At 31.9% G+C, this 284565-nt stretch overlaps 34 protein-coding genes, 3 long non-coding RNA genes, 5 other non-coding genes and 1 pseudogene across 55 annotated transcripts in view; 21 read left to right on the top strand and 22 right to left on the bottom strand.

The window, feature by feature from the left end:
* The window catches only part of LOC114167343 (CDPK-related kinase 5-like), a 5333-nt gene extending 5315 nt beyond the window's left edge, over positions 1 to 18 (bottom strand). Inside the window, exon 1 of the mRNA XM_028052412.1 lies at positions 1 to 18. This exon is cut by the window's left edge and continues 821 nt beyond it. The gene's annotated coding sequence lies outside the window, so the exon portion shown is untranslated.
* A 3407-nt stretch (positions 19 to 3425) lies between these two features.
* LOC114171444 (peroxidase 10-like) lies at positions 3426 to 4935 on the bottom strand. Its single transcript, XM_028056462.1, has 4 exons — positions 4647 to 4935; positions 4359 to 4550; positions 4081 to 4243; positions 3426 to 4008 (listed from the first exon to the last, which is right to left on the bottom strand). The coding sequence occupies exons 1-4, from the start codon at positions 4863 to 4865 to the stop codon at positions 3599 to 3601; spliced, it is 984 nt and encodes a 327-aa protein (XP_027912263.1). The 5' UTR covers positions 4866 to 4935; the 3' UTR covers positions 3426 to 3598.
* A 4341-nt stretch (positions 4936 to 9276) lies between these two features.
* Positions 9277 to 9825, bottom strand: LOC114174194. The gene is made up of 2 exons (XR_003602669.1): positions 9615 to 9825; positions 9277 to 9498 (listed from the first exon to the last, which is right to left on the bottom strand). It is a non-coding gene; the product is annotated as an uncharacterized LOC114174194 (long non-coding RNA).
* A 1905-nt stretch (positions 9826 to 11730) lies between these two features.
* On the bottom strand, positions 11731 to 15799 carry LOC114174624 (annotated as a pseudogene).
* Positions 15800 to 23770: 7971 nt separating this feature from the next.
* Positions 23771 to 27391, top strand: LOC114172974 (LOB domain-containing protein 36-like). Of its 3 annotated transcripts, XM_028057150.1 has the most exons (4): positions 23771 to 23993; positions 24577 to 24591; positions 24727 to 25743; positions 27019 to 27391. In XM_028057150.1, the coding sequence occupies exon 3, from the start codon at positions 24790 to 24792 to the stop codon at positions 25684 to 25686; it is 897 nt and encodes a 298-aa protein (XP_027912951.1). In that variant the 5' UTR covers positions 23771 to 23993; positions 24577 to 24591; positions 24727 to 24789; the 3' UTR covers positions 25687 to 25743; positions 27019 to 27391. The 3 variants fall into 3 exon arrangements, with proteins under 3 accessions (XP_027912951.1, XP_027912949.1, XP_027912950.1); XM_028057148.1 differs by having other exon boundaries at positions 24577 to 25743; XM_028057149.1 differs by lacking the exon at positions 27019 to 27391 and adding an exon at positions 25880 to 26189 and having other exon boundaries at positions 24577 to 25743.
* Positions 27392 to 35245: 7854 nt separating this feature from the next.
* Positions 35246 to 35325, top strand: TRNAL-UAG. Its single transcript has one exon. It is a non-coding gene; the product is annotated as a tRNA-Leu (tRNA).
* A 19-nt stretch (positions 35326 to 35344) lies between these two features.
* On the bottom strand, positions 35345 to 41548 carry LOC114167015 (protein misato homolog 1). Of its 3 annotated transcripts, none has more exons than XM_028051924.1 (10): positions 41403 to 41548; positions 41239 to 41319; positions 40773 to 40874; positions 40384 to 40429; positions 39478 to 39553; positions 38643 to 39003; positions 37900 to 38149; positions 37364 to 37606; positions 37172 to 37291; positions 35345 to 36108 (listed from the first exon to the last, which is right to left on the bottom strand). In XM_028051924.1, the coding sequence occupies exons 2-10, from the start codon at positions 41308 to 41310 to the stop codon at positions 35666 to 35668; spliced, it is 1713 nt and encodes a 570-aa protein (XP_027907725.1). In that variant the 5' UTR covers positions 41311 to 41319; positions 41403 to 41548; the 3' UTR covers positions 35345 to 35665. The 3 variants fall into 3 exon arrangements, with proteins under 3 accessions (XP_027907725.1, XP_027907717.1, XP_027907734.1); XM_028051916.1 differs by having other exon boundaries at positions 35345 to 36111; positions 41403 to 41547; XM_028051933.1 differs by having other exon boundaries at positions 35345 to 36111; positions 40787 to 40874; positions 41403 to 41547.
* A 1675-nt stretch (positions 41549 to 43223) lies between these two features.
* LOC114167386 (transcription factor HHO5-like) lies at positions 43224 to 45515 on the bottom strand. The gene is made up of 5 exons (XM_028052472.1): positions 45146 to 45515; positions 44876 to 45048; positions 44467 to 44776; positions 44128 to 44204; positions 43224 to 43909 (listed from the first exon to the last, which is right to left on the bottom strand). Exons 1-5 carry the CDS (start codon positions 45483 to 45485, stop codon positions 43622 to 43624), a joined length of 1188 nt encoding a protein of 395 aa, XP_027908273.1. The 5' UTR covers positions 45486 to 45515; the 3' UTR covers positions 43224 to 43621.
* A 10452-nt stretch (positions 45516 to 55967) lies between these two features.
* Positions 55968 to 56040, bottom strand: TRNAK-UUU. Its single transcript has one exon. It is a non-coding gene; the product is annotated as a tRNA-Lys (tRNA).
* A 1433-nt stretch (positions 56041 to 57473) lies between these two features.
* On the bottom strand, positions 57474 to 61940 carry LOC114172340 (upstream activation factor subunit spp27-like). Of its 3 annotated transcripts, none has more exons than XM_028056870.1 (7): positions 61452 to 61939; positions 60204 to 60321; positions 59869 to 60043; positions 59548 to 59604; positions 59057 to 59238; positions 58588 to 58635; positions 57474 to 57878 (listed from the first exon to the last, which is right to left on the bottom strand). In XM_028056870.1, the coding sequence occupies exons 1-7, from the start codon at positions 61811 to 61813 to the stop codon at positions 57753 to 57755; spliced, it is 1068 nt and encodes a 355-aa protein (XP_027912671.1). In that variant the 5' UTR covers positions 61814 to 61939; the 3' UTR covers positions 57474 to 57752. The 3 variants fall into 3 exon arrangements, with proteins under 3 accessions (XP_027912671.1, XP_027912673.1, XP_027912672.1); XM_028056871.1 differs by having other exon boundaries at positions 57794 to 57878; positions 58588 to 58739; positions 61452 to 61940; XM_028056872.1 differs by lacking the exon at positions 58588 to 58635 and having other exon boundaries at positions 57479 to 57878; positions 61452 to 61937.
* A 3027-nt stretch (positions 61941 to 64967) lies between these two features.
* On the top strand, positions 64968 to 70240 carry LOC114172324 (serine/threonine-protein kinase SRK2I-like). The gene is made up of 9 exons (XM_028056869.1): positions 64968 to 65278; positions 66259 to 66333; positions 66423 to 66524; positions 66629 to 66682; positions 67178 to 67270; positions 68170 to 68262; positions 69070 to 69174; positions 69262 to 69360; positions 69592 to 70240. Exons 1-9 carry the CDS (start codon positions 65108 to 65110, stop codon positions 69877 to 69879), a joined length of 1080 nt encoding a protein of 359 aa, XP_027912670.1. The 5' UTR covers positions 64968 to 65107; the 3' UTR covers positions 69880 to 70240.
* A 429-nt stretch (positions 70241 to 70669) lies between these two features.
* On the bottom strand, positions 70670 to 75105 carry LOC114172308 (probable disease resistance protein At5g66900). The gene is made up of 5 exons (XM_028056867.1): positions 74180 to 75105; positions 73485 to 73885; positions 72681 to 73045; positions 72046 to 72317; positions 70670 to 71811 (listed from the first exon to the last, which is right to left on the bottom strand). The coding sequence occupies exons 1-5, from the start codon at positions 74805 to 74807 to the stop codon at positions 70985 to 70987; spliced, it is 2493 nt and encodes an 830-aa protein (XP_027912668.1). The 5' UTR covers positions 74808 to 75105; the 3' UTR covers positions 70670 to 70984.
* A 652-nt stretch (positions 75106 to 75757) lies between these two features.
* TRNAW-CCA lies at positions 75758 to 75829 on the bottom strand. Its single transcript has one exon. It is a non-coding gene; the product is annotated as a tRNA-Trp (tRNA).
* A 66-nt stretch (positions 75830 to 75895) lies between these two features.
* Positions 75896 to 77125, bottom strand: LOC114173220 (reticulon-like protein B13). The gene is made up of 4 exons (XM_028057485.1): positions 76984 to 77125; positions 76702 to 76900; positions 76279 to 76490; positions 75896 to 76202 (listed from the first exon to the last, which is right to left on the bottom strand). Exons 1-4 carry the CDS (start codon positions 77039 to 77041, stop codon positions 76033 to 76035), a joined length of 639 nt encoding a protein of 212 aa, XP_027913286.1. The 5' UTR covers positions 77042 to 77125; the 3' UTR covers positions 75896 to 76032.
* Positions 77126 to 83765: 6640 nt separating this feature from the next.
* Positions 83766 to 87131, top strand: LOC114172983 (L-ascorbate oxidase homolog). The gene is made up of 9 exons (XM_028057163.1): positions 83766 to 84035; positions 84184 to 84335; positions 84421 to 84530; positions 84953 to 85223; positions 85322 to 85418; positions 85511 to 85862; positions 85954 to 86319; positions 86438 to 86516; positions 86627 to 87131. The coding sequence occupies exons 2-9, from the start codon at positions 84192 to 84194 to the stop codon at positions 86828 to 86830; spliced, it is 1623 nt and encodes a 540-aa protein (XP_027912964.1). The 5' UTR covers positions 83766 to 84035; positions 84184 to 84191; the 3' UTR covers positions 86831 to 87131.
* Positions 87132 to 93163: 6032 nt separating this feature from the next.
* LOC114172984 (dof zinc finger protein DOF2.2-like) lies at positions 93164 to 94746 on the bottom strand. The gene has a single exon (XM_028057164.1). The coding sequence runs from the start codon at positions 94476 to 94478 to the stop codon at positions 93477 to 93479; it is 1002 nt and encodes a 333-aa protein (XP_027912965.1). The 5' UTR covers positions 94479 to 94746; the 3' UTR covers positions 93164 to 93476.
* Positions 94747 to 106813: 12067 nt separating this feature from the next.
* Positions 106814 to 108314, bottom strand: LOC114171000 (methylesterase 3-like). The gene is made up of 3 exons (XM_028056324.1): positions 107878 to 108314; positions 107663 to 107803; positions 106814 to 107247 (listed from the first exon to the last, which is right to left on the bottom strand). The coding sequence occupies exons 1-3, from the start codon at positions 108244 to 108246 to the stop codon at positions 106963 to 106965; spliced, it is 795 nt and encodes a 264-aa protein (XP_027912125.1). The 5' UTR covers positions 108247 to 108314; the 3' UTR covers positions 106814 to 106962.
* A 2502-nt stretch (positions 108315 to 110816) lies between these two features.
* On the bottom strand, positions 110817 to 112805 carry LOC114171638 (methylesterase 3-like). 2 transcript variants are annotated; one of them, XR_003601599.1, is made up of 4 exons: positions 112386 to 112805; positions 112172 to 112315; positions 111678 to 112042; positions 110817 to 110992 (listed from the first exon to the last, which is right to left on the bottom strand). XR_003601599.1 is itself a non-coding variant. In XM_028056535.1 (3 exons), the coding sequence occupies exons 1-3, from the start codon at positions 112752 to 112754 to the stop codon at positions 111758 to 111760; spliced, it is 798 nt and encodes a 265-aa protein (XP_027912336.1). In that variant the 5' UTR covers positions 112755 to 112805; the 3' UTR covers positions 111588 to 111757. The 2 variants fall into 2 exon arrangements, 1 of the variants encoding a protein (XP_027912336.1); XM_028056535.1 differs by lacking the exon at positions 110817 to 110992 and having other exon boundaries at positions 111588 to 112042.
* Positions 112806 to 115106: 2301 nt separating this feature from the next.
* Positions 115107 to 116997, bottom strand: LOC114171652 (putative inactive methylesterase 20). Its single transcript, XM_028056539.1, is given in 4 exon segments — positions 115107 to 115660; positions 116401 to 116535; positions 116625 to 116957; positions 116959 to 116997. Coding segments are annotated over 4 exon segments (681 nt in total). The 3' UTR covers positions 115107 to 115486.
* Positions 116998 to 122200: 5203 nt separating this feature from the next.
* On the top strand, positions 122201 to 132849 carry LOC114169310 (pentatricopeptide repeat-containing protein At3g50420-like). The gene is given in 4 exon segments (XM_028054420.1): positions 122201 to 122612; positions 128390 to 128515; positions 128590 to 128860; positions 130487 to 132849. Coding segments are annotated over 4 exon segments (2940 nt in total). The 5' UTR covers positions 122201 to 122240; the 3' UTR covers positions 132658 to 132849.
* Positions 132850 to 133873: 1024 nt separating this feature from the next.
* LOC114173954 (nuclear pore complex protein NUP58) lies at positions 133874 to 138330 on the bottom strand. Of its 2 annotated transcripts, none has more exons than XM_028058656.1 (6): positions 137818 to 138330; positions 137557 to 137671; positions 136085 to 136555; positions 135086 to 135584; positions 134506 to 134570; positions 133874 to 134361 (listed from the first exon to the last, which is right to left on the bottom strand). In XM_028058656.1, the coding sequence occupies exons 1-5, from the start codon at positions 138078 to 138080 to the stop codon at positions 134521 to 134523; spliced, it is 1398 nt and encodes a 465-aa protein (XP_027914457.1). In that variant the 5' UTR covers positions 138081 to 138330; the 3' UTR covers positions 133874 to 134361; positions 134506 to 134520. The 2 variants fall into 2 exon arrangements, with proteins under 2 accessions (XP_027914457.1, XP_027914456.1); XM_028058655.1 differs by having other exon boundaries at positions 134530 to 134570; positions 137818 to 138327.
* Positions 138331 to 140380: 2050 nt separating this feature from the next.
* Positions 140381 to 142013, bottom strand: LOC114174077 (GDSL esterase/lipase At2g23540-like). Its single transcript, XM_028058825.1, has 5 exons — positions 141718 to 142013; positions 141505 to 141635; positions 141166 to 141414; positions 140813 to 141068; positions 140381 to 140724 (listed from the first exon to the last, which is right to left on the bottom strand). The coding sequence occupies exons 1-5, from the start codon at positions 141974 to 141976 to the stop codon at positions 140495 to 140497; spliced, it is 1125 nt and encodes a 374-aa protein (XP_027914626.1). The 5' UTR covers positions 141977 to 142013; the 3' UTR covers positions 140381 to 140494.
* A 6787-nt stretch (positions 142014 to 148800) lies between these two features.
* LOC114171998 (cell division cycle-associated 7-like protein) lies at positions 148801 to 152575 on the top strand. The gene is made up of 5 exons (XM_028056748.1): positions 148801 to 149195; positions 149272 to 149505; positions 150176 to 150259; positions 151700 to 151829; positions 151925 to 152575. The coding sequence occupies exons 1-5, from the start codon at positions 148918 to 148920 to the stop codon at positions 152351 to 152353; spliced, it is 1155 nt and encodes a 384-aa protein (XP_027912549.1). The 5' UTR covers positions 148801 to 148917; the 3' UTR covers positions 152354 to 152575.
* Positions 152576 to 153757: 1182 nt separating this feature from the next.
* LOC114173910 (cytochrome P450 CYP82D47-like) lies at positions 153758 to 181168 on the top strand. Of its 2 annotated transcripts, XM_028058584.1 has the most exons (3): positions 153758 to 154550; positions 179800 to 180051; positions 180307 to 181168. In XM_028058584.1, the coding sequence occupies exons 1-3, from the start codon at positions 153831 to 153833 to the stop codon at positions 180934 to 180936; spliced, it is 1602 nt and encodes a 533-aa protein (XP_027914385.1). In that variant the 5' UTR covers positions 153758 to 153830; the 3' UTR covers positions 180937 to 181168. The 2 variants fall into 2 exon arrangements, with proteins under 2 accessions (XP_027914385.1, XP_027914384.1); XM_028058583.1 differs by lacking the exons at positions 179800 to 180051; positions 180307 to 181168 and adding an exon at positions 155059 to 155920 and having other exon boundaries at positions 153758 to 154802.
* LOC114173912 lies at positions 166702 to 168429 on the top strand. Its single transcript, XR_003602632.1, has 2 exons — positions 166702 to 167659; positions 167740 to 168429. It is a non-coding gene; the product is annotated as an uncharacterized LOC114173912 (long non-coding RNA).
* Positions 176829 to 178556, top strand: LOC114173911. The gene is made up of 2 exons (XR_003602631.1): positions 176829 to 177786; positions 177867 to 178556. It is a non-coding gene; the product is annotated as an uncharacterized LOC114173911 (long non-coding RNA).
* A 10303-nt stretch (positions 181169 to 191471) lies between the features above and the next one.
* On the top strand, positions 191472 to 194089 carry LOC114174136 (cytochrome P450 CYP82D47-like). Its single transcript, XM_028058904.1, has 2 exons — positions 191472 to 192564; positions 193336 to 194089. Exons 1-2 carry the CDS (start codon positions 191611 to 191613, stop codon positions 193963 to 193965), a joined length of 1584 nt encoding a protein of 527 aa, XP_027914705.1. The 5' UTR covers positions 191472 to 191610; the 3' UTR covers positions 193966 to 194089.
* Positions 194090 to 194147: 58 nt separating this feature from the next.
* On the bottom strand, positions 194148 to 199832 carry LOC114174135 (extra-large guanine nucleotide-binding protein 1-like). The gene is made up of 8 exons (XM_028058903.1): positions 198499 to 199832; positions 198255 to 198392; positions 198058 to 198162; positions 197777 to 197962; positions 197085 to 197262; positions 196597 to 196838; positions 195828 to 195991; positions 194148 to 195176 (listed from the first exon to the last, which is right to left on the bottom strand). The coding sequence occupies exons 1-8, from the start codon at positions 199642 to 199644 to the stop codon at positions 194585 to 194587; spliced, it is 2751 nt and encodes a 916-aa protein (XP_027914704.1). The 5' UTR covers positions 199645 to 199832; the 3' UTR covers positions 194148 to 194584.
* Positions 199833 to 200385: 553 nt separating this feature from the next.
* On the bottom strand, positions 200386 to 202313 carry LOC114173297 (protein JINGUBANG-like). Its single transcript, XM_028057587.1, has one exon. The coding sequence runs from the start codon at positions 201878 to 201880 to the stop codon at positions 200534 to 200536; it is 1347 nt and encodes a 448-aa protein (XP_027913388.1). The 5' UTR covers positions 201881 to 202313; the 3' UTR covers positions 200386 to 200533.
* Positions 202314 to 205005: 2692 nt separating this feature from the next.
* Positions 205006 to 205590, top strand: LOC114169042. Its single transcript, XM_028054063.1, has one exon. It carries the CDS (start codon positions 205120 to 205122, stop codon positions 205423 to 205425), a length of 306 nt encoding a protein of 101 aa, XP_027909864.1. The 5' UTR covers positions 205006 to 205119; the 3' UTR covers positions 205426 to 205590.
* Positions 205591 to 206214: 624 nt separating this feature from the next.
* LOC114169033 lies at positions 206215 to 207964 on the bottom strand. The gene is made up of 5 exons (XM_028054050.1): positions 207830 to 207964; positions 207665 to 207717; positions 206896 to 207072; positions 206725 to 206808; positions 206215 to 206622 (listed from the first exon to the last, which is right to left on the bottom strand). The coding sequence occupies exons 1-5, from the start codon at positions 207884 to 207886 to the stop codon at positions 206454 to 206456; spliced, it is 540 nt and encodes a 179-aa protein (XP_027909851.1). The 5' UTR covers positions 207887 to 207964; the 3' UTR covers positions 206215 to 206453.
* A 10037-nt stretch (positions 207965 to 218001) lies between these two features.
* Positions 218002 to 222376, top strand: LOC114172803 (wall-associated receptor kinase-like 14). Its single transcript, XM_028057059.1, has 4 exons — positions 218002 to 218234; positions 218501 to 219238; positions 220635 to 220715; positions 220932 to 222376. The coding sequence occupies exons 2-4, from the start codon at positions 218566 to 218568 to the stop codon at positions 222212 to 222214; spliced, it is 2037 nt and encodes a 678-aa protein (XP_027912860.1). The 5' UTR covers positions 218002 to 218234; positions 218501 to 218565; the 3' UTR covers positions 222215 to 222376.
* A 1174-nt stretch (positions 222377 to 223550) lies between these two features.
* On the bottom strand, positions 223551 to 225270 carry LOC114172818 (thioredoxin-like protein HCF164, chloroplastic). Its single transcript, XM_028057062.1, has 4 exons — positions 224997 to 225270; positions 224703 to 224912; positions 224429 to 224532; positions 223551 to 224080 (listed from the first exon to the last, which is right to left on the bottom strand). The coding sequence occupies exons 1-4, from the start codon at positions 225165 to 225167 to the stop codon at positions 223798 to 223800; spliced, it is 768 nt and encodes a 255-aa protein (XP_027912863.1). The 5' UTR covers positions 225168 to 225270; the 3' UTR covers positions 223551 to 223797.
* A 3422-nt stretch (positions 225271 to 228692) lies between these two features.
* Positions 228693 to 231725, top strand: LOC114173873 (NASP-related protein sim3). The gene is made up of 6 exons (XM_028058528.1): positions 228693 to 229144; positions 229313 to 229560; positions 230303 to 230503; positions 230620 to 230710; positions 230873 to 231134; positions 231216 to 231725. The coding sequence occupies exons 1-6, from the start codon at positions 228699 to 228701 to the stop codon at positions 231537 to 231539; spliced, it is 1572 nt and encodes a 523-aa protein (XP_027914329.1). The 5' UTR covers positions 228693 to 228698; the 3' UTR covers positions 231540 to 231725.
* A 2326-nt stretch (positions 231726 to 234051) lies between these two features.
* LOC114173921 (BTB/POZ domain-containing protein At5g66560-like) lies at positions 234052 to 241326 on the top strand. Of its 2 annotated transcripts, none has more exons than XM_028058598.1 (4): positions 234052 to 236068; positions 236163 to 236232; positions 236350 to 237501; positions 240630 to 241326. In XM_028058598.1, exons 1-4 carry the CDS (start codon positions 236028 to 236030, stop codon positions 241179 to 241181), a joined length of 1815 nt encoding a protein of 604 aa, XP_027914399.1. In that variant the 5' UTR covers positions 234052 to 236027; the 3' UTR covers positions 241182 to 241326. The 2 variants fall into 2 exon arrangements, with proteins under 2 accessions (XP_027914399.1, XP_027914398.1); XM_028058597.1 differs by having other exon boundaries at positions 234052 to 236074.
* A 2040-nt stretch (positions 241327 to 243366) lies between these two features.
* LOC114174742 lies at positions 243367 to 243450 on the top strand. Its single transcript, XR_003602705.1, has one exon. It is a non-coding gene; the product is annotated as a small nucleolar RNA SNOR75 (small nucleolar RNA).
* A 102-nt stretch (positions 243451 to 243552) lies between these two features.
* Positions 243553 to 243629, top strand: LOC114174772. The gene has a single exon (XR_003602734.1). It is a non-coding gene; the product is annotated as a small nucleolar RNA Z105 (small nucleolar RNA).
* A 1777-nt stretch (positions 243630 to 245406) lies between these two features.
* Positions 245407 to 246819, top strand: LOC114173846 (oxygen-evolving enhancer protein 1, chloroplastic-like). The gene is made up of 2 exons (XM_028058494.1): positions 245407 to 245734; positions 245918 to 246819. Exons 1-2 carry the CDS (start codon positions 245504 to 245506, stop codon positions 246674 to 246676), a joined length of 990 nt encoding a protein of 329 aa, XP_027914295.1. The 5' UTR covers positions 245407 to 245503; the 3' UTR covers positions 246677 to 246819.
* Positions 246820 to 247975: 1156 nt separating this feature from the next.
* On the top strand, positions 247976 to 250145 carry LOC114173165 (pentatricopeptide repeat-containing protein At2g22410, mitochondrial-like). Its single transcript, XM_028057412.1, has one exon. The coding sequence runs from the start codon at positions 248072 to 248074 to the stop codon at positions 250073 to 250075; it is 2004 nt and encodes a 667-aa protein (XP_027913213.1). The 5' UTR covers positions 247976 to 248071; the 3' UTR covers positions 250076 to 250145.
* Positions 250146 to 255804: 5659 nt separating this feature from the next.
* LOC114173133 lies at positions 255805 to 256591 on the top strand. The gene has a single exon (XM_028057370.1). The coding sequence runs from the start codon at positions 255896 to 255898 to the stop codon at positions 256382 to 256384; it is 489 nt and encodes a 162-aa protein (XP_027913171.1). The 5' UTR covers positions 255805 to 255895; the 3' UTR covers positions 256385 to 256591.
* Positions 256592 to 268354: 11763 nt separating this feature from the next.
* Positions 268355 to 269353, top strand: LOC114174660. The gene has a single exon (XM_028059487.1). It carries the CDS (start codon positions 268563 to 268565, stop codon positions 268989 to 268991), a length of 429 nt encoding a protein of 142 aa, XP_027915288.1. The 5' UTR covers positions 268355 to 268562; the 3' UTR covers positions 268992 to 269353.
* Positions 269354 to 275430: 6077 nt separating this feature from the next.
* Positions 275431 to 276360, top strand: LOC114174659 (STS14 protein). The gene has a single exon (XM_028059486.1). It carries the CDS (start codon positions 275547 to 275549, stop codon positions 276078 to 276080), a length of 534 nt encoding a protein of 177 aa, XP_027915287.1. The 5' UTR covers positions 275431 to 275546; the 3' UTR covers positions 276081 to 276360.
* A 656-nt stretch (positions 276361 to 277016) lies between these two features.
* On the bottom strand, positions 277017 to 282599 carry LOC114168805. 4 transcript variants are annotated; one of them, XM_028053769.1, is made up of 13 exons: positions 282523 to 282538; positions 281472 to 281939; positions 281273 to 281348; positions 281014 to 281086; positions 280537 to 280620; positions 280180 to 280296; positions 279550 to 280017; positions 278965 to 279368; positions 278775 to 278874; positions 278629 to 278688; positions 278462 to 278548; positions 278195 to 278323; positions 277017 to 277563 (listed from the first exon to the last, which is right to left on the bottom strand). In XM_028053769.1, the coding sequence occupies exons 3-13, from the start codon at positions 281344 to 281346 to the stop codon at positions 277261 to 277263; spliced, it is 1899 nt and encodes a 632-aa protein (XP_027909570.1). In that variant the 5' UTR covers positions 281347 to 281348; positions 281472 to 281939; positions 282523 to 282538; the 3' UTR covers positions 277017 to 277260. The 4 variants fall into 4 exon arrangements, with proteins under 4 accessions (XP_027909570.1, XP_027909584.1, XP_027909577.1 ...); XM_028053783.1 differs by lacking the exon at positions 281472 to 281939 and having other exon boundaries at positions 282523 to 282599; XM_028053776.1 differs by lacking the exon at positions 282523 to 282538 and having other exon boundaries at positions 281461 to 281998.
* Positions 282600 to 284565: the final 1966 nt, after the last annotated feature.

Genomic DNA, 284565 nt, shown 5'->3' with positions numbered 1-284565 from the left:
AAATTTCGGTTTTTTTCCACACAATAAAACTAAATTAAAAAATTTGTGATGCAAATAAAGTTTAGTTACCACATGGAAAATATATTCCAACCCCAAAAATAAAAACAGGGGTTAAAATCAAAGTGGTAGTTGTGGTCTTATTTACCCTACTTCTGTCCAATGGTGGTTTGTTCAGTATAATTTTATCACGTTCCGTACATGACACTGTCCACACTTATTTGTAAATTACATAATATATGAAAATAAAAGTCTATTCTCCAAGGATTTTAATTTTTATAAATAATTAATATAAATATTTTTACACTTTTAACTAATTAAAAAACATAACTTATTTGACTTAAAAATAATAAATTTTACAACACCAAATAAATAATATCAAGTTGGTGACAATACAATATACAGAGATTGGTATTTTACATTCAAAAGTTTGATTTAGGAAATATTTTATCTTATATAATTTGAAGTCTCGAACCACAACTTAAATATATATATATATATATATATATATATATATATATATATATATATATATATATAATAGAAAGCACGGTGATTCATTCATGATGTAACTTAACATCAGGATGATGTTTATACCTTTGTTTTGGTCTGAATCTGAAATTCTGAGGAATGAATCACCTTTCGGTATAAATGCCAAACAGAATAATCCATTCAACCATTGCCATAGTTTTTGAAAATGAGACCAAATGCAACAGAATAATATATTTGGTGATGCCATCAACTCGTAAATGCTGTCGTCATCACGTTTCTTACTCAAGTTTAATCTATCATTCTTCTCTGTGATTGTATCTCGTTTCTGCAAGATAATAAAAATGAACGATAACATTTGTGTATGCTAAAAATAGATAATGATTATTGTGTTACGTACGTTGCTTTCGTTTTGAATGGAACCTGGTGGGAAGAGTTGTTACAGATTCATTATGTTCTTGCTGCCCACTCACTACGCCATCAACATAATTCAGCTCCCCACGTACGTAAAACGTTTCTCTGCAATTTCATTTTACTTTAAACCACACAAAAGTATGAATATTATTTAGAGTTTTTCTTTTAATAGAACTGGATTCACTTGAAACAACATTTACAGACACATTAACATTCTGTCCATTAGTTTAGTATGATTATGTTATTTTCTGCACTTGATTTTTTGTTGACTTGTGTTTTATATTGATTATGCCGGAGGAATCTGGCGCCAAGTTTTGGAGATGAGTTAAAAAAAAAAAAAAACTGTAGTTTCTTCATCCAAAAACTCAACAACTTTTTGAAAATGAGGGAAATGAAAAGATGAAGAAGACCATTTATCGTGATGTGATATGACTTAAGATGCACATAATATAATAAAACCATTCCTGATTAACACAACCTTGTCGTCACTGATTCATTGCATTGTTCCACAGTCACTTTCTTCATTACCCTGAAAGAAAGTTGCAACAAATTGGTACTTGTGATTTTTCACATTCACGCTCGCACCAATCCCTGGTTTTTGCCACAAACATCATAAATTAAACTCAGATACATTTCATATTTTTATCAAATTGCAAATTCAGGTTGACAAAGTTTGACTTGGTGAACCAATAATGATGCATGGTATATAATAGGAGTAATTAAAAAAAACATTATTGCAATGATGGTAGTGAGAGTACTATTGATGCGCATGCTTACCCTCTTTGTCCCCAACAAAAAATAAAAGGAACTAAAATTAAATATTCCTTCCATTTTTCTATCTATCTCTCTTTTTCACCGTCATTTTCCTTCCATCCTACCCTAACCAAACACATAAGAAATAAGAAATTGCAGGTAAAGAAAAGATAGATAGCGAAATGAAGTTTAGTTCTTTGTCAGTATTCATGCCGTCAATTCCGATTCCTTCTTGCGATAAATCAGCCTCAGAAATTCAAAAAGTTGGTAAATCACAAGTCAGTTTTAATCTATTGGCGCACAAAATATCTAAACTACAAATTTAACTTTAGAGCGAACACATGTCGATCATTCAATGAAACAAAACATAATACTGCTCGTAATTTGAAACACAACTACTGACCAGGTGTTTTAATATTTTTTCAATTTTCAATTTTTGAAAAATTCATAACACTAAATTATGTGTCATGAAAAATTATTAAAGACCATGTTATTCTCGTATAGCCTGATAACTCTCCTGAGTGTGATTTTGTAATCTGAAAGATTCTATGGGCTTACCGGCCCAACTAATATGGAATAATTAGTTTTCTCTTCTGGGCCTCTTGCCGTCTTTCTAATAAAAAGGGCAAAATTTTCCTCTATTTCCATGATTTTTTTGTCCAATATAAAAATTTCCCCTTGTCAATTTATAAATCATTTAAAAAAAATGATTTTGGATTGTATTAAAAAAAATTTCTAATTTTCCAATTCAGAAAACAAAAATAACTTTGAGATTTTACAATTCAGAAATCTAGAAGTCAAAAACAACTTTTAGATTGTAGAATTCAAAAATAAAAAATGATTTCTGAATTTATAATATATAAGTTATTCTTTTCTAAAACTATCTTCGATTTAAAAGATAAAAGCTTTGGGCAATCCAGAACTCATTTAAGGCTTTCAGTTTGCAAAATTTGGAAGTCTTTTTTAAGAAAGAAAAAAAAAAGACTTCTGGATCATGTGATCCGCGAGTCATAAATGGACTATGCAATCTAGAAGTTTTTCGGATTATGTAATTTGAAAGTCGGTCATTATTTACTTTCAAATTACACAATCCAAAAGCATAAAATGTAAATTTTTATTTCCATAAAATGCAAGAGAAAAATAAGAAGGTTTAGAAAGAATTTGGAAAAAGAAAAATGGGGAAAAGTCAAAATATGTACTACACTATAGTTTCATTATTTTTCAAAATGAGTCAACCACTCTATTGACATCTGAACATGTGACGTAATTACATGCCATTAAGTCCAATTGCTGCAAATAGTACAAAATATAGACCATTACCAAATTGAAACCATATGCTTTGTATATGAAAATATAGTTTTTTTTTTTACCATACATGACTAATTTCCAACTTAACTATTTGCTAGTCTTAATTTTATATCTACAATTTCCTTTGTTCATTTCTTCGTAACTCTTCTAGGTTATCATCATAATATCATCTCAGTATCAAACACAGTTACTAAATTTAACCCTGCTTACATTATTTAACCAACTTTATTATATTTTGTCGAAGTTATGGTATTTATTAGTCTCATATAATTAAAAAGTGTCTCGACTACTCTGTATGTCGAAAGAAAAATATTATGACTTCATTTATTAACACACGTTCTTTATTATTTTATGGTTTAGTGTGATCATTGATTAATATATCACTGTTTTTGTATTTTTAAAAAGAAATGAATGTTTCAAATTAAATCACGTTAGAAAGTAAAGAATGAGAGTAAAAAAATAGATACGATGTTATCATTTTTTCTTGATAAATAAACTAACTGCACATTTTTGTTCTCTTTGTTGAAAGTTGCATACATTACTTAAATTTAAACACAAACAAACCCCTAGAATTTATTGTACATATGCAAAAGCAAATGTGGAAAGGTTTTGAAAAGGCAAGAGCAATACGAGATATTCAGTTCACAGCCCTACAATTTGCCCTTATTTGCCCTTGTTGTCCTGTAAGGGCACCAATGCGTCCCATTTTCTCTATAGAAACTGCAAAGTCTCTAAAGAACAGAAGAGGCCACTTGCTATAGTAATTCACCAATGAAGCAGTTGCAGTGTCACCCAAAAGAGCCTGGTCCGACTGAAGTAAACCCGAATTGTTCACAATGTTTTTGTAGTAAGTGTTATCAAATGTGTTTGTAGTCACGGCATCCAAGGGAGCCAAATTGGTGTCAGAATCAGCTTCATTTGAACACACTCTTTTTAAACTCTGAAGAAGCGACTCATCTAGTGCTGGATCAGATTTACCAGACCCACCAAAGTCAAAGAGCCTTGGCTTGAACGTGAAACATTGAGCAAAACCAAAGGTGTGTGCACCTGCATTCATTACATATATGAACATTACACTGATTAGACATCATGGTTGGTAAAATTTTGAAGGAGACAAACCTGAGAGTACTGCTACATCCTTCTTTTCGAGACCCTTGGATATAAACTTGGCCGTAATGTTTTCTAAAGGTTCAAAGGGTGACGGCAAGTTATTTGCCTCGCTCTCACTTGCTGTTGTACCATCTCTACGACCCAGAGGCACAGACCAAAATGGACCTTTGCTCTGAAAAATTTACCAAATAATAGGTTAATGTTCATGTATGATTACTTAACTAATTGTCAGTGTATATTTTTTAGTATGGTTTATTATATTAAACAGTGAAAATTTGGTCACTTACAAGATAAACGGCTTCTCTTGCTGCTAGGGTTAGTATATCAGCACATGACACAGTGGAAGGACAAGCCTTTTCCAAGTTGGCCTTGATTGTGTCAATGAGTTCAAATCCTCTGAGTGAGTTTTTATTAGGCAGTGCATTTTTCTCCCCCTTTAGAGTATCCGTGTCATCTAGTAGCACCGATGCATCACATCCCTGCATGACGAAAAATAAAGAAACAGCACATGTAATAAATTTGAATGAATAGTTAACTAAAAGAATAGTTAACTAAAACTTAGAGAAGGTATTTACAAGAACGAAACAATCATGAAAATGAAGGCGTAAGAGTGAAGCAGCGATCCTTGGGTCCTTGGCCATAGCTGACAACACGTTGTATCGAACAATTCCGGTGAGGTTTGGACAAGTTGAGTCATAGAAGTTATAGTAAAGTTGAGAGCACACTAGAGGGCTAAGGAACAGAAGCCAAAACAGTGAAACAAAAGGAAGTTTATTAGAGACAAATGACTCCATAAGTTGACACCAGAATGTGACAACAGGAGAAATTAGTTAACAACTCAATTAGGATATTGTTTGTGACATTAAGTGTTGCAAACTACAACCATTTATAGGAAAAAACATACACTCACTAGGTTTGCTTTTGTGGAGAGTGGCATGGCCACTATGGTTGTCCCTTTCACTCTAGTTTGGTACAAGTCCAAAATGTCTGCTACTTTTGGTTTTGGTATATAACAATTGAGTCCACATTTCGTTAATGGAGTAGAGAACTTGCGTAGACCTATCTCATAGTTAACCATTGCTCTAAGTGGCAAGATGATGTAGCGTGATAATGTATCTCTCATATAAATAAAACTAACAGCTTCATGTACATATAGAAAAAAGGAAATTACATAGTTGACACGTGAAGTCTCCATGTGAAGAAAATAAAGCGTTTGCAATAGTATCATACTCACTCAGTTTCCGTGTACTACGAGACTTGTTTCCTTTGATCCTTTTATCGTACTTGTATTTTCTATTTACTTAAATATGATAAATAATTATCTTGTAACAAATTTCAGCTTATTTATGAAGAGTCAAAGTTAAGAAATGTAATTAAAACTTACAAGTTTTCGAATCCTTAATTTTAAAATACGATGATGTTATAGGTTGAAGAAGAATGTAGCCTAATAACTGAAAACATATTTGTTCAATTTACAAAATTCTACCCGTAATAGAGTTCTCATAATACCGAAATCACTTACCGAATCATCTGAAAAATATTTTCTAACGAATTAAATCGGTATTAAAAGTTGAATAATATTTTTTTTGTAGCTATGGTGAAAAGGGAACTCTCTCTCTCTCTCTCTCTCTCTCTCTCTCTCTCTCTCTCTCTATATATATATATATATATATATATATATATATATATATATATATATATTTGCATTGTGGAAAATAAAATTAAAATTTGGTAACATGCTTGCACTTTGAGGATAAAGTCGTGTGCATTGTGGGAGGAGGAGAATTTTGAAAGCAGAGTTTATAGATATATACCGATAGTGCGTTACATTTGACTGTGTTTTTTTGGGTGTGTCATGTGGTGGAATATGTGTGTACAGTCATGATAAAAGCTAAAAAAATATGAATAACCAATCATTTTTGCTGGAACGACGTAATCAAGTTGATGTTGTTATAATCAAAAATAAGAAAAAAAAAAAAAAAAAAAAAAAAAAAAAAAAAAAAAATATATATATATATATATATATATATATATATATATATATATATATTGTTTAAGGATTTAAAGATAAAGTGAGTAAAACACTTATTTTAGACCTCAAAAATAAGAATGTTTAAAAAATAATTTACTATTAATTAATATTTTTCTATTAAATTAATTATAAAATTATGTTTAAGAAAAAGAACCTTAAAAGTTTTTTAGTACTAATTAATATATCTTAATTAAACTAATTATAAAATTATGTTTAAAATATAAAAGTCTCAAAAAAATTATAACTAATATAATTATATTAAATTAATTATAAGTTTATGTTTGATAATAAAATTTAATTAAATTATTATTAGTGTGTGTTAATTTTTATTGGTAGTAAAAATGAGAATTAATGAGTTAATTTTTTTTAGTAAATTACAATTTTGTTTACAATAAAAAGAATGATTAACTATCGTTATTCTCTTATAATCAATCTTAGATTCTATCTTCCTCTTTTATTTTTCTCTATGACTTCTTTTACATTTTCTTACTTTATTTTCTTTTAATAGTTTTTTTTTTTAGGACTTTGGAATATTACATCCCTTTAATCTCTTGAATCTCATATTGTCCTTATGTCCTGATTTTTTCATCCTCATTTATGGTTAGGATTCTTTCTATTTGTGCTGTTGTTATTTTTATTCTATTTTGGATTTGTATTAAAATTAGAAAGGTGTTTCTTTTGCCTAGTTTTGTTTTTTGGTACTTTCACATTTACGGATTTCGAGAGTTTTTCTTTTTGCATATATCTTGAGGAGAAATTGTTTTTTTTTTTTACAAAATTAAATATTAGATTATGGTTTAGTCTTTTGGTGGATAATAGATTAATTAGAGCATAATTCAAAGTTGAATTTTCTATAGAAAGATAATTCAAGTTTAGGAAAAAAAAGGACTTATTATCGAGTTTAGAAGAGCAATATATATATTTTTTAATTATTTTTATTAATGATTAATCTTAAAATAAACAATTTTGTAAGTTTGTGAAAAAGGTGAGATTTCAAGATACTACAAGTCTCCTATTGAGTTTATTTTCTTTACAATCAGAACCAAGTTTTATTGTTTTAATTCATTCGTTTTATATATTTATCTTTAATAGTGTTTTATATATTATCTTTTTATTTCATATCATATAAAAATATATAGATATATCAACTAGAAAATTTGAATCAGGTTACTCAAAAATTTGAAAGAAAAGAAGAATTGAGACTTTAATTAAATAACAAAAAGAAGCTATGAACAAATAAAAGGCAAAGTCTTGTGTATTAAGGTGGGGAGATATTTAATTTTTGAAAGATAAATGCTTAAACCTTAGAAAATCTTTAAAATATGATATTGATGGTTTTGATTTAATTTCAAAATTAAATATCTTAAGAAAAATTATAAATTTGGAAAATGATAAACCAATTGACATCATTCTTAAACATATAAAAAGAATAAATTATTTTTCAAATGTATATATAATTTAATGTTAACAATTATGACGTTAGTCCTCTCGGTCAAAAGGAGTTTCTCAAATCCAAAAATAATAAAAATTTATTTAAGAATAACAATGTTACACTAAAGATTAAACAAACTAATCTTATTATCTCTTAAGAAAGAAATATTAAATAAAATTAATTATAATAATTTAATAAATAATTTTGTATAAAAATAATGAAATATATAAATAAACTGTACATTTTTTAAATAAAAACAATGCAGCAAATAAATAAATTGAAGGATATGGTTATTCCTTTCATGTATCCTCACACCTTAACGTTCATGCTTAGGTAAGCCTGATAGAGTGCAGCTCTTATTCAGAACAAATCTTAAAGACACTCAGATCTCATCAAGACATTTTACCGTTTTACCGTTTCAGAAATATGTTAAATATTTATTACTTTTACTTTCTTTTTTTTTTAATTTTATAACTGTTTTAATTGGATAATGATATTTTAATTCATTTTTTTATCCATTTTTAAACCATTCTTAAAAAGAATGAAAATAGATAATCTGATAATTGAAAGAGTGGGTTAAAAGTGAATCAATGTAGGTTAAAATATTATTATCTCTTAATTAAACAAAATAGTTGAAATGTATTCAGTTTTAATTTTCATGTTTAAAAAATATTTCAATTATTCCTAAATACAAAAATTGTCAACAAATAACAACATCAACTAAAAAACAATTTCTATAAACATGATAAAAAAAATAGTCGTTATAGGCTTTAATAAAAAAAAAATTGACTGAGATTCATACTATCACATGAGCTAAGAAAATCGTGACAGAAAGTTAAAAACAAAATAATATTGTTAAAAATTTACATAATTTTAATAATATTAAACAAAAAATATATGTTGTCTATATTTATTAAAACGACTTAATTAATGGTTTTATTAGTGTATATTAAAAAAATTAATTAACATCCATTAAAAAATAGATTTGTCAGATATTAATGAAAAATAACCCTATCTAAAAATTAACATGGTAATAAAAAATATGAAAAACATGATTAATGTTTATAAAAAAAAACTTTATTAATTTATATACCAAAAGAAATCATGATGCAAAGAGACAAGTTTAAAGGAGGAGAATCCAAAATAAATTTCATTTAAAACTTGAAATTATATAGTCTTAAATAATAAAATTATTTTCTCAAAATCCTTAAATTCACTTTGTTTCTCTTACATTCAAATAACAAATTTTATTATAAAGTATTTTAACTTTTTTATAAAAATAAATTACCTTCCAAAAATCCTCCATCCAACATTAGTCTACAAAAGGATTGTTCGAATCTCATTACCAATAATTTGAACTCCTTTCTATCTTTTAATAATGCATCAAATGCGCCTTATTCACCAAAGTGACACCAGGAAATTATTGATTCGTTTAAATATAAAACAAAATTTTTACCTTCACGAATCTGGATTCTAGTATCCTTATTATAATATTTGATATTCAGTTTTTTACCACAAAAACGTGTTGTGATTCTATGTCAGTAAAAGAATGACTTTTGCAGACCCACACCACTTTATGGTATAACGGGATCCTCCCCTAGTGAAACAAAAATGAAATTCCCAAACGATTTGGATAGGATAATAAACTCAGATTCTAGACTTCTTAGGATCTATACATTCTAATTTCAGTGTGATGTTTATGACAAAAATCTCAAACTCAGTTGGCAAAGGCATCCAAAAAGACACAAAAAGGGGGAATGTTGCATCAGTCTATGATTAAAAAGCACAGTTTTTCCTTAGTTAATTCAGATCATACATCAAAATCATCTGATAAAGGGGGAGAGAAAAGGAACATGTTGATACCCCATGTCCCCATGAAATAACCCTAATCCAAGAGTTTTAACAAAAGTTACAGCACAAGAAATCGAAGAGACCCTGAAAACAGTCGTAGCAGCAAGAACAACTACATGTATCCAGAAAACAAAAACAAAAACAAAACAACAGTTAGATTATTCAATAATCAAACACGTTCTCTCTTGAAAAAATTAAGAAGCGATTGAAGAATGAAAAGAAGAATACCACTCGTTGATGACTTTGTCTTGTGTATCATCCCCAGAAACTTGAAAGGATTGTGACGGAGGAGGTTCCATGGGTGGTTCACCTTCTCCCTATGCACTATAGGGAGAGGAAGAGGAATATGAAGATTGAGGAGTAAAGTTGGGCACTGAAAGTGAAGTAAATTCTAGAAATAGATAAATGCACGTGAAGGAGCATAGTTGTCATACAAGTCATGCCGTTGCAAAAGACAAAATAGTCAAATGAGATGCCAGGCCCAAATCCGTTGTTACACTCACGCGGTTTTTACGTCCGTTTTTTTTTTTTTTACAGGGATAATTATGTTTTAAAGATAATTGTGTTATTCACTTGTGATTTCTCTGGGTGATTGATTTGTGTGACGATGTCGTTAAAGGTCTTTGACCTTTCTAATATTTTTCTTTATCAATTTTTATTGACGAATAGCCGGTTAAGAAAAATTTCAATGAAAAAATAATATGCAACATTGATATTTTATTGATATTGGAATGTAAGAAAATTTGAGAAAATGTAGTTGTACGAACATAACAAATTTATTAAAGAATTAAAACTTAATTAATTTTAATAATAACACGTCCTATTTAAAAAAAAAAAAAAACTGTTTATTCTTTTTTTTATCGCAGTGAAGATTTTATTTTGAGTAAATATGTCAAAGATTGTTAGCATATTAGTTTTATTTAACGAAAATATTAACGTTTTATACGTGACGGTTATAAATTTTTGTTGGCTATTGAAAAAAGTTCTTTTGTAATAATTATTAATATATATATATATATATATATATATATATATATATATATATATATAAATTTATTAACTTTATTAAATTTTAAATACTTCATAATTTAATATTTTTAATTTATTTTTATTAAAATAATTACTTTATCAAGTATTTAAAATATTTTTTTTGCCTAATTATTTATCATTTAATTTTGATAGTCAATATTACTTTTTTTCTCTAATTAATCACTTATTTTCTTTTTAATTTCCTCCTTTTAAAATCTCTCTGAAAAATTAGTTAACTGAGGAAGATTAAATTAAATAATAAACGAGTTAAGGATGAAGAAATAAAGATAACAATCAGAGTAGCAGACAGTAATGTATTTAGAAAATAATATTTTAAACATTTAATAAAACAAAAACTTTGATAGAGATTTAATTACAAAAACCTAAATGTAAAAGTTATTTAAAACCTAATAATACCAAATTGGTTCAGATAATCTAAAAAGGAATCTCTTAAAAGAAGACCCCAGGTATACAAAGGAATAAATTACAGAAATTAATTGTTGCGCTAACTTGTAGTACATTTTGACTTTGATATTATTATATGATCAAACAATAATCCCGCAATCTGGTGAACAAGCGGGCGTAATACAGGGAATTCAATGTTGTTCCTGAAACAACTTTTCTTGTATTCAGTCTTTTAAGCTTGATAATAACGGGTCATAATTTTGTTTATACAAAAAATAAAAAATAAAGAGATGAAATTAAGAACAATTAATAATAAAAATGGATTTCTATATTACATTTTTAACAAGATTAGGTTGACTCCTACTTCATTCACTTTAATTTTCTTCAAATTCTTGTAATATTAAATCAAATTTGGATTAATTTGACATTGCAAACAAATTGTAATCTATAAAAATTTGAAATAATGCAATTTTTTTTTCACTTGTCGGACAAGATGTACTCATCAACAAAAGCAATGAAAAAAAAAACCCGTGTAGTAAAAATATTTGAATGTCAAAAAATGTTGCAACGTAACAGAGTTATTTGATCAAACGTATATTTTCTGGAATGAAAATAGTTTTGGAAACAAGTGCTACTGCTTCATTCAAGCGTAGATGCCCTATGGAGCTAGAGGTAAAAATGTGCCTCTCTGTCCTTTCACATCCTTTATTGTACAATTCTTTTGTTAAACAAAATGGAATGGTGTTATTTGACCAGTGTGTCATGAATAAATGATCCATCCATTTTAATGCAAAGAATCATTGCTGTTTGTTATTGTTATTAAAATTGACAGCAGGATCACTAATATTGAACAAAATTTGCTTCCAAAGTCTGATGCTGCTAACTCCATGGTGAACACTGAACAAGCTTGTTACTCAGAGAGGGCGTCGGTGACAATCCCTGGAAAGAACCTGCAACATCTACAGGTGCAAGTCATCCTAAACAACTCCAGATGAACTCATAATGTATGACGACGTACTTCTACCAGCCCAGTCATTATTTTCCTATAGCCACCATTTTGACACCGACACAGAAATCTCATCCAAAGTGTTGCAGGCACTGAGATGCCACTGCAACGTATCCAATCTCCATTCCCAGCAGAGGATAATGGCAAGGAAATCATATTTAGAAATTCTCACCTCGCAGTGGAAATGGAAATGTGATCAAATCTATAGTCAGATACCTCTCTGGGACTGTGGATATCCTGCCAACTCAACAATTGATAAATTTAACACCGAGTAACATGGTTTGATAAAAGCAAAAGAGACACGGCATTTATATTACCATAAAGGGTGCTCCATTATTCAGATGCGTGGAACACGAAACATCTGGCTGTCATAAGTTTTTCAGAAATCTATGATCTAATAACATTGAAGCACTTGGTCGCTCGGCTGGATTTCTTGTAAAGCAGAGCCTCAAGAAATCTTTACCTTCAGCTGACAATGTTTCTGGTATAGGAGGTGTATCCTTCATAACCTTAAACATAGCTGCGGCCTGCATAATTAAATCAGAATTTCATGTCTAGTTCATAAATGAAAAAAAACATGTATACACACAGCATCTCTGACAAATTTTAACTAATAGGATAAAGTTTCTAAAGAAAGAATGTTAAAAGAGAATTCTAATATACTACACCTTGTGGGAATTGTTCTGAATAACAGGTTGATATAAAAACGAGAATAAAAAATTATGTAGATGCTTACTCCTTCATACTCGCTCCAAGGAGGCTTTCCCGTAAACATTTCAATAATTGTGCAACCCAAACTCCAGATATCAACAGCAAAAGCTACTTCAACGCTATTATCTTTTTGCACAACTGCTTGCATAAGCTGCACGAGAAACGGGTATCAATAGAGAACAACCGAGAGACGCTACGGAGTAACAGTTAGAATATACCTCTGGAGCCATCCAGTATGGACTTCCCTTCAAAGAAAGATCTGCAACGTGTCCAGTTAGCTGTGGACACAGAAATCTCAAAAGTATTATAAGGGGCACAAAAGGACTACTAGCAGAAAAGGTGCTGGTGAAACCAAAGAGTAAATTTCCAAATAGAACACAACTGTACTTCGTAAAAAACTCAGACTAAGTAACATAGAGCTTGGAGACACACCATTTTTCAATAACTCGAAATAGAAAGGGAATTTGACAACTTACATGTTTGGCCATTCCAAAGTCAGCAAGCTTAACGACACCGGCAGAATCAACAAGCAAGTTAGCCCCTTTGATGTCCCTGCAAAAGAAAAAAAAAATACATCATCAGATCTTCCAAATGCAAACTGAATCATTCTGAAAAAAATAAAATAAAAATTATAGCATTTATGCAAATATTTCTTATCGATTTCCTATACTAGTTGGACAAGGATCTCATTCTATGCAACACATCAAGCATGTGATCAGTACCTATGAATTGTCTTTTTGCTGTGTAAGTAAGCCAACCCCGAAAGAATATGGCGTGTGAAACTCCGAAGAACCCATTCGGTTATTGCACCACAATGTTCACGAACGTATTTATTCATTGAACCAGGATGTACATATTCCAAATATATATAAAACCTGTCTTCTACCTGTCAGAGCACAACCCAAAGATGTCAGAAGTTTTTACAGGGCAGTTCTAGAAATAATCATTAATCTTGGACAACTAATCACGAATAAGAACTCCTTACTATTTCGCTACCAAAATACTGCACAATGTTTGGATGTTTCAGTTGGCTAAGAACTTTAATTTCCTGAAAAAAGGTGAAACATTGTAATGATAAAAAGGTGAATTATAGAAAGGAAAGAAATTCTGGATAAATATTACAGATAACTAAAGTGGGATCATCTTAATCACAAAGTAGAACATAGGCAGAAAGTGTGATTACAAAATTCGTACAACACATACAGCTAAGAAATACACTAAAGAGGTAAGCAACCTGCTCTAACTGCCTTATGCACTCTGCAGATTTTGGATCATCGGAAAAGGCTTCTGCTTCCTTCATTGCACACAATGCTCCAGTTTTTCTGCGAGGAACAAAAAATGTGTATAAGAGGAGCTTGTAAGAAAGAGAGCATGGAAGAGCATAAAAGAATGAATGCTTCCGAAACATGCGTGTGACAGGAATACATACCTATTGGTGGCAGCATAAACAGATCCAAAAGTACCTCGGCCAATAAGTTTCCCTTTCTGCCACTGGTTTTTCATTGGCAAGGATTCTGTCTTAGCAACAGGAAGGGAAAAGGTAGCAGGAGGTGAGACTAAGGGAGCTCCAGGCCCAGCCCAAGGAGGCAAGGGTAAGGGATGGACAGAGTAAGGAGGATTGGTTTCCCGGCGTGCTATTGAGGTGTCAAGGGATAATCTGGGGGTATGTATGGAGGAGAAGGAGAAGAAGAAGAAGAACGGGCATTGGGGCTTTTGGGGTATTGGGTGGGGCTTTTTCCCCGCGGGCTTTGATGGGGGGGAGAAAGGGTGGTATCGGTGCGCGGTGCTGATACATCAAAGAAAGCAGGAGGTGGGTACCCAGCTGAAGGGTCGGATGTTGGCATCTCTGGTGCTGACCAGAACTGGTTGGACATGGGTGATACATAATAGTACGGGACAAAATCATCGGTTTTGGCAGTGTTTGGGATGATTCTGGGACTGGCAAAAGGACTGGTTGGAGCACTTCTTGCAGGAGCACTCAACCAGAAGTTATCTCCTTGAGCACTTGTACTTGCACCACTGCTCGTGTCTTGCTGCGGCGCCACCCCAGGTGATAACCTTGTCTCCACGTGCTCCATATTTTTCTGTTCTCTTCCCTCGCGAATACACTGTACACACAAATCCCTATATGTCAGAACGCAAATTATATCACTAATTCCCAATTTAAAGCTACACATTTTTTACTTAAAACAGAGAAGAAAGACAAGATTTTTGAAATAAATTATTACACACTACATGCACTGTTATAATCTGTGCAGATGGAATTAAGTTCTATTAAATATTCTTTTTTTCTGGTTTGAAACTGTAAGCACAATTAATTAATGACAATAAAATATACCAAAATACGACAAAGCATAATTAAGAAATTCAATGAAAATGATTTGAATAACCGATACAGTACGCGAGGAAACGGAAACTACCAAAGGAAACAACGAGTGTCGAAATTGAGAGAAGGAATTGAATTACCTTCGCATTTGAAAACCAGGGGGGAGGGCAAAATCGACGGCGACATTGGGTTTGTCAGCGGCGGCATTGGGTTTGTCGGAGGCGGCATTGGGCTTGTCGGCGGCGGCATCTTTGGAGAAGGGTAAACGGGAGTCGGTGGCTCTGGGCAAGGGTAACGGCTGAGGTCCAAAGGAGGGGGCAGCGGAACGATCGAAGGTGCTGCTGGAGCGCGACAAGGGGGTGATGACGACGGCGTCTAGGTCCTCCACGTGGCTCAGCTTCCTGGAGCGCGTGGACTTTTTGGTGGCGCCGAAGAACCAGGCGGAGCGGGTGTTCTTCCTGGCGTGGGACGCGGATGATGAGGTGGGAGAGGAAGATTTGCGAGTGGCCGAAGAGGAGGTGGGCGTTGTCGTCGACGACGACGACGACGGTGACGGTGACGGTGATGGTGAGGGTGAGGGTGAGGGTGAAGAGGATGAATTGGAATGAGAGAAGATGAGGGTGGGTAACCAGCGCATGTCGATGGTTACAACAATGTTGTGCAATGCTTCATTGTGGGCACGTGATCGCCATTGTTAGCAATTGGTGTGCAGAGATGCAATGGGATTTCAGAGAATGGAAGAGAAATGAGAGATTGGATGGGAATGGTGTTGCTCTCTTAATTCTCTCAATCCTGAGTTTTTGTTTTCGCCATGCTTCTGCACACAACAACATCACAACATTACGCGCTTTTACAACGCCAAATCTCGTGCTGCTTCGGGTGCCGCCAGATGTGCAAACCTTCCTATCTATCATTGCTGACTCGTCATAATAACAACATTAATACACATAACATAATCATATATAATCATATTATGCACCCACCATTTTCATCATTATAAAACCTGTTCTTACACCCCATTTTTGTGGTGTAAGAACATTGAGCTGATTCATCTCGTAACAGTAGTAGCAGCGGTTACCCAAGAAATATAATTTTGGGCTTAAGGCTATGAACGCTTTCCGGGCCATTCACTTTGGGCCTTGAAAGTGGGCCTGACTTAGGTAGTTTTATCCGTTGTTTGTTGAAGTACAGTTTATGTAATAGAAAAAGTGGTAATGAGTTTGATTTGGTACCACCCGCCGCACACGCTACAAAATGTTTTTTTGGTTGCAGAACAATAATGAGCTTTTGTTTTGTTTATGAGTCTCTAAAGAGTGAGACACTGTAGTTTTTTCTTTCAAACCAACAAAATACTGTGAAAAGGCTTACGTAACTTGTCTAGTTTCTTTCTATCGTGCAATAATAACAATTCAAACTCAACGCTTTCTGCTTAGCCATCTCATTCTTATATTTGTGTGTGTGTGTGTGTGTTAATGTGTACTTTTTACACTTTTGAAGGGTGAAATGATTTTGACAATGACTGTGAAAACCTACCCTCTTGAAACACGATTGCCTTTTTACTCTAGTAGCCTAATAATACCTTTTTCTGTTTTTCAAGTTCAATCTGCTTTCGTTTTCACACCATTGCTGCGGATGCTTCATTTTCGGCTTCCCACATTTCCACATTATGCGCTTTCTTTTCTATTTTTCTCGCTCCAAACCCTCCCTTACTTTTAGTAACAAAAAAACAAAATTCATCTAAAATCAAATCATTTTTTGCTACCTTCCATGCCAAAAATTTGCTTTTTGTCCTCTCTCAAGTTTAGCTTTCCTTCAATATAAAAAAAAAAAAAATACTCAAATACTGAAATTATCTTTTTAAAATGTGATAAATTTGTTGAGGAATAAATAGCGTCTTAATGACGTCAAAGTCCTGCTCCCCAGTTCGAAATTCACAGATACTGGACATATTAATTATAGACTTTAAAATTATTGGATTTTGCTTCACCTGTTGTCTTCTCTCTCTTTTAATTTGGTGTTCAAATTTATGGAGACGATGATTGTCTTAGAAAATATTGAAAAACCTAAACATAACTGCAGCATGTGTTTCTCATTAAAGTTTCGTAAATTTCAATAACAGTGGTCCATCCACACATGATTTCCTGAATGGCTCCCCTGCAATGTTCGTTCTCCATCCCCACATATGCAAAGACTCATTTGGTCCCATCCCACTCCGTCGCGCCGGAGCCTTCTGTTTCATTTTACCTTTGTGAACCAACGTTAAACTCTGCTTGGTCTTTCTTTCTTTCTCAGTCGCAAGCATTGTTAGCTAAGATGAATAAAATTGAAATTAGATAAAGTTTTTGGTGTGAAAGTGAAAGTAGGTAAAAAAAATGAAAGAAGAAGAGAGGGTGGGGCATTTGTTGGGTGAGAGGACAAAAAGGTAGTAAAATGAGAGAACAGAAGAGAGCAGACCAGGGGACGTTATTGATGGCATCAGAATATTCATGTCATCCATTTAATAGTAATAATAATGACAATAAAGTTTCCTTGGTATTCATTCCATCATGTCAAATCCATGCACGTGATGGACTCACCTCTCCCCTCTTCATTTTCTAAGTCAACAGCGACAAAAAGCATTAGCATAAACCAAATATGACAACCAATTCAACAATTCTACTTTCGTTTCCAAAATAATAATAATAACATTTCACTCTCATTCCACCCATATGAGACAAAACAAAACCCAATGTTGCTGCACAACTCATTTTTCATGCAACCAAATCATCACATCACAACTACTCCTTCTTCATTTTCCTAAAATCATTTTCAAATATTAATATTTTTTAAAATATATGTATATATATATACCCTTTCTTTTCTGCTCTATCTAATGAATTAGATTAATTGATACATACACCTCATTCAACCTGTACTCTGACTTTCAAAAGTTGAAACTGACATTTCCTTTAACCATGTTTTTTCTCTCATTTACTACAGTTGCTTAATTAATACTACTACCTTTTCTATTCTCTTTCCTACATAACCACCGGTTCAATCAGTGTTCTTTATTCAGGGTGTATTTCAATTTGAGTAACAGTTTCTGAATTTAAGTTTAAAATAAAATAATAATTTAGCTTTTATCATAAAAGTGAAAAAAAAAATGTAAAGACTTTCTTTTTTCGTTTCGTAAAATGGTGTTATAGATTATGAAGGTTGGTTTGTATGAAGGTTGTGTTAGAGAAATGGTGGTTTTGTTTGGAAGAAAAAGTTGTGGGTTGGGAGGGAGAAGGGAATACATTAATGAGAAGAGTGAGTGTGTACGCAATTGCTCACCAACACACTGAGTCACTGCAACGCTTCTGGGTCTGCTCTGCTACTTCTGCTACCTGCACTCACTGTCACTCACCACCATCATTCTCCTACCCTTTTGCCCCCCTCCCCTGGGAATCAATGCCAATGGGATCCTCCTTCCTATTCCTATTTCTTCTTTTCTCTTTCCACCATAACCCTAATTTTTACCTTTTCTTTTCTCACTATCTCCTTCAAATGCAATGCATGCAATTTTTACTCCAATTTCTTCCTCTATTTTTCCTATCAAAATTCAATACTGTTTCTCACTTTAATCCCTTCTGTTCAAACAATGCTACCAAGTTTCGTACTTTTCTCTACCCATTTGATTTTTTATTACTCTGTTATTCTTGAAAAATTAAGTCATTTGTATTTCATGTGCTATACAACACTAGAAAATGTAGTTTTTCCAAAATCTATAGTAAAAACAATACACAGATGCAGAAATCTACAACTATGTTACAAGCAGTTCAGTCGTAAAAAATATAATGATGCGATCTTTGATATACTGGAATGTAGAAAAAAAAGTTAAGATCAAATAATATTTTAACGAGCACCGTCAGTAATATTGAGTCAACGAATTCTTTTTCAACCTACAATTTCATCAAAATAAAACTCCAGTCTTGGAATATAAAGTGTGTTTTCAAATCCGCTGTAGTACGCTAATCGGTGCTCCTAACACACTCTAATTTAGATAATTAACATGCATTAAATATTGTAAAAATTTATAATTAACTATGATAAATAATAAATGAAATTTGACATAATAATTATTAATACAATTTTATTATATTTAAAGAATAAAAATATCCTTAAATATTGTACAACTATATTTAATATTTTATTTAATGTTCATCCATAAAAATTAAAAAAATAATTAAATAATTATATTTTAGTGTTTTAAAAATTAAAATAAAATTAAACATAGAAAATTAAATTAATATAAAACCTACAAAAAATAGTGATAAACATTTTAAAGTTTAAAAGAAAATTAAAGTATTCAATTTGATACTTCATTGAATCTCTTCATTCTAACTTGATAACCTTTTGTAACAACTCTCTCAACTCAGCAAATTCTTGTATTAAAAAAAATAATATTTCAATATCCAAAATTATTAATTATAAATACATAAAATTAACAATATAAAATAATTAATTACTTAAACTTTTAGTAAATACTGATAGTTTTGTTTTTATTAAATTTATGACGTGTATTTATATTATTTTAATTAATAAACTTAATTATTTAATAATAAATAAATGCATATAAATTATTCTTTAACCAATCTTGTTAGCGTTCTTCATCTTTAAAACTGTAACAAAATATCTTAAAAACCTCGTGAAATAATATTTCATCAAAAATACAGTAATTTTTTTATTTTCTAACGTAATTCATTATTCTTTTCTTATTCAATAAAAATGAAATTTAAAAAATATAGTTAGATATTATGAAATAAGATAGCTATAATAAGGCAATACATGAAATTCAAATATACTTAAATTAATATATAAATTATAAACACCCCTCAAAATAATAACGCCTAGTCAATATAAGTTGTACATTATTAAAAACAACCTTGAACCTTGAATCTATATAATCAAAAATTAATATAAAAAATAATTTGTATAACTTTAAAGAAATTATTCTAAAATTAACAAACTTATACTTATTGACTTATTGTTTCTTTTATATGATTGGTGCATATTTTATTTTTCTTTTATAGAAAACAAAAAAAAATCCGTTAATTTGAACTAAAATATCATATAAATTAAACTCAAACAAATCACTATAAATCTAAAGGTTCTTCCAACTACTATTTTACGATCTAAGAAAATAAAATCTAAAAGTATCTGTTAAAAGGTTCGGTCTAGTATTTAGTACCGTTAATACATCTTGTTTTAACTTTAATCTTATTATTATTGTTGCTGCTTAATCATTCTGCCTACAGAATAAACAAAAGTTATTTAAAGTGGAAAGAGTATTGAATATATAAAAACTGAAAACAAAATATTTTTTATTTTACAGATTTAAAAAAATATTGATAAAAGACTTAAAATATCTTAATACTATAATTGCTTTGGAAAAAAATTGTGTAACGTTTCAAATATATTTTTATTATCGTACTATAGTCCAACTTCCGAAGATTAATCCATTTTTTTTTTGTTCGAAATACATCTAAAGCTTTGTCCAATAAAATAAAATACGCTAAACGAGTTAAAGGAAAGTTATATTCTCAACATTTCTCCATATTTGATATTAAATATGGATTTAGATACCATTCAAAATTAGTATAATCTTGATTTTCAATATACAATTTGTTTATTTTTATTCCAATAAGATTTAAAATTACCATTTTAAATTCTTAAAGAATACGGTGAATTTTAATTTTAGCTGATGTAAAAAAGTTTTTATAAGTTTTATGTCTCTAAAATTTTAAATCTATATTTTTAATTTTTAATATTCATTTTAAAATAAATTAGCAAATATTTATTTTATAGATCTTAACCGTTTTTAATTCATTCCATAGTGAGTGTTAAATAAGCGATTATTTAATATCTTATTTAAAAACATAGTAAAATATTGTAATATTAAACAATAAAACTTTACTTATTTCACAATAATTAGAAGATATTTAAACATTATGATATTATTACTCCATTTATGCTACAATTCATTATATCCTTTTTATATAAATGTCACTTAATATTGTAGTATATAAATTCAAAAAATTATTGGATGATTTATAATTTTTTCAACTATAAAGATGGAAAACCTTATGATACAAGCATTGCAAAAACAAAAGAGTGAATCACAATTCACACAATTAGTAAGGGTTATGAATTGCGATTTACGAGGGAAGATAAAGAAAGTTAATACATATTTGTTTTCAAAATTTGTGGATGGCCATGTCATTTTCTCACACGCGTGAATTTCAATGCATAATCATAAATTACGCTACTATTATTATATATGCGATAAATTTTGATATAACGTTAAAAGGTATGTTTGAAGAAAATAATTCCAATAAATTATAAACTAAAATTTAAAAACACCATACAAGACGTTCTAAATTTAATTTACACACAAACTAATTAAATTTTTTCAATATGGATTTAGCAATAAGTTGATCTAAACACACGTTTAAGTAATTTGCAATTATACATTAGAACAATGGTAGGTGTAATTAGGGGTATTATAAAGCAAGTTGCACGTGGAATGATCTCACCAATATATGGGATCGCGCATGTTCTGACGTATAACCACAAGATTGAAACTTCAAGCCTCGGAAACCTAAAGAGAAAATAAAAGCTCCTTTATCACCAAGTTAAGATAACTTAGCAATCATATCATATCATATGTATTAAAATCTATTTTCTTTCAAAAATCCACTCCTCAAAAATAATTAATACTTTTACAAGTGTAGATGGGTTTACTTGAACTAAATATAATAATTTGTTCTTAAAAGTTTTATATAAATTTTCTAAGAAAACTTCAAAAGATTCAAAGATACTCTTCCATCACATTTTCTGTAGTGTTTACGGTTTTAGAAATAGAACTGGGAAACTTACGTAATTCATATTTTAGCTTTCAGTAAAAATAGTTATGAATTTTTCACACATCCCTTTTCTATTTTAGTAATTAGATTCACTCTGAGCCACTATTCTCTCATTTATTAGGTAGTTAACGAGGTATATATTTCATTATTTTAAGTATAGAGGAATCTTTTATTGTAGTTAGTTTCTTTAAGTCTGTGCAAGTAATATTTGTTATGTATATACGTTACCTTAAACAGCGAATAGTTTGAACCAGTGGAGGTACTAAACATAAAAATTGTAATTTAATTTTGCAAGTTGCATTCAAATACACATGTCGTCTCTATAATTAAGTGTTGCATACTATAAATATATGAATATATTGTGATTGCGAGTGAATTTATATTAAAATCTTAAAAAAAATGGTAAATTTATAGATAAAAAGAGTAAAATTGAGTATGTATGTATGTGTGGGTTATTGGAAGTGAAGGTAAAAAAGATTGGAATTGACACAGGGGCACATGGGCACATGGGCGTAGAGCTAAGTAATAGGATGTGAAATAGTTATACTGGAACTGGGCGGTGTACATACGTAGAGCGTATAAAAAAAGCAAAATGAGAAATATAAAATGGAAGTAAGAAGAATGAAGAAAAAAGAAAAAGAAAAAGCGGAGCAGTGACGGCTGAGTTGGGATGTGAGGGGGAATGCGTTGTTGAAGAGAACAGTTATTTGCGGGGGAGGAAGCTTAAGGTTTTGTCACTTCAGGAAAGTGAATGAATGAGTGAAAATACCAAAAGCTGGTAAGGGGTCAATCAAAACGACTGTGCAGCATGTGCGCAGTAGTCAGTGGAAGGAGGGAGCTAGAGTGAAGAAGGAAGGGAGCAAGAGAAGAGAAGACCCACTCTCATCACTCTTCTTTTCGGGTACGGACTTTGACCGGGAATAGCAGGTCACTCTCATAACCCCCTCGTACCTCGTGCACGCCTGCTTCCATTTCTTTTCTTTTGCCTTTCAAGGAACCAACCACCACATTACGGAAATAACCCTGCACAACAACAACAGGACGCAGCGGTCACAATACCAATAGGGTTGACGCGCACGGTACACGGACGTGTGCTGCAGTCCGCACAATCATCATTGCGTTTCGCAGCAAAAACCCTCATCTCTTTTTTTTACTATAATCAATATTTCACCTTTTTACACTTTCCATAATCATTCATTCAAACTTAATTAATTACTATATTCAACTTTCTACCTTTTACTAACTGATCATTCTTTCCTATTTGCCAAAAATTATAAACTCAATGGAACTTCGTTTAATTATAAAAATTCTGTTTTATTATTATTATTATTATTTAAATGCACATGTTCAGTTTAAGTCTTTTAAAACTATAACAATGTTATAATTAGTATTTGAAAAAGAAGGTTCCATAAATCAGTATCGATCAATTAGTCAATTCCACGTACTAAACTAATGTAGAAAAAACCGCGGACGGAGATGGAGTGGGGGAAATCTGTTCTACAATATGCACCGTAACATAACAGCTCTATTAATTTAATCATAAATCATTTATTTAAAATTCAGACGCATTGAGTTTGCCAATTTTTGAAATTATAAATTTAATGCATATACTAGTACATACACCACTGTCATTTAAGATTCATGACACACATGCATGACGATTAATCATCGCACAAATTGAAGATTGAAACAGGTATAGGTAAAGTAAATATGAAAACTATATGAAAGTTTTAAATACCATCGGCGTCAAAAAAAGTTACAAATGATTTGGTGGTAGAAAAAAGAAGAATGAAAACTATGTATCATGTAGAATTTGATGACAAAATATAGCGAAGGAAAGAAAAGATATTAAATGTGGAAGTGTAAAATAGTTTAGAAAAATGATAAATAATAAAAAAATATTGCTAAAAAAGAGAAGGCAGTTAAGAAAATAATGATAGTGACTGTAAATAACAATGATAGTGGAAGACATATATGATATAGGGTGGGACGAAATAGGATTTATTAAGATAGATTTATGAAGAAGGGAAGGGTAGCTGGTCTTGAAAGCTCATGCGCTTGTGGCAGCAGTGCTCAAGAAACTAGAAACAAAAAAAAAAAACTCTCGACTCTATATATCGCTCCCATCTCTTCTATTTCCTTCGCTTTTCTCTCTCACTCTCTTTCTTCTCAACCTCACCAACACAGCACACCCTCGTGCGAGATTATTTCTTGCGGTTGCGCCGATCTATTCACAGGTCACAGTAAGTTCTCTCTCTCTTCTCAAATATGTAGAGCGTTGTTGTGTTTTTAAAATCACACCAATCTTGATCACCAGTCACTGATGGATCTCATCACCCCTTCCGTTTCTCTTTCTTAACTCCAATCTTTGCCGCCACGCAAACAAAACGTTGTATCCAGATCTACCGGTGCAACTTAAGTTTTTCTTTTCGTATTTCGAGATTTTCGACGTCCTTCTTCTTCCTCGGACAATGTTATTCATTATGGCTTGCCATTTTTTTTTATCTCCTTTTCGGATTGAATCGTTTATTGACTCGTTTTCTTGTCGGTTAATTTTTTGTGAGGGAAAAAAAAGGGAACGATTTGGAGACGCTTTTAATGACCTAGATTAGTTTATTAATATCACGTTTGAAATCTTTTAATAAATCCGCGATCACGAATCGGAACATGAAGCTTCGTTGAATAATAATCCGTTTTTGTTTTTCTCTATGATTCCTCAATTTCCATGTCCTGTATTTATTTATTTACAGCTATCAAGGTTTAATTATTATTATTGTTATTATTATTATCTCCATTTGACTCTCTCTCTTTGTTGTTTGTTTGTAGAAAATAAAAAATCAGGTACTGCAGGCTGTGAAAGCTAGATACTAATTAGATCGCCCATTCGAAGAAGAAAGAGAAACCATAGTACTACTTCTAATTTTATTAGGGATTTGATCTTAATATAATATGATTTGACGATTTAATTAACCGCAGAAGTTGCCTTGGTGTGTGAGGGACAAGAGAGAGAGAAAGAAAAGGAGAGAGGGATCGGAAAAGATGTCATCATCATCGAATTCGCCGTGCGCGGCGTGCAAGTTTCTGAGGCGAAAGTGCACGCAGGAGTGCGTGTTCGCACCGTACTTTCCGCCGGACAACCCTCAGAGGTTCGCTTACGTGCACAAGGTTTTCGGGGCCAGCAACGTGGCCAAGCTTCTCAATGAACTCAGCGCCTCGCAGCGAGACGACGCCGTAAAGTCCCTCGCTTACGAGGCCGAGGCGCGTCTCAGGGACCCCGTCTACGGCTGCGTGGGCCTCATCTCCGTCCTACAACACAGGCTCAGACAGATCCAGGTGGAACTCAACAATGCAAAGAAGGAACTCGCAACATACATCGGTCCCCAAGCTTTTCAAGGCTTACCAGCCCCCATTCTCCAGCAGCACCCAAACAACCCTTTTTCCGGTTCCCTGTATGGCAACATGGCGGGCGTGACGGCAGCCAGTCACGGCGGGCAGCTGATGATTCGCGACGGCCAGTCGCCGCAGCAGCATCAGATCTTGGAGGCCCAGCAGTTGGCTGCGGCTGTGGCGGCGAGGGAGCAGCAGGAGATGTTCAGGAGTTACGAGCATCAACAGCAGCAGGAGTTCCTTCGGTTCAGTGGTGGGTTCGATGTGGGTTCGGCTTCTTCTGCTGGTGGGTTCAGCCAGATATCCCCAGCTGCTGCTTCCGCTGATCAGTTGTCTCCTTCGTTGGCTTTGGGATCCTTCGATAACGCTTATCACATGCAGCAGCCACAGCAGGGAGAGCCTCATCCTCACAACATTCCTTTCGAGGCTCAGCTTCTGCTCCCTCCACAGCAGAAGCAATCGCCGCAACACACCCAGCAGTCCCAACTCCCCTTTCACCAGCCACAGTCTGAAAGCGAGGATTGTAAGAGTCTTGGTCCATCCTGTTGATTTCCAATTTTGCAGCTACGAGCCTCCGTGCTTTTCCTCCAACAATTTTCAGCCTAGGTATTTTTCTTCTTCCATTTCCATAATCCATTATGGGTTTTCCTTTTTTGTTCTTGATGTAGCCCGGGTCACGTAGGATATGCGTGTATGAATGATGATTTCTATGCTTTTCTTTGTGTGCGATTATAATTATTAGGTAGCTTTTTCATTGCGAGGGCAATCTAGTTTGGTGGCAGGAGAAAGCTAATCAGTCCTCGTGGTAGGAAGCAGAGGGTCTGTTAGGGGAAAGGTCTTGTCAAAGTGAGAGACGTATGATCTGGTTCATCAATTATCAGAACTTCCAACAGTAGCCAAATTGTTGAGTCTAGATAAGTAGGGGAAGGATCAGACAGATTGAAAGAAAATAAAAGCAAAGTGATAAACGTTAAATCTGATGCAAAATGACAAGAGACATGAGCTCAAAATAAAATGATGCAAAATGAAAGAAATAATTATTTAAGTCAAACTTTATTTTTAAATTAAGGAAAATAATATCATTTTTTATTTCATCTTTAAAATTTGTATAACAATAATGAACATGAACCCATTTTTCTAAAAAGTTTAAAAAATAAGATAATATTTTTAATGAAAAGTAAATAAAAAATATAAATATTTTCTTAAACTTGTCATTCTATTGGTGGTCAGGTCAAAACATTTTGTTCAAGAAAATTTGCATTATTAAAATGTTCCAAGAAAACCTACGATATGCTCTGAATTTGAGGTATCTGCGGGGGTGTTACAGGAATTTGACAATCTCTCAATTCAAGTCCTTGGCATTTGCAATCAGATTATCTATTTTTTGTGTGAATAATTGCATTAGCCTCACTGTGATTGCTGATTTTTACCTAACGAAAGAGATTACAAAGTAATATTCTTAAAGGAAATTTGTGGAAACTGACCTGTGAGCCGAAAAACGTATTGGTATATAGAATACAGGATACATCCCCATCCGAGAAATAGGTTTGGCCTGCTTTTACTAGAATCCTTACTTTTTATATGCCCAGAGCTTGAATACAGTATGAGAATGAGAAACAGTTCTATATTGATTTGTCATGAAATTTGTTGTTTCATGTCTTGTTGGAAAAAAAAAATTAAGAGTATTGTCCATTATTGCTCTCAAGCAGATAACAGTAGAATTCAGACCTTTATGACCATGCATTATTGATTTGCAAACATGCACGTAGATAGTGTTGAGTTGAGTTGCTATTATAATCGCTTAGAATTTACAGAATATGATCAATTGCAATTAATTCCTAGACACTTCTATTAATGATTTTTTTTTTCCCTCTTCATCAGTTCTTACCTGCCGGATATAAATGGATAGTAAGAGAGATAGAGAGATACAAAGCAGACATGCGAGATTCATAATCCGCTTCGGTTTGCTTAGCTTTGAAAGGAGACTACCAAGCTAGACACAATTTTAGAAAGTAAGATCTTCACTGATCTTAAGGATCTGTTGTTTTTCCTTCTTTCTTCCTTTTTTAAACAAATTTAAAGCAGTAGCTATATTTCATTTCTTTTCTTTTTGTCAAAAACTAAATTGTAAATCAGAATTCAGAATGTTTTTTTTTTAAAAGTCTCATCTATCGTGTTTGTCAAATCATTTCTATCACAGTTAGATTTATTGTAGTTTAGGTATGGAAGAAATATTTGGAACACAATAACTATTAGATACTTTTGAGTATAATCTACCCATTTTACATTACTGTGTGTTCCATATTGCATTTGAAGTTTTTTATTTTCTACTTAAATGAAATTAATCCGCAATCTTTTGAAAATAACTATTAAAATCTACCTACCCATTTTTCATTTTGTTTCTTGTCAGAAATTGAGCACAGAATCAAAACTTGAGAACAAAAATTATTCTATTAACTCTAAGTGGTATATTCGAAAGTAATAGCGTGTCAGTTTTCTAGAATTAAAGGTTAACTTCTACTTTTTCTGATTCTAAGCCAATACTTAAAAAATTGTTGATCATTTAGGTCTAAGAATTAACAGTAGCCTAGCATTTTGTATGGGCATTTTAATTGATGAGATTGACCTAATCATAGAAACTTATTGGATTTGGAAATAAGAAAAGCTCTACTTGTTAAGTTTTAAATTCATCCAACTTATCTTATTTTAGAATTATATACAATTGTTCAAATTGTGCACTAAAATCCCATAAATTTAACTGAAGCTTCTGATATTTTTATTACTTTTTATATTCAAAACATGCAATTGTGGTGGGTTTATATAGTTAAATATTTACACGTAACAATCACTCAACCTCGTTAAAAAATTATGTTGTATAAAAGTGAATGAGAGAGTATTTATAAAAAAAAAAATTATTCATGATTTAGCAAGTAAGTCATGATATTATTTTTTATGATACTGCTAGAAATGCATACAAGATCGAATTTTTTTAAAGGAACGTATTTTGATTACATTTTTCATATTTAGTATAAATTGTATATTCCTTTTTACAATGTTATATTGATTTTCTGTAACATAATTTCTAAATAATTATTATAATGTTTTTTAATAATTTATGTTAGAAATCTTTATAAATTTTTTATTTCTTAATTAGATTGACATTCTAAAATTTCAATGATCATTTATCATCATAAAAAAATATATAAAATAAGTAAAAAAGAAAAAAAAATACAAACAATTATAGAATGGTCAAACTAAACTCATACCACAAAAAGGAAAATCATTCTAGAAAACTAACAAAATCTAAAATCTAAAAGGATAAAATGATTGTTACGAACGTATATTTAAAATTTAAATGTGAATTTAAGTCTCATATCACATAGAAATGAGAAAGTTGAACACCACATAAAGGAAAATGTCCATAAACCCATTTCTTTAATATTTTGGATGAGAAGTGATGTCAATTCTTAACGTGACTTGCTTAAGTTTCATTAGTGTTACATTTTTCCAACATTCTTTCCTTGTTAGACAATTTAATGGTATCAAAGCCCGAGCATTTCTCTTGGTGACAGGCTTTTACAAGTAAAAAGGGTTTAAGTAAGTGTGTTATGTTAAGATCAACAACAATACAAAAATGGTACTTGTGGTTAGGAGTGTACCAATGTAGAAGGTCTTGTGGACTAGTTCAGATCTCATTGATTTTGTCTCTTCAATCAATCTTTCTTTAATGAAAAAACCATCAATGATATCCAATTATGAGTCTAAATCCCACATTAAGGATAATGAAATCAAAGAAAATCTAATTTATTAAAAAAATGATTAAATTGAAAGAAAAAATTTTATTTAAAAAAAAAAATTAGATACCAGAAAGAGAAATCTTCCATATATCATCCAATCAACCACCTTAATCCGAGGAGGGTTTTTTTTGACCTAGTCTAGTTTGTATATCAAATAACTTTAAAATAAATAAGTCATTGATATCATTATTCACGTTTTTTATAGAAAAATTACTCATTTTTAAATGTCATTTAATCAAACATACTGAAATGAAAACAATGGCTCTTATTTCTCATGGCTTATGAAGTTTTATATGATCCACACAAAGTAAGTAATAAGCGTGCCTAATCGCACAAATAATTGGACTTCTAGCGACATTCAAAAAAAAAAAAAAACATGAAAAATTTTGACAAATTCAATCTTGAAACCTCAAAGAGTAATTACAAATTTTCATCAAAATAATATCTTAAAATCTGAGATCAATACATTGAAGGAATAAAGAAAAGGTAAATATTCATTTTAAAACCTTTTAAGCCTAATTTGTTGATTTATTCAAGTATGAATAATACGATAATAGTATTGTAAGAAAAATTTAACCTATGATATCTATGCGTTAATTTATTTAAAGCTGAAATTTATTAGCCTACATCTATTAAGTAAATATAAATTTAAAGTATATGTTTGCAAGAAACTGCTTTGAATAGGTCACTTAAGTCAAATTGAGTTAAAAAAATAAATGTCACTAAAGTCAAATTCGTTAAGAAAACTTTAATCATCTTAAAATTGAACAATTTTTTTTTAGGACTAAGCATTAACTAGCTCATTTCCTCCACTCCCAACTTCAAAAATTTAAACTAATAACAAATAATAGATTTTTTTTTATCTTCTTCTGTTCCATTTTTATTTTTCCCATTTTATCTCCACACTCATGATCACATATAAAAATAATTATGTGGAATTCTGTGAAAAAGACACAACAAACGCAGGAGTGTGGAATTAAAAAGAAATTCTATAGAGTAAGAAAATACCCTATGCATTTTCTTTGTAGTTATGAAAACACTTGCTTTAGAATCCATTTTGGATGGAAAATTCATTAGAGTTTAATAGAATTTGTTAATTAAGAAAAAAAAACATTTACTTCTTAACTTGTTCCGTAGAAGATTTTGCATGCATAAGAATTATTTTTAGAATTAAATTTCGACTCTAGTCGATGATGGCGGATGGAACAGAATGTCCACAAAATCTCGTTAGGATAGACTAATATCAAGTTAGAAGTGAGTTTTAAGCCTAATTCAACCTTACAAAACCGGCTTGTAAGGTGAGGTTTGCACCTCATTTATATATTATGAAATTGCCTTATCTTTATTCAATGTGGGATTTTCAATGACCATTATATTTTTCTATGAATTTTCATTTTTTATTTTTATATAATGTGAATGTATCTCGATAATATTTCTTAATTTTATTCGTCTAAAACTCAAACCTATGCACTGCAATAATTATTTTGTCCAAATTTTTGACAAATCTCTTAGAAAACCCTAACACATACTAGTTCTGGATTTTGATTGGTGTTTCGTTTTGCAAAGTAAAATCCACAATTGGAATCCCATTTCGTCATAGCAATCTTTTGCTGCAATACTTCTACGGTTTCTCTTTCTCACAACCTTTTACTATTTTTATTAACGTTGTTTTTATTGTGCACGAGATACACAAAGTCAAAAATGGCTCATAAAACTCTTCAAACAAATACAGCTTCAAGGCGCAACATTTGAACGGAGTGATTAGTGCAGAATCAAATTTTTCATGGAAAGTTGACCACACAAAGATTATACTTTTTTTTTCTTTTCTCAAAGATTGCATGAAGTCAATTAATAGTCCATTTATTTTGAATATACTGCTTTGGAATATGTTATCAGTCATGGTTTCGTTAATGGACTTTAATGCTGCATGTGCTTGGGGCCAATAAAATATAATACTAATATTATTTTATACATCAAAATTTTACTATGGATTCTAAGCTGAGGAAAAGAAAGGGACACAAGATAGAAAAGTTCATAACAAGATAAATTAAGGTTTAATTAGTTGAATGATACTTATTTTCGTTCATATGTGTTACTTTAGTATCTATTTTTAAAAATGTGTCAATTTAGTCTCAATTTTTGAAAAAATGTCTTAATCAGATCCCTTTCAGATAAAAATTACTGAAGCCGTTAACTTATTCATGACTTTTATCACTAAATTTTAATATAAATATCAATACTTAATTTTGTAAGTCATTTTAAAAATCAATACGTTAACGGTGTTAATAATTTTTTGCTGAAAAGGACCTAATTGAGACATCTTTTTAAAAAATTAGAACTCAATTGACACATTTTCAAATGCGGGTACCAAACTGACACATCTAAACAAAAGTGAGTACCGTCCGACTAATTAAACCATAAATTAATTAGTGAAAAAAATGGAGAGAAAAAAAAAGAAGAACTAGTTGAAATTGTTTTGAAAGAAATATTGACGCTAATGAAAAATATAAGTTAATTTTATTTAACGGTTTGAAATGCATTTAAAATATGAATTTCCTCTCCTAATTTATCTCATTCCTAGCATTTATTTAAAAAAAAATCAAATAGGAATACTCTTTTTTAAGTTTTCATGCAGTTGATATATTATGAAAATCAAAGGAGCTATTTAAAATAAGTTTTGAATTGAATAAAAGTTATATTTTATGGATAATTTTGGTAAACATGGTTAAATTAATTACATTTTTTTATATGTTTTAGATCACGATGCACCATTTTTTTTTCTTACATTTCTAGATGGAACAAAAATATTTTAAAGGACATTTTATAAATTCATCAACATCTTTTTGCTCTATACCGTTTTACTAATTATTGTCAGAAGAATAAAGAATTAAACATATAAAAAATATAACAATTAAACTTAACGTTACTAACAAATTATATTTTAAAAAAAAAAACTTTTTTTTAACTCCTAAATGATTGTCCATGGAACAGGGATTTATGCAATATGTCACCAAAAATAATGAATTTTTATTTCACTAATCTGTTATAATACTGTAATCATCTTCTTGTTTCAATTTATCATCCTAAGAGAAGTTATATTATAACTCAAATCATATGTACTGTATTAAAATGTGAACATCATAAACATGGTTTTGTCTTAATTGTCACCAGCTACCATAATTTTATTGAAGTCAAAATATATTTGGAATTGAAGTTCTAAGGTTGTGGCAGTAGGGGAATTCTGATGTCACAAAATTGGATAGAGAATAATGTATATATGGATAAAGAAAGTAAAGAATTATGCAGAATCTTATGGTTTCTCATTCATGTATCTATCATATATCTTCTATTGTCTTATTCTATAGTCAAAGGTATAAATTAGATTTTCAAAAGTTAAAAGATCAAATTCTTCATCATAACACTAACATCTATCTAACAAGTTTAGCCCCACATGATACAAAATAAATAATATATATAATTATTTATTGTGTACCTCAAGTACGTACTCAATATTATAACAACTTACACGTTTATACATATCCAGGTTAAATATGAAAAGCATTTATGCATCTGCTTCGTGGGGTCTCTTCCTCTGACACCAACATAATTTTTAGCTTCTTACATATATAATATTATAAATTATTTAACTACATATATAGATATAATAATATAAGTTTGGAAGACCAACAAAAGAGAAAAACAACTTACTTTTTCACTACTTTTGTTACAATGATAAGATGACATGAGTTTCAAAAGAAAGGTTAGAAAGTTAACTTTTATATATATATATATATATATATATATATATATATATATATATATATATAACTATCTCTTCACTTTCTTTTTATAACAAAAAGTAATAAAATTATTATTTTTATTATAATTATAAAAGTAAATATAAATCATTTTTATAATTTTTTATTTATATTGTAGATAATTCTTTATTATAAAAAATTATTTTAATTTAAAAAATGTTAAATTTAAAAATAAATAGTTAAATAAAAAAAAATGATAATTACTTAAAAGAAAAAATTTGCAAACAGAATATGTACACCACCAGGAGAGAGAATAACTTTTATATAATAGTATAAATAATTAAAATGTTATCTGTAATATTTAGTTTATCTTAAAAGGGGATAATGGTATTTTATAATATTGTTATTATTTTTTTATAGGTAATATGAGTGTATTTCTCTTTATTTTTTAATTAATGTGAAAAAATATTATTTACGTTTTTCTTTACATAGTACTTTTAAAGATAGATTTTAAATATAGTAGGGTAGTGTAGTTTTAACTTCGTATCAAACAAATGCATAGAAATTGAAAGCCTGTATGTTTCTGTCTCAAAAAAAGTTAGGATTTTTACGAAAGCGAAAGATAATGACATAGAATAGAATGTGAATGGAAAAGCCCACATTCTGCTATGTATCTCAATCAATCTCTATATTATACATTATCTTATTTCTTCTAAAATTATAAAATAAGCTATCACGTAGAAATTTATTGAAATTAATTATAGGTTCTCATTTCAGTCTAATGTGAAATATATAAATAATGGTATGAAAGGGTATCTGGTTGAAGCGCGTGAGTGATAAGTCCATAAAAAACTTCATATATAATCCAAAATAGTATTATCGAAGGATAACTTAATTTGTTTTGACTTTATCATCTAAATTATAATTATACTATTTGAATTGACTTTCATATTTCAAATTTGACTTTCTTATTTAATAACAGGTGTACTTTTTAATTGCATTCTTTATTTTTCTTAAGATTATTATCTTCTAATTATATATATATATAGTTGTATTTATTAATTTATTCAAAACCATTAAATCCACATTCTAAAAGATAAATAAAAAATTTATAACATATTCATCTTATATTAAAATAATTATTTATCATATACAAACTTTAATGATTGTTTACTAATTTAATTAAATATATTATTTTTTATTATTTTCAATCTTTTTAAGAATCTTTTATTTTACAAAATAGCATAAATCCAACTGTTGAAACAATGATACATCTCTTTGAGAATTCTTATGGCCAAAGCAAAGAATAATTATTTTGGCAATAGTAAGTTAGAGATTAAGTTTGTAGCTTAATATATTAACAATAGTAAAAATTTAGAGTGATAAGAACGAATGTTGGTTCTATGAGAGTTGGATATTCAAACAAACATTGGTTTGGACACTCTAATAAGAGAAAGATAAAAATCAATTATCTCTTTTCTAAACTAAAGAGTCTAGTTTTATTAACTGACATAAAGTATCTTTCCACAATTTAAGCAAAGAATTTTACTATCCAACACATTTTGAATAAAAGTGATAAAAATTACCTAAGATTCTATATTAACAACAATATCATCTTTTATAACTACAAAATCTCACATTTTTTATAAATAGGTAAACAAGATATCGGGACAAGAAAATAGTCATATCATCTAGTTAAAAAAAATTAAATAAAAGAAACTCAAAATATGAACAACTCAATAGATAAAGAAAAATTAATAGAAATTCAATTAAATATATCCAAATTTATGGAAGACTTAACCTAAATAAAGCAAAGGAATGGAAAAATATTTATTCACATGACTGAGTTTATTATATCAAATTCTTGTATAGTGTTTATAAGTTTGTTTTTTAGTAGTAAATTGATAAATAGTTTTTCTTTTTTTTAAATCAATATAAAAAGAGTGTCAATAAAGTCAGTTTATTCATTTAATCTTTAAACTAATAATTTTCAAAAGAAAAAAACCATTAAAGTGTAAATAGAAAAAAAAAATACAACTATCTCATCATTACATTCAATATTTATTTAAGTATATTTAAAATCAGTAAGAAAAATTAAATGCTAAAGCTATAAATTATATACTTCAAGAAGTCATTAATCATATGAAAAAGAAAATTATAATAAATATATATATTTAAAAAAAAAAAAACACTATTCAGGGAGCACAAACCTTCTTCATCGTTCCGTCTCCGCCCCGCTGCCCTCCTCGAAAAAATGAAGGAAAAAAAAAAAGAAGATTTTCCCAGCACATTGCCCCTATTAATTTCTTGGAGAATTTTATACGCATTTCGAAATGGAAAGTGCCAAAAGATTAATCGTGTGAAATTAAAGCCCCTAAAAGGAATAAAAACCCAACCCTCGCTAAAAATAAATATTAGGCTATTACTGTTTACACACCTTTTCCCTACTGACTTAATTATACCAGGCCAACGCATTAGTTAATTTATTTTCATTTGTGTAAATTTGTGAGCCCAATTATTAACATCTAAAGACACCAATTATTAACATCTAAAGACAGTTTGGCCGAGTGGTCTAAGGCGCCAGATTTAGGCTCTGGTCCGAAAGGGCGTGGGTTCAAATCCCACAGCTGTCATTTTTTTGAGTCTCAATCATTCCAGAAAGCCTATTCCACTTTTTCTACCAGAAACCTCAGTCAAATGCTAACATTTCCCTTTCTTAATGCTCTAACATTCCACTATTAAGTATATTTTTACTACAATTTGCCCATTTCCCCCGCAACACATTCTTTTAGGCCAAATTAAAGACAAGAAAAACAACATTAAATACTCTATGGTAAAAGGGAAGACAAGGGTGGTGAGAGCTGCAAGCAGGCATGAAAAGTCAGACACATCACAGTGCAAATTTGTTACTATCAACAAATAGCTTAACAAATGTTACCCGATTCTTCTTTTGTGAAGAACAACCTATATATTCTAATCTGAATCTGAAGTCAACTGAGGAGGACGTAATGTCGCCGCCATTTTAGACAACATTTCTTCCATTTCCACCAATTCTTCCATGCCAAAGCCCCAACTTCTAAGTAACTCTGACCCAGCTGCTCCTCGTTGAATTCCAAAACGCTGAAGATTTTGCAGTTTATTCTCTAGGAGTGGTAATACAACACTGCTGGAACGTAATCTGGCGGCCATGGGAACGGAATGTACCTCAAGGGATCCTTTCGGTGATGAATTAATAGTTTGACCACCTATTAATTCACCTTGCTTGCCTACATTGTTCCCAAATATTGATGGAAAAGGCAAGGGGATAGGCAAGGGACAAAGTGCAACAGATAGATGGCAGAACATTGGCCTTGTACTGGCACATCTAAAAGCACCATCAACTTTATCCTTGACCTCAGTAACTGAAGCGCGATGACCTTCTATAGAACCAAAACAGTGAAGGGTTAAGACAAACAATCATGCAAAGGAGAGAACTTAACAAAGCAACAGAATAGAAAAATAGGCTAAAGGTAAAGCATGTCGATAAGCAACATGCATTTTTTTAAAATTATTTCATCCAATAACTTAACTAAAGTAACAAACTTACCTACGGTTGAGTACCTAACTAAGATACTTTATTTACAACAAAAAGTGAGCTTATCTGTCTAATTAAACAGAAGTATTGCATAATGATGAATCTGTGTCAATCTAACTTTACAAAGTTCCATAATAAAAAATTGAATAGTGGATTCATAAAAGAGCACAAACCGAGGACCAAATATCACTTGGTACGCTATGCTTGCTACAGCAGAAAACTATATGGTAATTTATCACCTAGTTCATTCAGAACTAGTAGATATAATCAATGGTATCATTAAACTTTCATCATAGAAATCTGGTAGTTGTCTTCATTTCAAACCCCTATTTCTGTTCATTTGCACATCCCCAAAAAATATATTTGTATGTGCGTGCGTGTGTAGACCCTGTTTGAGTTCTTTTACATATCCTCAAAAATGTATTTGTGTGGTTGTGTGTATGTGTATTTGGGTAGAGACATGTTTTGCTGCCTCGAATGATTCACTGGCCCATAAAAGATAGATACCTTAAAATCTTTCGTTTTCATGATAAGCTTAAACAAAACGGCAAAGTTCAAATTTAGAAAATATGCACTAAATTAAAACAATATACTTATTTGATAGGGCTTGTGGGCCAAAACATTGAAGTGAAGAATACTGTGGGATTAAGATTGGAAGACCAAGACAGGTGCAACATAAAGGGCAACCAGGTGCTTGAAGACTCATGGCAGGGTCCAGGGAAAGATCAGACCCGTTATGAATCTAGCATATGCAGCTTATCTTGCATTTGCAAGAAGTTAACTTCAAAGAATCAAACCTGTGACCTCCTAGTTACACATGGTAGCAAGCAACTTGGACTGCTGGGACAAGACAAGTAGAACAAACATGAAGAAAACATTAATGGATAAATCTCTGTAGCCAATACCTGATGCAAGAGCTCCATGGACTGTCATGTGTTCAATAGCCAGCATGTCTTCAACATCATCGGCTATTTGTGGGGTCAATGGCTGTAAAACCTCTAACAGAGACAGGTCATTCTGCCCCCCTGAATTTCAAGAGTAAGACCAATCAAATACATCTCATATGGAGATTAGCCCAAAAAATTATTCACATTTACCAGTTAAGGCTGGTGCAGGCATGGCAACATCAAGAACTGACACCATATTCTGCCTTCCTTGTCCTGATAACATTTGTACAACTCCATGAATATCCACAGCACCAGAAATAGAACAAGCATCTGCAGTAGGCCCAACTGGAACCATTCGAAAAGGTAGACTAATGGAGTGTAATGCTGCCGCATAAATTGCACTTGAGTGGAAATGCTTTGCATCTTCAATGTGGAGGAATCTTGAAGCTTTACCTATGAAAATAGGAGAAAAATCGGACATACAAAGGCATCAAAAGAAGATTTGGTAAAACTGAATGAGAGAATTGGAATCTATAATTCGTGCATCTGCCAGCAACCAGAAATACATTTAACAATGCCAAGAAGCATTTTATCAATATTACAACAAAATTCCATGCCATCAATGATATCCAGCCGTTCAAATTAGTAAAGTATTAGCAAGTCAAACACCAATACTTGCTGCCTATTATCAAAGGAAGGCTATTGACTATTGTGCTGTCTAATATAATAAATTTTATTTGACGTACTTTTACTTAAGGAGGGCAGACCAACAGGTACAATAAGTTTACTGTATGTTGACAATCTTGAAAATGATATAGAATCATGAAGAACCTCTGAGACTGTACGCTTCCTACTCTGAAGATTTGTGTGTGAACCAGAACCTTGGACAGCATACAGTAAGACAGGAATGTTAGTATACTCGTCTACAATGTTCTCTAAAAATTCAGCGGCGATAGCAGAGAAACCTCCAGAGTCATCAACTATAAATTGAAATCCCTGTCCAAATTGCCAAAATTTAAAGATTGTAAGAGGCACACCAAACAAAAATTAATTTTCTTCTAGAACTTAATGGACAAAGGCTTTATGTTTGAAGTTATAGATATAATCAATCCGAAAATCTCTTACCATTTTATAAAGTTGAAAAAGAAAAAGGCACGATATCTAGTCAAAAAGTAGCTTTGTTAATTGCAAAACTATTATGTTAAGTAAGAATTTTAGAGAATCAAGATTTCTGTAGTTCTAGTATAAAGTTTATATTACTGAACTAAACTACTCATTTCAAGGCATATGCAATGCTTTCTCATATATAAAGGCCCACACGAAAAATGAAATTTGAGAATACAAACGGACTAAAAATTGAAAACTTATTGAAAATCCATTGGCACTGGATATTGTCTCCGTTCATTATCTCACAACAACGGTTAAAGTTATACATCAGAAGTAACCCACTAATCCAACTACAAGATTGGAAAAGTGAAAAAGTCGTTACCTGTATATGGTCACACTCTTCAACAAAAAAGCGAAGCCTGTCACTGATTTCTTCCCCTTGGGCAGCCCAAGTAAAGGAGTCCCTTCCAATTCCATAATTGTTAAACTCCTCAATGTTTGCCCAAACTCCATCTAATTCATAAAGACTCCGGGGGTGATAATGTACTTTTGAGTAGTCTGTCCAAAACTTTACACCATTTTCAAGGCACTCAACTACATCCTTATCCTCGTACTCATTCTGGGAATCATTATTTGAACCAGGTATCTCATTTATATTCGGCTTTTCCTCTTCTTCATAAAGTCTTTGAAGGAACAAATTTCTTTTTAAAGGTTCAGAGGCTTGAGTGGAAACTCTACCAGTCCTGCACATTGGTGTATGGGCATTCAGTGCATTTGGATATAAATTTAAACCACAATGATAGATATAACATAAAGTTTCATGTCCAATAAAAAGTAGCATGCAAAACAATTTGAAATTTTCATTTCAATCCTAGAAAGCTTAAAGTTACGCTTAACACCAAGAATAGAAAATACATGTAAATAGAACATTAGAATGTTAGCAGATTATTCATGAAGAAATTTTCAATTTTGAATCAGTGTTTTCTTGTATGTTTCTTGGTAAAAAATAACTGCCCTTTCCCTTACAGTTTTCAAGTATTTCATATGTAAAAGATATTCCAAACTGACCTTACATGATATTTCCAAGTTGCTAATATTTACAAAACAAAAGCAATGAATCCACTGCATTTCACTAAAACAAGCTAGTAACAGAGAAGACGCACACAGCAGAACCTTCTTCACGCATCATTATAAAAGTACAGACTAAAAGCTCTCACCAGGTGACAACATCTCGTGATGTGGAAGCAACTTCCGTATACAGTGTACCATGTGAATTCATAGATCCAAGGGATCCTGAAAATAATGAAAAATCCTAAGAATAGATAACAAGTGGGATGGGGACAAATTGTGCTTAAACCAAGAGAAAACTAAACGGACAAGAAAGTATACAATTAATCTTAGCCTAAAATAAGTTTACATTAAGACATTCCAACATCATGAGATTAAAAGAAGACAAAGGTAACACACAATAAATAAAAGTAGCAAGGATATTGAAATAAAAAATGAAGTAAAAGAAGGAAACACCGCATAGGCAAGATACGGTGCTTTCCTCAGCTCTTTAAGGAAAGAAAGGAAAGGCTGGAATGTGGCCTAAAAAGTTTAAATATGTGAGAATTAATGAATTGACCTCAACGAAGAAATCCACAATCTTGAATATGTACTATTACTTCCAACATATATATCTAGGGTATTTTATATTCTTTATTCATAACTTCCCAAGCTATATTAAAAATCATGCACTCATAACTTCATAAGTACGGTAAATTATTATTCATATAATGAGAATGAGTTGTTTTCAGCTTTTAAAAATATGCTCCCAAACCTTTTTATGTCTTTCTTGCTGTTCCTCAGATTCACAAACAAAGCAAGTTGTAAACTTTAACCATGTTACAGCGTGTTTATACCCAGTACATTGGTCCTACAACATACTAGTTTCTTATTTAATCAGTATTTTTCTCCGAATTCAGTTTAATGTAAGACCAACCATGGATTGGATTCTTCGCTGTCATATAGCAACATCAATTCAATAAACATTGATGTCAGCAAACAGATCCTAACAAAAAGGGCAAAAAGAAACAACAATGATATTTTCCTCAACTATTTAATACTTATAAATTTAATACCTCTCAAGTTTATTGAAACCAAGCGAGGAGTATACGAAGGAATGCCCTGCACATACAATAGAAAATAATGTCAACGTAAGAAAAAAATCTAATGTTTCCAGTCTACAGATTTGGGTCATCTTACCCCATTTTCCACTTTCACTTCTAAAATTATGCCAACTAGAATATAAGAATATCAGTTAATAGTAATCCAATCAAATTTACCTACACTTAATTTACCGGTTCAACATGTAATATGGAAATGGCACATGCAATGGAAGCGCTAGATAGCAGCACATCGACAAAAGTTCCAAATACAACATCCCATTCTATCTTCTACAACATACAGTTCTAATCACATACTAGATATTTATTTTAGAAAATGCTACTTCGACAACAGAAAATTGCACCTGCTGTGTCTCACCAGTACGATAAAGCACGTCCATGTTAAGATCCTGATTCTTGAACACTGAATCAGCAGAGGGATCCCCAGCCAGCCCGAGCAACTCATCCTAACAATTTGAACACAAATGAAAAATTGCATGCATGACTAGAAATGAACATGTTCAATCAACAGTACTTCAGTTATAGATTATCAACTTAACCCGAAAGAAAATGTAAGAACAAAGAGAGAAGGTTTAGCAAATTAATAAATAAACACGACTAAACAATACATGCAACGATAGCACACAGAATTTTAACACTGTCGTCTAATCATTACAAACCATATTATTTTCGGTAATTTATTTTTAATTGACTGAGAGTGCAATGTTTTCTACACTCACGGCAGAGAAATTAAAGTCAATAAACGAAGCAAAATGTGTAGAAGTAAATATATTCTGAAATTTCTTAAAAAGAGCGAATAGGCATCAAAACCTGAAAGTTCCAGAAGTGAGAACCAACGAAGTTTGCGAAATCGCCAACCTGGACAGTCACGATTTCTTTCATTTTCGCTTACTGCCACTCACAGAATCGCGTTAGTTAATAGCTAAAAACTCAAAAGCAGTTTATTACAAAATTTAGCAAAGTGAGAAACGTACCTTGGGTTAAGCTCAGCAATTGATTTTGGCGGCAAAGGTTAATTTCTTGCGTTTGGGTTACAGTTTTTAATTAAGTGTCAGAAAAATGAAAATGGCTACTCTCCTCCGCGGGCGGCGGAAGAATTTGGTTTTCCTTTTCGACTCGGGTCGGATATCCTAAATGGGTGATTTTATGGATTGGGTTATGACCCGCAACCTAATCAGTTCAGCAACAAAACGCATTAGACCCAAATCCACCAGGGTGTTCAAAAGATCATTTTAAATGGACAAAAAGAAAATGTTTAACATTATCCATCAAATATTTTGGTTCAAAAAAGGAAAGGGTAGACAGTTATTCTAAATATATATGAATGAAAAACAAAATAATTTCATAAATGGATTAAACCTTGTAATTTTTAAAATAATAAATTAAAGCACTATTAAAATATATTAAAAAAAATATTAATTATTTTCCATTCATTCACCCCATGTTTATTCCCTCTTCCACTAAAACATTGAACAGTAAAGATTGGGTGTTTTTTATGAAATTAATTGAATGTGTGAAATTATTTAGAGGTATGGGGTATGCTTTTTTATTTGGACTTTAGGGTTGGGTGGAAATATCACATGTAGGGAACCTTTAAAGGTAAGAAGAACACCCCCTCTTTTTTCCAAAGATCACAAAAATATTATTTTCAACATCTCCTTTTACTCTTTTTTCCTCATTCTTCCTCCCATTTCTTACCATAAACTTTAATCCCTTTTCAGTTCTTTGAGGTTTTGTTAATCAGAAACAAATTGTAGCAAATTTATTGCATCGATTTTAGAGTTGAAAACTTTGAGGAATTTTTTTTATTTTTATTTATTTATTTTATATTTAATTTTTATGTGTATTTATATTTTATGATATCCATTTAAATAAATTGAGTATATAAATAATTATGGGATGTTGCATAACCTTTCTTATATGTTTCTCCTGGTTTAAATAAATAAACCAAAGTCATTAATAGAAACAAATATATAAATTTTCCATACTAATAAATAGCTCTGATTATTCTTGTTTTCTTGTCTAACTCCGGGATTATAAAACGAATTGTCAAAAGTTTATAAAGACAAAAAAATAAAAAACTTTAATTGCAGGAAAAAACATTACCTCAATTGAAGGAATAAAAATATATTTAAGTACGTACGCATTTACTAATAACTAAAACTTTGAATTAAAGAGTAGTAAAATACTTTTTCATTATCAGAAGGTATTATGAAAATAATATATTCCCTCCTCTCTTGGCATTTGGTGTGTTCTGTTGTGTTAGATTCTGTGTAGTGAAAATTAAAGGCTCTGGTTGATTCTGCAACGAAGCAGATGGAATTTTTTTCTTCAGTAAACAAAGCAGATCAATGATGCATATTAGAGATTGTTCTCAAATCTGGTATGATGGAAGTATCATTTTTTAAAGCTACATATGAGGACAGATGCTGATGAAAGAAGAACCGCAGCTATTCTTACCCAAAAAAGAGTCTTGTTCAGCCTATCAATCTGAAGAAAATCTGTTGATACGCGATAGTACGATACGAAGAAAAAAGCAAGCAAAAGGAAAATAGAAATTGACGGTGAAGATTTAACGTACGCACGTTTGTGAGGGACAATTTTAAGCGAGAATAAGATGGCTGAAAGAATACCACTAACTGAGTTGGATGTATGAAAAAGCTATCATTGAATATAGACAACTGATACGGTGTTGGAAAAATCCTGACACTTTATGTCAACCTTAATAAGATCCAGCCAAATGCTGAAAAGCACGTCTACTTAAGATCGGGCAAGTGTGTCCATCAATATTCTCATGCGATCAACACTGGTTTAACACTTTATTGTTAATGATGCGAAAAGCAAGCACATAATCTTGTGCCCGTGTTCAACATATCCTGAAATAAACCTTTCTGCCATTTGCATAAAACTTAACATGAAAAAACCAGTCCACAAAGCACATAATATGAATGAGGATTGATCTATGAAAATTGCCCAGTAAAATTAAAGCTCCATACAAACTATACCGAGTTTTAAAGAAGAAAAAGAAACCTGACAAATCTGCAAAAACCTCAGCGGCTCTCTACCAAACAGTTTAAAATAATGGTAGGATAAAGTTGATCCCTATTGTTCTATGTGTTAGATCTATTATTCTTATGTTGTCAAACTCAGGTCTTCATCGTCTGTGTATTTTATTCTCATTATCTGCAAAATTTTAGAGGCTGTGGTTATCAGCTTCAAGGTGCTGGTGGAGTCCTCCTTTCCAATTCCTGCAATCTGATTGCTCATCTTCTGCATCCACACTGTTCCGTCCAGGGCTTGAGATACCCTTAGCAGAACCTCCTCCTCCTAGAAGGAGAGGTGTGAGAGGACCTTGAGGAGAACCAGACTGTGACAAGTTTCCCTTTGATTTATCCCCACATTGATCTTGGCCCATCCATGACCCATTATCAGCTTGCCCAACTGATGAAACTGGGAATCTCCTAACATGAAGCCTGTATTTCTGCATAAACCATAGTTCCACATAAGTTCTTGACAAGAAGCAGAAAATAACTAGCTGTGATAGTTAACAATCATGGATTGTCTCTTTATGTGGATCTAGAGCAGACGGTAAAGACTAATTAATTCCTCATACTGCGATTCATCTAAGGGAATACATATTGTTTAATCATGGGTGGATTATCATGATCAAATACCAAAAGAAAATGAAGAAACACTCACTTGTAAATGGCTTTTCACTTCATCATTTGTCAGGCTCTCCACCTGCATCAGTTCTCTAATCTGTTTAGGGGTGGCCACTGCAAAACAAAATAAACCAATTAGGTACGCATTAATCTCACACAGAATAAGACCCTAAGTTTCAATTTTGAGATGGGTCAAGCAAGGAATTCTCTTTAACATTTTAAATTGCTGAAAGTTGCAAGCAAACTGATGTAGTCACATTGTGATCTCAATCACCCTAAAAGCCTTGAAATTGCAGTCAAAATCAGACAATTTTTTAAAAACCTTGAAAGGACCATTCCCACCCGATTCATAACATGAAGAATGAATTAGACCTACCTTGTGCTCCACCAAGTTGTTGAAGGGCATCCACAAAACGCCGGTGCAGCTCCGGTGACCAGCACCGCCTCTGTTTCCTTGGATTCTGCTGCATGTGTTGCGGCGGTTGGGGCTGGCTCTGTACCTCAACACGGAGCAAAGAAGAGCCAGAACTGGTATCTCCACATACACTCTTGGAATTGCTATGACTCAGTTCAGAGGCGTGACCCATCAAACTAAAACTCGGAATTTGTGAACCCTCCTTCCTCGGGGCACACAAATTCGCATTAATTGGGTTCTCTGGCACAGACCTATCACCTTCTTCATTCCTCTGCCATTGAAAAAAAAAAAAAAAAAAAAACTTCCAGCCTCAATTCTACGTATCTAACAACAGAGAAAATTTCAGTATTTGAAATTAACTTAGAATTACCGATTTGATTTTCTGAGTGCTCCAAAGCTGAGCTGAACTCATCCAATTCTTCTTCTCACATTTTTCATTTTCGCTTTCCCCAGAAGTGGTTTTCGGTGGCACAAACTGTTCACTGGTAGGCAGATCTTGCAATACTGAACACTTTACTTTTTCCTCTTTCAATCTGGCGATAGCTGCATGCCCAGAGAACGTGGTGAAACAAAAAAAAAGAAAGAAATGCACAGCGACGACATGATAACAATAACAACAATAAAAGGTACAAGCACACACCATCGTTTAGGAGGAGCATGCAGAGAGGAAGCTCGCGTTTGAAGGCCTCAACTTTCCTCAATTCGTCCTCCAACCTCTGCACGAAGCCGTCGAGCGTGGCAACTTTGTCGGTCTTGTCTCTGTTCCCAGAAACATCGGCGAAGAAGAGGGAAATGGGTTTGGGGACAAAGCCCAAACTCAAGTCCAAGCTGAGCTCCATGAAAGCGCTGGGGTGTTGCTGAGTGGGATTGGGTGATTTTCTGTGAGCAGTATGCTCCCACAAATCACAAACTACCATACCATACCCTGATTTGAGGTGATAACGAAGGAAGATGTAAAGAAGAAGAGGATAGAGATTCATTTATATGTAAGGAAAGGGAAATTGAGATTCAGGACAAAAAGATTCGGTGCCCGCATTCGGGTCGTCGCGTCTTTGTCCCACTCGGTAACTCCACCGTGTCTGCTTCATTTACTTACTCCTCCTCCCAATATTAATTTTTTTTTATTCATTTTCTTTCAACCCTCATTTATAAATTATTAACTTATTCTCCTTTGCTGCAATGAATGAAGTTTTAATCTTTAAAAAAAATAATTGACTGTGTTTATAATTTTCAAAGGAACATTAGTTTTTTTTATTTTTTACTTTGTCATCAAGTTAATCATTTATCTCAATAAAGATAACAATGTACTTATTGACAAATATAATTATTTAATAAAATCAATTAAAAAAAATTACATGTTTGTTCTTTTTCTTCTTAATTAATGTTAAAATAAACCTTATATTATAATAATTATAAAATACAGGTAGCATAATTTTATTGTTGTGCAACTACATATAAATGGTATAGAGTTTACACAATATTTATATACAAAAATAATTAATACTATTCAATGTTTTGCTATAAAGACAAGTTTTAATTTATGAAAATTAGAATTTGGGGGGAAGTACTTGTTTTCTATGTGTTGATACATGTTTTTAATAACATTTTTAAGAAGTGTTTTTTTAGGAATGTTATCTCTGTGGTATTTCTCAAAATTTGTTTCTATATATATACAAGGAGGTGATAATATAAATTCTTTAATTAATTCTTTAACTGTAGTGAAAATATAGTGTCAGTTTTATCAAATCATTTAATGTAATCAATGATCCAAGTTCCTGACAAAAATATTAAGTTGATAGATATTTAAAAAGTATTCATGATCTATCAAACAAATTCTAATAATAGTTTAAAAATCACAACTTTTAGAATTCATGAATTTTAAGTGTAAAAACAAAAAATCTTGTATTAAATTTCCTTTGGAATTTAAATATTATATATTATCAATGAAAAATAATTTTATATGATTTTTAAGATAATTTATAAAATAGTGTGTGGGAATCTTTGGATTCCGTACTTAACGCGGCGAAAATGTGAAAAAATCATTAATTAATTGGCAGTGTGAAATTGTGTCATGCTTTTTACCAAGATTCTTTGTTTGGATGGCTACCACAGTTGTGTTATGGTGTGTGTGAAAAGTCAGGTATGGTTGACCTGACACATATCTGCAACATTCATCAAAAGTGGTAGGGGTATTCTGGTCTTTCCGCTTCCGTCATTATATTTTCTATTTTCTTTCTAAATTATTTCGTTCGTCCATTTTAGATAACGCCACTCCTACTTTTACCGCACCTAATGTTTGACGATTATTTTCTATTTTCTATGGCGTTCCAGATCCAAATTCCTTTTGTACTAGTAAAATTCATAAACTAATCACCAAATTATCTAAATTCTACGGGATTATCCTTATTCAAAATGCAATTATTTGTTTTTACTTCAATAAGTTATAATTTTTTCTTTTAATATGTTTTGGTCTTTCAAGTAAAATTTAGAATTAGTTAAAACTTTTCAAAAATTTTGATTAATTTAATTATTCATCTTTAAAAATATATTAATTTAGTTCTTTAACCAAAATTTTTTAAATTTATATGACATTTCAAGTGCATTTCATGATAGTATTTGAATTATTTATATTATTTAACATATTTTCGCTTTAATATTAACTCAAATATTGTCATAAAATACGTTTAAAATATTAAATAAACTTGACAAAAATTAGTAAGAAATACTAAATTCGCGTATTTTTAAAGATAAATAACTAAATTGGTATAAAGTTTTGAAGAATGACTAATTTCAAAATTCACTTAAATTTGAGAGACAAAAAATATGAAACTACACAAAAACATATTTAACTTTTTTTTTTAATATCACCCTTAAAAACATCGTGTCTAAAAAAATAAAAGAAAATTATTATAGTACAGCGTCAATTAAACGAAAGTCATTTATGATCTTATTAATAATATACAACTAATTAAAATTTACTAATTTTCAAAAGCAATCACTGAAGTTTTTTTTTTTGTTTATATTCAAAACCGTAATGCAATAACTTTTTTCAGTCTAGGAAAATAGAAAAATTTACAGAGATGGTTATATTTATCTCACGAAAAATATGAGAGGACAATGAAATTTGTGGCTGGTCAAATGTAAAATCCTTTTTTACTTCATTCAATCAACCAGTTGTTCTTGTTTTCATGTTAACAAATTATAAAACCAATAATTATACTTTTCTTTTTTGTGTTTGTATAATGTAACCACACGTTTCATATTCTATAAGATAAGATAATGTTGCCTCAACTGATCAACGGTTTCATTGGTATTAACCTTCAATTTTAATAATTCTTCATTATTAATTTGTATATATATATATATATACTAAAAAGTAATTGTTTTTTTAATGGATTTTATCACTGTATTATTTTTTTTCTTCATTCATGAAAAGAAATTTAGTAATTAATACAATTGAAAATGGCTCCGTGTTTCTTATCTTATCGTTTAAAAAATAGTCACATTTGTTAGTGTCGCTTTCTCTTTCTATAAGAAAGAAGTAAATTAGTGATTATAAATTTCAATTGTAATAAACATAAAATTAATTTTTAAATACAATAAAAAAAATGGAACATTATATAAGTAATTAAAACTATTTTAACATATGACATGTATCCTTTTAAAGAATATTCAAAATTCTCAAATTAAATGTTAGGTTGCCAAACAATATTGCTTGACAAAGGTGTCATTACCTGAAATTGTTAAATGATAGGATAAAATTAATAACTAATTATAGTCATATAATATTAAAAATAACAAGTTTTTTTTTTTATTTTAGATAAAGTAAACAACAAGTTTTAAAATAATTCAAATCAAATCTCAATACTTTTATACGAATTAAAAATATTTATTTTTTAATATATTTAACTTAATGTTTTTTATACCAATATATTGTATTTTTAAGTGGATTTTAAAAAGTGTGCTTGAATTGTAGTTCGAAGTTAATTTCTTCAGCCATATAATTTCCCTTTTCAGTATAATAAATGTAGAAGTAACATTCATGGATGATTAACTATAATAACCTGAATACAAAACTTACTACATCATAATTAGCTGATTTTACAATAATTATTTATTAAAAAATAATTTTAAAAACTATACGCATATGACATGTTCATACTGTTACCATCCATGACTTTTGAATGAAAAATAAAACTTTCAAACATTAAAATAAATTTTAATCTAACATAATCAATTTTATTATTTGTAATAAAAAAATTATTTTAAAATATTAAATATATTTATTTTACTTAATACTTTATTACAACCTTCTAAACTGTCTAAAAGTTTTATATAGTTTAGAAATGACCGGTGAACAGTAATTTATTAATATTTTTGTCTTAATCTCACTAAAATATTTAAACAAAACCGTCGTCTCATTGCAATATATATATATATATATATATATATATATATATATATATATATATATAAAAGCATTTTAACTATACCAAATTGAAATTGGAATATTAACTTAAAATGTAGACTGTTAACGAAAAAGAAAAAGACCTAGTAAATACTCAACATTATTTTTTTATACCTTTCCATTAACATATGAAATCCTTGTAAAAATTATTTTGATTTCATCGCTCCGCCTAATGGAAATTGTCAAAATCTATTAACATAACTATTATATTATAATAAAACACCGGTAAGAATATCTCAAAATAAAGCTATTTATTTACTATAGGTATATGTATATTAGAATAATGATTATCAATCTTAATTGTAAACGTTATTAATTAGTTAATGGATTAATATGGAACATTTTTTTTAGATTAGTTACCTCCAAGTTTAAATTAAACCAAAGTCACTTAGTTCCGTTGAAGCCCACCTTTTCATTCTTTATCCTAGATTTTAGACCTTAAATAAAATACGATTCTTTATGTTTTTTGGCATATTTTAATGGTATGATATAACATGTTTAATGAGTGGATGTTGACTTACATGACCAAAATCTCGCTCTTTATTTTGTTGTTTGAATTAAAATTTGTTAGAAATATTCGGTGGGACCCGTGCAAAGTTTTGTATACCATAAACAGGAATAAATTACCTTCTAATAACATTTAAAGTAGTTAAAACTAGATGGAGAAATAAGAAACCAAGTATTTCTATATTGACACGAAAGCCTAAAAAACAATTTTACAAATATAATAATTTCCAAAAATAAAAAATAAAAAATAAAAAATGAAAAAAGCAGCATGATATGTGTGTCACGTGCAAGATTCTTGTAACGTTTCATATTTTGATGTTTATCGAGATGATGATTGATGGGGTATTGGGGTATTTGCTTTGTTGGGTCTCTTTGTCCATAGAGAGAGATATAATGAACGAACCAAACCTAAAGTGGTCCTTCATTTGTTGTGCTTACTGTATCTTCCAAATGAGAATCTGGCAAACGGTTGTCACCTCCAACGCGATCACAACACGTGTCTGGGAATAACTTTTTTCGGAACGGTGATATTCTTCTTCTGCGGTTCTGTTCGTCCACTACTATCATTCATTCGTGGCTTCTACATTTTTCCATTTCATTTTTTCTCCACCAAATCAAACGTCAGATGCCAACACTTGGGATTCCATTTCTAGTTTCGATTCTGTGGTTTCAGCGTCTAAGCATCTCATCATTCCTCACATGCAAAATATTGCTTCAAAAAATATTCCTACTAGGATCTGCCTCTCTGCACAACTCACCAATTTTATTATTATTTTTTTTACTGTAATGTTTTGCCATGGAATAATATTCTTAACTCAAATAGATTATCTCCCATGAAAGACTTGTCTGTTTATAGCATATTGTTTGAAGCAAGTAATATTAATGTGTCTGTGTAAATCGGTAACTTGAACTTCAAATTAACTCACTTTTTCTCTGAAGTCATGAAAAATAACTTTAGAACATGGAAGACATTTTAGTGTTTTTTTTTTTTCTTTTTCACTTAGTAAGTTATTGTTTTTATGGGTGCTACTTCCTAGCAAGTGTTGGAAGTGACAAATATTGAATATGCGTATTTAAAACACTCTTTTAAGTATACATTTAATGAATCTATGTTGATTTTGTATTTTTGTTTTAAAAGAAACATTTGGTTGACTTTTAATTTTTAGTAAAAATTAAAATTAGTTTCTTTTTTAAATTTTGACATAATTTAATTTTTGAATTTTATAAATTTGTGCGTTTAGATTTTTAATCAAATCTTGTTAAGTTTTAAATTTATTTAATGTTTCAATATGTATCATGATAACATTGTTAAGATTAGTTACATCGTGTGACGTGTGACGCATTTCCACTGTAATATTAGGTGAGGAATATGTTTGAAACATTAAATCATTAAACGTTAAATAAACTTAATAAATTATTGTTAAAATAATTAAATTCACACGTGTATATGAAGTTGATAATTAAATTAGGTCAAAATATCTGAAGTTAAAAAATTAAATTAATCCAAATGAAAAGAAAATAATTTTAATTTGCAGAACAAAGACATATTTAACTTTTTTTTTTATTTTTACAATCAATTTCAACTAATAAGAAAAACAATAGCATTCCAAAAAAACATTGATTTTTTTTCAGCAAACCAAAAGTTATTGATGTTGGAAGGATATATGAAAAAAAAAATGTATAGATTCTAGCAGATATTAAATTATATTTAAAACAAGTTAATTTTTGTTTATACTTGATTTTCCGGAAAGTAATGTGTTAAAGAGACTGTGTGTTTCTAGTGTTTTCTAAAGAAAATTTAACATTCATTAAGAAATTTAAAATAAGAAGTTTTATTAAATTTTTAATATATTGTTTAGTTTTTATTTTCAATGGGGCTATAACATGATTTTTAATAAAAACTTGAAGAGTGTTAAAAATAAATTATTTATAACACATTTATGATTAGCTATATTTTATTAAAGACTAGGGGGACAATGCAGGTTTGACTTGGTGGACTGTGGGCTGGTCTGCCAAAAAAGTGCAGGAGGGACCGGTATATTAAGTTCGTTGGTCCACATAGCCTGTCGTCCGCGCAGACTGGTCTGCGATTCGAAAGAGTTGACCCACATAAAAAAACAAAGGAAAAAAAAAAACTTATATTTGTGTATATTGGTAAAATCTCTTTTGGACTTCTGCATTTACATTTTGAATCCTTATATGAGTGAAAAATACAAGTATTATATATTTTTGAATGTGCTAAAACTTGAAGAATACATCGTGTATGTCAAAGTACGAATATGATGAAAATGTTGAATTATCAATTTATCGTCAAAATCTCTAAAGTCCTTGCTTAATTTTGTATTTTGTAAACTTTTTAAAATTTTCTAATTTGTTGAACATTGAAAACTATATCATAAGAATTTATTCTTAAAAAAAATGAACTGGCCCACAAACTTACATGGGATGGACCAGTTTTCTCAATCCGCGTTGAAAATGTAAATGGAGCAAGTCTAAAAATATTAGATCGGCTCGTATTATCAATCTCTTAGAAATTAGTCAGAAAATTACAAGATCTTTACTAAATAAAATGCGAGATTCACACATTTTTTGTAATTTTTAATAAATTTCTATTAATAAGAAGTAATGTGTTCAAAAGAGTGTGTTAGAGAGTGTTTTCTTGACACTTCTCTAAATTAATTTTTGTAGCCAATTCTCCACGTGATCGAAGTATCATCTAAGGATTTTGCACGTACATTACGAAATGTACTATTGTTTTTAATAAAATAGTTATGAAGTTTCATGTTTTATCCTTAATAATTTAGATAAATACATACTAGTTATTGTAATTTCCACCTTTATGATGACTCTGTAAAATAATTAAAAATTAGGTAAAGGATAAAAAAACCAATACTATCTTAAACTTTGGAAATGACAAATTAAAATTTAACGTTTAAAAATAATCCGAAGAAACATTACCTTATAACGGTGGGTATTAATTCCTTTTAAAAAATAATAATGGTTATTGAAAACCATAAATCTCTCATAGGAATTATGAGATCAATCATCCACGACATTATAAATCATAATCAATTTATAATATTCTAAATATGATGTGTATGTGTATTTATAAATAATTGATATTCTATATTTTATAGGAGACAATCTTATCCGTGTTGATTAAAATTATCATGGGAGGTACACATACTATTCAAAACTCAACTTCAATCTAATTAAGCTAAAACAAACGCGCAATTATTATATATGCGTTATTATTTGTGTCAATATGAAAACTTGATAAAAAAAAAAAGTCAAAAATGAAAAAGAAAATCATTTAAAATATCTATAATATTAAACATACAAAAGAAATGTAATGTTTATTTATCTTTTAAATACTAATTCAAAACCCTTAATTGAAAATGTAAAAATTAAAATCGTGAAAAGCTATCCAATGTTAGAGATAAGGATAGGAGAATGATGGAGTTGATGTTGTGTAAGGAGAAAACAGAAGGAAGAGAATGGCAGCTTTCCTTTTTCTTCTGATATTCATTTCACCATATTCGTATTCATAGATGACAGAGGGGACGATGAAGGAGAGCCATTGCTTCTGCCTTCACTTTCTCCTATTTATATTATATTATTATCTTCTACTTATAATTTTTGCGTGTTCATATTTAGAATTGTCTTATTAGGAAATAAAATCTTCATAATTTTAATACTTGGCATCGGTGAACGGTGATAAGACAGATTCTTTGTCCGGATAGATATGATGCTAAATCAAATTTCATGTAAGACAGACAATGGATATACATCATCATACCATCTCATCCACAATTATTTCTAAATAACTCAAACTATTATGTCATACAATAATACTAGTATCTTTAGTGTTTTTTCTTTTGGTAGTTGTAAATATTTATTTTAGTTTGATAGTTAAAAGTTAGAGCAATAATAAGTTGTTTACCTTTTATAATCAAACACTGTACTATATGTTTAATTCAATCACATCACAAATTTGTGGTTACTTAAAATGGTATGTGTTTGTTCTCTTTAAATAAAGAATCAAATTCAAACTTGTGTTAAATTTTTTTACTCAACGTGAAATTTGTCCTCCTATAAACTGCATTTCATAAAAGATGCACGCAATACTCTCAATTTTTTTATCTTGCAAATGTCTAAAGAATTAATACATCTTCTAGAATATTTATATCGAGTATCCTTAAAGATTAACACCTAACTCATGTGTTGGTCTATAAATTGTAATTTGATGTAGTCATAATAGTTTAGTCTACCTATTCCATAAAATCTAATGTAAAAATCTTATCTTATCGATGGTCAAACACTTATCTATTACGACTAAACTTATAGGTGGTAACTAGGATATAATTTTTTCTATTTAAAAGTATACTTTTAACAATTGTCTCAATAATAATTTAATTTTTTGATTGTAACTTTACCTACTTAGCCTATACATCACAAGATAATTGTGCAACTTACAATAATATCCTCTTAAGCAATTGTTTCATTAAGAATCAAATTCAAATCTAACCAAATCCTACAAAATTAGTTTACAAGAACATCCACTTATATATTGTGAATTGACATTATTTCTAATTGATATGAAACTTCTAACACAACCTCTCTCACGTCGAGATATATACATTTTGTGTGTGAGACTATAAATTAATTAGTGGTCTAATAGCGGTTCAATAGCGGGTGAAACAATTGATCCAATAAACAAAAAATTTTGCTAGAATAGGCTAATGTACTTTAAGCCTGACTCAATCTCACAAAATCGGATTGTAAGATAAGGTTTGCACTCATTTATATACTATGAAATCGTTTTATCTCTAGTTGATATAAGATCTCCAATACCCTGCCTCATACCGAGACATATACAAATCTCTTTAGGATAAACTCAACCCATGACTCTAATATCATGCTAAAAGTAGACTTTAAACCTAACTTAATTCTACCAAACCGAATTGAAATGTGAGATTTCAAGTCACTTTTATATATATATATATATATATATATATATATATATATATATATATTATAAATTGACCTTGGTTGATGTGAGATTTCTAATAATTTGTCCTATTTAGTTTCCACCACATCACAATTAACGAATTCTACAACACTCATATTTTAATCTACAATTTGATTTAAATTACTAGTTAAGTTAAAATTTTCCTTTCACCAATAAGTATACTCATTAATTTTATCATAACAAACTTAGATTACCATCCTTATAATGTTCATAGCTTCAAATGATTTGTCACCAAAAGTTAAATAAAAATATATATAAATGTTAAGACATTGATCGTTTATTTATGACATTGTAGAGGTCTTATAAAATTCTAGATCTCATAGTATTAAATTATATATTTAAATTAGATATAAACCACAATTTATTAACTTTTAATCAATCTACAACTCTTTACACTCATAGAACCTCTATAGAGTCTAAATACAATATTAAGAGTTATATTAATCCTATAAAGTTGATTCTCACAATGATTGAAAGCTGATATAATTATCTGGAATTTTTTATTTTGCACTTCATAAACAAGAATCTTAATTTACATAAACAAATAACTACTAAATTCAATCAACCGGATTTCTAATCATAGATTCAATCACAATTTCAATAGTTACTAAAATCCTATACATATAATCTATTATGCTTCTATTTTTATAAACTTAATATCATTAAAATATATCAATTTGTATTAATTTAATATTACATTCATTCTCTCAATCAAATAAATATAACTCTAACAAATATCTATCTTAAATTATATATCATCAAAAATTCATTCTCAAAATTTTAATTTTTTTTTTTGAATGAAATATTAATTTGGTTTCTCTTACTATAGTTTATGTGATCTTCAAAACGTTAATGTGACATTAACCAAAAACTAGAGAAATGTTAAGTTGTTAAAAACAAATATATTATCATTAATTTAAATATAATAATAATTTTTTCATCACTCATCACATATAAGACATAAATAAAAAGTTCATCCATCAAAAGAAACCAAAAACGCAATATTAGTGAAAATCTTAAAAACAATAAAAACTTAGTTTAAAAAAAATTGAATCCATTTTAAATCATTTAAAGTTAGACAACTCCAACAACATTGAATATATGTTTATTCAAAAATAAGCTTTTAGTTTGGATGTATTAAGTTAAGCTATTTTTTCTTTATGCCATTTTGTTACATTTCTCTTAAATCTCTGCAGAAACATTTATTGCATAATTATAGTTATTGTAATTTTTGATTTTTTTTTCTGCATCATTATTTCACTAAAAAAAACCCATATATATATATATATTAAAATTACTTTAATTATTAAATATTGTTATAAAAATAAAACAGATAACCTAAAAAATTTAGATAAAAATCAATTATTCATTTGTTTTACAAAATTCCTCAGCATAAATATTATTTCAGATAATAAGATTTAAATAAAAGTTATAAGATTTAAGAAAAAACATTTTCGCCGTCTGTGGGAATCGAACCCACGACCACGTGGTTAAAAGCCACGCGCTCTACCAGCTGAGCTAAGACGGCCTACATTTTTTTGTACTTGTATGTAATAATTAACATATTGAATATATTTTATAATTTATTCCAAGTCCATTTTTATCTTCTGTCTTATTTATCTCTTCGCTTAAAATTAAATCTTGGATTATTTTTATTTCTTAAAGCATATTAGTTACTTTCTAAAGTTTTTCAAAAGCAAGTAATAAATTCTAAAGAATTTGGTGATAAAAAAACTTAATTAATTTTAAAGCTTATTACAAATTTAGGTATTTATATATTTTTTTTAATTTTTAGTGTATTAGATATTTAAAAATTTTCGATTAAGTCTTTAATTTTTTTAATTGAATAATATGTTTCTTATATTTTTTGTATATTTATTACTTATCTCTATGTTCATATATTAACAAATGTGGTATTTTTTTTAATCAATATAAAACTATTTTTATAGTTAATGTATAATAATAAATTATTTGTATTGTTCTAATTGAAAATATATGAATTAGGCATATTTTTCGATAGTTTTTACAACATCATGGTCATCAACCAAAATACTATTTTCTTTACCATCACTAATAAAAAAAAAATATTTTCAACGAAAACAATAAAAAATATTTATCATTTTGCATTAACTGTAATGTTATTTTATATTAACTATAAAATTATTCTATATTAATCTCACATCTCTTAATATGTGAAAACAAATAAATAAGACCACCGAATAAAATAACAAGCGTATCAACATGTTAAAAATAAAATAAAATTCCAAACTCAATTATTTTTCTTTAATACTTAATAGACTAAAAATAAAAATAAAAATCAATAAAAAATGCTTAAATTTATCTTAATAGGATATTTTCATCAAGGACACAAAAAGTTTAAAAATTCAATCAAACTAAAAGATGTAATAAGAATCTAATTAAAAATATTCAAATTTATCATAAACATAAAATTTAATTAAGTCTAAAATTTATGATGATTAAATATGTAATAAGAATTTTACTATAAATTAGAATATAATCTCCACGATTATGAAAACAATATTTTACATATCTTTCATAGCGTTTAAAAATAAAATAGTTTATAATTTATTTTAAAAACAAACCACTATTTTATTTTATATTAATTTGAAACATGCATATTGAACTCTTGTTCATCAAAAAATAAATCATATTTATACTTTCTTCAAAAGTACAAAAACAAAAAAATAAATTGTTATGACTATGAGTGGTTATTCTTTGGGAAAATTTTCCTTTTACGAAAGTAATCATAACATTAGTCATTCATAAACAAAAACACGGGGACTAAAAATCATAGTTCAGTGGACTAAACTTGCCCTAGCTTGTGGATTTGAGTGGTTGAGTAAAGAAAACCAAAATCCAGATTTTAGCTCGATAGAATTGCAATTACTTTTGCTATCTTCATATAAAATTAGTATTGTTTCGTAATATTTGCCAAAATGGTCAAGTAGAATACGAAGCCAACATTCTCCCTGCAGCTTCAGGAACCAAATATACAAAAAAATTCAACTGCCAAAGTAGCAAAACTAGGATAATTTAAAACAAAAAGGTCACAACATGAAAATCTTCGAGAAAAAATTACTGAAAATCTGTCATTTTACAAATTTCTATCCCTTCTGTTGGCATGCCAACAGGACACAAAGGAAACCTTCTTAAGAAACTAACATGATGAACAAAATTCCCCAATCATCCCATGCTTGACTGTAACAATGTACAAGCAACTCACTGCTGTGTCTTTATAAAATGTGGTGCCAGCAGTTTTGTAACTGTGAAGCCGTTGAAGGAGTCAACATCAAAGAGTTCTTTCAGCTTCTCGTCACATATTATTTGCCTCTTGTTAGAAGGATCCTTGACAAAACAATCAGAATTCAGAAATTTAACTGGTGTTCAGCAAAAGTGAACAACACACAATACAGACACATAAAGTTCAGACACATAGCTTAAAGGTAGGTAGCCAGCATTGTCACTCTGCTTCAAGCTCAAACCCATGGGGCTCTTGCATGAAGGGTGCACAGTAAAAACGAGTTTTCACCAATTAGTAGTGTAAGCTTTAAGGAGGTTTGATGACGGATAAATTCATATAAAAAAATGAACTCAACTTATGATTAAGAAAAATAATCACAAAAATTAAAAAAACGTGAACAATGTTTTCATTAATTTCAATTTTTAGCCTCTTACAATTTCTGTTCGTACATTAGATGATAATAAATGACTGTCTATGGAAGGTTGAAAATCTAATGAGACACATCATATTCGAGGATAAAAGTAAGTTTAGAGGAAACATGTGAAGATTCACAAAACATTAAACATTATGCTGATTTGTAGTCCACTAAATTTCATCCCCTCCATCCGTTCCATTTTCAATCCAAGCAAGCCCGTCAAACAAATTATGTTCCTACAACTTTCAGCATATACAATGGGAATGTATTTTAAGCTGGTAGACAAAATATACTCTGAAAAAGGATATATTGGATAATAATGAGGAAGTTACACAAGCAGAGTAGTAATAAAGTTAGATAGCACCAATTTTCTCGGTCAAGAGGGGTTGGAAGCTAACTTCAAAAGTTGGTGTGGTCACCGGATATGGAAAGAGAACCGTAAGCATCTGTCAGTAAAGTCAAAGGTTGGTATGGTCAAAGAGCCAATGGATGTGCTTGTGGGGGAGTTAGGATATTTTATGACTGCGTTTAAAGCTAACTTCAAACAGAACTGTATACATCAGAAAGATTTGTCACATTACTACATACAAAAAAACCAGTTATAATCTGAATAGTGCCTTCCTTGAGGTCCACTATTTAAAATTGCTATAATAAGAGCTGTGGAGTAGCTGATAGATATTTTTTTATTTGACCAAAAAGTATAGTAGTTTGAATTGAATACAATTTCTCGAGCTATATACACATAGCCATTATCACTGATGTAGGGAAACAAATCAGGGCTTTATATGAATGAATGTATGCATACGTGCATATATGTGTGTGTGTATGCATAAATATGGCATAGGACAAATTGGAACAATGACAAACCTGAAGGTTGTTTCCTTTAATGTAATCCCACATTCTTTTTATAACATCTGTTCTTGATAACTCACTTTCTCCGGTACCAAGGAAGTTTACAAGGGCATCTGATAGCTGAAGAGGAGCAAGAAAACCTGATTTCCCTGCTCCCTTCTGCCGTTTTTCCTTTCTTTTTGGCTCCTCATCTGAATCTGTCATAGAGGTAGGTCATAGAGGCAGTATGCTGTAAGTAAAAACTATTACCACATACTGTGAATTGCCCTAAACAAATTCACTTCATCCAGTTATTGTGTGCCCAAATGATTTCTACTATAGATATTTAACAAATTATTTCTCTCTCTTTTTTTCAATAAATTAAAAAGGAATGTTATGAACAATGAAAATATACATAAAAACATGTAAACAGGGATAAAATATGCAGGGGAAATAGTTTATAAATGCCAAGAGACTGTGATGGGACAGACAAATAATACAGAACATTAAGAGTTCATTATTCATACCATCATCTCTCTCTTGCTTCTTCTGCTTCTCCTTTGGCGTGGACTTCACCTGGACAACTATATCAAGAGATGCAATTTAAACAAGATCTTTTCTAGTAATGTACAAAATATTGACAGAATGAATGAAACAAGGAAGTAAGAGTCTGGAGTATAATATTTGACAATAAACCCTATAGAAGAAAGCTTGAACAAGAGGAACTAAGATGATTGAGTGTTTGGTCTAAAACATACTATGAAAAACAACAATCTAAAAGAACATTCAACATCCTAATTGAAAATAACATAATTATATTAAGAAAGGGTAAGGTTGTAGGAGCATACCATCATCAGAATCCAATGGCCAGATATGCTTCGACAACGCTTTATTCATTTGGAACATGTTGATGGAGTTGACATTAAAAAGGGCCCGCATTCGATCATCGCAAATTATATTCCGTCTATTATTTGGGTCTTGCAAATTTTTCTCCCTAATGTAGGCCCATATTTGCTTAACAACCTAAGGGCAACATTATAAATAGACTCTATAAGGCCAGAAACAGAATTACATCATAAACGCACTTTTAAGGAAATTGTAGATAACCTTGATCGGTAGTAGTGGAGTAGTCTATCTTAACTACCAATTTTTTCACCAAAAACTGAGAAGAAAGAATATATACCTCAGTCCTGGCCATTTCTGGAGCTCCCATGAATTCCTGAAGTTGTGGAGACAGGCTACACAATTTGCAAAATCCACCACCTCTTTTCTTTGCTACCTCATCACCTAACTTGTTAGATCTGAAACAAAAGATGAAACAGAAGCTGTTAAATTAAGGGCATTGCCCACAAAAATATTTACATCTAGGTAGTATTACATATTTTATGTAGCAATACCGACGGTATTTGTATAATGTAGCATCATGCTTACAATCAAAATCTTGACACTTGCTATGGAGAATTGTATGAAACTTTTTTTTGAAATAGTTTGTTGTTGGGGTTCCAGTACTACACAAATTAGTCGTTGCTTGAAGATAATACTCCAAAAAACACAACTGCAATTTAAGTGTACATTTTTTTACTTTTGGACTAAAGACAAGGCCAAATTATTGGGAGATAAGAAATGTGGTAATATAAAATAATAATGTTTTTATGATTTTTTTTAAATTCACTGATTAGGGAACGGAAAGAATTTGACTAGGAGACTGTACAACTTTTAAGGCCACCTTTGGATCCATTATACTGCCAGCAATCATTCAATTGTAAGTATCAGCATTTCACTTCAAAGATCCAACCATAGTAACGATAAACAAAAGTGACTAATTACACATTAAGAGGGACTGGAACATGCATTATGTAATCACAAGTTTTCGTTGCTAAATCAACTGTCTAGAACGAGTCAGATGACAGAAAACTTCTCTTCACAAATGCAGAGAGACAAAAAATAGTTAAAACTTGATCAGTCATCAGTCACTGGCATTACCGCACAGGAAAGCATGCTTAAGGAAACTAAATTGCTAGGCAAAGCAAAGAATCAGATGCATATAAGTGCATAAAAAAACTAAAACTGAACACTTTTTGTTCATTTTAAACCTGCAAGGCAAGTAACCTAGTCACTAACTTGAAAAACACACAAATTTTACAGAGAGCAACGTAGCATAGTCTGGGAGTGGACCCCAATTGTTCAAAATAACTGAAAGCCATGTGCCTGTGACTATGTGACATCACAAAACAATCGAATTTCACCAAAAAAAAAAAAGAGGGCAAACACCCCAAAAAAATTAACATTCAGCAGTGACGCCATTGATTGCAAATGGCAGGGAATCTACTCTCCCAATCAAATTCGATGTACCATCACACGGATAATATGAAGAATTGAAAGAAAAACGCACGCAATGTTTATTTTTAATCGGAAGCAAAAACAGACTAACCGTCCTTTATTCTTCTTGGCATTTTTGGCATGCTTAGGTTTATCTCGTTCCTCTTCATCGTCGTCTTCTTCCGATTCTTCCTTGGAATCGGATGGTTCACTTTGCTCGGGATTATTAGGGGCATCTTCTTCTTCTTCATCTTTTGGTACGTCGTCGTCTTGTTCTGGTTGTTGTTGCGGTTGGTTGTGCTCGGTCTGGAGGAACAAGTCGACCTGCTCCCTAATGAATGCCTTGCGGTGGGATAAATCGATACCGAAATCAGCCTCCAACTGGCGGCGGACGGTGGCGGTGGTGGTGGTGTTGAGGTCGGAACTCCGGAGGAACTCGCGGAGGCGGCCGATGAGTTCGGATTCGGAGACCATGGATGGAAGTTTACCAAACCAAAACCAACCCTTCTTCGAATGCACGAGTTGGGTTGCAGCGGGTAACTCACCCTAAGACTCAGTCTCTGCATAAAAGAAAGAAAAAGGAAATACCTCACCCGGAGACACAAGTGGAAATAAGAAATAAATAAAGAATAAAAATAAAAATGAAAATAAAATATAAAAATCCTCTATTTCTCGTTACTCGTTAAGGATTAAGGTGGAAGCAGTTGAGACTTGCCAGCGTCACACGTGCTCGTTGTCCTCATTATTTATTAAATTATTAAATTAAAATTTATTACAAGCACCACATAAAAATTAAGTGACGATATATTTAACCTTTAAGAAACAAATATAAAAATATTATTAATTATTTTTTCATCTAATAAAAAAACTAAATTCATATATAAATTAATTTAACTAATTTCATCCTAATTCATGTATATTTTAAATTTAAATTTTATTTAAATATATTTTTAGTTCCTAAATTTTGATATGAAATTAAGATTTATTATTATCTAAGATTTAAGTCGATGATAAATTATGGTACTTCAAATTTAAAAAATAAATAAATATATTCATCTTAATTTAATTATATTAAATTTTTATGATATGTCATCTTAATTCAATTATATGTCAAGTGTGTTTTTAAATTGAAATTAGGGTGAGAATGTTATAAATGATATCAAATGAAATCAAAATGTTTCAAATTTTGACAAAAATAAATTTAAATTTTAGAGCAAAATTTAGTAAGTAAAAAATATATTTAACCCATTAAATTTTATTTCAAATTACCTTTTCTTACATGATGAAATGAAATTTAGGTTGAGCCTATAAAATAAACTAGTTAACTCCAAGTCACCCATATTAAAGAAACAATACATTTTATAAGGTGCACAACTTTAAATTGTTAAAGAGAAAATATAATGTTCGTAATATAAGGAAAGGAACAATGTGACATAATAGAAGTAAAAGGTTTGACAATAAGAAAATGAAAAATAAAAGTACAAGATAAAAGACGATAAGATAGTTGTGTAATCATTCATGGATGTGAAAGAAGTCTGTGAAGTATGGTAGTAAAAGAAATTTGTTTAAAGTTATTATCTTATGTTTTTTAATATGTTTAAAATTATGTTTAATTATTTTGTATTCTTTATTTTTAAAATTTAAATTAATTAAAATTATATTGTATGGACGGGTCGACCATTCAAAGATACTGAACCGGTCGGTTAGCCAAAGACCTCACTCGAGGCTGAATGCTCTAGAACAATTATGAGTAGTATAATATCGTAGAAATTATAAAACACTACACCCAAAGTTATCCACTACTTTATTGGGTAACCAATCAACCAACACAACGATTGTTTGAAGCTACTCGAACGACCAACGTCCTAGGCATACGAGCTTGTAGAACATATTTTGTTCTCGATGTAATGATCGAGTAGCCCTGGACGTGACAATCAATACGAAAATCATGAAGATTTATGTGTCAACGATCGATTGATCGATCTGTTGTTAAAGGTGCGATGCTCGATATTCACTACAATGTGACAGTTACTTTAGAGATTATAAAGATACGTGTCAATAATTGGCCAACCGCCTTGGCAAGAGTCGTGTGATAGATAAGTCCGGTGACATAAATAAACAAGTACTTCCGTAATTATGTAAATATGTTAGTAATTAGGTTTTAGAAACAATTGGGTCCAAATTAGATAAATCATAATCAAAGGTCTACAAAGAGAACTATAAATAAAGTAAAATGTATTGTTGAAACTTTTCCCCTCGTATTGATTATTTTTCTACTACGGATTGAATCATTGGTGACTTAAGCATCGAAACCCTTTAACAAATATAACTATCCTCGACGAGAACCATTAGAGAACAACAAGAGGATTGAACGGACGAACGAAACAAAGAATGAAAGATTGAATAAAATTATTTAAGTATACGTTACACCTTTACTTGGAAAAAAAAAGAAAAAAAAAAGTTACAAAGGAAGCTCAAATAATTTTACCATCCTTTTAAGCCTTTCACTTCTCATGTTGAATCGGAGGAAATCAAGGTTACCGAATAGTTTTTTCGAAATGAATATGGGTTTTTTTAGGTATGTAAGATCTTTTATTAGATTTTTAATTTTAATGTTATTAAGCAAAATAAATAACGTTATTTCAGTTATCTTCGCATATCCATTTAATTAGGTGAATCAAAACAACAATAGTGTAAAAATAATATCTAAAATTTGACACTAAACTTTAAAACTAAAACTCGACACATCTTGAGATGGTAAGCGTGAAGTTTTAAATGATGAACTTAATTAGAGATGAATGAAACTAAAACCACATAAAAACATATAAAAGAATACTAAAAAAATATAAAATAAAAAAATGATTATATCATTATTTTTAACTTATGTGCAAGATCAAACTTAATTAAAAATTAGTCCTAAAATTAAAATGACATAAAACGTTAAATTAAAAAACTAAAGTAAAATTATAAGTAACATGTTGCAGCATATTATCGGGTTCGGGTAAACAAATATGTTAAATTTAATAATGAAAGTTACGTTAAAAATACTTTTGATAATTTTTGTATACCGAGGTATTAGTAATTTATTATTGAGTGATTGAGCTACAATCACTATATATACAAAGTATTTATGTATTTATTTATTTTAAAATTCGAAACTTCATCATAATTTTATCTTTAAGAAATATATTAACATTACTTATAATTTAAAACACGTATTCCTGAAAAGTATTCTAAATATCATAACAATAATCCAAATGGTTTCATAGATGTGAGAATGAGAATTGAGAGACTCAACGTATGAAGCTCGACCAGTCGTCCACTATACTATGTAACACAATTTAAAAATTATTTTTCACTTCTGAAATATATAATTAAAAAATGAAAAGTAAAATTTAGAAAAAAAATTTAAATATAAGGAGAAAATCAGACGTATTTTATTAAAAAGTATATTTTGAAAACTAAATTTTAATAATATTTTTTAATAATTTGAGATAATATTTTATAAATACTTTAATTTTTTATATTTTAAAACAACTTAAAAAATGTCATAAAAATTATCGAAAGAAATTTAGTTGTTAAAATAGTGTACTGTTATTTCGTACGAGTGTGCAATGAGAAACTTACGTAGGTGCGGCATCCACAAAACGTCGTCGTCACTGTCCCACCTTCCCACTTGCACTTTCTCACTCTGTTAGTGCCTGCTTGCAGAATCTTTCTGGGTATCCCTCATTGTCGACGACGTATCCGTCTGTCTGTTTTCAACCGATGGATCGGCCGGCGACCGGAATTGGATTGGACATGCCGATCATGCACGATAGCGACCGTTACGATTTCGTTCGCGATATTGGGTCTGGGAATTTCGGCGTTGCTAGACTTATGAGGGACAAGCAAACGCAAGAGCTTGTTGCCGTCAAGTATATAGAACGCGGAGAAAAGGTTTGTGTTAACTCATCATATCTTTCTAAAGAAGGAGTCGGTTGTATGTTGATGCTGACGTATTTTTCAATTGAGCTTTTATTTTGTTTTTCTGCCGTTAATTTTTGTCGAGTTGTTTAGTTAATTTTGGTAACATGGTAGTTGAATATGGAAAGTTTAGGATTGCTCAGCCACTTAAATGCTAATCAAGTAAACCGGATACTTTTTTATTGGTTGTACTATAGTAGCAGTGATTCAATTATCATTAATGTGACAATTCATTTTGTCTTCCTAGCTTCTTTTTAATAGAACTTTTTGCTTTTGTCATTATCTCTTGACAGAAGTAAAATGACTTAATTGATGACAGATAAGTTTGATTGATGTGTAGTGGTCGCTGCACGAAATAAGGTGACTTGATCGATGATTTTTTGCCTTGATGATGAAATGATGCCATAAAGTTTAAGTTATAAGTGGGGATCTGGTGCATACGATTTGTCTGACTTGTTTTTGGTTTTTCTGATAGCGCACTAGACAATAGTGGAGTTTACGGAATGAGATATAAATATAAAATCATTCACGTGTGAACTTATCTGCTTTCACCTAATAGTTTGAGCTTTAGGAATAGTTGGTTCATGATTTAGCCTTGAAGCTTATACAATCACGTGGTCTGTAGTTCTGTCTTTATTACCCCATTTTCTAGATAAATGATAAATTTCAGCACATGGTGAAGTGGGCTTCTTCGGTGCCAGGGAGGGTTTATACGTGAGGTGTGTAGTCAAACGTTTGATTGATCCAGGTGGTGAGTCCAGATCACGTGGTTTAATTAAATTTTAGGCTTACACATTCACAAAAGAAATAGTGAAAAATGAATTTATTTTTGGTGGTCTAACTTACACACTTTTTATTCAAAGATAATGTGAGATGCTTTTGGCCTGTTTCGTTCCGATACACGTTGACGACGCACTAGACTGATATTTTTCCTATCATTTATTGTGTTGCAGATTGATCAAAATGTTAAAAGAGAAATCATTAATCACAGGTCTCTAAGACATCCTAACATTATCGGGTTTAAGGAGGTTGGAATAACAATTACATTTCTATATTTTTATGGTCAGAGGAAGGAATAGTCATATTTATGGAAAATGTTCAATAAAATTTTATTCAGGTCATTTTAACACCTACCCATCTTGCCATTGTAATGGAATTTGCATCTGGAGGAGAATTATTTTCCCGAATCTGCAATGCAGGGCGTTTTACTGAGGATGAGGTTCTTTAAGAATTGTGTTTACTTTTGCTATACATTTTCAGTCCGCTCAAAGTTGTGCTAGCTATCTATTTCCTGTGTAACTATTACCCTATTGTTATCCACAGGCTCGTTTCTTCTTTCAACAACTCATATCCGGTGTCAGCCACTGTCATGCAATGGTAACGATCTCTTTTTCCCTCACTAATGGATATAATTTGTAGTTAACCTACATAGAATGTAGTATAGGCGATGTATCAATCTTCTGAGTATTGTCTGCTGAAGAAATATAAGACACACACTCTTTTGAACACATTCTTTTCTATTGGTTGAAATTTACTTGAAATTACAGAAATCTGTGGTTCTCACATATTTAATGAATGCCTCCCATTATTCTGCATTTTTCAAAAATTTTAACAAATAAGAGAAGAGGGTGAGCCCTGGCGAGCAATAACAGTTGGGCCTTGGTGACTGATTGGTCATGGGTTCAAATATGGAATTAGCCTCTTTGCACACGCCAGGGTAAGGCTGCATATAATTATCCTCCATACCTTGCATGGTGAGGAATCTTCTAACATTGGGTACGTTAGTTAACCAATAGTAGAGAGTGTGTTATGTTAACTCTCTTTATGTCTGATGTATTGGTTTTATATATCATAACGTGTCTCCTCATGAAGGAAGTGTGTCACCGGGACTTGAAGTTGGAAAACACTTTGTTGGATGGAAGCCCAGCACTCCATTTGAAGATATGTGATTTTGGATATTCCAAGGTAAGCCTTTGTCATGTGCTTTTCATGGTGTAAGTTGCATGCTTATATATTTTACTCGGATGTAACCTCTGGCTCAGTAAATTTACCTAAAAATGATTTTTGTCACAAATTTAATTGAACCTTTCACTATCCACAAATTGCTTCCCCTAGTAGTTTGTTCTTTAGTTTTCTTATGAAGCTATTTTGTTCTGCAGATATAGACTACTCTATTACTTGAGTAACTAATTCCTTAAGATACTAAAAGGTTCTTTTAGTAACTTTTGTTATTGGAAAGGGGAATTTCTGCATGACTATTCATTGTGAATTTTGATAATCTGAATTCCTTAACAAGTTCGTGCTTGATCCATTCCTTATAATTTGGCCAATCCTAAGTTAAGTGATGACAAGGCTCAGGTTTTGGAAATTTATGTTCATAAGAGGAAAACTAGTGAGGGTGAAAATTTGAAGAGTGATCATTTTGGTTAGGGGTGTAGGGTGAACATGGGGAAATTGAGGAATGGTGGAAGTTAGTTTGCATGTTTGTTTTGTTTTAGAGGGAGAATAATTCTTATTTTCTTAGGAGTTGATGCTGTGCAGGTTGTAAAGATCATAGGCCCCATTTCTGGTTCTTAATAAAATTGGCTTACTAGTTTCTGAAGAATCCTGTCAATTCGTTCAACTTGTCGAATATTTGTCGTTCAACTTCCGTTTGCATGCAATGACACTTCGAGGTCATCCTTTTTGTTTATCAATTGGATTTCTTTCTGTCTTGTATGTGCACACCTACACATTAATTTTTTTTTTATCTAATTTGTAACTTGTCAAGTTTAGATCACCATTGTATTCTATTTTATTTTAAATAATCTGCTCCGACAAATTGCTATATTTTATACATGTCTAATACATTTTGTTATTGGCAGTCTTCAATGCTTCATTCACAACCTAACTCAACCGTGGGAACCCCAGCATATATTGCTCCAGAAGTATTGCTGAAGAAAGAGTATGATGGCAAGGTAGAACTACTTTTAGTTTCAGTCTTGCTCTTTTTCTGTATTTCTCTCATAATTTGATAGCAATAATTTGTTGGCTAGTGAGGTTTATTGATTTACCCAGAAATAAGGAGCTAAATAATTTTTTAAATAGTATATCTGTCATATAGCTTCAGTGGTAACTTTTTGTGTCTAAACAAATATTGCTTCTTTTCTGGTTGTCATCTACGCTTTGTTCATGTCTTGGCACAAATTGAAGTTTTTAACTTTAAAGTAGTTATTTAAATCTCTACTTTTATTGGTTATAAGAGAGCAGGAGATAATTGTCAGTCCTCTTGCATTTTTTTGTCCTTAAACCATTATGATATAGGCTTCAAAAACCTATTTTTATCCCTAAACCACTGTTTAGGATTTTTGGGTGATATTGTGATTTCTCTCCCATTTTTTAGCTTCAGGAACATAATATGATTTGAAGCCTCTTTGTTGACCGTTTCACAAAAGCTATTTTTAGGAGTCATGATTGCTTTTGATTCTGAAGAAGTTAATAGTTTTTCTATAATGACTCACAGTGCAAAATTATGGTGTGTTTTTATTCATGTATCCAACCTCACCTAATGGGAAATGGCTTGGATTATGTTGTTGTATGCATAGTCTTACTTTTAATGTGCAGTGTTTCTAATTAAGCACCTACAGATAAGCATGTATCTTGAGTCTCAGCGTGTGATGAAATCGGAATTCACTATGATCAAACATTTCAATTTTTAATTTTACTAATATGTATATATAGGTATTTTAATGGATTTTTTGAAATTCTCATGCCCTAAATATTAGATTGCGGATGTATGGTCATGTGGAGTAACCTTATATGTGATGCTAGTGGGATCATATCCTTTTGAAGATCCTACAGATCCAAGGGATTCCTGGAAGACAATTCAGGTTGATCAGATATTTAGGATATTTACATGTTTTCTTTACAAGCCTCTGGTTGCATGAGCACAACCTTTTTTGGTTGGTTCCTTGCAGAGGGTTCTTGGTGTCCAGTATTCCATTCCAGATGATATACAAATATCTCCTGAATGTGGCCACCTCATCTCAAGGATATTTGTTTTTGACCCTGCAGAGGTAATTTATATTTTCTAATAAGTCTCCTACTTCTGCCATTGATAAGAAGATTGTAGGCACTGCTACGTTCAATACTATAAAAATAAGAAATTTTGATCATACAGCAGGGAAAATTGCTGATTGCATATTTTAAATCAAACCTCTTTATTGTATAAGGTAGTGATTAACTTCCACTCTTGTTTGTTTATTGATTTATTTGAACCTTATATCTTTGTACAATAATTTTTACAGAGAATCACTATTCCTGAAATTTTGAAACATGAATGGTTTCTGAAAAATCTCCCTCCTTACTTGATGGATGAGAATATCATGGGTAAGCAATTTGTAGAGTCAGATCAGCCTATGCAGAGCATTGATACAATTATGCAGATAATTTCAGAAGCTACCGTACCAGCCGCAGGGACCTATTATTTAGACCAGTTTTTGACTGATGACATAATAGATGATGACACGGACGAATCAGACTCTGACTTCGAGCAACATGTAGATAGCAGTGGGGAGATAGTGTATGCCATATAATTTAATCATCGTCTGCATTTTAGAGAGCGTAATTAAAGAACAGCACCTCAATATTCAACTTTATGGCCTTCTCGGCATCAGGGGAACAGGGAAATAGAAATGCGTGTAGGCCTTATTTCCTGTAGATTGATGACACACGAAGTCCATCATGTTCACTTATATGTTGTATGCTTCTTACATTCTAGACGGGTTGGTGGCTGAAAAATGATAATTACCTTCCTTCCCTCTTTTCTAGTACTTGGTTTGTATCATATGTATTCATCATCCTTTTTATTGTATCATGTAGTTACTACATTGGTGTCAGGATTCTTGTTTGCATAGGCATGCTATGTACGCATACCCTAGGATTTACTTGTGTTTAGTCGAACACTTGCAAAGGCAATAGCAAATTCAATTAATCTACCAATATTATGCAATTGAAGGACTAACGAAGCGAAGCTGTAATAGAACAATTGATCTCGATTATTCCCGCAGAGGCAACACAAGAAACCTTGATAACCCCATTTAAGCAATCTTTTACCCGGTGTAACATGTTATAAGCAATCATGTCATTTTTGTTTATACATAAAATGAAGACTTCAAGTATTTACATACTTAATGTAAAAGAGGTATTCACATACTTGGTATTTAGTGTTCGATCGTGTCTTAGACAGAACGTTTAAGATAAAGACTTTAGTTCCTCAAATATACCAAAATTAAATATAGAACAACACATCGCAGTGGAACCTCCTCCTTTTTGTTTTTACCAAATATATGAGAAGAATATATTGTGCTAGTAATCGCAAAAATATAAACGACCATTATTACTTTGACCATATTTCATATGAAGTGTTATTACAAGTCAAAATTTATGTGCTATATTTACAGAATCATCCAACCCAAACTCTTACCTTTTTCACTGCAGTAACATGGTTTTAAATTTCTATGAATTTCAGAAAACATGTCTCGTGAATGTCCATGCTAAATTACATGAGGTATTCTTTCAAGTAACATTAATGTGGTATATTAACAGAATCAATCAACTCAAACTCCTACTTTTCCACTGCAGTGACATGGTTCCAAATTCAAACATGATTTCTAGCCTATCAATTTCAGAAAACAAGTCTCAGGAATGAACTCCAGGAAGCCAATTTAAGTTAACCTCCACTGTAGATATCTCTATCTTCAAATTGCGAATGGTAAGATTTTCCCATAAAGAAGCCACCATTTCTTCATCACAGATCACATGTATTTTATGCTTTAAATTTTCAAACTTAACGACCGAGTGTGGCAGTTCTCTCAGTTGTGAGCAACCCTTCAAGTAGAGCTTCTCAAGCTTCAACTCACCAATGTCATCTGGTAATTTGGTGAGATTTAAACAGTCTGAGATATCGAGACAGCTAAGTTTGTCAAGCCCTTTAACAGAATCTGGCATCCCTACCAAATCAGAGCAGGAACATAGCCTTAGAACTTCCAAATTCTCCAGCTTTGCAAGATCTTGTGGCAGTGCAGAAAGGCTGTGACAGTTAGTGATACTAAGCTTCTTCAATGGGGTGATGTTACACAGCCCATCAGGAAATTTAACCAGATCTTTGCAATAATCAATGCTCATCTCCACAAGATTTGGCATTGCATCTGAGATAGAATATGTATCAAAAGCATGGCATGTATTACACATATGAATGGACAATTTTCGCAGATTCTTCAATATGCACAGGGGAGGGATTGAAACCTTTTCCAATCTGATTCTTTTCAAGTTAGTTAAAGAACCAAGTCGCTCAAACATGTTTAGTTCAGAACGATGGAAACCATAATTTGTGACAATCAGAACTTTCAGTTTATGCATCTTCTCTGTGAACTCTGGCAATGAGTACTGGCTAGAGAGAAGATTTAAAACCAGAACCTCGGCTTCGTCAGGTTGCATGTCACACCAATCCGAAGTAAACGTTTCATCTGCAAAAGCACCATGTTTGACATTAACAGCGGAAGATTGAGTATGACACAGCACAAGAGTACTTCTTTCAGTTACTACTTTGCTAACTTTAATGATGCAATTTAACTATGGTCTAATGAACTTCAGTTCTTTCTCAAGTCAAGATAATCAATTATTATGAAACTTCGAGTGGCATGTAGCATTTATCATTTATGTATGTGCATTCGCTATAGTTTGGACAGAGAGAAACATACCAGTTGAAATAGACAATATGCGAGCAGCAACCTTTGGTTGTTTCTGTGTATACAACATTCCCAGGATGTATGAGAACGAACGGCCAATGATTCCTAGCGGATTCAGTCTCACCCACCATTCAGGACGATTATCTCCATTTAATTCAATCATCACTCTTTCTCTCTGTTCAAATGTTTTCTCTTTGCTTAGATGTATAGCTAGCTCTCTAAGTAGATCATGCACCAAAACAAAATGGTTATTGTAGTACATGTCTGTATCCTTTGCAACTTTCCTGCACAAGGGAAGAACAAAAAACCCAACAAGATTAACAATTTTATTTCTCTGCTTCATAAGTATAATAAAAGAAGTTACTATATATACATGCTTTCCATCTTCTTTAACTTCAAGAGATAGATTAATCTCCAAACATCTTATGCATGTACTAAGAGTATCAAGTATGCTGAAATTATAACATTTTCAACTTATATATCTGTTATTCTTATGTGATTGTGATGACAATCGTATCTATTCGTCCACTAGTGAAACCTACATTATTAGCTTGATTGATTCATATAATCCTCATTATAAGATGTTTTGAGGTCCTATAATTAAGCATTAGACGACCAACAAGGAGAAGGGTGGAGATGCCATGTACCTTGTAACTATAACATTAATCAAATTCCTGGTGATTAAATCATGGATAATGGACATTGCATTGCTACCATCTTCATTAAGGTTATACAGTTCTGCCCACATATCAATGAGAGCAGCTACAGGGATTCTTTGATCTTCAGGAAATAGCCCCAGATCCATGAAACACTCCTTTTCATTGATGGAGAACTTAGTCTCCAATATATCTAAACTTTGTTGAAGACGAAAAAGCAAATCAGTATCAGACTCCAGAATGGATTCCCTTTGTAAACGCTCCTTCATATTTTGCCACACCTCAAAAGGCTGGTTACAGAGCGATCCAGCAATCACCTTAAGTGCCAATGGTGAACCCTTGCAACCTTTCACTATCTGCGTTTCAGGGCAACATAGTAAAATCAGTAAATAAATTGAAAGGCTAGGTAACTAGGTTGTTCATTCATATCCTAAAACAGTCAATGAAAAAATAAATCTACTTTTTTTTTATTTTCAAAATTATGCTTGTCATTGATAATTATCTTCTTCTATATGTTGGCTAATACAACCTACTTCAGAGTAAACATAATTAATGCACTGAATATTACGGACTGGCTCTTGTAAAAAGAAGCCACACAATTTCTAATTGAGAAAGGTACATGTGCGGCAATTCATACAAACATTTTTTGTGTTCATCTCTCTCATATAGATTATCTATTATATGTCATGATTCTATAGAGAGATAGACACAAGCAATGATGTTGCATAAATTGTTGCACATGAATCACAGTAATTATGAGTAGTGTGAGTGATTTTGGAAAAATAGAAGCACCACCTCGTCGACAAGATTTTTTTCAGGTATGTATGAGCTTTTGTCTTTCAGGGCAATGTGACGGAAAAGGGATTCTGCATGGACATGATCAAGTTTATCCAACTGGTACGAGGTGCCAAATCGTGGAAATGAAACCCTTGAAGTAACCAAAATCTTGTAATCAGGTATCTTAATTTTAAACTTTTCAACAAGGTCTTCTGAGCCAGGCCAAACATCATCCAAGACCAACAATATTGGATGTTTCCCAAGAACCCTCAGCAGAACTTCCAGTCGATTTACTACATCTTCATCGGTTTGAAACTTCGGCACCCGACAACCACAGTGTTCAAACAGTGTCTCTACAATGGTCTTCAAGTTGGGAGTTTTTGATACAGTGACAAAGAAGATGTTTTTCCCGAACTTGCCTGGTCAAAACAAAAAAGCTTTCTAAATCATCTGAGATACTATTCCAAATGCATGTCATGCATATACGAGCTAGTGATTTCACAATAAATAATCTAGACCATTAATATATCATACGCATCACCTGCAATTTCTCACAACATCGAAAATTGCAAGGAAACGTAACCACAACCACAATTTGAAAGCTTATATTGAAGGTAATGTTCTATTAGTCTTCTTTCAATATCTTTTTCTAGCAACTCAAACACAATCCTATGATGGAGCACGAGAAGAAGAGAGGGAAGAGAGTTAGTTACCTATGACTTGAGGGTCCCAACATATCTTCTTAGCCAGTGTGCTTTTCCCTGACCCTCCCAAACCAGTCAAGACAAGAACAGACACAGAATCCTTGAGCAACTCAATCCTCAGCTTGCTTAAAGGCACCTCCATTCCCATGCACGCGGGTTCTTGAGGAGCCCCACACAGACCCATCAACTGGTACCCAGAATAACGCCCGAATTCCCCATTTAGCAGAATCTCCAAAACCTTCCTCATGCCGTCCACCACCTCCATCAAGTCCCTCCTGTTCTGCACCGACACGTTCACCGATAAGTGCTTCTGGAGAGCCCCGTCCTTGCTCTGAAGCTTGCTCTGGTAATAAGGGAACGACCACATTCTCCACCGGCCCAATTTCGAACACTTCCGAACAAGCTCTTCACCAGCTCGCATGTGACTCTCCAACCGCTCTATCTCCTCTCTGGGCCGATCCAACAACATGTTGTACTTCTTTATCTCCTCCACCAGAGGAGCCAAAGAGTTTAAGGTTTCTATGTTGCTCTCGAGGGTGGGTTCGAAGGCTAGACCCTTTTTTATGGTTGAAATAGCCCCTTTCAACACCTCTCCCATCAGTGCTCCCACAGCACCTCCCTCGAACAGATCTGCCATAACTAACAACACCCAGATGACAAAAATCCAAACTTTCTCCCTGAATTCGAAGTCAAACACCAACAGATGCCACTGTGGTTACGTGGGATGAAAACAAGAACGATAACGAGGTGTTTCGGAAAACAAACCAAGTTTTAATGAAGTGTAAAGAAGGTGATATCGATCACCAAAAACGAATTTTTGTTAAAGATGATGGGTGGTTGCTGTGGTGTATATGTACACTTTAGCTGAGCTTCGCGGTCTTTGCCGAGCAATTTACAGGAAAGGAAAGAGCTTTCGTATTCGAATAACTCACACGTTAAGGAATAAACTATAAACATGGAACTTCACATAAATAAATAACCGCTTATGTTGTTCACTAAAAAACTCGGTAGATATAAAAAGAGTGTGTGTAAAAATAATTAGAGATTTAATAACTAATTTGCTTTTTCAATACACTAATTTCTTTAAGTTTAGGAATAATTAAAATTAATTTCAATCACTGGTATCAATGAAACTGATAAATAAATAAAATCTTACTTGAAATCCAAGTGAAGTAACTAAATGCACCTTTTTCCAGTTAAAAAATAAGACAGTGTTGAGACTCTCGCCTCATACTTTACATAACTGTTAACTATACTTTAAATAACTGAACCATAATAACTGAATTTGTTTGACGCATTCCTTTATCACATTATATTTTGTTCTGTGTTCCGGTGAACAATCCTAACATAAATTTAGCCATTTTTCAATGTTGTCAAAATGAACAAAGCTAATGTAAATTAAAAGTTCTTTCTCCAAAATGGAATCTACTGTCAACAATGAATTACTAAAACGAAATACTTTTATTTACAACTGAAGCAGTTTAAAACCATTAAACCTAATCATTCATATGCTTGGTGCTTCAATGATATTTTGATCCATCTTTTATTACAGATAATTGAATTTTAAAAATAAGAAAAAATTGGAATTGAACCCGACGTGAATCGAACACGCAACCTTCTGATCTGGAGTCAGACGCGCTACCATTGCGCCACGGATCCACGGTTGTTACCATTTCTACATAATAAGTATAAGATTAATTTTAAATGGCTATAAAATGAACCCTAAATCGCAATAACTGGACGATCCATAACATTACCACCAAAGTTCAACAGAAACAACCATTATCATTTTATATTCATTCATGAATACAGCATAACCGTGCACATTATTTATGTACCAATTTACCAACTACAGAAAGCTATTACTCTGTCTTCTTCTCCTTGGGTATTCTGCTTTTAATCTTCTGAATAGTCTTCTCATCAATAATCTCACAACATCTCTTGTATTTCTCCCTTAACCACTCCCCAAATCTCTTGATCTTCTCCTCGTTCTTCACATAAGTTAATGGAATCGCCATTCCCACCAATACACCTGCACACAAATCAAAATTAAAAAAAAAAAAAGCTCGACTGTGAAAAAAACAATGCAAAACAACTTTACCACGTACCAATATAAACTACTGTAAGCAGATCCATGCATCTTCCTATATAAGACAGTGACCACAATCCAGCCACAACCCCCACAAATACTTGCCACTTTTTCCTTACACCCACAAGGACCAACCACCTTATTGTTTTTTCAAACCATGCTCGAACTTCGTTCGCTATTCTTCTACTTGTTTCTTCACTCAACTCCAACCTCAACAAGTTCGGTCGTTCCCTAAATTTCACAGGAACAACTATTACATATACTAGGTACAGGTATATATTCAAGGTATTGTTAACAATTTAGTTGATGATTGTGCAGTGATGTTGCAGTGATTTTGCACCCCCATCAAAATAATCTAGTTGCTATGCATAAGTAATGAAGAAGAATGCCAGAAGACAAAAACTTGTATCAGAAAAAAAAAAAGCAAGAGAAGGGTTCTCACTTTCCCAAAAGTCTAAGCATATTGGCATAGAGGAATGTTGAAGCAACAACGAGTATGGCTACCCATGAGATGACAGTGAGGAAGTTGAATTCAAATACTTCCATCAACACCCATGCTGCTGTTGCCACTACAATAACGATTGCATTGAGTTTCTTTCTTCTCCACAGAACTACATCCTTCACTACACCATTGTCAACATCTACACCACAAAATTAAAGCACAAAATCGAGTGTAAAGGATCGATCTTTAATGTAAAAATTATGAAACGTATGATAAATATACCTGAGGAGTAAGAGGGGGTGGTCAAAGGTTTTTCTTCTTGTTTTGCTTCTGCAGACATGATGAGGAAGATTGTGATGAAATGAAGATGATGTCCAGGGTAGGAGCAAAGGTACAAGATTGCTTCAAATAGTGTGTTTCAATGGAGGTGAAGGTGTTTCTCCAAAAGGGTACTTCTGTGGGACTTACACGTGTAAGATTCTGAGGAGACGTGGAAACATTGAAGCATTCGTGGCACCTTCATATTACTTTTTTGGCATTTTGTAGCTAACGGTGCCGTTTTAGTTAAACTGGTGGAGATAAACACAAGGAGAAAAGTTAACAATTAAAGCGGCCAAAAAATTTACACGAAGGTGAGTGAGATGAACGAAAATCATCACCACTTGAAAGAGTTACAATGCGAAGAAAGAGTCGCACGAAAGATAAGTTATAACACCATTAACTATTGTTTCTTATTGATATAGGGACAAAATTAATATATATTTTGAAACACAACATACAATTTTAATAAATAGTTTAAAAATGAAAAATATATTTATTTTTTTAAAATTTTTATAAAAATACAAATAGGAAAAGAAATGTAAAAAAAGTGTCCCGTAATATGTGCCCACCCTTAGTTGGGCTGGCCCATCCTCGCCCAACCTGATTCTAAACTTTTTCAAATTTTGCCATCATATTGTCCTTTGAAATAATTCAAATCGTGTAGTGTTTTTAAAATGTACAGGGCATTCAACTCCTCTACTCTAGCCACTGCTTTGAACTTTAATTATTACTTTTTGTTGCTTGCAGTCAAATTTTAAATAAATAAATAAATAAAAAATTCAAAGATTTATCTGTTTTATTTTCTTTTTATCAAATGAAATAAAATAGAAAAAGGCTCTTATCTATGTTTTCTAATATGTTTCTGTGTCTTTTTATCCAAATGCACCACAAAAATAATAATTCCGTTACCTACGGCGGCCGAGGAAAAGTTGGGTAAATATTAAATATATAATAAAATACTTAGTATATATTTATTGTCAAAATTTAATAATTAAAATATTATTATTTGAAAAAAAAAAAGAAATAGAAATTGGCCTCAAACGTTCATATACTATATATATGCGTACGGTATCTAACAAAAAAATTTCTTACATAAACCCAGGTTGAAGTGATTTTGAAAAAATAAAATAAAAAGTCGTATATATCATCAATTAGCTTCATTATGCTCGATTACAGGATGTTAGAAGAAAAACCATGTATTAAGTAAGTTTATTACCTTTAATATCTTCTAATTCATTTCTTTTATACTTACTACTAACTTAAACACTATTAACAGTAGGACCATCATAAGAAAAATATTAATGTAAAAAGACCGTTCATTTGAGAGAAAATATGACCAAAGGAGACAAATTTGGACTCTATTTTCATTTAAAGTGGAATGGAATCAATAATATTTGCTATTCTATGTTATATTTTTTCTTCGACGAAAACCAACCTCTCGTTTAAACAAAAATACAAAAAAATTAAGTAGTACGGTCAATTTATTTTCAAATATTTATCCAAAACTAATATATCATTCTTCAATTTTTTTTATATAACTCAAAAATTATGGATGACAAAACGAGTTGGACTCGACGAGTCAGTCCATCAATACTTGTTAAAAGAAATGGGCCAGTTAATGATTTCAACCTGTCAATCTGTTGTGATTCATTCTGATATGTTTACATATTTTTCTTAATTAAACATAAAAAATTAATTAAAAATATTACCTTTTTTATATTAGATTTTTAAAAGTGTAAATATATAATAGTATTGTAATTTATATCATTAGTACTCGCAAATTAAGTTCCAATTATTAATTTTAATAGACTAATTTAACATGTAAATGTAATAATTATTTGAATTTATCCAATTAAAAACTTTATCTAATCAAATAAAAGTTTAGAAGATATTTTATATGACTGAATATGCTTTTAATATTCATTTATATGTATATATAAACAAATTTTTAAAATAAAAAACATTTAAAATTTTGAAAACAAATTAATTAAAAAATAATGTCTGATCCGACTTGTTAGCCTGTCTTGTAAGGGACGGATTATCATTATTGACTCGTTTTGATTTGATGAGCCAGCTCAACCCAATCCTTACTCAAAAGTGTAGCATGCACTTTTATTGAATTCATAAATCGCACATATATTTTCAATATTTTTAAAGATTACAGACAAATCCAAGTTCAAACTCAAATAAACCACTTTTACAAATATTTAAATATCAATCAATTCATAACAAAACTCAACATTTATACATTACGATATCAAAATCTTAATTAAGAGAACAAATAATCAAAATTTAAATATCTTCATCTGCACAAGTGATAGGTTATATATTTTTTCATATATGGTTATGATTAGTCATTGAGAGATTGTGGTTCTATATGGTTATATGACATTAGTCTTACACATATAAGACCTTAGACACCACTTTTACACCAAAACCTTAAGGCAATGTTGTTATGGGTCTTTATTCTTATATAGTGTTTAACTTTGTCTTTTCTATCCAATGTGAAACTTTGACTCACACTTGGACTATTCCCAACATCTCCCCTCAAGGGTGAGTCCCTTTGTTTTTTTCTTTTTTTCATATGGTATATTTCCCTTCAGGTGTGTATGAGTGACCCCTTTGGTTATGATTATGCGGTCAGTCACTTCGGTGACCCCTTTTTGGTTATGGTTATGCGGTCAGTCACTCCGAACCATCGGCTCTGATACCACTGATAGGTTATATATTTTTTCATATATGGTTATGATTAGTCATTGAGAGATTGTGGTTCTATATGGTTATATGACATTAGTCTTACACATATAAGACCTTAGACACCACTTTTACACCAAAACCTTAAGGCAATGTTGTTATGGGTCTTTATTCTTATATAGTGTTTAACTTTGTCTTTTCTATCCAATGTGAAACTTTGACTCACACTTGGACTATTCCCAACATCTCCCCTCAAGGGTGAGTCCCTTTGTTTTTTTCTTTTTTTCATATGGTATATTTCCCTTCAGGTGTGTATGAGTGACCCCTTTGGTTATGATTATGCGGTCAGTCACTTCGGTGACCCCTTTTTGGTTATGGTTATGCGGTCAGTCACTCCGAACCATCGGCTCTGATACCACTGATAGGTTATATATTTTTTCATATATGGTTATGATTAGTCATTGAGAGATTGTGGTTCTATATGGTTATATGACATTAGTCTTACACATATAAGACCTTAGACACCACTTTTACACCAAAACCTTAAGGCAATGTTGTTATGGGTCTTTATTCTTATATAGTGTTTAACTTTGTCTTTTCTATCCAATGTGAAACTTTGACTCACACTTGGACTATTCCCAACATCTCCCCTCAAGGGTGAGTCCCTTTGTTTTTTTCTTTTTTCATATGGTATATTTCCCTTCAGGTGTGTATGAGTGACCCCTTTGGTTATGATTATGCGGTCAGTCACTTCGGTGACCCCTTTTTGGTTATGGTTATGCGGTCAGTCACTCCGAACCATCGACTCTGATACCACTGATAGGTTATATATTTTTTCATATATGGTTATGATTAGTCATTGAGAGATTGTGGTTCTATATGGTTATATGACATTAGTCTTACACATATAAGACCTTAGACACCACTTTTACACCAAAACCTTAAGGCAATGTTGTTATGGGTCTTTATTCTTATATAGTGTTTAACTTTGTCTTTTCTATCCAATGTGAAACTTTGACTCACACTTGGACTATTCCCAACATCTCCCCTCAAGGGTGAGTCCCTTTGTTTTTTTCTTTTTTTCATATGGTATATTTCCCTTCAGGTGTGTATGAGTGACCCCTTTGGTTATGATTATGCGGTCAGTCACTTCGGTGACCCCTTTTTGGTTATGGTTATGCGGTCAGTCACTCCGAACCATCGGCTCTGATACCACTGATAGGTTATATATTTTTTCATATATGGTTATGATTAGTCATTGAGAGATTGTGGTTCTATATGGTTATATGACATTAGTCTTACACATATAAGACCTTAGACACCACTTTTACACCAAAACCTTAAGGCAATGTTGTTATGGGTCTTTATTCTTATATAGTGTTTAACTTTGTCTTTTCTATCCAATGTGAAACTTTGACTCACACTTGGACTATTCCCAACATCTCCCCTCAAGGGTGAGTCCCTTTGTTTTTTTCTTTTTTTCATATGGTATATTTCCCTTCAGGTGTGTATGAGTGACCCCTTTGGTTATGATTATGCGGTCAGTCACTTCGGTGACCCCTTTTTGGTTATGGTTATGCGGTCAGTCACTCCGAACCATCGGCTCTGATACCACTGATAGGTTATATATTTTTTCATATATGGTTATGATTAGTCATTGAGAGATTGTGGTTCTATATGGTTATATGACATTAGTCTTACACATATAAGACCTTAGACACCACTTTTACACCAAAACCTTAAGGCAATGTTGTTATGGGTCTTTATTCTTATATAGTGTTTAACTTTGTCTTTTATATCCAATGTGAAACTTTGACTCACACTTGGACTATTCCCAACATATACAAATTCTACAAATTTTCATATAAACTCAACATTTATATTCAAACAACACATACTTCATGCATATAATCAATTATTATGATATCATCGCCTTCACGTTCAAATCATTTATGATAGTAACATAACCGGTTTCCCTTACTCAATAAAGCTTGTTTACTCAATCTTAAGCTTTCAATTTCATTACTCTCACCGGGTAACTAATTAAACGTATGCAGATAACACTTATCATTGATCTAACACACTGTTATGATCATAGGCTAACTAATATTTATCTTTATCCAAGAAGGACCATATGCAAAACTTTTAAATCCCATGTGTACAAAACTTCTAAAAACCAACTCAAGAATGGGAAAAACAAAAGAAACTTACTCTAAAATAAATTATAATCATTTTCTGCCAAGATTCTCAATGTAGGCTCTGATCAAGAAAATGATAAATAGATCTTTCGAAAATTTAAAGATAAAACATAAAAAGTGATTCATTTGGAATAATGAGTCTTAATCTTAGGAAGAAAAATCCAATGTATATAAGTTTCGAAATTGGGCTCAGTACCCACTTAAGAGAAAGAAACCCTAATTTTTTTTTCATCTTACTCCAAAAGACCCATTATCCCATACTTCTAATAACAAATGGATAATAACTTTTTTTAGGTTTATAAATACAACTCTTCACCCACATGAGTTACATGAAATGTTTCAAGCTTAAACATTACATCAATTTTTTTCTAGAAAATAAAGAAAGAGAAAAATTTCTTTAAAAAGTAATGACTTTTCTAAAATGAATTTTGAATAATAATCATTTTTATTTATTAACTAAATATTTAAATAAAAAAGATTCATATTCTATTTAAATTGTACCAATTATTATCTTAAACAATTTATTATACACTTTTTAAAATTTATCACTGACAGAAATAAAAGAACAAGACAAAGCTGGTAGAAGAAAAGAAATGGAAGAAAAAAAAACACAACTCCTACTCAAATATCAGAAAGGCCTGATAAAGAAGAAATAGAGAAGAAACACAGAAAAATGTTTAATGAAAAACTAAAGGTATAATTAACAGAAATAGTTACAACTTACATGATGGAATGTATCTAAAAATGATAGGCAATACTTTTTAATTTTTGACAATAACTTTCCAAAATGTCCATTTCTAGTGAAAAAAGAAAACCATTGAATAGTTCATAAGTTTGATTGAAGTGTTATCAGCCTCTTGTCTCGTTCTTCCAAGTCACAATTCAATTTCTTTTTTGTCTAGGCCAGCTGAATTAAATATGTAATATGTATGAACCATTCCTCGTTTTTTTTTTTTCATTTTGGTTACTCTTGTTTTGGTTTCAGCCTACTCTTTTTCAATATATATATATATTTAAAATTTTAAATTCAAGTGGTTAAACTTATCATTATATCATCTCATTAAAGGTATCTGTACCCTTTACCAACTCCACATGGGCGTACTTTGATATATTTATTAAATATAAATTAAAATTTATCTTCGTCAACCCACACCAAACAAAATTCAAAATAATGGTATCTTGTCGGTGCTACTTTTACATCTACCGTATATAGGGAGATTAGACTAATTATATTTTCACACATTATTTTTCATTTAACAATATATTATACGAATACAATAATCATTAACAGATAAACTTTTATATCTGCGGAAAAAAAGTAGTGTCAAATGAATATAGAAAATGTTATACACATTATATTCATTTAACAATATATTACATGAATACAATAATCATAAAAAAACAATTTTTTATATTTGTATAGCAAAAAATATAGTATTAAATGAATGTAAAAAAAATATTATATCTCAAAGTACGGAGAGTTTATAATAGTTATTGACGGAAACTATCTTTTTGGGTATTTTTAAGATTATAAATATTTTTTAACACCCGCTTATGTTCCCAAGGCTAAAACCGCGTAGATTACTTAAATTGTGTTCTTTACGCGTAGACAAATTAAATTTTCCACATTATAACATCATTTGTTCGACGTTACCACCTTAAAAAAATGTTGTTACAAGATTGTGTAAAGAAAGGTCCGTGTTTTGATCAGGGTTCAAAGTTCAAACTGAACAATGAAGAAAATGCAAAACTGAACCCCAAACGTTTGCGAGGGAAAAACCACAACACGAAACGAGAGAGAGGAAGGAAAGTTCCACTTTTTAATAATGGGATAAATATAGACAGAAGATAATTTCTCGGAGGCATGGTATTTTCATTTTCTTCGGCTTTAAGGAACTAGTAAGCGAAAACGCGTTAACCGCGCCGAAAATGAATGATCAATTTGCAACCTTATAAAACAAACAAAATTATCACTTTATTATTAAAATAACACTCGATTAGCTACTTCAATCATGGTTTTCTACTGTTTAGTTTATTTTTAGTATATATGAAAGCGGCACAGACCATAGTGGGTGTAAGTTAGTTTTGGGAGTGTCACTCTTCCCGCAGAACCCAGATCTGGTACTTTTCACATTGATTCCTTTCGTAGAAACTCAAGGATCGTGTTTCATTTTGAGTTTCTAACTCCCACCTTTCTTTTTTATTTCTCTCTTCAGTAATGCTGAACTGTTAAGTAGTGACCCTGTGTTTCTTTTCTTGTCATTTTCAGTACACAACATGGGAAGCGCCACTTTGCAACATTTGCTATGCCTTGTCATTGGTTTAGTAAGTGTGTCTCTTGTGCAAGCAGAAGATGCATATAAGTTTTTCACATGGACGGTGACTTATGGGAATCTTTCTCCACTGGGTAGTCCCCAACAGGTTCATAACCTATCTGTTTTTGTTGGATCTGAGATATCTTTCGAACTTTGGTTCTGACGTTTTTGGTGCTTACACATTTTTGAAGGTTATTCTTATCAATGGCCAGTTTCCTGGGCCTAGACTTGATTTGATAACTAATGACAATGTTGTTCTCAACCTTATCAACAAGCTGGACGAGCCATTTTTACTCACTTGGTATGGTTCTGTGTTCCATTTGCTTGACTCATATTGGGTTCTTTTTGGTCAGCATTATATTCTCTTCTTTGTATATATCGTCCTTTCTTTTCTTTCTGTGGTTTTTTTAATTGTTCTCTCGAACCTGAGGGGAATCTGTGGTCTCTTGCTGCTTAATTGTGATGGATCTTGTTAATATTTCAATATTCTTGATGAAGGGACTTCGACATGAAGGGTCTCATTTGTGTTATGTTATGCGGGGCACTTACTGTTTAGGTTTCACAAATATGGCTGTAAAGATTCAACTTTTTTGCAGCAATAGCTTTCTAAACTTCGTGAAAGTCACATTCTCCTAATTCTGATGATATTCTGTGTGTTGACAGTGTTTCTTAAGAATTTTAGAACTATAACTAACATTGTTTAACATTGTTGTCATAAAACAGGAATGGTATAAAACAAAGGAAAAATTCATGGCAAGATGGAGTTTTGGGAACTAACTGTCCCATTCCTCCAAACTCAAATTACACGTACAAGTTTCAGACAAAGGATCAGATTGGCACATACACATACTTTCCATCAACGCAACTGCATAAAGCAGCTGGAGGGTTTGGAGGACTTAACGTTTATCACAGATCTGTTATCCCAATCCCTTATCCAAACCCTGATGGAGATTTTACTTTACTCATTGGTGATTGGTACAAGAACAACCACAAGGTACATAACATCTTTCTTACCTTTCTCATAATCATTCTGTTTCCAAAATATTCTTCACACTCAACTTATCTTCATCTATTTTGTCTTCTTATTTGCAGACACTAAGGCAAGCTTTGGATTCTGGAAAATCAATTGGACTTCCCGATGGCCTTCTCATTAATGGGCAGCATCATTCTACCTTCACTGGCAACCAGGGTAAGCCAGTGATGTTTTTAAGGATGTAGTTCAAATATGCGCCAAGTTTAAGAAAATTTCTTTTGTCAACAGTAGTTGTTCTTTTCTTTCAGGAAAAACCTACATGTTTAGGATCTCAAATGTAGGCTTGACAACATCAATTAACTTCAGAATCCAGGGTCATTCACTAAAACTAATTGAAGTTGAAGGATCACACACTATTCAGAACACATACGATTCACTTGATGTGCATGTTGGTCAATCAGTTTCTCTGTTAGTAACCTTGAATCAGCCTCCAAAGGACTACTACATAATTGCTTCAACAAGATTTACCGAGACACCTCTCACCACAACTGCAGTACTACACTACTCAAATTCTTTTTCCTCTGCATTAGGACCTGTCCCTCCTTTCACCATTGATAAATATGACTTTGACTGGTCCATGAAACAAGCCAGAACCTACAGGTTTGGTCTCTAAAAAATTAATAAAAAAAATCCTGTTTTTCCTTGATTTATTTATAAATTTTAATCAGTTTTCAATAAATTATTCCTGCAGGTGGAATCTGACAGCAAATGCTGCTAGGCCTAACCCCCAAGGGTCATTCCATTACGGGTTGATTACTCCTACAAAAGTGATTAAATTGGCCAATTCAGCACCTTTGATCAATGGAAAGCTACGTTATGCCGTTAACAGTGTCTCTTATGTTAACCCTGACACCCCTCTCAAGCTTGCTGATCACTTCAACATTCCCGGAATCTTCAGTGTGAATTTACTCCAAAACACTCCCTCTGGTGGTCCAGGTTACATAGGCACCTCGGTGTTACCAACTTCTCTTCATGATTTTATTGAGGTTATATTCCAGAACAACGAAAACACGATGCAGTCTTGGCATCTTGATGGTTATGACTTTTGGGTCATTGGGTATGCCAGTTTCCTTGAAATATAAATTTTGTGTCTAACTATCAATATTTTCACTGGTAGAAGCAATTTAGAACTAGCTTAAGAAAGTTCTAATAACGTTCATTGGCACAATTTGCAGTTATGGTTTCGGCCAGTGGACAGATGCCAGTAGAAAAACCTATAATCTAGTGGATGGCCTGACCAGACACACTGCACAGGTACTAAACAAGAAAGTGTCTGATCCATGTGTTGAGATATCTTTATGAAGAATCACTTAAACCCTTTTGTTTCTGACATGCATAGTTTTTTGTGGTTCAAATGAATGTAGGTGTATCCAAAATCCTGGACTGCAATATTGGTGTCTTTGGACAACCAAGGTATGTGGAATTTGAGGTCAGCAATATGGGAAAGGCAATATCTTGGGCAGCAGTTCTACCTAAGGGTGTGGAATGCACAGCAAAGCCTTGCTAATGAATATAACATTCCTAATAATGTTCTACTTTGCGGCAAAGCTGTTGGACATCATCCTTAGTGTATATATATACACACAAATACATATCCAACTTTCTACATCCTATTTATTCAAGTATTTTCTAGTCATGAGGGTTTGACTACCGTTACAATTCTTTTTCCAGGAACAATTCAATGTCTCCGACATTTCAACATTCTTGCTTCATGTTGAGAAAAAGTATTGTATTCATTTTTAATTGTTGTTAATGTGTTAACAGTTGATGGAATCTTCACATGTTTCTGGGTGTTCGGTATTGCAGTGATTCTTGCAGAACATATATATAGCAGCAACCTTAATACTGGCTTCAGTTTTAAGTTTCAAACATTTTGAAAACAAATTTTTGTTTTCTGCTTAGTTTTCATATTCAATTTTTTTTTTATTTGGTCTTTTAAAATTATTATGAATTGAACCTGAATCAAGTGAGTAAATAAATTACTACATTTCCCTCAGCTCAATCAAAAACATAAAAGAGGAAATTGTACTTATTTTTTCTGTAAAAGTTCATATAAATGAAGATAAGAAAATTTACGAATGTTGATAAGGAAATAATACTAATCGTAAAAGCTATAAAAATGAAAATGATAAAAATATGTCTTACTAGTATTTGTAACAACAGTGATAAATATAATGCTACTATTTCTTGGAAAAGATCTCAATTGAATAAATACTAAAAGTATGAAAAGTATCATGTTATTTCAATAATCCTATAAAAACAAGAGTCTATGCACTTTAAGCATTAAAATAAATGTTATAGTAGCCAAATTTTACGATATTAGATTTTAGTTTTGGAAATTAGTTTCTTCTTGAAATATTTAGTTTAAAATAAATTCTTTTAAAAAAATTATATCATTCCAAAATTAATTTAAATGCATATTTACATGGCGTTAATAATAATGATAATCTTAACGACAATTGATAATAATATTACAATTAATGACTATGTTAATATCTTAAAAATAGTAAAGATGATAATTGAAATAAAAAAGGACGTAAGAATGGGAACTGTAACGGTGAAGATAAAATTGATTTAATTATAATAAGAATAGTTAATACCAAAGATAATAAAGAAATATTTGTAAAACGAAAAATTATACAGATTTTTCTTTTTAGAAAATGAATATAAAAGTATTCCGAAATTGAGTAAACACCATTTTTATTCCAAAAACATGTACCTTTTGGATTAAGGGTCACTGTATGAAGGTGGTTGAAATAGAAGTAGTAGTTTTTGAGTCCCTCGTCTTGGTGTTGACATGGGCCAATACATTCACTCTTCGTTATTTCTCTCTGCACCCTCATAATCTCAACTTGGATGTTCAACTATAGTTCATGTTTAATTCTGGAAGTTTTCAGAATATTAAATTTGAATATAAATGTATATTTTAAATTTTTTATTTTAGAATAAAAATTTATATTATATTTTAAAAACATGTTCCTAGCCAACACCTTCCAGATTGAAATTATGAAAATGTAAAAAGGAAGTGTCTCACTAACGAGTAAAAAATTTGGACTCATCATCATATGCATGCTGGATCGTGCATTTGGGCTTTCGGTCCATTTTCTATATGCAAAACTCTAGAAAAAGTCTAAATGGGTCATTATAAGTACATAATAATGTAAAAGAAAAATGCTAGTAGCATGTTTTAGATATAAAAGTTATCATCATTAAAAAAAATGGAAATAAACGACAAATGCTTTGATAAAAAGAGAAAAATATGGCAGATAAAAGTAAAATGCACGAGAAGAAACAAAATCATTGTTAAAAGTGTTTAGTTTAAAAGAGAAGAAGAAAAAGTAAGATGAAAGATATATTAAACTTGATTTTTAATAAATAAATCAAATTTATATTAAGAGACGACTTTGGATACCGAGCTTTAGAGAGACAAACAACAATAATAACTAAGTCTAAACTATATAAAAAATTAACATTATTTCTAATTCAAAAATTTTAATGAAATGAATTTATGTATGATTATTTTTATATAGTATTTAACTTTTTTATATATAACTAATATAAGAGTTAGATTTCATGCTTGAATTTTAAAGAAAATAAATTTACTTAAAAGATTTTTTTCTTCTGATACATATACATACTTTTTTAATTTTTAATTTTTAACGGATTAAAATAACTAATCTCTTTAAATTGAATACACAGAAATGTATATTTTCAATTATACACGTAAGAGAAATCTAATTAAAATTTTGCCTGGTCGATAATGATTTTATAATTCAAGTCTAATGAAAATTGAGTACGATGTTTAATTTTTTTATTTATTTCTTTTTACCATTGTTGACTTTCAAAATCACAAAATCTCATATCATATGGAGAAAATCACTTGCAACACAAGTGAGTAGAATGAAAAATATATAAAAAAGAGAAAGAAAGTGAATTAAAAATGTCATATGAATAAAGAAGTAATAAAGAGATAAAAGCAAAAGAATGAGATAGAAAGAAGATGAAAAGGAAAAGTAAATATATGTTTAGTAGAGTATTTTCAACCATTCACTCTCTTTAATTTATTTATATCTTATTAGAGAGCTAAGTAATAATAAAACTACTTAAAAACTTAAAAATGAGTCTCATATATTGTGAAAAAAATAGTTTAATATTTAACGCTAGTTCTTATATATTAAATTTGCTGTTATATTGTTTGAATTCTGATTAAAACTCAGTTTTCTGTTTAATAATGGGGTAAAAATTACTTAATGAAAAAAACTCTCTTAGTTTACGAATACCTCATCCTAAATTACACGTTTTTTACACTCCTCACATCTATATATATAGTCTTTCTTAATAAAAACAAAAACAAGAATTTTAACGAAGGTGAAAAGCAGATGTAAAAAGAATATTTCTCTTCTTTCCAAAACGATCTCATGTGTGTATCACGAGACAGTTGCTTATATCACACGTCTTCATATTCTAAATGTAAAAATAGGATAGCTATTTAGTCAAAAGAGTTCTCGTATTAACTAAATTATTTTATATAAGATTTAAGGTTTAGGGTTTATATATATATATATATATATATATATATATATATATATATATCAAAACAGAGAAATAATAATAGGAAAAAAAACTAAAGGCGTAAGAGAAAAATATGGTAAAAAAAGAAATAAAAAAAATGAAAAATATTCATGTGTTATCGTCCTTTACAGGATATGTCTCTGCATATAATTTTCCCCAGTCAATTTCTCAAAGAATTTAGTACTAGAGTTCCTTAGTAAAGAAGGAGAAAAATGTTTGATTATGAAGTAAAAGCTCAAAAGCTTACAACCATATATATAATTTCATGTTTTGATAAAGTATGAAATCCGCGAATTCATATATATATATATATAATTGAGCGAAAACAAAAAATATTCAACAATTTGGAAGAATAATTCAATGATTTCTGAAGCAACCATTTCAATTCAATCGATAAAGTCGACAAATTTTTCATTGAAAAAAAAATCTATAAAGGATCTCAATACTAAGAGAAAAGTAGTTATTAAAAAAATAGAAAAAATGAAAAAAGAAGAAAAGAAAAGAGGACTTGGAATTCCCGAGACAAATATTCATTCGAAGAAAAAAATTTATGATAGTAAAAGGATAGAATTCGAAAAAAAATTTTTGCAGATATTCCAAAGAAGAAATATTAGCTTAACTAAAAAATCACATTCTTTTTTTCAATTTTTGATGAAAAAAATATACATAGATATCTTTCTATATATCATTTGTATTCCGAAAATCCAGCTACAACTTTTTCTTGAATCAACAAAAAAAATTTTAAATAAATGGCTTTACGATAATGAACCAAATACAGAAAGAAGTTATAAAACAAATCAAAGTATAATTCCCTTTCTTTTAAAATTACACAAATATTTTAATAATAAGAATAAGAATGCGAATTCACATAATTATTTTGATGTCTCCTTTTTGTCACAACCATATGTATTTTTAAATTTGTTACAAACCCGAATTATTAACATAAACATATATAAGTTAAGACTTCTTTTTCAATATAATAAAATTTTTTTTTTCTGAAAAATGAAATAAAGGATTCTTTTTTTGGAGCACAAGGAATAGTTCATTCTAAAAGAAAACAAAATAACCTGCTCAATTCTGAACTAAATCAATGGACAAATTGGTTAAAGAATAATTGTTATCAATATAACTTATCTAACAGTAGCTGCTCAATTCACATATATATATATATATATATATATATATATATATATATATATATATATATATACCCGGGAATATGTTTTTATATTTTAGACTTAATTAGTTTTTATTTATTTTATAAATTTTGAATATTTTAAATTTGTTTATTTATTTATTTTTTGTTTATCAAGTATTAAAAATTTTAATATTTTTCATTGAGACTAGTTACTTTTAGTGCTGTTATTTGTATATTGAATTCTTTTTCGTGTCGATGATTTTTTGTTTATATTTTTAAATTGAATAGTTTTTGTTTAAACAATGTCATAAATAATGTAAAATGAAGACTACTTTTAATTATCTCACTTAAAATATATTTAATAATAAAATGGTAATACTTTTCTATAGGTTTTATGGTCAAAAGATTAAATATTCTATCATTTCACAGGAAATTTTTATACCGAGAGAAATTTAAAACTTAATTAAATTCATTTCTGTTAAGAAAATGGGTGTTTTTGTTATTATTTTTTATAGAATTTTTAAGAAAATGAGTCATACCGCCTGCATTAACATCTGACATTTATGTCTGATCTCCAAGGATTAAACCTAAAAGTGATGTTTATATAGTGAACGTAAATTTTGATTACTTAATTATAGGGACGACAATTAGGGCCTTGCCCGTGGGCTCGATTCGCAGGCTCGCAGAAAAAATGCGGGACGGGTCAGGATAGTGAGCTTGTAGTCCGCGCGTGCCCGGCTCGCATAGACCTGCGGCTCGTTCGGGTTAGTCCGCGGCACGCGCGGGCCGGCCTGCAAGCCCGCATAAAATTTTTAAAAAAATTTGCACTTATGTATATTAATTACTTCTTTTATAGACTATTGCATTAACGTTTCAAATTCTTGTATAACTGGAAAAGACAAGTATTATGTAATTTTTTAATGTGCTAAAATTTAAAGAATACATTGTGTATGTCATAGTAGGAATATGATGAAAATGTTGAATTATCACTTTATCATCTAATTCCCCAAAGTCTTTACTTAATTTTGTGAACTTCTTAAAGTTTCCCAATTTTTAAACATTGAAAGTTTTATCATAAAAATTAAAAAAAAGCGGGCCGGCCCGTGGGCCCGTGGGCCAAGGAGTATGCGGGGCGGGTCAGTGTTTTCAGCTCGCATAAAGTATGCGGGGCGGGGTGGGCCAGCCCGTGTTGTGCGGGCCTTATATGGGCTAGGCCTAAACGGGCCGGGCCGACCCGCATTGCCACCCCTACTTAATTATAAAAATAAGGGTTAAATATGTTTTCGTCTCTTAAGTTTCGGTGAATTTTGTAATTAGTCCATCTTTGAAATTTTATACTAATTTAGTATTTCATTTTTAGAAATACGTGAATTTAGTCATTTTTACCAAATCTTGTTAAGTTTATTTGACATTTTAAACACATTTTATGATAATATTTGAATTAACATTGAAGCAAAAATGTGTCAAATGGTATAAACAATTCAAATATTATAATGAAATGCGTTCGAAACGTCATAAACTTAACAAAATTTGGTTAAAAATGCATTTTTAAAGATAAATGACTAAATTGATCAAAATTTTTGAAGTGAAAATAATTTTAAATTTTACTAAAACTTAAGGGACCAAAAATATAACACTACAAATAATACTTATATGTCGTAAATTCAAGTACGTGATATATTTTTGAATTATTTCTCAAATTAGAAATAAATAAATAAATAAAATAGAGTAATAGCAGAAGCAGTAGTGAGGCATGGTTGCTCAGTGAAGTTTGTGTCGAACCAATTAGTGGTGGATTGCTCACAACCAACCTCCAGAATCTAGTTCTGTTTGAGGAAACTTTTTCCAAAGCCTGCTTTTGCATTAGATTCATCCATTTCTCGTAACAAAACAAAATCTACCACTTTCATATGCTACCCACCATGCCTCCACCACCTTCACTTAACAACTAAACCCTAAACTTTTTGAGTTTACCAACATACATATATTCTTCTTCCTCACCTTTACTCTATTTTTTAACTCTCTTCAAATATACCTTCACTGTTACCTTTCGCATAACGTCAATATTGTAAATATTTTACTACTTCTGTAGGCCCACACCAGTTAGCTACTTACTGCTACAAAAAATTATATTCCGAATTTAGAGGTAAAGTAAAGAAACGGGAGAAAAAGTTGAAAAGGAAATTCAATATAAAGTAAAGATGCAGAAACACTGTATTTTCCATTCCTTGGATTTGAGAGAGCTAAGTTAAACACACCATCAACCAGAACACATGCAGACGGAAGCAAATGATAGAAAGAAACGAGAGTGGGAAAAAAAAAATTCTAATGCTACCTACACGTACATATTCTTTAATTATCCACACCCCAAAACGACCGAACAAACAAAAAAGAAAAGACTCTAGAATACAGATTAACATCTATAAACTATAAATTAAGGAGTTCTATATTTAACGCTGAAAGAAAACGGTGAATAAAAAAGAGGAAATAGTTACTGCGGTTGATTAAGGATATGCTCCACTTGTTGTGGGAAGATCACACCAGGAAAGGGTTGGATTCCAGCACCCGAATTCGCTGCCAGAAACCGAAGATGACTCCAAAATGTTCGACAAAGAAGAGGACGAAGCCATGTTGCCGAGAAACACCGGTGAATTATCACTGCCGCAGTAATTAACTGACGTCGATGACCTGAACTTGTGGTAAAGTTCTTGAACTCCACTATTTTGCTGTTCCCCAAGTACAAAACCGTTGCTTTGTTGCTGATTCTGATTTTGATTGTTCCTCCAAAAGGAGCTGCATAGACCCAGTGAAGGAAATTCTCCCACACCATCGTATCCTAGACCAGTTCTAGTACTATTCAACAACCCATTTGGGAGCAATGACTCAGTGACCATGTGGGAATGAGATCCCGATAAGTTCCCTTCTCTCTTGACATCAATTGACACGGAACTAGGGTTAGGGTTAGGGTTTTGGTTTTGGGTAGCTCTTAGTAAAGCCATGAGTTGAGTATTTTGCGGTGAACCCCAAAGGATTGGGGTTTGCGGAAGCTCTTGGTCAAAGAGTACTCCCTGTGGCCTTCCAAGCTCCGATGCCACTGCTTTCATCTTTGTGGCGGCCTGCTTTGCCACCGAGCTGGACATGCCGGAGGTCTTGCTTTTCCGGCAGCCACCTCCGATGGGAACATTCCTGAGAGCGCCACCTTTGGTCCAGTAGCGGCGACATGTCTTGCAGAAGTGGCGAGGCTGAGTGAGGTTGTAGTTGTTGTAGTAACAAAACTTTGTGTTTGATGAATCACAACGAGGGCACCTCAAATTTTGGTTGTCGGAGTTGGAGGAAGTGGCGGTGTTAGCGGAAGAGGTGATAGTTGTTGTGCAAGAAGGAGACGGAGAAGGAGAAGACGGTGCGGGTGGTGTTAGTAGAAGTCCTCCTCCATTGTTATTAATGGAGATTTTTGTTTCAGCTGCTATAAGACTAGCAGTAGCAGCACCGAACAGTTCTTGGATCATCTTTATCTTTTAGATCTAGAACAATCCAAAAACACGCAAAAGCAAAAGGGTGGTGTGGTGATGAGTGGTGAGTCTTTTTGCGTTAGTGGTGGAGAAAAGCAAAAGAAAGTAGGTTTGGTATATATGTGTGTGTGTATGCGGGAAATGGGGAGAGAGAGAATATTGTAGGATGAAGCATATGATGGAATTGAATGAGGTTTGCGAATTGAACTCAATTGGGTTGCTTCGTTGTTTTATGCTGCTAGCTAGGACTGCTTCCTTGTCGGTTAGGTCCTTTTTGCTTCTTACCATTCTTTAGAATCACACTTCCATCATATTATTTATAATTTTTTTATAGACTCCATGTGGGAGACTCCCATTTTTACCCCATTCATCTCACAAACGACAATTTTTTTCATGTTGGAATTTGTATTTGGAGACAACCTATATTATTACACGGAAAATTGTTGTTAGTTTCATTCAAATTAACTATAATTGTTAACCTTTTTTTGTATTAATCCATTACATTTATTTAAAATGGTAATCTAACATATATAAAATTTAAGTATTTCTAATTACTCGAACCAATTTAAGTATTTACAAAGAAAGCGATAGAGAGAGAAATTTGTAATCACAGTATTACAAACCTATATAAAATTTTAAAGCACAATAATTTCTTTTCTTGTTTCTTAAACTTCATGATTACTCTTATCTTAGGATTTGAATCGGATTCAGAAAACATATTTTAAAACCTTGATCATTACACTTATTATGTCATACGTGTGGTCTTGCAGAACCAATTATGTAAGTAAACGATATCATTTTGCCTGTCCCACTTAGGACTAATGAAATGCGGATAAAGGTTTATCATTATTATCTTCTAAGGATCATATATAACATGTTTTTATTTTCGCTTTCTATATGCATGAACACAATACAACGTTTACAAGATTTTAATTCGTCTTTTTTTTTTTCTCTCACGGATTTTAACTCACCTTTGTGTTAATTTGGTCTTAATTATATATGCTCTACATGATATACTGTAAATTTTTTGTTCTCCTCGTTAGGAATACGTGTGTCAGAGTGTTTTGCTTCCAAACACTGAGATTATGTCTGTAATGAATGATGTATAATCAACAAACGAAACGTAATATAAAGAAGCAATTAAAGCAGTAGTAATGAATGTTTTCTTAAATAATAATCGTTGTTAATGTGAGGGATAACGAATTCCATAAGTAAAGATGCTCCTTGTTCTAAAAAACATCATTGCGAGTTCAAAGGAGAATAGAATAGGGGCAATCACGTGGAAATACGTGTAAAGCTGATTGTCCCTACTGCTCCCAACTTAAAAATATACTGTGTCACTGCACATCCCAAATCAATTTAGCCTTCTATTTAACAAAATAAAAAACACCAAAATACTTTGTTACAGTATATGTTGTAATTAGACACTATTTCTAATTTCAATAACAAAATGGGTTATAAAGTTTTGTTACAATTATACGAAAAAGAAAAAATTGTTATGCGATCATGGGTCATGGTGTGGTACGCGGCATGTAGATGGGAACCCATGTTCTTTTTTCATCCAATAAAAGGGACGAATAACGAGTCTCACAATATATGTTTATAAGCTTAGTGTGTTAATTAACTAGCTTTGATAAAAAAAAATATTAAAGGTATTTGATTAGAAAAAAAAAATACGGATTTAAAATCTTCAATATGATATGTTAATGGAAGTATCATATATATGACTTATAAGCTAATTAAGAGTTAATTGTGTGGTTTTCTTTCTTAAAAAATTTTACGAATTGAATTGTAAAAATGACTTCACTCTAATCGATGCTCTTTTCAATAATTTAAATGCTCAAACTTAGTAATTCACCATTTAATTTAGTTAAATGCACTTTAACTAAAAATAATAACGTATAAATGTATTATTTGTTTTTTATTTGAAATTATGTACACGCACACACGGCTTTTATATTACTTTATATGGCTAGTTGTTAATTAATTTTATCGATTCATATACCAAAACTACCACATTCGTGATTCAATAAACTAATTCGGCTTTTATCAAGTTTTTGCTAATTATGTCAAATAAAACATATTTATATCATGTACTTAATTTTTAGGGAAAGAAAACAAAAATCAAGCTATTAGAAGTTAAAATAAAAAAAAAATCTAGAGACATTTATAAACCAATATTGATTTAAAATAATAAAGTTCCATATTTATATATATTTATGATGGTAGGTAGGGAATTAACAATGATTATATGTTTCCTTGTTAATTCTTGTGCTAATCCTTTGGTCCACTTTACCTAACTTGACTCGTAATAGTATCTTTAATTTTTATAGTTTTCCCGTTAGATATTTCATATTCACATTTTCATTAAAAAATAAAAAAATAATATATTTTAATCCTATTTATGGAAAATTTGTCAAAAATTCATTTTTCTTTTTTAATGCAAACGGTTTTTTTATTTATTGAACTATGTATAATAAAAAAAAATGTAGTTTGCATGATTTTAATTATGTGTCATAATCAGTAAATACTTTATTTATTCAAAGTACTTACTCGTACCTAAAGTTCAGTAAATTGTTTTTCCAACGTTTATTAGCATTATAATCCTTTTTTTTTGTCAATGATAAATAGTTCATTTTGATTAATATTCCTTTCATTGTGAGAGAAAAGATGAAAACTGTTATTAAAATCGCTTTGGAATAGTTGAACACAGAAATTTGCTTACACAAGTTGATGTCAGAATCAGAAAAACGTGAAAATTGATTAGGTCAACCCGCACTTAAATGCATCATCATGCAAAAGTTTGATTTTGATATGTAATTGACAAAGTTCCGCTCCCTCTTGTGTTTTGTTTAAAGTCAAGAAACTATCAAAGAAGTATATTTAACTTTTCTCAATATTATATATATTGGAGCACTATTTAATTTTGTTTAAAATTTTAAAGTATCTTAATTTTATGTATTCACTTTAGTTCTATTTCAGATTAAGATAGTTAAGACTTCAATTAATTAAAGTTTCGTTTGCTATAAAATTTTCTACATTTAGGTTTAATTTAATTGATCAATAATATCTTCATTTCTTAACATATTTAAGGAAAAAATATTGGAGAACATATAAAGACATGATCCATAAATGTAACATATAATTATTCCCCCAAATTGACTCTTTGATGTCAATCCCTCTTCCACCAAATTCTACTACAAATTATTTTGATTAAAGTGTTAATGATAGTATTTGAGAAAATGACTAAAAATAAAAATATAAAGTTAAATATCATGTAAACAAATTATAAATTTATTGTCTTAGGTTAAATATAATATCTTTCTTTTACTTGACGAAAACATCTTAATTAATGTTAACAGAGTCTTATTCCACTTTTAATTTGTGAGATATTTGTTTTGTATTTAATGTATTTGACTTGTGACTTTTGTTAGATTGCCTGATTTAACTTTTATTTATATTTTAGAAACTAAATTTTCATTAGCAATAACATTTGAAATTATCAAATAATATTACTAACAAAAGTTTGTCATCACAATTTATATATATTTTTTTTCATCTTGCAAAACAATTAATTTGTAAATATTTTTAAGTAATTTTATTTTTTTAAATAAAATATTGTAACTGAAATTAAGATCCCTAAAACACTACACTTGTCCACTAGACGACGAATATTACATCAACCAATTTAAACAAAATGATTATGTCTCAAAAATGGATAGTTTTAAGTCAACAATAAAGTTTTAAATGATAAATATATTTGATCATTAATTTAATTACGAAACCCAAAAAAATAAAATAAAAAGTAGACTAAATAGTTACTAATTTTAAAGTATATGTATAGAGAGAAATGTTTTTAAAAATATCAATTTTAGTGATAATGACAAAATATATATTTAAAATCGATTTTAGAAATCAATTTTTTAATTAGAATCTAAATTTTTAATTAGAATCAATTTAGAGACAAATTTATTCGTAGTTAAAATTTTGCTTGTCAGAATTAACGTAAGTAATCAATTTAAAAATTAATTTATAATAAAATCTATTTTAATTATTAATATATAAAATAATTTTAAAATTTTTAACTATTTTTAGTTATTAATAATTTTTAATTTATAAATTAATATTTAAATTGATCACTATATAATTAATTATTATATTATATTATATTATATTATATTATATTATATTATATTATATTATATTATATGTATATATAATACTATTAATATTTAAATAATATTTTTCATCTATATATATTCTTTTAAACAGTTTTTTGTTCGTTTGCACATGATAAAACATTCAGATAATATTATCGTATATTGTAACATAATATGTATTTTTATTAATATAAAATACGCAATAAAATATATTAATAATTATAAGAAATGATAAAACTCAGAGATAACACATTCAATGAAGAATATATGATATAAGCTATAATATTATCTTTTTCATCTAACAACTACACAATAAAACATGTTTTTATGGATTTTCTTAATTTTTAATCTATTTTCACTTTCATTTTAAAATTATTTTTCAGTATTTTAAACGAACTTTATATATGACAATATATATTACATTATAAATTAAAAGAGAATTTATGCGTTATATAAAAAAGTTATTTTTCTGATATTCACATTTATATTTTCTAATTTTTTTAAAAATCAAATTAAAATAATTATTTTATCAATATTACTTTTAAGTAATTATTTATTTAAATTTAATTATTTGTTCAATTTGACTTTTTAAAATTTAATTATTTTTTCAATTAAATATTATCTACACAATAACTAATAAAAGCTATTTATAATAAAAATAAAAATTATTTATATTTAATTTTATATTTATAATAATAATAATATTATTATTATTATTATTTATCATTAAAAAAATAAACATAGTTTCACTACTTTATTTATTATATGTATTGTGCCAGTTAAATTATTTATTTATAATATAAAAAAATATATAAAATTACTAGAAAGGGTTGTTAAAGATAGAAAATAAATGTCACGTGAAACACAGATAAACATTTCCAAACTAGAATTGGATGCACGATGGTTGCATAGGAGAGATGACAAGAACGCTTTTGTGTCTTCGTGTGATATGACATGAATTGTCCAAAAACCATGCAGTAATGAGAAATTGTACATGTTATAAAACAAAGACTTTGGTCTTCTTGACCATAAGTTGTTCTCACCAAATTAATGTCCATTACTTTTTATACCACTTTCCTAATGAAAACAAGACACTCAGCATCATCTTATGAATCTGTCAACTTGCCACGCATTGTCATATGAACTGTAACCATGTATAATCCACTGATTACACACGGAGCTGACAGAGTAACCACAATCATTCATTTTGACCCGTAAATTGCTGTTTTAACCCTGCATTTTGACCCGAAACCATTTTACAAAGATGATGATAAAAGACAAGAAAATTTTAGTTAGAGGAAGAAAGTGGTAAAAAAGCTTATGGAAAAAGAGGTTTGCAAGATAGCATAATTGTCAAAACAACCTATTAATTGGTGATATCTCAACAAAATCTTGGTTTTTTTGTTAAATATATTTACATCCGATATTGTCCCCTCAGTCTTGCTATAAAATCTAATGGAATTGACGGAGCACTGACAATTATTAATATAAAAACATTTATCCCCTCAAAATTATTAAAAACCACAAACAGAATCTAGCGACCAAAATTATTTAGACTATTTAATTAACAAAAGAAAACTAATTAAGGCTCCCTTTCACACTTGGTCCAACTTGGTAAAAGGGAAATTGAAGTGTACGACATGTTCATTACATACAGAAATGTGGACCAAGCGTAGATTGCGACTAACAAATGAAAATTGAAAAATGAGAATCATGGTTAAACGAAGAATGAAGGAAATTAGTGGAGGGAAAGGGAAAGTGAGAGAGGGAGAAACTGGGAATATGAATTATTGGGATCGATAATTTGTTATGTGATGTGATGGATGTGGAAAGAAAAAAATGGTGTTAGTGAGAGGAATAAACCCGCGTGGCTTGCGGAGAGGTAGAGTATGAGGATTGAGAAGATGGATTTTGGGTTTTTGTTGTTTTTGTGATGTTAGTAGATTCATGCATGCTAATGCTATGGTATAGGGATTGGCATTAGAGAGAATGAAAAAGAAAGGTAGATAGAGACAGTAAGGGAGTGAGTGTTTTTTGCTGCTATGTTCAGTTGGAGTGCAAAATTAACTTTATTCTTTTCCTTTCCTAAACAACGGAAAGTTGGCATGCACTTCAGCGGGCAGACCGGAAACGACGCCAGCTTTCGCTAAAGACGACAGCCTGGGCAACGCGGGCAGTGCCATTGCCTTGCTTCCTCATCTCTCTTTCACTTCCTTCTGCTTTTTAAAAGGGACAGGATAGATTTTCGAACATATTAAGCAGCACGCTAGATTGTGAAATACTTAGGGTTAATGGGTAAGTCATGCAGAGGTGATATAGGATTAAAAAATTCCTATTATGTGACCAAATTAAAATCCCACACGTCTTCTGCTTGAAGTCGTTAATCTTCAATAACTTCAATTTCAGAAAAAAAAAATTACATACTTTGAACTCGTTTTGAGAGGACACGACTTCTTCAAGTAAGTTTCGAAAATCTGTCCTCTAAATATCAAAATTGATTATTTGACATTTTTTTTCTCTTCTTTCGTCTTTTTATATCATATTAACTATTACATTACCACCATATAGGAGTATAGGAACATGGAAGGAGATGAACGATATGGGATAAAAAATTGAATAAACCTATATTCCTATATACATGGGTCATGGACCCTACTCATGTCTCATGTTTCTTCTTATCCAACACTACAGCTTTCTCATGCCTCCTCCCATTTAGCCTTTTTCTCATTTTTCCAACTTTTTTTTTTCCTTCTTCTCCTTTCTAATCGTCATAACATGATAGATGCAAGTATTGATATTGATCGATAATCACCGACTCTCCAGTCTAATAAGATCGCATGTGATTAGGTTTTAATTAAGGATGTTGATTACAGGTAAAATTTCCGATATTTCATCATATGGAAGCGTCTGTGTTTGGGTGTATATAGATCCTCTATGTTCCATATGCATATAAATGTACACGAAAGCCTCGAACATGGCCTTATAACAAAAAGCATGGTCAGTGTCGGATACCTATATAGATCTATGTGTGTATAGCACATGCAAAGAGAAGCGATTTTAGCTAAAACATTACATATGTCTTCTTCATAGACCCAAGGCCATGGAAGGATGGAAGGTAGCTAGAGCATAATCCTGAAAGGCAAAGAAGCAAAGGAAAAAATGTGTAGAAAATGTTAGAGTGATGGATGTTGGAAAAGAGATGAAGAGAGGTGAATAAATGGTTGTTCACGTTGTAGATTTTGTTAGCCATGTTGGATGGTCCCTACCTTAAAAGCAGCAAAATACGCTTACATGCATAGGTATAGTATAGGTATTGATTGAGGAGTGAGGTTTGAAAGCTGACAAAAGTTATTGTTGGGAAGATTCCCTAATGTGTCGGACCCCCTAAGCTTTCTAATTTCTAACATCAAGTTGGAACGACCAACAAAACCGTTGAGACAATTTTCTGTTCATTACTTACCACGGCCTGCATACTTCCGGGGCTCTACTTGCTTAATTACCCAATTTTAAGCAATATGAAACTAAATGTTTAATTAGTCTCACATCATTCATCACTGCATCCTCCGTTTTAAACTTCGAAATTTCGATATTTTAAAAGAGGTTTTTTTTTTTTTTTTTTTTTTTTTTTTTTTTTTGTATTTGAGGGTGGATTTGATGTTAAATTTGTAAAATATGATCTTTTGAATTTTTTTTTGTCAAATAAGAAATCATGAGGGTGGAGGACGACATTACAGGTGAAGTAGTCCTCCACCCAATCGATTTCTTTTTTTTTTTTTTCAAAAAAACAAAGTCGTACTATATAAAGACAGTTTATGTATAAATAAAAATTGAATTTGTTCTCTAAAATAACGAGTTCACTTTTCTTTTTCTTAAATATTTATTTAATTAATTAATTAATTTTGAGAGGTGAGTTGTGGGAACAACTCAGCCACGTGTTTCACTTACCATTCTCTAAATTGAAATGCACCACAGAAAACGGTTTCAAGGTGATGAAGTACAAGCCTCCGTGGAAGAAAGCACCTTGCCGGAGACAACTATCATTGAGGAAAGCATGGAAGCCCTCCAGGAGTGGTGGTCGGAGTTATAGACCCTAAATTTTCCATTATATAATTATGTTATCATATTTCGCATAAAATTAATACGATGATAAAGCCTAAATAAAATGGTGTGCAGTGCTGTTTTCCCAACAACTCAGTCTCTAACCACCTGCATGCATCTTCTTTTCTAGCAAAGCCACCTGGAAAATGGAAGCACAAGCATTAGAAAACAATGCACCGTCATTCATATCAATTCAACGAATCTTTATAGATTAGCTTTCAAGCGCATAGAAACCAATAAAGCAGCGAACCCAATTTTGGGACAATGATATATAGAATTCTTTACCAGCAAACTATGAAAAATCACTATCTCAAAGGGCCCCTCTCACCCAACAACTAATTACAGATAATTAAAATCGCACGCTTAATTTCATTATTTTATTGTCCTATTAGAGCAATTATGCTTGTGATAAATAAGTGGCTATAGTGTTACTGATTGATGTATACTAGATAATGACTATGATTTTTATGATAAGCTTGTCGTTTCTAATTTCTCCTCTGCTTAGAAGGGGAGTTAATGGGTAATGGGGTCTAACGTTATATCATTTCATCAAACCCTACACATGTACCTCTGTTGTTGTCTCCACTTGATGCCAATTAATTAATTTTTCCCCTTAAAATTCTATAGTGATATGGTGAATATACCAAGCAAATTGACTTTTTTTTTCTTTTTATAGTTAATCTGGATGATGATTATACACATTAATTAGCATTTTTGCTAATAATTTTCCCTTGACAATCCATCACATTTATCTGAAATTATTGTCAATTTAAGTAATGGATATATGCTTGATGTTGTTTAGTATATTTATTTTTAGAGTTTTATAGTGAGGTTATGCAAATATTTTTTTAGGAGTAAAAAAAATAAATTTTAACTATTTTAGTGTTAAAATAAATCTATGATTATGCGTTAATGGTTAAGACTAATATATACATAACTATTAAAAGAAAGTCACGATGCCATTTTTAAAATTACATAATTTTTTATTTCAATCATAATTATGATAATTAAATATAATGTATACCTTACTTGACACACACTGAGAGTCGTTACTTCACGGTCTATCTTCTTTCCCTGGTGGAATATCTTAGAGTTGAAAACTTATGATATTATTGGAATCATTATAGTGGAAACAATTTTTAGTAAGTAGCTACCTTTACAATGTGATGAGATTTTATTTTTAATTCCTCACAGCTACAAAACAGTTGTGGACTCCTTGGATTTCTCATTTTTGGTCAATGTGGGACTTAGACTCACACTTGGATTTCTAATAATTTCCTTCTCAGGGTGATTTTAAGGAGGAGTATCACTGGAAAGATCAAACATCAATAAGACCTGAACCCAACCACATAAAGCATTGACACCACTCTCAACCCAAAACTTTAAGGCGATGAGTTTATGGGCATTGATTCTTATATGATGCTCTACTTCTCATTTCTGGTCAATATGGGACTTAGACTCACACTTGGATTCCTAACACATTGATATATGTTTTGTCTTTATGAATAGTATCATTTTAAAGAAGATACTAACACTACATTAGAGCATGATTGTCCATTTGGTTAAATATTTGGAAAACAAAGCTCGTAGATTGCTTGAAGAGACTTTTGATGGAGGTAGCATGATGTGTAGCAACTGATTGGTGAAGCAATGATATGTGAGCCATAATAATGTTGTAAGAAGATTGAAACATGTGCTGTACATAAACTCTGATAAAGGAGGAACAAAGAGATAAAGGAAAAGGAAACGATAACACAGCAGATTCCTCTGCCTCGTCGCACATTGGCCTAGAAATTAATAAAATCCTGCAATTTAAATACTTTCGTTGATGCAGCTTTAAACAACTTCTCAACAATCTCTACAAATGGGAAAGGGAATACGAGGAACATTTTCCACATGCTTCTCCAAATGTTTTCCTATTTTCACTCAACCCTCTTACATGAACATGTAATGTATCAATCTTTCAATGCCAACTTTAAACGTTCTCACAAAACTTTTCCAGCGTCATATCGGTGGTTATGTATTTGACCTAAGTTGGAGTTTTATGTTATATAAAAGTACACAAATAGTAACATATATTATGATGTTTTTTCATGAAATTTCCAACAATGACAGCACAATTTGACGCATCCTGTAGATTTTGTACATAGGATGTAAATCAACTTGTGATGTTCTCTAGTTGTGCCGTTTTAATTTATGGAGTTAAAAATTATATATCCACCCTAGGTAGTTCATAGTTACAACTTTTTATTAACCATTGTGTTAGTAAAATTGTCCTTGGCCACGGATAAGTTTAATTACTCATTAATTTATATACTTGTGTTTTACGTCGCTACTTGTAGCTTTGGTCCTTAACATATACACATGAATCTGTTTAAGCTTTTATAGCTTTAGTCCTTAATTAATATATACACATGAATCTGTTTCAGCTTTATCATATATGATTAGAACGATTGAAAAATATGAGAACAACTAAAATGAGTAGATTTTAAGTCCAAAGATCTATGCAAAAAAAAGTATGAGAGAATCATGAATATGGATAGTTTCTTTAAATAATTAAAAAAAAATTTTAAGTCGTATTGTATGGTTTTTCACACATTTCCTGAAAGATTAATATATGGTCTCAATGAAATTTTATTACATCTACTAATTTCTTTTTGAAGTAGCCTTTCAGTGAAATAACTTTATTAGGCAAAACATTTTATTTTTATTTTCGTGAGAATATTTTTTAAAGTAAAATAATATTATCTAATTTAATAGTTATATTTATTAAACTATCTTTTTTTTGTTAAGAAGTGTTAAATAAAGTAAAGTAAATGTCATTTAACCGTAAATCCAAGATGTCCAAGAAATAGTCATTTAGATTGAGCATCGGGCTTTTACTTATCGCACTCCCATTTTTTTGCACATCCCATCAAATTTTCAAAATAATCTTTTTGTCTTTGAAAAAGTAACTTTTGGATTATATGTTTTGGAAAAGTTTTGAAATAATATTTTTAGAACGAAATTTTAAGAACAAAATTTTTGGAATGAAATTTTCGAAACATATGAAATGCATTTTGAAATAAGCTTTTCAATGTAAGATTTTCAAAATAAAATTTTCAGAATATGTATGATGTCTTCTTTAATAAGTTTTCTGAAACATTTCTACATGAAATGTCTTAAAAAAAAAAATTTCTGAAACATTTCAGAAATAATTTTTTTAAAATAATATATTTTTTTCTTTTCATTTTTTCTCTTTTTCTTTGCATCATTCTCCCTCTCTTCTTCCTTTGTAGCGACGGTGATGATGAAAATGACAACAGCAACGGTAGTGTGATGGAAGGTTTTTGAATCTTTTCCTTTTGTTTGTTTTGGGGCTGCAGGTAGTAATTATCAGAGTGCACAAAGTAATGGCCTGAACATCATGGAGTTTAGGCTGAAATGGTTCACCGGCCCAGCTCTCTCAAGTCATCAAGAGAAATAAACAGCTTAGTAAATAAGTAATTGTACAACTAATTCCAAAGAAATTATTTATGGCTAGAACAAGAACACCTTAGTGAAGCTTTACATATGAATTTCCATTATATGTTAATTTCCACAGCGACAATAAGCAAAATTAGTTGCAACTGAGTTATAGACTTCGTCTTCTTCGTATTACACTTTGGTCACGATTCGATAGATTTTTTAATCCGCAATAAATATTATATATATATATATATATATATATATATATATATATATAATATAAAGAAATATATTTTTTTTCATATTTCGTTATTTCAATTTTATTCTTAATTATTATTTTAAAAATTAATTATTTTATAAATAATTCATTTTTAATCATTATTTTAATTTTTTTTTTCTCTTTGACATTTATTTTAAAAATTTCTTTTCTATACATATTTTATTTTTTTAATTTTAAAATTTATATAACTGGCCAGTTCTCTTTTATATAATATTTCCAAAAAGAACACAAGTTATCATTCAAATTTAGTTAGAGGGTAATAAATATCCCATTAGTCTACTCACAATTATAATACTACGATTGAAATTATTATGTAGAATTCAAAAGCTAATGAAATGGTTTAATGGTTAAATAAAGTAGAGAATCAAAATTCATAGGACCATATATAAATTTGTGGGAAGGTACAAATGTCTCACCTGGTAACCATCATAAAATGTATTTGCTGATCTTTATGGTGATCACACATAATTGCAGAAATAAATTCAACACTGAAATGCTAGTAATAGTTGTCAGCAATCTGTTGAAGGTAAGAGAAAAGCTCTTGCGGTTTAGACAACATGGGCATGTGATCAGCTCCAGCAATCACTTTAACCTCATCAGGAGGGTTTCTTTCGACCATTGACAATTGAAAATCCTGCTCTATTAATTTGTCTTCTTCACACACTATATAGACTCTGCCCACAGTTCCATGCTTCTCTTCAGTGAGTTGTGTATTCTCTCGCAAATCTTCATAACTGAAGATGGGAAAGGGTCTCACTAGTGACAACGCCAGGGTCAAGTCCTTGTTCATTTACACATACCATGGTTAATACATTTTTGCAATCGTCTGTAAAATCACTGCTTCATAAACTACTTTTCTGTCGGTTTATTCTTAATCTATCAATATTATCACGACGATAAATAAATTTGTAGACTGATCTTAATCAATAATACTCAATTTCTAATATTTTTATAAATTGATTTCGAAGCTTACTCAAACAATTCTCAGTATCTGTTATAACTACAAACAGTTTCTGCGCGCGTGTTTGTGAAACCACAAGAGTGCAAATGAAATTCGTTTCAACGGTTCACGAGACTAATTCTTGTCGTAGTAGGAAGACAGTTGAATGCTAAAAATTTTGTTTCCTGGTTAAAGTTTTTGAAGAGACTAATTCCGGATAATAATTTGAAAACAGCTTGAAAAGACATATATATACCTCGGGTGGAGATAGGTGGTAGACGTTGGATGCTAAGTTTTGAGGATCGGGTGGTATATATCGCTTCTGATGACTGTTGGAATTTTCATCAGACACAGCCTCTGAGTCAAAATTGGATTTCAAGCTTAATCTGTGGTTGAACTATAGAAAATGAAATTAAATTGAGTAACAGAGAGAATAGCAGTTTAGACATAGAAGGAATTAATTGTTGGTACCTCTTGCTTCAGTGAGAGATAGCTGAGGTGGGGACCTGGCATCCAGGCGGTGACGAAAACCGCAGCAGCAATTTTGTGGGGGAAGAATTCCATGGCTAGAGAAATGCATAAGCCTCCAAAACTGTGACCTACAAGGATGACTCGTTCCTCTGCTGGCAAAGAGCGTAGAAATTGGAGCAAAGGTTCAACATATTCTGAAACGGAAGTGATGTCAAGCACCTGCTTTGGATCGATGCCGGACGCCGCCATGTCGAGAGACGTGACTTGGATTCCGGCGGAATTGAGAAGAGCAGAGAGCTTATACCAACACCAGCCTCCATGCTGTGCTCCGTGAACCAACACCAGACGCCGCTTCTTCTTCCCCTCCATCTTCTCACTATTTCAATGCTTTACGTTTTTTTTTTATCAGCAGAGTTCAATGCTTTACGTCTCTACTAAATAGATATATTGGTCCATTTTCTTTCAATTGATAAAAAGTATTTTAAATTGTGTATTCAATGCTAAAAGATGTATTCATATTTATAATATAGCTAGTCTTTAGACCCGTAGCCCGGGTTTTGTCTTTTCTTATTGCTTAGAACAAAAGTTTAATAAAAAAAATAACAAGTGATGTTTGATAATATTAGAATAGTTAATTTATTAAGAAATAGTTGTTTTCTCGTGATTGATAACGATGAATTTGAAAGTTATTTATTTATTTATTTATTGGAGTATTGTAAAGATGTTTGAGTTTTGTGACATACAAAATGATCATGTGTTGCATGTAAGTTTTGTAGGAGAAAATATATTTCGGATTTAGATGTTTTCATTAACAAGGACTAAAATTAGGTATTATGTTAAGTTGTCTAATAATCGTGAAGAGATAGTAAAATTTGATAATGTTATGACTCATATAAATTTTACTTTTTAATGTTCCTCCTCTCTTGTATATTTGTTCCCATCTCTATTTTAAATGTGATAGAGTTTTAATTGTGTCATTCTATTGTAATTAATAGCATGATTTGCATATATGATTTTGTCATTTTATAGTTGTTTAATAATGTGTATGATGTGAAAGTAGTACCTAAATATTTTTAGTTATGTTTATATTAGATTATTCAAGTAAAAATTAATAATTTGTCAAATTGAAAATGTAAGAGTTATCTAAATTTTTTTATGCATGCATAAAGTTAAATGTATATTTACTATTATAATTTTTAGTATATATGGATAACATATTCTACTATATATTCCTTTGTTATATTTAATATATTGGTCATAGTATATTTCATAAACTTAAAATCAAAGAGTTAATTAGCAAAATACTATTGTATGAATATTTTAAATTTTTTCATTTTTTTTTTGTAATCTTCATAGTTGATGACAGTTGCGCAAATTACAATTCTTGTGAAACTGGATTATCATTCTTAATATATGACGATAATATGTTAGCTCTAGAGTTACACATAATTCAAGTTCTGGTATTAAAAAAATGCTCAATTTCAAAATATGAAAGAAATGTTATATTATTATCTTTTAAATTTCAAAAAATTAAAACAAAATAATAATTATATCCATAACAAAATATATCTCTCTTTCAATTTTTAGAAAGTATAACTATATAGAACTTAAATTTTATATATACTTGTAATAGATTTTTCTGTATCAGCTCCCAAGTCACACATGTACTTTTATTACTGCATTATGCATATTGTCAAGAATAAAAAGATATACACATAAAAAAATTATGACTATATAGATATATCACATATATTTACTTAGGTTGAGACTAATATATGAATATAAAACTCTTGAAATTTTTAGGATTTTTGAAAATATGATAAATATATGTGATATGTTATATATTGTTGTATGACATTAGTTTTACACACATAAGACATTTGACACCACTTTTATAAAAAAAACCATAAGACAATAGTGTTATGGACTTTTATTCTTATATAGTGTTTAACTTTATTTATTCTATCCAATGTAGGACTTTTGACTTACACTAGGACTATTTCCAACAATCTCCCATCAACAGTGAATCCCTTTTTTTATTTTTCATATGATATATTTTCCTTTAGGTGTATGAGTGACCCCTTTTTGGTTGTGGTTATGCGGTCAGTCACTTCAGTGACTCCTTTTTTGTGTTATGGTTATGTGGTCAATCACTCCGAACCATCGGCTCTGATACCACTCTTGAAATTTTTAGGACTTTTTAGAAATATGAGAAATATATGTGATATGTGATATGTTATACGGAGGAACATCATATTCCTCTATGACTTTCCATAGATATAGATTTATATTTCTATTGGCTTTAACAATCTTTGACATGGTTAATATTTTCAGGTGATATTTTGTTATATATCTATTCCTTGATTGGACTTTAACATGTTAAAGTACAACTTAACATTACATCTAAATCATCTTAAAAATCATTATTTTATTTAACTAAATATTTAAAACATAAGATAATTCAATTACAAATAATTCAAATATTATGCTTTTAAACAAAAGATGTCATTTTTTTATCTGATTACAATTTAAATTGATTTACATTTACATATAAGCTTATTAAGTACTATGATTATACGTAATAAAAGGTAGATTAGGTTAAAGATAATAACACATGATATAATAAATAAAATATAAAGATATTACAATACAAATTTATATTTTATTTTTTTATATGTAAATTATGTTTAATAAATATGGGACATTACAAAAACATACTTTTTGATAAAAAAATATTATAACAATAGTTAAAATAAAATTATAGTTAAGATTGTAAAGAATTTATAAAATCATAAATCGAAATATACATTTTATTTTCAAAATATAAAAGTAACAAATTATTAAAATAAATTCAATTCTTTTATCCATGCTTCATCAAATTTAAGTCTACAAAACTAATTACTTTGTAAAAATCACTTACAATCCTAACTGTTAGGAATTCAAGTGTGATTCTAAGTCCCACATTTGCTAGAAATGAGAAAGTGGAGCACTACATAAGAATAAAGACCCATAAACTCATTGTCTTAAGGTTTTAGGTTGAGAGTGGTATCAATACCTTATGTGGTTGAGCTCAGGTCTCATTGGTGTTGTATCTCCCCAGAAGTGATACCTAAACCTAACATATAAAAAAAACACTCAATTTTTAATTACATTTTAATTTTTTTATAATTAAAATTTCATTTATCATCTTTAATTGAATTTTATTTTAATTGAAATTAATTCAAGAAGGTGAATGAATGCTCGGTGAATTTTAACGGTATTTTTTTTTATTTGGTGGTATTGTAGTTAATAATATACATGACAGTGAATTTGTAATCGTACTAAATTTTAATTAGATTTCGATTTTATTTGAACTCAATATATTTACTTAAAAAGGTGAATAATTGGTTTAGTAGAAAAACACGATGATATATATGATTTTACTCGTAACCTAAAACCTTAAAATCTCATAATTTTATAGATTAAATATTCATTTTAACTACCATCACAATCATCTACGTAAAACTCATTTAAAAAAGAATATATACAATATAATGAAGAATGTTTTTTATAAAAAATGAAAATATTAAAATGAAAATTAATTTTTTATATTATTTTTTTGATGATTGATGACTCATTGATCGTCAATAAATAAGACACTAAAGATCAAAGGTTAGAGAAAGTCATTCATGATAGATTTAGATAGATTATTTATAACGTGTATTAATTGGTTTTTATACACTAATAGAATGGTTTCATAAAGTAGAGAAGCACATTCATAAGACCATCTACAAATATCTGGGAAGGTACAAATGTCTCACCTGGTAACCATAATAAAATTGATTTGCTGATCTTTATGGTGATCACACATAATTGCAGAAATAAATTCAACACTGAAATGCTAGTAATAGTTGTCGGCAATCTGTTGAAGGTAAGAGAAAAGCTCTTGCGGTTTAGACAACATGGGCATGTGATCAGCTCCAGCAATCACCTTAACCTCATTAGGAGGATTTCTTTCAACGATCGACACTTGAAAATCCTGCTCCATTATTTTGTCTTGTTCGCACACTATATACACTCTCGCCACAGTTCCATGCTTTTCTTCCGTGAGTTGTGTATTCTCTCGCAAATCTTCATCACCGAAGATGGGAAAGGGTCTCAAAAGTGAAAACGCCAGGGTCAGGTCCTGATTCATTTACGCATGCCATCCCAATATCATGCTTAATCAAGACACTTTCTGTAAAGTTGAATGCTAAAAATAATATAATGCTTAATTCTTGATAATATTTTGAAAACAACTTGAAAAGACATATACCTCGGGTGGAGATTGTTGGTAGACGTTGGATGCTAAGTTTTGAAGATCACATGTCATATATGGCTTCGGATCATCACTGTTAGTATTTTCATCAGACACAGTCTTTGCGCCCAAATTGAATTTCAAGCTTAACCTGTGCTTGAACTGGAGAAAAATAAATTAAATTGTGAGAGTAACAGAGAGATGAAACAATGGTAGAAGGAACGGTTGGTACCTCTTGCATCAGTGAGAGATAGCTGAGGTGGGGACCTGGCATCCAACCGGTAAGGAAAACCGCAGCAGCGATTTTGTGGGGGAAGGATTCCATGGCTAGAGAAATGCATAAGCCTCCAAAACTATGACCCACAAGGATGACTCGTTCCTCTGCTGGCAAAGAACGTAGAAATTGGAACAAAGGTTCAACATATTCTGAAACTGAAGTGATGTCAAGCACCTGCTTTGGATCGATGCCGGACGCAGGCATGTCGAGTGACGTGACTTGGAGTCCGGCGGAATTGAGGAGAGTAGAGACTTTGTACCAACACCAGGCTCCATGGTAGGCTCCGTGAATCAATACCAGACGCCTCTTCTTCTCCCCCTCCATCTCTCTCACTTCTCTGCTTATTCACACCTTCTATGCTTTATGTCTCTACTAAATAAATATACATGTCTGTCCATTTTCTTTCATTCCTTAACATGTATTTTAAATTCTGAATTCAATCATACAAGATTTATCCATCATGTTATAGTAAATGTAAAATTAGTGATGTGTTTAGATTAGTTAATTTAAGAAATAATTTATTTATCAGATGGATATTTTTTTTTAAGATTAAAATACATCATTTGAATAAAAAATTAAAAAAATTAAAGTTTAAAGTTTATTTATTTTTATATGTAATTTTATGATGAAAAGGTTTTTTATATTTTTTTATCGATAAAAACAAATATATTAATAGGAGCATGGTTATCTCAATTCAAATACAAAAATCAAATGAGACAAAAATAATAATAAAAAATAATTTTAAACCATACATCTTTTTCTTTTATAATTGTTGTATATTAAATTACAAGAAAATAGCAAAATCGGAAAATGAGTTTTGGAACATAAACTTAATCTACCACTTTTGTTTACATAAAATTATATCACTCTTATTATTCTGATACCACTTTTGTTTACCTAAAATTTTATCACTCTTATTGTTCTGATAGGTTACAAAAATAAAAAAATACTTGACCAACACAAACATCATATACATGTAAAATTTCATTTTAAACCAAAGTACACCGAGAATTCCATTCAAGATATCATATTGTCTTTTAGAAAATTTCTTCCTCTCCTCGTCAAATGACCAATTTTATGTGAAGTGTAAGATGATGGCCGTTAGTGCTTCAAAATTAAATAGAGGAAAAATAGAAAAATTATTGTTAAAAATTAAACTCAAACTTAATATGAAAACATATTTTTAATAATTTAATTTTGTTGCACACAGTAAAAAGTTAAATATATTTATAAATCTTATATTTAGATATAAAATTGAAATTCGTCATCATTTTAAATTTTGATACTTTTTTATCTTAAATTTAAAAAATAAATAAATAAAATTATTTTAAATTTGGTACAATAATAATAATTTCTTTTACATATTAAATATAATTTTAAATTAAAATGTGTCAAATCTTATAAATAATTCAAATATATAAAATAAAAAAATACATATATCCATATTTAAAATTTATAAATCAAACAATATTAAAATTTAAAATAAAAATAAATTTCAATTTTAAAATACAATTTGAAATCTAAAAATATATTAAAATTAATGATAATACGTGATATTATCTCTTCAAACAAAACGTACGATCTAGATGAACGTCGAATAGCGAGTCCGCATGAAGAAAATCAATAATAAAAAAGTTGGCACAAAAATTGGACTTTGACCCACAATAATCACAATCTCAATCACAGTCCATCCCCACCTCATCAATTCCACAACTAATCTTTTTCATCTAGCAAGACCAGTTCTTCATCCCCATCTCTAATTAAAATTAATATAATATTTAAAATTTGTTATACACTAACTAAAAAGCATTCAATTTAATATAGATTTCTTTTTAATAAAAGTGAGTTTTTATTAACTACTTTTAATTGGCTATAAGATTGTTACTAAGAAACAAGCTTAATAATAATGTAGGATTATTAAAATATATTATTTAAAAAACTAAAAGAAATTGGTTGAAAACGGGGAAATGATAAATTTTCTTCTTAAAATCTAGGCATTGGTCTTGCTTGTGTCGTTTTCACTCTTAAATTCTATGTATTGTACGTTGAACATAATATTAATTTTAATTTCAAGTTTGACCCTGCCAAAAGGTTGTTAAACTTTTAAATTTCTCTATTGGTTCGTATTAAGTGCACGTTTAAACTAGCTCTTTAAGAAAAACAATATATTACTAAAATTACAAATTATATACATTAAATATGTATTTTACTCTTCTTAGCTTAATATGAAATTTGTATCATTTTTTTCCTATTAACGAATCTAAAAAGTTACCGAATAAGAAAATAATTTTCCTTCTGAATCCTTAGGGTTATATTCACAATTGACAATTTAAATCATATGGATAAATGTATAATATGATAGGAAACCTGAAAAGATTTATGCACATTATTAAGAAATGACCCTAATTACATTTTGCAATTGTGTATATAAAGTAAACTTTGATTAGTAATTGGATATTAGCGTCAGGTGAATTTACTCAATACTTATATTTTTTTTCAATTATTGAGTCTTGATTATTTGTATTTAAATACATATACATTATAGTGAGAATATTTAATATATGTATTTTAAGGCCAGAATTTTATTTTATTTTAAATTACGTTGCATTTTATGTGTTTGGATTCTATATATGCAATGATCAATAGATCTCATCTCATATCAATAGCCGACATGACACACAAGCCTTGACCGAACATGGCCATTTAACGCAATAATTACCAAGTTTACATACAAATCATCATACCTTTAATAAACTACTAATCAAATCATTCCAAACGCATCCACACAATGACCTATAATGACTTCATAGGTAGGTTGATATTTCAGGGTATAAAAACTTGAATAACATTTATTATTCAAACTAAAGAATTGACTTAGTATCATAATCGTTTTTGCAAGTATCCTCTTCTTATGGGACACTCCAAAGAAATTATGACGTCAACATCTCTGAAATAACTTCGAGGAAATTACTCAAGCGATTGATGAAACCTTTTTAGCTCGTCTACAAACATATAGTATATTATATATTCCTATCTTCTTTTTAGATAATGTTCTCTTATGATACACTTTTCCTGTATTCTTTTAAGATAATGTTGTCTTGCTCGCACATTATATATACCCTCTTCACACTTCCATACTTCTCTTCTGTCACTCTTGCATTCTCACCCGACATTTCTTCATCGCCAAAAATGCGAGTGGGTCTCAACAATGACAATGCCAAAGTCAAGTCCTGCACACTCCATCAAATGCCTCATAATTATACTGTTAATTCTCAATCTATATATACGTTTTCACCAAAAACCCTAACGCAGATTTGTTTTTTTTATTGCAAAGAACAAATTTTATTAAAAAAACATTGAACAGTACTCTAACCCTTATAAAAAGATATTGTTATACATATTGATGTTCTAGTTTAACATCTTAGTTCCACCAAAACAAAAGATTTCATCTAAATTAAAACCATATGAACTATTATTGTGATTCACCAACAAAGAGTAAAAGGGCATGTATGTCTCCCTAAGTATACGTGTGGCATATTCCTACGTGACTAGCACAAGTTTAAAAATCTTTTTGCTTCATAAATTAGCAGCATTCCACGATGTTCTGAACAGCTCCTTTGATTTAATCAATATTTTAAAAAGTTTTTTTTTCTATTATAAGATATGGTTTTAAATTTTGGATAAATTTCCACGCTTTAAGTAATTTTCGATATTTTAAATTACAAATGAACACTTCTGCTTACTAGTTTTTCCGTGCGCATGCGAGTGAAAACTTTATATTTTGTGGTAAAAAAAACACATGTGCGTCTTTATATTTGTTTGAAAATTAAAAATAAAAAAAAGTGATCAGTAACAATTGTAATAGGAAAACCTAAGTTCGTTTTAAAAATATAGCAACTAAAATCACAGAAGAAAACAAAATTACATAAAAAAATTGTAATATATCTATTTTATTTCAAAGTACATATACCTCAGGTGGAGAGAGCTGGTATAAATTGGACGCTAAGAATTCGGGTGTGAATTTCATCGATCTTTTGGGTTGACTACTGTTGTTATCATCAAATTTTGAGTGCGAATTAGATTCCGATCTTCGACGAGCCTGGGACTTTAGACATGAAATAAGATTGAGTGAAGAGAGGAAATTCATGCAGTTTACGTAGTGATGTGAAGATTAAAAAGTAAAGTATACAGCACCTCCTGAGAAAGAGTGAAGAAGCTTAGATCGGGAGAAGGCATCCAGGAACTGACAAATACCGTTGCTGCAATCTTTTCGGGGAATTTTTCCATGGCTAAGGACACGCCGACCCCTCCCAAGCTATGACCGACGAGGATCACACGCTCTTCACCATCCAAGCTCTCAAGAAATTCCATCAAAGGTTCATAGTATTCTGAAATTGAATTCAGCTCCTCCGCCTGCTTCGGATGGATCCCGGAGGCAGCCATGTCCAGAGCTGTGACTTTGTGTCCACTCGATTTCAGCAATGCAGCCACCTTATACCAACACCATGCACCATGGCCACCGCCGTACGTGAATCAACACCAAATGCTTCTTTTTCTCTCTCTGCATCTTATCTCACCCTATATTTTCTCTTACCCCTGTCTAAATAATTGGAATGGAAAAGGTTATCTAATAAATATATATATATATATATATATATATATATATATATATATATATATAATGAGTTTTGGACAAAAAAACTTTTTTACAAATTTGATAGACTTTCTATAAATATATTTGTTAGCATTGATTTTCAATTATTTTGAATTTATGATCACTTTTTTTTTTAAATTCCAACTGATATCAAAATTATTTATAAACCACTAAATTATTTCATTTAAAAAAAATGTAGATTTAGATTTAAGTCTGTAAAAATTCCAACTAATTTATTTTAAAAAATCTAGATTTTATTTTCTATTTAGTTATTTAAATTTATAATAGATTGAGACAGCTCACCAAATTTAGTTATTTAGAACATTTTAGGAAACTTTGTTGTTGAGTGTTTTGCCTAATTAGTGTCGTTCAAATAATGGCAACCAGCCACCTCCATGATATATGGTCACTAGGGTCCACTTCTAATTAAAGGAAAAGACTCACATAACTTTTCTTACATTTTGTTAGTATTATTTTATTATTGTATTATACAGCACAACGTAATGTAAATGTAAATAAGAGAGATTAGCAAAGGACACATGTGAACACGTGTATACCAAGTGACTGAGAAAATTAGAAATACAGATAAATATAAAGATAGTTTAAGATGATAAAGATAATCTACTTGGGGAGACGTGTAATGCATCTCTAACTAATGTTGACTAATTTAAGGACTCATGAAGTTATTTAAAAATAATTAAGAAACATAAAAATGATTATTTAATCAGAGAGTTTATCTAAGATGAGTATGTGAGATCTATTTAAATATAACTTGTTCGGATAAATCAAAAGGAACAAATATTTCTTCTTCGTTTGCATCAATATAAATGAAGAATGGAGTTGGAAGATTATAGTAAAATAAGATACTTATATTGAGTGAATACGTATAAACGAAAATGTTGATGGAAAATATTAAAAAGAAACATTTAATAATATTGAGTTTAAAATTTGTTTAGGTGAGAAAATTTATTAAAAAAAAATTAAGAAAATTAGTTTGGAAATATTATAATTGGTATTTGATTCATACTTGTTTTCGTACTAACTAGATCATAACATATTACATATACACATAAAATAAAGTGAGTTCATTTAAAAATAACCATCATTCCAATAGATAAACCATATATCATCACATCACACTCTCATAATATCAGCATTATATAAACACAACAAGTTATAAATGATTCACCAACCAATAACATAATAATATTGAATTGTATATGGTACATGAGTAATTGAAAAAAAATGAATAAAATCGCATCATTCATAGAAGAATTACAAGAAACATGATATAGAGGTTGTTCTTGCTCAACAAAAAAGTCATTCGTTCTTTTTATTTTGTATTTTTTGGACTTATAATTTATAGGGTTTAATTGCTATGATTATAGGAACCATGATTAATGTTTAGATTAGGATTAGTGGGCTTATCTCAAGCCCAATAAGACAATAAAGATGTGCCCAACCAAAGTCCAAGGAGTGTAAGAAGAAAGAAAGAAGGGAGCAACGTTACTTATTCTAAAATGAAGCCCATTAGAAGCTAGCCATCTCAACCAAAGAAGTGATTAAAGACAACATGATAAAATATTCAAAATCAAGCCTGAGAACCATGTGCAAGCACAATAAAATCAACTCACAACTGATCATTCATAGACATTATTTTGAATTTCTTTTTGAAATTTCAAAATTCAAATGTTACATTTTTTTTCTTTTAATCAATTTTGACCCCATTTTGTAGGAATCCAAATTTCTTATTTAGATTTATCTAGATTCATATGAGTATAATTAGCATAAAAATTTTGAGGGATCTTATTATATATACTCATTTTTATCTCTTTAGTTTGACTTTTATCAACATGGATAACAAGTTCAAAATCAAACATAATAAGCATGTGCAAGCATGATAAAACCAACTCAAGTGAATCATTCATGGATATTTTTTTAAATTTCTTTTGAAATTTCAAAATTTCAATGTTCCATTTTTTTTCTTTTCATAAATTTTGACCCTTTTTTAGGGATAAAAATATTTTATTTAGATTTATTTAGATTCTTTTGAATAGAATTAGCGAATGAATTTTGAGGAGTCTTTTATATATATATATATATATATATATATATATATATATATATATATATATATATATATATATATATATATATATATTCATCTCTATCTCTTTAGTTCGACTCTTATCAACATGAATGCGCATGAGAAGCATGATAAAACTAACTAACAACTAATCATTCATGGACGTTATTTTGAATTTTGTTTGAAATTTCAAAATTCAAATGTTCTATTTTTTTTTCATAAATTTTGAACCCATTTTGTAAGGATCCAAATCTTTTATTTAGGCTCATTTGAGTAGAATTAGCATAGGAATTTTAAGAGGTCTTATTATATATATTTATCTTTATCTCTTTAGTTTGACTCTTATCTTAGGAGTTAAAGTGACGATTCTACAAACTTATCATGAGGATTAAAAACATTCCTCCGATTCAAGTGGCACTTTTCTTCTACACTCCTAACTCTTCTCCACATTTTCCTTTTACTTGTTCTTGTCTAAATTGACATGCTCTTCTAGTTCCAATTTGTTTATGCAAATTACTCATTTCAATTTAATAAATGTCAATTGTTATTTGTTTAAATTCATTTGATATACTATTGTTTCTTGTCTTAAACTCGTTTACTTATCAAGATCATTAGTTCATGCTTCTTATGTAATCTAAAGAAAACTTACTATAAGTTATCAATGAAACAATACAAATTGTCACACTCAATACTTTTCAGAAGATTTTTTAAACATGTCTAACATAGATTAAAAATCAGCCCATTGAAATACCATAATTAAAATTATCACTTTATTATATTAGGGTAGTTATATGCATATGTTATAGAAAAAAATTAATACAAAACACTGCATTTAGCTTCTCACATCCTGAAATCCAACTTATGTGATTAGATCATCAATGAAATATTTGATATCTCCTTTTCTTAATGAGTTACATGTTTAATACTATAATCTTTGGAGTTACAATACCATCGTAACCATTCTCACCACATAGTCGTCAAGAGAAACATACACACAAGAATAACATATGATTCACAAATTGCTTACATTATGCACTAGAAAGTATAATTGTGTGCTTCAATAAACCTATCAAACATGTAAATCAATATGAATACATATAAAACTACACAACCTCACATGTTAGTTGAAACATCACCATCACCCCAAATATATACCACTTGAGTAAACTTATATCACTTCAGCGACCTTTCCTTCTTAAGCTTAATAAAATTGTCTCTCTTGAGTGGCATTATGTCACTTGAGCATTATAGCCCCAAAGAAGAAAGAGTAGGTACAACTTCTCTCTCATTCAGGTGAACTATTGTCGTTTAAGCAACCATATCCAAAGGTGATGAAGTTTGTTTGTCTTTTACCTACTTAAATGCTCACTCAATTATTGAGCATTATCACAATGCTTAATCTATATAATTCTTTTGCATATCTAACAAGCTTTAAGATCATTTATTGCGTTGTTTTACTAATGCTTGGGCAACCACATGATTGCTTTAGTATTGATGAATTTTTGTTGTCAATAATTATCTACTAGAAAATACCACGATTTGGTCTTCTTCCTCCACTATTCTTCTTATTCTTCTTTTCCCTCTTCTTTTTCTTCCTACTTTCCTTCTTCATATTTGCTTCCAATTTCCCTTCTTCCTCCTCTATTGATGTCACTGCCTTTGTCGCTACAGTTGTTGCCGCTGCCACTACCGTCTCCTATATGGTTGCTATTGTCTCTTTCGTGGTTGCCGCCACCTCCTCGTGTTCCCCCTCTATTGTTGATGAAAGAAATTGAAGCTCATTTTACAATAGATTTATCAATGAAATTATTGATGGGATTTTAAAGAAGTGAGTCATCGATGAACTTATCGACGAATTTAAAAATAAAATCTACTACTAATAAATTTGAAAAAAAATTAGTTATTAAAAATTTTACCAACAAATTTTATCAGGACGTGATCAAAACCTATATCAAGAACTTTGGTGTCCATTTTAAAATAAAATTTACCAATAAAAATATCTATCAATAATGAAAGTTATAAATTACAATTGAATTTTATTGATAAATTTTATCAACACATCCTTCATTGACAAATATTTTCATCGGTAATTAAAATTCTAAAATTTATCGGTAAAGTTAATCGATAAATTACGTGACCAAAACCTATATCAAAAACTTTGGTGTCCATTTTAAAGTAAAATTTACCAATAAAAATATCTATCAATAATGAAAGTTATAAATTACAATTGAATTTTATTGACAAATTTTATCGACACATCATTCATTGACAAATATTTTCATCGGTAATTAAAATTCTAAAATTTATTGGTAAAGTTAATCGATAAATTATGTTTTACCAATTAATTTTTTTCGTCAATAATACAACATTTAATTGTAATGATCCATATATCTTAATTGTTTTATAATTTATAGAAAGTAAATAAATTGAATTGAAATTTAGAAAGATAATGTTTTTAAGAAAAAAAATTAATGCTTATAACTTATTCCTAATCTTCCTTTTTGTTCCATTTAAATTTAATTTTTTAAAAAACAACATTATATGGAAAGAGTTAAAAATAATTATTTATGTTACTAAACTATTTAATTTTTCTAATCATACTCTTAAAAAGTTGAATAAAGTTTATGATTTTTTTTAAATGATATATCTTGATACTTTTCCATCATCATATAATAATCATATAATAATATAAGACAATGATATTTTGACAATTTTCTTTTACAATAAGATGACATTTTTTAAATGATTCTGAAATATAAAAAAATAAAAAAAAAACACTTATAAAATGCCACCTCAAATTATATATTAAAAAAAATTCAATTAAACAAATAAATACTTCGAAACTAAATTAAAAAATATAGTTAAAAAATGCAATTTAAAAGGTGATAAAACCTACAAACGAAGTTAACAATATAACAAAGCATGCTAATAAAAATTTGAATACAGAATGTAGTGGGATCCTACGGAAATGTCCATGAAAAAATTTCCTTGTCTCACTCATTTCATTTCTATTTCCTATATATATACACGTTATAGAGGAGAAGACCGAGGATAGCACTAGAAAGGCACAATGAGTGAGAATGAGAGTAAGAAAAAGCACTTTGTCCTGGTGCATGGTCTTGGCCATGGTGCCTGGTGCTGGTACAAGCTGAAGCCACTTTTGGCATATGATGGCCACAAAGTCACAGTTCTTGACCTTGCAGCTTCAGGCATAGATACACAAAAAATAGAAGACATAACTTTTTCTCAATATTCCAAACCTTTGTTGGATCTTTTGGCGTCTCTTCCTCCTACGGAAACAGTTGTCCTTGTGGGACATAGCTTCGGAGGGATCACCATAGCCCTTGCAATGGATAAATTCCCAGAAAAAGTATCTCTCGGAGTTTTTGTTGCAGCTTTTGCTCCTGATACCCACCACAAACCCTCCTATGTATTAGAAAAGGTATGTTTTTTTTTTAACTATATTAACATGCAATCATCTTTAATCTAGACAATTTTATTTAGTTTAATTATTTTTAGAGAATTAAAATAAAGTTGGGTAGGTTGTGAAATAGTTAATTAACGTTGTGGATGTGACAGTCGAAAGAGCCGGTTACTGGATGGATGGACTGCGAGATATCGAAGAATGGAAGCAAAACGACGTTGCTTTTTGGTCCTAAGTTTCTTTCCGCTGCGATGTATCAATTCTGCTCCGCTGAGGTAATCACAGACGCACAGACACATAAGACAAATGGTGGCATTGCACCAAAGCCAAACCCAATAGAATTTTAAAACGTTTTTCACTTTTGCAGGATCTGGAATTGGCCAAGACTCTGGTAAGAAAAGGATCACTCTTTGTTGAAGAACTTTCTGAGGCAAAAAATTTCTCCCAAGAGGGTTATGGGTCTGTCTCACATGCCTATATTGTCTTCAGTGAGGACTTTGGAATTCCAAAGGAGTATCAACAATGGATGATCCAGAATGCTGGAATTCATACTGTGAGGGAGATCAATGGAGCAGATCACATGGCTATGCTTGGTAAACCCGAGGATCTGTGTTCAACTCTTATCGAGATTGCTGATATTAAACACACTTGATTCTAATCTTTATTATCTTCGTGTTGGGGCATTCACCCTCATTGCAGATTTTGGTCCATAAAATTATATTTTTATGGTTATCCATTGTCTATTTCAAAAGATGATCACTATCTCGTGTTTTATTTCTTTATGAATAAAATTAATTATCTTCTGTATGTGCAAAGTGTTTGCACTTTGTGGAATAAAAAAGTGTTGTCTCTCAGAAAAACTAGTGTGCTATGATTAATGCAATCTATAAAGAGAGATGGATTAGACTTCTTTTGTTCTTTGGCTGAGATTTTAATCATTGTGCCTGTTGGCATGGCTGGTTAAAACACTGCAATATAGAATAATATAATCCAATACTTTTGATATAGTTTTAGCTGAAATAATTTGAGACCTTTTTTATTTTAGATATATAGCTCTGATTATTGAGTTAACGCCAGAATAAAAAATTGCTGAATCAAGCTCTGATTATTGAGTTAACGCCAGAATAAAAAATTGCTGAATCAAGTTGAAAAAAAAATATAAAATTAGAAAATGATAGACATGTTAAAATTGACCAAGACCCTATGCAAACCATGTATGATAAGGACGTTTTTTATGTTTTCTTTTTGGTTAAAATACTCGACCTATGAATTTCTTTGAAAATTTTAAGTAGGTATATATATATATATATATATATATATATATTTTGTAATGGAAAATTATGTTTTGATAAAGTTTTATTAACAAATTTTTGACAAAATATACGTGGTAATATTTTAATGGATGAAATAAATGTTTGATATGATTTGAAAAAAGAAAAAAAAATGTTTAGTGTGTGTTAAAAAGCAAATTTTGTCAAACTTTGTTAAAAAAAAAGTTTGTCAAAGAATCATAGTCCTATTGTAATTAATCTCAATTGAGTTTTTATTTACGAATATGTGATGTAATTTAATCATTTTTTATAGTACTATATTAATGACATTAATTTATGTATTATGTGTTAGTTTGTGATTTCTTTTATTTAAAAAGTAAATAAAAACTTGTAAGTTAGGATCGTGTCATGTGACAAGAGACAAGATAGTGTGAAAGAGACAACGTGTCATGTGGCAGAAAGAACTAAATTGTACCATATTTTCAAAATTAAAGTTCCAATAAGGACCAACTGATATTTTAAAAAAATAATGATTTTAAAAACAAAAAGATAATGCTTGTAATTTATTCACAATTTACTTTTTTTTATCCATTTAAATTTAATTTTGTAAAACAGCATTATTACATGGAAAGAGTTAAAAGTAATTATTGATGTTACTAAACTATTCATTTTTTTTAATCATGCTCTTAAAAAGATTGAATTAAGTTTATAATTTTTTAATTGATATATCTCATTACTTTTCCATCATCGTCATCATAATAATATATTCGATAGAATAAATCAATAAAAAAATAAATACTTAGAAATTAAATTAAAAAGTATAGTTTAAAAATATATTAAAAGGTGTCAAAACCTACAAAGGAAATTAATCATATTATTACATATAGCAAAGCTGGCTAAAAATGTATTGGAAATATAATTGTGACTTTAAATTATCATAAAACTAAAAAAGATTGAGTATCATATAAAGATGAAAGTCTGTAAACTCATTATTTTAACATTTTAGATTAGAGGAGTTTTTTAGGAATAATACGCAACATGATCTGCAATAGAAAAATCCACTAGTTACCCACTCCACTATCCATTGGTAACCATTTAAAAAATAAAAGTGGATAGCGAATATTAAAAAAAATATTTTATATATTTTTAAAATAAAATAACAAAAAATTATAAATTAAATTTTAATTTTAATTTTAATTTTAATTATAAATTTATTAAAACATATATTAAAATATAAATTAAATTTTAATATTTTGCAAGTAACGAATATTCACATGTATTAATAATATGATATCTACGACAAATTATTTATAAAAAAGTGTTAAAATACATGTTATTTATATCTTACGAATAATAAATACCTGATAATAATTATCTATCACGAATTTTATTCGTAAATATACATCAGTATTTTTTTCATTCTTAATAGTATCAATTCTATATGTGTGGTTAAACTTATATGTTATTGGTGGTGCATTTTTCAGATAATTCTCTCTCGCAAAGACCTATTAGAGTTAATGATCAGTCGTGCTGATCGACTAAGACGAGATTCGATATCAAAAATATTCATATACAGTAAAATATGGAAACGTGTCTCATTAATTTTACATCTCCACAATTATCTCTCTCAAAATATCCATTAAAATATAATAGAGAATATGATAATGATACTTTAACCCACTTTTTTGATTCATTTTTAATTCATCACTTTTATCATCTTTTGATCATCACATCACATCACATCACATCACTACAAAAAATTAAAATAGATAATCTAAAGATGATAAGACTGATAGGTTAAAAATGAGTCAAAAAAAATGGTTTAAAATTTTATTTTCTTGAAAAATATAGCGAAAATGTCCTTGAAATTTCCTCGTCTTATTTCATTTCTGTTTTTCTATATATCCGTCATAGAAGACCGAGGAAAGCACTAGAAAGACACGATGAGTGAGAATGAGAGAAAGAAAAAACACTTTGTCCTGGTGCATGGTCTTGGCCATGGTGCCTGGTGCTGGTACAAGCTCAAGCCACTCTTGGAATCAGCTGGCCACAAAGTCACAGTCCTTGACCTTGCAGCTTCAGGCATAGACACACAAAAAATAGAAGACAACTTTTTCTCAATATTCCAAACCTTTGTTGGATCTTTTGGCGTCTCTTCCTCCTACGGAAACAGTTGTTCTTGTGGGACATAGCTTGGGAGGGATGAACATAGCCCTTGCAATGGATAAATTCCCAGAAAAAGTATCTCTCGGAGTTTTTCTAGCAGCTTTTGCTCCTGATACCCACCACAAACCCTCCTATGTATTAGAAGAGGTATGTTCTTTTTCTTCTTCTTATTATTATTAAAAAGTAAATAAAAACCGGATTAGTTTAATTTTCCTTGCTCCCCATGAGAATATTCTCAAATCTTTTTCGATATTCATTCTGCATAGAAATTACAAACGGTACAAAATATATCTGTTACCAGCTAAGACATACTTTCTCATCGGTGTTCACCATTAAATTAAATAAATAGGTCCATCTTCCGTATTTATTTTTAGAAAAAAAGTTCATCATTATTTACATATTCAAATTTATATTAAATTTTTGTCTCATTTTATTCCCATCTCTTAATATATATATATATATATATATATATATATATATATATATATATATATATATATATATATTCCCGCATCCATATTAGTATTACTCTATTATTTCAAAATCAATTAATTACTTTTTATAAAATAATATAAAATTAGGATAAAGAAAAAGATAATATTATAAAATATTCAATATTAAAAGAATTTTTTTTTAAATATCATATATTTAGAAATAAATAATAAGTGTACACATTTCAAATTAAAATATTAAATAAAATTTCATGAGAATCTTAACATTAATTTTTCATCCTTTGAATTTCAATATATGTTAAAGAAAAAATAAGTTTGACAATTACATTAAGTTATTATATTATAGTAAAAATTTATTTATACAATTTTAGTGATAAAATTATACAAAAAATCATTATTACACGTATGATAATGAGGTAGAAAATAAAAATTATTATATAAAAAATATCAAAGTAATATTTTACATGATAAAAATAAACAACAAATAAAAATACTATAAAAGATCAAATGTCTTAGAAATAATTTGAGAGACCATCGAACGAAATCGTATAAAGGAAAACAGATGTATAATTAAGGATATGATAAAATAAACTATGAAAAAAGACCTCAGAAATCTAAGAAAATCTTTAAAATATTAGCATGGTCGATGATTGACAGATAACGAAAATTATATTATTTTAGTGAAACAGAAAAAGTTAGTCAGATCTAAGGATGTCAACGGGGTGGATAGGATGCAGGTAGTAGTAGTTCTCTCGTATCCTACTCACTGGATAAATATCTGTCCCGTACACATACTCATATCTGTCGAGTATCCGTTATGCGGGTACCTGCGAATATTTATAAAAAATTTTAAAAAAAATATTTAACAACATATTTTAATCATAAATTCAAATAAAATACAATACATAACTTTCATAAATTTTAAACAAAGTCCAAATAACTCATTTATATAGTAAAAAATGAAAGTTTACGAAGAAATTATTTTTTAAAACTAATTGATAAAAAAACAACTCATTCAAAATCAATATGTTAATATTTTAATCATGTTTTTTTTTAATTTAAATTAAAGTATAGCGGGTATGGGTATCCACAGGTACGGATACTATGATACCCGTACCCACCTCGTTAACTTGCGGGGAATAAAAATAGTCGTACCTGTTACCCACAGGTATCCATTTACAATATTCATTTCCTACCCGTTACGAGTTTAATTCGCGGATACCCGCAGGTACGGATTTTTTTGACATCCTAGTCAGATCAAACAAAATTAATAATAATAAAATAAAGATAATAGATTTTTTATATAACCTAGTAAATGAAAGATTTATACTATCGTTGAACAATTAAATTGAGAGTGTTAAATTTTTCCATGTGAAAAGAAAATATACAATAAATGAACATATTAGAAAAGAGTATAAATATTAAAATGTGAGACATAACAAATATTTGATTGACATACAACATTTGAACATAATTGTATGAAGGTTGTCATAAGACAAAAAATATCTTTAGAGATGCGAATGAACTTCATGAAAACTTAAATAATTAGAAGAAAATAAAAAATAAAAAATGTGTAATATATATATATATATATATATATATATATATATATATATATATATATATATATATATAGGGATGAGGGACGAGGATTAAAATGGTTATTCACTCAATAATAGAACAATTACATTTTACAGTAACACATTTGTTTGGTTCCACACTTTAAACTCATCTTTAATCTACCTCCTTAAAGTTGGTAGGATAGAGAGTATGGATAACTAGTAGTATTGAATGTTCAAACATTGTTATCTTTACTCAATACCACAAAAATGACTCTTTCTATATCTTAATGAAAATCATCAAATTAAAGTTATGGTTAATTAATTAACGTTTTGGATGTGGACAGTTGACTAAGAGAGACCCAGCAAATGGATGGATGGACTGCGAGATATCGAATAGTGGAAGCAAAACGACGTTCCTTTTCGGTCCTCAGTTTTTGTCCACTACTCTCTATCAATTCTGCTCCACTGAGGTAGTCACAGACACAGAGACATAAGACAAATGGTGGCAATAGATTTTTAAAAGTTTTTGACTTTGATTTTGCAGGATCTGGAATTGGCCAAGACTTTGATAAGAAAAGGATCACTCTTTGCTGAAGAACTTTCTGAGGCAAAAAATTTCTCCCAAGAGGGTTATGGCTCCGTCTCACGTGCCTATATTGTCTTCAGTGAGGACTTGATAATTCCAAAGGAGTATCAACAATGGATGATCCAAAATGCTGGAATTCATGCTGTGTGGGAGATCAATGGAGCAGATCACATGGCTATGCTTGGAAAAACCAAGGATCTCTGTTCAACTCTTCTCGAGATTGCTCATAATTAAACACACTTAATTCTAATCTTATTATGGTCATTTTCGTGTTGGGGGCATTCACACTCATTGCAGATTTTGGTCCATTATCTATTTCAAAAGATTATCACTATCTCGTGTTTTATTTCTTTATGAATAAAATTAATTATCTTTTGTATGGGTAAGTGTTTGTACTTTGTGGAATAAAGTGTTGTCTCTCAGAAAAACTAGTGTGCTATGATTAATGCTATATATAAAAAGAGATCGAGTAGTTTGTTTTTTGGTTGAGATTTTGATCATTGTGTTTATCCGCATGACTGGTTTTAAAACACTGTAATATAGAATAATGTAATACAATAATTTTGATACATTTTTACCTGAAATAATTTGAGACCTTTTTGATTTTAGATATATATTTCTGATTATTGAATTAAGGCCAGAATAAAAAATCGCAGAATCAATTTGAAAAAGAAAATTACAAAATTAGAAAATGATAGACAAGTTATAATTGACCGAGACACTACGCAAATCAGGTCTGATAGATAATTGACCGAGATCATACGCAAATTAGAAAATGATGTTTTATTTTCCGCCCTTATTAAAATTTTGTCTTCGTTCATATAAATTTAAGAGTTAAATATATTTTCAAGTTTAAGTGAAATTTGAAATTAGTTTTTTATTGAAATTTTTAATCAATTTAGTCTTTTATTTTTAAAAATATTTAGATTTAGTCCTTTTAATCAAATTTTATTAAATTTATTTGAAGTTTCAAATGTGTTTTATAATAATATTTGTGTTAGCATTTAAGTGAAAATAGGTCAAACGAGGTAAACAATTCAAATATTATTATGAAATGCATTTAACAAAATCTGGTTAAAAGGACTAAATTCATCCATCTCTAAAGATGAAGGATTAAATTGGTCAAAAGTTTCAAAGAAGAACCAATTTCAAATTTCACTGAAACTTGAGGATCAAATATATATTTAACCCTAAATTTAAATATTAAACTCTTCTTCATCACATGTTTATAAAAGTATCATGTTAATTAGAGTTTTCTTTTAAACTATTAACGTAAAATATTATATTTTGACTAATAAAAAAGTTAAGATTAACGGAATAACATATTTAAGAATTAAATATGTTTATGGTTTTTAATTAAATTGATTTTATTTTTATATTAATTTGATCTTTTATTTTTTAAAATACAAAAAATTAATTACTTTTTATTTTAAAGTTAACGTTTAAAACAAAAAATAAATTTAACAAATTTTAGTTAAAATAATTGAATTTACATTTTTTAAGTTAAAGTTCTAGATTAAATTTATAATACTAATTTTAATTTTCACCGAAAATTAAATATAAAATCATTTTTAAGACTTACTTTTAAAGAATTTCTAACATTTTTAAGGTATTTTCTTATTATCATTTTTCTCACTAGAAAATTAAACTTTAATATTTTTTAAATAAAATGCCTTTAGTTAAAAATAATCTTGGGTCCCAACATAATTACTATTATTATAAATCTAAAACATAACTATTTGTTAAAATAGCGTCTATTTAACGTAAATATTGTCATTACAATACAATTTATATATTTAAAAACACTTATTTATTATAAAGTTTAGATATTAAAATAAACATCGTCCCTGTCCACAGTATAGAAACTAAAATACTTGTTGTGGCTGAGACATAGCATGCAACAATTACATGAGCAAAGTATGTTTTTGTGCAGCAGAGGGTCATGCTCTGTCTCTACTCCAAAAATGCACCACCGTCACCTCAATACGAGAGGCGCGTCAACTCCACGCCCTCATATTAACTACTACCACAGTCTTCAACTCCCAATCTCCGTTTATGTACAACAACATCCTCTCTATGTATGCGCGGTGTGGTTCACTCACAGACTCTCACCTTATGTTCGACAAAATGCCTCGCAGAACTGTTGTTTCCTACAACGCACTTCTTGCAGCCTATTCTCGAGCATCATCAAACCATGCCATTTCGGCTCTTGAACTGTATATCCAGATGGAAAATAAGGGTCTTAGACCCTCCAGTATGACTTTTACTAGCTTGCTGCAAGCATCTTCCTTGCTTCAACATTGGTGGTTTGGATCATCGCTTCATGCCAAGGGCTTCAAGTTGGGTTTGAATGATATTTGTGTCCAAACTTCTTTACTTAATATGTACTCAACTTGCGGGGATTTGAGCTCAGCTGAATTGGTTTTTGGGGATATGGTTGATAGAGATGATGTTGTTTGGAATTCTCTCATTGTGGGATATCTGAAGAATAATAAGATGGAGGAGGGGTTTTGGCTGTTTATTACTATGATGAGGGTTGGTTTTGTCCCAACCCAGTTCACGTATTGTATGGTTTTGAATGCCTGTAGTCATCTGAAGGATTATCGCTCTGGTAGATTGATTCATGCCCATGTGATTGTTAGGAATGTGCCGGTGGATTTACATTTACAAAATGCTCTTGTAGATATGTACTGCAACGTTGGCAATACGCGAACAGCTTATGAGATTTTAAGTAGAATGGAATGCCCGGATTTAGTTTCTTGGAACTCGATGATTGCTGGGTATTCTGAGAATGAGGATGGAGAGAATGCGATGAATTTGTTTGTTCAATTGCGAGAAATGTGTTTTCCTAAACCAGATGACTATACCTATGCTAGCATTATTTCAGCAACTGGCGCATTCCCATCTTCCAGTTATGGAAAATCTCTTCATGCTGAAGTTATTAAAATGGGATTTGAGAGAAGCATGTTTGTAGGAAGCACTCTAGTGTCTATGTATTTCAAAAATCATGAAAGTGAAGCTGCTCGGCGAGTATTTTATGCAATATCAGTGAAGGATGCTATTCTCTGGACGGAAATGATCACTGGTTATTCTAAAACGACCGATGGAATTAAGGCAATTAGATGCTTTTTCGAAATGGTTCATGAAGGCCACGGGGTTGATGACTATGTTCTCAGTGGAGTTTTAGGTGCATGTGCTGATCTTGCACTTTCAAGACAAGGTGAAATAATTCATTGCTATGCTGTTAAAGTGGGGTATGAGGTTGAAATGTCTGTTTCTGGGAGTCTAATTGATATGTATGCAAAAAATGGTAGCCTTGAAGCTGCATATTTGGTATTTTCCCAAGTTTCAGACCCAGATTTGAAGTGTTGGAACTCCATGCTTGGTGGATATAGTCACCATGGAATGGTCGAGGAGGCACTGAAACTTTTTGAGGAGATTCTCAAACAAGGTCTGGTTCCCGATCAAGTGACATTCTTGTCTTTATTGTCTGGTTGCAGCCACCGTAGGTTGGTTGAGCAAGGAAAATTTCTCTGGAATTATATGAACCGCATTGGCTTGATTCCAGGGCCTAAGCACTACTCTTGCATGGTAAATTTGTTGAGTCGAGCAGCATTACTGGAAGAGGCGGAAGAAATTATCAATAAGTCACCTTATATGGAAGATAATCTAGAACTATGGAGAACTTTGTTAAGTGCTTGTGTTATAAATAAAAATTTTAAAGTGGGAATTCATGCAGCAGAGGAAGTTTTGAGATTGAAAGCAGAAGATGGTCCAACGCTTGTTTTGCTTTCTAATCTTTATGCTGCTGCAAGGAGATGGGATAAAGTTGCAGAAATAAGAAGAAATATGAGGGGATCGATGCTGGAGAAAGATCCAGGGTTGAGTTGGATTGAGGCCAAGAATGACATTCATGTGTTCTCTTCCGGAGATCATTCACACCCTGAGGCTGATGAGGTGCAGGCTGAGTTGCATAGGCTAAAAAGAAATATGATTAGAACAGGAAATGATGGCAGAGAGACATAAAATGCACGTTATGTAAGTTACAGAGACTGAGCTTATGCTCTAGCGATAATTCGAAGAAAATTAAGTAGAAGTTTTAGAGGAAGTAGATAATGATTAAACCGCTGTGGACAGGGATGATGGATTGTAATTTCTCCATCTTCTCTTTGTATTCAGGAAGTTTTATAATATTCTTCTCTAAATCAAAATATTTGTTCAATGCACTAATACAATAATATATTTGTTAATTAAATTCTCATTTAATTGAAAATAAATCTCTTGGCCACAATGTGGAGGATTATATTTAACCATCGTCTCCAATGAAAGAGTTCAGCAAAATAGTTTTTGTATTTATATATTTTACTAATAATGTTTATAGACTAATTACAAATATTTGAAAGAGTATTTGGCATGATTTCTAATACTTAAAAAATATTTATATAATTTTTACTTTAGGGACTATTCAGAAAGAGGAAAGTATTTTCAAAATTAAATTGAGAGTTTATTGGAATATTTACGTATACAGAAGTTTGCAGTGTTACTAATACTATATTATAATCTTATTGTACAGAAAATCCTTGCTGTTTTCTATATTTCAAGCATCCGCCAAAAGTTGTTATATATGAAAAGTGTATTTATTTTGCTATGCAAAACGATGAAATAAAAGTGATATCTCGATGGTAACTCATTTCCATTTGATCGATTTAATTTGTATTTTAAGAGAAAATATTAGATTTTCCGTTTAGGAATATAACTCTTAAAATGTAGTGCTATTTTATTGTGAATCATTAAGTCCAAAAATCATTAACAAGACCTCTATAATGTAAGCATACTCTTAATGAGTAGAAACGGAGATGACAGTGTTAAATACTCTGCAAGACTCGATCCTCTGGAATTTACACATTCAAAAAGAGTATTTTGAAGGACAAATTTATTTTTGTGTTGCGCTTATGCGTATAAAACCTAGTTATCTTGAACCTTTACTTTTAAGTATCCAGCCAAAACCTTATTATTTTCCTTTTTTAAATGATGTATTTAATACGTTTTGAACTCGTCATAAAAAGCAAATTTCTTCACTTGTTTTTCTCCTTCTAATTCATTGTATGCGTTTGATTTCTTATAATAACGAATTTCGTTATTAAAGATTTAGTGCACTAACCACCAAATTACATCAATACAAATTAACAATTTAAAAGTACTAAAGGTATCAGTAGTGTGTGTGTTTGTCTCGAGCTTTAAATAGTGAAAAAGTCTGGGTGTTTTAAAGTTCAATTACTCCAAGTTTACATTAATATATCAGTAAAATGTATCCAAACATCTTCCAAGCAGTTGGTATCTTTTACAACAGCGAGGGATGTATCAAACTCAACCTGTAACCAGGAAGAAAGCAAAGCTACAACATATAGCATTCAAAACCATCTAACCTATATTAATCTACAATGTTAAAGAAAATGGGTCAACGGTAACTAAAAGAAAATACCTAATGGAAGAACTCAATGGACTTAAACAGGGCCGAATCCAAATGTCCACGATACGTACCAGTGCCCTCAATGCGACATCTACATTCCAATTCAGAGCAAAAACCATTTAAGACCGTCTAATAAGGAAAGATCATTGCTTCGAGCAAGTACATTGCATAGTTGTTCGGCAACAGGAAAGGTTCCAATCAACTTTATACTTTCAGATTTATCAGCGTCGAGCAGTTCTTGATTTCGCCCGTGGATTTTTCTGCAGGAACATCATAGAAATGAAGATTCAGAAGAAGCAATCATACAAAGCACAAAATTCACAATGCTTAGTCTATTAAGAGCGACAAGACACGACATACTAGGATTGTTTTAAATAGTTAACAGAAATAGTCTACAAACGTGCCAGTAAGGATAAAATTTATTTTACCGATCCAGGTCCAAAGCTAGCCCCAGATCCTGTTGCAGCGCCTGGAAAGAAAACCGAGCGAATGGTTAATTTCATTTGACAATAGAATTAAGGATAATCAAACCCCAAACACCTCCCCTATTCTATATTTCCTTCTACTTTTCTCCAAAAACATGAAATTGACTATGAATGTTCAAATTTCTAGGGGACAAAAGACTAGTTAATGGATCCTGGTTCCATCCTCTTTCTCTCTAGCGGTCAAGTAAAACAATAGGATGTTCAATAATTTCAAACAGATTTCCGAAGCCGGAACATGTCAGCTTAACCGACACTCGCTACTCCCACTAACCTCAGTTGAAACTTAAGATCTTAAACCTCACCCTTTACCATCATTTCTTTAATTTCCCAATAAACCCTAATTTTTACCTTTTAAGTCCTGTGTTCTGTGGTCCAACATCACCCTAAACTTTGAAATTATGATTACCAAAACGTTTTTCTATCTAAAAACAACTATGTAGTCTATCAACACTTGAAAATAGGATGACTATTATTAAGAAATATAACCCGAAAACAGTACCTGAACCAAATGGAGTTGAAAAGAGTGTATTTGTAGCTGGGGTTGAACTAAACAATGGAGTGGTATTACCGAACAGAGAGGGAGTTGATGCCACTCCAGGTACAGATGTTGCAGAACCAAAAAGTGAGGTTTGAGGTCCTGGGGCAGGAGTTGGTGTTGTAAATAGAGATGACAACGCAGAAGACGATGGAGCAGAGGATGGTGTACTAAAAAGAGAGAATCCACTTCCTGATGACAAAGATGTAGTTGCTGCAGATGTCTGTGGGGCAGGCAATGCTGCTTGAGTCCCTGAACTGGAAAACAACCCAGCAACTTGAGTTGAGGGTTGTGGATTTGCAGGTAAATGCAATGTTGGATGAACTCTTTTTGAGGCAGCTTCTTGTCTTGCAGTTTCTCGCCGATCTGCCTCCAAAAACGGGTCATTCACCTCCCCCCGGCGACGCTGATCAGCTAGGTATGATGATTTCATAGATTCAATGTACTGATGAATGCTCTCCACCTGAATAGACATTATTTAAAAATTGGTTATCATTGCTGTAAATGAGAATTGGTAACATTATAGGGAATGATTTTATATATGCATGAGAACCCTTTTAGCAAAAGTGTCGACTGTACATTTATCATCATCACTAATACAAAAGCTTTTGGCTTTTCATTCATTACAATAAGCAGAAAATGGAGCACGGTACCATAGTAGTTCCATATGAAATATAGAAAATGATAACAAATTTGAAGTACTAGAGAAGCATAAATATGGACGAGGTGAATGACCTAAATAGACTCTTTAAAATGAGATCGCAATTTAACATGAACCAACAACACATACACGTAATAGAATATGATAAAAATTAAGAAAGAGAAATGTGATAAAAAAATAAAAAATAAAGAGTTCTACCATCATTAAATTTTGGAAGTCACATTTTATGAATAAGTAAATTTTAATTCAGACGGTTCAATACAAAGTTTATGTGATATTAGTTAAAAGAGCAATCGATCTACCTTCGCAGCCACATGAACAAAAAAGTCATGCACATTTGTCATGACCTTGGGAAGAGATTGCAGTAATGAGGATCCGTTACTGGAAGCATTTCTCTCAGAGTCCAAAAGAAGCAGCTGCTCCAACTCTTCAATCCACTGATGGCACTCGCCAAGATACTTCTCAAATCTTAAAATTGTTTGCTGTAAAAATGGCGATGGTTTCTTTGGAAGACCACTGTAGAAATCAAAAACAGGCACTATAGATGCATTTATCGGTTGGCCACTTGAGCCAGGTGCTATAGTCGCTCCAGGAGTCTGTGATGGGGCAGTGGCACTTGATGAACCCCCACTGGGATGAAGGAACCTGGGGCGTAGTAACATAAAGGAACGAACAGCAACCTCTGTGTTGCGTAGCATTTCCTTAACAGTGGACATCAGTTCCTGCAGCAAAGCTTTTTGTCGCTCCATGCCAGTGCTAATTCCACCAAGTTCCTATCAAACATCACAAGGAAGAAAAAAAAAACATTGGTTCATGAATAGATTACATTAAGCAATGAGCACAATGTTGCGAGAGAAGGAAGCAGTTAACCATCTCAGCATTAGTGATAGTTCTTGGTCATATAAAAAAGTTGACTAACCATTTGAAAAGTACATAGTAGGAATGGAAAAATGGATTTAAAATTGACTTAGCACACGTCATAAGAAGAATGCATACTTTAATATTTCTCAAAATAGGTTAGCATGTTCCTGCAAAAATTGCAACTGCAACATGAGTTGGATTACCTACAATTTAAAACAACCCATTTATAAAGGTTAAAATACCTAAAACTTTCACAACCAATATTTGACAAACAGAATAAATGAAAAACTCCCAGACTTTTTTGTGTTTTTGAGGTCACAATGTGACATGCTCTCATTGAAAAATAGAGCAACCACATAATCCAAGTGTCAACAATCAACTGATTTTGCCACAACTTCTTTAGACTTAGTGTTGCAACTGTTAACAAATAAACTTCTTTCCCACTTTACTTTGCAAACAACAAACAATGAAAATTTAAATTTCTTATAGAAGTCAGCTAAGGATGGTCATGTTAGTTCTGTCCACAGGATAGTAACAGAAATGCCAGTAGCATTAGGCCTTGCTTTTAGTAAAAACAGATACTCCATTAATTGTCAACTCAAAACACTACTACTAAAATACAAACTACAATAAAACCAGAAGCATTAGGCCCTGCTTTTAGTAAAAACAGATACTCCATTAATTCTCAACTTAACACTAATAAAACATAAACTACAATAAAACCAGTCAAATTATATCAGATATGCGTCAACTAGAAACATCAATCTACTTCTTTTTCTCTTGCAAGGAGGAGACTGTCATTTTACCACAAGTTCTACCACCGAAGAAACAACACTTTACTTCAAAAAATATATATATTACATAACAAGAATTTACAGCCAAATAATAATCAACAAGAGCATAAAGGGAGCACCTGAACAATATGGCCCGCGTCAAGCTCAAAGCCATCGTTGGAAACGGAAGAATCATAAAGACGACTACACTGATCTAGTCTCTGGCTTTCATCCCTATACTCCAATATCCGCTCCCTAAGTAACAGATAACAGGTAATTAAGCAACTAAAGGTCGAAGCAATAAACACATTTTAACCACTAAACACAAAACCCTCTTCTCTCTCTCTCTCTCTCTCATTTTTACAGAAACATTGAGGAAAAATGGTGAAATTAAAGCATACTCGATCTGAAGGAGAATCTTCTGGGAGTCAGGATGTAGATCCGCCCAATTGGTACTATAACTAGCGGGTGTTTTATCGTTAGTGAACAAAAACAACTGCTGTTGCGGCTGCTGCGGCTGCTGCTGTTGTGGTTGAAACTGCTGCTGCTGATGCTGCTGATGCTGCTGCTGCTGCGTAAGGAACAAACTAGTTTGCTGTGGTTGAAAAGGAGACTGCTGCGGTTGCTGTTGCTGCTGCGGCGTGGCGAACAACGAAAATGACATTTTTGTGTTGTGAGTGTTATTATCGAACTGAAGAAAACACTTCCTTAAACCCTAGGCGACGACACATGCACGGGAATTTGGGGGGGAGTTTTAATTGAATTTTTCTTGCGCAAGTTTCAATTTCATATTCACATGGCTTGAATTGAATTGAATTGAAATGAGTTGTGTTGAGAGAGGGTTAGTGAGGAGAATCAGAATCTTTCTCAACTCTCAAATTACGCTCCGCAACACACCTCATATCAATTACTTTGATTTGGTTTCCGGTGCAACTAAGGCCCAACGTGTCTTGGCCCTTTCAAAACTCCACGCTACATGGTCCATGTAATAAAAAAAATAAAAACCTTAAATCTCCATACAAAAATTTAACATGTAAATATTAAAACAAATCATTTTCTATCTTATACCCTAAATATATATATATATATATTAAGGAATTTAAAATAAAAAAAAAAATTTCCTGTCTAGTAAAGCTTTTATTTTGAGTACTCTTAACTATATACTCAATGTATATAATATATATATATATATATATATATATATATATTATTACTTTTTCTTTTTCTGTACACGAGCAAATCTTCTTTGTATAATCTTGTTTCTCTCAAGTTGTTTTACTTATTATTCTTGTCTTTTTCATTTCCGTCGGTGTATTAAAAACTGAAAAAAAAAAAAAACTTATAGAAGCTGCAGAGTTACTGATTAAATATTTTATCTATTTTATCCATAAAAAAAAGGCTGAACCAATACCGTAAAAAGACGAAATATCTACGGCTGCCTATTTCATTTCATTTTAATATATAAATTGAATTTAAATTAATAATATTTTAAATTGTTTATTTTTAAATAATTTATTAAATTTTACTTTTCTTCTTTAGTATTAGATATTCCAACATTAACTTTCGTACCTTATTCACAATACATACATTTAAGAATTTGTATACTAAATACCGATTCAAAATTTCAAAAAATAAAAATGCAATAATTCATAGGTATTTAATTTAGATTTATCAAAATTTTACTTCAAACATATTCATTTCCTCGAAAACCTCAAACAAACAAATTTAGATTAATTTTGCATATCTCATAATACTGAGGTTTATTATAAGCCTAAATTAATTAAAATTCATCTTTATAAGTATAATCTCATATGGAAACGCAAAATCTAATTCATGCAGGCAAAAAAAAAAAAAAAACCACTAAAAATAACTACTTTTTCAAATTTGTGGAGCTTACTTAGTACTCTTCTTGTTTTCGTATTTCCCATCACTTGAGCTGTGATTTTTTTTTAAACACTCAACGTTTTAACATTTTATTGATAATCAAATAAAGCTGACTGTATCTTTAATTCTCTTTTCTATTTCAAGGCATTACTAGCAAGTAGAGTATAAAAAATGTCTCAATTGAATTTCATGAACGCGAAAAATAAGTACCGTTTATTATTTTCTTTTTATATAGATTCATTTAATTCCAGAAGCATTAATGGAGAAAAATATCATTCACAGCTAATTAGCTTGAATATATTTTTAACCACGACAATTAACAAAGTTTTTATTGAATTAAATATTATTTCGATCTTTAATACTACTAAACACTAACTTCAAAATATTAATTTAAATTCCAAAAAGTAAAACAAAAGTTATAGAGATTAAAATTAAAATCTAATTATTTACTACGATTAAAAACCGAATTATCAAATTTTAGACAAATAAAAGAAAAATAAATAATAAATAAATGGACTCATGCTATGCAAACAAAAAAGTGTTTTTAAATTAATATTTATAAAATACAAATTTATTTTTTAACAAATTTTCGTCAACAAACTCTTGAAAATACATACCTGTCAGCACCTTAGATGAAAGAAAATTTTGATATGATATGAGAGGAAAAAGAAAAGTTTGGTGTGGGATTAAAAATAAACTTCATCAAACTTTATAAAAACAAGTTTATCAAAAATGTCACAGTAGTTATGAAATTTAAGGTGCAAGAAGTTGTTGAACAAAATTGCTTCCTGGTGTCTCTATATCTGTCACTAAACCGCCTCCATCTACCCACAACAAAAATGAAATCCTTCTTACGCACTTCAAACTTGGAGTTAGTTTCTTTGTTTGAGCCGGGGCGTAGGAAAGTCAAAGACCAAAATCAAACATAAACGGGACATAAGACAAAAATCATGTTTGATTATCGAACTTAAACCGTCAAAAACCAATGACTAACGTCTTTCTTTACAACCACACATCAATTACTTAATTCACTCACTAAGTTAAAATACTTTTTAATAGTTTATATTTTCCGACGTGACGTGATTCTGAAATTACAAGCACATTAAAATTAAAATTGAGATTACACTGCAATGAAAAAACATGGCTTGAAGCATATTTTTGACAGTTAAGGGAAGGAAATGAATTAGTGTATGATCAAAGATCTATAAGCTGTCTAAGATTGATTGGAGATATGTATCTCTTGTCTCCATTAATAAGCTGTTTGGCAAGTATTACGTTGGCTGCTTCACTTGGGTGATACTGATCCCAGAAAACGTGTTTTTCCCTATCTGAACACAAACTAGATGTTGGTACACAAGGGATTATCCCTGCAACTTGACCCCCACTTCCAATTCCACAACATCCTCTACTTGCTGTCGTAAATCCTGCAAACCAAATATTATTATAAACATGTTTCTCATGTAAGTTATCCATGTAATGCACAGTGATTGATTTCGAATACTAAATTATTACCATATTTACGATAATTTACGATCAGTTCCGACACCAAATCATACACATTAGCGAGCACGAAGGTAGCTCCGGGGAGGTTGTCGTTTAGCTCAGCAACCAAATCCTTCAATCGACCATTGTACTGGGTTGCAAGGTTATTAGCCAAATCCACACAATCTTCATCGTTCAGCTCGTTTAAAATCCTCTGGTAAGGTATGCATCCTATTGGCCCAACGTTGCTGATCACAAATTTCCGACCATCCAGTTGGTAAAGTCTCTATCATAATATCATAAAATCATAAAATCATGTTAGCTTTTACGTGTTTCAAAAGATATAACATTTCAATTACTTCATTTTAGGTTAAGGTTGTTACGTAAAGTTGGATCCTGAAATGATTGATCATGTCGTCGACGAAAGCATCGGGGTTTTGAGAAACTCTCACTCCGGAGGATACAAAGGGAAGAAGATAATTGTTTAAGAAATCGTTGGACCCAACGATGACGGAGAACAAGGATTTCTTCATTAGGTAATCTCTCGCCTCCGATTCGCCAAGCAACTTCTTAATCTGTTGTCTTGTTTTGTTGAAGTAATCAATTTGAATATCCATTCCGAGCCTATTCGTCTGAAAAACAAATTAATGCAACGTAACGTAGAATAACTATCATGCGTAATACACGAAAGCATCAGAGTTAAAAAAATAAAAAATACTCACGAATAAGCTTCCTGTTGCATTTAGAATGCCTCCTCCTCCTGAAGCATAGTTGACTCCATTGAGTATGGTTTTCCCAGTTGTGTTTGGTGCCAAATATGGAGCTGCATAATTTGCTTGTCCCAATTCCTCTCCTAAGAAGGTTGAAGAGTCAATGAAAAAACAGAAATCAAATGTTACAAAAGAAAAGGTTTGTGACAGAAAATAAAATGTTACCTACAATATCACCAATGGTTCTTCCATTGGTGAAACGACCAGTTGGATTTCCTCCAGAGGCCTTGAAATCGATTCCATTGGGGGGAACGTTTGCCTTGGAAAGAGTTGAAAGATAGTTGTTGTTTCCTGCATCTACCAAGGAGTCCCCAAAGATGAAAGAAGCTGCTAACTTACCATTCTGAGCAGCAACATTTCCATGAAACCTCAGATTCACAAGCAAAAGCAAAAGAGCAAAGGTTGTATGATATTTCAACGCCATAGCCTAATTTATGTTTCACCACTTGTTGTGACGTAAAGAACTGAGGCAAACGAATGCTTATATTGTATATGGTTTGATCACTTTTATGAAGAAGTTGACAGTTTGAACAAAAAATTTCATGTGGTAGGTCATCAACATATAAAGTATAGTTGTGCGATTGAAAGTCACAGGGTGGCATAAATGGTGATGACGTAGAGAAGGTGACAGTGTTGGCGAAGAAGATTGTAGGGATTAATTAGATTAGGTGTTGTTTGGTGACCATAACAAAAAACAAGGTTACACTGAAGATTTATAAGCGATGTGCCTATAGTATTTACGCTCCATCTGTATCCAACAACTTAATAGGACTTACTAGACACACTATATTAAGCAGTAAGACAGTGTATAAAATTGACCGTGTAGTTTTTTTTTATTACAGTCATAACTTAAGTCACGTACCATCATATTGATTTTCTTAATAAAATTTAATATATTTAAATAATACTTTATTTTAAATTATATTTTTAATATTGCGATGCGATGCCTTTTTACTATAAAATTATTTAAAATCAGACGGTATATACAATTCATAATATTTCTTTTTCAATTTAACCAACCACCGTACAAATATTTCGTAACACCAGTGTAATTTTGCTTGTGCATCTGCTTAGACTAGGCCTTGCACAATTTTTTTTAATTCTTCGTTGCATAAGTCACAAAAGAAAAGAGGTGAGACAAAAAAAAATCTATTTGATACGAAGGATCATGTTAAACTTTATTTGGATGAGAAACAATAAATTGCACTTTTCTCTGTGTTATTTTTTAGAAATTACGTTGGATAGTGTTTAATTATCTGTCTTCATAAAATATCTAATTAATTTTTACATATAATGCCGTACAAGGCCCTAGTCCAAATGTTGTATACAGGGTAAATAGAAAATTTAATATATAATTATTCTTAAAAAAATCATTTACAAATATTTTAAAATAGAAAAATTAAGTGTGCTTAAAAAGGTGAGTGTGTGTGACGTTTATTATTTTATCTTCAAAATTAATTTACAATATTTTAAAATGGAAAAATGTAAGTGAGTCTTAAAAGTGTGTGTTGATTTATTCCATAAACTATTTGATTTAAAAATTTAATTTTTACATTTGAATTTCCGAAAAAAAAAAAGGTACATCACGAAATTTTGATTATAAATGGAATTTCAACTTGATTAATTTTACCAGTATATTATTAATATAAATATGCTATATAATTTAAAAGTTATTGAATAAATTTTTGGAGTAATTAAATTTTAAAATTAACATATTAAATTTAAGGAACACCTAAAACATTCGCATTAAAAGACAATAAAACTATAAAAAAAAAATACAAAACTGATGCTACAAAAATACATATAGTTTCTTTTTTTCATTTCATTTCTAATTATAAAAACATATTTTTAGATTCAGAATAATCTAATAAATTTGCAGCTTTAAATGTTAAATTTTTTAGTAAGAAAAATTTTGAAAAACACCAAGGTTGTGTTTGCTTTCAAGGATATTTGAGGGATAATAAGTAGATGGAGTTGAGAGGATGGAAAGAGGAAAGTGTGAAATTGTTTGTTTTAAGAGATGAAGAGGTGAAAGTAAAGAGATTTGAATGTAAAGTTTGTGAAAGTTTGTGAACGATTTGATGAATGTGATAAATATATAATAAGGATAATTATATCTTGACCTACTATATATTAACTCATCACTTTAATACTCTTAGATCATTATATCACACAACTAAAAAAATCAAAATAGATAATTGAAATGGTGGGTTAATAGTGAGTCAAAACAAGTAGGTCAAAATATCATTATTCATAAAATAATATTTTAATAGATAAAATTGTTAGATTACAGTTTTACCCCTATAGTTAAAATTAATATAAAATAAAATATAATTATTATTATTAGTTTTAGTATTATTATTATTAGTTTTATTAATTATTATTATTATTATTATATTAATATTATTAGTTTTAATAATATTATTATATTAATAATGTTATTATAATTATAATTAATATTACTACTATTATTATTATTAATTATCCACAAGATTTAATAACAATAATAATTATTAATTTTTTATAATATTTTTAATTATTAATTTGTGCATGTCATATTTAAATAATAATATTTTTATAACTAAATAAATTCTTGCATAAGTTCATAACATAAGATCGAAAAAAAGAAATAATTCAAACAACATTGAAAGTACATTGATTGAAAGTTCATAATTGAAATAACAATACTTGAATAACTTTAATTGAAATAATAATACTTGTCTCTTAAGACAGATTGTTGCATAAGAAGTCATGTCCAATTGGATTGATAGCAACTCAAACTGTGATTTTAAAGTACCATTGCAGTAAATTTAGATTCTACCATTCACATTTAATGATATGATAAAAAAAACACTGAGACAGCAATAAAAATAAATAAAGAAATAAATATAACAAGAAGTTTTTAGACTTAAAATAAATAATTTTTAAAATATCTTCATTGATTAATATGAAAAATAAAAAAAGTGAGACAGGAATACAAACAAATAAAGAAATAAATATAACAAAAAGTTTTTAGACTCAAAATAAATAATTTTTAAAATATCTTCATTGATTCTAAAATATGATTTCAGTAAAACTATATTCTAACATTCACATTTTAATGAATATGATAATAAAAAAGTGAGACATATTATGAATAAAAACAAAGAAACAAATATAACAATAAATAGGATTAAAAATATGTATAGATTTCTTCAAGTACAGAAAAAACAAGTTGATATATGACTACAAATAAATTAATAAATTAGGCAATAACTAATTTGTTAGTCCCGTAATATTAAATATGTTGTCTACTCTTTCAACTTTTTTTTCTTAACCAAATATATTAACTTAGTTGACAGCAAATGAAGAACGAAACGAGGTGTCGATAGATAAACTCATAAACAGCAAAAAAAAAAAAATATATATATATATATATATATATATATATATAATATATTAGGTCTCTAATCAATTCTAGAAAGAAAGTAAATAATATTTAAAACAATCAACCCACCTACTTCAACAAAGACAAAAAAACAAGGTAACTGAGTAAAGTACCTTTACTTATTGAAGATGCAAAAACAAATGGAGACCGAGTAAAGATTGGCGGTAGACTTTCGATAAAAAAATTTGAGTGTCAAATTGGATTTTTATATATAAATTACTTTTTATAATTAAAATTTTTATTTAAATATTTATATTTTCATAAAGTGATTTTTTTATGTATTTTTCACTTTATAATATTTATAATTCATTGAATTATTGTAACAAGGGCATTATAATTTTTACTCCAATTGAAGGTTAGTCAACTAATTCATCATGTGTAATTCATAATGTAGTTCAAGATACATCTATAAAATTTTACAAAGTCTACCATATGTAGAAAAACATAAAACTTCTAAATTTCATAATTTAAGTTATACTAATTTTGGGAAAAATATAATTAGAGTTGGTGTCAACTTTATAAAAGAATTCATACAATCATAATTAGGCATACTAATTCGGGAAAGATTTGATTAGAGAAAAACATCACTAATAGGATAATCATGAATACATAAATCATAAATATTAACATTGATTCAAAAGAGATATAGTGGATATTGTGCTTTTTTCAATATTTTGTTTCTTAATATATCTCTATACCTCTCTTTCTACCCTCATTCTTTCTTAATCATTTACTTAAAAAAAATGTTATAACTAGTGAAAAAATCCTACTACCTATCAATGTTCATCAAATTTATTTTTATTTTATTTTTTAAACAATAAATATATATAAATTTTAAAATATAAATAAAATTGGTGATACAATAAAAATTTGTACTAAATTTAATATAAACAAAATAAAAATATATAAATATAGTTTTAAAATATATATAACATGTATAAAAAGTAAAATTAAAATTTTTTGGGGGAGTCGTGACTCCCCTCAATCATAACAATAATCTGCCATTGACAACCAGCACGATCAAGCTAGCACCACACGAACCACCAACAACTTCACACCAAGAGCAGCACACAAACACTGAACATTGTAAGCAAGAGCAATGAGATCTCACCAAGAGAGAAACTTCCTTTAAATTAAGGGTGGCAAAACGGGCTAGCCCGACTTGTTTTGGCCCGGACTGCCCTTGGCTCGACAAAAACGGGTTTGGTCGGACTAGCCTGTCACTAGCAAATGGGTTGGATACAACAAACCCGTTCCGCCTCAGGGTTAAAACAAAATTAGTATTTATTTAATTTAAAGTTTAAGTATTTTTAATTTATTTTTTTCTTAAGTATTTTTAATATATATTTAAAAAATAAATTTAAACATTAATATATAATTTTGTTTTTACATAATGTATTAAAAATAAATTAAATGGAAAAAATAAATTTAAAAAGAGTTAAATTTTAAATTAAAAGATATGAGCGAAAAAAATGATATATATATATATATATATATATATATATATATATTTGGAAGTTGATTTTTAGTAATAAATATATTTCCGGAAGTCGATTTCCGGTAATATATATTCTGGAAATCGATTTCCAGTAATATATATATTTCGGAAGTTGACTTTTGATAATATATTTTGACATCCGAAATTATTTTTTACCGGAATTCGACATCCGAAAGTAATTTTGAAAGTACAATTTTTATAACTTTGCTTAAATGGTTAAAAGATATTTTTGAGATTTTAAAAAAATGGAAGTACATAAGAAATTTTGGAGGTACAGAAGAAAGTCGTGAGCGCTTGAAAACTCTAACCTGACCCATCCTTTTCAAAATGATCCGTCCTTTTCAAAATGATCGACCCTGACCCGTTTTGATATGCGTACTTCAATTCAGTTGTTTTTTTCAACAAACACTATCACCAATCACACCTATGCACAGTAAATAACGAGTTGGGTTGAGCCACTATTTTTAATGTTCTTGAATACAACTTCACTCACCCACCTTTTGCAATGAGAGACTCCACAATGAATATTTCAGACATGTAGAGAATCTTTCTGCATGTCCAATACAAATTCATGCAATACTGCATTCACATTCATAAAGTAAAAAACATATTGCAGGGATGCAGGAAATCTCTATGGTTGACTAATAATAATACATGCATTACTGCAAAGTTAATAAATCACAATAATTAAAATATAAATGAATAAATACAACTTCACCCACCCACCCTCTGCAGTGATAGACTCCACAATAAAAATTTCAGGCATATAGACAATCTTTATGTTTGGCCAGTACATGCAATACTGCATTCACATTTATAAAGTATGGTTGACTAATAATAATACATGCATTACTGCACAATTAAAAATTGAGATAAGTTCGAATTTAAAAATTCTAGACATTTAACTAAATTTATTTTAGTATTAATATTACTATTATTAATTTTACTACTATTATTATAATGATTAATAATAATAATAATATTATTATTATTATTTCTATGTTTTCATTTACAAATGAAAATAAAAGGGTTAAGGACGTGGGTAACGAAACACTTATTTAAAATTTTTATTTAAATTTTTTAAATTTGTGTTTTTAATAAATTGTGAAATTTTACTTTATGTTTGTTCATTTTCTATATTTTTTTAAGTATTACTTTTTTAAGTTGGTGTTTGACATATTATTACCTTTCTTTTATTAATATTTTAACTTGTTTGTTATCATAATAATTAATATATCTTTTATTATTAGAAAAAAATTATATTATTCTTCAATAATTTATATGATATAGCTGTTGTTTTAAATTAATAAAAAATAAAAAATATGTTATTGTATGTTATACATTTAGATAACAAAACGAGAAAAAAAATATTTAGTTTTTTAATAATTTAGAGTATATCAGATATTTTAAAAAAAATTATTAAAAAAACTACTGTTAACAAAAATGATTTTGCAGTCATATGTAAATATTATGAAAAAAATTGTTAAAGCTACGATGATATATATATTTTTTCTCATTTCTTGAAAATAAGAGGATAAAAGTCTTAAAGTCTCCTATAAATTTATCTTTTTAAATCAGTTCAAATACTTTAAAATAAACATCAAAGTTACCATCAAATCCATCTTTACAAATAATACATCCCTTAAAACAAACACTTTAATGATTTTCGAATTTTACTAAACGATGTTATATGTGTGTTAAATCACGAGAAGTATAGTAAAAAAATTAAGGTGACATGTAACCATAGATGCCATGATTTGATAAATGTTAAATAGAACTTCTTTTCGTTGAAGAATTCATAAATGAATAAAATGCATAGAATATTATTAAAATTTATGTATAAATTGTCTGAATATATTTTTTCCTTTTTAGGATTGGTGTTACATGTAAACTTTAGTGAGTATGCCTTTGGGGGACGTTAAATTAAATGATAACGGATATAATATAAGAATAAATGTAATGAAGAGTATAATGGTTTGCTGACATTTAGTTAACGTTATTAGTTTTAATTGAAATTACACATCTGGTTTATTTTATGTAATATATTAATTACATTTTTAAATATTTGTGTATAAAATGGTCTTATTCATTGTTATTCTCTTGACCCATAAAATTCCAAAACTGCCTTTAACGAATACAAATTTATATCATGGTAACATAATTTTCTTAACAAAAATAACAAGTACATATTAGCAAACTCCATAAATAGTTAACGTACATACACTTATTTTTTTATTATTACAGAGAGTTTGTACATATTTTATTATTTTATTTCAAATTTTTAATACGTTATCTCTATATAAATAACATTACTTAAGAGAATAATTGTAAGAAAATTACATCTCAGTGAAACATTTAGATTTTGGCTTTAGGGATTCCCTCCTTCCACCTCGACCGTTGTACTGTTTCGTATTCTATAGGAATTCAAACCCACTCAGCCATGGCCACTTTCAGAAAGCGAACCCTATCGGCGGAGTCCGACGCCATGGCCAACGACGCCACACCTCAGCAGCCCAAGATCTCCGACTACGAGCTCTCCAGGGAGCAGAGAATCCGCGAAAACCGTGAGAGAATGGGGAAGTTGGGAATATTCGACCTTTCCCTCAGCCTCAAGCTCCACAACAACAACAAAACCCACCGAACTACTTCTAGATCCTCAATCAAATCCAAAACCCCTCCTACTATCAAACTCTCCGCCCCCACTCGCCGCTCTTCCAGGTTCCAATCCCACCCATCTATCATTCAACGCATGATTTTGTTTATTTTTGCCTTAACTTTCAATTCTTCTTTCCAGATTGCAGAATTTGACCCCTGTTAGTTACGCTGAAGTTCCTGTCAAGAAAGCCGAGTTTGCGGAACGTGGAAGGGTGGTGATAGAAGAAGGTGCCAAGCCTGAGGTGTACACTGATGAACACCTGAAGTTATTGGGGAACACCGAGAAACCGTGGACGCTCTTCGTTGATGGTTATGGTAAAGATGGAAAGCGAATCTATGACTCCGTCCGTGGCAAAACCTGCCATCAGTGCAGGTTAATCACTCTCTCTCTCTCTCTCTCTCTCTCTCTCTCTCTCGCAGTAAATTAAATTGTTACTCTACTGTGTGAAGCCTAAGTTATCAAGAGGAGTGCTACCATCACACCCTCTAAAACACTTTTTATTGTTATTTTGCATTTTTTAGAAATCACAGTATCACTTGCCATAGAGTTCCAGAATAACTTAGTAGTCGTATTGTATTCCAAGGAAGATATCTGCGGCTTTTAACAGAGAGAGAGAGAGAGCATTGGTATCATTTTTAGTTGTTCTTAGTTGTACTGGCTGTCTGCCATGAACTTGTGTTTAGTATTTGTATAAATACTACTTTCGAGACATGCTTTTTAATTGCGGGTAACATGATGCTGATTTTTTCCTTAAAATAAAACACCACTAATTTTATTGTGTGTACTTGTGTATGATAGTGGACTTTGAACAGAAAGAGTGTGTTTGTTTACTTTTTGTATTTGCTCACAAACATAATTGAGTTTGAAAGACTTTTGATAAAAAACTGTCTTTTCCGCTTTTATAAGATCTTTCTTTGAAAATGACCATTTTTACCATGTTCTCATTTAGGAGATGTATTTAATTTTATGGTGTACCGGTCTTCATTTTTTTTTTTTTTTTTCTGCATGAGCTTTCTCATTGAATTAAGATATTGTTTTGTAGGCAAAAAACACTTGGTTATCGGACATGCTGTAGCCAATGTAACATGGTCCAGGGGCAGTTCTGTGGAGATTGCTTGTATATGAGGTAAGCCTTCTAACGTGAGTTTGTTTCCTCTGACATGGCGATAGATGCCACAGTCTCTCTGCATTGTGCTGATTTGGTAGGATTATGATGAGACAAATAAGGATAATGTTGAATGGTTTATGCTGTAATATTGTATTGTAAGCGATATCTTTGGTTAAGTAGACCAATATTCTGGGTGATGTCTTATTAGTTAATATTGGTGTAAAGTCTTTTATAATGACAGTGCACTGCTTGCTTAATCTCTCTTAATAAAGACTGATGTTTGGTCAGATTTGGTTACAAACACAGGGTTTCCTTCTCCTAAAGAGGGAGCAGATTCCCTAACATTCACAACATTAGGTTGCATTTAGAGAGTTTTCATCCATTGGATGGATTCAACTCAGGATGTTGACATGTGTTCACTTTTTCTCTTTCATCATTTCCCAGGGATGATAGTCTGGAATGTCCCGGAAGTCTCCTTTCATGTATCCAATTCTATCCCTGATATCTGTTAGATCATATCATTCTATTCATAAATTATAAACAACTTTATTTTAACTCAAGAAGTTTCTTGTGCAGACAATGTACATCAGTTTTGTAGTCAAATTTGTTGATAACAAATTGAGATTTACGTATATAACATTGGAGATTGAATCTATGTAAATCTATTTAACTCTGGACAAAATGGCTCAAGTAGAAAAGCACTCATTTACTTTTATAATCGAGTTGTTGATAACTAGTTGAGATTTCTGTATATAACTTGGAGATTGAATCTTGATAAATCTATCTAACTGGATAAAATGGCACAAAGTAGAGCTGTTCACAAGGATCTGTAAATGTATTTGCTCCCTAGTTCCCTTTTACAAGTATGTAACCTCGACTCATATATCATTATAACTGCCACTTCATAACCAGTAACCTCCTATTCCAAAATTAGTATAAAATGACTTCCCAGGAACTTTGTAATATAGAATTAAGTAACTGTCTAAATCAGGTGTTGGCCTATCGTTGCCCGATTTATATTATCTTCAGGATAATTTGAGGCATCAGGATATTTTGCGGTTGATCACTTCGTTAGTTAAGCTACTGTACAATGCTCATTTTGTTTCTATTGAAACATATAGCTGGAGCTATGGTATATCTGCTAATGATTCAAGGTATTATCAAAGGCTAATCTCAAATGTGCATACATCCATACACAGCTGAAACTTTCAGGATTGGTGCTACACGGCTATCCCAAGCCCAGGATCATATACAGGAAATTCGTGATTATGCTTTGAATATTCTGTCTGGAATCTTTTATTCTTCAATATTTCAGTAAATTAGTATACTTCATCTTTAAAAAACCATTGCTGGCAATCCGTTGTTATTGCTTGTTTAGTTTGAACAAAACCAACCCTTGCAATTTACGGCTTCTCGGATACATGACCTCTTTCCTTATTTTTCATTGTTATTTTGTAGATATGGGGAGCATGTACTTGAAGCCTTACAGAACCCAACATGGCTATGCCCTGTTTGTCGTGGAATTTGCAACTGTAGCTTGTGCCGTCAAGCAAAAGGATGGGCCCCAACTGGCCCTTTATATAAAAAGGTTACTCCTAATTCTTGACTGAAATTTATATTACCATAAAGTTGTTTCTCCGGAGATTGAAATTGAAGCTAAGCTCAAATTTCTCCCTGTTTTAGATATCGTCATTGGGTTACACATCAGTTGCACACTTCCTTGTTCAAACCCGGCGCGCAGAAGTAGATGTGGAGAAAAATGCAGAAGTAGATGTGGAGAAAAATGCAGAAGCTTCAAATCCAGTTTCAGTACAAAGGTCGCTACCCTTCTCTGATGTGGACACCAAGTCTCTTGAGGTCAATGATAATCATCTGGGATCATTGATGCCTCTAGCTGAAACTGAAGCTGATGGTGCTGAGGTTTCAACAAAGAGATTGCTTTTCTCTGATGAGCAAGAACAGGTTGAAAAGATTGAGTGTTTAGATACTCCGACACCTCCCCAGCTTGAAAAACAGGAGTGTTCAGATACCATGAAGCCACTCGCTTCTTCCTCCAAACCCAGCTCGGATAGCATTGCTGGAAGACTTAGGTCCAGATCCAAAAAACCATGAAGAACTTTTTTTTTTCTTTCTTTTTCACCAAGATAAAGCATGAAAAAGCATTACTATTTAGATGGCTGGAGTTGGTAATTTAGCATGAAAACCTTTTTTTGTATTAGTAATGGTAATATGTGCTTACAGCACATATACGCTATTATAATTTGAATTTCTAACATGGTGGTTTCCGAATACCTCTTATTATGCCAAATGGCCATAATTTCTGATTGGATAGTACAGCACAGGATACTCTTTTATCATGGTATTTGAATTCCAAATACCTCTTATGATCTGAATTTAAATTGTCTGTTTGTTGAGTTGCATGAAAACAGATGTGGAAGGTAATCCATGACAATGCCATTCGCTTCGTTTACTGATCCAAAAGATAATCCTGATTTAAATCTCACGTTATAAAGATAGTCACTAATAAGAACAAAATCTTTCGAAGTTAAAGTTACTGGATAAGGTTACTTAAATGAAAAGAGACGGAGAAATATTAAATATTGTAAACATGAATTCATTTTATTAATAAGTAATGATTCCTTTTAAAAGTCAATAATAATAAATGTAAATTTTATACAATGGTAATATTACTTTTAAAATTGAAAAATAGTAACTTAATTTATTGTGTTATAAATGACGTATATTAAGGAGAGAAGGAAGTATAATTATGATAAAATTACTAAATAACCTTACCTTCTAGAGTCCACTGGGCTTCTTTTTTAAAAAAAATGGTTGAAACACTGCTGCTGATATTGCCGGTCCATTTAGCTAAAGATATAATAGAATTACGATAAGGATAATCTCAATCTACAATGAATATTCTAATATTACTTTCTTAACCTACGCCTAGTGGCACTTTTAAACGGCAGAAAGTCAGACAAAGCCTATCTTCAAACGAAAGAAATAAAGACAAGATAAAATTTCAATGGAAAAAAGGAGTGGCAAAAAAGGAAATGGAATCCGGTGAATACTTAAGACAGAAAGTATGCAGTAAAATGTTTATTCATATTATTTAATTACTTTAGAAAATATGCGGAACAAACTATAATGTTTCACCGAATTCCTGTGAATCGGTTAGACGATTTGAACATTTCAAGATGCCGGGTCAATTTTCCCTAGAGGATCTTATCAGAATTTTAGTTGCTAGCATGTTTTTACCAATTGAATAACAAAAAAATAATCACTGGAGACAAAAATTATGTGTCATGGATTTAATACTTTATGGCAAATTTAAGAGCAACAAGTTATTGTGAAAAATTCCAGTACTGCAACTAAGCAGACTTCTGGACCGACCAATTTTTAATTTTTGTTTTGAAGTCTATTGAGTAAACAAGACTTTACGTTAATCATGCACAATTAATAAATCTGAAACATTTGACTTTCACGAACCTGATCCATCTGTATGTCAAAAAGACAACGAGGTGCACTGTTTACTAAGCTAAACACAAGGAAAAAGAACATAAACCAAATTTAAGGTAGCCTACTCAACATGGCCATTGCCATGATCATGGATGTTTTCCAGCTCCAAACGCTGATTTTAGGCGTTCTTGTGTTGCTTGTAGGTGCCTTGCTTTATCAGTTAAAGAAGAGAAACGGTCCTAATGCAAAGACCTTCACTGTGCCTCAAGCAGCAGGAGCATGGCCTATTGTTGGTCATTTGCACCTCTTCGGGGCTCATCAACTTACACACAAGACACTTGCGGTGATGGCTGAAAAACACGGAGATATTTTCACAATAAAACTTGGTTCAAACAAAGTTCTGGTGTTGAGTAGCTCGGAGATGGCCAAAGAGTGTTTCACTGTCCATGATAAAGCATTCTCCACCAGGCCATGTATTGCAGCAACAAAGCTAATGACCTACAACACAGCAATGTTTGGTTTCGCTGCTCATGGACCCTATTGGCGTGAGATGAGGAAATTTACCACTATTGAGCTTCTCTCTAACCAAAGGATTGAATTGCTCAAGGATACAAGAACATCTGAGTTAAAGACTGCAACTAGGGAGGTATACAAGTTATGGTCAAGAGAAGGTTGTCCAGAGGGAGGAGTTTTGGTAGAGATGAAGCGGTGGTTTGGGGATTTGACGAATAATATTGTTCTGAGAATGGTGGGAGGGAAGCCATATTATGGGGCTAGTTGTGATGCTTGTGCTGAAGGTGAAGCAGGAAGATATCAGAAAGCTATGAGGGAGTTTATGAGTTTGTTTGGGGTGTTTGTATTATCCGATTCAATTCCGCTTCTGGGGTGGATAGATAACAATGGATACAAAAAGGCTATGAAGAGAACAGCTAGTGAAATAGACACTTTGGTTGAAGGGTGGCTGGAGGAACACAAAAGAAAAAGAGAGGTGAGTACAAATGGAAAGGAAGAACAGGATGTCATGGATGTTATGCTGAATGTTCATCACGACCTTAAGGTTTCTGGTTATGATTCAGACACGATCATCAAAGCTACTTGCCTGGTAAGTGTGTTCATATTAGTATATACAATAATTTCAAAAGGAATTAATCCAATAGAAATACATGACATAAGATAATCAGATTGTAAACTGATTCATCAACATAAATCATAATACAAATCTGATTCAGTACAACATCCATCTTTGGTTTAGAACAGAACAAAACAAATTTTGAAGCTAAAAACACTGCCTTTTTTTTTTTTTGTATAGATTGATATCTGACATTGAATTCCAACCATGAGCTTGTGTACTTTTGCAGAATCTGATTTTGGCAGGAGGAGACAGCATCATGGTGGCTCTGACATGGGCACTATCTCTGCTTCTAAACAATGAAACGGAGCTTAAAAAAGCCCAAGAAGAATTGGACACTCATGTTGGGAAGAACAGGAAGGTGGAGGAATCTGACATAAAGAAGCTGGTGTACATCCAAGCCATTGTAAAGGAAACCATGCGGTTGTATCCACCAAGTCCTATTCTCACCCTTCGTGCAGCAATGGAAGAGTGCACATTTTCATGCGGCTATCATGTTCCTGCTGGCACACATTTGATTGTGAATACTTGGAAGATCCAAAGAGACGGTCGTGTCTGGCACGATCCTCTTGATTTCAAGCCTGAAAGATTCTTGACAAGCCACAAAGACGTTGATGTAAGGGGTCAGAACTATGAGCTCTTCCCTTTTGGTTCTGGAAGAAGAGCATGCCCTGGGGTCTCACTGGCTCTGCGTGTTGTGCACTTGACATTGGCTACACTCTTACATTCTTTCAATGTTGCTTCGCCTTCGAATCAAGCTGTAGACATGACAGAGAGCATTGGACTCACAAATTTAAAAGCAACCCCACTTGAAGTTCTGCTAACCCCACGTTTAGATTCAAAGCTTTACGAGGACTAGATTTTGTTATGCTACTTTTCTCGGGGCTAATAAAAAGTTCAATGAAGCTTCTATCTGTTGTTATGTAATAATTCTGCACTTCTGGTTCACATTCCCCAAGATTGTATCGTCTTTCTACTCTTGGCTACTAATGCTGTTCGCAGTGAAATTGTAAAAATTGCAGGTTTAGTATATATGCAAACATCTACGTACTAAAGATTTTCGATATCGATATAGATTATTCATTCTCTTACCTTTCATTGCCCGGTTTCTAGATCTGTCCAATAGTTCCACGTTTAAAGGAACTCATGGATAATAGATTCTATTCCTTTAAATCTGTATAATTATGGAAAAAATTGTTTAGATCTTTCAGCTAACGAAGTAAAGGGTGATGATTGATTACATTTGCCTATATGTGTATTATTGTAATCACATGTTTCTTAATCTGTAACAGATATTTTATGTTTGAATGAAATTTTAATTAATTATCCAATCAGTACCTTATTTTCTTTAATCAATACTAGATATAAAAGATGGGCAAGGAGTGTTTTACTGTTGATGACAGAGCATTCTCGAGCAGGCACTGTGTTGCAGCCTCAAAGCCAATGGACTACAACTATTTAAATTATTGTTACTCCTCATCAACATATGTATATGTACTAATACTGATATAATTCAAGTCACAATGACATTTGAAGGATTTTTGGGCCTGGAGGAGTGCGTGTTTGCATGAAGGCCTGGTCCAAAAATATGTTGATGGATTCTGGCCCATCCATTCTCTCTCTTCTTCTGCAGGATTTTCCACGTCCCACGTACTCAACTAATTTGAATTACTGTTCATATTGCTATTGATTACCGCCTCAGTGCAGTTGCTTGTGCTAAAATTTGGTTTCTCATCACCCACTTCAAAATTTTCTTTGCTAATTTGAGTGCTGCACTACCACTAAGATTACCGTGCTACAATCCCTACTAGACAAGAAATTATTAGGTGGTGCTGAACCACGCCATTTCAACAAATATTTAATTACTCATAAATTGCATAACCCAAGAATTTGATTTTAAAAAGCAGAGAAATGAAATCTGATCCACACGAAAACTGCAAAATATCTGAACCCAGAAAAGGATGTAATCAGAATTGAAGTTTCTGAGTCTATACTGCTCGATTTCCGCCAGTTGTAACGAGAGAACTACTACAATCTTTGTGAACCTAATTCACTGCATGCTATGGCCATTAGACCCATTACCAGTGCGTAGGGATGGCAACGGATCGAGGCGGGTACGGGTATCATGATCCCATCCTCATCCCCATAATAAAAATTTATCCCCATCCCCATCCCCAATACAACTTTTGACCCATCCCCATCTTCACCGGGTAACGGGTATTTTCTTATACCCATACCCATTTTTTTATTGTTCCATATATCAATTAAATATTTTTTATAAAAAAAATTTAAAAATCACACCAACGGAATCATGATACTATCAAAATATTCAATATTAAAATAACATACTCTTTTTGATTTTCATGATGTCAAATATTAAGAAAAATATTATAATAGTATAAATCTCAAATTAAAGTATCAAATAACAACTAAATAAAATTCAAATAATTATATAAAAGCTAAAAAATTACACATTACTAAAATTTTATAATAACCAAAATGTTATAAAATAAAGGTAATAAGAGAGACAAAGGAGAGGAAGAATAGAGAATGAGAGAGTAGGGAGCAACTTCTGGTTTTATGTGTGTCTAATTACTGATAGGACGAGTCCTATTTATAGGTACAATATGGTAACCCAGAAAGGATATAAAATCAAATAGTAAATACAAAATATTACATCATAAAGAGTAATGAATAATATGATTATCAATCATATGAGTAATTGTATAAATCAATGGACGACCATTAATTCATAACACTCCCCCTTGGGTGTCCATTGATAAAAGAATGTGCCTCGTTAAAACCTTACTAGGAAAAACCCTTTGGGATAAAAACCTAGTGAAGGAAAAAGAGTACATCATTCTATATAATATTGTTCTTTGCATCTTCTAATTTCTCCCCCTCATGTAAACTTACATCATTAAGATGGCGGAGTCCAATCCTATGAACCAATTGCTCAAAAGTTCTCCTTGGCAAAGACTTTGTAAATAAATCTGCTAGATTTTCACATGAGCGAATCTTTTGGATCTCTACATCACCATTTCTTTGAAGATCATGAGTGAAAAAGAATTTTGGAAGAATATGTTTTGTTCTGTCTCCTTTAATATATCCTTCTTTCAATTGAGCAATGCATGCACTATTGTCTTCATATATCGTTGTTGGTTTCATTTTTCCCAAGGATAAACCACAAGTTTGTCGCACATGTTGAATTATAGACCTTAACCAAACGCATTCACGACTTGCCTCATGTAATGCTAAAATTTCTGCATGATTTGACGATGTTGCTGTTATTGTTTGTTTCACAGATCGCCATGAAATCGCTGTGCCACCACATGTGAACAAATATCCTGTTTGTGATCGACCATTATGAGGATCTGATAAATAACCTGCATCTGCATAACCCATTAGATCTAATTTTGAATCATTTGGGTAAAACAAGCCCATATTCATAGTGCCTTTAAGGTAACGGAGTATTTGTTTTACTCCATTCCAATGTCTTCTTGTAGGTGAAGAACTATATCTTGCTAACAAATTTACAGCAAATGCTATATCGGGTCGAGTATAATTAGCAAGATACATTAGTGCTCCTATAGCACTAAGATATGGTACTTCAGGACCAAGTAGTTCTTCATCTTTTTCTTGAGGTCTAAAAGGGTCTTTATCAACATCTAATGACCTCACCACCATTGGAGTGCATAGTGAATGTGATTTGTCCATATAGAACTTTTTAAGCACTTTCGTTATATAAGCTTCTTGATGTACAAGAACACCTTTGTTTAAATACTCAATTTGTAATCCCAAACAAAACTTTGTCCTTCCAAGATCCTTCATCTCAAATTCTTTCTTTAAACAATCAATTGCCTTTGTGAGCTCATTAGGAGTTCCAACTATGTTTATGTCATCTACATAAACAGCAATTATGGCAAATTCATTCTCGGATCTTTTCATATAAATACAAGGACAAATAGGGTCATTTTTATACCCTTCCTTTAATAAGTACTCACTTAGACGGTTATACCACATACGTCCTGATTGTTTCAATCCATAAAGGGACTTATTCAATTTTATTGAATAATCCTTTTTAGAATTTGCTTTGTTGGGCACATTAAATCCTTCAGGGAGTTTCATATAAATATCATTTTCCAAAGAGCCATACAAATAGGCTGTAACAACATCCATGAGGTGCAGATTCAAACCTTCTTGTGCAACAAGGCTAATTAAATATCTAAATGTTGTTGCATCCAATACTGGAGAATATGTCTCCTCAAAATCAATACCAGGTCTTTGTGAAAAACCTTGAGCAACTAACCGTGCTTTGTATCTAACAATTTCACCATTCTCATTTCGTTTTTGTACAAAAACCCATCTGTACCCAATAGGTTTTACACCCTCAGGTGTGCGAACTACAGGTCCAAAAACCTTTCGTTTAGCAAGCGAATCTAATTCTGCTTGGATTGCATCTTTCCATTTTGGCCAATCATTTCTTTGCCGACAATCTTCAATTGTCATTGGTTCTTGATCATCATTGTCACTTATGACATCCTTTGCTACATTATATGCAAAAACCTCGTCAATATTGACTTTATTTCGATTCCATATTTTATGATTCATGACATAATTTATTGAGATCTCATCATTTTCAACAATTTCAGGTACCTGAGGTTCTTCTGGAACCGAATCATTGATTATGTCAAAAGAATCTTTTGGGACTTTTACCCCCTCGATTAGGCCATCTTGCCTTTTTTCCCTTTTTCTCACACGAGGATTTTTATCTTTGGAACCCAAAGGCCTACCACGCTTTAGGCGTGTTTGAGATTCATTTGCTATATTAGATTGTCCAACAGGAATATCAATTCTGATTGGAGTATTAGCAGCGGGTATATGCGACTTAGTTACCCTTTTTGTGTCAGTAAAAGCATCTGGTAATTGGTTGGCCAATTTTTGTAAATGAATTATCCGTTGAACTTCTAGTTCACACTCTTTTGTACGAGGATCAAGATGAGATAATGATAATTCATTCCAACCAATATCTTTTTCCAGTTTCTTTCTTTCTCCCCCTAACGTTGGAAAAATTGATTCATCAAAATGACTATCAGCAAATCGAGCTGTAAATAAGTCACCTGTTGATGGTTCAAGATATTTTATTATCGATGGAGAATCATATCCAACATATATTCCCAAACGTCTTTGAGGACCCATCATAGTCCTTTTTGGTGGGGAAATTGGGACATATACAGCACACCCAAAAATTCTTAAATGAGAAATATTTGGTTGTTGACCAAAAACCAACTGTAAAGGAGAGTATTTGTGATAACTTGTTGGTCTGATGCGAATCAATACTGCAGCATGCAGAATTGCATATCCCCAAGTAGTCATTGGAAGATTAGCTTTCATAAGTAAAGGTCGTGCAATCAATTTTAGACGTTTTATCAATGATTCTGCAAGTCCATTTTGAGTATGAACATGTGCTACTGGATGTTCAACTTCAATTCCAATTGACATACAATACTCATTAAAAGCATGAGATGTAAATTCACCAGCATTATCAAGACGAATTTTCTTAATTGGATAATCTGGGAAGTGGGCTCTTAACTTGATCAATTGTGCTAATAACTTAGCAAATGCTTGATTTCGAGTTGATAGTAAACAAATATGTGACCATCTAGTGGACGCATCAATTAATACCATGAAATATCTAAATGATCCACATGGTGGGTGTATTGGACCACAAATATCACCTTGTATTCGTTCTAAAAATGAGATTGACTCATTTCTAATTTTTTCTGGTGATGGTCTTATTATCAATTTTCCATGCGAACATGCAGTACATGAGAAATCATTGGACTGAAGAAGCTTTTGACTTTTAAGTGGATGTCCACATGAGTTTTCAGCTATTTTTCGCATCATGATATATCCAGGATGACCCAACCGATCATGCCAAACAAGAAATTCATTCTTATTTGTAAGCTTCTGGCTTACAATAACATGCGTCTCAATCGCATTAATATATGTGTAGTACAAGCCATAAGAGAAGGCTGATAATTTCTCCAATACACATTTTTTATTTGACTCAATTTGAGTGATATAAAGATATTCAACATCTCCTTCATTATTTGTCTCAATATGATATCCATTTAGACGAATATCCTTGAAACTTAATAAGTTTCTATTGGACTTAGGAGAATAAAATGCATTTTTAATATGCAATCTTGTACCTCTTGGCAGAAGTACTGTAGCTCTTCCAGAGCCTTCAATTATATTTGTAGTACCAGAAATAGTACTAACATTGACTTCTCGCATTACCAAAGTAGAGAAAAATTTATTACTCTTGAGAATTGTATGAGTTGTTGCACTATCAGCAAGGCACAGATCCTCATCATTGGTGTTAATGCCAATATTCATTCTTCATATAAACATAAATATCAATATTAGAGATTACTTTGTAAGAGGAGAGAAAGAAAAAAAAAATAAAATAAAATAGAGGATTTTATTCATAAAAACATAAAAACTTGTACATATAAAAGCAACATGAATTAAATATAAAACATTGTCTTAAAAATTAATCATAAAATAAAATTATTTTCTAACACTCCCATCACCAATAAGGTGATCAATGCTTCCATCGGGTTTAGAAAAGAAATCACCAATATCAAGATGAGTAGTATCCATATGACCATAATCAGAATCACCATCTTCATAAGCAAAGTGTGTTTCTACATTCTTCTTTTTAAGTGATTCTTGGTAGAGTTCAACAAGATGCTTTGGTGTATAACAGGCACGGGTCCAATGACCTTTACTACCACAACGGTAACATATATTTTCAGCCTTTTTGCCATTATTTTCACCCCTTTCTTTTTCCTTTTTCGCATTCTTGTTCCACTTCTGTTGATGAAGTTTCTCTTTGAAATTTCCTTTATAACCATGTCCACGACCATGATTAATAGCACGACCACGACCACGACCATGGCTACGACCACGGCCAAAATTACGACCACGATTATTATTATGGTCTTGACCTCGTCCATGATTATATGGATCAGATGTTGCTGCATTCACTTCTGGGAATGGAGCAGAACCAGTTGGTCGGGCCTCATGATTTTTCATCAAGAGCTCATTATTTTGTTCAGCCACAAGAAGGCATGAAATCAATTCAGAATATTTGTGAAAACCTTTTTCACGATACTGTTGTTGCAAAAGCAAATTAGTTGCATGAAAAGTTGAGAATGTTTTTTCCAACATATCTTCATCAGTAATTCTTTCTCCACATAGAGTCAATTGAGAAGTAATTCTAAACATTGCAGAATTATATTCACTTACAGTTTTAAAATCTTGCAACCGTAAATGCATCCAATCATAACGAGCTTTTGGCAAAATCACGGTCTTTTGATGGTCATATCTTTCTTTTAAATTTTTCCATAGTACAGAAGGGTCTTTTATAGTAAGGTATTCAATTTTCAACCCTTCATGAAGATGACGACGAAGGAAAATCATAGCTTTAGCTTTATCTTGTTCAGATGCTTTATTTCCTTCTTTAATAGCATCACCCAGACCCATTGCATCTAGATGAATCTCAGCATCTAAAATCCATGATAAATAATTGTCCCCCGAAATATCAAGGGCCGCAAATTCAAGCTTTGCAAGATTTGACATGTTTTAGAACTAGCACATAAAATATTAATATAATCAAATTTCATGTATGAAATTATTAAAATCAAATAATAATAATAATAATAATAATATGACAGAGAAAAATAAATCAAACAATTATCATTACACAAAAAAAAAAATGAGATAAAGTTTGTGAATGAGAAAAAGATTAGAAAGAACCTCGATTAAGGAATATAGAGCGTTGTTCTTAGGGAGAAAGAAGAAAAAAAAAATATGCCTTCACGCTCAGTTGGATAACCCTCGTGCTGATAACGTGTTATAAAATAAAGGTAATAAGAGAGACAAAGGAGAGGAAGAATAGAGAATGAGAGAGTAGGGAGCAACTTCTGGTTTTATGTGTGTCTAATTACTGATAGGACGAGTCCTATTTATAGGTACAATATGGTAACCCAGAAAGGATATAAAATCAAATAGTAAATACAAAATATTACATCATAAAGAGTAATGAATAATATGATTATCAATCATATGAGTAATTGTATAAATCAATGGACGACCATTAATTCATAACACTCCCCCTTGGGTGTCCATTGATAAAAGAATGTGCCTCGTTAAAACCTTACTAGGAAAAACCCTTTGGGATAAAAACCTAGTGAAGGAAAAAGAGTACATCATTCTATATAATATTGTTCTTTGCATCTTCTAATTTCTCCCCCTCATGTAAACTTACATCATTAAGATGGCGGAGTCCAATCCTATGAACCAATTGCTCAAAAGTTCTCCTTGGCAAAGACTTTGTAAATAAATCTGCTAGATTTTCACATGAGCGAATCTTTTGGATCTCTACATCACCATTTCTTTGAAGATCATGAGTGAAAAAGAATTTTGGAAGAATATGTTTTGTTCTGTCTCCTTTAATATATCCTTCTTTCAATTGAGCAATGCATGCACTATTGTCTTCATATATCGTTGTTGGTTTCATTTTTCCCAAGGATAAACCACAAGTTTGTCGCACATGTTGAATTATAGACCTTAACCAAACGCATTCACGACTTGCCTCATGTAATGCTAAAATTTCTGCATGATTTGACGATGTTGCTGTTATTGTTTGTTTCACAGATCGCCATGAAATCGCTGTGCCACCACATGTGAACAAATATCCTGTTTGTGATCGACCATTATGAGGATCTGATAAATAACCTGCATCTGCATAACCCATTAGATCTAATTTTGAATCATTTGGGTAAAACAAGCCCATATTCATAGTGCCTTTAAGGTAACGGAGTATTTGTTTTACTCCATTCCAATGTCTTCTTGTAGGTGAAGAACTATATCTTGCTAACAAATTTACAGCAAATGCTATATCGGGTCGAGTATAATTAGCAAGATACATTAGTGCTCCTATAGCACTAAGATATGGTACTTCAGGACCAAGTAGTTCTTCATCTTTTTCTTGAGGTCTAAAAGGGTCTTTATCAACATCTAATGACCTCACCACCATTGGAGTGCATAGTGAATGTGATTTGTCCATATAGAACTTTTTAAGCACTTTCGTTATATAAGCTTCTTGATGTACAAGAACACCTTTGTTTAAATACTCAATTTGTAATCCCAAACAAAACTTTGTCCTTCCAAGATCCTTCATCTCAAATTCTTTCTTTAAACAATCAATTGCCTTTGTGAGCTCATTAGGAGTTCCAACTATGTTTATGTCATCTACATAAACAGCAATTATGGCAAATTCATTCTCGGATCTTTTCATATAAATACAAGGACAAATAGGGTCATTTTTATACCCTTCCTTTAATAAGTACTCACTTAGACGGTTATACCACATACGTCCTGATTGTTTCAATCCATAAAGGGACTTATTCAATTTTATTGAATAATCCTTTTTAGAATTTGCTTTGTTGGGCACATTAAATCCTTCAGGGAGTTTCATATAAATATCATTTTCCAAAGAGCCATACAAATAGGCTGTAACAACATCCATGAGGTGCAGATTCAAACCTTCTTGTGCAACAAGGCTAATTAAATATCTAAATGTTGTTGCATCCAATACTGGAGAATATGTCTCCTCAAAATCAATACCAGGTCTTTGTGAAAAACCTTGAGCAACTAACCGTGCTTTGTATCTAACAATTTCACCATTCTCATTTCGTTTTTGTACAAAAACCCATCTGTACCCAATAGGTTTTACACCCTCAGGTGTGCGAACTACAGGTCCAAAAACCTTTCGTTTAGCAAGCGAATCTAATTCTGCTTGGATTGCATCTTTCCATTTTGGCCAATCATTTCTTTGCCGACAATCTTCAATTGTCATTGGTTCTTGATCATCATTGTCACTTATGACATCCTTTGCTACATTATATGCAAAAACCTCGTCAATATTGACTTTATTTCGATTCCATATTTTATGATTCATGACATAATTTATTGAGATCTCATCATTTTCAACAATTTCAGGTACCTGAGGTTCTTCTGGAACCGAATCATTGATTATGTCAAAAGAATCTTTTGGGACTTTTACCCCCTCGATTAGGCCATCTTGCCTTTTTTCCCTTTTTCTCACACGAGGATTTTTATCTTTGGAACCCAAAGGCCTACCACGCTTTAGGCGTGTTTGAGATTCATTTGCTATATTAGATTGTCCAACAGGAATATCAATTCTGATTGGAGTATTAGCAGCGGGTATATGCGACTTAGTTACCCTTTTTGTGTCAGTAAAAGCATCTGGTAATTGGTTGGCCAATTTTTGTAAATGAATTATCCGTTGAACTTCTAGTTCACACTCTTTTGTACGAGGATCAAGATGAGATAATGATAATTCATTCCAACCAATATCTTTTTCCAGTTTCTTTCTTTCTCCCCCTAACGTTGGAAAAATTGATTCATCAAAATGACTATCAGCAAATCGAGCTGTAAATAAGTCACCTGTTGATGGTTCAAGATATTTTATTATCGATGGAGAATCATATCCAACATATATTCCCAAACGTCTTTGAGGACCCATCATAGTCCTTTTTGGTGGGGAAATTGGGACATATACAGCACACCCAAAAATTCTTAAATGAGAAATATTTGGTTGTTGACCAAAAACCAACTGTAAAGGAGAGTATTTGTGATAACTTGTTGGTCTGATGCGAATCAATACTGCAGCATGCAGAATTGCATATCCCCAAGTAGTCATTGGAAGATTAGCTTTCATAAGTAAAGGTCGTGCAATCAATTTTAGACGTTTTATCAATGATTCTGCAAGTCCATTTTGAGTATGAACATGTGCTACTGGATGTTCAACTTCAATTCCAATTGACATACAATACTCATTAAAAGCATGAGATGTAAATTCACCAGCATTATCAAGACGAATTTTCTTAATTGGATAATCTGGGAAGTGGGCTCTTAACTTGATCAATTGTGCTAATAACTTAGCAAATGCTTGATTTCGAGTTGATAGTAAACAAATATGTGACCATCTAGTGGACGCATTGTCGCAACCGTAAACGCGACGGGACGACGAACCAAAAAAAGAAAACGGGTTTTAAAAAAAGAGATTTGGGAGTCGCCACCATAGTTATTCCGGAAAACTATGGAAAACCATAAAGATAAGACAAGTCTGCGAAAAACAAGATTTTGGATCCGGGAGTCGATTACGCGTAGGAAAGGTATCACCACCCTACAACGCCCGCCCGAGGGCGGTACCTTTAATCAAATATGCCAAGTTGATGTGATTTTCAAAATGTTAATTTTCCCCAAAAATAATGAGAGTAGAATGCTAAAAAGAAACAAAAATATTTTTTTAATTTTTTGGGCCCGACAAGGATTGACCTTGGTCCTACGTATTCTCATGAAAATGAGAAATCAGGGTTACGTAGTTCTTTAAAAGCTTGTTTGTTTGAAAATGTTGATGTTTTTTATATTTTGAAAATTTTGTATTTTTTTTGATATTTTTGGATTAGTTGAAGATTTGTGTCACATGACGCGAACGGTCGGACAGACACTAAAAAAGAGGAAAGAAAACTTTTTTTGGTATTTGAAAATGAGTGTCACGCGGTGCGAGCGACCGGACAGACACAATAAAGAGAAAGAAAACTATTTTTGGTTTTTTAGATTTTTCCTATTTTTTTGATATTTTTAATAATTTTCAAATATATTTGTTTTTTTTTTAATAAAAGAAATTAAAAAGGTGAAATTTATTTTAAAAAAAGGGATAAAAAAGGAAAAACAAAATATGAGGTACATGGGTAATTAGTGGAAAGTGCATAAAGTAATTTGCGGGAGGTGCATGAAGTAAAATAAAAAGAGCCCAAAATAAGAGATAAATACAAATGAGTGGTGGGGTCAATAAAATTGGAAGTGTGTGAAGTAGAATGTGAGTTGCACACAGTAACAGCGAACAAACGAGTCCAAAACAAAATAGGGGTGTGGTGTTGGTAAATATAGGGGTGCGCAGAAAAAATAGTCAAACAGTCTAGCTCAAATAAAAGGAGGTGCAGGCATAAGAAGAAGGGGGTGTACGAAGTAAAGGGGATGTGGCATATGAGACACCTAAACCCTAATTGCTCAAAGAAAGCCTCCTCTCCATCTCTCTCGACACCAACACGCTGCCACTGGCCACGCCAGCGAGTGCCGTTGCCTACTTCACCGCGCTGCCCTCACCTCTGCTCCGCCACGCCGCCCCGCGACTGGTTGCCGGCGACGCTAATCGACGCCGGAGGGTCGTCCTCCCTCTCGGCGGCTCAACCACCTTGCTTTCACTCATGCACCGGAACGCAACTCCAAGAGATCAACGCCGACGCAGCGCCTGCAACCCACCGTGAACGCCGCCACCGCCGCGATCGACGCGCGTCGCCTACGGCGCCCATTTCCCCTTCTGCGCGAGGATTTCTTCCCGGTCGAAGCTCCGCGCGTTCATCCGCTGCCAGCCCGTCGCGATCGCTTCGCGTCGCACCGCCTCGCCGCCACCGTCGAGGGAAACGTCGGCGCCGCTGATGCGAACAGGGGGTGCGTCCTCTCCTCTAATCTGCGAGGTCGAACAGAGGCCCACGGCGATAATGTTGGTGAGCGAAACTAGAGCCGCTGTCGTTAAAGCCCCGACTCGCCGGCGGCTCTGTTTCGATTGGAAGTCTGTGATCGGGGAAGATTAAGACGGGGGTCTTTGGTGCTATTACGGATTTCGGTCTGGTGTGATGTTGAGTCGCAGAGATGGGGTTGTAACAAAGGTAATGGGTGGTGTATATTGAAGGTAATGGGTGGTGTATATTGATGGTGAAGAATGAGTGTGGTTCTGGTTTTTGTGCAGGTGGGAGACAAAGATGATGGCAAGTGAGTAAGCGGGTGAAGACGCGCTCTACAAAACCGTTTGTGAAGTATGTTTGGGGTTCTGGTTTGGACCTCCTGCAGGTGGATGAATGAAGCACGAGCTTTTTGGTGTGTTGATGATGGGTGAGGGGGATAGAGTTTGGGTTGCCGTTTTGGTTTGATTGGTTGCGAGAAGAGAAGGATGAATTGGGGGTTAGATGATGGGTTGAGGAGCTTGTTCTGACTGGCTATGTGCTGATGAGTGGTGAGATAGTTCTATCTTTTCAGTTATTTCGTGCAGGTCGGATGAATAGCGATGAGCAAATAGTAACGAAACGAGGACGACAACATCTCAAACCAATAAAACATAACAAATCCAGCAGAATGCAAGATCATATTCATTCAAGCAACCAACATAACACAAGATCATATTCATTCCAAGGTTCACGTTAAATTGGTGCTTACCTCTTGTAGTCTCCCTGTGTTGGTAGGGTGTGATCAATGGAGGCTCCCCTGTTCTCGTTCTTCCTTTCAGATGATTCCTTTCCGATGATACAAGGGTGCTCTCTTCTTTTTTGTTATCTGTTCTGAAATGCGAAATTGTGTATCCTCCCCGTTGCTCTCTTGCTCTTTGTGATATTGTATCCTCCCTTCTTTTCAGAATGGTTTGACCGTTCTTCTTCCCATGCCAGTTTCCTCTTTCGCTCATATTTTGTGTTGGTTTTAGAAAAGGGCCAAAAGCGAAATGTGGGTTGGCTTCTGCCATTCCACCGGCGCTGGCATGCAGTGATACACCTCCCCACCATTTCCTTTCTCATGCCAAGTCTCAAGAGTGCAGAGAAAGCGCACCATTGACTTTCATTTTAGTTTTTCTCATTTTTATTATTTTCACCCCCTTTTTTATATTTTTTCAAAAGAATAAAATAAAAGTAAACGAAAATATTAAAATTTAAATTAAAAGTTTAAAGATAAAATTAAATAAAATAAAAAGGATAAAATAAGATAAAATAAAAAATTAAAAAAAAAGGGATGAAAGTAAAAGTAGGAAAATATCTATATACAAATCAATGCTCACTTTTTCCTATTTTTCCCTTCTCCTAATTATTTGAAAAAAAATTTTTATTTCTTACCCGGACGAAATTGGGTGTTGACAGCTGCCCCTCTTTACTTAGATTTTACCGATAATATGAAAATTAACTTTTCATAATATCATAGTAAAAGATAAGTAAAGATAGAAACACTAATTTCGTTCGAGTTTTGACAAGGAAGAAGGTGAATAAAATTGATTTAAAGAAAAGTGATGACCAATTCTAAGAAGAGGGTCAAGATCCGGAAGATGAAGATGGATTCAACCAGATCTTATCCAGAAAGGAAGGAAGAAAGAAATCACTGACCATTCTATCAGAGAGGGTCGTGATGTCAAACAGACGTTGAAATTTTATCTTTTTGTTTTCCATTTTTTGAAATTATGCGTTCTTTCTTTTATTTTGTTTTTGAAAATTTGAATTTTTTTTTTTGAATTTTTTTTTTTGTTTTTTTTTTTAAGATTTTTTTCTATGTGCTTTCATGTTTTGGATTTTTTTGTTTGAAATTTTTATGTGTGGATTTGACCATTCCTAAGGAGATGATCTTTATGTAAAGAAATCGATAACCGTTGCCTCGTAGAGGGCCTCGATGCAACCAAGAAATCAACGACCATTGCTTTGCAGAGGGGCTTGATGTAATAAAGAAATCAACGACCATTGCTTTGCAGAGGGCCTTGATGTGAAGGAATCGATGACCAATCCCATGGAGAGGGTCTCGATGTGACAAAGAGAATCAATGACCATTCCAAAGAAGAGGGTCTTGATGTAAAGAAATCGATGACCATTGCCTCGCAGAGGGCCCTCGATGCAACCAAGAAATCAACGACCATTGCTTTGCAGAGGGGCTTGATGTAATAAAGAAATCAACGACCATTGCTTTGCAGAGGGCCTTGATGTGAAGGAATCGATGACCAATCCCATGGAGAGGGTCTCGATGTGACAAAGAGAATCAATGACCATTCCAAAGAAGAGGGTCTTGATGTAAAGAAATCGATGACCATTGCCTCGCAGAGGGCCCTCGATGCAACCAAGAAATCAACGACCATTGCTTTGCAGAGGGGCTTGATGTAATAAAGAAATCAACGACCATTGCTTTGCAGAGGGCCTTGATGTGAAGGAATCGATGACCAATCCCATGGAGAGGGTCTCGATGTGACAAAGAGAATCAATGACCATTCCAAAGAAGAGGGTCTTGATGTAAAGAAATCGATGACCATTGCCTCGCAGAGGGCCCTCGATGCAACCAAGAAATCAACGACCATTGCTTTGCAGAGGGGCTTGATGTAATAAAGAAATCAACGACCATTGCTTTGCAGAGGGCCTTGATGTGAAGGAATCGATGACCAATCCCATGGAGAGGGTCTCGATGTGACAAAAAGAATCAATGACCATTCCAAAGAAGAGGGTCTTGATGTAAAGAAATCGATGACCATTGCCTCGCAGAGGGCCCTCGATGCAACCAAGAAATCAATGACCATTGCTTTGCAGAGGGCCTTGATGGCGAAGGAATCGATGACCAGTCCCATGGAGAGGGTCTCGATGCAATGTTGATTTGACCATTCCAAAGGAGATGGTCTATACCTGGACTTGACCATTCCCAAGGAGAGGGTCGTTGTTCGAAAGGAGAAACCTGAGGTTTGATTTTGATGCATTGGCAAACATCACATGGGTGCTTAACATTGGTGAGACTTGTACAAAATAATTGTACTGGTTTGATTTTTTTTCAAATTTTCTCTTTTTGAGCAATTTTCTTTTTTTAATCAACTTTCATTGATTTTTATGATGTATGATGGATGATGTGATATGATGAGAGTATGATAGTGATGAAACATGATGAGAAGAATTCTTTGCACTTTTTTTTACATTTTTTTTATATTATTTATTATTTATGATTTATCATTTGTTTTTGCCATAAAAACTAGACTTAAGAGACTAGGCGAGCTGGGCTTTGTGGGCCAGATAACTTAGGCTTTGAGGGTGAGATGAGATAGGCTTAGCGGGCCAAGTGAGATGGGCTTTCTGGGCCGGTGCGGAACTAGGCTTGTCGAACCAATACATAATTGGGTTTGGTGGGCCAATACAAAACTGGGCTTGGTGGGCCAAAACAGAATTGGGCTTGGTGGGCCAGTACGAAACTGGGCTTGGTGGGCCAGTACAGGACTGGGCTTGCTGGGCCAATACGAAATTGGGCTTAGTGGGCCAGTACAGAGCTGGGTTTGGTGAGCCAGTACGAGACTGAGCTTGGTGGTCCAATACGAGACTGGGCTTGTTGGGCCAATACGAAATTGGGCTTGGTGGGCCAATACGGAATTTGGCTTGGTGGGCCAGGCAAAGTTGGGCTTGGTGAGCCAATACGGGATTGGGCTTGGTGGGCCAGGCAAAGCCGGGCTTAGAATATAAGTCATTCATATGAATGAAGAGGACCGCTAATCCAAGAAGTGTCAAGAGGATGATTCTGGTAAATTGGTTCCTTCAGAAGAGACAATGGTTTGAAAAAGTATGATGCATGACAATGCTCACTTGTGTTATGATCTCAAGATTTTTGCTTTTTGTATCTGGTGTCAAACATGGCATGATGATATGACATGCGAATGATTTTGCATGATGGAAAGCATGTTTTCTCATTTAAAGTACCAGGGTCAAAACATTGTTATAGAGATCAAGATCTTGAAATGCATGAATGCATGATGAAAAACTTGTTATGCTCTGCAATTTTTTTGAAGTTTTTTTTTTTTTTTCTAGAGTCAATTGTTCTCTTTGTAATCATCAAACTCATTGTTTTTTTTTATGCTTTTGAAATTGAGGAATGTCACAAACTTCAAGGTTTAATGTTCAAGATGATAATACACATGACTTTCTCTCTTGCGACATCCTGCATGCTTGCTTGAATTCACAGACAGGTGAAAAACGAGGATATTTGGAAGAGTTTTGAGGAAATTGGGACAACAATGTCGACACGTCTTTCATCACACACTCCTTTAAAGGGGATGTAATCTGTGAATTCAGGATGAAAAACACAAGAGACCCAAAAATTGCCCCAGTTGTGGTATAGAGGAAAAATGGGTATGAGGATATGGATCAATGAATGTTATGGCGAGATGCTTATGTAAAACCCGCAAAGCTGCCCCAGTTTTGGTATACACAAAAAAAATTTGATCAACCAATGAGTTTTGTTTCACCAGATGGTGATTTATGAGCATTGGGGTGAGAAATTCTTGTGGGACCTACATAACTGCCTAGTCTTAGTGTTTGGAGAAGAATTTGAATGAACAAGGGGTATTGTTTCAAAAAAGGTAGTGGAAATGGAAAGGATTGACTAAAACAGATTGGATGAAAAAGATTACCCCCAATTGGTTCGTTTTCTTGCTTGCTTTCGACTGGATAACAAGGAGTTCTCCTCTTCCTGAGACATTACTTTTGTTTCATTCTTTTTGCACTTTTTCATTTTTGTTTCATTCATCCATTTTTGACGACTGCATTGTTAGCCATGTCGCCTTATCAGAGAATTAATCTTTAAGAAAATCAGAGCAATCATTCTTCAATCTGTGTGGACTTCTAATAGGCTTGTAACGTGGTTGTGGGCTAAGAGGTTTTGAAAGAAAGGATACAAAGGCCCAAATGAATGTTTATCAGTTATCACTTTTTGAAACTAGAGTTATCATATAGGTATTGGATTACCTATTTGTCAACTTTTTGAACATTTTTTTTTAGATCGTGTTTTCATTTTTCATTTGTCATAACTTTATGATTTTCTTGCCTTTTGGCTTATTCTTCCTTGATGACTCCTTTATTTAATTACTGAGTGCTTTCTAGGTGCATTTGAGTTGACTTCTAATGATAACCCTTGTTGGGGAGAAATTTTGAAAAAGATTTATTTTTGGCTCAATGGGGTAGCAAGAGATAATTTTACTTTTTTGGATAGAGAAAGATGGCCACACATCATTTCAAATTCAAATTGCATTGTTTTCAATAGATTAATTATGCGACAAAACTCGATGATCTTAACGCGAATCATATTTTTCTTTCCTTTTGCCCTTTTTTTTTTTTTTTTTTTTTTTTTTTTTTTTTTTGCCAAGACTGCCCTCTCGGGTTTTCAATCTAGTAGTATAAGCAAGAATAACCTTGGCAAATCTGCCCCAATATAAAGGTTTGGGTTTATTACTCTGGGCTGGGAAAATGATGTTAGGACAAATCCTTTTATTTTAGGAGACCGGATGGTGAAGCTTTCATACAATGCATGCGCGAACGTCTTAAAAGAAAAAAGTCAACTTATTAATCTTGATTGAAAAATTAAACCACATGACAAAATGACATTGTTTTTCATTCTTTACTCTCTTTTTTTGTTTCATTTGTTTTTTTTATTTAAAGCACGAGTTTGATGATTTGCAAGAAAACAAATGACTAAAATGTGACCATCTTGCTTTCTTTTATTTTATTTTTCGCGACACCTTTTTGGACTTGTTCTTGATGAAAGATAAGATATATATTATGCTTGAAATCCATGAAGGAGAGCAGTTCAGCTAGACATAATTGTCATAACAAAACAGAAGAGAAACCACACCACTATCACAATATGAAAAACATGAAATTGCCAATGTCTACAACGCATGAAGGTCTTCATGTAGGGGAATTTTCGTGCCCCAATGGAGGATTTTCTTCTACATCGGGTTGTCCTCCTCCAAATGTCAACCGTCCTGAATCCATCAAGGATTGCACCTTGCGCTTTAGAGCTCCACATGTTTCCGTTGAATGTCCTGACACTCCTCCGTGATAATCACATCTGGCATTTACATCATAGTTCTTCGGGTATGGAGGTCGTACAGGCCTGGTAGGACAAACCTTTATAAGGTTTTTACAAAGGAGATATGGTAAAATCTCTGTGTAAGTCATGGGGATATGAGTGAAATTCATCACCTTCTTCTCCTGCTTGTAATCTCCTTTCCTAATGGCCTGATTATATTCATTACATTGCAACCTTTGAGGATAGACAATGAGATGCGGATTAGCTATTTGTTCTTTATTCTTCCCACATCTGGGAATATGCTCATTCAAATTTGCTACCACATTCAGGTCGAGTGCAATTTTTCCACTTCTTATACCACCCTCAACCCTCTCTCCAATTATCACTATATCAGCCAAGTTCGAGCAGACACTACTTATCATGTGTTCATAAAATGGTGATCGTAGGGTATTTAGGAATATGTTAACCATCTCCTTGTCATTCAAAGGAGGCTCTACTTGAGCAGCAATCTCTCTCCACCTTTGGGCATATTCTCTGAATGATTCAGACTCCTTCTTCACCATGTTCTGCAATTGCAATCTGTCAGGAGCCACATTCATGTTATATTCGTACTGCTTCATGAAAGCATCTACCAGATCCTTCCAAGACTGGATGCGTGAAGGCTCAAGACGAACATACCAATTTAGCGCCATGCCTGCCAAACTATCTTGGAAGACATGGATCAACAGCTTTTCATTGTGTGCATGCGCAGCCATCTTTTTGCCATACATCATGATGTGGCTCTTAGGACAAGTGGTCCCTCTATATTTTTCAAACTCAGGTGATTTAAACTTTGGAGGTATCACTACATTCGGGGCTAAGGACAATCCTATAATATTTTCAAACTCAGAGCTTCCTCCACCTTCCATGACTCTTATCCTTTTCTCCAGCATTTCTAACTTGTTATTGGTTGCTTCGACATCCACTGATATGGCAGCATAGTGTGGAGGCTTCATCTCAGGTTCCTTCGTTGATGCCACCTGCACAACATTTGGTTGAACATTTCCCAGAAGCTCTGTAAGAGCGGTTGCCCCTAGTTCATTTTCATCTCTGATATGAGTTACAGATATGTGATCAACTGTCTTTTGGGTATATGCTTGTCTCATATCCTCTTTGATAGGTGGAATGTAACTTGAAGGGAGGCCATAAGGTGGGAATGTTTGGATCATCTGATCTCTTGGCTGATGTGGTGGAGCTGAAGTTTCCTCACTGTTTAGTAATGCTCTTAAGGCCTCCAGGATCTGACTGATTTGTTCTTTCAATTGCTCGACATCAGCTTTCACCGCTTCTTGAGTCTCTCTCATATTCTCCATGATCTTAGCAAGTCCTTCAAGGTGCCGCGACTTTCATTTTATTAGCATGAACTAATGAATGCAAAAAATAAATGCATGTAATGCAAGGCCTAACCATGCCTATGCAACTGGTATCAACATATGAATGCATTATGCTAGATGAAGTGACGATGCATGCTATGGATTAAAAGACTATGTACATGCTACTATGAACAAAGATAAGTGAATGCAATGCAAGTTTGTGCCCTAAGAGGCACTTATTCACTTTGTATGCCGATGTGATTAAAGAGCACCATGCATGATATGCAACTAATTAAAAACAAAAACCTACATGAGATGTAACGCATGTGCCTTAAGAGGCATTTATTCGCATGATATGAAGATGAAATGTGATACACTTATTTGAAAACACTATGCATGATATGCAGAGTGACATAATGAAATGCATGTTTACGCCTCAAGAGGCGCTTATTTTCATGAGATGTGATGTATGATATAAAAATTATATGCATGATTGCGCCTAAATAGACACTTATTCACATGTCAATTATGCACACAAAAGGTGAGGGTTAAAGCAAGCAATCTCCCTTCGTGCCTTAACAGAGGTTTAGCACCTAATAGATCTAAGATAAAGTACATGCGCTCACCGGGATGGTTCCCTAGTACCTGATGGTCAAGGTCATTAGAGCCATGGCCCACTCCATGGCATTTCTCACGGCAGTTGGTAATCAACAAGAAGTGAGAGTACCAAAGGAGCAAGCAAACTCTAGTTGGGGTTCTCACAATGACCACTTGGGAAGTTCATCCACTATGGCACTGTTACACAATCCCCTCTAATTCTAAGTTACACAGACCCGGGTATAGGGCCCCACTCATGATATGCACAATGTGTGTGTGAAGGGAGAATAATGCATACCTAAACCCCCACCTACAGAATAACCAGAAAATTTCCCAGGAAGATATTGCAATTTCAAAATATATATCAAAATAGGCACAATAATTCAGACACAATCTAAGAAGAAAATATATACAACCACATATGAAGACAAGAATACAAAAATAAAAGAAAGGAGAAAGAAAACTTTAGGAAAATCACATCAAGTTTGCATTTCTAATTAAATGGCTTGACTCTCTAGCGTCCCCAGTGGAGTCGCCATCTGTCGCAACCGTAAACGCGACGGGACGACGAACCAAAAAAAGAAAACGGGTTTTAAAAAAAGAGATTTGGGAGTCGCCACCATAGTTATTCCGGAAAACTATGGAAAACCATAAAGATAAGACAAGTCTGCGAAAAACAAGATTTTGGATCCGGGAGTCGATTACGCGTAGGAAAGGTATCACCACCCTACAACGCCCGCCCGAGGGCGGTACCTTTAATCAAATATGCCAAGTTGATGTGATTTTCAAAATGTTAATTTTCCCCAAAAATAATGAGAGTAGAATGCTAAAAAGAAACAAAAATATTTTTTTAATTTTTTGGGCCCGACAAGGATTGACCTTGGTCCTACGTATTCTCATGAAAATGAGAAATCAGGGTTACGTAGTTCTTTAAAAGCTTGTTTGTTTGAAAATGTTGATGTTTTTTATATTTTGAAAATTTTGTATTTTTTTTGATATTTTTGGATTAGTTGAAGATTTGTGTCACATGACGCGAACGGTCGGACAGACACTAAAAAAGAGGAAAGAAAACTTTTTTTGGTATTTGAAAATGAGTGTCACGCGGTGCGAGCGACCGGACAGACACAATAAAGAGAAAGAAAACTATTTTTGGTTTTTTAGATTTTTCCTATTTTTTTGATATTTTTAATAATTTTCAAATATATTTGTTTTTTTTTTAATAAAAGAAATTAAAAAGGTGAAATTTATTTTAAAAAAAGGGATAAAAAAGGAAAAACAAAATATGAGGTACATGGGTAATTAGTGGAAAGTGCATAAAGTAATTTGCGGGAGGTGCATGAAGTAAAATAAAAAGAGCCCAAAATAAGAGATAAATACAAATGAGTGGTGGGGTCAATAAAATTGGAAGTGTGTGAAGTAGAATGTGAGTTGCACACAGTAACAGCGAACAAACGAGTCCAAAACAAAATAGGGGTGTGGTGTTGGTAAATATAGGGGTGCGCAGAAAAAATAGTCAAACAGTCTAGCTCAAATAAAAGGAGGTGCAGGCATAAGAAGAAGGGGGTGTACGAAGTAAAGGGGATGTGGCATATGAGACACCTAAACCCTAATTGCTCAAAGAAAGCCTCCTCTCCATCTCTCTCGACACCAACACGCTGCCACTGGCCACGCCAGCGAGTGCCGTTGCCTACTTCACCGCGCTGCCCTCACCTCTGCTCCGCCACGCCGCCCCGCGACTGGTTGCCGGCGACGCTAATCGACGCCGGAGGGTCGTCCTCCCTCTCGGCGGCTCAACCACCTTGCTTTCACTCATGCACCGGAACGCAACTCCAAGAGATCAACGCCGACGCAGCGCCTGCAACCCACCGTGAACGCCGCCACCGCCGCGATCGACGCGCGTCGCCTACGGCGCCCATTTCCCCTTCTGCGCGAGGATTTCTTCCCGGTCGAAGCTCCGCGCGTTCATCCGCTGCCAGCCCGTCGCGATCGCTTCGCGTCGCACCGCCTCGCCGCCACCGTCGAGGGAAACGTCGGCGCCGCTGATGCGAACAGGGGGTGCGTCCTCTCCTCTAATCTGCGAGGTCGAACAGAGGCCCACGGCGATAATGTTGGTGAGCGAAACTAGAGCCGCTGTCGTTAAAGCCCCGACTCGCCGGCGGCTCTGTTTCGATTGGAAGTCTGTGATCGGGGAAGATTAAGACGGGGGTCTTTGGTGCTATTACGGATTTCGGTCTGGTGTGATGTTGAGTCGCAGAGATGGGGTTGTAACAAAGGTAATGGGTGGTGTATATTGAAGGTAATGGGTGGTGTATATTGATGGTGAAGAATGAGTGTGGTTCTGGTTTTTGTGCAGGTGGGAGACAAAGATGATGGCAAGTGAGTAAGCGGGTGAAGACGCGCTCTACAAAACCGTTTGTGAAGTATGTTTGGGGTTCTGGTTTGGACCTCCTGCAGGTGGATGAATGAAGCACGAGCTTTTTGGTGTGTTGATGATGGGTGAGGGGGATAGAGTTTGGGTTGCCGTTTTGGTTTGATTGGTTGCGAGAAGAGAAGGATGAATTGGGGGTTAGATGATGGGTTGAGGAGCTTGTTCTGACTGGCTATGTGCTGATGAGTGGTGAGATAGTTCTATCTTTTCAGTTATTTCGTGCAGGTCGGATGAATAGCGATGAGCAAATAGTAACGAAACGAGGACGACAACATCTCAAACCAATAAAACATAACAAATCCAGCAGAATGCAAGATCATATTCATTCAAGCAACCAACATAACACAAGATCATATTCATTCCAAGGTTCACGTTAAATTGGTGCTTACCTCTTGTAGTCTCCCTGTGTTGGTAGGGTGTGATCAATGGAGGCTCCCCTGTTCTCGTTCTTCCTTTCAGATGATTCCTTTCCGATGATACAAGGGTGCTCTCTTATTTTTTGTTATCTGTTCTGAAATCCGAAATTGTGTATCCTCCCCGTTGCTCTCTTGCTCTTTGTGATATTGTATCCTCCCTTCTTTTCAGAATGGTTTGACCGTTCTTCTTCCCATGCCAGTTTCCTCTTTCGCTCATATTTTGTGTTGGTTTTAGAAAAGGGCCAAAAGCGAAATGCGGGTTGGCTTCTGCCATTCCACCGGCGCTGGCATGCAGTGATACACCTCCCCACCATTTCCTTTCTCATGCCAAGTCTCAAGAGTGCAGAGAAAGCGCACCATTGACTTTCATTTTAGTTTTTCTCATTTTTATTATTTTCACCCCCTTTTTTATATTTTTTCAAAAGAATAAAATAAAAGTAAACGAAAATATTAAAATTTAAATTAAAAGTTTAAAGATAAAATTAAATAAAATAAAAAGGATAAAATAAGATAAAATAAAAAATTAAAAAAAAGGGATGAAAGTAAAAGTAGGAAAATATCTATATACAAATCAATGCTCACTTTTTCCTATTTTTCCCTTCTCCTAATTATTTGAAAAAAAATTTTTATTTCTTACCCGGACGAAATTGGGTGTTGACACGCATCAATTAATACCATGAAATATCTAAATGATCCACATGGTGGGTGTATTGGACCACAAATATCACCTTGTATTCGTTCTAAAAATGAGATTGACTCATTTCTAATTTTTTCTGGTGATGGTCTTATTATCAATTTTCCCTGCGAACATGCAGTACATGAGAAATCATTGGACTGAAGAAGCTTTTGACTTTTAAGTGGATGTCCACATGAGTTTTCAGCTATTTTTCGCATCATGATATATCCAGGATGACCCAACCGATCATGCCAAACAAGAAATTCATTCTTATTTGTAAGCTTCTGGCTTACAATAACATGCGTCTCAATCGCATTAATATATGTGTAGTACAAGCCATAAGAGAAGGCTGATAATTTCTCCAATACACATTTTTTATTTGACTCAATTTGAGTGATATAAAGATATTCAACATCTCTTTCATTATTTGTCTCAATATGATATCCATTTAGACGAATATCCTTGAAACTTAATAAGTTTCTATTGGACTTAGGAGAATAAAATGCATTTTTAATATGCAATCTTGTACCTCTTGGCAGAAGTACTGTAGCTCTTCCAGAGCCTTCAATTATATTTGTAGTACCAGAAATAGTACTAACATTGACTTCTCGCATTACCAAAGTAGAGAAAAATTTATTACTCTTGAGAATTGTATGAGTTGTTGCACTATCAGCAAGGCACAGATCCTCATCATTGGTGTTAATGCCAATATTCATTCTTCATATAAACATAAATATCAATATTAGAGTTTATGAGTTTGTTTGGGGTGTTTGTATTATCCGATTCAATTCCGCTTCTGGGGTGGATAGATAACAATGGATACAAAAAGGCTATGAAGAGAACAGCTAGTGAAATAGACACTTTGGTTGAAGGGTGGCTGGAGGAACACAAAAGAAAAAGAGAGGTGAGTACAAATGGAAAGGAAGAACAGGATGTCATGGATGTTATGCTGAATGTTCATCACGACCTTAAGGTTTCTGGTTATGATTCAGACACGATCATCAAAGCTACTTGCCTGGTAAGTGTGTTCATATTAGTATATACAATAATTTCAAAAGGAATTAATCCAATAGAAATACATGACATAAGATAATCAGATTGTAAACTGATTCATCAACATAAATCATAATACAAATCTGATTCAGTACAACATCCATCTTTGGTTTAGAACAGAACAAAACAAATTTTGAAGCTAAAAACACTGCCTTTTTTTTTTTTGTATAGATTGATATCTGACATTGAATTCCAACCATGAGCTTGTGTACTTTTGCAGAATCTGATTTTGGCAGGAGGAGACAGCATCATGGTGGCTCTGACATGGGCACTATCTCTGCTTCTAAACAATGAAACGGAGCTTAAAAAAGCCCAAGAAGAATTGGACACTCATGTTGGGAAGAACAGGAAGGTGGAGGAATCTGACATAAAGAAGCTGGTGTACATCCAAGCCATTGTAAAGGAAACCATGCGGTTGTATCCACCAAGTCCTATTCTCACCCTTCGTGCAGCAATGGAAGAGTGCACATTTTCATGCGGCTATCATGTTCCTGCTGGCACACATTTGATTGTGAATACTTGGAAGATCCAAAGAGACGGTCGTGTCTGGCACGATCCTCTTGATTTCAAGCCTGAAAGATTCTTGACAAGCCACAAAGACGTTGATGTAAGGGGTCAGAACTATGAGCTCTTCCCTTTTGGTTCTGGAAGAAGAGCATGCCCTGGGGTCTCACTGGCTCTGCGTGTTGTGCACTTGACATTGGCTACACTCTTACATTCTTTCAATGTTGCTTCGCCTTCGAATCAAGCTGTAGACATGACAGAGAGCATTGGACTCACAAATTTAAAAGCAACCCCACTTGAAGTTCTGCTAACCCCACGTTTAGATTCAAAGCTTTACGAGGACTAGATTTTGTTATGCTACTTTTCTCGGGGCTAATAAAAAGTTCAATGAAGCTTCTATCTGTTGTTATGTAATAATTCTGCACTTCTGGTTCACATTCCCCAAGATTGTATCGTCTTTCTACTCTTGGCTACTAATGCTGTTCGCAGTGAAATTGTAAAAATTGCAGGTTTAGTATATATGCAAACATCTACGTACTAAAGATTTTCGATATCGATATAGATTATTCATTCTCTTACCTTTCATTGCCCGGTTTCTAGATCTGTCCAATAGTTCCACGTTTAAAGGAACTCATGGATAATAGATTCTATTCCTTTAAATCTGTATAATTATGGAAAAAATTGTTTAGATCTTTCAGCTAACGAAGTAAAGGGTGATGATTGATTACATTTGCCTATATGTGTATTATTGTAATCACATGTTTCTTAATCTGTAACAGATATTTTATGTTTGAATGAAATTTTAATTAATTATCCAATCAGTACCTTATTTTCTTTAATCAATACTAGATATAAAAGATGGGCAAGGAGTGTTTTACTGTTGATGACAGAGCATTCTCGAGCAGGCACTGTGTTGCAGCCTCAAAGCCAATGGACTACAACTATTTAAATTATTGTTACTCCTCATCAACATATGTATATGTACTAATACTGATATAATTCAAGTCACAATGACATTTGAAGGATTTTTGGGCCTGGAGGAGTGCGTGTTTGCATGAAGGCCTGGTCCAAAAATATGTTGATGGATTCTGGCCCATCCATTCTCTCTCTTCTTCTGCAGGATTTTCCACGTCCCACGTACTCAACTAATTTGAATTACTGTTCATATTGCTATTGATTACCGCCTCAGTGCAGTTGCTTGTGCTAAAATTTGGTTTCTCATCACCCACTTCAAAATTTTCTTTGCTAATTTGAGTGCTGCACTACCACTAAGATTACCGTGCTACAATCCCTACTAGACAAGAAATTATTAGGTGGTGCTGAACCACGCCATTTCAACAAATATTTAATTACTCATAAATTGCATAACCCAAGAATTTGATTTTAAAAAGCAGAGAAATGAAATCTGATCCACACGAAAACTGCAAAATATCTGAACCCAGAAAAGGATGTAATCAGAATTGAAGTTTCTGAGTCTATACTGCTCGATTTCCGCCAGTTGTAACGAGAGAACTACTACAATCTTTGTGAACCTAATTCACTGCATGCTATGGCCATTAGACCCATTACCAGTGCGTAGGGATGGCAACGGATCGAGGCGGGTACGGGTATCATGATCCCATCCTCATCCCCATAATAAAAATTTATCCCCATCCCCATCCCCAATACAACTTTTGACCCATCCCCATCTTCACCGGGTAACGGGTATTTTCTTATACCCATACCCATTTTTTTATTGTTCCATATATCAATTAAATATTTTTTATAAAAAAAATTTAAAAATCACACCAACGGAATCATGATACTATCAAAATATTCAATATTAAAATAACATACTCTTTTTGATTTTCATGATGTCAAATATTAAGAAAAATATTATAATAGTATAAATCTCAAATTAAAGTATCAAATAACAACTAAATAAAATTCAAATAATTATATAAAAGCTAAAAAATTACACATTACTAAAATTTTATAATAACCAAAATATTTATTAATTTTACAAATGATCAGTGGTTTCATTTGCATTCGATCCACCTACACATAGAAAAAAATGAAAAATTAGATATGATATAATAATTGAAATTGAAAATTTTAATTACTAGAATATAATGTACCTTCTTCATCAGATTCATTATCATAAAGGAGTAAAGATAATTAAATGTGTGACCCAAATTTGAGAATATCCATTTGAACATAACATAACGGAATAACGGAAAAAAAAATGTATAATTAAGATTATGATAAAAGGAAAAGTACCTTGAAGATCTGCTTAAACCTTAAAAAACAAGCCAAACAATTAAAAGAGAGTAAAAAAGTGTATAACCAAAGTAACAAAAAGAAGAGCTACAAAATAAGAGTCAAACATTTTCATGAAAATAAATAAATAAATAAAGATAATCAAATGTGTAACCTAAAAATTATTTCATAGAATGAAATTGAGGAACACCTATTTGAACATAACCATGTACAGAGAGTAAAAATTATGTAATAAGAAGAAGAAAAATTACCTTCAAAATTAAATCTTGAAAAACAAACCAGACAATTGAGAGAGTAAACAAAGTGTATAACAAAAAACAAAGAGAATGAGAAATATGTTATATATATATATATATATATATATATATATATATATATATATATATATATTATATTATATTATATTATATATTATATTACTATGTATATATATATTATATGTGTGGATATCTTATGTTTATATATATATATATATATATATATATATATATATAATTATTTATATATATTATATTATATTATATATTATATTATTATTACTATGTATATATATTATATGTGTGGATATCTTATGTTTATATATATATATATATATATATATATATATATATATATATATATATATATATTTATAGATATATATTTATTTTAAGTATATATTATATTATATTATATAATAATATATATTATATTATTATGTATATATATTATATGTATATGCGTAGATATTTTATGCTTTTATATATATATATATATATATATATATATATATATATATATATTTCTTTTAAATTTTTATAAATTTGTAATGTTATAAATTTGTTTATAAAAGATCTCACTAGTTAAATGATTAATTTGTTTTATACATATATATTATATATATTATATTATATTATTATATATATTATATATATTATATTATATTATTATGTATATATATTATATGTATATTATATTATATTATATTATATTATATTACATGTATATGTGTAAATATATATATATATATATATATATATAAAAGTATATTTTATTTATATGTATATATACTATATTATATTATATTATATTATATTATATTATATTCTATGTGTAAATATATTATTTATTTATATATATTTTTTAGATTATTTAATAAATTATAAATAGTTTAGTAATTTAAGCGGGGACGGGTATTTGGGCGGGTATATATATATCCCCATCCCCATCCCCAGTTGAAAATTTCGGATATTACCCATACCCATACCCATACCCAGTCAAAGCGGGTATTTCCCATCAAAACGGGGACGGGTTCGGGTGATACCCACGGACACGGGTTTATTTGCCATCTCTACCAGTGCGTGTCTCCCCACGATTTCTAAACTCCATGTTCTTCTCATGAATTAAAAATTATAATTAGCGCTTTACAATTTTACACTAGTTAGCAAAAGATTACAATCACTTACTTACAATTGTATTTTTCAATACTACCAGTATTAAAAGAAAAAATAATCAGTTATAGGATATTGAAGAGTCCGAGTTATAAGAAAAATCATGCAACTATATATAAAAGTGGTGGATAAAATAGGTGTAATTATCTTAGAAGGGAGTAGAGGTTTGGTATTTTTGAATATAGTGGATGATGTGATAGAAAAAATGTATATAAGATAAGTATTGAAGGAGAAGAAAAGAAAGTGAAGGTTGATGTAAAAGTAAAGTTGGCGAAAGCAACGTTATTGTTAAGATGTATGCATTATTGTAATTTGGATGAGGGGTATGAGAAAGAGAGGACCCTGTCCTTGGATTTCTCAGAAGCTGACATTTAGCATCCTACAGCTTCACACTCCTTTCTGGCCCTCCCCTTTTCTATGCACACCTTATCTATGTCCCTTCCATTCTCCCTAGGGAACCAAACTCACCCTCCCCACAAATATATGGACCACCTATATGCATCACTCACTCAACTACTATTTTCACATAAAACATACAATATCACTTTCGAATTCTCTCGAATTTTACATCGAATAAAAATGAATAAAATGACTAATATATAAGTAAAAAGACCTATAAATTCGTTATTTTAAAATTTTGAATTAGAAGTGATTTCTATTTTTTTATAAACAACTCATTGGTTTTGTTCATAGTATTACAAACTCATTGGTTTTGTTCATAGTATTACAAAAGGAATGGATGTTAAACTCAACTTTACTGAAAAGATCTAAAACCCAATTTCACTCTCATGAACTACACTTATTGATAAATTGGAGGGACAAGACAGTTTGATTAAGGATTCACCTCTTGCCCTACCCCAAAGGACATGTATAATCTGAGTTCAGTTGACTGAATAAACTGGTTTCAACATTTCAATGATCTCATACGTCTTGTAATGTATGGTCCAAAATGAAGATCCTTAATTAGTAAAACACATGGAAAGCCAACACTAGAAACAGTGTAAGCATTTATTCAGATCAAAACCAACACATGGATAATGGTAAAAAAAACTGAACTGGTCTTCCACTCTGATGACATTTTATTTTACACTTGTCACTGCTACTGCTTATTTTAAAGTAGTGTTTGTTTTGAAACATCTTCTGATCTGAGTGAAATTTGTAGTGCATAAGCTTTCTAATTGAGTGTGCTTCCTTTTCTTACATGGCTGAGAGCACAACATGAGCTTTTTTAGGTTTACTTGATGACTACTTAATTTTTGATTGATTTTCACATATAATTAGTGTGGTAGTGTTTGAAGAGAATGGTGCATGGAAAATTTGACCAAAAAAAGAAGATTAAGATGGAGAAATTGACGTGATCAGAAAAGTGGAGGCACACCCAACATATCCGAGACACCAAGTTGTTTGTTGTTACTGGTTTGAAACCAATAAGGGGACATAATGTCTCTATAACATAAACACTGCACGTAATCAAAGCTTAATTCATTTAGTGATCCTTATTAGATGCTTATTATGATGACAGAATAGGCGAAATTTAAGTCTTGAGATGTAATAATTGGTATTTGTACTGAACTAAAAAAAAAAAAGAAAAAAAAAGAGAGCATTGTTGTAAGATTGGGGTATTGATGCAGTGGTGGTACACTTGAAAACTCTTTCCACCGTCCACCATCGAAAAGCAAGGCACATGGAAGTTCCAGATCATCGTGTGTCACTGTCAATGTCACCGTTATTCAACTAATATTTATGTACCCATCCACTTTTCTCATACTTCAATTCCCACTTTATTTTAATCACTTAACAATAAAATCGTAGTAGTATTATTTAGTAAATTAAACATACTTTTTTTTTTCCTTATGATCTAAATTTTGGAATCTATCTAATGGTAAATTATTATTGATTTAGTTTTTATAACTAGAGCTGTTATAACGGGTAACTCGACTCGATTTAATATGAGTTTATGATTTAGTGAGTCAACCTAGCCTGACTCACTTTGTAGTGAGACAAAAAAAATTCAAACTTAGTTTGGCCAACCACGGGTTGGTAGATTAAACGGGTTGACTCACGAGTTCACTTAGTTAAAAAAATACAATTTTATTTTTATTTTTTCAGTCAAAATTAAATTATAATTCTAATTAAAATTTAAATAAATTTTAATACAATCCAAATACAAACCAAAATAAAAAAATATAAGTTATTTATGCGTTGGCTAAAAAAAAACAACCTAACATGACCCAAATGTAATACCTAACTTAATAAAAAACATTTGTATGACCCTTTTATCTGCGGGTTGATGAGCCAATCCGGCTCACCACATATTCAACCTGCGTGAGCCGGGTTCTAAATGAGCTGGGTCAAAAATTAACCCGGATTAAAATTTGTAAAAAAATTTCGATCCAATTTGAATCTGTAGTAAACCGGATTACTCGCGAGTTCTAACCATGAGAACTTTATTTATAAGCGATGTTCATTCTGTAATCTTTATGCATGTTATATATTTAATTTAATTTAATTTGGTTTCTTAACAGAGAAATTGAAAATATGTAAACATACGTCAAATCAGTGTCGTTTTATCATATTAGAGACTGATTTAATAGTTTTATGGGATCAAATTGACTATATTTCATGTTTAACCAAATATTTAATTCAATCAACTAAAATATTGATCTTTTTGTGACAATTAACTTTACTGCTAGTGATTAATGAAAAACAAGTTATCAATAACCATATAATGCAGAAACGTTTCACAGGAAATGGTAATAAGAATAACATTCTTTAAACAGCTTCTTTGGACATATATAATAAGAATACACTTAGTCCAAACTATTATTATTAATGTGTAGACTTCTACATTTATATCATGTATATGTTAATTTATATTTTTAATTAATTCTGTCAAAGTAAGTAAGTAATAATAATAATAACTTGTTTTTGAATTTTAAAAGTAATATTTTCTAATTTTAGAATAAATGATAAAATGTGTTTACTATTTTACCTTACTTTTGTTTAAAACTTTAAATGAATAATTAATTGTGGTACTTTTTATAAATATATTAATCATATCAGTTTTAGAAAGAAGTAAAAAAGATAGTAGGATTTCCATATGAAAATTGGTGCTTAATTTATTTATAATTTTATGAATATAATTAACTTATTATGAAAATATAAATATGAGTGAATATATGACATAGATAAATATTTAATTTCTGATTTAATTGTTATAAGAAGATTGTGTGGGAATAAAATAAAAAGAAAAAACATAAATTACTTTCTTACAATTAAGATAAAAAGATATTCAATGACAGCTGGGTAACTCTAACATGGATTAGTAATATAAAAAACATAAGAAGTGGAAATATATATATATATATATATATATATATATATATATATATATATATATATATATATATATATATAGTGGATGCAACGTAAGCCTAATTATGAATTAGTAGAATTGCAAAATCTCACAGTAGTCACACGTTAAATATTCCAATATAATGAGATTATGTCATCACAAACATCAGAAAGTTATGAACTCTATCAATTATTATGAATTAAAATTTGTCAATGTTTTTGACTCTTGAAAAATTCGTTTTTATGGTTATAAACTTGAAGCAAGAGAATTTAATTGTCATGAAAATTCGCTCACCATAATTAATATTGTTTAAAGTTCTCCCAGTAATGGGAAAGATACAAGAACTTGAAGAAAATATTGTTCAAAATCACTCAAAACATTGTGTCTCACTACAACTAAATATGAAAAACAGCTTTAAAGGTAATAAAGTAGTCCAATATATTGCATACCTAAAGTTCGAGATAAATTAATAATAAAAAGGTTTTAAATTACTACAAGCCGAAGAAACTTGGTTTGTTTATTCTATTATTATTTATAATTTTAGTAATCAATGGTTCAAAAATTCCTTTATATTTTGTTTTCTTTATCCTTTGCTAGTTCTATTTATTATGTCCACTTCAAGTAAAGCATAAATAAACAAATAGAAAAGCAAATAAATTTGAAGCTTACACAACCACATATTACATCAACTTGAATTCATTTAAGTTTGAGCCAAGTAAACTGGTCAAGGAAAATAATCAACCTCTACTTTCGGGCAAATATAAGTGGTGTTTATGTCACACCTATTACATATTCTGTGTATATTAATTTTTTTTCTAAGATCATATGAATGTGCTGGTCTAGAAATTTTTGTCAATTATTATAAATTATATTTTTAATTTAAAAATAATACATTTATCACTATTACATTTTTTAAGGCTTTTATTATTTAAGCAATTCCTATTTTTAATTTTGGTGAACATAATGTAATGAGAAAATTATAACCTAATTTCAGAAGTTAAAGTAGAACATGATTCAAACATGGTGTTTTTACGCTTAATTTAATATTATATTGTATTTTTATTTTATTTTATCGGTATATATTGTAGATCTTGTAATAATAATAACACACAACATACCTTTTTAATAATACTTAGTGAAAAGAGATACTTTTACTTTATAGTTAAAAATGATAATGGACGTTACACAATAAATAGTGAGTGATTTGGATTTTGTTATATATTATGACAGAAAAACAATAAAAAAAGTTATACAGAAATGAAATACAAGATAACAGAAAAAGTCATAAAAAAAAAGATTGTAAAGAACAGAAAAAAGTGATCTACAAAAGTTAAAAAGAACAGAAAAAATTGTAAGTAACAGAAAAGTTGAAAAGTTATAAAAATTAGAATAAATATATAAATTAAAAATTGGTAAAAGTATACAAATTTTCACAGAACTGTATAATCTTTGTAGCTGTATAAATTGTCCTATTATTATAGATAAAAAGACATGTTAGGTTCTAATCCTAAAAAAAACTAATCACATATCTACATTTATAACTTAGTGAAACTGCTCTTTTCAAAGTGCATAATGTTTACATTCTGATAAGCTTTTGTTGCTGCACATTCCAATAGCTTATTATTGTGGTGTCATATTCAGAAGAACTTCTTTTTGCACCAACAAATATCAACTCCACTACGAATAATTGCTTATTTCATTTTCACTCTTGTACTAGGGTTTGGTTGTATCTTTTTGTTTATTTGAAGAAAAATGTTCAATATTTGTAGTGAAGTAATTTTTCTTTTTCTTTTTTCTTTTTATAAATAGATAGACATGAACCAATCTCATTTGTAAAATTTATAAAATATTTTTTTTCGATGTGAAGAAATAGAAATTTGATTATTGAAAAGGAGAACACAAAGGAGAATAACACAAAAAATAAATATAAAGGTATATAGTGGATTTCGGTTTTCCACAGCGTTAGAGAAAAGAAGAAAAGCGATTGAGAGCGAAGTTATTTGTTGTGGAAGGTCATGTTAGGTTTGAATCAATTATTGTTATTGTGAAGAAAAAGTGGCCTTAGACTAACTCACTCACTCACTTCTCTAAGGTCCACACACACACCCCACAAGATAGAAATTGGATGGCTCCACTACATTTAGGATTTCTTCAACAATTTTTTTTATAAGAGATTTTACTAAAAAATAATAAAATTAGTTTATATGTAAATTAAAAGAAATTAAAGAAATTACATGACTGAACTAGTACCAGTTAGTTTATAAATAAGTTGGAATTTATTTTCTCTTCTGAAATTAACTATTTGGAAAAGTAAAAATTTTCTTTTCTTTCTAGAATTTTTTACAAAGAAAATAACCATATAAACCCTAAACGGGAAGTCCAATTAAATTAACAAATTTTCAGCCAAAAATTGTAGTTGGATAATTCACTTTCAAATGCATTTGATTCACATGTTTAATTCCTCCAAAAGCTGAGGATATTTTAAGAAAGTTCTCATTATAACTTTTGTAACAAGTCCTAAGAATTTGTTATTATATGTAGACTAAATAAAGATACATGGATTAATGGAAAAGTTGAATTTAAATGAGTTATCAATAACAAAATATATATATATATATATATATATATATATATATAAACTTTAGAGAAATTAGAAAAATCGTGGAAACCTATGTGCTAATTGAGATTTTGAGTAAACCAAATGAAATGAAAGAAAGTAAGAATGAAAAGAGACGAAAATGTCTCATTAATAATCATTGTGGTGATTAAAAGTGGTTAGTTATTATACTACCAATTTAGATATTAATCTATAAAATAAATAAAAAATATTAGTTTACTAAAATAGTCACTATTATAAATACAAAATTATAATTAGGCATTAAATTTGTAGTCAATTAGAGATTAATTTAGAAATCAATTTCTTTGGTAGCAAAAACCTTAGTAGCTAATGTTTAATGACTAATTTTTTATAGTAACTAAAACTTTAGTAGCTAAATTTTAGAAACTAAGACCAATTATAACTTTTTATTTATAATAGTGACTATTTTAGTAATCAATTTTTTTTTTATTTTGCAAATTGATATATAAATTTGTGTGACTACCAACTTTTGGTCATTAAAATTGATTGTTAACGACACATTTTTTTATAATGAGAGAAAATCAAGCGAAGGAAAGATAATAGAAAAAATTAAAATTAGAATGAATTTCATATTATTTTGGCAAGAAAGAGAATTTATAAGAAAAAATATTCAGATATAACAAAATAAATATTATAAATAAAATATAAGATGTAAAACTCGTATAAAATACTTTTATTATGAGAAATAATATATACAAAATAATTAAATAACAATCTTATTCAAATAATTAATCATAAATTTATATTATTATTATGGGATTAATAAGTAATTATTTATTTGTATAATACCATTGTTAAGTAGTTGTCAAGGTTTTTCTTTTCAATGAAAAGAAAAAAATTTAGCATACCTAATGCTACCAAATAAAAGTGTGGATGTTGTTGAGTATACTTCTTTCTATGCCGTCCTATTGAAACTCTCAAGAAGATTAATTATCGCATTGGATGAGAGACGAGTCTCTTTAATAACCAAAAGTATATAAACTTGTTTCTATTCATTTTTTTTTTCCTTCATCTTTTATGTTTAACAAGCAAGTTTATACACATACACGTGTGTGTAAAAAGTAATATGATAGTAATATACAAAGAGAAATAAGAAGGAATAATATCAGTGATTAAAGTGTTTGATATATATATATGATAAGGTGTTTTTATATGATTAGTTGAGCACTTAACCCCACTGCTAACGGTGAAAAAATAGAAAAGAAGAGGCAACATGAAGTGACACTCTACATTATATATAGATGGTAGATGCAAGGCTAGGCTAAGCAACTACATAACCGACATACATGTTGTTTATAAATTCTTTACCTTAATTTGGTATTCAAGAGCGTCAGGATCATGGATGCTTTTCTGCTTAAAACACTTGTTTCAGGCATTATTGCCGTGTTAGTGTGCTCTTTGTTTTATCAATTTAAGAAAACACTTGGTGGCAATACAAAGATCTGTAGTGCACCTCAAGCAGCAGGTGCATGGCCAATTATTGGCCATTTGCACCTCTTCGGGAGTCATCAACTTACGCACAAAACACTGGGGGTCATGGCTGAGAAACATGGACCAATTTTCACAATAAAACTTGGTTCATACAAAGTTCTGGTGTTGAGTAGCTGGGAGATGGCGAAGGAGTGTTTTACTGTCCATGACAAAGCATTCTCCACCAGGCCCTGTGTTGCAGCCTCGAAGCTAATGGGCTATAACTATGCCATGTTTGGTTTCACTCCTTATGGTCCTTACTGGCGTCAAGTACGGAAGCTAGCAACCATTGAGCTTCTCTCTAACAACCGGCTTGAGCCCCTCAGAAACACAAGAACGTTTGAGTTAGATGCTGCAGTAAGGGGGCTGTACAAGTTATGGTCGAAAGAAGGGTGTCCGGAGGGAGGAGTTTTGGTTGATATGAAGCAGTGGTTTGGAGATTTGACACATAATATTGCTATCAGGATGGTGGGAGGGAAGCCGTATTGTGGGGTTGGTGATGGTTGTGCAGATGGTGAAGCAAGAAGGTATAGGAGAGTTATGAGGGACTGGGTATGTTTGTTTGGGGCGTTTGTGTTGTCTGATGCATTTCCGTTTCTGGGGTGGCTAGATATCAATGGATATGAAAAGGATATGAAGAGAACTGCCAGTGAATTGGACACTCTGGTTGAAGGTTGGCTAGAGGAACACAAGAGGAAAAGAGCTTTGAGTGTGAATGGAAAGGAAGAACGCGATGATTTCATGGATGTCTTGCTGAATGTTCTGCAGGGTACAGAGATTTCTGGTTATGATTCAGATACCATCATCAAGGCCACTTGCCTGGTACGTAAATGTTTACCTATCTTGTTTTCACGGTTGCTTCTTGCAACTATAATTCCTGCATGTTATCCGATGAACATAAAATTGGAGTTCATAACAAATTTAGGACTTACTGCTATAAACCTTATAATTTAGGACAAGCTTATCAGAGAAATTATACCATATCTGGCGAACCACTTTTATGGATCAATATTCAAACCACTGCAGTCTTATGTCTGTCTTACCAAGTAATAAATTGAAAAGGGTTTATTCCTACAGAAACACAAGAGTACAAGACATAAATTTGGAAAAGATTGACATATAATATTGTTTGAACAGTGATTCTTTAAATGCTAGAAGAGTACAATTTTTGTGTTGACGAAAACCATTACCACTATCACCGTGACCTGTGTCAAAATTTCCCCACTTTTTAATTTATTGTGCAACCTTGCTTCAAACAAAGACTATTGATATTTCGGCTCGTCTATTCAAGTCTTTTCACAAGGGACAAAACAACATGCCAAAAGCTACTAGTTTTGCAAGTCCAGTAGGGTCCACTTCCTTAGAAGAAAAACTCTCTTCCTTAAACACCCTTCTGTCTTGCAAATGTCATAAGCTATTGACGCACGTAACCAAATTCCACTTCTCCAAATTTTACGTTATGTCTTAGAATCCGAATCAGTATAACACCCTTCTTCTGCTCACACGAAGAAAATCTCAGCTTTTGGTGCACATCACCTTTTTGTTTGACATCCTACTTTGGATTACAACCATGGGGTTGTAAATCTTTTGCAGAATTTGATTTTAGCAGGAACTGACCCCACCATGGTCACGCTAACATGGGTGCTGTCTCTGCTGCTTAACCATCCAGCAGAACTTGAACGAACCCAACATGAACTGGACACTCTTATAGGGAAGGAAAGGAAAGTCGAAGAATCTGACATAAAGAAGCTAGTGTACCTCCAAGCCGTTGTGAAGGAAACTCTGCGCCTATATCCACCCAGTCCCATTATCACCCTTCGAGCAGCCATGGAAGACTGCACCTTTTCATGCGGCTACCACATTCCTGCGGGCACACAATTAATGGTGAATGCTTGGAAGATCCATCGGGATGGTCGTGTTTGGAGTGACCCGCATGATTTCAAGCCTGAAAGGTTCTTGACAAGCCACAAAGATGTTGATGTAAAGGGTCAAAACTATGAGCTCGTCCCTTTTAGCTCTGGAAGGCGAGCATGCCCAGGTACCTCACTAGCTCTGCGTGTGGTGCACTTGACCTTGTCTAGACTCTTACACTCTTTCAAGGTTGCTTCTCCTTCAAATCAAGTTGTTGACATGACAGAGAGCTTTGGACTCACAAATTTAAAAGCAACACCGCTAGAAGTTCTCCTAACCCCGCGTCTAGACACCAAACTTTATGAGAACTAGATTATAGTATACTAGTTGTACACGAAGCCTCTAGGTTCTGAAATTCGGGCTATCTATCTTGTAATAACAGTAGCATGTTTAACAAAGTTGCACTGTGTTATAAAAGCTGGTGTAATTTGTAGTACTCTGATAATTCTGAACTTTTAGAAAAAAAATAAAATAAACGAAAGTAATGCAAAGCCTTCACAAATATTATGTCATCTTTATGCCATTCACAATCAGGATAACGCCATAAAGCCTAGTTAAAATCTTAGGCTTGAATGAAATATCGCCTTAGTACATGAACTGCACACAAAAGCAGGTTTGCAACTAAAACAGAAGTTGACAGACTGACAAAGTGTGATATAAAAATTCTATCATGAAGATGTTACCTAACCATATGAAAAATAAAAAATGAATTTGAACATTACACATTGATCTGTGGTATGTGCTGACTGACTCACCAGCATACTCTCTAATTGCTGGAAACCTTACCTACATGTTTAACATCTACTGAATCTTACAAGTGGAGATAGCTAGTACGAGGAACGATCCATTTTACTCCTAGTTAGTAATATGTACACGAACCGATGTCGAGCCATACACTAGTATGACTAACAACGCTTGCCTGAATCAGCAATCAATGAGAGAATGAACTCGCCTCCGTGCTATACATTGAATATTCACTCAAGCTAAAGTTTGGTCTCTCGTCGTTCCATTTCAAAATCTCCTTGGCGTATTTAAGTGCCCCATCCACACTACCAGGCTCCAACCCCTTCACCAGGGACACATACAACTTTCTTCCGGTAAGAGATGAGTAAAGCCTTTTAAACTTAACCGCTATGTAATGGGAAGCCAGCTGACCAAGGGAGGGATTACTATTAATGCTGTTGCTATTGCTGTTGGGACGGTTGCGACTGATTATTGGATGGAAATCAGAGAACCATTCACACTTGGTCAAAGGAACTTGTTCAATTTTCTCCTCAAACAAATCAAATTTGTTTAATATCAACAAGAAGTCCATTTGCTCAAAGGTTGGATGAGTGACAATGGTTTCAAAAAACTTCCTGCTCAATATCATCTTGTTAGAGGGACAACCATTCCCATCGACAGAAAACTGATCGTAGTCACTCAAGGAAACACAGAAGATAACCATTTCAACATCCTCAAACATCTCTAGCCACTTGCAATTTTCTCCTAGGCCCCTTGCATGCACTCTAATTAGTTGATACCTGTTGACCAGAAAAAAAGTACAAATCAGAAACATCCGATAAAGACACATGGTAAGGAACACATAATAAATATCCTTATGATTCAAATTCACAAATACGAAAATCAGCAACATCATATGATATTTCTGGCATAAATAGATATGCATGACAGAAAAATCATATTCCGCCCATTTGAAACAAATATACAAAATGGCACCACATCTTCCTCATAAGAAACGGAGTTTGCTTTTAACGACTAAACCAGGCTATAAAATCTCTACAGTAGCCATTACAGTAGTATGGGCACTACTGTCCAACGATATACAGATTGATCTAAAATATAAAAAATAGAAACACTAAAATTAAAACGTGAGAGCACTTCATATTCATATCCAGAGATGGCAAAACCCTCTACCATGTTTCTTAAACATCAATACCAGTGAAAAAAATATTTCATCACAGCCATAGGCTCCTTACTACAATTCTACCACACTTATCCTGAATTTTGTTTATTTTGGTATTTTTCACTAATGCTATTATTTACCTGTTTATTTTGGTATTTTCACTGATGCCACTATTTTCCAAGAGAAAACAATTATAAGATCAATTGGATTTAATCAGAGCTAAAACACAATTTTGGTACATAACTGGCCCAGAAATATTTTCACCTACCTAACAAAACAATCATGGCGATCAGTAGTGTCAACGGTTTCCTCGGAATCCGATTGGGGAAATGAAAACTCCGCACAGGCCACCCCATTAGATGAAGTAACTCCCTCTGCATAAAGGATATCTAAATCTGAGGGTTCATAGTCCGTCCTTAAAATTTTAACAGCCTGAAACAGAACAACTTGTCATAGTCAGAGACAATATATAGTGTCCATGAACAGCACAACTAATCAAGATACTAACCCAACCATTTTTTCTAGGAGAGGAAATATAGAAATGGAAACCTATAAGGACACAAGATGGAGAAACAATAAAATAATATTGACCTAGCATTCTAATAAAGCTTAACAGGCGAGGAGCAGTTTTAACTTGTTCTCACAAACTGCTGACTTTGCTAGACCGAAATTTATTTGTTACTCTGCAAGTTTAAAGCTTCTGTCTGATATCCGTTGTACAATAGTCGCTACCTCTACCTGAGAAATTATCCTTCTTTACAACCACGCTTCACCCACCCGTCAAACACCTACTAATTCATTTAAACTTATCAAACCCCGTGTACAACAATTTTATTCACCCCTCCATTGTTTTCTCAGTATTTGCAGAAGAAATTGACTATAGATAAAATCCCTTATAAAAATGAAAAGTGGCCATTCCCTAAAGAACTCAACTACCTATTTTTAACAACAGTTAGTGGGTTACACATAAAAGGGTTTTACACAATTAATTTGATAACAGCACAAATGCTAAATAATAGATTAAAGAATTATCTTACCCGCTCTAAGAAATAACTTGCAACACTAGGCAGCATTTCCAATTCGCTTCTTCTTTCATATGTGGCCTTAATGGCAGCATCATTCCATAATTCCTCAATCAGTGGAGCATACTCACGAGTAGCAGCTGGAAAGATAGCATCAAGTTTGCCAGATACCATAGTTTTCAGTAACCAGTCAGAGAACGCTTTCAATCTTGGGCCAATGGAATATACAGTCTTGTCATCATGTTTTGGACTACTTCCTGAAGAAAACAATAATTGTAACTCGACCTTTAAGTATAAATAAGCAGAAGGACATATAAACATAATTATGAACTATAACTCCACTCAAACAAACACAAGTATGCTGCAAGCCATTTAGAACAAACTCATGGCAACTAAATGGGGCACAATAGGTGCTTTACAAGAAAGATAGCCAGGATAACAAGTCAAACCTCAATAAAAAGCACATATTTCTGAGGATAAGGGAGAGAGAAAATGCATCCTACCTGTGCTGTCAAGTACAGATGACTGTCTTTTTTTCGAATCACCCAAACTTTCATCTTCAAAACGCTCCCGTCCCTCCAGCAGTATACCAAGGTAGGCATAAACATTGCTCTGAATGGTCAACTTTATGTTTTCATGCTCATCTTCCGAGAATGGGACACTTTTGTATAAAATCTTTGCCTGCAACAGATATTTGCAATTCTGTGAATAAGTTGACTAGTTCCAGCATCTCTATTGGTGACTTTGTTTTTACATTGAGGAGGGGCTTGTCAAAATCCTATATAAACAATTCCTTAAGTTCCCATGAATAATCGCCTACCACATCCAACTATGAAGTCGGTTGTCAATTATTCCAAAAGGTAGGCCTTTCTGAACAAGGAAATGCTAGATGACATAAAGGAGAGTATCATAGTTGTGCATCCAATTAAAATATATAGCAACCTTTGCAGAATTGACAATATTACTGCGCACAATATATTGTGATTAACTAGGTCAATACTAATGGTTAGAGCTTAGGAAACACATAGAAGTTTCTTTTCTTCATTTTGCTAAGTGAATGAAGGTTATACTAATGTTTATTCCTGTAGCAGATGCCTACAGACCATATTTTATCCAATTTAATGTAACTATCAATTCAAAGCAAGTATTAAAACATGACTTAATTCACAGACTCAATTATCAAGTAAAATGTCACCTGCTTAAAAATAGTGCTCGTTCCAGATCCACTACAACCGACCAAGAGAAGCTTCTGAACCACCCCATGCTCCAGGTAGTCAGGAATTGTTCTGCTAGCTAGGCTGAAGGGTTGTTCTCCCAAAGAATTTGAAGATTTAGAAGGAACTGGCAAAGACAGGAAAGCACATACAAGCTTCGTTCCAGCCTAACAAGCAGAAATAAAGAAGTGCATAGTAAATAACGTTTGGCAAGAAGAACTATAGGTACTTTCTTTCCCACCTCAAAAAAGTAAGAGGTTACCTTGCCCCATATATAACCTCTAGTATTCCTCTGCCCCTCTTCTTGGTAGGAACCATCCTCATTGACCCAAAAATGTGGGTTGCCAGCACACTGAACTCCTGCCAACTGCACAACCAAAACAGACTCCTTTCAACGCTTTTGATTAACAATAAACAAGGTATGATTATTAAGAGAGCCTTTAGGTATAAATCTTCGACCTGCAACATTCGAAGCTCAACTTTTGTTATTTCCCGACCATTGATGAAAACCTGAGTGTTTCCATTACTAGCATCCGGTTGGATGGGGCCTCCAACATTAAGATGTGGACTTATAATTCTGGAAGGCTTCTGTCCCTCCTGTGAAATCATGAAGCAATCAGCATCCTAAATTACACTCAAAAACTATAACTCTGTATAAATCGCAAATGCACGAGAAAAATCAAATAGATAATAATAATAATACCTTCCCCCAAAGACCAGATACTTTATCATACCAATAATTTCCCGGCTTCAGCTTCTTCGGAGGGTTCGGGCAGTTCTGCAACGTAACCAGTTCCTCATAAGAAAGCGGCTGGCCATTGACGCAAACATACTCAGGTGGAAGTTGATTGGCTTCACAAAATCTCTCCGCTTTCATTATCTGCCGAACTTCCAATTCGTTAAGCAATCGCTTGAGCATCCGAGAGCACTTCCCCAGACTCCCTCGTTTGGTCTCATCAATCGGGAATCCAATGCAAGTCACACATTTCCTCCCCTCGGGCATAGACCCCATAGCTCTGAGCACGCAATTGCCACAATATTTGGCATCACAAACAAGACAAACTTCTTTCTCAGTAAACCTATTCCCCTTGAAGCACCTATAACAAGACCCTTTCTTCCCCTTCGTGAGAGGTGCCCTTTTAACAGGTTTACTCACAGTTTCCTCCACATCAAACTCCTCATCCAAGGCATCGTCATCAGAATCCACATCAAACTTAACAACCGGGGGGCGCTTGGAATCAATATCCTCAGCCTTCAGAGAAGAAACCCGAGTTGACGGATACTCCAAACTCAACACTGACTCGGTGGAGGCCCAATCTTGCTGATTCAACTCGTTGAAATCCAAACTCTCTTTTCCATCCAAAGCCCTCAGCACGCCAGAACTTCTCCCAGACTTGTCCCAAAACTCAGCGGTACTAGAGCTTCTAGTTTCTTCCAGCACTCTCGAACTTTCGCCCAAATCCGACAAGTCACCGGAGCCGTCATTCCCGGTGGAGAACTCAAACGCGCCGGAGCTGCTCAGCTCGCCGGAAAGCTCCCCGACGTTGCTCTGCGAAGCTCGATGCTCGAATGCGATCACGGAGGTGGGAGAGACCGTCGTTTCGGACGCTAACTTGGAACCCCTAGGTTCGGAGCCAAGGGTTCTGAGAGGGGGCTGCGTCGGCGGCAAAAGCGGCTGCACAACTGGCAATGAGAGAGCGTCGGAGAGAGGAACCTGGGAAACGACGGCAGCGACCGGAATGCTGTCGACACTGATCGGCACCGCCCGAGGAAGGTCGTAGGTTAGCGGCGGGCCGTCGTACTCAACGGCGAATGAGTAGTCGGCAGCTTCGGGCGCCGCCGGCGACATAACGGTGACGCGGAGAAACCCTAATCTAAACAGAATCGGAATATAAGAAAAGCATGAAAGCAAAGAGGAAGAATTGGTAAATGATGATTGAGAGAAGGGTTAAACGAACGGGAATAGTAAGAATAATGCAGTGTGCAGTGTTGGGTGATTAGATTAGAATGTGTGTGAGTGTGAAGAAAGCAAAAAAGGTTATTTTAGGTGAGGAAGGCAGAGAAAAAGAATAATAATGATATTATTATTAGAATATAATAATAGAATAGGGGAGAGTGGGTGGGTAAGTGTGATTGGAGAGCGAGAGAAGAAGGAAAAGGAAAGGAAAACAAAAACGGGACGTGAATTCGGGGAATCTTTCTTCTTTTTCGCGATTGGGAGGGGCACGTGGGGTCTCAGCTGGTGAACACTTTGTCCTTTTATGCTCCTACTCTATCCATTCCCTGCATTTTCTTTTCTTTTATCTCTAACTCGAATGATAGATAAATTTCCAAATTTCGGGTGCAATTATTGGTAACAGAAACGATATTATTCATTAACTCAACAGCACGTCAGTTTGTTTTAACAAAATCGCAAGCCAAGTGAAACTCCCGTATTTATTAATGTGTTAGAATTTTAAACAATGTAATTATTACTGTTAACAAAAAAACAAATATTTATATACGCATAAATTGTATTTTAATTTATATTTATTAATCTATGAAATGACTGGATATTACTTTTTTTGGTTCTTGTAATATCTGTGTTTGATTTTCCTCTTCAAAAATACGAAATCGTTGCCACAGTATAAACATAAATGTTGGAAGAGAACATATCAGAAAAACCAAAGCTGTTCGTTCATTACATGCTAACTAATTAACCAACCTATTATTACACACAGATGTTTATGTTGTTGGAACTAGAATTTGGACCCCACTTTCTTCAATGATGAAACAATGGGGAAGTGATCAACACTATGCCTCGGTGGTTGAGGGTTGTGTAGGGCAGTTGCATTCTCGGAGACCTTCCACATCTTAACGGACTTATCCAAACTACCACTGTACAAAATCCACCGTCGCTCGTTGCACATGCCTTCCAGATCCCTCTCCGCCGCCAGACACTTAACTGGGCCAGAGTGGCCCGATAGAACATTAAGGCACGTGTGCTCATTACTCAGTGACCTCTTCCACACGCATATGGACATGTCAGCAGACCCAGTGAAGACCAAACTCCCTGCAGCAGCCAAACACAAAATCGCCAACTCGTGTCCCCTTAATGTGCCCCTGTGCTCCAAATTTGTCTCTCTCACCCAAAAATTCACCAACCCATCGGAAGAACCAGCGTATAAAAGACTCCCCTCGCCGCTCATCGTTAACGCCGTCACCGCACACTCTTGCTTCAACAACGTGTGCGTGAAAAAATGTTTTGTCCCTTTCCCATGAACCTCCCGCCGCCAAATCTTAACCGAGCCGTCAGCTGAGCCCGTGAAAACCAAATCGTCGAACCCCACAACAAGCGCATTGAGAGCATCGTCATGGGCTATCACAGACTCCAGACACTTGAAATTCGACGTTCGCCACACTTTGAAAGTTCTATCCCACGACGCAGAGTATATATAACAATGATCCTCCGTCACGCCCAGGCATGAAATGGCGTCGTAGTGTTTGATCCACAACACGTTACGATGTCGTTTCACTTCCACGTAATTACTCGGTTTCACCGAACATTTTATGTAGTTTCTTAACGTCGGCAACGTTGCCACACGCTTGTGTTGGTGGTCGTTTTTCCCTGAAACTTTCCACACTCTTATCCTTCCATCTTGGTGTCCCGTGAGGATCTTTTCCCCCGCGATCACGATCGCTTTCACCAACCCGCTGTGGCACTTGAACCCCGTGAACTCCTTCTGGTTCTTCCACACGCGAATGTTTTTACTCTCCGAACCCGTGTATAACAAGTCCTTCGTTGCAGCGAGGGAGTAGATGTGGCCCTCTTCTCGGACCAGGGACCCTATCAGAGCCTCGTTGTTGTTGGAGGTCGACGGTCCTTCGTTCATGTGAGAGGACCATGGCGATTTCGATAAGGGAGAAAGGGAAGGGTCGTAAGCAGTGTGATCTGTTGCCATTTGAGGATCCAAAAGAGGTGCCTCCAACGTCACAGGGCTATTTTTTCTTGGATGGTTGTCAGAGTTATAACCATCGAATTCGTCTTTCTTCAACTTTCCATACTTTTTTCCATGGGAGCTTCCTTCCTCTGAGAATCCTGTCATTGTTGTTTATTCCTTCCTTGTTCCCATGCAACGGAATGTAGCAGAAGCAGAAAGGTTCAAAGCCAAGTTAAGCTTTTATTTGCTTTAGAGAGAAATTTTTGCAGTTAGTGTTTGTTATTGGTGTCATGTGAATTAATGAGTAAATGTTAATGTTAAGGATCACTTGAGGTACCAAACCGCCCAACGTCGTTGAATAAACGTTGGGAGGTTTGGTTTTGAGGTTGACAAAGGACTTTGTTTGGGACGGAGTGGTTGTTTGGTAACGTTGTGCATCTGATGTTGTTGTCTAATTATGTTCTGCCACGTTTTCTGCGTTTATGACTGTGACTACGTGGGATAACTTCCATGTCAAACTCATGTTAGGAAGAAGATTGTAAGATTAGGTAACCCGGAGAATCATGTTATGATTAACTTACATTGCTATAATATGAGGAATTGCACATTTTAGATATGTTGAACGAATGAACGATATGATTTTACCTGTTAAACAGAGTTTGATTTAGTCAATAAACTAAATTTGTAGTTTTCACCCACTTCCACGGAAAAATAATTGGTGGTTATTTTTTCCCACAAAAAAAATTACCCTGTGTATCCTCAAGTTTTGCCAAAACAAGAAATTGTGCAAACACTCAACACTTGTATACCAGATCAATTTTAGATAAGTCAGCACTTGATTAATAGAGGATGTACTGAAATGTTGGGAAGTATTTTTAATTTATTATCACTAATAATGATGCTCATGAAAGATAACAGGATACAACATTTTTAAAAACAAATACAAATATTTTTTTAAGCAACAAGAAGTAAATAAAATTTATTTCTTTTTGGCATGCGATGGGAAGAAAATGAAAGAAAGAGGTATTTTTTTAATCTTATTTTAGTTTAAAACTTTGGACAGTATAATTAATAAGAGAAATGAAAATATTAATGAGTCGTGTTTTTCTTCAAAATTTTATCTGGTTTTCATATTTTCTCCTAAAATAACCCAAATTACATAGAAGTTGATAGAGGTTGTTATTTCATGTGTTTTTCCAATCTACATTATAGTTTTAATTAAAAGTTTTAAAATGAAAACAATATATTTTGTTAAAACACATCCGAGGTAGTATTATGTTGTGAGGATGAATTTAAGAGAAAATAAATCGATGGATTTGAGGAGATTTGAATATAAAAGTTTTTTAATTTATTTTAAATTATTTGGATAAAAAAGTGAGTGAATTTCAAAGTGAAAATTGAAAAAGTTTATTAACAATTTAAGTGATAGAGATAAAATAATTTTTAATAGATTAAGATGGAAATTACTATTTTAAAATTAATATATTATTATTATTATTATCATTTAAAATTATTATATTATATATATATATATATATATATATATAATTAAATCTATGGGAATTGATTCCCCCATGTTCAAAATTAATTCTCCATCCTAAATCCATATATTTATATAGAGTTGAATATGATTTTATCTTTGAGTGAAAATTTAAATTAGTCTATCTTGAAAATTTTGAACTAATTTAGTCTTTGTAAATATATGGATTTAATCTTTTTAATTCAATTTTATTAAATTTATTTAATGTTTCAAATACATCTTATTATAGTATTTTAGTCTGTTTACATAGTTTAACTCATGTTCGCGTTCGTTTCAATATTACCTAAGAAATGCATTTAAAACGTTAAATAAATTAAAAAAAATGTTTAAAAGACTAAATTTACGTATTTCTAAATATAAAAGATTAAATTCATTCAAAATTCTCAAAAAGAATTAATTCTAATTTTTATTAAAAAATTTGAATGATCAAAAACATATTTAACTCATTTATATGTATACAAACCATGATCATGGAAATGGGTTCACCCATAACCATAACTGATTCATTCGATTACTCCGTCAACAACTCATAACATGGAATTGGTTTCACCCCCATTAAGAACGGATTCTCTTTCCCTTTGTTAAGTTAAGAAAACGGTTTCATTTTACTTATAATCTTCCCACCACTCCAAAGCTCAACCATGTACCTATAACTAACGTGATTTTAATGAGGGTAATATAGTAAAACCTCATATCTCACGCTCAACTCACTTTACCTCAAGCCAGACTCAAAAATATGTACATCTCGCAAATTCACTGAATCATCGACATCAAACACCAATAATAACCTCAGTCCTTGTTAATAGAAAATCTACTCAAAAAAACACAGCCTCAATAATCGAAACTAGTTGAAAATAACATTTCTTTCTTTCAATTATAAATAAATGTGAAAAAATTATTTATTTGTGATAGTCTACAGTCCAATATTTTATCCAATCATCGTGCCCCTGTTTCTTTTAATCTTTTTATCCAATGATATATCGATTTTGTTATGCAAAGATTAGCCTAATAGTTATCATTAAATCTTAAACTTTTTGTTTAAGTTGAGATGTGAGAAGTAATGATAGAGCCATTAGTTTACTTGAAAAAGGAAAACTACTAACACAGCCCACTGTTTTTCCACCAACTCGTTTCCATCGAAAGAGATTACTGTCTGTCAACCATATCTTCAATAATTATATCTACTTACTACACTCTACTTCCTAAATGTTGTCTCTGTTTTCTTAATTTTTTTAGAGGGGAGGTTCTGATTTCACTCATTTGAGTGCTAAAATTTGAATTATGAAGGAATATATAAGAAAAATTCCAAGTTTCCAACACACCATCTTAAAAATACAGACAATGAATTTACCTACAAATTGGTAATGCAATATATTCACAAGGGTGAAAACTATAATAAGATTTACTCCAGAACTTTTATCACATCATATAATAAACTGGGCATTTTAATTATATAATTAAATATATAAAGTTAAAATAGAAGTTATTTTTAAAGTAAAATAATCATAAAAAAAGTTGCATAACATGACAAACACTCTTAAAAGCTACGTGACGTGACTTTTGTATCTATTTTTTGACATGAGAGAATACAGGCAGCAGAATATCTTTGGTGGTTTGATGAAAATGCGGTGAATGTATGAAAAAGCTTTTATTAATCAACACGCAGTTTTTGTCTCTTGGACGATACTTACGTCTGCATCCCTTGTTTGAGAAAAACAACAGGCTTCGGTTTGAAGAGAAGACTGAAAGAGAAACCCTTCTTATCTGTGATTTGTCCTTATATATTTCAACTTCTTCCACCACTTCAACATTATTCAAGTCCTGGGTTTAGCAGCATTCTAATCAAACAAAAACCTAAACCAAAATGGATTTCGAGATTTCCAGAGCCGGAGCAGAGGCTGACAAGTGTAGCCACAGACACGAGCTAGAGAAGGACTCTGACCCAGTTCATAGTGTCTCAAGCCAGCTCCAGTTGAAGTCCTCCTTGTCTTCCAAAGCATCATCGCAGACCCTTAACAAACAAGAAGTTCTTCATCGCATTCGACACCGCAAGTCCCTAAACAGAATCAAAGGCGCTTTTGATGGTCTTTTCTGCAGCTCCAAAGGCAACACACCTTCAGCTCAAGAACAGATTTGGCTTCAACAATGTGATATATTCTCTGCTCCCTGAAATGTATCCAACCCATCACAACACAACTAAGATATTCCCATATATTGAAAGTGGAAGTCCTAAACTACGGTATATTATCATCATTAGTCAAATTACTAGATTTGAAATGATTGTGCCACTGTAAATTAACGAGAAGATTTAATTTGGAGGTCGAGCCACGATCGAGATCAAATGTTTTATGTGCCTTTTTTTATCCTTGTTGTCCTTGAGACAGAAACTTCAACCATCTTATGTTGTGTTTGAGTTCCATTTTCAATTACTTTATTTAACTTTTGAAATCTATAAACATATACTCTTGACTGCAATCTGATAGAATAAGGCAAAAAGTACGAATTGAAGAGGGTGAAAAGCATAAAAGGAACTGAAGACGAGAAAATGTAGTCTGTTTTTAGATTTTAGTTTTGAAACATCTATCACCAAAACAAATTTTTGATAAGAAATTAATTAAGAATACAATTGTGTAAGATAACAATTTTAAAACCAGAGGTCATAAGGAAATCAGACAGGCCTTCGGTGTTATTCCTGCATCTGAATTAAAAGAACATAGGACACATACTATTGGTTTTCAGCGCTATTTATGCCTATAAATAAGCAAATTATTTTTGTTTGATTCACGATTTAAAAATTATTCCCCATCTTTACAAAAATTAATTATTCATACCAATAAAAAAATTGTTAAGCAGCAAATTATAGATAAAAAAAAAGAGTTTCAATTCTTATTAAAAAAAATAATTAATATAAGAATACCTTCCTACCATACCCTTTTATTTTCATCAGCACAACCAGAAAGGACACACCCTCCATTTTCTTATTTTTGTACAATAAAATAATCTTTTACTCAACTTCGATTTCATTTTACCTTCCCTATTTTTCGTTTGTATTTCACTTCTAATCCAAACAAATTAGAATATCTATAGATTACAACACAGTAGAGTGGGCCAACAACAGCACTAATCATGATAACTTAAAAGTAAATATTGCAACAATAACCTCACTGGCCAAAAATGTAGACAAATCAATGAACATTGTCATTTCCTGCCAAGCACCCCTGAACGAGAAAGAAGACGGAGTGCTCGCTTGGGATTGTTCAAAACTGAAGACGATCTTGGAACTGACATTTTCCTTTCTTTCAAGAACTCCAAGGCACTGTTTGAGCATTGAGGAGGACCTATTTTGCTCAAAATAACAGGTTTCAAACTGCAAAACACGGTAGGAACACACAATAAATACAGGACAAAATGCGACATGAATGCATCGTCACAGAAATGAATGCAATAAAAATATAATGAAATCTCTAACCCTGACTTCCTTGATTTTCTCTTCTTTGAAGTGGTAGACTTTGTTTCATCTTTCTCCTCCTTAGTGTCAGAGAATGAAACATGACTGCAAGCGAATTATAGCATCTTAGATATTTGTTCCAATAAAAATGCACATTTTGCACAAGAGAAAAAGAAGGACAGATCTACATACTTCTCACGTGCTGCAAGCATTTGGACAATGTCCTCGGGGAGAAATCCATCGGCTGCTTTCGGTTTTTGCTGAGGTTCAGAGTCTATTACATTTTGAGATATTTTACCAGCTTTAGATGGTCGAGGAGTTATGTTTTGGGCCCATTTCCTCCTACGCTCTTTTGCTTCCCGTACAACCCTACCAATCAAAGACGTAGAGTCATTTAATCAATGGTTCTGCAGGAGACCAAAAATATATCCTACAAGTGACTAACATAGCTTAAGAGAGTATGCAAGTATATCTTAACCTATAAATGTTAAACATTACCAATACAATTGATAATATGATATCCTTACATGAATTTGCAGACTATCATTTCACTGATATAGAGCTAAATAGCCCTTTTATATATACCCTGAACAGGCCCAAGTTTGCTCAGCTCTCTTGAGTATTTTTTTCAAAACTATTAAGAACCTTAGTGTTAATCAATGAATAACACAGAACAGAAAAATGAGAAGCTCTCAAACTCGTGTCTTGCAATAAAAGAGAGCTAGTGAATATACTCCGCAACTTTCGTAGTCAAACACCCTCCTTCCGCAACCACCCCCTCAATGGTATTCAAACCAAGCTTGGAATCCATCCCAGAATCCATCTATATTGGACCATGTTTCAATAACAAATTAGGGAAGTTTACCGGTTTTTTATTAAAACAAAAAAACTTATTTTTTCAGTTTTACTCTAGACAACTTAGATTAATAAACAGAACCTCGTGACACAGTTAAAGCAATACCTGGATTTATTTTCTCTTTGAACCCTTTGAATCTCTTCGTCTTGTTGTAAACCCTGCGATGGTCATGCTTGTGTTAAGTATTGATCTTGTCACCAGTCAGGTCATAAAATTGATTCAATTAATTGACAAAAAAAAAAAGAAGAAGAAGAAAAAGAAATCGTATACCTGTTCGGTTGTGAATTCCTCAGGGGCGTCGGAATCGTTGTCTTCTCTGTCCGACATTGATGCTCTTCTTAGAATCTCTCTTTCTCCTTTGAAATCGAATCAGAAACTCTTTCTAGGGTTTAAGCAATGCATATTTTATGTTTTGTACCACACCCGGGACAGTGAGTGAAATATTTTATTGGGCTATTGGGCTAGTAGAAGTGAGAACAAAAGCCCATTGAAATTTTTTACGATGGCCCAATCAAGAACCTAACTACTACTAATGAATAATGATCACCAAAATAAAATTAATTATAATGTTTAATAAATTGATATTATAATTATACATGTTAACTCATAAATTATTCTAAGAATAATTTAAAAAAACATACTCTTCATTCCAAATATTTATTTTCTTCTATTATAATGATTGTAGAAGGTAAAAAAATAACTTACATTTTTCACACCCCAATTATAGTGCATATTCTAATAGCGTGTTTCTTAATATTTGTTAATTCTATTTTTCTTATTGTGAATTAATATCAAAGGACATTTTAAAATGATCAGAAATTTTTTTCATTTTTCACAAAGAAACATCACTATAAAAATAAAAACACCATTATAAGTTATAGATTCAAAATGTAGAGTTTTGTTTTAGTAGCTAACAATTCTACCAAAAAGGATCACCATCATTAAAAGATCCTGTCCTAATAAAATGTTGATAAGCTTGAACGAATTATAGAGTGGCTTCAAAGTCAATAGGCAAATAATGCTTCATAACATCAAAAATGACACAAACAAATGATAAAAGATTTTTCTTTTATCATTCAGAATTTATGGTATAAGAAAATTGGTTAGTCTCGACCAAAAAGTCATTGAAAAATGGAAATAAAGTAAATGTGAAAAGGAGTGTAATTAATTGTAATTGACCGGGAACATTTAATAATTATATACATAACAATCACCAGGACACGATAATAGAAGGGTAACATGCTGAATTGTTGATAATTTAAATGTTTTCTTTTTTATTAATCATCGTCTTACTATAATTATTCTTTTATCAGTTGTATACTCCGAAACCCTTCACATTCTTTCATCTCGTCAATATGTTATGATTGTTTTGCTGTATATAAATTCATCAATATCACAATGTAAATATTGATGAATAAAACTGAAAGTTTATCATCTGATTTTTAAAAGAATAAATTAAAATATTAAAATTTACCAAATTGTAAGTTCCACTTATCTGGATATATTTTGGCACTTATCTTTGTTTATTATCTAATTTTATTAAATTTAAAACCATTTAATTGGTTTTCCATGCTTCAGCCAAATCATAGTTTCTAACTTAATGGCATCTGAGAGTATATTTGACCAAATTATCTGCCCTTCTGCTGCGTACCCAATTGAATAAATGACTTTTTTGTGTCCACTTTAAAAATGAAAAAATAAATAAATAAAGTCTCTCTTCTAGAATTTTATTTTTTTTAAAAGCTTCTGTTTTTGACTTGGTGGCACCACCATTTGAATCTGGGTTAAAAATCAATAAATTTAACCTAACTCTTGAAAACACAAGTTTTACTTTGGTTGTTTATGAAGGATTACACTATTACACTGTTTTTTTTTCATTAAAAATATACTAGAATGTCATAGTTTTCTTTTATAATTCTAATTAATGCGTGTGAAAAAAAAAATGTGAAGAGTAAAACTAACTTTTTCTACTAATTTTAAGTAGTTGTATTTTTTTATGGTTATCCATGCTTAAGTGTACGACTTTTTCTACTAATGTGACAATGCATATCAAGAAAAGTTGTAATAAATGAAAGATTTGTTATTTAGGGGTCTCTCTTCCTAACTTATCTCTTATTCTTACGAATTATGTAGTGTACATCAGTTTATAATTTGTCATCATTGTAAGTGAAGGGTATCATTCTACGTGAATGTTATAAGTCTATTCAAAATTATGGTAGCAAAATGTTATTCAAAATTATGATAGCAAAATATAAGGTAAACAAGTTAAACGAGAACATTTTTTAGTTGTGAAGAAAAATGAAAATAATTTTGAGAAAAAAAATGTTTAAATGCAATTGAAAAAACACTCTAATATCATGAATTAAAAGCTTTGATAGTTGAGAAATGATAATCGTAAAATACAATATCAATGACACATAAGTTCAACATGTACATAAGATATTACCTTAAATATAAAATCTTAAGGCAATGGAATATGAACACATTTTAGTCAGTCATGAAAATGAACCTTCAATTCTGATATAATTGATGGATCTTGCGAGAAAAGATAAGGGAAATCCAACACACAACACCAATGACACATTTCTCGCCTATACATAAGAGATTGACATCACCTTCAATCAACATCTTAAGACAATAAATTTATAGGTCTTCATCCTCATATGACACTCAATTTAATATTTTTACAAAATGTTACACTTGGAATCACAATAAATTTAAAGAAATTAATAATAATGTTATTGCAAATTTGCATTCATATAATTTGGTCCAATCTTACGATATAGGAAATAGGAAATGCTACAGAGAATTTAAGATACTTTCTTACTAATAATCTTAGTAAGAAAACTCTACATTTTTTTAATGAGAAAATTCATATCAATGACCAACTATATTAACAATATGAACCTTTTTTTTTCATTTTTCCTTTGCAAATTTCAGCATATTTGAAAATGAATATGTTGATTTTTTACTTTAAACTTGACTCGTCCGATCAAATCTTTATCAAATAATTATACTAATGAACATACATATTTGAAGATATTGTGCGAGTTATTCTTGAATAAAAATTCAAGAAAAAGAGTGAGATAAAAATGGTAAAAAGTCTGAAGTCAACAAAAACTTTTATAATAATAGTTGGATTATGAGAATGCAACTTTGGTTGGAACCAACATCATGATATAGATCACCGTTTCTTAAAAGGATTTTTTTTTTCAAAATGTTACAATTATGACATCAAGAGAAAAAAAAATATTTGCATCGAAAGGATAAAAAAAATAACTCTCGGTATCAACCTTACAAGGTCATGTTGCAAGTATTTAGGAGAATGAAGATATTTTGCAAAAGAGCTCTCTTTAACAAGATAAGAGTATGTTGATAATTGGATATGACTTTAAGTCACTGGCGGATCTTGAGCTATATCTTTGGAGGAGTTAAAATAATACATTCAAAATTTATATTATTAATACAATAAAAACTTGAGTATAATTGTAACTATAAAAGAATTCACACACATGCATAAAATATATAAGTATATAAATGATTGTCCTTAGTTTCTTAAGATCCTTAATCAATAGTTAAGTTTCTTAAGATCTTTCATCAATAATTAAAACAAAACTAAAAGTAATTGAATCAGAGCTAAAATCGTCTACAATAAATTCATCTTTCATTTTATTTTACAATATATATATATATATATATATATATATATATATATATATATATATAAATAAGCTTAAGACTGAAAAATAATTTATCATAAACTAATAAAAATTAAAATACGTAATTCCTAAAAACAAAATATATGATAATCAAGTTACAATTAAAAATCGGCTATGAAAAAACATATAATACATTACTTTTTTCTTCTATATTATAAACAATGAATTAACCAAAGACCTATATTTCTTCAAGTGAGACAATACACTTACCTTTTTTTTCTTCGATAATGGAAGAGAATAAAGAAGAGAGATGAGAACAAAAATAATGAGTTTGTGTCTAATTGTTTGTTTGTTTTTTTCATAAACAAACGAAAGAAAGACAGGTAAAGAGAGAGATGAGAGCAAAAATAACAAGTTTGTGTCTAATTTTTTTTTTTTTCATAAACAAAAGAAAAACACACACAAATGAGTGTGAGAAATCACTACAATATATAAAAAGTTAAAAAATATTTGGAAAAAAAATAAAAAAATAATTTTTATTTTTTAATTCTTTATTATATTTAATTTATGTTTTATTATTTATTAATATCAAATATTATACTTTATAAAATAAATAAAAATATATTCAATTAAATTTTCATAAATTTTCAACATTTTCAATATATATAATACATAATTTAAAACATTTTAAAATAAAATATATAGTTTAAAATTTTTTAAATAAAATATATAACTAAAAAAATTTCAAAAAAAATAGGGGTTAGGATACCCGCCTGTCCCTCTTATAATCCGCCACTGCTTTAAGCGGTTAAAAATTGTTTCTAATATGAATCAATTATTATCAACAATGACTAATTTGAAAACGATCACAGAGATTTATGTATTGAAAAATCATATTATTATTGTAATTTAGAAAATGATATCGTGTTTTCTTTAAAGAGATAAATATAGTAAAATCTCATTTCCTTGAGTGAAATTATATGATTGTATATTTAGTTTTGTTACTTTATTTTATTTTTCTGTCATTTTAATTGTGAATCTTTATGTTTTTAGATTGGTACTCTTTAAAAAAAAATTGAATTAACATGTTTTCACAATACCACGATTTTAACTATCAAGGTCTCAATATACTCATTCATTAAATCATATCTCTAATTCAATAAATTTGATTTTGTTTAAACAAATCATATCTCTAATTCAATAACATCCTCCATTAGTAAAATAACACATTGGTAACAAAACTTGTGAAGTCTTAATATGTGTTAATATACACTTAAACCATTAATCAAACTATTAAACAATTAATCAAAGGTTAAAACTGATATGGATTTACCATTAAGGTTGTAAACATTCACCAATACCCACATAATTAACATTGTGGCTTTTAGTTAAAGTATTTCTTCAAGATATTTCACTACATGTTTTGATCATGATAATTTCTTGATGTCATTGCTCGATATATAGAATCATTTATTTTTTTGCCATATTCTGAAACTTGGATCTGAAAAGAGAAATATTATGCTCACTAAATTTTTTTTTTCTTGATGCATTATACGGATTTCTGAAACTAAACTAAAATACGATAATAGAATGAGTAACGAATCGAAACTTTACTTCTCTTGTGCAGTTATATGCATGATTGGATTTGCCTTCAAATGATTGGATTTTTCAAAACAAGTTAAAAGCATAATTACTTTAACTTAATCTTTTTATTCCATAAATCCATACTAAACGCTGTTATAAAAAATACAAGCTTCAAACATGAAGATGCATTTTGAATTTAATTTTTTTCTAAACTAAGATAGTTTGAAAAACTGAATTCACGAAACAAATATAAACACGTTATCCCTTTTTTCTTGGCAGTGTTTGTTTTGTTGACTCTTGATTGCTTTGTCTGTCGTTATGTTTAGATGAGAATAGATTGTTCTAAATTGATTTGACTTGGAAAAATGCAACCTTCATGGCTATGGCTATGGTCTTCAACTACCACTTGACGTAGTATTATAGTATAACACCAATGTTTTTTTTATAATTTTTCCCGGTTTATTACTTAAAAGATTTAAAAAAAAACGAAAGTAAAAGAGAGATAGAAAAATGTGAATGCATGGTTTTAGATTTGTGTGGCCGCAACTGGTACTGTTCTACAACTGGCACTTACAGACACTGAAACAATATGTTATTATCAACGTCCATTTATGTGCTTGCAAGTGGTAATGAAATGGCAATTCATTCAGTTAATTTGATAAGGACATTTCTATAAAATTAAAGATAAATAATTATACGAGATTGGATAATCTCATTCTTTGATCTTAACTGGCACAGTGACAACTGCGAAAATGTATGAACAAGTAAAACGAAGTGAATTCCTCAGAAAGTATAAATGGTATATAATTGTTTAAATGAATTATAATCTATCGTTTAATCATTTTTTTAATATCTAATTATTTGAATCGTTATTAATAAATATTCTATTTTAATTCTTATTGTTTAATTGCTTAAATTATACTTGAGTTTAGTTTAAAAATTTTATTTAGAAGTAATAATTAAAATAATAATTTAGTTCAATTTTTTATTCAAAAAATTTAGTTTAATTTCATTTAATTTTTTACACTCTATACACACGTTTAATAACATTAGTGAACTATTTTGGTCGTGGATAAATAAGTAAATAACAATATTGTTTAAATATATAACACGAACGCTTTGCTAAATTTGTTGTTCCTGTGAAACAAAATTCAACCAGGATTTTCAGACCTAAATATAAGAATAATAATTATGTCTCAATTTTATAGATTTTTTAATTATATTGTATTAAAATTATATATAATCAAACAGGGTTTTGACGAGAAGTATTATAAGGGAAAAAATTGTTATAGAATAACTTGTTTCTTAAAAAAGATTAAGAATCTTTATAGGTTGTTTGGGTCTAGGAAATCGGATGGGTGCTAGGTTATTTAACCGATAAGTATGAATCCAATTCTTTGGATAAATAATATGCTCTCAACATATTTGACTTATCTAAAGTTAATTTAAGCATCGAAGATTATAAATTGATAATGGATAAACAAATTTATAATATACACGCAAAAACAAGAATAGATCTTATTTTATAGTTATTACGATTGAGTTAAATTTAATTGTATTTTTTAATATGATATTGTTCTAGAAAAAATATTTGAGATTATTATACAGAATATTCAAAGTGTTTTGTTTTTTTTTCTCTTCTTATGTGTCTCTATTTATTCTACCTTCTCTTGGTCTTCTCAGTTTATTTGTTCCTTTAACATTTTATTAATGTCTCTTTAACTCGCTTATTTAACGTTATATGACATTTTAAGTGGATATACTCTTTCTTATTATAAAGTATTTGTGTGTATGCATTTTTATATATCAATGATAGTATGTTAGTAGATGATAATAGTGTAATGTTATTAAGTTAATATATAAAATAAATTTATATTTATTAAAAATAAAGTGAAATGAATAGAGAAATTAATTGTTGATGAATAAAAAAAAGATAAACAGTTTTATAGAAAATAGATAAAAATAATCGTTAATTTTAAAAAGTTTAATAAATAATTATATTGTAAATGGTAGAATTGACATTATGAGATGTGGACACAAAAAAAAGGGAATCTTCTTTATATATTGTTATAGATAATTATATTGTAAAGGGTATAATTGACATTATGAAATATGGACACAACAGAGGAAATCATTTTTATATATTGTTATAGATAAAGTATTTGATATGACATTTGACTGACTGATTGAGCTATCACCACAAATATCGTAATACCTTTTAACTTAAATTTGATATATTGTATCATTTATGATAAAGTCTTTTCTAATTTTTATACTATATATTATGATATAAGTGTAGTAAGGAAACATTAAATATCCCACCACAATGAAATATTATGAGTGTAGTAGGGACACATTAAATATCCCACCACAATGAAAAATAAAACTAATTTATCATTTATAATTATAGAAAAATATCTCACTCAACCGATTAATTTATTGAGATTGAATTGGATTTAAACTACTTAAATATAATATTCTATTTAACATATACTATGTGTGGTCAAGATTGGAAAATATGTTATTTTTATATTTAGATGAGTTATTATATGAAAGTGAAACCTTTAATAGATTCGCTTGCATAATAGCTATAAGTATTTTCGTTACTATTATTTATCAACGAACAAAATATAAAAATTTGTTGATATATTTTTTAAGAATTATATGAATCAAATAAGATAATTAGTTAGAGGAATGTTAAAATTAATTTTTTAATAATTTTATTATATAAACTTATGTTTCTATTTAGACTTATTGAATTAATTTTCTTTTCAAATTATTACTTTCATTTAAACTTTTATCTTTTGCTGTTTTTCTAAACAAATATTTTTATTTAATATTATTTTATTATACAAATTTATTTATATTATAATTTAAGATAAATATGAATGGGTATATGAGTATACATTTTAAAATATTTCATGAACACCTGTCGTATGATTATTTTGATGTATTCATTTTGTACATATTTTGTTTTGTTATATATGTTTTTAGTTTTTAAATTTGGATGTGAAATTGAAATTTGTTTATGTACTAAACATCAACACATTTTTGTCCATAAACTTAAAAAAATAATTAATATAGTTATTTTAAACCAACATTGTCTACTTTCCTACGTGGGTGACATTTGAATTGAAATATGTTAAATGATGTAAATAACTCATATTGTCAAATGTGATTTAAAATGTTTAACAAATCTCATGAAAAAAGAAAATTATATCTAATCATTTATTAAATTTAAGGATCAAAACATATTAAAATTTGAGACAGACAAATTTTAATCTTAATTTCAAAATTTGACGCTCAAAACATATTTAATTTTATTTCTTCTATAATATTAAACAAACTAATCGATCACCAAATAAGTGATCATTTTTACAATATGAGTGTGTTTTAATTTGTAGATTTACTCTTATATCAAAAGTAAAGACAAGTGAGACAAAAATATTTAGTTACACTTTTTTCTTTATGACGTGAAGATCTACGAATCATATTCAATTATTCATTACATATAATCAATTATATAAAGATAGATAATAATTAAATAATTACAAATATATTTTATTACATTATAATAAAGTAAATAATCAAAACAAAAATATTAAAATAACTACTAGAATAAAATAACATAGATATTTTCATTGTATGTATTTTATATTATAACAAATAAATAACTAAAACAATAAATAAAATAAATTAAAATGTTTTTATTTTGAAGTTATAATTAAAAGTAAAAAAATTTAAAGTTATATATATTTTTTTGTATGAAAATGAATAAATTTATTTATAATTCCTTAAGATTTGTTCGAGTCACCATTTAACTGGATTTATATTCATTTAAAATAAAAGATGACACTCGTCATCTTTTTCAAGTCTTACAAACATGTAATTTAATTACAAATAAACAAGTTATTATATATATATGTTGGAAACCTGGTAGCAGATTAGTGGTCATGAGAGGGTGATCATCAAAATGAAAAGGAGGGCACCATTGATTTCACACTAAACAATGTGATTAATTTATAGACAATGCATCAAGCACAAACATAATTTCCCTCATTTCAATATTTGTAATAGTATAAAAGCTTCTATTGTTTTGTTACAAGTGGACCTATTTCAATGTTCCCCCTAAACTGATATCAGAATGTAAATTATTTTTCTCCTACAAACAAAATTCTTCATGTTTATTTCCATTAATTCAGCTATACATTGCTTAAAAGTAGGGTTAATGATACTTTGAATATATTTTCAACTTTTAATATTTTAAACTGTCTTTTAAAAATAAAATTGTGATGAAGTTTAAATTTTTAAAATAATTTAATTCAACAAATTTTAAGTCAAAACATTTAAGTGTTATTTAAATAAATGTAAAAAAAATTCAGAAATGGATCCTTATTTTGTTAACTCTTAATTTACAAATCAATATTAAATACATTTTTTAAGAACAATCTGTAACAGAACTTCCAATTTAGAAAAAAAAAATGTCGGAACATATCAAATAGTTTTCTAAAAGTTTTACATAAACTAAAATAAAAAAAGTGTTATTATATTAATAACTAAAAGGGCCCTTTAAAGTACAATACTTAATATTGAGTTGATTAATATAATCTCGTGGAGTATAAATTCATTTTATAGTTAGCACTTAATAAATAATACAAATTTGAATAACTTTTGGGACTTTATAGAAATTTGTGTGATTTTTACGGTAGATATTGAATCTATCAATATGAATACATAAACTTCTAAAACTTAATCGATGCACAAATTAATTTATGATAATTTTTTCTGTTTTCTATATATATTTTTGAGTATTGTTAAATTATGTCTTGTACAATCAAATACGATATTTTTTTAAGTAATTTAAAAATATAGAGAAGTAAAAAAATAAAAACCATTTAAAAGAAGTTACGTCTAATTACAATATAAAATTGTCCAAATTTAATTATTAAAAAATAATATTTTATCGAAAAAACAATACTGTGTATAGTACTGGAATTAGATAACGTGTGTCGTATAAGTCAAACTTCATACCTTTTGTCTTGTTTTGACCAACTAAAACTTCACATGCAGTGAGCGTAATTTGGTGATGGAAGAGGGGTATTTTGTGCATAAGAAAATTCATTGAGGGGTATATTCGGCATTCCACGTCCAGAAAAAGATGTCGACTGTCACATGTATTTTATTTCCAAGACATTGATCCACAAACAAAGTGTGAATGTGGCTAACTTTATTATCATTAGAGTATTCTTCAATTCACAACCTACGCTCTCGCTGCAACTTCGTTTCATTGGTTTTCCGTTGGAGAAGAACGTTAAGCAGACAAAACACATATCTTGGAAGAGCGTTGTGCTGTGTTGTGTCGTGTGTGGTGTGTTGAATTACTTCTTCAACTGCCGCAGACATTAATTTCAACCTTTGCAGAACCTCTGAAGGTATTCATATTTTTTTATGTCTCAGGACAATTAATTCTTTTCTTTTTTCAGTTTTTATTTTAATATTTTTCCTCAAAGGTGATTGGTTCTCTTGTATGAGCACGCATTTATGGAGATAGATGGCTACCCAACGGCACCGATCACAACCTTTAATTTTCATTTAATCCATCATCTGGGAGATTATCCCGTTACCATGTTTCTTCTAATTTCTTAAAACACCAATTTCGGGAGAATTCAAGTTGAATTTTTGTTTTTATAATTTTCAGCCAGGGAAGGGTGATGATAGTGATTACCAATTTGAAGTTAGTTCAGTTTCAATGAGCATCTAAAAATGTTTCTTCACCACCATACGAATCTCGTTATAGTCCTCACGATCTTGATAGCGTGCACAACAAGAGCGCACAACCTCACCTGCAATAGGCAATGCGGGAAGCAGAGTGTTCAGTTCCCTTTCGGATTCTCCGAAGGTTGTATAATCAAACTTAACTGTTCCGACAACCAAGTCCAACTTCACGATTTTCTGGTCCAAAACATTACCAACAGCAACATATTCGTCAATCTCCCTGCAAAATGCAACCGCAGCATGGAATCCATTGAGCCACTTTTCGATAACAATTTTTCTCCCACGGTTAACAACAGCTTTCTGGTGCAACATTGCAGCGAGGCGTTAGGTGGGTGCGTTATTCCGGCTTCGAATTTTGTGGAAACCTGCGATAAGAACAGTGGTAATATCAGTTGTTTTTTGAAACAAGATGCGGCGGATGTTCTGACGTACAAAGATTTGAAAGAAACTAAGTGTGATTACTTGTTCTCTGCGATTTCTTTTGGGCAGAGCAAGGAGATTACGCTGCAGTTTCAGGTGGTCGAGTTGGCGTGGTGGCTTCAAGGACAGTGTGAATGTTCTGAAAACGCTACCTGCTCAAAGGTCCAAAGAGGGTTTCGGTGCCAGTGTTTCCATGGTTTCACCGGCGACGGCTTCAGAAACGGCACTGGTTGCCGGAAAAGTGAGTTCACATTATATATATAATCATATATTTATCTATGTACTGATTTTTATTATTTTATTATTATATAGTTTGGTTCATGCTTGTGGAAAAATTGTGGGGTTTGACTGAGAATTTAACACCTGGTTGCGGCTTTATGTGCTGGACAACCATGTGGCAAGACCCCAATTTTGACCCGTCTGAAACAAATACCCATCTTCTTTAACTTGTTAGGTGCCTAGTGTATATTTATCACACTACAGTTATTGAGAGACTGCACTTTTTTTTTTTTCACATGCTATTTGCAGAAAACGTGCACATTTTCTTCTTAATTTGCTGAGTTAATATCATACAAAAGCACTGTTTTCCTTTCTAGCTTGAGAATGACCCAAACATGAGGGATGGGATGGAAAAAACTTGGTTAACATGTTATAACAAGATAATCTCCCTCCCTCCCTCTGTCTCTCTCTTATATTTTATAATTAATTATTTTAGATTTTTTTCAATCTAATATTTTATCGTGTTCTATAAACTAATATACAAAAAAAAAAACTTATATCTTACTTAAATATAAACAATGTTGACAGATATACACGTTGACTTTTCCTTTCTGATAAACAACTCGCATTTTTTGTTACTGGTTTTGCATAGATATGGAAGTACAGATATTGATAGCTTTGTTTATAAACCTGTTTAATTTTTACCCATTCTAATTTTCGTGGTACTTCTCTAAGGAATCCGATCTCATGGAAGATAGGGAGTAAGGCAATTGCATAGGTTATTGGCGTTATATTCTGATATTTCTTTTACTTGAGTTGGGTTCGGAGGGAATAGCGAACGCGTAATTTGTTTTTGAATGGTAACTTAACCGAACAGAATCCTTAAGAAATCAAAAGTCAACATGTTTTGGCTGCACATGCGTGGTTGAATGGATTTGAATTTTCAATGCATTAGACGTGGTCAAACGGGAGATATTGCTCAACGTGAGCAATTAGTATTAGGAACTTGCCAAATTTAAGGTATTGATTACTACTTGTAACATTAGGCATATGGCATCACCGACAATTTATTTATCACCCATATGTTGACCACGCAAATTGAATGTGATACGAATTACCCTTTCCACTATATACCTTATAGACATTTTCTCAATATAGATATCTCATTGACATAAGAGAAGAGTTAAACAAATCTTCAATCATTAATCAAAGCTGAAGCAATTTCTGACCAATAATAATCATGTATTCGAAAGCTATGAAGAAATGAAGTTCTTATTCAATTCAATAAAACGAGGAAGATTTTAGTGGATACTAAACATCCAGAACATACCTTTTTACCATCTAATGGTGATATATTAGTTCTTTTAGCATATATTTTCATTGATTTTAATATGTTCCTGCGGTTGCCTTGTCATCAGCTTCGGCTTCAAGTTGCAGTGCTTCAACAGTAGCTTCCGGAGGGTGTGGAAAAGCAACCAAAATCGGTGTTGCTGTTGGAGGTATTATAGAATAGAACCTTGACATCTTACTGTCCTACTCGTTTCACTGTATATAGTCATATGTTGCAGATTTGTTTCACACGAGAATCTTTGTTAACCTGTCAACTATTATTGAATGCATATTTTTTCACGTTCTTGATATAATTATTGAATACAGAAGAGAAGTTCTGAAATTTCATATTTGGATTAATTCTCCATGATTGTCCAACTTGACAGCGAGCATAGCTGGAGCTTTGGTGGTGGCTGGTCTGTTTCTTCTATGCTACTGTGCTAGGCGCCGTTCTCTTTGGTTGGGAAAACATACCAGAGTAAAGCGGCAATTACGTGAAGCTGCAGGAAACTCAAGTATACCTTTCTATCCCTACAAAGAAGTAGAAAAAGCCACAAATTCTTTCTCTGAGAAACACAGGCTGGGAACTGGGGCATTTGGTACAGTTTACGCCGGAAAACTGCACAATGATGAATGGGTTGCTATCAAGAAGTTAAGGCAAAGAGACACCAACAGTGCTGACCAAGTCATGAATGAGATCAAGCTCCTTTCTTCAGTGAGTCACCCAAATTTAGTTCGCCTCTTAGGTTGCTGCATAGAGAAGGGAGAGCAGATCCTTGTTTATGAATATATGCAAAACGGAACACTTTCTCAGCACTTGCAAAGAGAGAGGAGTGAAGGATTGCCGTGGACTGTAAGACTTACCATAGCTACTGAAACTGCTAATGCTATAGCATATCTCCATTCCGCAATTCATCCCCCAATTTACCACAGAGACATAAAATCTAGTAATATACTCTTGGATTATCACTTCAAATCTAAGATAGCTGATTTTGGGCTTTCTAGGCTCGGCATGACAGAAACATCTCATATCTCCACCGCTCCACAGGGGACTCCGGGTTATGTGGATCCCCAATACCACCAGAACTTCCATCTTTCTGATAAAAGTGATGTGTACAGTTTCGGAGTGGTCTTGGTAGAGATAATAACCGCCATGAAAGCGGTTGATTTTTCTCGACCTCGGAGTGAGGTTAACTTAGCTGCACTTGCCGTAGATAAGATTAGGAGGGGTGCTGTAGATGAGATCATAGACCCCTTCCTTGAACCACACAGAGATGCTTGGACACTGTATTCTATTCATAAGGTAGCTGAGCTTGCATTTAGATGCCTTGCTTTTCACAGTGACATGAGACCTACTATGATGGAAGTGGCAGAGGAGCTAGAACACATTAAACGCAGTGGATGGGCAACTATGGAGGATACTGCCATGGCTTCATCGGATGGATCCACTTGTTCATCACCTCGCAATGGAAGTGAGAAGTCACTGAGTGTTATCAAAAAGGCTGGCCAAGGGAGTGCGAGATTGATAGTTCCCCACAAGATTGAGAGGTTTTTTCATTCTGTTGAGGTTAAGGACAGTTCTCCTGTATCAGTGCAGGATCCTATTCATTGGTCAAGTGGACACAGCTCACCTTCTTCAAACAGCTTGTTGGTAAATGTCATCCCTTGACATGTACTTACTTTGGGGTGGATACCCTCCATAAATGTGAATACGACAGCCATATAACACTTCCTTTTCTCTGTCGCAGTTGTTGCTATACCTATTTTTGTGTATGATTAACTTCAAAATATTATATTCATAAATCTATCAGTAATCGATATGCAGAATTCACTACTGAGGCAGGATCAACACTATGAATAGTTACTATATATAATTATCGTTGAAACAAACCACCTTTGGCTACAATTGTCACTCTGGGTGTGTCTGAGTAGTCCAAGTTATGCCAAGGTATAAGCAGCTAGAATCATGTATGGTTTCAATATATGAAAAAAATAATTATTTGAATTTAATTTGGAAATAAAATATAAACATCATTTCTTTTCAAAAAAGACAAAAGTTTTAAGTTATTCGGAACCAACTTTTGAACAAAAACCAGTTTTAAACTAAAAGTAGCTGGAATACGAGAACAAGGGGCCTCTTACTTTTAATATGAAGAAGCCACAAGGATCTTGGGGCAGCGTTTGCAGACATATAGGGGAATTTGGAGTTAACGAAGAGGCGAAGGGGTTAACTTTTAAAATATTAATTTCATTTCATGCTATCTGATCTTATATATAGTATGCAAGAAGGAGAGCAAGCATTGTACTAAAAGCTAGAAATCAACATAACAGAAGAAACTGAAAAATAACGGAGAAAAATAATTAGTTTCTCTACCCTCTGCCATGGATAAAAATCTTTTAAAATCAATTAAGTTGTTAACAAATAAACCACCTTAATTTAAAAATGTTTTCATTACCTGACATTTTAGACGTGATTTAGTTTGGATTAAGATTTGATTTGGGTTAATTAGATTTTTTGCACTGCTGTATAGGCAGCACTTGACGCCACAAGAACACATGATCGACGTCTATCTTAACCCTGCTTCAGTGAATTTGTTGTCAGAATTCTGGATCTTTTGTCTGTGACAGGCATGCTTTATAGTGCTGCTTGTTTTGTTGTTTTTCATTTTGAAAAAGAACAAAAAAAAAAAAAATTTCTATTAAGCCGGTGATGTTTTCAAACACCAAATACAAAAGTTTCAGTTATGTTCGAAAAGTTCATACTAAAACAGTTGAATCTTAAGGTATTGGCCACTGGAACTCGAAAGTGTCCAAGGAAGAGGCAGATACTGTAGAAAACAGCATTGTGTATCAGCAAACGTCATTTAAATCTTAGTCGTGGTTATTGAGTGTTAAACCGTGATCGAAGCAGAAAAGTCATTGTTTCCAATAACCATCACTTTCTGATAGACTGAGAATTCCATGCATTTAGAATTTGAAGGGGGGTGGGGGTGTACAGATATAAATTGTTACAAAACAGACAATGAATAGAGTAACAGGCTTGTAAGCATTCAAGTGCATTTTAATTATAACAAGACTAAGAATATAGACACATTTGAGCTAACATTTGTGTGAATGATACCTAGATTTTTAGATCCTATTCTATGACAGATTTGCACAATGTTCATAATAAGACTGTGATGTGGATAAGAAAAAAATAAAAGTAAACAAGAGTAACAAGTTGTTTGCTCACTGACAGATGAAACTGGTCATCTAACCATGACTTCTTGGATCAACAACTTGATGCACCTTCCTTGTTTCAGCACTTGAATATTGACCAACAACACGAGCGTGAGGAACGGAAGCTTGTCCACGAGCAAGGGCATCCACATTTTCAAGCAGGTACTGTCTTGGAAGCCTACCCACAACATTACCCTCCTCATTCCCTTGCTTATCAAGGAATGCAAAATGTGGAATACCCTCCACGCCAAACTCATCAAGCTCTTGCTCCCACTTTGTGTTATCAACATTCAACATTACAAAATTAACTTGATCCCTGTATTAAAAATTAAACTGTGTCAAGATTACGAATTAACACTACCAAAATTAAGGGTCTCTGTTTACTTTAGTTTTCAGTTCTTATCTTCACTTTTCAGTCTGGATGTTTATTTCTCAAAATTATACAGTAAAGATAAAGAGAAAAAAAAACATATCTTTACCTAGTGCAAATATTTGGAAACAGAAATCAAAGTAAAGATAACATAGAGTTTTGTGATTCAAAGTAAACAAAAAAAAAAAAAAAACTGAAAGCTCCAAGTTTCCTCATGTAAAATGGCCTTAATGTTCTGCTTAATACGAGTGATCATAAATAGGGAAGCATGTGTTTTACTTAAAAGGTGATTACTTGTATTGCTGCTCAACTTTGTATACGTCAGGAGCTAATTCCCGACATACCTCACACCAATCTGCATAAAACTCGACCACAGTGGGTTTCCCATTGGAGAGAGCCTGGACAATCAACATGACAGCACAAGTATTATAAAAAAAAATGGTGCCAGATACCATGTAACAACACGGCTCGAAACCTGAAAATCTTGGGAACACTAACAGATATATTGACATAATAAACACGAGCTAATTAATTAAAAGTAGAGAAGCAGTGAAGCGCATAACCAAACCTCTTCGTAAGGCACTGCAAAGGCAGATAGATCCTTGAGAGAAACACCGAAATCCAACCTGGCAAACAGGAAAAGTCCCAAAGCCGCTAAAGTAGAAACAAGTGCGATTTTGTTGTTGACATCTTTGTTTGGCAATTGAGGAAGTGAACTTGTTGTCGTTGTCGTCTGAGTATTGACCGTAGTAGGCTCAACCACCAGTTTTTCTTGTTCCTGAACAGAGGTTAGAGGAAGTTAAGGTACGAAATAAAGAACCTCGTCGGTTGTTCTGTTTTTTGCAGAGTCACGGAAACATACCGTTGGAGGGACATCCTTTTGATCGAGGTTAGGATTTGTTTGGCAAGCTAAAGTCTGAAATTTGCGGGTGTTGATGCGACGGTGTTGAGGATTTGCAGTGAAGCGGGTAATTGGAAAACATGGTCGGAATCTGTGCAGTGCGATGGGGTTTGGGGATATGAGACGCGCCATTCACTTAAGAAAAATCTCGTAGCTGCAAAATTTCAGATTGCAACCCCCACCGTTCACAATTAACAACGAAGATTTTTTTTCTCTCCCTGTCACGGAAAAAAAAACAGATAAATTCAACTTCTATTTCTAAAAAATAGAAGGTTATAAGAAATAAAAAAAATATTTTTTATTTAAAATGGGATATGATTTCTTAATTTTAATTTTTGAATACTAATTACTCTTGTATTCTGTTTAAAATCTATTCATTGTATTAAATTTTTTTAAGACAACGTAAAAGAATAAAAAATTGTAAATGACATTACAAAAAATATCAAACAAACTTAATATATTAATTCGTTCCATTTTTTTAATTGTTTTCAGTTTCGTTTTACTCTGTTTAAACATGTTGGTTGGGTTAGTTTACAGTTAAATGTGCGAATACAATATTTTTCTTCAGTTAAATTGATCCTAATATATTAGCTCTACAAGGAAAATGGATAACATGACATTGACATGATGTTCATTGATGAGATAAACGTCAATTAATACTATTAAAATCAAGTAATTTAGTATTTTATTTCGTAAATTTACTTTATAGGAAGAGAAATCATATGACAGAGATAAAAGTCTTGACCACAAACTCAAACAACTTCAGAAAAGACAGTTGTTCATGAGCAAAAAAATCACCGGAGTGTCTTTTAAAAAACAAATTTAGCTAGGTTGTGTCATAATAGAAACTTTATAGTTTTAGTGAAAAAATGGAACAAATTGTGAATCATACAAAATAAGAATTATATATTCGAAATAAGAAGCGTTATAACAACAGTAAAACATATTCGAAATCTAATGGTGAATCATTGAACGAATAAAAAATAAGAATCATATAAAAAATAATTTTTGTTATAACAAGAGTTTTAATGAAGGAAAAAAATGAAGGGTTAAAAGAATCCAAAAATCATATATCTATATTTATAACATATACAAAATAAACGTAATGTTGACATGTGTCATGTGAAAAGAAATTAAATAAAGATGAAAAACATATGAATTCTTCAAATGTGAAAAATGGACTTCTCACAGTTTTTTTTTCTTTTCACATGTAACTAAGAATCACACGGATTCAGATCTTTCTCTTCCAAATTATCACTACTTTCTCTTCTGTTATTTTGTTTTTTTCCTAGAGTTTAGTTCAATCTATAGGTGAAAAAACGGACTAGGCCAAACGGTCAATCCGTCAACCTGTATTAAAAAAGTGGATTGGGTTAAAGATTTTTATCTTTCAGTTCGTTTTGATCCGTCTTGTCTAATTTGATAGGCCAAATTACGAGTTAACTCGTCTTAACCCGTTAGCCCGTTTTAAGAAAATAAAAGTAATTAAAAAGATTAATTTTTTATATTTTTTAAATGTGTAAATATATAATATTATTGTAATTTAAATCATTAACACCTACAAATTAAGTTTCAATTATTAGTTATAATTGAATAATTTAATATGTAATTTTAATAATTATTTTAATTTATCTAATTAAAAACATTAACTAATCAATTAAAATTTTGAAAAATATTTTATTTGATTAAATATGCCTTTAATAAAAATTTATATGTATATATAAACAAATTTTAAAAATAAAACAAATTAAAAAAGTTTTTAAAAAATTTAAAAAAAAAAGAAAAAAAAATGGACGGACGAGCCCGACCCGACCCGTTAGCCCGTTCTATACGGAACAGGTTGTAATTTTTGGTCCATTTCTATTTGAAGGGCCAGTCCGTCTTAACCTATTTTTGACGGACCACAGACGGGTCAGGCCAAAATGGATCGGACTGACCCGTTTTGTCACCCGTAACTCATTCCTTTAATAATATATATTTTCTCTTAAAGTATTTAAAATATTCAAGAATGCTATATTGATTAATTATACCTTTTATTAAATTATAATTATATATTATTGTATTTGTTCGTATTAATTAAATCATTTATATTTAATATTTATGAAATCATAACTATATATTATTGTATTTATGAAAATATGAACTTATTGTATTTATATCTATATATTATAATTTATTACTTACATTGTTTTTTTTAACTAAATTTAAATTTTTAATTTTAGTTAACTTAATTATAATATATTATTTAAAATAATTATATATAATACATTTTATTAAATAAATAAATAAATAAATAATTAAATATATATATATATATATATATATAATTTAAATATATTTTTATTATAAAAACAATCAAAATATTATTAGTTTTATAAAATAAAATACCTATATTAAATTATAATTATATTTTTATAAACTCAAATTAATATAATAAATATATTATAATTTTAAAATCTTGTACATTATTGTATGAATACAAATACTAATTAAATAAAAATAAACATTATATAAAACAATTTATAAATTTATTATTTAAAAATAATTGGTCAAATGACCGATATGAGAGAAGGAAAAACTACCTGTTGTGAGTCTTCAAACCAGCAGTAATGGATTTAGACATACTGATACTGATACTGATATACTACAGAGCATGGAGGCCTGGGAAGTATTTGGATGACTTTTTTTTTTCAAGTGAGAATATGAAATAGAAATTATACTTTAATATGATTGTTTTGTATGGTTCCTAATAAAGGTATGTAATAAACTTATAATGCTGAATCCTTTTGGGATGTATTTGAGTTTTTCAAAAAAAATAGAAAAACTAATTTCGCAACTGCAATTTTTCTTTTTCAAACTACACACAAACTTAAATGCACATTCTTGTTTAAATAAAATCTACTACTAGTGATACAGGAGAGAGAGGTGCACAATGCAGCTTTATATTCACTTCCTTTTTTGTTAAAGATTAAATATGATTTAAATTTATTACAAACTTTATGAAAACTTACTACTAATCTTAGCGTGCATTCTCCATAAACTTATTCTCAACCCTTACAGCATAAGATTTATTTTTCTTCTTTGAGTATTCCAAGAATATATTCATTATTAAAAATCCAAGGCCACATGCCATTGTGACCTTACCTATCATGAGGAACTCCATAAGGCTAAATGGTGAAGAATAAAAGTATGTTATACAAAAAAATGGTCCATACAGAACAACTGAACCAGGCTACTGATGGCAGATGCACTTCTTCATTTTCTTCCAATTTTTTCGTATTCCGAACAAGGGAATGTCCTGCCCTATGGATTCTTTGGCCGTCAACGCCGGAAAAAAAAAAAAAAAGCTTTTCAACAAAGATTTCGCAACACACGGCAGTCAAACTCCGTCAGAAAAAAAAAAAAACAGCATTCTGCACTACCGGACGGTGAAACCAGTGTTGAGGACGGTGACTACGACTACGACGAGATTGCACAAACCATAACCACTACCTCAGTGATCCCTTACCTGTGGCCAAAGTTCCCAAATTTAACTGATTTATTTAATTACCAAAGTACCCCTTCAGCCACAACACTCTCAATTCCACCACGTGTCAAGCTTGTCAAATCAGTCAAATTGGGTACTGAAACGACCAAATTGGGTACTAACGGTGCGGTGCGGGTATGAGGCCCATTTTGTACTCGGGTCTGTTTTTCATTTTCACCATTTTTGCGCCAGAAAGGAAAACCTCAAATCAAAACCCAAACCCTTGCGAATTGAGGTCACTTCAGTTTCCATTTTCTGTTTCTTTCCTGTCTCTGAAGCGAAATTCGAGCATGGCGGAAGAAGCTCCTGCATCTGAAACCTCGGTTACAATGCCCCAGGTGGTGGAAGCTGTCGTAGGGGACCAAACCCTAAACTCTTCTGAGAATGACAAGAGCGGAATCTCTGTGGATGCTTCTACGGCCCATGGTGTTGAAGAGTCTGTGTCTAAGACTGATGCTTCCGTTAGCGATCCTCAGAAATCTCTGGAGTTGGCGAATGAGCTGATGGAAAAAGGGAACCAGGCAATAAAAGAGAACGATTTTGGAGAAGCAGCTGATAGCTTTAGCCGTGCCCTCGAAATCAGGTTTCGTTTACTTTACAGAGAACACATTATATGTGTGCGTTGAGTTTAGTCTTCCTGCTAAAATGTTTGAAGGAATGATCATTTTTGACTGTATAGTTAGTTTGATGTTTCATACCTTCAATTTTTTTATATATATAATGTTCTGAAAGAAGATTTGAAATGAAACAGAGTGTCTCATTATGGTGAACTTGCTCCTGAGTGTGTGCACACATACTACAAATATGGGTGTGCTCTTTTGTACAAGGCTCAGGAGGAAGCTGATCCTTTGGCTGATGTGCCCAAGAAGGAGGGTGGATCTCAACATGGCTCCACAAAAGAAGGACCTACGGTGAACGCCGAATCTTCCACTGCTTCTTTCTCGAGCAATGCTGTGCAGGATGTGACTTCAACTGACCAGGGTGAAGCAGTGGATGATGGTCAGTTCTAGGACTTCTGCTTAATTGTTTTGATTTTCAGACCATGGCTCTTCATGTAATGATTTGGGCATGCATGTAAAATGTGATGCAAATTTGAAATTGTTTCAAAAAAGTTTTTAGGTTTTGTTTTACCTAGTTTGCCTTAGAAAGCATGCCTTCCTTATAATGTTCTGTTGTGGATGACATTATCCCGTCCTTCTTAACAATCTTTGCATATCTTTATAGTTAATATATGCGATGTGCCGTGCCTCTTATTTAGAGTTGCTTGAACATTCTTTATATCAACACGTGTAATTAGTTTGATTTATGAGCTGTTTAATGACATTAAAAACATTGTTTAAACATGTTTATTTATACTAATCAGATGTTTATGCATGGCACTGATGTTGACATTATAAGTCAATTCTCTCCTGTCAGGAATTAAGCCGGTATTATAAGTCAATTCTCTCCTGCCAGGAATTAAGCCGGTGAGAAAAGAAAGAGCCCGTGGTTGATGAAGATTATATTAAGCAGAGGATATTTATGAAAAAAAAATATGTACTAAAATTGTTAGAAGTAGACATTGGGTGTCTGAAACCATAGTTGTCAAATTTGGAGAAGCTAGCATACAATCACTCTTGTACATGCAGTGCATTATGTTGTTCCTAATCAATATGAATTTTATAATTGTATAACCACAAAAATTGTAGTCTGCAGATAAATCAGTTTCTTAATGTTAGTTCTATTTTTCAACATGAAACAGGGTCCACCAAGAATGACGAGGAAGAAGGTGACGAGGGTAGTGATGCAGAAGACTTGGCAGAAGCTGATGAAGATGAGACTGACCTGGATCTGGCATGGAAAATGCTTGATATTGCTAGAGCGATTGTTGAAAAGCAATCTGTCAATACAATAGAGCAGGTGGACATATTGTCAACATTGGCAGATGTTGCATTGGAAAGAGGTATTTCCATATCCATATACTCATTTTAAATTTAACTAATTCTTCCCCATAAAAACAAAAAAGTGGAATATGATTGTATAGCTGGATGGTTTATTTCTTGGCTTTTTTATATGCAGAGGATTTTGAAACTTCCCTGTCGGATTACCAGAAGGCACTATCCATCTTAGAGCAACTGGTTGAACCAGATGATAGAAAAATTGCTGACTTGTATCCTTGGTTTAATTCTTATCTAAATGTGTGGTTTTTCTGGTGTCTGTAAACTTTTCTGGTTACAATAAATTACTGAATTGAATTATTAACAGTGTCTGCAATTTAAGCAAAGTAGATAGCCGAATATGTCCCCTGCTGCTACTTAACTCCTGAACATAGAAACTTTCGCATATGCTTGTGTTTGGAGGTTGGTTCTAAGGCTCAAGAAGCAATTGCCTACTGTCAGAAGGCTACATCTGTTTGTAAGGCACGATTGCATCGTCTTACAAATGAAGTAAAGAGTTGTTCAGATTTGACATCTGGTTCAGATTTAACCCGGGATGTACCGACAGGCCCTAATTCTGACTCTAATAACTCAATTATGGATAAGCAATCAGAGATTGAAACTCTGAAAGGTCTATCAACTGAGCTGGAAAGAAAGGTAGACTTGGTAAATTTTGTTAAGATAACTATCTACCCTATGCTTTTATTTTGATATAAATGGGAATTTATGGAATTGCAGCTTGAAGATTTGCAACAGTTAGTCTCAAATCCAAAGTCAATTTTAGCTGAGATCCTAGGAATAGCCGCAGCCAAGGCAGGCAATGGGAAGGAATCATCTCTGGGAACGGTGAGTTCCTCACAGTTGGCTACTGTAAAAACCAATGGTTTTGACTCTCCATCCATTTCAACTGCCCACACCAATGGATCGGGTGGAGTCACACACCTTGGTGTGGTAGGAAGAGGTGTTAAGCGAGCATCAAATGCCAGCTCGGCAGAAGGAAGCACACCAAAGAAACCAGCGTTAGAATCAACTGAAGACAAGGGTGATGGGAACGCTTGCTGATGTAATTCTTCGTGGTTTGTATGGTGTGTTTAATTTGAACTTTGAATGCAACCATACAGTTTGGTGACACTAGTGAATTATTGATTAGAGGACATTTTTGGGGGATTGAATGTTTTCTGAGAAAGTGTTCTGTTATATAATCTCCGTACTGGCTTTATGTGCACACAAATTTCTGAATACTTGAAATGACACTCGTACAAAAACCATGAACTTTTTTTCCAATTAAAACCACTCAAGGTATTTACCCTGGATTTGGTTGAATGAGTAATAGGTATGATTTTGGTGGCATGGTAATTACTGAAACATGCTACAATTTTTGTTTAATCAAGACAGAAGGTATAATGAAACATCCATATCATAATATCCCAGCAAAAAAACAGGATAAATAAACAACAATGCTTGCAAGGGTCTTTCCACCGTTGTGATATAATGAGTGTTTCTGTAGATCCAAGTTAATACTCTTTCTTGGATTCTTAGTTTGGCAAAATTCATTGATAAACTCTCATGCTTGTAAACTATAATTTAGGAGTTAAAATCTGCAAGCTTAAAAGGCTATGTGATTGATTTATATGTTCTCTGCCGAATTGTTTTGATTATATTTCTGATACCTTATTATTGACTTCGATTTTCTTTCCGTATAAAGTATTATCATTTTGATTTCTCTAAATAAGTTTGAAGTTTAATCGAGGTACCATCTCAGGCTTCTGTGCTATTTGTTTCACCTAGGGTAAAAAAAACATATTTAAAGGATGCGGCGACGTGAAAGGAGTATTTTAGCGTCGTAACCTAAAAAATAGCTCTATGCACCCTTACTCGAAGCTGTAAGATCAATTACTAGTTACTATGAACAAATGAAAGAGGCCTAGGAAAAGAAGTGAATGCGATGTATTTTGTCTAGCGGTTATTCCTAAGAACGTGGCATAATGGTAGTCGTTGAATGCAATATCTGGTCCATAGAGGTTTTGAAAAGCAAATTAGGAATAGGAAGAGTGGCTTCTAAACAGAATCTGTGAAATGGAATAATCGAATAACTATGCCAGGCGTTATCTTCAGTATCGAGGTGTGTGACACAAGAGAAACTAAACCAAGACAGCGTTGATGTTAACGAGATGATAGCATTAACAATGTGATCGGAATATATTCTTTATAAAATGGGTTTGTTGTGTCATAACACCATACTCTGAAGCAAGGCATCGTTGGAATTGCTCAAAGAGTAAAAGAGTTTCAACTTTGAAAGCCAAAACCATGTGCTATAGGGTGGAGTGTAGAAGCTGCGGGAGGTACACGTGGGGAGGGTGTGGCAACCACTTGGCCACCCTCTACGCCAGCATTGATGAGGGAATGCACTGCACCTGCCGCTCATGGCCCGGCGTTGCCATACCGCCGAGAACCACCGACACGGCTACTCAGCAACCAACTCAGCCCAATAACTCTTCCCAAGGTAAACCTTTTCCACTGTTACGTTACCTTAATCTTTAGAATTAAATATGTTTTTAAGTATCTGAACTTATATGCAAAATTGAAATTTATGTTTTAAATTTTGATACATTTTTGTTATGGAATTTATCTTTCTTCTAAATGTTGGTTTCAGCGGCAGGCAACGGAAATTCTCAAAGTTGATGGAGCTGCGTTGGATTCTGATCCGTACAAGATCATTTGGAGTTATATGACGACATGCAGAGGGATAGATAGAGGTCGGTATTGTTGGGGTAGTATGGTGTGTTAAAAGTGTTTAAGGAGGTTAATATTAATAATGTAATGTAGCGTTGGTCATGTGAAACTGACCAACATGAACCTGCATTCTTCTGTGTTAATGGATCCATTAATAAAGAATAAATTCCTCTGTTCTAGTGCCGTGTGTTCTAAACTGCAAATGCTTCAAAGTTTGTCAGTTTATGTTTTGGTTTTAGGTATATTGTTTTTTATTCTGTCATGGTTGTGTGTCCCTCTTTAACCCATACTCTGTAAACGTGGGTCTGAGAGGGAGGAATTTGGTAAAAGGAGGGAGGGGGAAACATTTAGAATATTTGGATATAATGATAATTGAAAGGTTTAATTGTAATTTTAGTTTCTATATTTTGGCTTTTGGGTATATTTTGCACCAATTTAAAAGAGGAAAATATTTGCTAGGAAAGGTAAAATCCTGGATGAAGTCTTTAAGAAGTTTTCTAGGTCAAGTTGGGTGTGACTATTTGTGAAGACTTTATGCTCGAGTCAGTGAATTGTAAAAGATGAATGGAAATGAACAGAAATTCGAATGTAATCAGATTCTGGACTTTCAATACATGTTCTTGAATTTGCTCCTCTTTTAAGACGCATTTAACCTGGGTTCTAACGACGTGGTTATGTTATCTTTATCTTCGAATGGATGGTATCACTCTGAGGTTTTTACGATTTTCTAATGCTCGAGAGATATACTTTTTAATTGCCATGTTTTATTATCCACTAATTTGACCTTGATAATTATAAATCTCTAAAATGTCGGTTAAGATCGCATGAAAATTTTCTATATATTGTCCTGCGTGCCACCAACAGTATATCGAGTGTAAATACAAAATCTTTATAATCTCTATACAAAGCAGAGATCAATCCATTGAATGATTAAAGCTTAGAGAATAAATAAACAAAAATAAAAATAATAATGAAGAACTGATTAAGATAACTAGCAGCAAGAGTTGCTGATATAAGACTGACGACTGTTGTAATGGTTAATTTGTATCCAAAAACATAGCAGTGCAAATAGGTTAGATTATTGACAATTTGACTTCATCTCTTGTGCAAATCATCTGATAGTAATTCACCAAACAGTAATTGATAAAGAAACTTCCATTGGATCAGTGGGGTTTATTGAAAGACTTCCTTCCCACCCTTTTTCTAAATTTGTCCACATTGTCATGTGCGTGTATCAATTTGAGCTCTTCGATCATGTACCTTACGGTGGTTGTTGGTGGCCGTAAATTATACGAAAGTATGGGATAAAAGATATGCCACCATAAATGAAGACATGGCTCTCAGCATTTGTCTTTCTTTTTACTCAATTTTGTTTAGTTTGGAAGCTATAAGCTTATCCTGTAAAATGTTCCTCAACTTTAGGAAAATAAATTTCATTAACAATAATAATTTATACCAACTTTCTGTTATATATATACCATCTGTTATAACTTACATATTCATCACCTTACACTTAATTAACCAGATACTTGTGCCACTCTTCACTACAGGCTTCCTTCCTCCTTTATCTGGTTTTTACTAAATTTACTGTGATTACTCTTAATCAAGGGCAGACAAGAGGAATGCTTACATCTTTTCTGGTAGAGTAAATATAGAAGACGGCTTCATGAATTTATTAACATCCTCCAAAGAAAGGGTTTTAATGGTAATTGCTTCTGTTTTTATAGTCTTTGTAGAAGTATTTATTAGTTTTGAATTTTGTCATGCTTTAACCGATATTTTTAGTTGATCATCAATTAAATTTAATTTAACATAAATACTAATTAATATAATCTAGTAATAAAGAGTATTTTACTTATCCTAATTTGAAATAGTTTTTATTGTTTTAAACATTAACTAATTATATGTAATAATAAAGACTAAAAAGGAACCATTAAAGAATGTTGAAGCCTAAACCAACTAAAGAAATTTGCAATTAACATTGCGTTCGTTAATAGCCCATGGCAGATGATAAAATATAAGGTTGGTAAGACGCGAGCAAAAAATTGGAGGTCCCTCTAGGCCTTTTAGAGAGTTATTTGACAGGTTCCGTGTAAAATAATGATAAGATGATCTATTAACTAAGCAAAGCAACTCTGTACTGTATGTGAGAAAACCAGAATTCTCATTCCTAAACTAAATTATTCCATCATTTGCGCAAAAAGTAATAACCTGGTTGGCAAGCAACGGTATATGAGTAATGAGTGAATGTTGGCTTTCCAAAAAGAAAACTAATCAATGGCACCTCCTTTTTGTGGAGTCTATTTGCCATCTTAATGCATGAGTGAGAGAAACAGTAGGTGATAGTGAAGTTCTGCTGAAAGTCAGAGAAGAAGAAAGAAAAGGAAGTTCTGATAAAGGAAGGAAAGGGATCCTATGGATCCCCTTTTTAGGAATTTGGTCTAGGTCTATTTGTCCGTTTTGAGTTTGTAGATTCCATACTGTTTCACCCAGTCCTTTCTTCTTCTTTTCTCTTCCTTATATTAAGCTTTTTTCATGTGTTATTTTCCACATAAAACCTCCAAAAGAAAGCACAAAAAGACAATCTTTTTCTTCCTTCTCATCTTCTATATTTCGCAATTGGCTGTGCCAGTCAAGTCTACTTACTTTCTACAATTCATCTATAATTCCGGGTGATAATAAAATCCCTGACCCACAACCCCTACTCACATTATTTATGTCCAATCTCTGATATATGCTTAGTTTTCAGCATCTTCAGAATTCAGCTTTACTGCAATCTGTTTCTATTATTTTGAATCCTAGTATTTTTGTGAGGAAATGGCAACAGGGGAGCAACTGAATTCTAGAGAGCAAGCATGGTTAGAGTAATAACTTCTCTCACTACTAGCTACCTTTGAACCACGCTTTTCTTGATCCAAAAGTGACCATATTTGCAACAATTCCTTATTGCAGGGTTTGCACAACGGAATTGCCAAGTGACCTTGTGGTTGAAGTAGAGAAGATGAACTTCCATCTTCAAAGGGTGAGCTTCCTATAGCACGCTAAAGCCAATATTCTTATCTTATGCATGCACACCCAACAATACTCTGTACTTGGTTTCTCTAAAATTTGTCCTGTGTCGTGACATGTTTCATTTTAGTCCCCTATGATGTCAAAAAGTCGAAAGCTTCACCAGCTAATAAGCGACGAAGAAGCAAATCATTCCTCTGCTACCACACCAGCAGCAGAAGAGGGGGAGAAACATTGTCATTTGGTGCTCGCAGATTTCCCCGGCGGCTCCGAGACCTTTGAATTAGCCGCCAAATTCTGTTTCGGCGCCAAAATTAACTTGTCTTCTTCCAATGTGGTTCCTCTCCGCTGTGCTGGGGAGTTTCTCGAGATGACGGAAGAACACTCCGAAGAAAACCTGATCGCCAAGACGGAGACCTTCCTCTCTCAGTCCGTGCTAAACAGCCTCAAGGACTCCATCATAGCTTTGAAATCCAGCCAGCGCTTAATGCCTCTAGCGGAGACTTTAGGAATCCCGCGGAGGTGCGTCGATTCCATCATCTCCGAAGCACGCTTTAGGTGGCCAGTGAGCGATTCCGCTTACACACTGCGGGGAAGAAGAAAAGCCGTGATCGATGGTGAAGATGACTCTTGGTTTGAGGAGCTCACGCTTCTAGGTTTACCTATGTTCAAGCAATTAATTATCGCCATGAAAGAATCTGAGCTGAAGCCGGAGATAATCGAAATCTGCCTAATGCATTACGCTAAGAAACACATTCCAGGTTTGTCGAGGTCCAATCGGAAGGCCTTGACATCATCTTCTTCAGAAGCAGAACAGAAAGAGTTACTTGAGATTGTGATCTCGAACCTCTCATCCAAGCACTCCACGCAGGTGAGGTTTCTCTTCGGACTGTTGCGAGCCGCTACCATGCTGAGCGCTTCCAAAGCATGCAGAGACGTGTTGGAGAAGAAGATAGGATCGCAGCTCGATGAAGTCACTCTCGATGACCTTCTCATACCTAGCTATTCATACCTAAACGAAACTTTGTACGATATCGATTGCGTAGCGAGGATTTTACGTTACTTTTTAGAAGAAGAACGAAACGTGGCTGCAATCGACGGCTGCGAACCGACGTCGCCGGCGCTGATGCTTGTTGGAAAACTCATTGACTGTTATCTTTCAGAGATCGCTTCCGATGCGAATCTCAAGCCTAAGAAATTCTACGATCTCGCTATCTCAGTTCCTGATCAAGCGAGACTGTTCCACGATGGTCTCTATCGTGCCGTAGATGTCTATCTCAAGGTACCTAAAAACTATTCCGATATTACGTGCTTCTATAAAAAGCATAATTGGTTAATGAAAATCCTAATTTCGGATTGATGGGTTATGTTTCATATGTTATGGTTATGGTCATGGTTATAATCATGGTCATAACCATAACATATGAAACATAACCCATCAGTGGTATCAGAGCCGATGGTTCAGAGTGACTGACCGCATAACCATAACCAAAGGGGTCACTCATACACACCTGAAGGGAAATATACCATATGAAAAAAAAAACAAGGGACTCACCCTTGAGGGGAGATGTTGGGAATAGTCCAAGTGTGAGTCAAAAAGTCCCACATTGGATAGAAAAGACAAAGTTAAACACTATATAAGAATAAAGACCCATAACAACATTGCCTTAAGGTTTTGGGGTTAAAGTGGTGTCTAAGGTCTTATATGTGTAAGACTAATGTCATATAACCATATAGAACCATAATCTCCCAATAACCATATGCCATAACTATAACCATAACCTATATGAAAAAATATAACCTATCAGCTGATAGGTTATATTTTTTCATATATGGTTTATAGTCATGGTCATGGCATAGTTATGGTCATTGAGAGATTGTGGTTCTATATGGTTATATAACATTAGTCTTACACATATAAGACCTTAGACACCACTTTTACACCAAAACCTTAAGGCAATGTTGTTATGGGCCTTTATTCTTATATAGTGTTTAACTTTGTCTTTTCTATCCAATGTGGGACTTTGACTCACACTTGGACTATTCCCAACATCTCCCCTCAAGGGTGAGTCCCTTATTTTTTTTTCTTTTTCATATGGTATATTTCCCTTCAGGTATGAGTGACCCCTTTGGTTATGGTTATGCGGTCAGTCACATCGATGACCCCTTTTTGACCCCTTTGGTTATGGTTATGCGGTCAGTCACATCGGTGACCCCTTTTTGTTTATGGTGGTGGTTATGCGGTCAGTCACTCCGAACCATCGGCTCTGATACCACTGATTATAAACCATATATGAAAAAATATAACCTATCACTGGTATCAAGAGCCATTGTTCTTACTGCCGATAGAATGGAAGGAAATATGTCACACGTCGCTATTCCACTCTTTGATGGTGAAAGCTATGATCTATGGGCGGTAAGGATGCAAACATATCTAGAGGGGCTAGATCTATGGGAAGTTGTGGAGGAAGATGATGTTCCCTTATCTGAAAATCCCACCATGGCTCAAATGAAAGCGCATAAAGAAAAGAAAACGAGAAAGGCAAAGGCAAAATCATGCTTGTTCGCAGGTGTTTCACAAATGATTATGACCAGGATCATGACTTTAAAGTCTCCCAAAGAAATATGGGAATACTTGAAAGCAGAATATGAAGGGAACGAGAAGATTCGAGGCATGAAAGTTTTGAACTTGATAAGGGAGTTTGAGATGCAAAGAATGAAAGAGTCAGAGACGATTAAAGAATACTCAAACAAATTGTTGGGTATTGCCAACAAGATAAAATTGTTGGGAAAGGAGTTTTCAGATTCCAGACTCGTTGAGAAAATTCTGGTGACGGTGCCGGAAAGATATGAGGCATCTATTGCTTCCTTAGAAAACACAAAAGATTTGTCTACAATCACTTTTACAGAGGTGATACATGCCTTGCAAGCACAAGAACAACGAAGATTGATGAGAGAAGATCATGAGGCGGTTGAAGGTAATTTAAATTACACGGAAGATAATGCTCTCATAGTCAAGAAAAATAGAAGGAGCAAATACAACAACACACAAGTTTTTCCATCTTGTCCCTATTGCAAGAGAAAAGGTCATCAACCCAATTGGTGTTGGTGGAGGCCAGATGTCAAATGTCACAAATGCGGTCAATTGGGACATGTGGAAAAGGTATGCAAATCTAAAGATTCTGAAGAAGATGTTCAAATTGTGGAGAATAAATCAGATGAGGATAAATCAGAGGAAGATCTACTTTTTACAACATCATGTGTCACAACCAACCAATCTTCAAAAGATTGGATTATAGATAGTGGTTGCACAAACCATATGACTCATGATAGAGAAATTTTCAAGGAGCTGAATAAATCAAATATTTCCAAGGTAAGAATTGGGAATGGAGAACAACTTGCTGTGAAAGGTACAGGAACAGTTTCAATTAAAACTCATTCAGGTATCAAATTAATTTTTGATGTCTTTTATGTTCCTGAGATTACCCAGAATTTGTTAAGTGTTGCTCAATTGTTAGAGAAAGGTTATAAGGTCTCCTTTGAAAATAAAGTATGTGTGATAAAAAATGCAAACAACATAGAGGTATTTAGAGTCCACATGAAAGACAAAAGATTTGCGCTGGATTTTATGAAGGAGGAATTTGATACAAAGAAAGTGAACATGAAAGAAGGATCAAAATTAGAAGATAAATATCTTTGGAAGAAAGTAGATGTCCAAGTGAAGAAAGTAGATGGAGGTTCACATTTTAATATTCACAAAAGGTCCAATGCCACTCCAATGAAATCCACACCGAACAAAGAAAAAGAAGGTGATGCTGATATAAGAAGAAATATGAAGGATGATGCCAAATTGAAGAAAGATGTGATGCCATGGAAGAAGGAGAAAAACAAATATTGCAAGCACAAAAAGAGGAGAAAATCAAGCATCAAAAGATGGAGAATCAAATCTGAAGATATAAAATAAACAGATATTAAGCAAGGAGGAATGTTGAGAATATTACTTAATATCTTTTTTATTTAAATTAGTTTTTAGAAAATATTTCAGTTTTAGAGATATGTGTCAGTTTTAGAAATTTGTTATTATTTTAGATTAGGAGTGAGATATTCTAAATATTTTATACTTGATATTTGTTATATTTTGCTCTATATATAGAGTATATCAATAAAATACAAAAACATGTTCCTCCGTATAACATATCACATATATCTCTCATATATCTCATATCTCTCATATTTTCAAAAGCCCTAAAAATCCCAACAACTGGTATCAGAGCGAGACTGTTCCACGATGGTCTCTATCGTGCCGTAGATGTCTATCTCAAGGTACCTAAAAACTATTCCGATATTACGTGCTTCTATAAAAAGCATAATTGGTTAATGAAAATCCTAATTTCGGATCGCTAATTGCAGGCGCATCCATGGGTTTCGAAATCGGATAGGGAGAAGATTTGTGAAGTGTTGGACTGTCAGAAACTTACACTGGAGGCGTGCACGCACGCCGCGCAGAATGAAAGGCTCCCGCTGCGAGCGGTGGTTCGCGTGCTCTTCTTCGAGCAACTTCAACTGCGGCACACCATCGCCGGAACGCTGATGGCAGCGCAGGAGCCGGCAAGACCTTCGGTGGCGTCGGCGGATGCAGAGTGGGGTGGAGCAGGGGAAGGATGCACGCACGATCGCGGCGATATTAACACGTGGCAGGTAACGGTGAGGGAGAATCAGGTGCTTCGCTTGGACATGGATAGCATGAGGTCGCGGGTGCATCAGCTAGAACGAGAGTGTTCTTCGATGAAACGGGTGATTGAGAAGATGGACAGGAATGGCCCACAAGGTGGCGGGGTGTGGCTCGCTTTGGGGAAGAAGTTCGGTTGCAAGTTCAAAACGCAGGTTTGTGATTCGCATGAGCCAACAACGGTGGTTGACAAGCGCGACGGTAGGCCCCACCGGCGTCCTCATCGTGAATAATAAGTAGAGTAGCACCCTAGTATAATACCTTCCTGGATGACACGTGAGAATATGATTGGACTTTGGAATGCGTGATAATGGGAATGGTTCTATGCCGTTTGCACATTGTGTTCATATTGGTGATATGATATGATTGTTGACTCTCGATTATGAGTAAAATAAAATCTAGCAGAAAATATTATGAGTAATCACACTGCAAATAATTTTGATGACTGGGTAAATGCCTTTTTAGGTGATGGGAATGCATGCAGTGATATTTGATAAGGAATTAAGGAACCGTAATCTTTTACTGAAATATTTTCATGTCCAAAGAATGAAAGGCGAAGCAAATGTATTTGCTTTTAAAAAATCATTGTCTCAATCTCTGGAAAATCAGAGTATTGCAAAAGATATCTTTGCTCCCTTCACTACTGATATAAAAAGGAAACCTAAAGTTTTCAGTTTCACGTCCTGCACACATCACTGTCGCTGTTTTTTCTGTAGCATTTTGGTTTTTTTACGGTGCTTTTACCTGTTGAGCTTCAGCCGCGAAGTTGCAGATTTGATGACACCAGAAGTGGAGAACGTTGCTACAAAGGTTGTAACCGCAAGCCTCCAATCTTTTATAAGTAGAGTATTATATTCTTCCAAGAAAAACACACTTGAAGCTATCTTTCTTCTTATCGTTCTCTCATTTTCTTCTCTCTTTTGTCCTCTAATTTTTCCTTTACTAAAATCCTGGATTGGATTATTTAATTTTTAAAAAATTTGAGAAATTCATGTTATATTTTGGGAGACTTGTGCAACAACACAATCATAAATCTCGATAGATATTGAATCTACACCTCTCAACAACCCAAATCTGAAGAATCAAAACTTTATTTTCAGAATTTAGACGATATTTGTAAAATTGATATCGGATGTGTCAAAAATTAAAGTTTTATCTGACACTAGAAAGAATGTATGTTTAAGTTGTTACTATTCTTACATCTTCAAAACCCGACCCTAGTATTCTTGAAAACAAGTTGAAGATTGGATTCACACGAACAAGATATGCCGACACACTTTATTAAGTGTTTTGTCTAATATTTGGTTTGATTTTTACATTTACTATAAAGTAGCGAAAGATATTTGAGATCCATTGAATCTCAAATATATTGTCAAAGATGTCGTTAGACAAAAATTCGTAATAGAAAACTATTATCGTTGAAAGATGATTCAAGATAAGGATATTAAGATCAAAATCAATAAGCATCACAAGTTGTTGGAAGATATGAAAGCAAAGAACAGGATGTTGCTTAAAGAACTTACCAACAAGAAGAAATGTGTTATTGCAAGGGCTAAAGCTTTGTTTACAAAAGCAAATGTGGTAGAACATAATCCTACTCCGAAAAAGGTATGAGAACAAACCTGATCCAATAAAAAAAATTAAAATTTTCATCCCAAAAGATTTAACCCCACTTATAAAGAAAGGAAATTTATTCGTATGTGGGAAGTTAGACCATCATGATGCAGATGTAGAATAAGAAACGACAATCCTCCAAAAACAAATATAGCCGAGGACATCGAAGTTGTGGTTGTTTTACAAGTAAACTTGATGATCAGTATGAATAAATGAGTGATAGACTCTAATGCTACCATGCTACCAGACTTGTCTGTAAATAAAAATGTTTTTACTTCTTACACAAAATGTAGGGGATGGAGAGGAGATAAGAACACGTTTATCTTTTGATTTCGGAACAATTGTCTTAGGAAAAGGAAAAGTGGGAGTTTATCTTTTGTGCCCTTTACCAAAGTTAATTTAATCTCTAAAAGTAGGAGTTAAAAGTCAAAGGATTATTTTGGGAATTTTTGAAAAAATTGGGGTGCCGAAGAGATAATTGGGGGTGGAGGAAGAGGGCCAGGGTCCATTCTTACCGAAGGCCCAATAAACCCAGTTAAAGATCCATTAAACTCTAACGCAAACGCAAAACCCTAATACCTCAAAACGGAACCTGCTGGCCTATAAAGTCGAAGCATATTCTGCATCTTCAAGGAACCGTGACTACCGTTTCTTTCTACCAAGACCGGCCTCTGCATTTGTGCATCTATTCGTGAGATATATTTATGTTTGTGTTGCTTTTTGTGTTCTTTTAGTGTATTTGATTTTAAAATTCTCGTTTGGGGGTTAAATATGGGTTGAGGAACAGGATGCGATTTGTGGTTTTCTCTGTGATGATGAAAATGATGACGAGTCCGATATTCCATTCTTTAAAATTCTGATGACAATCGAGGCATTTGTCTGAGAGGTTTCCACTGTTCGTTCCATCCTTCATTTTGGGGGCATGGGGTTTTTAATTTTGTGCATGCTTTTGTTTTTTAACTTTTAAATTAAATTGGGGTTTTTTGTATAATGGCATGGTGATGATGTTTACGAATGTTTTCATATGATAATTCATATGATGAATACAATCCTCCTACTCATTCTGAATGCCTATAATGTTTTCGTTCATATTGTATTTTCTTTTAATTTTTTTCTCTTGAATTTTACACGGAGAAGATAGAGAAAGACCAACAAGTGGCTATGATGAGAACGAAATTTTGTTTCTGTTGAGTTTATCTATGATTGCATTTCAAGCACTTTTGAGCTACTGTCTTTCTCTGTTACATTTTTATCCCCTGAACATATGTTAAAACTACAATAAATTAGATTCCCTTTTTTGTTTAAATTCAAATTCTATGTATTTAGATTATAATCAAAACGTCAAATAAACGTTTTTATTTTTATGCGATTTGGAAGTTAGATAATATATTAATGATGATCAAAATATACACTTAAACTAACACATTGCCCGAGTTATAGTTAAATTAGCTGTAGGATGGCATTTTTGTATTTCATGGAATTTTGAAATTAGCACCACCTATCATAAGTTGAATTTTGATCTTTTATCTTTAGAAAATATTCGAATTAATGTTTGGAGTGTTCTTCGAATGTATAAAGGGTGCTAAGTAGAAATCAGAGTAATGAGGATCAATTAATCATTACTCCGACTAAGATACTAATTTAAGCAGGTGGTTTGCTTTTTGTATCCATTATTGTTGTAATCATATCTGTGATTACCATGGTGAAGGTACTGCCTCTATACTAATAAATTAAATCATAAGGCCAGAAGTTGAATCAAAGCGTAATTTGGAGGGTAAAGTTTTTCAGAAGAAAGAATGTTTTAGAAGATGGTGATGCATGTGTTATGGATATTGAAGATCAAAGCTTTCAAAACGAGACAAAGACTACGAACTATTTTCCGGGACGATGATATGGAGGCATGACTAGTTTTTGTGGTGGTGGGGATCCTTTAAACTTTATATGGAAGGATTTTTCTATTGAAGCACAATTTTGAGGAATGAATGGAAGAAATACACGTTGTATTATATCCTGATTTTTGTGATGTAAAAGTACTTTTAGTTAAATGGTGTTTCAAACTTGTTACTCCTTGCATGCTCTTTTGTATGTACCTAATTATTTTCCAATGTCTTTGAAGTAAATTCCAACACCCGAAAGATACTAAAATTGATCATGACGAAGATTTTTCTTTTTCTCTGTTTTTTTATATTAATGTAATAGTAGTTTATTTATTTCCTAAGTTTAATCGCTTTAAAAAGTACTTTATTTTATATTTTTTATCACTCCTGTTTGTCCTTCGTCTATATTTTGTAAGTTTTGCATTTTACAAATCATTCACGCACATAAATATAAGCCTAGTTTCTCCTGTGTCTGAGGGTGATTGAGTACACCCGTATGTATCACGTGGTTATCGGAAGTAGTTTATTGGATTGTACTTTGTTTCGCTCTACGACTTATCGACATGTCCTTAACATTATTTGTGGAACGGAACAAAATTAATGAAGAATAAAAAAATTGTAAAATAATAATGTCTTCTTCAAAATCGAGATATTTTTTTCAATCTTATTATCAGGTAAGTTATCAGTTAAGTAAAATAACCTACTTTTCTAAAAATTAATTAGCAAAGAAATTTTTTCTATTTAAATAATACAAATAAGTATTTCAATGAAGATATAAATTTGTAAAAAAAGAAGAAAGTGAAAATTGGAGATGTTGTTAATGAGTTGATCTTTGACAGAAACTATATTTGATCCTAATTGAGAAATTTCCAACGTGGCAACAAGAAAACATTGACATTAGCTTGAGTGATCCAATAAGAATTGGCCTTATCCTATCGGAAATCTTACTCGCACCACAGCCACCAAATACTCCATTTTCTGCCATTCATCACTCACAATAACCACTTGCAAATCTTTGAATCTCAACACAAACACTTTGGTGGCCACACCTTGCACCAGCATCAATGGCAGCCTCACTACAAGCTGCAGCAACCTTCATGCAACCCACCAAGGTGGGCTTAACCTCCCGCAACCTCAAATCTTCTCAATGCATCTCTAAGGCTTTCGGCTTGGAACCCGCTGGACCTAAATTCACCTGCTCTCTTCAATCCGATCTCAAAGACTTGGCTCAAAAATGCGCCGACGCCACCAAGCTTGCAGGATTCGCCCTTGCCACCTCAGCTCTCCTTGTTTCTGTATGTTTTACTTGCTTCCCCTTTATCATCTTCAATTTCTGTATGTTTTGCACTCATTCACACCATGGATACCAAGTTAGAATTTTATGAATTGTTTTGTATGAGAAATGGAGTTTGTAGGATTGATTGTTCAAGTAATAAAGTAGTTATGAATTAATAACAGAAGTGATTGTGAAATTTCAGGGAGCAAATGCAGAGGGTGTTCCGAAGAGGCTAACCTTCGACGAAATCCAGAGCAAGACATATCTGGAAGTGAAGGGGACTGGAACTGCTAACCAGTGCCCAACCATCGATGGTGGAGTGGACTCATTCGCCTTCAAGCCAGGCAAATACAACGCCAAGAAGCTGTGTCTGGAACCCACTTCCTTCACGGTGAAGGCAGAGGGTGTGGCCAAGAACGCCCCTCTCGAGTTCCAGAACACCAAGCTCATGACCCGTCTCACCTACACCCTCGACGAGATCGAGGGTCCCTTCGAGGTCTCACCCGACGGAACGGTGAAATTCGAGGAGAAAGACGGGATTGACTACGCTGCTGTGACTGTTCAGCTTCCCGGAGGAGAGCGTGTGCCGTTCCTCTTCACCATCAAACAGTTGGTGGCCACTGGGAAACCAGAAAGCTTCAGCGGGGACTTCCTTGTTCCCTCTTACCGTGGTTCCTCTTTTTTGGACCCCAAGGGAAGGGGTGCCTCAACCGGTTATGACAATGCTGTTGCTTTGCCTGCTGGTGGCAGAGGAGATGAGGAAGAGCTTGCAAAGGAGAACAACAAAAGTGCTTCATCTTCCAAAGGGAAAATCACCTTGAGTGTGACCAAGACCAAGCCTGAGACTGGAGAGGTTATTGGGGTGTTCGAGAGTGTTCAGCCTTCTGATACTGATTTGGGGGCTAAAGCTCCTAAGGATGTCAAGATCCAAGGTATCTGGTATGCTCAGCTTGAGTCATAGACATGTTTTTTTATGCTGTAATTCTATTTTCTTGTAACTTGTTGCGAAGCACTCAGAGCGTTACCATGTAAGTATATTATAACGACTTCGATTATAATAATGTCCAAAATTAAATTCTCTCTATTTGCCTTTTGGAGAATTCATACTCACTTGTCGCAATTAGATGTTGGAAATCCACTTTCTAAGTTTCATAGCAACCAACCAGTGTTTCTGATTGCCCATGAGTGCTTGTTGTTGGAACCTATCTTAGATTGTAGGAAACAATCGCGTATTCTACAAAGCTGTCGTAAAATAAGCGATTGTTTCTTAAACATAAACGGAATGGCATGTTGGAGAGTTTGTCATGAAAGCTGAGGTTGGATCAGTTTGTTGAACCTGGATATTTGAATATGGTGTTATTACTTTACTATTTGGGATGATTGGTGGATTCAACACGAGAAAACTAATATACTTTCATCCTCTGATCTGGTTACAAAAGAATGGAGAAAACAAAAGCTCAAACTTGATCTTAGTCTCAACCTTACGCACATTATATACAATATCCTGTGTTATTCAACTGTAATTATTACCTACGATTGAACTATTTAATCTTGTAAGTATTTTGGCGATAAAGGAATTGAAGTTGTTTTATAAACATGAATCAGTTCATGGGAGAGAGAGAGAGAGAGAGGAACAGAGCCAAGGATGTGATTTTATTGAGTTTTAACATTTTTTTTGGGTTCAAATTTAATCTATCTTTTTTACAGGATCAACATTATTAATTATACAAATTAAGACAGAATTTGGTTAAGATAATACTTGATGTGGAAATTAAAACAAATATAAACCTAAAATATTTAATGGATTAATCAATTAACATTACTTATTTAAAACCAAGTGTTTTATTCCCATATTAAATCTTTCCGTAGTTCTTACTTTAAAATTTGGTAAAATATAACTGTAAAATAAGTAGGATTCGGTTGATCCTCATGAGAATTATTCATGATGAGTAAGTTAATTACTCTCTTATAATGTACAAATACGAGTACAGTTAACAATCAATTTTTAAGTGAAGCGATGGCAAAACCTATCTTGTATATCATTAATAATCAATTTTAGGATTCACTTCGTCCACACATACTTATGTATTTGAAAAAAGTATAACAAATATTGCAATAATCAATTTATTCAAATATATGTGTTTGATTAATCATTAATTTTCATTTTATTATTTAGTTTTAAACGGTATTATGTTTCGAAAACAACAATACTTAAGCATGAAAGGAAACTGTGTGGTGTTAAACCCATATACGACTATGTAATACTTTTTTTAATTAACGACAGAAAAATGAATAGATAGGATATATACAAGATCCTTGGATACCGCAGTATTACTGGGTTTGGTACTTCTATTTGATGTTCTCCACTCTGAAACTGAAACACGCGACCGTTGGTTCCCGCCTTTTCTGCGTTGGCTCTCTACGAACACAAATCAGCACAACCATATGGCACAGGTTGAAGTCACCCACTCATCAAACCCTTCACCATCTCCTGGATCAGAGTTCCTCCTTGAGACAACTCAAGCCTGTACATGCCCAGATCATTCTCCATGGACTTGCGGACCAAGTTGTCACCCTAGGCAAGCTACTCTCTCTTTGTGTTCAAGAGGGAGATCTCCGTTATGCACACCTCCTGTTCGATCAAATTCCCCAACCCAACAAATTCATGTACAATCATTTAATAAGGGGCTATTCGAATATCGATGACCCAATAAATTCTTTGTTGCTCTACCGCCAAATGGTGAGGGCGGGCCTTATGCCAAACCAATTCACCTTCCCCTTTGTTTTCAAAGCTTGTGCTTCCAAACCCTTCTATTGGGAAGCTGTTATTGTTCATGCTCAGGCCATTAAACTCGGAATGAGATGTCATGCCTGTGTACAAAATTCAATTTTGACTGTCTATGTTGCTTGCCGTCTAATACGAAGTGCACGGCAAGTGTTTGATGATATTTCTGACAGGACTCTGGTATCCTGGAATTCTATGATTGCTGGGTATTCTAAAATTGGCCACTGTCGTGGTGCTGTTATGTTGTTAGAAGAAATGCAACATCAGGGGGTACAGCCTGACGTGTTCACCTTTGTTAGCTTGCTTTCTGTTTCCTCAAAGAATGGTAATTTGGACTTGGGAAGATTTGTGCATCTTTTTATCGTTACTGCTGAAGTTCAAATTGATTCGATTGTGACGAATGCCCTGATAGATATGTATGCCAAGTGCGGGCATTTGCAATGTGCTAAACGTGTTTTTGATCGAATGCTTGATAAAAACGTCGTTTCTTGGACATGTATGGTGAATGCTTATGCCAATCATGGTCTTATTGATAACGCTGTGCAAATTTTTAATCAGATGCCAGTGAAGAACGTGGTTTCTTGGAATTCAATAATCTGGTGCCATGTTCAAGAAGGGCTTTACACGGAAGCTATGGAACTTTTCTACAGGATGTGCATTTCAGGTGTGATTCCTGACGATGGTACTCTTGTTAACATTCTTTCATGCTGCAGTCACATGGGCGATCTGGCATTGGGAAAACAAGCCCACGATTACATTTGTGGTAATGATATCACAGTGAGTGTGACGCTCTGTAACTCCCTAATAGACATGTATGCAAAATGTGGCGCTCTTCACACTGCTATGGACATATTCTTTGGGATGCCTGAGAAGAATGTGGTGTCATGGAACGTCATTATTGGGGCACTTGCTTTGCATGGTTTTGGAGAAGAGGCAATTGAGATGTTCAGGAGGATGCAAGCCAGTGGGCTGTGTCCCGATGAGATTACCTTCACAGGGTTACTTTCTGCTTGTAGTCACAGTGGTTTTGTGGACATGGGACGATATTATTTTGACATGATGAGTTCTACGTTCGGGATTTCTCCAAATGTTGCACATTATGCATGCATGGTTGATCTTTTAGGGCGTGGGGGATTCATAGGAGAAGCAGTGACCCTGATACAAAACATGCCTGTTAAACCAGACGTCGTCGTTTGGGGTGCATTGCTTAGTGGTTGCAGGACCTATGGGAATCTGGAGATTGCAAAGCAAATCATGAAGCAGTTGCTAGAGTTGGGACGACATGACTCTGGCCTTTATGTGCTTCTCTCAAACATGTATTCGGAGTCTCAAAGATGGGATGACATGAGAAAAATCAGGAAAATAATGGATGACGCTGGGATACAAAAGTGTAAAGCGATTAGCTGCATTGAAATCGATGGCTGTTGCCATCAATTCATGGTGGATGACAAAAGACATGATAGTTCAACCAGTATATACTCCACGCTGGATCAATTAATGGATCATCTAAAGTCTGTACATCATTGTAAATCTTTTGATGTGGAGGATATATACTACTCTAGCAATCTTCAATAATTCAGCATCAAGTTTGATGGATGGAATGGTAACTTCTTAAAATGAAATCATCTTTCCCTCCCAACTCTAATGGCATCTTCTATTGAAAGAAACAATATATATATATATATATATATATATATATATATATATATATATATATATATATATATAAACCATCATGGTTAATTTAGTATCTTTCGGTTTTAAAATTTGGTAAGATCAATTTTAAATTGTAAAATATAAATCTGTACTTAAATAACTTAAATTAAATATTTATATGGAATGCGTGTTTTCCATTGGAAAGTAGTGTGATGTTTGATTTTTCATCTTCAACATAAGCAGGAGCTTAGATTCTTTGTCCGACATTTTAGAAATGTTGATTCACATGGTAGCGAAAGCCTAAATGCATTGCCTATAGTAACTAGTGTTTTGCACAAAGTCTAATTCTTCGAATAATTGTCAATAGAGAAAATATATTGTGATTTTTTTTTACTCACCTGCGTATTTCCATTGGGATTTGCTATAGTCTGTTGAGAAATGAATCTGGATAAATTCATATACTGATAAAGTAAAAAGAACCCAACAAAAGATCCTCCAGTCCAATAATAAGTGCATATAATATTGCAGTATATTTATGCAGCATGACCAAATTAATTGGATTTGGAAGCAAACAAGTGTTGGCGAAGCTTATAATCAATTTGAAGTGTCGGCGGCGACAAATTAAGCATTATAATATATGGAGTGTTTTGTATTTAGACTCAAAAGCATAGCATAAACAACAATGCTAATCTTTGTTGTGTCAGTGTATTAGATTTTGAAGTCCCATGGCATTATGACAATTTTGATGTGCCTTTTTCGTATGTTTTGATCGAATCTGATATATGATTATAAAATTGAGCATCGTTGGCGTGCCCAAATTTTGACCTCTCAAAATATAGGAGACTTTTTAGAATGGTCAATTGGAGAGAGTACAAGATGAGTACAAACAACTGCCCAACACATTGATATGAAATCTGCATTATATTCCTGCATTCAATGCATCCTTCGCACATCACCAATCGCATACAAATAAGCATTTCTATTTATCCCCTTCTAAGAACACCGTCACATAATAAACCAAAGCAAAACACACAACCAAATTATTAAATGGTGAAATAAAAAATATTTCGTTATGTTACTAAACATTTTAAATGGAATTAAATATGTTTGATATTCCAAACTTTGATATATTTAATGTAATTGATTATAAAATTTATATCCGTTCATTTTTTAAAATTTATGACCAAACTACATCAAAATTTTATATATGGATAAATTTAAATTTTATGTCAAAATTTAGAGACTAAAAATATATTTAATAAGTTTAAAATGTGTTAAAATGTATTTTGTTGTTAGACAAAATAGATATCTTTCGAATAAATGCTTCTATATAAAGATTAAATTCAAGTCTACTTTATGTTTCTTAAAAAATACTCTTGTTTAATATTTTAATTCTTTAAACAAAATTCTATAAGCCACACATTTAAAATTTAAAATTTTACAAAATTGGGTCTCTTTTTTGTGAATTATAAGTAACTGGAAAATATATGAATTCCTTAGTTGCTGAATTTACATAAATATAAAAGTTATATATATATATATATATATATATATATATATATATATATTTAACCCGTTTCTTAAAGTATGGCAAACCACCAGTATTAATTAAATGAACGCCTTAAATAATTGAGTAAACACTTAATGGAAAATGTGTTAAATTAAGTATTAATTAAACTTAAAAAAAAAATATGATATAAGACTTTAGTTACTTGTAAATTCAATGAATGGAATCTTTTCTTAAAACTTTTTTCTTCTTTTACACTGGCAAGATTTAAGGATGTCTTTGAAATCAATAGTATGTAAAAAGCATATCATGTGCATATCTCCAACCTCGTTTTAAAATACTAAGTTACATTCAAAAGGAATTAATGAGGAGATATCAAAATGGACCAAAACATGTCAATTTTTAGAATGTATCCACTTGCACCAATTTAACTTGTTTTCTTTCAAAAATATTTATCCAATTTCAAAATCATCCACAAGTATCATAATATTGAAAAAAGAAAAAAGATACAAGAATTTAATTAAATGCTAAATAATTAAGGTAGGTAGCATTTGTCCTTTATAAATTTTGTGTGGCTATTGATTCTTCCTCTCACTACCCCACCACTATTAATTCATGCCGGAAATGTACCACAATACTTCCAATTCAACCTTCAAACCATATGAATGGTGAAAGTAACGCTGGAAATTATTTATACCATACCTTAACGGTAAACTTTACATAAATAATTTAACTTTTAATACTTAGTCTTTAATTATAGTTAATTATGATAATAGTATGACTGGTTGTGTAAGGTTAGATAATTGGTTATTTATAAAAAAATGATATTGAAGATGACTTACTATATTTTGAACGAAAAAGGAGTGAATTATTACTGAACCAAGACATAAAAATAAACCCATGAAACTAAATTAATATTATTCTAGGTCTAAACATATGAAGAAAGTACAATTTTTTAATGTGCAACTATCAAAATTAACATGAAATCTAATATTTAGTACCATCTATTTCTACTTGTTAAATTAACTTTGAAATATTTCTGCTGTAAAGATAATGTCTAACTTATAAAACTTAAAATAAGTCATAAAAATAAAATAAAAAGTGTCTTGGAAGCAACTTTTCTTTCAGAGTTCAAAGAGTGTTATCTTATCAGAATCTTGTCAGAGATTCTTGTATGAGAGTAGAAGTTACAATGAACTCTTAAATAGTATGCGTTAGAATAAAACATAAAAAAAATATATTAGACCTTCATCATAACATAACCTTTATTATGAAGATGGTTTAATAAATTAAAAGTGACTATGAATTAAAACTTAAATACAAATATACTAATTCATATTATCATTTTATATAATGCCTTTAATATATATATATATATATATATATATATATATATATATATATATATATATATATATATATATATTCTGAAAAATGTAATGTAAATTTAAAAAATCGCCCGCGTTAGATTTAACAGCTAGATTGTTTTCACAAAGTCAAATGATTAGTTATTCCAATACCTTCTCGTAAAAGAATGAATAATATATTTAAGGTATAATTTCTGATTTGGTTATCCAATTTTTTGATTTATTTTAATTTAGTTTTCATATTTTTGTTAATTCAATTTAGTATTCCAATTATTTAAAAGGGTTTAATTCTATCATTTTTGTTGAGTTGGAATTAATATTGTTTTCGTACAAAGGATACGTATTAAGCCGAAATTATTTTATTTTTCATAAGTGTTCTGTACGGATACAATATTAACTCCAACTTAACGGAAATGACCAAATTGAACATTTTTAAATAATTGGAATACTAAATTGAATCAACAAGAAATATGGAAACCAGATTGAACTAAACTTAGAGTACCAAATAAATAATTATACCTATATTTAAGGTTAAATATGTTTTTTGTCTCTTAAGTTTCAATGAAATTTGGAATTAGTTTTTCTTTGAAACTCTGGCTCAATTTAGTCCATCAACTTTATAAATTATAGATTTAGTCTTTTTAACTAAACTTTTATGAAGATTATTTGACATTTCAAATATGTTTAAATATAACATTTGAGTTGTTTACAACATTTAAAAAAAATATTTTCGCTTAAATGTTAGCTAAGATGTATTTGAAATGTCAAATAAAATTAGTAAAATATAGTTAAAAGAACTAAATTCACGTATTTTTAAAATTAAAAGACTAAATTGAGTTAAAGTTTCAAAGAAAGACTAATTCCAATTTGGAAAAAAGTTATTTAACCCATATTTTAATTTTTAATAATAACATTGAAATCACTTTTAAAAACCGATCTAATGATGTACATGCATCTTAAAATATTAAAAATAAATCGATTGAACTAATAGAGCAATGAATTTGTTATGGGGTCAGAGTTTTGAAAAAGGTGTAAAAGGAATATGATTTTGGAAAAGAAAATAGAAAGTATTGCGAAGTGGACCAGGTTTCACGATAGAGACCATGATTGAGTGGGGAAGGGAATGAGTGAAGAAGCTTCATGGTATGGTTTGAGGCTGGGTCACGTAATGACCATCATTATTAACATAACAACCAAATATTATAAAGGAAGAGAAAGACAAGTCCTTTTGAACAACATCATGGACCTCCAAAAAAAAAAAATCACTTCACTTCAGATCCCCACCCAGACCAACAACATAAGAGGAGGCACTATTGTACTTTCCCTTTACTTCCTTCACAAGAATTTCTTGATTAGATTAAGCATAACATTCAACAAATAGTGAAGTAAACGAATAAAGTTAGGTCTTATTCTTAACTCCTGTACCATGTTGCTATGTTGGTGTCACTGTTTCAAAATAAAGGATAATAATAATAACCCATTTTATTATTTCTACATATAAAAAATATTGGGTCCTCATAAAGGAGCAAAATTGTATCAGGAATGGGTTATGGTGCCTGGTGAGGCTGCAGGGGGTTCAACCCAGATCACCTTACGCCAGATTCTGTCGGAGTGTTTCTGCTTCTGCAATCTCACTTTATTATTTATCAATTCTATTTTTTTATGTTACACTTTATCAATTATTGTTATTATTGTTTTATTTGTCTGGTTTACGATTCCCTCTGTCTTTTTCTCCACGTGGCTTCCTAGCTGCCTTGCAGCGAGGCACCATACACTTCTCCACCTGCCACGTCTTCTTCTAACGCCAATCTCCACACACTTTGCCACTCCAATTATATTTCAACCTGCATAATGTTACACACGTAAACATTTCATACTCTGCAACATCTTCATCATCCACCATCAAATTATATAACCTTATTCGTCAAATCAACAACATTAACATCACAACAAGTATAGTGCTGTGCTACCTGGTAAACTGTTTCATATGGGAGCATTAATATTCACCAAACTGTTGTCTAATTTTTTCAGCGTGAAATCGCGAAAAGCGGGGATCTATTCCTTCCTTTTACCACCAACTGTTTGTTTTATGTTTTTTTTTTTTATTTTTTAACAAGGAAGAAAAACAGAACACTAAAGTCGGTCTGCCGAATCTCTCAACATCGTCATTATGAAAAAAAGTGCTCATAATGCACATAGCGACTAGCGAGAGAGCCAGAGATTTATTTTCACGTGTTGGAACAATAGCAAACGACAAAAGAAAGAAAAGAAAGAAACACGAGGCATAGTTTATTTCGTGTTATGCTTCTGTGGAATGCAATGACGTGCTACGCATCATGCATATCCGAGTTGAGTTCCCTTCTATGAGGTTAAGATTAAGTAATGATGGGATTCTTTACTAAAGAAAAAGCACTAGATACTGTTTCTGTGTGGAGGAAGATTTATTGATTATTGAAGGTTTGGTGTGATTTTAAGTTAACAGGAGGTGAAAAAAAACACCGCCCCCACGAGATTTCACGTGATGTGCTTGGTCCTCACACTTGATTCAAACTGAGCCAAAACAAAGAAGGGAGTGGCATGAGTGGTAAATACGTAGAGGATCTGGAGAATAGGGTCAGTTTGGCACACTAATGCGAGCAAGTACTACAACCTGTCAACACCAACTTACAGCCTGGAAAGCCATTTGCACTGTTCCAAAATTGCATAATTAAATTAATTCTAAATCCCACGTGGCAAAGTACTCCATTTCACTCCCTATATATATTCTCCCTTCTTTTTCCCCTTTCTCCAAACAAACAATTACCACGATTCCTGATTCCTGATTCTCCGCCCTCACCGAGTCGCACCCACCGGGCTCACTCACTCATGGGAAACTGCAACTCCTCCGATTCAACCCAGGTTGCCACGGCCAAGCTTATTCTGCAAGACGGAAAGTTGCAGGAGTTCTCCTATCCGGTGAAGGTATCGTTCTTGTTGCAGAAGTACCCAGCCTGCTTCATATGTAACTCCGACGAAATGGACTTCGACGATGTCGTTTCGGCCATCGACGAGGACCAGGTCCTGCAACCCGGTCAGCTCTATTTCGCGCTTCCCCTCAGTCGCCTGAATCACCGCTTGCAGCCTCAAGAGATGGCCGCATTGGCCGTCAAGGCCAGCTCAGCGCTCATGAAAACCGCCGATAAATGCGGCTCTCGCCGCAAACAGATTTTGTTCTCTAACGAATATGACTCTAACCCTAAGCGCGTCTCTCCCGCACTCGCTGCCGGGGCCGGAACTGTACATAGAAGAGGAAGGGCCGCCGCACCCGCCGGGAAGGGGAGGTTTGCGGCGTTGTTGAGTTCCATTCCGGAGTAGGGGTAGTTTCGGAAGAGAATATATGCGCGGGTGATTTTGTTCTTTTGTACATAAAAAGCTTTATTAAAAGAAAAAAAAAATAATATAAAATTTTGGACATTGTAGGGTTGTTTTAGGAACAATGGAAAGGAATAGATTCTGGGAGAGTTGGACCAAGTCATGATGGATATTCATTGATATACCCTTCTATTCTGCCTCCTTATATTATTAACACGAGTTCCATTTTAGGTTTTGACCGCAAAATAGTATATTGCAGCATGAAAATACGTATTTATAGGCCTTTTCATTCATACGACATCAAATTATTTTGGTTACAGAAAATATTTATCTATTCACACGGTCAACGATTAAGCTCTACAGGAAAATTTGACTAATTAGTTTCAGTCATACTTTTTTTTCCAAGTCTTTTTTTTTTTTTTATTTCAGAAATTCGTATTTTTTACTTAAACCAATAAGTTGTTGGTTAAGAATGGAATTATTGTTAATTAATTTGTTTTGATTTAATGAAAGTAAGCCCTCTGGTTATACATTAAATAGAAGTTGAGAGGGGTAAGATTATGCAATTACGATAAAAATTGGATGTGTTGCGACAAAAGTAGAAGGTGGTATGGTAGTGGACAGCATAAGAAACAGAAAGAAAAGGAATGGGGTGAGATTGCGAGAAGGATGGTGAAATGTGAGAAACGACGGAATAAATAAGCGAAGGTGGTTATGATTGAATGGGTTGACGAACGTAACCTTATCCTTATCCAATCCTGGGGCATTTGTTAAAGGTTAAAATCCAAAGAGATGAGACAAAGAAATATAATTTTGCGTGTAATGTGGTGTTTCCTGGTTTTGGAGTTTTCGTATGGATCCAATTCGTATCTTTGATACTGCTATACACAATGAACAGAAACGAAATGGGTGAATTGAAGAAGAAAATGTGGTTGTAAAAGTGAATAGTGGTGGAGAAGCACGTAAGGAAATGCATGCTGGACCCAACAAAAGGAGTCAGAGTGAGCAGGTTGGGGGGCTTAGGTGAGTACTGTTTTTGTTTGTTGGGTTGTGGAATTGTTTACAGCTGTAACAAGCCTGGTCGTACGGTAACAATAACACCAAAAAATCGTATCGATTTGGCTTCGACTCATCATCATCATCACTCATGAGTGATGGCATATGAATGTGTGCAGTGTACGAATGGGTCCTGAAACCAGTCTAGCCTAAGGCAACGGTGACTCAATCGAAATCAATTTCAAGAATAGACGTTTCATAATGTTATGCGTAGATTGTTTTGTGCATGGGTTGTGTAGAAATGTGCAGTGTGTAGAAATGTGCAGTTCCGAAAGAAGGTGGAGGGATCGTGGGAATAAATGGTAGCATGGCGAGAATGGGAAATGTGACTCGTACTGCTGCTACTACTACACTCGCCCAACCTGAATATGGTTGGTTTGAACTTTGGACCATGCTATTTGGTTTTCGCCCATTCCATACTTGTTCTATTTTGGTTATCTCTGTGTGGACCTCGTTCCAAAGTTTGGCTCAAAAATTAATTACATATTAGGTTGTCTCTAATTAATTTCACAAGTTTAGGGCATGGACAATGCTCTCCCTTCTACAACTGTCATCTCATCACCCATGATTTATGACTCCCCTACCCTACCCAAACGCCAAATCAAATTTAATTTCCAACAATATATGTCCGCATACCATAAATATTTTCAACACCACAAAATAATATCATATTCTACTTTTATATTAAAGGCTTAATTAAATACTATTTTACTTCCTATTTTTTAGTTTATTCAATTTAATTTAATTTTTATTTTTTCGTTCAAATCTTAATTTTCGTTCATTTTTATCAATTTAATTTAATCTTTTTAGGTGAGACCGTTTAAATAACAACATAGTACACATAGTAACTCATTTCGTTTGAGGTGGCCTATTTTATCTTATGTGTCTTTGAAAAACAAAATTCATCATCATGGAAGAGGAAGAGCTTGGTGGGAGACGGTGGTGACATCAACAATATCATTAGACGACATTGTTAGCATCGACTCTGATAGGATTGGGAATGGACTATGTTATGGATGTTGAAGATGATGAAAGAAATTCTAGCATTTTAATTTTTTTAAGGAAGATGAATTTTGATTTCTTAAGACAGGTAAGATAAATCAAGCCACATCAGATGAATTGGTCATCTATTTACTATGTTGTTAACTATTTAAATGATTATATAAAAAAATAATTAAAAGTACAAAAGACTTGATTTAAAAAAATTAAGACTAAATTTAACAAACTCAATAAAAATATAAACTCAATTAGTATTTAAATTTAAATTAAATTAAGGATTCAAATTTTTAAATAACATACATCTCCTCTCTTTATGAAAAAATAATTAATCAGTTAAATCATTTTAAAAATTGTCCGGTAACACGATGCAGTCCTCTTTTATACCTGCAAAATAAAGCTTATACACTAATTCAAAGGATTTATAAATGTGATTACCTAATAAAGAAAAATAGATAAACGTCAATAGGGTGATAAATGTCTCACACGCCCAACGCGTGTGTCGGTGTGGTATATTTTTTAAAAATTGAGACAGCATTGAGCGAAAAGTGGAATGCGATCTACGTAACATAATAACAAGGTAAAATAGAACACACGTTTGATTTAAGGTTACGTCTTAGATGGTGGTGCACCACACACCATTGTTGTGGGTCTCTAGCTTTTATATTATTGCACAGATGATAACGACAACCAAATAGGAAACGGGACTCACATGCTCAGTGAAATCTAATTAAATTTCACCTAGTAGAGGAAAGTATACGAGAAAAGTGATATATAGAGTAAATGTTTGCTATTTCTGATTATTATTATATATTGGATGCATTGGCTGTAAAGTTCAGTAGAACAGGTAAGATGAAGTAATTATTTATATTAATTAATGTCCAAAATGTCTACCTGTTTATTGATTCAATTCTCGAGACAAGGTTAAAGAGAAGAAAGGAACTTTTATTCTCTCGTTATTATGAGATTTTCTAAAAGTGAATTTTTATCAAAGTTTCTTGTGGGAATTGTGGGTCAGCAAAGTTTTTAACTCTTTTGGATTAATCAAGTGTGGAGGCAGCTGCTATAATGACAAGACAACTGTGTTTGCAAAATCAATGACGGTGTGACCTTTTGCGAAGTTTAATTATATTTGGCAATGGATGTTATATGTAGGTAGAATGTTTGAATTTGTTCTCCTTCAAATTAATAAATTGTAGCTTCAATACTCTCTTTTTCTTTCAATAATGTGAATACTGACTCACATATGCTTGGGTGGGTTCCATCTTTATTTTAATTTGTACCGTAATCAACCTCAAATAATTGCAAGACTTTTTGTGTTTAAGTTAACTCTAAAGCATGACTGGACTTTAGTTCTCTAGTAATATCCGAATAATATGAAATTTGAAACATGTGTAATTTTCAGTAGAAAGATAACACTTTCTAGTAAAGATAGTGTGGTGTTGAGTCCAATTTTATCGAGGCTCAAATCAATAAAAGGCAGACTTGGTAGACATTTATGGAAGGTTATACAAGATATATAAGGGGTTGAATAGTAAATAGGACAATAATATTACTATTCTCATTTTTTGATCTCATTATTTATTTTCTGAAGTGACTTATTATGTATCATTTATTATTTTAAAGGAGAAGATAATAATACATTAATCAATAACTCACACTAAGTTACGTTAGAAAGTAAATGATGAAAGTCAAAAAATGGGAGTGATGACATCATTGTTGTAGCAAATAATAGATCTTTAAATAAGATGTTAAAAAAAAAATAAAGGAAAGAAGAGGAATTCAAAGAAAGTGAAGAAAAACAAAGATAAAGAGACGACTGATCTAAAAATCATCTTTCTGGAAACATTCGATATGCTAACAACCATTTTTGATGTTTAAACCTTTATTAGTTGTTTATTTAGGCTTTAGGTTTGAGTCAACGAGGGAAAGTTGAAGGCAACACCTATGGTTGGACTTTCACTATTCCAGCAAAGAAAGGTGGTGTGGGTTAAAGAAGTTTTCATTGCAAAGGAAAGCCAGATAAATCATTAAGCGAACATAGTTAAATTTGTAGGGTTGCAGTTGGAAACTTGATGAAGCAAGTAGCTGTTTTCTGTGTGCTCATATTCGCCCATAATAAACCACACACCACATATTGTCACCTACGAAACACTTTATAGTTATTTAAGGTGTGATATATATAGAAATCTAAAGTGCGACAAATTTACAACGGATTTCTGAAAAATAGAAATTATATTGGATTCTATTATTTTATCACCAAACCTGTGATTATTTGCATGCGATGGAGAAAGAGTGGAAGAAGAAAATAAATAAAAAAATCCATAAATATTTGGTGATCTTCCAAGTTGATTCCAGAAACTCGAAGTTTGAAATTAAGATGCAAGAAAAGATTGTCAAACTCCATTTTGATTCAATTGAGCTATCATAGGTTTCGCTTTATTCTAATGTTGCCACTTGCCAAACAAAAACATTAAAAGTGTAAGTTGAGAGAGTCAAACATGTCATTTCATCATGTTGGTCAATGGTACGATTGTCAATTAACTTTACGTGTATATTGATGCACAACAGAATAAATTTTAAAATTATTCATTTTTTTTACACTATCTACTGAATAATTAAAATGACGTGGAATTATTATAATATTTTTAATATTAATTATGATTATATTGGTGATAATCGAGAACATATGAATCATCAACATAACTTAAGTGTCATTTGAGTGGTCTTGTTTTATACAACTATTGAAGACTTCATCAATATAATGGTCTCAAACCGTTTAAGCAAGACAATTTCATATAACATGTTATGTCTTTCTCTTTGTCAAAATCTCCTTCCACATTCAACAAAAATTAAAAAAAAAAAAAAAAACCACTGTTTATACAGTGTATTTAATTCCATAAAGTGAACAGCTACTAAGTTTATGACACCAATACATTGCCCCTTTTAATATGTTCTCCATTCAAATTAGATATCAGCACGTATCCTCTAATCTCCACAAATCATGATTAAAGAAAGAGAGCGGAGACAACACCAAATACACAAAAACGTAAATGTTGACGCAAGCATAAATAAAATTAAAATGCCAAAATTCTACTAAGTCTGATGGTAGAATATAATGATCACACTATATTAAACCTAAAACTATTGTACCCTTCACCACATAATCCCTCCTTCAATTCACCGGTTATAATCGAGGAAGGTATTACATCTCAATTTTAATCTGATTTCTCATCAGGGGTCCTACTTTATCAATTTACCCAAATCATTTTTTCCCCACGCATATGCATATTTAATATTGCTCACGAGTATCTTTAAGCATTATTTAAGAAACAGAAATACATGTTATAAAGATATAAAAAAAATATTGAATAATAAGTTATTATAATGATTAATTTATAAATAAAAATTATTCGTAACTAAAAGAATTTTAGAAAATTATAATTAAATTATTAAAAATTTTGTTACCAAGAAAATTGATTTTTAAATTGATCTTTAAAATTATTTATTGTTTAAGAGTTTTTTTTTAAGTGTACTGATAAAAGAATATTTATGTAAAACTAAACTTTTCTGTTCTTTAGCAGGGAGAACCCTTTATAACATCTCAATTCTCTAGTTTTAATTCTATTAAAACACACAAAAATATATATATTTATGATATATAATCCAAAGTAAAAGAACATAAGAAAAAACAAGCGTTTACAACAATTAATAGACTTTTTTGGTTTTAAAACTCAAACAGTCATTCGTTGTCGTATTAAAACACATCCTAATAAATTATTTATTCCAAATAAAAACTAAAAGCTGAGTTAACTAGTTAATTCTAGAAATATCATTTTTACACTATGGTATAAATATCATTTTAGCGATATTGATTTCCCAACTTTTGTGGTTTTAAATCCTTGCCCCTTCTATATATATTAATTTCTTTTAAATTTATATCATGAATAAAATAATAATTATCTAATTTTATTTATTAAAATATTTTTTTAATATATCATATCTATCACATCATACACAATTTTTTATCTCAAATTTATTTAAGTCATACTATTTTTTTCCTTAATCCAAACAATACTATAATTCTTTCTCTACTATTTCTTCAAATGTCTCCTCAATTCAAACACACCTAATTGTTATGAACAAATAATACTCTTTATCATTAGAACTTAAAACTTTTCTAATTTAATATTTATATCACACAAAAATATTTCAATAATCTCATTTTAAAATTTGCATCATCAATTGTTTTGTGAGGTAGTTCTGATGCGCTGATTCTCAATAAAATCCATCTCCTAACTATAAAAAGCTTTTCCAAGAAACGAAAAGTCAAAATTAAAAACTGAAAAAAGACAAAGTCAATAATACGAGCAATAAGTTAGAGAGACAATAAGATTTGAAAATGAATAACCAGTAAAGTAAAATTTTGTTTTATATATTACAATTTGAATCTCTACATTTTTTTTCAAATAATCCTAATGAATTAGGAAAAAAAAATTAACCTTATTTTCATTTTAATAGTTTTTCAAAAAAAATTCCTGTTTATATAAATAAACATTTTTTTAGTTAATCCACAATTTTTTTCTTTTCCAGATAGACATCTTTTTTTATTTATAATATAATAAAAATTTAGAAGCAAAAGAATTACCAGCAGCTATTTGAAAACTACAATTGTTGTTAGTACCCTATAAAAACTATTGAAATCGACGCAAAAAGTTCACCAAAAACCTATTTATATTGCAATAAAGGAGTATAAATACAATATGTTTTTATTTTAATTTATATAACTATGATATAATTTAAATTAAATAAGCCGTTGCTACAATTTTGCTAATTTATTAGTAATTTTATTTGTAAGAATATGATAAAGATTTTAATTTTCAAATAGTAAACGTTCTTACATTGTTAACTAATTATAATATTTTAAATGAAATATTTAATTATTCTTTATACAAAGTCAATAAAATTTTTATATATTATGATCCTTATAATTTATCTTTCAAAAAAAAACTGTTTACAACTGAATCACGTTATAGAAATCTATTTTGTTAATAAATTAATTAATTTAAAAGAAATAAATTCAATATTTCTAAATAAAATTAAGGTTTAAATATTATTGATATTTCCACCTATTCAAGATGTACATGTTATAACCCTCACTCGTAGGGATGTACATGTTTTTCGGTGAGTAATTTTTGAATCTATTCCAATTTTAATGGAAATCTTTTCATTGATAAGATATGGGTAATATTGAATTTTTTGAATTGGATATCGAAATGTAAATGGTCATTTTTTTTTTCATCTATCGCCCTAGCATTCGTTTTAAGTTATTAAAAAAATTTAAAATTTTATATTAACTTTTTCTATTGTATTTTGTAACTTATTTTTAAGAAAAACATTTACTATTTTACTCTTTTTTATTATGATTTGAACTTTACTTAATTATGGCAATTTACTCAATATCAACCGATATAAAATAACACATTGAGGTAAGATACAACTTGAAATAAATTAATAAAATAATTGATAGTTTATAAGTTAAAAGTAAATCATAGAAATAAATTAAAAACTATTATATATATATATATATATATATATATATATATATATATATATATATATATATATATATATATATATATATATAACCTTTATTGTGTATACCAAAAAGGATTGGTGATGGATATCTGTTCCTTCAAGCCCATAAATTAGGGAGGCTTGAGTGTTAAGAAATAATTTTCCAAGTTGGCCACTTGAGTGTTGATAGTAAAAGGGAATGAAAAGAAAGGTGTACACATTACTGTATGTAGATATAAGTGTTTGAATTTGCACATGACATGCATCATCAACACCATCACTTTTTCATTAGTGGAGTTGCCTAATGGCTATACCTATCACTCACTCACCACATCTTATGGATCACAAATTCTGGCTGCATTTCATCATTAGCTCCTTTATTTACAAAAATCTGCATTCTTATTTCCCACAAACAATGATTCTATGACACACAATTAAATAAAATAAAAAATACATGCATCTATTATTTGTGATAAAATATACACACAGAAAAATGAGTTAAAGTTTTGTTACTCTGATTTAAGAACATTCCTTACTGATTTTATTTTGGGTTAAATATATTTTTATTTCTGAAAATTAGAATTAGTCTCGCATCAAAATTTTGGTCAAATTTAGTGTCCTAACTTCAGAATTGTGTGAATTTAGTCGTTTCAAACAAAGTTTGTTAAATTTATTTAACATTTCAAACGCATTTCATGATAGCATTTGAGATGTTTAGACCATTCGATACAATTTTTGCTTCAATATTAACTAAGAAACGATCATGAAACGCATTTGAAACGTCAAATAAACTTAACAAAGTTGGGTTATAAGGACTAAATTCACGCAATTTTGAAGTTGAGGGACTAAATTGGGCCAAAGTTTTGAAGAGAAACTAATTCTATTTTTTATTGAAAGTTGAGGGACAAAAAACATATTTAACCCTTTTATTTTCTATAATTCAATCATCAAATCTTAAATTGTCTAACATATTATAATATTGGTGAAAGTATAAATTCTTTAAAGATATTGTTCAATGGATTAAACTTTGTTCAAATCAAGTAACTTTAAAGATAAATAAAATTCATTTCAAAAAAATCTTAGTAATATACATATGAAAAAAGTTGGTTCTTGTTTATCAAAATTCACTAAACAAATATCTTAATTTTTCTTGGCTGAATTGGTAAAATAAAGTGATATTTTATTAATCGTATATATTATTTAAATAATTTGTATATTTTTACTTTTAATTTGATCGAAGAGGTAGATGAATACTTTTGAATGTTTAAATTAATATTAAGAGAAAGTCGATGTTTTTAAAATGAATGCGTTGAATTAATGTGATTAGCGTAATTAGAGTAGAACTTGTATTGAATAATAAATTCATTAATAATTCAAGTTTTACTCACTTCTAGATATCACTTAAATGAAAATTTTAATTATGAGAAGTCAATAAAAATTCTTGAATGAATATTGGTCAGGTATATGAAAGCAATTATTGTGACTTCTTATATTGTATCAGTGAGACCAAATTTAAATATTGAGTTAAATATTAATATCAGATGAACTTGTTTAATATGTCTCTTTTTAAAGTCATTGAGTCATAAGTCAATTTGGAATTTCTTAATTGGAAACCTTGATTAAAGATAGAAATGTTATCTATAATTAATCTATGATTATAGACTTGATTGTATAATTATAGACGATGACAAAATTAATTTGATATTCAAATTTTATAATTAATTTTAAATACTCTAAGAATATATATATATATATATATATATATATATATATTTATTTATTTATTTATAAAAAATATTATTTCATACTTAAAGTTAATTAGGTGTTAGTAGTTATATATGTTTTATGAGTAGGCTACGTTTATTTTATTAAAGTTTTACCACCTTTAAAGGCTAGTTTGTTCTTTAAAATTGTGTATTTTAATTTGTAAATTTAAGTGAGAGAAAAATATTAAATATTTAAAAGTAAGAAGAGTGAATAGGGATGTCAAAAAAAAAATATGTATTCGCGGGTATTCACGGATAAAATCCGCAACAAATTGGAGATAAATATTATAATCAGATATATGTGGGTAAAGGGTTCACAATTTGTATTCATGGATGCTTATACCCGCTATACTCTAATAAATTAAAACATAATAAAAAAATAAACGTGATTAAAACATTAACACATTGATTTTAAATAAGTTATTTTTTATCAATTGGTTTTAAAAAATCTTAATTTTTTGTAAGTTGTCATTCAACATTATATAAATGGATCATTTGCTATTTGCAATTTGTATGAAATTTATGAATGTCATACATTGTATTTTTATTTGAATTTATGGTTAAATGTGTTGTTAAATGTTAAAATTTTCTTTTGTAAATATATGCGGTATCCGTGAATATCTATGGATATTTAAAAAATATGTGGATACCCGTGAATATCCATGAATATTTACAAAATATGTGATACCCGTATAATGGATACTCGCACACACACACACATATATATATATATATATATATATAATATAAATGAGTACGAAGTAAATATTTATCCAACAGATAGGATATATGAGAACTATTACCCATACCGTTCTCTTAGACATCTAAGATTAAAGTTTGTTTTTCAAATTTTAATTTGTAATATGAAATATTTTGACAGCTAATAACAAATTAAAACACAAACGTTTTATATTTAAATTAAAAATAAAATATTTATTATAACTGGACATAAAATTATCAAAATTATTTTCTTATAATAACCAAAATTTGTAGTTAAAATGAAAAAAAGAAATAGGTTATATTTAGGTGGAATGATAAAGTAATTTAATAATAAGATGGAAGGAAAGAAAATAAAAAGTTGAGAATTCAATTTTTTCGTTAATAAAAAATAAAAAATTAATATTTGTCGATTTTTTTTTTTATACTTATATATGTTTTTTAAAGATATGTTTCATCTACCATAAGTTATCTGAATTAAAACTAAAAATAGAAAATGCGATCGTTTTGGCATCAACTCTGATCCATTTTAAAACAGCTAAATTTCTAGACTCAGTAATTCTTAAATCCTCAATGATTATAATTTCCTTGGTTGATCTAGACTCTATGAAAAAAGTTAGTTCATTAATTTAATTTAAAAAACCTTATAATTAATTAATTTGTTACATTTGTTATTATTTGATTTCAAGAAGAAGAAAAGAACTAACTTTTACGTTAATAAACAAATTTTATTAATATATTTTTTCTTCATTTTCATAGATTTTTCTTAGGTTAAAGACTAATTAAGAAAATAAACTATATTTTAAATAAAACAACAAATAATCATTAAAAATATCAATTATTTGAAAAATATTATTGATCCTCTATTATTAAAAATGAAAAAAGTATCTACAATTTTGTTTACATTGAAGTAGTTTAACGGTGCTATATTAAAAATGCACTGTAATATAGGTAAAAAGTAATTAAAATATGTTTATATTTAAATTCATAATTTTTTATTTATAATTATCATAAGTAAGACTATGAAAATGAGACAATTGATTTTATGGGATTGATTCACCACGATAGAGTAAAAAATAATCAATTCAATTTAATTTGTAGTGAGCTAAATATTTTATAACCTAACTCAACCTTAATCCCTTACAATTTAGATGATCAAGTGGAATATTTTATTGTCCTAGTACCACAAATTTATTTTATTAAACATTAATCATAATTAAAAAATAACATTAAAAACAAATAATTAAATTAATTAATTAATTAAACATTCAAATTATTTATTATAAAATAATATTACAATTATAAAATAATCATAATTATTCAACTAATAAATATTTATAATAAAAAATTATAAAAAGTTATACTATAAATCAACTTGAAAACAGATAATTAAATCATATAATTAAACAAATAAATTAATTAAATATTTAAATTATTTATTATAAAATAATATTAGAATTATCTTAAAATTGTGGAAATGTCAACTAATAAATATTTATAATAAAAAATATAAAAAATTATATTATAAATCAACTTGACCCTAATTTAATTTCAACCTATTTAACCTATATATTACATAAAATAAATTTGATTTAATCAATTTGAGAAAAAACTATACTCTCTTCGACTGGTACTCAGGGAAGTTAAGTCATAAATTTACGTTCAATTAAATGTCATATAAAAAATGAAGAAGAATATAAGATAAATATATATAAATAAATAAATAAATCATGTCATGTGAATCTTCACATTTATTAGTAATTGATACACTGTCTCAAATTTAAAAATGAAATCATTAAATGTAAACATTTAATATATTTTTGTCCCAATGGTTTTGGTTTTGGTTTTGAGTGGGGTGGTTTCAATTGTTATTTTCAGCGCACGCGCACACCTTGCGTCAAAGTCAAATGCTAAAGCTTATGTTAGTATTATGTGACAATTGTATCAACGTCACCCTAATCCTTCATAAGAAGAAATCAAGATCAAAATATACCAAAAGCAAGAAATAAAGAAAAACAGGATAAGAAAGGAAGGAACAAATCTCGAAACAGCAGCATCTACTCAGCGCAATGGGCGCGTGCACATCTTCTCCCTCCGCCAAAACGACAATCACAACCGCATGGATGAAGAATGGCGGTGACGGTGCACATGCGTCGGAATCATTCCGAAGACCTTCGTCGATCATGGTGATGGACCTATCGGGTCGAATAAAGGAGTTCAAGCAACCGGTCCCGGCGAAAACCGTGCTCAACGATAACCCTCATTGCTACCTCTGCAACTCCGAGTCGGTGCACATCGGCACATGCATGCCACGCGTCTCCGACGAGGAGGAGCTTCTTCCTGGCCGAATCTACTTCCTCGTCCCCCTCTCACATTCTGATTCCCCCTTGTCCCTCACTCTCCTCTGCGATCTTGCAGTTAAAGCCGGTTCCGCACTTTCAAACCCCAAAAATAACCACACTGGCACAAACAGAGCTTCCGTTACGCGGCGCCGTTAGACTCCGTGTAAGTTAAAAATTGTTTTGGTTTTTTAGGTTTGATTTGTGATTCAATCGATTTACTTGAGTGGGACCTTGTAAGAGAATAAGAATGCGTGATTGAATTTGTACGAGTAAGGGCCCAAATGAGAGTGATTGGTTGTGAAAGAAGAGATTGTGAATTGGTGTGGTTGCCCCCACAGGAATGATGAAATGCAGCATCTGCAAAATTCCCTTCCTTTCTTACAATTCTCCATTTATGTTTATTTGTAATTGCACCCATTCGGTTCAAAACATGTGCTGTCTAGTATTCTAACATGTTCTACCTGAATCAGGGTTCCTGGTTTTGGAATTGGGTGAATTTTTTGTTTCTTTCTTCCAAATCATTTGCGATTAGTTTCAGAAAATTGCTTTCTATATAATTGATTCACAGAGTTCATGATGCTTTCCCAATATTTACGGATGCAAAAACAGGGTAAAAATTGGAGACTGTTTTATTAGCCTTTACCTATTTTTGTTAGCTGAAGAAGCTTATTTAATCATATTAGTATTGTTGTTTAGTGAGGTTACTTTATCATAAGTACAGGGAAAGAAACGTATTTAAATTAAACGCTGTGATAAAAAAATCGTTTAAAATAGACTAATTCAAGTGACGAACTCAAACGACGTAGTGGGAAAATGGCATCAGGTTTTAATTTTAGTGGTTTAATTTCCTCTGATTTGTTTTAGTAATTGTATGACATATTTGACTTTTATTCAAATTTAAAGTTCTTTGTTAAAAAATATCGTAAATATCGTTGACTTTGATAATTCTTTTATAAATTTTTATTTTACTCTTCTATTTGAAGCTAATTAAAAATTATATGAAAGATAAAATTATAAATGAAAAATAATTAATATTATTTTATACTTTAAAAGTAATAATAATTAAATACAAACACAAATCTTTAAGAAATAATGTAATAAGTAAGTAGGTACCTAAATTTAAAGGAAGCGCCAAGTGAGCGTACGAATTAACATGTGATCGCTTGAATTTAAAAAGTAATACTAAATTCAGGGTAACATGTAGTTGCATTAAATATTTGGTACCTGAGTTTTATTATCTATACTAATATTGTATTCTTTTAAAATATTTATGGCCTTTAAAATAATTGATAATATTCACTTTAAAAAAATATTTAAATACAAAAATTTAGAAAAATAAATATTTGCTCTTTTATTTTTCTGGTATTTTGTTTCTAAAACTTAATTTAGGAATAATAATGAGTAATTACATTTGTTTTATGAGTAAGGTATATTTATTTTATCCTAGTGTTAATGGTTTGAAAGATTGTTTTCAAATTATGTATTTTTAATCTGAAAATTTAAGCGGGAGAAAAATGTGTATTTTAATTTGTAATATGAAATATTTTCACAGGTAATAAAAAACTAAAACACAAACAATACATTTGACACTAAAAAATAAAATATGATATAACAGGACATTAACGAATCAATTTTTTTTATGCATAACTAAACTTTATGTTTTAAAATGAAATGTATAATTTATACTAATGCATAATTTTTAAAAATATGTTTCATTTATCATAAAATAATTAAATTAAAAATTTTAAAAAGAAAATGCAATTGTTTTGGCATCAATTCTCACCCGTTTTAAATCAGCAAAATTTTAGACTCAGTAAATATAGAATCCTCAACCAATATAATTTGCTAGGTTGATCTAGACTATATGAAAAACTAAATTGATTAGTTTAATTTAAAAACTTTATAATTTACCAAGCAAATTGACTTTTTTTTTAGTTTAATCTGGATGATGATTATACACATTAATTAGCATTTTTGCCAACAATTTTCCCTTGACAATCCATCACATTTATCTGAATTATTGTCAATTAAGTAATGGATATATATGCTTGATGTTTGTTTAGTATATTTATTTTTAGAGTTTTATGGGAAAAGTAGTGAAGGTACATGTTTTCAGTGAATTGGAGAGAGCTTTAGTCAAACAAAGAAACCCTTTGTTGAGATAAATTCTTATATATTCATACATTCTTATTGTATATGAAACCAACCAGACACCCTAATTATATAAAGGCCTTACTAAATGTGACTTGATCTTAAGAACATAGCAGAAGAAGTGTAATAGCAGAAGCAGAAGTGAGGCATGGTTGCTCAATGAAGTCTGTGTCAAAACCAATTAGTGGTGGATTGCTCACAACCAACATCCAGAATCTAGTTCTGTTTGAGGAAACTTTTTCCAAAGCCTGCTTTTGCATTAGATTCATCCATTTCTCGTAACAAAACAAAATCTACCACTTCCATATGCTGCCCACCATGCCTCCACCACCTTCACTTAACAACTAAACCCTAAACTTTTTTAGTTTACCAACGTATCATATATTCTTCTCCCTCACCTTTACTCTATTTTTTAACTCTCTTCAAATATACCTTCACATAATTTACTATAAAAACAATAAATTAAAAATCACATTCATGCAAGCTAATCACAAAAAAATATATCATAAAGGGAAAATCGGTGATACTATTATTATCACACCGAAGAATGTCAAGATAAATTACAAGATTTTACCACATTTGTGACATGTTATATCGTAATCCAATATACTATTATTAGGATCATCAAATCATTCTGTTTATTTTTCTAACTAGTATTATGGACAAAACTGCAAACCCTTTAATGACACATAACTATCCAAGCCCCTTATACACCCAAGAAACTTATGAGTTGTAGTGTTAACTCTCAAATCAACTCATCACTTTTATAGTAGTTTCTTACTTTTTCTTTCTTCACTTTAGTAAATGTGGGACTTTGGTGAATATACCCACCTTAGAACAACATATTCCCCATTTCACCAGAAGTCTCACATATTAAAAGATCATCTTCATGATTTACTACATTTGCACTATCAGTACTCTTAGATTTCCCCATCATTTCCTTCATGTGCTGCAAGTCTTTGAATGCTCGACATTTAACTTGTATGTGACCAAACTCTCCATAATAATGACATTGAACATTAGTATTATCTTTCGATTGAGATTTACTCTGTTGGTAACCATATTTCTTTCTTGGTTCACCTCTAGTTACTAATATTTGAAACTTTTACCGACACCCATCATTTGTTGACTCTCCTTCAATTATCTCACCACATCATCTACTCCTAATGCACTCTTTCCAACTAAAATAGACTGCACTAGTGACTTATAAGACTTGGACAATAACACCAACAAAAGTAATGATGGCTCCTCATCTTTATTACTCTCATCATCTCCTGCATTCATAAGTTTAGATACTAATTCTTTGAACCTATTAATGATCAATAAAATTTGAGTTAAGATCAATTAAAAATAGGGTTAAATATGTTTTTGGTCCCTGAAGTTTCAGTAAATTTTGGAATTAGTCCCTCATCAAAACTTTATATCAATTTAGTCCTTCATCTTTCAAAATGCGTGAATTTAGTCCTTTTAACCAAATTTTGTTAAGTTTATCTAACGTTTCAAGCACATTTCATGATAGTATTTAAGTTAACATTGAAGCAAAAATGTGTCAAACAGTGTAAATAATTTAAATACTATCATGAAATGCGCTTGAAACGTCAAATAAACTTAACAAAATTTGGTTAAAGGACTAAATCACGTATTTTAAAAGATGAAGTACTAAATTGGTCAAAAGTTTTGATGAGGGACTAATTCCAAATTTTGCTAAAACTTGAGGGACCAAAAACATATTTAACCCTTAAAAATATAAAATTAATTTTTAAAATAATTGTTAAATAAAATAAAAAAATAAAATATGTATACAAAAGAAGTTTTTAAAATAATTTTTAAAGACAAAAGAAGTTTTTAGAATAATGGTTAAAGGTAAACTATTTATAAAATAATTAATTTTTAAAATAATAATTAAGAGTAAAATTGGAATGACGATGGACACAAAAAAGATTATCTATTTATATATTGCTATAGATTATTATTATTATTATTACTATTATTATTATTATTGTTATAATAATAATAATTATTATTATTATTATTATTATTATAAAACACGTGTTTTAATTTTTTTAATTTTTATAAATTAAGATTAATAAAAAATATGTAATTAATTATTAAAATAATTGTTAAATGAAAAATTTAAAAATAAAATATGTATATATAAGAAAATTTTAAAATAACGATTAAAGACAAAAAATATTTTTAAAGTAACTATTAAAAATAATTTTTTTATAAAATAATTTTTTTAAAATAATAATTCTGAGTAAAATTAAAATAACGAAAGTGAATATCTTCTTTATATATCATTATATATAATAATAATAATAATAATAATAATTATTATTATTATTATTATTATTATTATTTTCTGAATTCGAGAAAAAAAAACTAACTTTTACATTAGTTAACAAAGTTTATTAATATCTTTTTTCTTTATTCCGCAGATTTCTCTCGGATTAGGGATTAATTAAACAAATAAACTATATTTTAAATTATTAATATCATTTAATTATATTTAAATAACGTTTTATAAAAAAAAATCATTAAATAGAACTTAATATAAAATAAATAATCATTAAAAACTCTCAGTTATTTGAAAATTATAGTTAAGAGTGTATTATTAAAAAAAAAAAAATAGTTATTTTGAGACTCACTTTTTTTTTTTTCTGAAGTGAGTTTCTATTTTTTTTTAATTTAATATGTTGCTTACGTTAATGGCGTTCTCGACACAATAAATTTAATTAAGTTTATGATAAATCTTTCTAATGTAGTTTTTATTTATTTGTTTTTTCTAAAGTTCATGCTAGACATGTTAGAATAACCATACTATTTTGATACTATTTTTGTCTTTTTATTTTTATAAGCTAGTAAAAGGAATTGAAGAAGAATAAGAATGTAGCCAGTTAATAAATGTATTTAAAATATAAAAACTAGAATAATTAATTGATAGCAAAATCATATATTAAAATAAAAAAATTAAAAAAATAAATAAATATGGAAACATAATTAAAGTGGACAATAATTAATTAATTAATTACATTTTTTTTTTCGTTGCGTTCTTTTTCATCAATCAACACACTATATATACCATGCATTATTCTTATTACAGCTGATAAAAAAATAAAGTGAAGACATTTGAAAAGTTTAACTAACGTCTTTATAATTATAACTACTAAGCATAAAACTAACTTATAGCATAAATATGATATACATCACTAATATAATGAGTAAAACGTGTTTTAAATAGAAAAAAGAAAAGAAAAGGAAAACACAATTAAGGTACATTGTTTAGTTATTTACGTTGTTATTATTGTAATCATTTCCTTCTTCTCGTCAACACATAAAAGATACCGTTACTTTATGTTTGTTACAGTTAAGGAAAACTAATAGCGAATAAAAAATAATGAAAAGAAAGAAAGTTTTGAATATTTTTAAAGTTAACCATTGTTTCCTTTTTCCTTCTTAATTAAAAAACATGTGGTTACATATATTTTCTTCTATCCTTGAGTTGAGACATCGCATTATTTTTCTTTTTTTTCAACAACCATTGTTCCTTTTTAAATATGGTTAAACACATGCAATATAAGTTTTATTTTATCATGAACGCATATATTAAAATTTAACTGAATAATCAATTATCATCATCGTGCCAATTTTATTATATAATTATAATTACATGAGTAAGTCATAATTAAATCATGAAATTACTGAGTTTTTTATTAGAGACAGTTGCATCTTAATTAGTAATTTTAATTTTTAGACAATTGAAAAACACGATTCATTAATAATTATTTTCAATTATTTATATAATTTTTTACAATTTATCAATATGTTAAATTGTAACTGAGCAAGAATATACCATACAAAAATTCAAACAATAAAATAATGTTTGGATGGTTTTATTTTTTATTTTTTATTTGCATCCTCTCGCAAGAATCCTGTTTAATAAATTTGGTGTGTGTGAGAACCAAATTAAAATAAAGATATAGATGAGTCTGTGAGTGACATGACCAGAATTTTGTTTTGTGAAATGTAACATTGTAAAATTCAGAAATGGGCTTTAACTTGACTTGAACGGGTTCATCCGGCCCAATTTCACTCATGTTACATTGAAGGGCTTTGCTATCGCCACACTTTTTTTCTAGTGACACTCCCTTGCTTTTGGTATTTTATTTTGACAAAAACAAAAATGAACTTTTTATAGAACTGCATTAATATTTGAGTATTATATAAATTAAGGTGTCCATTACTAACATAAAAGGGATGTTTTATACAAATGAGTTCTAAAACTAATCAAACCAATGGTAATATAAATGATTGCCTAATTAAAATAAAATTAATTGTGATGTAATTTATTTTTTACGTGCTAATATGATATTGCAATCTGCAATACACATGCAGTAGCAGTAACAGCAATGAACATGAAGATATAGAAAGGAGAAGATGGTAAATTCAAAGATTGGTCATCTTAGGTTGTAGTTGCTCATAAGGAATTTCTAAGTCCGTGACTCCAACTCTGTCATACATAGCATAATCCAACCATTGAAGTACAACACGTAAGCTCAAATGGATATCTTCCATCATCTTTCATTTTCCCTCGCTTCTCTACTCACCTTCGTTATCCTCGCCCACGCCGCCACCGCTCCGCCCAATCCACCGCCGCCGCCTCTCACAGCCGCGGCGAGTGGGTACTTGGAGGCGCACAACGAGGCTCGAGCCGCGGTGGGCGTGGAGCCTCTCAGGTGGAGCGAGAAGCTGGGGAACGCGTCCAGTCTGATGGTCCGGTACCAGCGGAACAAAATGGGGTGCGAATTCGCCAACCTGACCACCAGCAAGTACGGCGGAAACCAGCTGTGGGCGGGCGTGACGGCGGTGGCGCCACGCGTGGCGGTGGAGGAGTGGGTGAAGGAGAAAGAGTTCTACGTTCGCGCTAACAACTCGTGCGTGGGGAAGCACGAGTGCGGGGTTTACACGCAGGTGGTGTGGAGGAATTCGACGGAGGTGGGTTGCGCTGAAGCTGCGTGTGTGAAGGAGCAGTCAAGCTTGACCATTTGTTTCTATGACCCACCGGGTAACGTCATTGGAGAGAGCCCATACTGATTCATCCATCATCATCCATTTCCATTCCCATTCCCATGCATCAAATCAAATCAATTATGAAGTAAAGACATTTTCTGTTTATGACGTAGTTTTCCTAAGTTTTTCTCACTTTTTTTTCTTCTTCTTGTGCTGTAATGGTTTTCAAGTTTGTGTTTGTTATTTTTCTGCTACTGTTGATGATTTTAAGTAGAAACTATCAGATGATGTTGGACCACCGTTTATGTGATTTGCATCAATCTTTATGTGATCTACATGATACTCAAATCCCCATGCCACGTGACATCCTTCTTTTCAATGCAAATATGACTTTTGGCTAGCATTAATTGTTGGGTTGAAAAGTCAATAATAATATAAAAGGTCATTCGCCAACCACGAAAATATATAAAAGGGTATGAGTTAATTATAAAATGGAATTAAACAGTGGTGGTAATTGCCAAATAACTTTGTAAAGCTTTGATTATGAAGCAATAATATATGGACATTTTTATTTTTTATCTATTGTTTATATCATCTCACACAGACTCTGAAGAGAAAATTGAATACTTTCAAGATCATTCGGACATTACATTAATTACTCTCTGTTTCAGTTGGGTTTTTGATCAAAATTTGGGCATTGCTATTCAACCTTTATGGATGACTGAAATTTGGTTTTTGTATCTAAAATATACTTTTTCTGTTTTTGATGCTTCGTTGAGCATGTTAGTCATTTAGTTATTCTGTTCAGAGTTCGGATTTCCACGTTCAATTCCATTTGTTTTCCAAGCTGAGCTTAGACTTTTGTGATGAACACTAACCTCGTCGACAAAAGAAGCCACTCATCATTTAGATTTACGCCTGATACGTGATTTGATTAAATTTCTAATTGTGATGGGCTAAGAGCACCCACTTTCATTTTCATGCGTTCTACCATTTGTTTTGTCTTTAAGCTCAAATCAATTGTTTATAATAAGCAACATGTTAGACAATCACCAAACATATACATGTGCTGTGGGATTAGCGAGTGCATGCACAGTAGCAACACACATTATTTACACCGCCTCACTTGTAGTAGGTACTACTGTGCTTTCACATTGTAGTATTATATTTCGCTGTACCCTTTCTACTTTGTACAAAAGAATTACACAGATCAAACAAAGCACACCACTTGCCGCACTAAGAAGCAAAGCTGCCAAGTAATCATTCATTTTACCATATCCTTGGATATAAGGTATCGAAAAGTGAAGTTGTGTGGATTCCATTCTATGCACTTCCGAGATTTTGCAAGCTGACATTTCTTAACACTCTTTCTGAGGGATTCGGGTAGAGATTCTAGGACCATATCCATCACACCATTGGGGCACAAACCCGAGTCCTTGCTGAATGATTCAAGAAGCTTTGGTAACAGTATTTTTTGGTCCTTGCGTACTCCTAAGTTGGCTCGAATGTACTCGCTCTTTGCAACTTCTAGCTCTTGAAACACACTCTTTGGTGTGTATATACGTACCTGTCAAACATCATCAGAGTTAGGCCAATGGAAATTAAAAAATGTCTGCTCTACTCCTAATCTATTTGTCCATATATTTATTTCTTAATCCCCTGCCTCCAATTTGTTTGGTTAGCATAATAACTTGGTGTCGTAGTTTTACAGCTAACATGGAATGGTCCACTTTATCTTCTTATTGAGAGCAAAGCATGATTGAAATAGAATCTTCTGTCCTTTTTTCGTTCTTCGATTCAGACCCCTCAATGCAGAACAAAAAAAGTCAACTAAAGAGGGAAGTTGTTGCCAATTAAGAAAACGAGTTTGGTTGACAGATTTCAATGGGTGGATAGCAAGAGGTCGAATAAGGTGTGAATCCTCTGAGAATAGTCCACTTGTATCACCACATTCCATGTTAATTGTTAAACACAGTTAGAAGTAATTTTCTTCCTGACGTAGTAACACTTCCAAGTTCTAACCATTGCATATGGCATTGTTAAAGCATGTAAACAACTTTTACAACTGATTTAATTTCTATGTTATCCAGCTGATTTAGCTTGAATACTAGCTAATGTATAAGGAATTTCCCAAATAAATGTCAAGAAAGCAAAAAATGAGTAACGAAATTGCATAAAAATGAGAATTGAGGGAATACCGCAGGATCAGAATGGTTTCCTGAACAGAGTGCAAAGTGTGAAAGAGGATCAGGATGCTCCAATGCATATGCCTGTCGTCTATCTCCAATTTTGAATTTTGTCTTCGGAGAAAATAACAAGCGCAGCCACTACAAGAGGAATCAAGTTTGAAGAAGCAACCATGTAAATCACCAGTGTCTAGAATATCTGAGTTTCACTTCAGTTGTATTTTTCTCTCATTTGTTATTTGTTTTCTACATGGAAGTAACTGGGAACATAGGATTCACCTGGCCTGGACGAGACATCCGGCACTTAAGTATGGTACTCTGTATTGTGTCAGCACTAATCGTATGACCCCCAACATTATATGCAGCCTGCAAACCAAACAAGCATATAGCCTTAAGAGTTCCATCCTGTAATAAATAACTTTGAAGTTACTACTCTCAATGTTTACCTTCAAAAGAAGAAAGGCTCTTTTCACATTGTTTTGTGGAATCCCATAAGCCAAAAATGCCTATTAGAAACGAAATAACAAATTATAACACCACTAACCAAATGGGAAAACATCACGCAAAACCATATTGTTGACAGTATAATTACATGCATCACTAAAGCATTGTGTATGTTGATCCAAAAAGCTAGCTTCTCCTCGTGTTTCAGCCTACCAGCGTCTACTTGTTCTAGTCGAGAAATAAGTGATCTAAAACAACATAAAAAGGACAAGCTCATTAAAAACTTCTACTATATAACGTGAGATATTCATTATCTCAATGAAATATAACAGCCTCACCTGAAATTCTGAAGCAGTTTCTCAGTATCACCAGACTTCTGATTCTCTCTATAAAGCCATGACACTTCAACCATGGTGCTGTACGGACCGCTAAACTCCTTGAGTCCTTCTACGTGGAAAGGATTATCCAACCGTACATCAAAGGAAGAGTTATTCTTGAACCTTGGACTCCACATGTCATCTTGATCTCCAATGGAAAAGACACTTGTCGAGGACAAGGATGAACTTGGAGACGAGAGGCCTGGATGAGTCATAGGAGGGTCTGCAAGCTTGCAGTATATAGCGGATATACATTTTACCATATCCTCAGAAAGTTTATTAGGTGTCACTGTAACATGATCAGATATTCGGGTGCCAAGATGTTCTGCAAGACTTAATATGTTTGTTGAAGAGCTTTGAGCATACTGCATATAATCATGCACTCAAAGTTAAAATCCAATGACAGTCAGTGATTTCATGACTACAACTCAATACATAAACTAATTTTAACTTAACAGATGCGTTTATTTTATTTTATCTTCCTATGTTTTTCATCTTGTAAATGTTCATTGAGAACTTTATTCAAACAAGACTTATTAGACTTACCTCCAACATGGACAATGGCTGGGAATGACAGGCACGCAGAGATCTAGCTAAAGAATCTGCTGGAGGAGATTCTCTCGTAAACGCTGGACAATGGGATAACGAGGAATGGCAACGATAAACACCAGAATCTAAATGGTTTTCTTCTATCAGATTTTCATTGTATTCTTTCCCTAAAGTCTCAGGCTCTGGCTCATGTCTGTTTTGCTCTTTTCTCTGAGTCTCAGGCTCACGGTCTTTAGATGGTGTTGTAGAACATTCTCTATTGGCTAAGATCTCTGGCACAGAAACATTGATGAATCGTGCACTAAGTGTTGTCAGAGGGAATTTTACACTTTCATCTTTTGAAGTCGGAGATACCGAAGATAATTGTTGATCAAAAGCTTTACGGTACAAGGACAGAAGATGTTGCTCCAAATACACAACTTCCAACTCCAACACTGCAATTTCCCTAATTAATTCTGTGGCTGGCTGGAATACAAAGAAAAAAAAAATTAAGACTAGAGAAATGCATAACAATGTGTATAATCATGTATACGCTGCACTATAATCTCATGATACAGGACACACATACGATAATGTGTTTGTATATGCATAATTTATAGACCCGAATTTAATTGAACTTGGTGCTACCTTGGGTATCATCATCTCATTTGAATTAACCAGAGATGAAGATCTGTATCCAAGTGCCTTTTCTAACGTGCCTCTGACCTGAAATTGGTCTTGTAGTCTTCTCTCCAGTTGAAGAATCTGTCACAGGGTAATTTAACAATAAATAAATATGAACGAAATAGACATGATTAAAAGAATATGGTCCAAGTCCCTCACGCGGGATGCACAAACTCAATAATGGATGTAATGTACCAAAAAGGGAAGAAAAAAAAAACAAAACAAAAAAGAAATGGACAAAGGGGCCACGGTGCAATAAATATGATTGCATCAAAATCTGCATCAAAAGAATTATGAGGAGCAACATTTCTGATACTGTACCTCTTGCTTCAGAGTACCGTGAACTTCATTTGTAGGGGTTCGGTTTTTTCCAGCTTTATCACATTCCGTGAGATAATCCATGTCCTGGAATCAAATCAAACCCATACTTATGCTTGAAAGATTATAAATAATGTCGCCCATGGGGACTATAAAGAATGAAATCAGAATAGACCATCAATGTCGCAACAGTATGGATGTAATTAATGAGATTGAAATAAAAATGATAATGTTTGCCAAAACCAATCCTCTGTTCGCTCATCTTAGATTAGACTTTTGGAAAGACGGTTAGTTATTATTAAATTTTGGGCCACCATTGACATCATTCATGATTAAAGATTTGTCCTAAAAGTCAAAGGAAGAATGATGAAATTTCTTTTCAGCATCATACACGCCTGTTGTGAATGTATCTATCTACGTGTTGTGCCCTCAATTTCTGAGAGTATTGAAAGAAAATAGAAAGAAGAGATTTCAATATACCAGCTTCTTGCGATCTGAGACCTGAATGCGATTATCTGGATTATCCTCCTCCATTTTCTTCTTGTCAGGAAGACTGCCATGTAAAACACAGCAAATATTAGTGCTTGGTTCCATATCCAGGTTCATGTTTAAAGCAAAATCACGTTAAAGACAATGTAAAAGCAACTATAAGCCGTTCAACAGTACATAACGTGTTCTTAAGCACATTACAAAGGAACAAGAAAAGCTAAAGGCTAAAGCATAAGAAACAGATATGAACCTCTTTGAACGTTTGTGCCTTGGAGTAAATCTCAATCCCAGCATTTTATTTTCTCCACCCCCTTCGTGCCCCATACCTGAAAGCCACCGAAAACAGAGTTCTTCACACAGTAAAGCAGAAACAACTGACAATTGACACAAGCAACAACTTCAACTGTGTTAAAACAAAGCCACAAAGATGTCACAAACCATCCTACAACCTTGGAACTTCACAAGTCAGAACTCAGATGAAGCACACTTGAGAAATGAGCCAAAAGCACCAGTCAAAACTGAAGAGTCCAAATTCAGTTCCCAGAGAATACTAAATAGATTCCTATATTTCACATTTCCATTTGCATTTAAGCTCAGTGGAGCTTCCTTCATGAAAGTTCCCCCAGAGTGGTCACTGGCTGTTATAACCAAACACGTCTTTTCTATTAAGACTCTCCTGAGTTCTCAGTGCTAGTGCTAAGCCACTACTGGTCTTTGAAAAGGATGTCCTTTTTCATTTGCATGAAAAGGAGTTATTGGAGTAGGCTTTACCTCAAGAACAAAGTCTTTATGGAATAACTTTGAGGAATGGTGAACGAGGGGGAAATGTCAAAGCCTCAGAAAGTGAACAAATCTCACTCTAAAGTCTCACTAAAGATCCAAGGTGTGACCAACGAGGAGAAGAAAATAAGTAGTGGCTGCACTGACAACAAGCAAGGTCGTAAGTGGAAAGTATATGTATGAATGAATAACAGCGTATTTATTTTCAACATTCTCTTCTCTTGTTGGGAAAACAAGTGGGAGTTGGTGACCGTCCGTCCACCCTTTGTCTCATTTTGCACCTCTCAATTAATTATACCTTAGACATTAAGCCACTTGATTTGATAGAATACAATGAAGACAAAAAAAAATTGGGACTACTGTTAGATATTGGTATAATTTTGGTTGAAAACATAAATTGCGATCTAAGTAAATGGGTATTGTTTATTTATTAGGTGTATTGGAGCAATCTGTGTACAGTATTATAAACCCTTAGCTAAAGCTTTCATACTTAGAGTGGTATTATTATACTATAACATTTAAGTTCCATGTGTATCACGAATCAAACACTTTGTTTAGTAAGTGTTTCTCCTGCTTAAATGCTTAATCATTGTAATTTTATCAACGTACTTTTCTAGTTTAGACTACTCAAGTTTTACCAATTATAAACAATGATGAGAAAATAGGTGAGCGTAGCAAAATAGATACTGGATTTGCAAGAAAGAAAAAGCATGGATTTACCTCAAAAGGGATGAAAGGTAAGGGATAAAGAACATTGGATGCTTGAAAGGAATAGAGGGTGTGTTGTGGGGTTTCCCTTTGTCTTATGACTTTTTGAAGGGTAACCAGGGAGATACCCATATTGTCCTTCAGCATCAAAGAGACTAACGTTTGTCAAAGAATCTACAAATATAATATTATATGCACTAATATACTAATGGGGCTTGACCTTTTTGGTTCCAAAACCAATACAAAAAAGAAAAGGATTGGGGTGTGGTTCTTGCTTATTGTAATCATACACACCTATTGCCAGAAAAGTTTCTTTTTTTTTGTTGCACACTTCTTTAGACATATGGAAGAAAGAAAAGAAAGGAAAAAAGGAGGTTAGGAGACTCAAAAGAAACTGAAAGCTGAGAAAAGATAGAAAAACAAAGGAACGTTGTTCACACGCTATTATATTATTTTCAAAATGAAAATATATTTTATAGGTTGAAAATTGCGCTATGCAGAGGGATTCACCGAGGGATATTCAGTGCACAGAATTATATCTTAACCCAACTGTGTGTAGGTGAAAAGCAGAGCCGAGAAAAGCTACAGAAAAAGACCAGTAAACTTCTTTGATAGGCAAGTGAACAAAAGTTTTGCTTAAACAAAGTTATATATTTTCCTGATAAAGGAGATTATGTATCAACATAAGCATTACTCATTGAGAAAATGAATATTATCATTTGAGCTTTAATCTAACATTTTATATAGAAAGAAAAAAGTGACAAATTTGACAAAAGTCTTGTGGAGTTATTCTCCTTATAGACCGATGAACAACACAAAGTGCGGGGGTTCTTCTTTGGACGCATCATATATTTTAAGTTTCACTGCAGAGTGGAAATTTCACTTCATATGTCCCAACAAATAAACAAATGAAACTTCTATTTTATCTTATTATCGATTTTGCTTATGTCAGAGGGACGATTTTCAATGGCAGGAAACACCGATATTACAAGAGAAATGTGCAGGGTAGTATATGGTTTTACATCAAATGATGATGGGTAAATTTTCAAATTAATCTGACAGACATGCTTCCTTGATCCATGTAATCATCGAAAACCATATACAACAGCCTCTTTAAATGAGGAATAGGATTACAAAAGTACAAACTACATGGCCTCCCTGTAGCATGGATATATATATATATATATATATATATATATATATATATATATATAAGTTCACGTAGTTCTATAGAACTGAGATTCTCCTTGCAAAACCATTTATAAACACAAGATAAGGTTAGGTGAACATGCTGAAATGGTAAAACTGTTGTTTTACGGAAACATTTTCTAATGATTTAGCTGTGTTTTATGTGTAGACAGTCAAATGGTTATTTTAACATTAGAAGAGCGGTTATTTTAGCTGAACTGATCAAACAAGACAACTTAGAAGTTTTTTATATGCGAGTAACTTCAAAAGTCGATGTAGTTTATGGTACTTGTTATTTGTGATCTTTTGTCTTTGTTGCCAGCTATATTATAATAGTTAGTGTTTGTTTGTTTTTATATGAGAACCAAAATAATTTTTGAACACAAATAATTCAAAACAAATTAGAGTTAGTTCATATGAACTTGTGACAGCAGAAACACCTATTGTACGTATCATGGCTGTGACACTGATAAGTGGAACCATCATTTTCATTACGTTGGTGATTATTTTGTATCAAGTCTTTAGTTTTTGGCAAGTGATAACACTCCATTGCTACGGGAGAAAGAAAATTGTGAGAGAAAAAGAAGAATGAAAGTGACTTCTCAAACAAAGTGTACATATGTTGCACAATTGAGACCACGAAGTGAGCAAAACAAAACACAGGTGTTGTTTCCAAAATGTGAATCATTTTTTGCTAATGCAGCATGTTGCCTCGATTGGGAAAACATAGCCTACATCCATTAGTTGTGTCCATTAGTTAAAACACGTGAGAAAGAAAAGGATGAAAGGGACAGTGAACTAGAACATGGTTTTGGGTATGGGGAGGTGTTGTAGAATCCCGTTTGTGGGACATAACAAGTGAACTTT

This window comes from Vigna unguiculata, chromosome 2, assembly GCF_004118075.2.
Source record: "Vigna unguiculata cultivar IT97K-499-35 chromosome 2, ASM411807v1, whole genome shotgun sequence".
Lineage (NCBI taxonomy): Eukaryota > Viridiplantae > Streptophyta > Magnoliopsida > Fabales > Fabaceae > Vigna > Vigna unguiculata.
This window is presented reverse-complemented; position numbering and strand designations above follow the sequence as displayed.

What these genes read in the sequence shown, in the direction of transcription:
- LOC114171444 (XM_028056462.1), bottom strand. Translation starts at nt 4,865, where the DNA reads ATGGAGTCATTTGTCTCTAATAAACTTCCTTTTGTTTCACTGTTTTGG. An exon ending in TTCATGATTGTTTCGTTCTT is followed by an intron (nt 4,551 to 4,646) that starts GTAAATACCTTC and finishes TTCGTCATGCAG; the next exon opens with GGATGTGATGCATCGGTGCT. An exon ending in CAAGAGAAGCCGTTTATCTT is followed by an intron (nt 4,244 to 4,358) that starts GTAAGTGACCAA and finishes TAAATTTTTCAG; the next exon opens with AGCAAAGGTCCATTTTGGTC.
- LOC114172974 (XM_028057150.1), top strand. Translation starts at nt 24,790, where the DNA reads ATGTCATCATCATCGAATTCGCCGTGCGCGGCGTGCAAGTTTCTGAGG.
- LOC114167015 (XM_028051916.1), bottom strand. Translation starts at nt 41,310, where the DNA reads ATGAAAGAAATCGTGACTGTCCAGGTTGGCGATTTCGCAAACTTCGTT. An exon ending in GTACTGGTGAGACACAGCAG is followed by an intron (nt 40,430 to 40,772) that starts GTGCAATTTTCT and finishes TTGTATGTGCAG; the next exon opens with GGCATTCCTTCGTATACTCC. An exon ending in AAGAGTGTGACCATATACAG is followed by an intron (nt 38,150 to 38,642) that starts GTAACGACTTTT and finishes CAATTTGGACAG; the next exon opens with GGATTTCAATTTATAGTTGA.
- LOC114167386 (XM_028052472.1), bottom strand. Translation starts at nt 45,485, where the DNA reads ATGAATCTCTATCCTCTTCTTCTTTACATCTTCCTTCGTTATCACCTC. An exon ending in GCACTCAGAAAATCAAATCG is followed by an intron (nt 44,777 to 44,875) that starts GTAATTCTAAGT and finishes TTTCAATGGCAG; the next exon opens with AGGAATGAAGAAGGTGATAG. An exon ending in AAGTGAAAAGCCATTTACAA is followed by an intron (nt 43,910 to 44,127) that starts GTGAGTGTTTCT and finishes TGGTTTATGCAG; the next exon opens with AAATACAGGCTTCATGTTAG.
- LOC114172340 (XM_028056870.1), bottom strand. Translation starts at nt 61,813, where the DNA reads ATGGTCTCCGAATCCGAACTCATCGGCCGCCTCCGCGAGTTCCTCCGG. An exon ending in CAGAAATGGCCAGGACTGAG is followed by an intron (nt 60,044 to 60,203) that starts GTATATATTCTT and finishes TGTTGCCCTTAG; the next exon opens with GTTGTTAAGCAAATATGGGC. An exon ending in GAAGCAAGAGAGAGATGATG is followed by an intron (nt 59,239 to 59,547) that starts GTATGAATAATG and finishes CCTCTATGACAG; the next exon opens with ATTCAGATGAGGAGCCAAAA.
- LOC114172324 (XM_028056869.1), top strand. Translation starts at nt 65,108, where the DNA reads ATGGATCGGCCGGCGACCGGAATTGGATTGGACATGCCGATCATGCAC. An exon ending in ACATTATCGGGTTTAAGGAG is followed by an intron (nt 66,334 to 66,422) that starts GTTGGAATAACA and finishes AATTTTATTCAG; the next exon opens with GTCATTTTAACACCTACCCA. An exon ending in GTGATTTTGGATATTCCAAG is followed by an intron (nt 67,271 to 68,169) that starts GTAAGCCTTTGT and finishes TGTTATTGGCAG; the next exon opens with TCTTCAATGCTTCATTCACA.
- LOC114172308 (XM_028056867.1), bottom strand. Translation starts at nt 74,807, where the DNA reads ATGGCAGATCTGTTCGAGGGAGGTGCTGTGGGAGCACTGATGGGAGAG. An exon ending in ATTAATGTTATAGTTACAAG is followed by an intron (nt 72,318 to 72,680) that starts GTACATGGCATC and finishes TCCCTTGTGCAG; the next exon opens with GAAAGTTGCAAAGGATACAG. An exon ending in CATATTGTCTATTTCAACTG is followed by an intron (nt 71,812 to 72,045) that starts GTATGTTTCTCT and finishes GTGCTTTTGCAG; the next exon opens with ATGAAACGTTTACTTCGGAT.
- LOC114173220 (XM_028057485.1), bottom strand. Translation starts at nt 77,041, where the DNA reads ATGTCTGCAGAAGCAAAACAAGAAGAAAAACCTTTGACCACCCCCTCT. An exon ending in CACCCCCTCTTACTCCTCAG is followed by an intron (nt 76,901 to 76,983) that starts GTATATTTATCA and finishes TTTGTGGTGTAG; the next exon opens with ATGTTGACAATGGTGTAGTG. An exon ending in GCTTACAGTAGTTTATATTG is followed by an intron (nt 76,203 to 76,278) that starts GTACGTGGTAAA and finishes ATTTGTGTGCAG; the next exon opens with GTGTATTGGTGGGAATGGCG.
- LOC114172983 (XM_028057163.1), top strand. Translation starts at nt 84,192, where the DNA reads ATGGGAAGCGCCACTTTGCAACATTTGCTATGCCTTGTCATTGGTTTA. An exon ending in AAACAAGCCAGAACCTACAG is followed by an intron (nt 85,863 to 85,953) that starts GTTTGGTCTCTA and finishes TTATTCCTGCAG; the next exon opens with GTGGAATCTGACAGCAAATG. An exon ending in TGACCAGACACACTGCACAG is followed by an intron (nt 86,517 to 86,626) that starts GTACTAAACAAG and finishes AAATGAATGTAG; the next exon opens with GTGTATCCAAAATCCTGGAC.
- LOC114172984 (XM_028057164.1), bottom strand. Translation starts at nt 94,478, where the DNA reads ATGATCCAAGAACTGTTCGGTGCTGCTACTGCTAGTCTTATAGCAGCT.
- LOC114171000 (XM_028056324.1), bottom strand. Translation starts at nt 108,246, where the DNA reads ATGGAGGGGAAGAAGAAGCGGCGTCTGGTGTTGGTTCACGGAGCACAG. An exon ending in ATCTCTCACTGAAGCAAGAG is followed by an intron (nt 107,804 to 107,877) that starts GTACCAACAATT and finishes CATTTTCTATAG; the next exon opens with TTCAACCACAGATTAAGCTT. An exon ending in ACCACCTATCTCCACCCGAG is followed by an intron (nt 107,248 to 107,662) that starts GTATATATATGT and finishes TAAATGAACAAG; the next exon opens with GACTTGACCCTGGCGTTGTC.
- LOC114171638 (XM_028056535.1), bottom strand. Translation starts at nt 112,754, where the DNA reads ATGGAGGGGGAGAAGAAGAGGCGTCTGGTATTGATTCACGGAGCCTAC. An exon ending in ATCTCTCACTGATGCAAGAG is followed by an intron (nt 112,316 to 112,385) that starts GTACCAACCGTT and finishes ATTTTTCTCCAG; the next exon opens with TTCAAGCACAGGTTAAGCTT. An exon ending in ACCAACAATCTCCACCCGAG is followed by an intron (nt 112,043 to 112,171) that starts GTATATGTCTTT and finishes TAAATGAATCAG; the next exon opens with GACCTGACCCTGGCGTTTTC.
- LOC114173954 (XM_028058655.1), bottom strand. Translation starts at nt 138,080, where the DNA reads ATGTCATTTTCGTTGTTCGCCACGCCGCAGCAGCAACAGCAACCGCAG. An exon ending in TTGTTCATGTGGCTGCGAAG is followed by an intron (nt 135,585 to 136,084) that starts GTAGATCGATTG and finishes ATGTCTATTCAG; the next exon opens with GTGGAGAGCATTCATCAGTA. An exon ending in CTAGCTTTGGACCTGGATCG is followed by an intron (nt 134,362 to 134,529) that starts GTAAAATAAATT and finishes ATGTTCCTGCAG; the next exon opens with AAAAATCCACGGGCGAAATC.
- LOC114174077 (XM_028058825.1), bottom strand. Translation starts at nt 141,976, where the DNA reads ATGGCGTTGAAATATCATACAACCTTTGCTCTTTTGCTTTTGCTTGTG. An exon ending in AACCATTGGTGATATTGTAG is followed by an intron (nt 141,636 to 141,717) that starts GTAACATTTTAT and finishes CAACCTTCTTAG; the next exon opens with GAGAGGAATTGGGACAAGCA. An exon ending in ATTTCAGGATCCAACTTTAC is followed by an intron (nt 141,069 to 141,165) that starts GTAACAACCTTA and finishes ATATTATGATAG; the next exon opens with AGACTTTACCAACTGGATGG.
- LOC114171998 (XM_028056748.1), top strand. Translation starts at nt 148,918, where the DNA reads ATGGCCACTTTCAGAAAGCGAACCCTATCGGCGGAGTCCGACGCCATG. An exon ending in CCCACTCGCCGCTCTTCCAG is followed by an intron (nt 149,196 to 149,271) that starts GTTCCAATCCCA and finishes TCTTCTTTCCAG; the next exon opens with ATTGCAGAATTTGACCCCTG. An exon ending in CTGGCCCTTTATATAAAAAG is followed by an intron (nt 151,830 to 151,924) that starts GTTACTCCTAAT and finishes TCCCTGTTTTAG; the next exon opens with ATATCGTCATTGGGTTACAC.
- LOC114173910 (XM_028058584.1), top strand. Translation starts at nt 153,831, where the DNA reads ATGGCCATTGCCATGATCATGGATGTTTTCCAGCTCCAAACGCTGATT. An exon ending in AGTTTATGAGTTTGTTTGGG is followed by an intron (nt 154,551 to 179,799) that starts GTGTTTGTATTA and finishes AGTTTGTTTGGG; the next exon opens with GTGTTTGTATTATCCGATTC. An exon ending in TCATCAAAGCTACTTGCCTG is followed by an intron (nt 180,052 to 180,306) that starts GTAAGTGTGTTC and finishes GTACTTTTGCAG; the next exon opens with AATCTGATTTTGGCAGGAGG.
- LOC114174136 (XM_028058904.1), top strand. Translation starts at nt 191,611, where the DNA reads ATGGATGCTTTTCTGCTTAAAACACTTGTTTCAGGCATTATTGCCGTG. An exon ending in TCATCAAGGCCACTTGCCTG is followed by an intron (nt 192,565 to 193,335) that starts GTACGTAAATGT and finishes AATCTTTTGCAG; the next exon opens with AATTTGATTTTAGCAGGAAC.
- LOC114174135 (XM_028058903.1), bottom strand. Translation starts at nt 199,644, where the DNA reads ATGTCGCCGGCGGCGCCCGAAGCTGCCGACTACTCATTCGCCGTTGAG. An exon ending in TTGAGCTTCGAATGTTGCAG is followed by an intron (nt 198,163 to 198,254) that starts GTCGAAGATTTA and finishes TTGGTTGTGCAG; the next exon opens with TTGGCAGGAGTTCAGTGTGC. An exon ending in CGCCATGATTGTTTTGTTAG is followed by an intron (nt 195,177 to 195,827) that starts GTAGGTGAAAAT and finishes TCTGGTCAACAG; the next exon opens with GTATCAACTAATTAGAGTGC.
- LOC114173297 (XM_028057587.1), bottom strand. Translation starts at nt 201,880, where the DNA reads ATGACAGGATTCTCAGAGGAAGGAAGCTCCCATGGAAAAAAGTATGGA.
- LOC114169042 (XM_028054063.1), top strand. Translation starts at nt 205,120, where the DNA reads ATGGATTTCGAGATTTCCAGAGCCGGAGCAGAGGCTGACAAGTGTAGC.
- LOC114169033 (XM_028054050.1), bottom strand. Translation starts at nt 207,886, where the DNA reads ATGTCGGACAGAGAAGACAACGATTCCGACGCCCCTGAGGAATTCACA. An exon ending in CAAAGAGAAAATAAATCCAG is followed by an intron (nt 207,073 to 207,664) that starts GTATTGCTTTAA and finishes TTTGATTGGTAG; the next exon opens with GGTTGTACGGGAAGCAAAAG. An exon ending in ATGCTTGCAGCACGTGAGAA is followed by an intron (nt 206,809 to 206,895) that starts GTATGTAGATCT and finishes ATTCGCTTGCAG; the next exon opens with TCATGTTTCATTCTCTGACA.
- LOC114172803 (XM_028057059.1), top strand. Translation starts at nt 218,566, where the DNA reads ATGTTTCTTCACCACCATACGAATCTCGTTATAGTCCTCACGATCTTG. An exon ending in CGGCACTGGTTGCCGGAAAA is followed by an intron (nt 219,239 to 220,634) that starts GTGAGTTCACAT and finishes CCTTGTCATCAG; the next exon opens with CTTCGGCTTCAAGTTGCAGT. An exon ending in AATCGGTGTTGCTGTTGGAG is followed by an intron (nt 220,716 to 220,931) that starts GTATTATAGAAT and finishes CCAACTTGACAG; the next exon opens with CGAGCATAGCTGGAGCTTTG.
- LOC114172818 (XM_028057062.1), bottom strand. Translation starts at nt 225,167, where the DNA reads ATGGCGCGTCTCATATCCCCAAACCCCATCGCACTGCACAGATTCCGA. An exon ending in TTGCAGTGCCTTACGAAGAG is followed by an intron (nt 224,533 to 224,702) that starts GTTTGGTTATGC and finishes TTGATTGTCCAG; the next exon opens with GCTCTCTCCAATGGGAAACC. An exon ending in AAAGTTGAGCAGCAATACAA is followed by an intron (nt 224,081 to 224,428) that starts GTAATCACCTTT and finishes TTTTTAATACAG; the next exon opens with GGATCAAGTTAATTTTGTAA.
- LOC114173873 (XM_028058528.1), top strand. Translation starts at nt 228,699, where the DNA reads ATGAGGCCCATTTTGTACTCGGGTCTGTTTTTCATTTTCACCATTTTT. An exon ending in AGCCGTGCCCTCGAAATCAG is followed by an intron (nt 229,145 to 229,312) that starts GTTTCGTTTACT and finishes GAAATGAAACAG; the next exon opens with AGTGTCTCATTATGGTGAAC. An exon ending in GGGTGAAGCAGTGGATGATG is followed by an intron (nt 229,561 to 230,302) that starts GTCAGTTCTAGG and finishes AACATGAAACAG; the next exon opens with GGTCCACCAAGAATGACGAG.
- LOC114173921 (XM_028058597.1), top strand. Translation starts at nt 236,028, where the DNA reads ATGGCAACAGGGGAGCAACTGAATTCTAGAGAGCAAGCATGGTTAGA. An exon ending in AGAGAGCAAGCATGGTTAGA is followed by an intron (nt 236,075 to 236,162) that starts GTAATAACTTCT and finishes TCCTTATTGCAG; the next exon opens with GGTTTGCACAACGGAATTGC. An exon ending in CCGTAGATGTCTATCTCAAG is followed by an intron (nt 237,502 to 240,629) that starts GTACCTAAAAAC and finishes CGCTAATTGCAG; the next exon opens with GCGCATCCATGGGTTTCGAA.
- LOC114173846 (XM_028058494.1), top strand. Translation starts at nt 245,504, where the DNA reads ATGGCAGCCTCACTACAAGCTGCAGCAACCTTCATGCAACCCACCAAG. An exon ending in CCTCAGCTCTCCTTGTTTCT is followed by an intron (nt 245,735 to 245,917) that starts GTATGTTTTACT and finishes GTGAAATTTCAG; the next exon opens with GGAGCAAATGCAGAGGGTGT.
- LOC114173165 (XM_028057412.1), top strand. Translation starts at nt 248,072, where the DNA reads ATGTTCTCCACTCTGAAACTGAAACACGCGACCGTTGGTTCCCGCCTT.
- LOC114173133 (XM_028057370.1), top strand. Translation starts at nt 255,896, where the DNA reads ATGGGAAACTGCAACTCCTCCGATTCAACCCAGGTTGCCACGGCCAAG.
- LOC114174660 (XM_028059487.1), top strand. Translation starts at nt 268,563, where the DNA reads ATGGGCGCGTGCACATCTTCTCCCTCCGCCAAAACGACAATCACAACC.
- LOC114174659 (XM_028059486.1), top strand. Translation starts at nt 275,547, where the DNA reads ATGGATATCTTCCATCATCTTTCATTTTCCCTCGCTTCTCTACTCACC.
- LOC114168805 (XM_028053783.1), bottom strand. Translation starts at nt 281,346, where the DNA reads ATGGGGCACGAAGGGGGTGGAGAAAATAAAATGCTGGGATTGAGATTT. An exon ending in GGATGTCTCGTCCAGGCCAG is followed by an intron (nt 278,324 to 278,461) that starts GTGAATCCTATG and finishes TTCCTCTTGTAG; the next exon opens with TGGCTGCGCTTGTTATTTTC. An exon ending in GAAACCATTCTGATCCTGCG is followed by an intron (nt 277,564 to 278,194) that starts GTATTCCCTCAA and finishes GATGTTTGACAG; the next exon opens with GTACGTATATACACACCAAA.